This window comes from Rhipicephalus microplus, unplaced genomic scaffold, assembly GCF_043290135.1.
Source record: "Rhipicephalus microplus isolate Deutch F79 unplaced genomic scaffold, USDA_Rmic scaffold_39, whole genome shotgun sequence".
Lineage (NCBI taxonomy): Eukaryota > Metazoa > Arthropoda > Arachnida > Ixodida > Ixodidae > Rhipicephalus > Rhipicephalus microplus.
Window position 1 is genome coordinate 1,760,085 of NW_027464612.1, and position 288,358 is coordinate 2,048,442.

Below are 288,358 nucleotides of genomic sequence, written 5' to 3' on the forward strand. Positions count from 1 at the left end.
CGGAGATTTCAAGGCCCAATGGCTTGACACCACGAAACAGTAGTATCTCCAATGAGAACGAGACAAGTGGGCCAGAGCTGAAGCAGGAGCCTGGGGAGACCAGAGCAAGGGGAATTCGAGGCAGGCAGTGCAAGCGGAAGGTCGTCACCGGACCGGGCGCTGAAGATGGGCCGTTGGGTTCCGGACCCGAGCCTACAGGACTTCCACCGGCCGGGGCCTCCTGCTGTCGGGTTCCCGCTCCAAAGGACCGTGGCCATCCGGTCCTGAACTCCTTTCCAGGGCCTGCGGACTTTGGTTCCGGCAGGCGAGCTACAGCCGTCGGGCTCCGGGCCCGAGCTGTGCGCCCAGCTGCTTGACTAGGTCGACCCTAGTTCCCGGACGCGTCGCCACCAGCCTGCGTTCTCCCGTCTCCGACGTGTCCACGCTCCTCAAGCCGAAACCATCACGATTTGGTAGGGCTTTTCGACGTGTCGCCAGCAGCCAGCGTTCCCTCGTCCTCGTCCAGCCCACGCACTGACGCAGGAGTCACGGCGTTCCGGTTTCTCATCACCGCCGAAAACCAACTTGTGGGTGAGACTGCACCGATACTCTTGCGCTACTCCCATCACTCAGCCCCTTTCGAACGTTAGGTTTAGTTACTGACTTTGAACGTTCTTGTTGGGTGTTTACAGATGTGTTTCATCATGTCCAGTCAACTGTTTATTAAGTGTTTTGTTTTGTGAGGAATCTTTGCATTTTTACTTTTCAATTAAACTTTTTGTGTGTTTCTTGGAAACCGAACGGCTTTGTCCTTATTAACAAAACTCTCTGAGGCTCAGCCCGGGAGAAAAACAAATCAGCAACAAGAACCCCGCATCACAGAGGACTGCCCTAACAAGGGAAGCGGTAAAGCCTCGTGCCTGAAAGAGCAAGCAGAAGGTCCGAAAGCATCAAACCAGGAGACACAGGCTTCCCGGCAAGGTACTGATTGCTCGAAACGTACGAGAATCAAGTGGGAGGACAAGTCTATGCCTACGGCCGAAGGCGTCCTTGAAAACCAGCCCGTTACGGTCTTACGGGATACAGGATGCGACTCGGTTATTGTGAGAAGGTCCCTTGTACCAGTCAGCAATCTGACGGGGAAAGTTTCCTCTGTGTGTCTTCTTGATCGAAGGGTACTGAAACTGCCGGAGGCAGACGTGCGAATTATTTCACCCTTTTTCTCAGGCAAGACTCGCGCGATCTGCATGGATGACCCACTGTATGACGTCGTTCTGGGAAACGTCCAAGGGGTCCGTGACGCCTCCGATCCTGATCAAGATTGGAAAAGACACCTACGTCCAGCTAGTCCGATGAAAATATCATCTAGGGTGGGAGCAGACGACGGATCGCTGACTGGATCTTATACTACAGATGCATTCACTTCGGTTGCGAGGCAATCAAAGGAAAACGAAGTCGCCGCGACAGTCGGACGGAGTTCTCGTCGCCTGCCGGTACCAACAATAAGTCCCCTAGATATGAGTGCACGTGACTTGCAGAAAAGTCAGAGGGATGACGCTAGCTTACAGAAATGCTTTGAGGCCGTCGATAAACCCATCCAGACCAGGTTTGCCGAGATTCTTTTCTTCACAAAAGAAGAAATTCTATACAGGAGGTACAAGCTCAGATCGAAGAGAGAAACTGAACAACTTGTTGTACCTACAGCCCTCCGCCATTGTGTAATGCAAATGGCTCATGAAGGAATTCTTGCGGGCCATCAGGGTATAAAACGCACAACAGACCGTATCCTCGAGGAGTTCTATTGGCCAGGGGTACTTTCTGACATCACACGATTTGTGAAATCGTGCGACACGTGCCAGAGAACTTTCCCAAAACACTTAGTTGGGCGAGTACCGTTGGGTAAAACCCCCGTCATTGATACACCGTTTAAGAGAGTGGCCATTGACATTGTGGGACCATTATCTCCCAAGTCAGAAAAAGGGAATAGATACGTTTTGACAATGGTGGACATGGCAACGCGGTATCCTGATGCGGTGGCGCTGCCAAGCATTGAAACAGAAAGGATCGCTGAAGCACTGTTGGAGATGTTCTCGCGAGTGGGGGTACCTCAGGAAATCATCAGCGACCGAGGCACGTCTTTTACGTCCCACCTAATGCGCGAATTCAGCAGGCTTCTATCCTTCACACAGTTGCCGACGACACCATATCATCCCATGGCAAATGGTCTTGTCGAGAGGTTCAATGGCACACTTAAACGAATGATAAGACGAATGTGTCAAGAGTGCCCGAAAAGTTGGGACCGGTACTTAGCGCCTTTACTTTTCGCCTATAGAGAAGTTCCGCAGTCAAGTTTGGGCTTCGCCCCGTTTGACTTACTGTATGGCCGTTACGTCAGAGGGCCCATGTCAATATTGAAAGAGATGTGGACTGGTAATCATCTAGATGATGAGACGAAGACCTCGTACGGCTATGTAGTTGACCTGCGGAGACGTCTTGAAAACACTTGTCGTCTAGCCAAGGAGGAGCTGCAGAAAGCCAAACTGGTGCAGAAGAAGCACTATGACATGAAGACTAGACCACGGCGTTTAGCTGTTGGAGACAAGGTGCTGCTGCTACTCCCGTCGGACAACAACAAACTGATTCTAACATGGAAAGGGCCTTTCACAGTTCTAGAGAGGAAGAATGACGTGGATTACGTTATTGATTTAGGAACGCGAACGTTCATACTACAAAGCGACCACAAGCCTCTCGTTTACATCAACTCCGCCAAACACATCAACAGCCGTGTTCTACGTTGGAGCCTCATACTCATGGAGTACGACTTCAGCGTTGAATATATAAAAGGCAGTGAGAATGTAGGAGCAGACTATATGAGCCGGTTGCCAAGCGCATGAACATCATCGCTACACGGCTTGAGGATTTCGCAGTGTCGGGTATAATTGATGGAATTTTTTTTTTAGGTGCACATTACTTACCGTGACGGACCAACTTTCATCTCGTCTTGCGAGTACCTTTGAGAGTGTCGGGTGTGCGGGGCCCTGAACACTGGTGACAACTTTTGTGTCTCTTATGTGTGCCGAGTGTGCGGGGCTCGGAAGTGTAGTGCAGTGCTCCGAGTGCGCGTGTACTACGGTGTCCCAAGGGATCCAGTGGCAGCTGCAAGTTCTTCACAGCGAAGAACCTTCTTAAGTGGGGGGGTAATGTGACGAAGCAGGGAAAGCGAGAGCAGACGACGGAGTGGCCGATCGCTGGAAGGCGAGAAAAACGAAGGAGCTCGGGCTGCAGAGAAGATTAAGAAGGGCGCGCGCAGGCGAGACAGTTTTTTTTTTGGAACGCCGGCAGAACGGGCGGCAGGTTGTTGGAGAACCCGCATCTACGCGCGAGGTTCGCATACACAGGGCGCCTGTCTTCGGGACAGCGAGCGCCTCACGGTCCTCGCCTGGCAAGACCTGGGACGCGGCCTGCTGCTCTCGGAGAACCCGCACCTACGCGCGAGGTTCCAGATTGTCCACCGCCGTCGAGACGAGCGTCGCAAGGTCCTGGCCTGGCGCGGACGAGCCCTGTCTGGCTACCGGCTACCGAGCGACGGTTCGTTCACTCGGCCCTTAACCCCTGCTGCTGCTACGTCGTTGCCACACCGGACATCTACCCGACGACGATTACGTCATCACAGGGACTCAACCAGCCCACAGCCTCCTGGTCCCCAAGCACCGCCACGTGAGACAATTGACTAGTAGTGTACGCTGCCGCTTTATGTATTTCGTGTGTGTATGCTGTCAAATACAATTGTAGTGTGGTTTGTTAACGTCAGATACCGTCTCCTCCATCCGCAACGCGTCACACGCTCTGCGGCGCGACGAACCTCACCAACAAACATCACACTAGCCAATTACGCCACGGAGACAGTCCTGCTTCACTCTCACCACCATCATAACATATCTTCAAAGCTATCAGCCCAAAGAAAAAAAAAGCGCTGCACCACCACCGGGTGGGCTCAAACTACCAACTTTTCGGTTAACAGCCGATCACGCTAGCGAATTGCGCCACGGAGACAGTCCTGCTCCACTATGACCACCATCAGAACATATCTTCAAAGCTATCAGCCCAAAGAAAAAAAGCGCTGCAGCACCACCGGGTGGGCTCGAACCTCCAACTTTTCGGTTAACAACCGATCACGCTAGCCAATTGCGCCACGGAGACAGTCCTGCTTCACTCTCACCACCATCATAACATATCTTCAAAGCTATCAGCCCAAATAAAAAAAAGCGCCGCACCACCACCGGGTGGGCTCGAAACTCCAACCTTTCGGTTAACTGCCGATCGCGCTAGCCAATGGCGCCACGGAGACAGTCCTGCTCCACTCTTACTACCATTAGAACATATCTTCAAAGCTATCAGCCCAAAGAAAAAAAAAGCGCCGCACCACCAACGGGTGGACTCGAACCTCCAACTATCCGGTTAACAGCCGATCACGCTAGCCAATTGCGCCACGGAGACAGTCCTGCTCCACTCTCACCACCATCAGAACAGATCTTCAAAGCTATCAGCACAAAGAAAAAAAAGCGCCCCAGCATCACCGGGTGGGCTCGAACTTCCAACCTTTCGGTTAACAGCCGATCGCGCTAGCCAACTGCGCCAAGGAGACAGTCGTGCTCCACTCTCACCACCATCAGAACATATCTTCAAAGCTATCAGCCCAAAGAAAAAAAAGCGCCGCACCACCACCGGGTGGGCTCGAACATCCAACCTTTCGGTTAACAGCCGATCGCGCTAGCCAATTGCCCCACGGAGACAGTAGTGCTCCACTCTCACCACCGTCAGAACATTTCTTCAGAGCTATCACCCCAAAGAAAAAAAAAGCGCCGCACCACCACCGGTTGCGCGCGAACCTCCAACTTTTCGGTTATGGGCCGATCGCGCTAGCCAATTGCGCCACGAAGACAGTCCTGCTTCACTCTCACCACCATCAGAACATATCTTCAAAGCTATTACCGCAAAGAAAAAAGCAACACACCACTCCCGGGAGGGCTCGAAACTCCAACCTTTCGGTTAACAGCCGATCGCGCTAGCCCATTGCGCTACGGAGGCAGTCTTGCTCCACTCTCACCATCATCGGAACATATCTTCAAAGCTATCAGCGCAAGGTAAAAAAAGCGCTGCACCACCACCAGGTGGGCTCGAACCTCCAACCTTTCGGTTAACAGCCGATCGCGCTAGCCCATTGCCCCACGGAGACAGTCTTGCTCCACTCTCACCACCATCAGAACATATCTTCAAAGCTATCAGCGCAAAGAAAAAATCAACACACCACTCCCGGGAGGGCTCGAAACTCCTACTTTTCGGTCAACAGCCGATCGCGCTAGCCAATTGCGGCACGGAGACAGTACTGCTCCACTCTCACCACCATCAGAACATATCTTCAAAGCTATCGGCCCAAAGAAAAAAAAGCGCCATACTACCACCGGGTGGGCTCGAACCTCCGACCTTTTGGTTAACAGCCCATCGCGCTAGCCAATTGCGCCATGGAGACAGTCCTGCACCACTCTCACCACCATCAGAACATATCTTCAAAGCTATTACCGCAAAGAAAAAAGCAACACACCACTCCCGGAAGGGCTCGAAACTCCAACCTTTCGGTTAACAGCCGATCGCGCTAGCCCATTGCGCTACGGATGCAGTCTTGCTCGACTCTCACCATCATCAGAACATATCTTCAAAGCTATCAGCGCAAGGAAAAAAAGCGCTGCACCACCACCAGGTGGGCTCGAACCTCCAACCTTTCGGTTAACAGCCGATCGCGCTAGCCCATTGCGCCACGGAGACAGTCTTGCTCCACTCTCACCACCATCAGAACATATCTTCAAAGCTATCAGCGCAAAGAAAAAAGCAACACACCACTCTCGGGAGGGCTCGAAACTCCAACCTTTCGGTCAACAGCCGATTGCGCTAGCCAATTGCGCCACGGAGACAGTACTGCTCCACTCTCACCACCATCAGAACATATCTTCAAAGCTATCAGCCCAAAGAAAAAAAAAGCGCCATACCACCACCGGGTGGGTTCGAACCTCCAACTTTTCGGTTAACAGCCGATCACGCTAGCCAATTGCGCCACGGAGACAGTCCTGCTTCACTCTCACCACCATCAGAACGTATCTTCAAAGCTATCAGCCCAAAGAAAAAAAAGCGCCGCACCACCACCGGGTGGGCTCGAACATCCTACCTTTCGGTAAACAGCTGATCGCGCTAGCCAATTGCCCCACGGAGACAGTCGTGCTCCACTCTCACCACCGTCAGAACATTTCTTCAGAGCTATCACCCCAAAGAAAAAAATAGCGCCGCACCACCACCGGTTGCGCTCGAACCTCCAACCTTTCGGTTAACAGCCGATCGCGCTAGCCAATTGCGCCAAGAAGACAGTCCTGTTCCACTCTCACCACCATCAGAACATATATTCAAAGCTATTACCGCAAAGAAAAAAGCAACACACCACCACCGGTTGCGCTCGAACCTCCAACCTTTCGGTTAACAGCCGATCGCGCTAGCCAATTGCGCCAAGAAGACAGTCCTGTTCCACTCTCACCACCATCAGAACATATCTTCAAAGCTATTACCGCAAAGAAAAAAGCAACACACCACTCCCGGGAGTGCTCGAAACTCCAACCATTCGATTAACAGCCGATCGCGCTAGCCCATTGCGCTACGGATGCAGTCTTGCTCCACTCTCACCATCATCAGAACATATCTTCAAAGCTATCAGCGCAAGGAAAAAAAAGCGCTGCACCACCACCAGGTGCGCTCGAACCTCCAACCTTTCGGTTAACAGCCGATCGCGCTAGCCAATTGCGCCACGGAGACAGTACTGCTCCACTCTCATCACCATCAGAACATATCTTCAAAGCTATCAGCCCAAAGAAAAAAAAGCGCCATACCACCACCGGGTGGGCTCGAACCTCCGACCTTTTGGTTAACAGCCCATCGCGCTAGCCAATTGCGCCATGGAGACAGTCCTGCACCACTCTCACCACCATCACAACATATCTTCAAAGCTATCAGCCCAAAGAAAAAAAAGCGCCGCACCACCACCGGGTGGGCTCGAACCTCCAACTTTTCGGTTAGCAGCCGATCACGCTAGCAAATTGCGCCACGGAGACAGTCCTGCTCCACTGTTACCCCCATAATTGAAGTTTTTGCGCACACACACAAGGACACAGAAGAGGGGAACACAAGGACCAGCGCAGACTAACAACTGATTTTTATTCAGTAAGAAAACAGAATATATACGCTTACTTGCACCCCATGATCACCGCGCATGAGCAAAAACGGCAAACGGCATCATGGGGTGCAAGTAAGCGTATATATTCTGTTTTCTTACTGAATAAAAATCAGTTGTTAGTCTGCGCTGGTCCTTGTGTTCCCCTCTTCTGTGTCCTTGTGTGTGTGCGCAAAAACTTCAATTATGCAGCAGTACCAACTAGCCCGTCTTTCCGTATTATTACTGTTACCCCCATCAGAACATATTGTTGCGAATGTATTTACTACTTTAGAGTAGAAAAGTACTCCAGCAGTCAAGATGGCAGCCGTTGTGTATTTCGAACAGCCCAAAAACGTCGTCGTCTTCTTCTTCGCACCGCCCGCATAGCTGCATAGCCGCGAACCCGCAACATCGACCTCCGGCGGCGAAAAGCGCCGACCCGGCGCTTGTTAGCAGGTGTTGGACGAGATGTACGGCTTGAGGCGAGCGACGTGGACGATGTCGGAAGATGTGGAAGGTATCGAAGGGTTTAGAGGTGCTATTTCATAGGTAACATCAGTTACCTGCCGTAGCACACGATAAGGTCCGGAATACTTGGGTAGAAGCTTTTCAGCCAGACCAACATGTCGCGACGGAGTCCACAGAAGAACGAGGTCACCTGGACTAAAGTGGACGTCCCGATGGTGGCTGTCATAGCTACGTTTCTGACGGAGCTGCGAGTCCGAAAGGCGCTGGTGGGCAATCTGACGGGCTTTCTCCGCGGTGCTAATAGCGCGGCGAGCATATGCTGTGGACAGGTCGGTAGGGTTGGGTACAAGCGTGTCGAACGGCAATGTCGGGTCTCTTCCATACAAAAGGTAAAAGGGAGAATATCCAGCAGTGTCGTGGCGTGAGCTATTGTAAGCGAAAGTGACAAAGGGTAGCGCAATGTCCCAGTCACGATGATCCGTCGACACGTACATGGCGAGCATGTCAGTGAGTGTGCGATTCAGACGTTCTGTGAGGCCGTTTGTTTGAGGATGGTAGGCCGTCGTAAGCTTGTGCTTGGTTGCACAAGAACGAAGTAGATCGTCAATTACCTTAGATAAAAAGTAGCGACCGCGATCGGTGACCAGTTGACGAGGAGCACCATGATGTAAGATGACGTCTTGAATCAAAAAGTCGGCGACATCTGTAGCGCAGCTGCTTGGAAGAGGTCTCGTAATTGCGAAACGGGTCGAGTAATCTATGGCGACGGCGACCCACCTGTTACCGTCGGTAGAAAGAGGGAAAGGGCCCAGCAGGTCGAGGCCGACACGATAGAAAGGCTCGGCAGGTACGTCGATCGGTTGAAGGAGCCCGGCGGGGTGTACCGCTGGCCTTTTGCGGCGTTGGCACGACTCACAAGACCTAACATAACGTTGTACAGAACGGTAGAGGCCGGGCCAGAAAAAGCGTCGGCGGACACGGTCGTACGTTCTGGCAACACCAAGGTGGCCAGCCGTTGGTACATCATGTAGTTGCTGAAGTACGGTCGAGTGCAAATGAGTGGGTATTACGAGTAGTAGTTCGTTTCCCACATGGTGCATGTTGCGGCGGTATAAAATGCCGTCTATGACAACGAACATGCGAAGCGAATTGTCTGTACAGCCTGTGTTCAGGCGGTCGATTAGCTCGCGTAGGGACGCGTCACGCCGTTGCTCACATCCTATGTTGCCGAAAGCAGAGAGCGAGGAAATACAGATGGACGCGTCGTCGGTTACTAGATCTGGAGCGTCAACGGGGTACCGAGAGAGGCAGTCGGCGTCTTGGTGTAAACGGCCAGACTTGTAAACCACTGTGTATGTGAATTCCTGGAGGCGCAGAGCCCAACGAGCAAGGCGCCCCGTTGGATCTTTGAGGGCTGAAAGCCAGCATAGAGCGTGATGGTCAGTGGTAACTGTGAAAGGCCGGCCATATAAATAGGGGCGGAATTTACCAACTGCCCATACAAGCGCCAGGCACTCGCGTTCCGTAATAGAGTAATTGCGTTCGGCAGGAGAAAGGAGCCGGCTGGCATACGCAAGAACTCGATCGTGACCGGATTGACGCTGGGCTAAAACCGCGCCAATACCGTAGCCACTAGCATCAGTGCGGACCTCGGTTGGAGCAGACGGGTCGAAGTGGGCGAGAATCGGTGGCGTGGTCAGAAGTGTTATGAGCTGGGAAAAGGCCGTGCCTTGATCAGGACCCCACTCAAATGGTACATCTTTCTTCAAAAGATCAGTGAGGGGGCGTGCGACCTCTGCGAAGTTTCTGACAAATCGTCGGAAATATGAGCATAGGCCCACAAAACTTCGAACGTCCTTGACACAAGTCGGTACAGGAAAATCCAGGACAGCTCGGACTTTGTCGGGATCGGGGCGGATGCCGGAGGAGTCAACGAGATGCCCTAGAATAGTAACTTGGCGATGCCCAAAATGGCATTTCGAGGAATTAAGTTGGAGCCCAGCCTCTCGAAATACTGAAAGAATTGAGGAAAGGCGCTCGAGGTGAGACTTAAAGGTTGGGGCAAACACAATCACGTCGTCCAGATAACACAGGCAGATAGACCATTTAAAGCTGCGCAAAAGCGTGTCCATCATCCGCTCGAACGTTGCCGGCGCATTGCACAAGCCAAACGGCATTACCTTGAATTGGTAGAGACCGTCAGGCGTTACAAAGGCGGTATTCTCCCGGTCGAGGTCGTCCACGGCGATCTGCCAGTAACCGGAGCGTAAGTCTATCGAAGAAAAATAGGTTGCGCCATGAAGGCAGTCCAGGGCATCATCAATACGAGGAAGCGGGTAGACATCCCTTTTGGTGACCTTGTTTAAATGCCGATAGTCCACGCAGAAACGCCAGGTATTGTCCTTCTTTTTAACTAAGACTACAGGGGACGCCCACGGACTCGATGAGGGCTCTATGATGCCTTTTGTGAGCATCTTATTCACCTCCTGTTGGATAACTTGGCGTTCTGATGGTGACACTCGATAGGGACGCCTGTGAATTGGAGCTGCATCACCGGTATTAATGCGATGTTTGACTTGCGATGTTTGACTTATGGGCCTACCGTCAAAGTCAAATATGTCCGAATAGCTCGTGAGAAGATCAGTGAGGTCTTTGACCTGAGACGGCAAGAGGTCTGAGGCAATCATCTTAGTTACATTGTTGAGCCGTGTAGATTTGGCTGCGTCGGTGCTATGCAGGTTCGGCGAGGCGACTGTGGCCAGTTCACGTGACACTGATGAGATCTGGCACTCGTGTGACGGTGAAAGAGTGGCGAGAACAATGCCTTGTGGTAGGATTTGAGGGCTGAGTCCGAAGTTCAGAAGAGGAAGGCACGTCTTGTTCGCTGTGACAGTTAATATGGTGTACGGGGAGGAAACGTTGCGGGCCAATAAAACACCGGGAGAGGGAAAGACCACGTAATCCCCATCCGGAACACTGGGATATGGTTCAACTGTGACACAAGTTAGGGCTTGGGGTGGGAGGCGAACAAACTCAGCGCACGAAAGCTTGTTCTGTACCATCTTCGACTCTTCGGTGGCCGCAGGCAAGTCAAGTTGCACGACGCCGGCTGAGCAGTCAATTACAGCGGAGTGGTCGGACAAAAAATCGAGTCCAAGGATGACGTCATGTGGACAGTGAGCGAGAACATGGAATAGAACGGACGTCTGGCGGTCGGCGAATCTCACACGCGCGGTGCACATTCCGAGCACAGCCGGGGTCGCTCCACTAGCGACACGTACAAATAGGGACTCTGGCGGCGTAAGGACCTTGTTTAATCGTGCACGGAGGTCAGAGCTCAGAATTGAAATATGTGCGCCGGTGTCAATAAGGGCAGTAACAGGAAGGCCATCCACTTCTACATCAAGCAGGTTCTTGTCCGTAGTCAAGGTCAGCAGAGGGTTTTCAGGTCGGGAGTCCAATGCAGCGTCACCTCCGGGAGCTGCATTGCTCAGTTTTCCGAAGAAGGGCGTCCACTAGGGTGGGGCGACGAATAGCGGCGGTGCTGAGGTGACCTGGAGCGACGGTCATGCGGGGACGGCGAACGGCTGGACCGGCGGACTGGTGTCGCAGGAGTGCCATTGTACGGTCCATCGTCACGAGCGCTGTACTGCAGGGGCCGGTGGTTGTCGTCACGTCGATAGCCAGGAAACGACCAAGGTGGATACGTGCGGAAACGACAGTAGCGGGAGATGTGTCCTACACCATGACAATGAAAACATATAGGCTTGTCGTCCTGTGTCCTCCACTGAGCAGGATCACGATAGCGGCGGAATCTTTCTGGTGCAGGAGAAGGCGCTATGGTACTGACCCGAGGTTCCGTCAACGAACACACAGGCTGCAGCCCAACGTTTGCCAGCTCCTCTCTCACGACCTGTTGGATCAACGAGATCGTTGGTCGATCATCAGATGGGCGGGTCAGAAAAGACGGAGACGCGGCCTCGATTTCTCTACGAACGATGCGAACCACACTTTCGTTGTTATGTGGTTGACTGCATGGCGGCTGAAGGTCCTCGCAAGATGACGTAGCGGCCGTGTTCGGAAGTCGCAAGAAATTCTTGGCGACCCGGCGACTCTTCAGCTCTTCGAATCGGCGGCACTCTTTGATGATGTCATCAATGGTGGAACAGTCTTTGGAAACCAGTATGTTAAAAGCATCATCTGCAATGCCTTTAAGTAAATGGCTTACTTTGTCTTCCTCGGACATGTTGGGGTCGGCACGATGGCAAAGGGCGAGAACGTCAAGGATGTAGGTGACATATGATTCGGTCGTAGTTTGTGCCCGACCAGAGAGTTCTTTAGAAGCGGCCCGCTGGCGTCCGACGGCCTTACCAAACAGGTCACGAAGCTTCTGTTTGCAAGTATCCCAGCTGGTTATGTCCGCTTCATGAGCCTCGAACCACGCGCCAGCTGTTCCGCAGAGATAGAAGCCAACGTTGGCGAGCATCATCGTAGGGTCCCACCGGTACACTGCTGCAAACCGCTCGAACTTCGGAATCCAGTCGTCAACGTCAACATGGTCGGTGCCGCAGAAGTTGCCAGGGTCGCGCGGTTGCGTCAATACGACCGGCTGTACAGGCTGCGCCGGAGTCGCGGCTGAAACAGGAGCGGCAGAATTGGTTTCTGTTGCCATGGTCGGGCAGTCGAGAACACGTCCGCTTCGAAGTTCCGTCTTGCGTCGTACCCAGCACCTCCACCAAAATGTTGCGAATGTATTTACTACTTTAGAGTAGAAAAGTACTCCAGCAGTCAAGATGGCAGCCGTTGTGTATTTCGAACAGCCCAAAAACGTCGTCGTCTTCTTCTTCGCACCGCCCGCATAGCTGCATAGCCGCGAACCCGCAACAATATCTTCAAAGCTATCAGCCCACAGAAAAAAAGCGCCGCGCAACCACCGGCTAGGCTCGAACCTCCAACTTTTCGATTAACAGCCGATCGCGCTAGCCAATTGCGCCACGGAGACATTCCTGCTCCACTCTCACCACCATAAGAACATATCTTCAAAGCTATCAGCCCAAAGAAAAAAAAGCGCCGCACCACCACCGGGTGGGCTTGAACATCCAACCTTTCGGTTAACAGCCGATCGCGCTAGCCAATTGCCCCACGGAGACAGTCGTGCTCCACTCTCACCACCGTAAGAACATTTCTTCAGAGCTATCACCCCAAAGAAAAAAAAGTGCCGCACCACCACCGGTTGCGCTTGAACCTCCAACCTTTCGGTTAACAGCCGATCGCGCTAGCCAATTGCGCCACGAAGACAGTCCTGCTCCACTCTCACCACCATTAGAACATATCTTCAAAGCTATTACCGCAAAGAAAAAAGCAACACACCACTCCCGGGAGGGCTCGAAACTCCAACCTTTCGGTTAACAGCCGAGCGCGCTAGCCCATTGCGCTACGGAGGCAGTCTTGCTCCACTCTCACCATCATCAGAACATATCTTCGAAGCTATCAGCGCAAAGAAAAAAAGCGCTGCACCACCACCAGGTGGGCTCGAACCTCCAATCTTTCGGTTAACAGCCGATCGCGCTAGCCCATTGCGCCACGGAGACAGTCTTGCTCCACTCTCACCACCATCAGAACATATCTTCAAAGCTATCAGCGCAAAGAAAAAAGCAACACACCACTCCCGGGAGGGCTCGAAACTCCAACCTTTCGGTCAACAGCCGATCGCGCTAGCCAATTGCGCCACGGAGACAGTCCTGCTCCACTATCACCACCATCAGAACATATCTTCAAAGCTATCAGCCCAACGAAAAAAAGCGCCATACCACCACCGGGTGGGCTCGAACCTCCGACCTTTTGGTTAACAGCCCATCGCGCTAGCCAATTGCGCCATGGAGACAGTCCTGCTCCACTCTCACCACCATCAGAACATATCTTCAAAGCTATCAGCCCAAAGAAAAAAAAGCGCTGCACCACCACCGAGTGGGCTCGAACCTCCAAATTTTCGGTTAACAGCCGATCACGCTAGCCAATTGCGCCACGGAGACAGTCCTGCTCCACTCTCACCACCATCAGGACATATCTTCAAAGCTATCAGCAAACAGAAAAAAAGCGCCGCACCACCACCGGGTGGGCTCGAACCTCCAACCTTCCGGTTAACAGCCAATCGCGCAAGCCAATTGCGCCACGGAGACAGTCCTGCTCAACTCTCACCATCATCAGAACATATCTTCAAAGCTATCAGCACAAAGGAAAAAAAGCGCCCCAGCATCACCGGGTGGGCTCGAACTTCCAACCTTTCGGTTAACAGCCGATCGCGCTAGCCAACTGCGCCAAGGAGCCAGTCGTGCTCCACTCTCACCACCATCAGAACATATCTTCAAAGCTATCAGCGCAAAGAAAAAAGCAACACACCACTCCAAGGAGGGCTCGAAACTCCAACTTTTCGGTTAACAGCCGATTGCGCTAGCCAATGGCGCCACGCAGACAGTCCTGCTCCACTGTTACCACCATTAGAACATATCTTCAAAGCTATCAGCCCAAAGAAAAAAAAGCGCCGCACCACCACCGGGTGGGCTCGAGCCTCCAACTTTTCGGTTAACAGCCGATCACGCTAGCCAATTGCGCCACGGAGACAGTCCTGCTCCACTCTCACCACCATCAGAACATATCTTCAAAGCTATCAGCCCAAAGAAAAAAAAAGCGCTGCACCACCACCGGGTGGGCTCAAACTACCAACTTTTCGGTTAACAGCCGATCACGCTAGCGAATTGCGCCACGGAGACAGTCCTGCTCCACTATGACCACCATCAGAACATATCTTCAAAGCTATCAGCCCAAAGAAAAAAAAGCGCTGCAGCACCACCGGGTGGGCTCGAACCTCCAACTTTTCGGTTAACAACCGATCACGCTAGCCAATTGCGCCACGGAGACAGTCCTGCTTCACTCTCACCACCATCATAACATATCTTCAAAGCTATCAGCCCAAAGAAAAAAAAGCGCCGCACCACCACCGGGTGGGCTCGAAACTCCAACCTTTCGGTTAACTGCCGATCGCGCTAGCCAATGGCGCCACGGAGACAGTCCTGCTCCACTCTTACTACCATTAGAACATATCTTCAAAGCTATCAGCCCAAAGAAAAAAAAAGCGCCGCACCACCAACGGGTGGACTCGAACCTCCAACTATCCGGTTAACAGCCGATCACGCTAGCCAATTGCGCCACGGAGACAGTCCTGCTCCACTCTCACCACCATCAGAACAGATCTTCAAAGCTATCAGCACAAAGAAAAAAAGCGCCCCAGCATCACCGGGTGGGCTCGAACTTCCAACCTTTCGGTTAACAGCCGATCGCGCTAGCCAACTGCGCCAAGGAGACAGTCGTGCTCCACTCTCACCACCATCAGAACATATCTTCAAAGCTATCAGCCCAAAGAAAAAAAAGCGCCGCACCACCACCGGGTGGGCTCGAACATCCAACCTTTCGGTTAACAGCCGATCGCGCTAGCATATTGCCCCACGGAGACAGTAGTGCTCCACTCTCACCACCGTCAGAACATTTCTTCAGAGCTATCACCCCAAAGAAAAAAAAGCGCCGCACCACCACCGGTTGCGCGCGAACCTCCAACTTTTCGGTTATGGGCCGATCGCGCTAGCCAATTGCGCCACGAAGACAGTCCTGCTTCACTCTCACCACCATCAGAACATATCTTCAAAGCTATTACCGCAAAGAAAAAAGCAACACACCACTCCCGGGAGGGCTCGAAACTCCAACCTTTCGGTTAACAGCCGATCGCGCTAGCCCATTGCGCTACGAAGGCAGTCTTGCTCCACTCTCACCATCATCGGAACATATCTTCAAAGCTATCAGCGCAAGGTAAAAAAAGCGCTGCACCACCACCAGGTGGGCTCGAACCTCCAACCTTTCGGTTAACAGCCGATCGCGCTAGCCCATTGCCCCACGGAGACAGTCTTGCTCCACTCTCACCACCATCAGAACATATCTTCAAAGCTATCAGCGCAAAGAAAAAATCAACACACCACTCCCGGGAGGGCTCGAAACTCCTACTTTTCGGTCAACAGCCGATCGCGCTAGCCAATTGCGGCACGGAGACAGTACTGCTCCACTCTCACCACCATCAGAACATATCTTCAAAGCTATCGGCCCAAAGAAAAAAAAGCGCCATACTACCACCGGGTGGGCTCGAACCTCCGACCTTTTGGTTAACAGCCCATCGCGCTAGCCAATTGCGCCATGGAGACAGTCCTGCACCACTCTCACCACCATCAGAACATATCTTCAAAGCTATCAGCCCAAAGAAAAGAAAGCGCCGCACCACCACCGGGTGGGCTCGAACCTCCAACTTTTCGGTTAACAGCCGATCACGCTAGCCAATTGCGCCACGGAGACAGTCCTGCTTCACTCTCACCACCATCAGAACATATCTTCAAAGCTATCAGCACAAAGAAAAAAAGCGCCCCAGCATCACCGGGTGGGCTCGAACTTCCAACCTTTCGGTTAACAGCCGATCGCGCTAGCCAACTGCGCCAAGGAGACAGTCGCGCTCCACTCTCACCACCATCAGAACATATCTTCAAAGCTATCAGCGCAAAGAAAAAAGCAACACACCACTCCAGGAGGGCTCGAAACTCCAACCTTTCGGTTAACTGCCGATCGCGCTAGCCAATAGCGCCACGGAGACGGTCCTGCTCCACTCTTACCACCATTAGAACATATCTTCAAAGCTATCAGCCCGAAGAAAAAAAAGCGCCGCACCACCAACCGGTGGGCTCGAACCTCCAACTTTCCGGTTAACAGCCGATCACGCTAGCCAATTGCGCCACGGAGACAGTCCTGCTCCACTCTCACCACCATCAGAACATATCTTCAAAGCTATCAGCCCACAGAAAAAAAGCGCCGCACCACCACCGGGTGGACTCGAACCTCCAACTTTTCGGTTAACAGCCGATCACTGTAGCCAATTGCGCCACGGAGACAGTCCTGCTTCACTCTCACCACCATCATAACATATCTTCAAAGCTATCAGCCCAAAGAAAAAAAAGCGCCGCACCACCACCGGGTGGGCTCAAACTACCAACTTTTCGGTTAACAGCCGACCACGCTAGCAAATTGCGCCACGGAGACAGTCCTGCTCCACTCTCACCACCATCAGAACATATATTCAAAGCTATCAGCCCAAAGAAAAAAAGCACCGCACCACCACCGTGTGGGCTCGAACCTCCAACTTTTCGGTTAACAGCCGATCACGCTAGCCAATTGCGCCACGGAGACAGTCCTGCTTCACTCTCACCACCATCATAACATATCTTCAAAGCTATTAGCCCAAAGAAAAAAAAGCGCCGCACCACCACCGGGTGGGCTCGAAACTCCAACCTTTCGGTTAACTGCCGATCGCGCTAGCCAATGGCGCCACGGAGACAGTCCTGCTCCACTCTTACCACCATTAGAACATATCTTCAAAGCTATCAGCCCAAAGAAAAAAAAGCGCCGCACCACCAACGGGTGGACTCGAACCTCCAAAATTCCGGTTAACAGCCGATCACGCTAGCCAATTGCGCCACGGAGACAGTCCTGCTCCACTCTCACCACCATTAGAACATATCTTCAAAGCTATCAGCACAAAGAAAAAAAGCGCCCCAGCATCACCGGGTGGGCTCGAACTTCCAACCTTTCGGTTAACAGCCGATCGCGCTAGCCAATTGCGCCATGGAGACAGTCCTGCTCCACTCTCACCACCATAGGAACATATCTTCAAAGCTATCAGCCCAAAGAAAAAAAAGTGCCGCACCACCACCGGGTGGGCTCGAACATCCAACCTTTCGGTTAACAGCCGATCGCGCTAGCCAATTGCCCCACGGAGACAGTGGTGCTCCACTCTCACCACCGTCAGAACATTTTTTCAGAGCTATCACCCCAAAGAAAAAAAAAGCGCCGCACCACCACCGGTTGCGCTCGAACCTCCAACCTTTCGGTTAACAGCCGATCGCGCTAGCCAATTGCGGCACGAAGACAGTCCTGCTCCACTCTCACCACCATCAGAACATATCTTCAAAGCTATTACCGCAAAGAAAAAAGCAACACACCACTCCCGGAAGGGCTCGAAACTCCAACCTTTCGGTTAACAGCCGATCGCGCTAGCCCATTGCGCTACGGATGCAGTCTTGCTCCACTCTCACCATCATCAGAACATATCTTCAAAGCTATAAGCGCAAGGAGAAAAAAGCTCTGCACCACCACCAGGTGGGCTCGAACCTCCAACCTTTCGGTTAACAGCCGATCGCGCTAGCCCATTGCGCCACGGAGACAGTCTTGCACCACTCTCACCACCATCACAACATATCTTCAAAGCTATCAGCCCAAAGAAAAAATAGCGCCGCACCACCACCGGGTGGGCTCGAACCTCCAACTTTTCGGTTAACAGCCGATCACGCTAGCCAATTGCGCCACGGAGACAGTCCTGCTTCAGTCTCACCACCATTAGAACATATCTTCAAAGCTATCAGCACAAAGAAAAAAGCGCCCCAGCATCACCGGGTGGGCTCGAACTTCCAACCTTTCGGTTAACAGCCGATCGCGCTATCCAACTGCGCCAAGGAGACAGTCGTGCTCCACTCTCACCACCATCAGAACATATCTTCAAAGCTATCTGCGCAAAGAAAAAAGCAACACACCACTCCAGGGAGGGCTCGAAACTCCAACCTTTCGGTTAACAGCCGATCGCGCTATCCAATGGCGCCACGGAGACAGTCCTGCTCCACTCTTACCACCATTAGAACATATCTTCAAAGCTATCAGCCCAAAGAAAAAAAGCGCCGCACCACCAACGGGTGGGCTCGAACCTCCAACTTTCCGGTTAACAGCCGATCACGCTAGCCAATTGCGCCACGGAGACAGTCCTGCTCCACTCTCACCACCATCAGAACATATCTTCAAAGCTATCAACCCAAAGAAAAAAAAGCGCCGCACCACCACCGGGTGGGCTCGAGCCTCCAACTTTTCGGTTAACAGCCGATCACGCTAGCCAATTGCGCCACGGACACAGTCCTGCTCCACTCTCACCACCATCAGAACATATCTTCAAAGCTATTACCGCAAAGAAAAAAGCAACACACCACTCCCGGAAGGGCTCGAACCTCCAACTTTTCGATTAACAGCCGATCACGCTAGCCGATTGCGCCACGGAGACAGTCCTGCTTCACTCTCACCACCATCATAATATATCTTCAAAGCTATAAGCCCAAAGAAAAAAAAGCGCCGCACCACCACCGGGTGGGCTCAAACTACCAACTTTTTGGTTAACAGCCGATCACGCTAGCGAATTTCGCCACGGAGACAGTCCTGCTCCCTTCTCACCACCATCAGAACATAACTTCGAAGTTATCAGCCCAAAGAAAAAAAGCGCCGCACCACCACCATGTGGGCTCGAACCTCCAACTATCCGGTTAACAGCCGATCACGCTAGCCAATTGCGCCACGGAGACAGTCCTGCTCCACTCTCACCACCATCAGAACATATCTTCAAAGCTATCAGCACAAAGAAAAAAAAGCGCCCCAGCATCACCGGGTGGGCTCGAACTTCCAACCTTTCGGTTAACAGCCGATCACGCTAGTCAACTGCGCCAAGGAGACAGTCGTGCTCCACTGTCACCACCATCAGAACATATCTTCAAAGCTATCAGCCCGAACAAAAAAAAGCGCCGCACCACCACCAGGTGGGCTCGAACATCCAACCTTTCGGTTAACAGCCGATCGCGCTAGCCAATTGCCCCACAGAGACAGTAGTGCTCCACTCTCACTACCGTCAGAAGATTTCTTCAGAGCTATCACCCCAAAGAAAAAAAAAGCGCCACACCACCACCGGTTGCGCTCGAACCTCCAACCTTTCGGTTAACAGCCGATCGCGCTAGCCAATTGCGCCACGAAGACAGTCCTGCTTCACTCTCACCACCATCAGAACATATCTTCAAAGCTATTACCGCAAAGAAAAAAGCAACACACCACTCCCGGGAGGGCTCGAAACTCCAACCTTTCGGTTAACAGCCCATCGCGCTAGCCCATTGCGCTACGGAGGCAGTCTTGCTCCACTCTCACCATCATCAGAACATATCTTCAAAGCTAACAGCGCAAGGAAAAAAAAGCGCTGCACCACCACCAGGTGGGCTCAAACCTCCAACCTTTCGGTTAACAGCCGATCGCGCTAGGCCATTGCGCCACGGAGACAGTCTTGCTCCACTCTCACCACCATCAGAACATATCTTCAAAGCTATCAGCGCAAAGAAAAAAGCAACACACCACTCCCGGGAGGGCTCGAAACTCCAACTTTTCGGTCAACAGCCGATCGCGCTAGCCAATTGCGCCACGGAGACAGTACTGCTCCACTCTCACCACCATCAGAACATATCTTCAAAGCTATCCGCCCAAAGAAAAAAAGCGCCATACTACCACCGGGTGGGCTCGAACCTCTGACCTTTTGGTTAACAGCCCATCGCGCTAGCCAATTGCGCCATGGAGACAGTCCTGCACCACTCTCACCGCCATCAGAACATACCTTCAAAGCTATCAGCGCAAAGAAAAAAGCAACACACCACTCCAGGAGGGCTCGAACCTCCAACCTTTCGGTTAACAGCGGATCGCGCTAGCCAATGGCGCCACAGAGACAGTCCTGCTCCACTCTTACCACCATTAGAACATATCTTCAAAGCTATCAGCCCAAAGAAAAAAAGCGCCGCACCACCAACGGGTGGGCTCGAACCTCAAACTTTCCGGTTAACAGCCGATCACGCTAGCCAATTGCGCCACGGAGACAGTCCTGCTCCACTCTCACCACCATCAGAACATATCTTCAAAGCTATCAGCCCAAAGAAAAAAAAGCGCCGCACCACCACCGAGTGGGCTCGAGCCTCCAACTTTTCGGTTAACAGCCGATCACGCTAGCCAATTGCGCCACGGAGACAGTCCTGCTCCACTCTCACCACCATCAGAACATATCTTCAAAGCTATCAGCCCACAGACAAAAAAGCGCCGCACCACCACCGGGTGGTCTCGAACCTCCAACTTTTCGGTTAACAGCCGATCACGCTAGCCAATTGTGCCACGGAGACAGTCCTGCTCCACTCTCACCACCATCAGAACATATCTTCAAAGCTATCAGCCATCAGAAAAAAAAGCGCCGCCCCACCACCGGGTGGGCTCGAACCTCCAACTTTTCGGTTAACAGCCGATCACGCTAGCCAATTGCGCCATGGTGACAGTCCTGCTTCACTCTCACCACCATCATAACATATCTTCAAAGCTATCAGCCCAAAGAAAAAAAAAGCGCCGCACCACCACCGGGTGGGCTGAAACTACCAACTTTTCGGTTAACAGCCGACCACGCTAGCGAATTGCGCCACGGAGACAGTCCTGCTCCACTCTCACCACCATCAGAACATATATTCAAAGCTATCAGCCCAAAGAAAAAAAAGCACCGCACCACCACCGTGTGGGCTCAAACCTCCAACTTTTCGGTTAACAGCCGATCACGCTAGCCAATTGCGCCACGGAGACAGTCCTGCTTCACTCTCACCACCATCAGAACATATTTTCAAAGCTATTACCGCAAAGAAAAAAGCAACACACCACTCCCGGGAGGGCTCGAAACTCCAACCTTTCGGTTAACAGCCGATCGCGCTAGCCAATTGCGCTACGGAGGCAGTCTTGCTCCACTCTCACCATCATCAGAACATATCTTCAAAGCTATCAGCGCAAGGAAAAAAAGCGCTGCACCACCACCAGGTGGGCTCGAACCTCCAACCTTTCGGTTAACAGCCGATCGCGCTAGCCCATTGCGCCACGGAGACAGTCTTGCTCCACTCTCACCACCATCAGAACATATCTTCAAAGCTATCAGCGCAAAAAAAGCAACACACCACTCCCGGGAGGGCTCGAAACTCCAACTTTTCGGTCAACAGCCGATCGCGCTAGCCAATTGCGCCACGGAGACAGTACTGCTCCACTCTCACCACCATCAGAACATATCTTCAAAGCTATCGGCCCAAAAAAGCGCCATACTACCACCGGGTGGGCTCGAACCTCCGACCTTTTGGTTAACAGCCCATCGCGCTAGCCAATTGCGCCAAGGAGACAGTTCTGCACCACTCTCACCACCATCAGAACATATCTTCAAATACATGATTAAAAACACAGCGCAAACAACGGCAGGAAGAAAGGAAGAGACAGGACAGAGCGCTGTCCTGTCTCTTCCTGAAGACAGATATCTTCAAAGCTATCAGCCCAAAGAAAAAAAAGCGCCGCACCGCCACCGGGTGGGCTCGAACCTCCAACTTTTCCGTTAACAGCCGATCACGCTAGCCAATTGCGCCACGAAGACAGTCCTGCTTCACTCTCACCACCATCAGAACATATCTTCAAAGCTATCAGCACAAAGAAAAAAAGCGCCCAGCATCACCGGGTGGGCTCGAACTTCCAACCTTTCGGTTAACAGCCGATCGCGCTAGCCAACTGCGCCAAGGAGACAGTCGTGCTCCACTCTCACCACCATCAGAACATATCTTCAAAGCTATCAGCGCAAAGAAAAAAGCAACACACCACTCCAGGAGGGCTCGAAACTCCAACCTTTCGGTTAACAGCCGATCGCGCTAGCCAATAGCGCCACAGAGACAGTCCTGCTCCACTCTTACCACCATTAGAACATATCTTCAAAGCTATCAGCCCAAAGAAAAAAAAGCGCCGCACCACCAACGGGTGGGCTCGAACCTCCAACTTTCCGGTTAACAGCCGATCACGCTAGCCAATTGCGCCACGGAGACAGTCCTGCTCCACTCTCACCACCATCAGAACATATCTTCAAAGCTATCAGCCCAAAGAAAAAAAGCGCCGCACCACCACCGTGTGGGCTCGAACCTCAAACTTTTCGGTTAACAGCCGATCGCGCTAGCCAATTGCGCCACGGAGACAGTCCTGCTCCACTCTCACCACCACCAGAACATATCTTCAAAGCTATCAGCACAAAGAAAAAAAAGCGCCCCAGCATCACCGGGTGGGCTCGAACTTCCAACCTTTCGGTTAACAGCCGATCACGCTAGCCAACTGCACCAAGGAGACAGTCGTGCTCCACTCTCACCAACATCAGAACATATCTTCAAAGCTATCAGCCCAAAGAAAAAAAGCGCCGCACCACCACCGGGTGGGCTCGAGCCTCCAACTTTTCGGCTAACAGCCGATCACGCTAGCCAATTGCGCCACGGAGACAGTCCTGCTCCACTCTCACCACCATCAGAACATATCTTCAAAGCTATCAGCCCACAGAAAAAAAAACGCCGCACCACCACCGGGTGGTCTCGAACCTCCAACTTTTCGGTTAACAGCCGATCACGCTAGCCAATTGTGCCACGGAGACAGTCCTGCTCCACTCTCACCACCATCAGAACATATCTTCAAAGCTATCAGCCATCAGAAAAAAAAGCGCCGCCCCACCACCGGGTGGGCTCGAACCTCCAACTTTTCGGTTAACAGCCGATCACGCTAGCCAATTGCGCCACGGTGACAGTCCTGCTTCACTCTCACCACCATCATAACATATCTTCAAAGCTATCAGCCCAAAGAAAAAAAAGCGCCGCACCACCACCGGGTGGGCTCAAACTACCAACTTTTCGGTTAACAGCCGACCACGCTAGCGAATTGCGCCAGGGAGACAGTCCTGCTCCACTCTCACCACCATCAGAACATATATTCAAAGCTATCAGCCCAAAGAAAAAAAGCGCCGCACCACCACCGTGTGGGCTCGAACCTCCAACTTTTCGGTTAACAGCCGATCACGCTAGCCAATTGCGCCACGGAGACAGTCCTGCTTCACTCTCACCACCATCATAACATAACTTCAAAGCTATTAGCCCAAAGAAAAAAAAGCGCCGCACCACCACCGGGTGGGCTCGAAACTCCAACCTTTCGGTTAACTGCCGATCGCGCTAGCCAATGGCGCCACGGAGACAGTCCTGCTCCACTCTTACCACCATTAGAACATATCTTCAAAGCTATCAGCTCAAAGAAAAAAAAGCGCCGCACCACCAACGGGTGGACTCGAACCTCCAACTTTCCGGTTAACAGCCGATCACGCTAGCCAATTGCGCCACGGAGACAGTCCCGCTCCACTCTCACCACCATCAGAACTTATCTTCAAAGCTATCAGCACAAAGAAAAAAAAAGCGCCCCAGCATCACCGGGTGGGCTCGAACTTCCAACCTTTCGGTTAACAGCCGACCACGCTAGCGAATTGCGCCACGGAGACAGTCCTGCTCCACTCTCACCACCATCAGAACATATATTCAAAGCTATCAGCCCAAAGAAAAAAAGCGCCGCACCACCACCGTGTGGGCTCGAACCTCAAACTTTTCGGTTAACAGCCGATCACGCTAGCCAATTGCGCCACGGAGACAGTCCTGCTCCACTCTCACCACCACCAGAACATATCTTCAAAGCTATCAGCACAAAGAAAAAAAAGCGCCCCAGCATCACCGGGTGGGCTCGAACTTCCAACCTTTCGGTTAACAGCCGATCACGCTAGCCAACTGCGCCAAGGAGACAGTCGTGCTCCACTCTCACCAACATCAGAACATATCTTCAAAGCTATCAGCCCAAAGAAAAAAAGCGCCGCACCACCACCGGGTGGGCTCGAGCCTCCAACTTTTCGGCTAACAGCCGATCACGCTAGCCAATTGCGCCACGGAGAGAGTCCTGCTCCACTCTCACCACCATCAGAACATATCTTCAAAGCTATCAGCCCACAGAAAAAAAAAACGCCGCACCACCACCGGGTGGTCTCGAACCTCCAACTTTTCGGTTAACAGCCGATCACGCTAGCCAATTGTGCCACGGAGACAGTCCTGCTCCACTCTCACCACCATCAGAACATATCTTCAAAGCTATCAGCCATCAGAAAAAAAAGCGCCGCACCACCACCGGGTGGGCTCAAACTACCAACTTTTCGGTTAACAGCCGACCACGCTAGCGAATTGCGCCACGGAGACAGTCCTGCTCCACTCTTACCACCATTAGAACATATCTTCAAAGCTATCAGCTCAAAGAAAAAAAAGCGCCGCACCACCAACGGGTGGACTCGAACCTCCAACTTTCCGGTTAACAGCCGATCACGCTAGCCAATTGCGCCACGGAGACAGTCCTGCTCCACTCTCACCACCATCAGAACTTATCTTCAAAGCTATTAGCCCAAAGAAAAAAAAGCGCCGCACCACCACCGGGTGGGCTCGAAACTCCAACCTTTCGGTTAACTGCCGGTCGCGCTAGCCAATGGCGCCACGGAGACAGTCCTGCTCCACTCTTACCACCATTAGAACATATCTTGAAAGCTATCAGCTCAAAGAAAAAAAAGCGCCGCACCACCAACGGGTGGACTCGAACCTCCAACTTTCCGGTTAACAGGCGATCACGCTAGCCAATTGCGCCACGGAGACAGTCCTGCTCCACTCTCACCACCATCAGAACTTATCTTCAAATCTATCAGCACAAAGAAAAAAAAAGCGCCCCAGCATCACCGGGTGGGCTCGAACTTCCAACCTTTCGGTTAACAGCCGATCGCGCTAGCCAACTGCGCCTAGGAGACAGTCATGCTCCACTCTCACCACCATCAGAACATATCTTCAAAGCTATCAGCCCAAAGAAAAAAAAGCGCCGCACCACCACCGGGTGGGCTCGAACATCCAACCTTTCGGTTAACAGCCGATCGCGCTAGCCAATTGCCCCACGGAGACAGTAGTGCTCCACTCTCACCACCGTCAGAACATTTCTTCAGAGCTATCACCCCAAAGAAAAAAAAAGCGCCGCACCACCACCGGTTGCGCTCGAACCTCCAACCTTTCGGTTAACAGCCGATCGCGCTATCCAATTGCGCCACGAAGACAGTCCTGCTTCACTCTCACCACCATCAGAACATATCTTCAAAGCTATTACCGCAAAGAAAAAAGCAACACACCACTCCCGGGAGGGCTCGAAACTCCAACCTTTCGGTTAACAGCCGATCGCGCTAGCCCATTGCGCTACGGAGGCAGTCTTGCTCCACTCTCACCATCATCAGAACATATCTTCAAAGCTATCAGCGCAAGGAAAAAAAGCGCTGCACCACCCCAGGTGGGCTCGAACCTCCAACCTTTCGGTTAACAGCCGATCGCGCTAGCCCATTGCGCCACTGAGACAGTCTTGCTCCACTCTCACCACCATCAGAACATGTCTTCAAAGCTATCAGCGCAAAAAAAAAGCAACACACCACTCCCGGGAGGGCTCGAAACTCCAACTTTTCGGTCAACAGCCGATCGCGCTAGCCAATTGCGCCACGGAGACAGTACTGCTCCACTCTCACCACCATCAGAACATATCTTCAAAGCTATCGGCCCAAAAAAGCGCCATACTACCACCGGGTGGGCTCGAACCTCCGACCTTTTGGTTAACAGCCCATCGCGCTAGCCAATTGCGCCATGGAGACAGTTCTGCACCACTCTCACCACCATCAGAACATATCTTCAAAGCTATCAGCCCAAAGAAAAAAAAGCGCCGCACCACCACCGGGTGGGCTCGAACCTCCAACTTTTCGGTTAACAGCTGATCACGCTAACCAATTGCGCCACGGAGACAGTCCTGCTTCACTCTCACCACCATCAGAACATATCTTCAAAGCTATCAGCACAAAGAAAAAAAAGCGCCCCAGCATCACCGGGTGGGCTCGAACTTCCAACCTTTCGGTTAACAGCCGATCGCGCTAGCCAACTGCGCCAAGGAGACAGTCGTGCTCCACTCTCACCACCATCAGAACATATCTTCAAAGCTATCAGCGCAAAGAAAAAAGCAACACACCACTCCAGGAGGGCTCGAAACTCCAACCTTTCGGTTAACAGCCGATCACGCTAGCCAATAGCGCCACAGAGACAGTCCTGCTCCACTCTTACCACCATTAGAACATATCTTCAAAGCTATCAGCCCAAAGAAAAAAAAGCGCCGCACCACCAACGGGTGGGCTCGAACCTCCAACTTTCCGGTTAACAGCCGATCACGCTAGCCAATTGCGCCACGGAGACAGTCCTGCTCCACTCTCACCACCATCAGAACATATCTTCAAAGCTATCAGCCCCCCCCCCCCAAAAAAAAGCGCCGCACCACCACCGGGTGGGCTCGAGCCTCCAACTTTTCGGTTAACAGCCGATCACGCTAGCCAATTGCGCCACGGAGACAGTCCTGCTCCACTCTCACCACCATCAGAACATATCTTCAAAGCTATCAGCCCACAGAAAAAAAAGCGCCGCACCACCACCGGGTGGGCTCGAACCTCCAACTTTTCGGTTAACAGCCGATCACGCTAGCCAATTGCGCCACGGAGACAGTCCTGCTTCACTCTCACCAACATCATCACATATCTTCAAAGCTATCAGCCCAAAGAAAAAAAAGCGCCGCACCACCACCGGGTGGGCTCAAACTACCAACTTTTCGGTTAACAGCCGACCACGCTAGCGAATTGCGCCACGGAGACAGTCCTGCTCCACTCTCACCACCATCAGAACATATATTCAAAGCTATCAGCCCAAAGAAAAAAAGCGCCGCACCACCACCGTGTGGGCTCGAACCTCAAACTTTTCGGTTAACAGCCGATCACGCTAGCCAATTGCGCCACGGAGACAGTCCTGCTTCACTCTCACCACCATCATAACATATCTTCAAAGCTATTAGCCCAAAGAAAAAAAAGCGCCGCACCACCACCGGGTGGGCTCGAAACTCCAACCTTTCGGTTAACTGCCGATCGCGCTAGCCAATGGCGCCACGGAGACAGTCCTGCTCCACTCTTACCACCATTAGAACATATCTTCAAAGCTATCAGCCTAAAGAAAAAAAAGCGCTGCACCACCAACGGGTGGACTCGAACCTCCAACTTTCCGGTTAACAGCCGATCACGCTAGCCAATTGCGCCACGGAGACAGTCCTGCTCCACTCTCACCACCATCAGAACTTATCTTCAAAGCTATCAGCACAAAGAAAAAAAAAGCGCCCCAGCATCACTGGGTGGGCTCGAACTTCCCACCTTTCGGTTAACAGCCAATCGCGCTAGCCAGCTGGGCCAAGGAGACAGTCGTGCTCTACTCTCACCACCATCAGAATATATCTTCAAAGCTATCAGCGCAGAGAAAAAAGCAACACACCACCACCGGGTGGGCTCAAACATCCAACTTTTCGGTTAACAGCCGATCACGCTAGCCAATTGCGCCACGGAGACAGTCCTGCTCCACTCTCACCACCATCAGAACATATCTTCAAAGCTATCAGCCCACAGAAAAAAAGCGCCGCGCAACCACCGGGTAGGCTCGAACCTCCAACTTTTCGGTTAACAGCCGATCGCGCTAGCCAATTGCGCCACGGAGACAGTCCTGCTCCACTCTCACCACCATAAGAACATATCTTCAAAGCTATCAGCCCAAAGAAAAAAATGCGCCGCACCACCACCGGGTGGGCTCGAACATCCAACCTTTCGGTTAACAGCCGATCGCGCTAGCCAATTGCCCCACGGAGACAGTGGTGCTCCACTCTCACCACCGTCAGAACATTTCTTCAGTGCTATCACCCCAAAGAAAAAAAAGCGCCGCACCACAACCGGTTGCGCTCGAACCTCCAACCTTTCGGTTAACAGCCGATCGCGCTAGCCAATTGCGCCACGAAGACAGTCCTGCTCCACTCTCACCACCATCAGAACATATCTTCAAAGCTATTACCGCAAAGAAAGAAGCAACACACCACTCCCGGAAGAGCTCGAAACTCCAACCTTTCGGTTAACAGCCGATCGCGCTAGCCCATTGCGCTACGGATGCAGTCTTGCTCCACTCTCACAATCATCAGAACATATCTTCAAAGCTATCAGCGCAAGGAAAAAAAAGCGCTGCACCACCACCAGGTGGGCTCGAACCTCCAACCTTTCGGTTAACAGCCGATCGCGCTAGCCCATTGCGCCACGGAGACAGTCTTGCTCCACTCTCACCACCATCAGAACATACCTTCAAAGCTATCAGCGCAAAGAAAAAAGCAACACACCACTCCCGGGAGGGCTCGAAACTCCAACTTTCCGGTTAACAGCCGATCGCGCTAGCCAATTGCGCCACGGAGACAGTACTGCTCCACTCTCACCACCATCAGAACATATCTTCAAAGCTATCGGCCCAAAAAAGCGCAATACTACCACCGGGTGGGCTCGAACCTCCGACCTTTTGGTTAACAGCCCATCGCGCTAGCCAATTGCGCCATGGAGACAGTTCTGCACCACTCTCACCACCATCAGAACATATCTTCAAAGCTATCAGCCCAAAGAAAAAAAAGCGCCGCACCACCACCGGGTGGGCTCGAACCTCCAACTTTTCGGTTAACAGCTGATCACGCTAACCAATTGCGCCACGGAGACAGTCCTGCTTCACTCTCACCACCATCAGAACATATCTTCAAAGCTATCAGCACAAAGAAAAAAAAGCGCCCCAGCATCACCGGGTGGGCTCGAACTTCCAACCTTTCGGTTAACAGCCGATCGCGCTAGCCAACTGCGCCAAGGAGACAGTTGTGCTCCACTCTCACCACCATCAGAACATATCTTCAAAGCTATCAGCGCAAAGAAAAAAGCAACACACCACTCCAGGAGGGCTCGAAACTCCAACCTTTCGGTTAACAGCCGATCACGCTAGCCAATAGCGCCACAGAGACAGTCCTGCTCCACTCTTACCACCATTAGAACATATCTTCAAAGCTATCAGCCCAAAGAAAAAAAGCGCCGCACCACCAACGGGTGGGCTCGAACCTCCAACTTTCCGGTTAACAGCCGATCACGCTAGCCAATTGCGCCACGGAGACAGTCCTGCTCCACTCTCACCACCATCAGAACATATCTTCAAAGCTATCAGCCCCCCCCCCAAAAAAAAGCGCCGCACCACCACCGGGTGGGCTTGAGCCTCCAACTTTTCGGTTAACAGCCGATCACGCTAGCCAATTGTGCCACGGAGACAGTCCTGCTCCACTCTCACCACCATCAGAACATATCTTCAAAGCTATCAGCCCACAGAAAAAAAAGCGCCGCACCACCACCGGGTGGGCTCGAACCTCCAACTTTTCGGTTAACAGCCGATCACGCTAGCCAATTGCGCCACGGAGACAGTCCTGCTTCACTCTCACCAACATCATCACATATCTTCAAAGCTATCAGCCCAAAGAAAAAAAAGCGCCGCACCACCACCGGGTGGGCTCAAACTACCAACTTTTCGGTTAACAGCCGACCACGCTAGCGAATTGCGCCACGGAGACAGTCCTGCTCCACTCTCACCACCATCAGAACATATATTCAAAGCTATCAGCCCAAAGAAAAAAGCGCCGCACCACCACCGTGTGGGCTCGAACCTCAAACTTTTCGGTTAACAGCCGATCACGCTAGCCAATTGCGCCACGGAGACAGTCCTGCTTCACTCTCACCACCATCATAACATATCTTCAAAGCTATTAGCCCAAAGAAAAAAAAGCGCCGCACCACCACCGGGTGGGCTCGAAACTCCAACCTTTCGGTTAACTGCCGATCGCGCTAGCCAATGGCGCCACGGAGACAGTCCTGCTCCACTCTTACCACCATTAGAACATATCTTCAAAGCTATCAGCCTAAAGAAAAAAAAGCGCCGCACCACCAACGGGTGGACTCGAACCTCCAACTTTCCGGTTAACAGCCGATCACGCTAGCCAATTGCGCCACGGAGACAGTCCTGCTCCACTCTCACCACCATCAGAACTTATCTTCAAAGCTATCAGCACAAAGAAAAAAAAAGCGCCCCAGCATCACTGGGTGGGCTCGAACTTCCCACCTTTCGGTTAACAGCCAATCGCGCTAGCCAGCTGGGCCAAGGAGACAGTCGTGCTCTACTCTCACCACCATCAGAATATATCTTCAAAGCTATCAGCGCAGAGAAAAAAGCAACACACCACCACCGGGTGGGCTCGAACATCCAACCTTTCGGTTAACAGCCGATCGCGCTAGCCAATTGCCCCACGGAGACAGTAGTGCTCCACTCTCACCACCGTCAGAACATTTCTTCAGAGCTATCACCCCAAAGAAAAAAAAAGCGCCGCACCACCACCGGTTGCGCTCGAACCTCCAACCTTTCGGTTAACAGCCGATCGCGCTAGCCAATTGCGCCACGAAGACAGTCCTGCTTCACTCTCACCACCATCAGAACATATCTTCAAAGCTATTACCAAAAAAAAAGCAACACACCACTCCCGGGAGGGCTCGAAACTCCAAACTTTCGGTTAACAGCCGATCGCGCTAGCCCATTGCGCTACGGAGGCAGTCTTGCTCCACTCTCACCATCATCAGAACATATCTTCAAAGCTATCAGCGCAAGGAAAAAAAGCGCTGCACCACCCCAGGTGGGCTCGAACCTCCAACCTTTCGGTTAACAGCCGATCGCGCTAGCCCATTGCGCCACGGAGACAGTCTTGCTCCACTCTCACCACCATCAGTACATGTCTTCAAAGCTATCAGCGCAAAAAAAAAAGCAACACACCACTCCCGGGAGGGCTCGAAACTCCAACTTTTCGGTCAACAGCCGATCGCGCTAGCCAATTGCGCCACGGAGACAGTACTGCTCCACTCTCACCACCATCAGAACATATCTTCAAAGCTATCGGCCCAAAAAAGCGCCATACTACCACCGGGTGGGCTCGAACCTCCGACCTTTTGGTTAACAGCCCATCGCGCTAGCCAATTGCGCCATGGAGACAGTTCTGCACCACTCTCACCACCATCAGAACATATCTTCAAAGCTATCAGCCCAAAGAAAAAAAAGCGCCGCACCACCACCGGGTGGGCTCGAACCTCCAACTTTTCGGTTAACAGCTGATCACGCTAACCAATTGCGCCACGGACACAGTCCTGCTTCACTCTCACCACCATCAGAACATATCTTCAAAGCTATCAGCACAAAGAAAAAAAAGCGCCCCAGCATCACCGGGTGGGCTCGAACTTCCAACCTTTCGGTTAACAGCCGATCGCGCTAGCCAACTGCGCCAAGGAGACAGTCGTGCTCCACTCTCACCACCATCAGAACATATCTTCAAAGCTATCAGCGCAAAGAAAAAAGCAACACACCGCTCCAGGAGGGCTCGAAACTCCAACCTTTCGGTTAACAGCCGATCACGCTAGCCAATAGCGCCACAGAGACAGTCCTGCTCCACTCTTACCACCATTAGAACATATCTTCAAAGCTATCAGCCCAAAGAAAAAAAAGCGCCGCACCACCAACGGGTGGGCTCGAACCTCCAACTTTCCGGTTAACAGCCGATCACGCTAGCCAATTGCGCCACGGAGACAGTCCTGCTCCACTCTCACCACCATCAGAACATATCTTCAAAGCTATCAGCCCCCCCCCCAAAAAAAGCGCCACACCACCACCGGGTGGGCTCGAGCCTCCAACTTTTCGGTTAACAGCCGATCACGCTAGCCAATTGCGCCACGGAGACAGTCCTGCTCCACTCTCACCACCATCAGAACATATCTTCAAAGCTATCAGCCCACAGAAAAAAAAGCGCCGCACCACCACCGGGTGGGCTTGAACCTCCAACTTTTCGGTTAACAGCCGATCACGCTAGCCAATTGCGCCACGGAGACAGTCCTGCTTCACTCTCACCAACATCATCACATATCTTCAAAGCTATCAGCCCAAAGAAAAAAAAGCGCCGCACCACAACCGGGTGGGCTCAAACTACCAACTTTTCGGTTAACAGCCGACCACGCTAGCGAATTGCGCCACGGAGACAGTCCTGCTCCACTCTCACCACCATCAGAACATATAATCAAAGCTATCAGCCCAAAGAAAAAAAGCGCCGCACCACCACCGTGTGGGCTCGAACCTCAAACTTTTCGGTTAACAGCCGATCACGCTAGCCAATTGCGCCACGGAGACAGTCCTGCTTCACTCTCACCACCATCATAACATATCTTCAAAGCCATTAGCCCAAAGAAAAAAAAGCGCCGCACCACCAACGGGTGGACTCGAACCTCCAACTTTCCGGTTAACAGCCGATCACGCTAGCCAATTGCGCCACGGAGACAGTCCTGCTCCACTCTCACCACCATCAGAACTTATCTTCAAAGCTATCAGCACAAAGAAAAAAAAAGCGCCCCAGCATCACTGGGTGGGCTCGAACTTCCCACCTTTCGGTTAACAGCCAATCGCGCTAGCCAGCTGGGCCAAGGAGACAGTCGTGCTCTACTCTCACCACCATCAGAATATATCTTCAAAGCTATCAGCGCAGAGAAAAAAGCAACACACCACCACCGGGTGGGCTCAAACATCCAACTTTTCGGTTAACAGCCGATCACGCTAGCCAATTGCGCCACGGAGACAGTCCTGCTCCACTCTCACCACCATCAGAACATATCTTCAAAGCTATCAGCCCACAGAAAAAAAGCGCCGCGCAACCACCGGGTAGGCTCGAACCTCCAACTTTTCGGTTAACAGCCGATCGCGCTAGCCAATTGCGCCACGGAGACAGTCCTGCTCCACTCTCACCACCATCAGAACATATATTCAAAGCTATCAGCCCAAAGAAAAAAGCGCCGCACCACCACCGTGTGGGCTCGAACCTCAAACTTTTCGGTTAACAGCCGATCACGCTAGCCAATTGCGCCACGGAGACAGTCCTGCTTCACTCTCACCACCATCATAACATATCTTCAAAGCTATTAGCCCAAAGAAAAAAAAGCGCCGCACCACCACCGGGTGGGCTCGAAACTCCAACCTTTCGGTTAACTGCCGATCGCGCTAGCCAATGGCGCCACGGAGACAGTCCTGCTCCACTCTTACCACCATTAGAACATATCTTCAAAGCTATCAGCCTAAAGAAAAAAAAGCGCCGCACCACCAACGGGTGGACTCGAACCTCCAACTTTCCGGTTAACAGCCGATCACGCTAGCCAATTGCGCCACGGAGACAGTCCTGCTCCACTCTCACCACCATCAGAACTTATCTTCAAAGCTATCAGCACAAAGAAAAAAAAGCGCCCCAGCATCACTGGGTGGGCTCGAACTTCCCACCTTTCGGTTAACAGCCAATCGCGCTAGCCAGCTGGGCCAAGGAGACAGTCGTGCTCTACTCTCACCACCATCAGAATATATCTTCAAAGCTATCAGCGCAGAGAAAAAAGCAACACACCACCACCGGGTGGGCTCGAACATCCAACCTTTCGGTTAACAGCCGATCGCGCTAGCCAATTGCCCCACGGAGACAGTAGTGCTCCACTCTCACCACCGTCAGAACATTTCTTCAGAGCTATCACCCCAAAGAAAAAAAAAGCGCCGCACCACCACCGGTTGCGCTCGAACCTCCAACCTTTCGGTTAACAGCCGATCGCGCTAGCCAATTGCGCCACGAAGACAGTCCTGCTTCACTCTCACCACCATCAGAACATATCTTCAAAGCTATTACCAAAAAAAAAGCAACACACCACTCCCGGGAGGGCTCGAAACTCCAAACTTTCGGTTAACAGCCGATCGCGCTAGCCCATTGCGCTACGGAGGCAGTCTTGCTCCACTCTCACCATCATCAGAACATATCTTCAAAGCTATCAGCGCAAGGAAAAAAAGCGCTGCACCACCCCAGGTGGGCTCGAACCTCCAACCTTTCGGTTAACAGCCGATCGCGCTAGCCCATTGCGCCACGGAGACAGTCTTGCTCCACTCTCACCACCATCAGAACATGTCTTCAAAGCTATCAGCGCAAAAAAAAAGCAACACACCACTCCCGGGAGGGCTCGAAACTCCAACTTTTCGGTCAACAGCCGATCGCGCTAGCCAATTGCGCCACGGAGACAGTACTGCTCCACTCTCACCACCATCAGAACATATCTTCAAAGCTATCGGCCCAAAAAAGCGCCATACTACCACCGGGTGGGCTCGAACCTCCGACCTTTTGGTTAACAGCCCATCGCGCTAGCCAATTGCGCCATGGAGACAGTTCTGCACCACTCTCACCACCATCAGAACATATCTTCAAAGCTATCAGCCCAAAGAAAAAAAAGCGCCGCACCACCACCGGGTGGGCTCGAACCTCCAACTTTTCGGTTAACAGCTGATCACGCTAACCAATTGCGCCACGGAGACAGTCCTGCTTCACTCTCACCACCATCAGAACATATCTTCAAAGCTATCAGCACAAAGAAAAAAAAGCGCCCCAGCATCACCGGGTGGGCTCGAACTTCCAACCTTTCGGTTAACAGCCGATCGCGCTAGCCAACTGCGCCAAGGAGACAGTCGTGCTCCACTCTCACCACCATCAGAACATATCTTCAAAGCTATCAGCGCAAAGAAAAAAGCAACACACCACTCCAGGAGGGCTCGAAACTCCAACCTTTCGGTTAACAGCCGATCACGCTAGCCAATAGCGCCACAGAGACAGTCCTGCTCCACTCTTACCACCATTAGAACATATCTTCAAAGCTATCAGCCCAAAGAAAAAAAAGCGCCGCACCACCAACGGGTGGGCTCGAACCTCCAACTTTCCAGTTAACAGCCGATCACGCTAGCCAATTGCGCCACGGAGACAGTCCTGCTCCACTCTCACCACCATCAGAACATATCTTCAAAGCTATCAGCCCCCCCCCCCAAAAAAAAGCGCCGCACCACCACCGGGTGGGCTCGAGCCTCCAACTTTTCGGTTAACAGCCGATCACGCTAGCCAATTGCGCCACGGAGACAGTCCTGCTCCACTCTCACCACCATCAGAACATATCTTCAAAGCTATCAGCCCACAGAAAAAAAAAGCACCGCACCACCACCGGGTGGGCTCGAACCTCCAACTTTCCGGTTAACAGCCGATCACGCTAGCCAATTGGGCCACGGAGACAGTCCTGCTCCACTCTCACCACCATCAGAACTTATCTTCAAAGCTATCAGCACAAAGAAAAAAAAGCGCCCCAGCATCACCGGGTGGGCTCGAACTTCCAACCTTTCGGTTAACAGCCGATCGCGCTAGCCAACTGCGCCAAGGAGACAGTCATGCTCCACTCTCACCACCATCAGAACATATCTTCAAAGCTATCAGCCCAAAGAAAAAAAAGCGCCGCACCACCACCGGGTGGGCTCGAACATCCAACCTTTCGGTTAACAGCCGATCGCGCTAGCCAATTGCCCCACGGAGACTGTCCTGCTTCACTCTCACCACCATCAGAACATATCTTCAAAGCTATCAGCACAAAGAAAAAAAAGCGCCCCAGCATCACCGGGTGGGCTCGAACTTCCAACCTTTCGGTTAACAGCCGATCGCGCTAGCCAACTGCGCCAAGGAGACAGTCGTGCTCCACTCTCACCACCATCAGAACATATCTTCAAAGCTATCAGCGCAAAGAAAAAAGCAACACACCACTCCAGGAGGGCTCAAAACTCCAACCTTTCGGTTAACAGCCGATCGCGCTAGCCAATAGCGCCACAGAGACAGTCCTGCTCCACTCTCACCAACATCATCACATATCTTCAAAGCTATCAGCCCAAAGAAAAAAAAGCGCCGCACCACCACCGGGTGGGCTCAAACTACCAACTTTTCGGTTAACAGCCGACCACGCTAGCGAATTGCGCCACGGAGACAGTCCTGCTTCACTCTCACCACCATCATAACATATCTTCAAAGCTATTAGCCCAAAGAAAAAAAAGCGCCGCACCACCAACGGGTGGACTCGAACCTCCAACTTTCCGGTTAACAGCCGATCACGCTAGCCAATTGCGCCACGGAGACAGTCCTGCTCCACTCTCACCACCATCAGAACTTATCTTCAAAGCTATCAGCACAAAGAAAAAAAAAGCGCCCCAGCATCACTGGGTGGGCTCGAACTTCCCACCTTTCGATTAACAGCCAATCGCGCTAGCCAGCTGGGCCAAGGACACAGTCGTGCTCTACTCTCACCACCATCAGAATATATCTTCAAAGCTATCAGCGCAGAGAAAAAAGCAACACACCACCACCGGGTGGGCTCAAACATCCAACTTTTCGGTTAACAGCCGATCACGCTAGCCAATTGCGCCACGGAGACAGTCCTGCTCCACTCTCACCACCATCAGAACATATCTTCAAAGCTATCAGCCCACAGAAAAAAAGCGCCGCGCAACCACCGGGTAGGCTCGAACCTCCAACTTTTCGGTTAACAGCCGATCGCGCTAGCCAATTGCGCCACGGAGACAGTCCTGCTCCACTCTCACCACCATAAGAACATATCTTCAAAGCTATCAGCCCAAAGAAAAAAATGCGCCGCACCACCACCGGGTGGGCTCGAACATCCAACCTTTCGGTTAACAGCCGATCACGCTAGCCAATTGCCCCACGGAGACAGTGGTGCTCCACTCTCACCACCGTCAGAACATTTCTTCAGAGCTATCACCCCAAAGAAAAAAAAGCGCCGCACCACAACCGGTTGCGCTCGAACCTCCAACCTTTCGGTTAACAGCCGATCGCGCTAGCCAATTGCGCCACGAAGACAGTCCTGCTCCACTCTCACCACCATCAGAACATATCTTCAAAGCTATTACCGCAAAGAAAGAAGCAACACACCACTCCCGGAAGGGCTCGAAACTCCAACCTTTCGGTTAACAGCTGATCGCGCTAGCCCATTGCGCTACGGATGCAGTCTTGCTCCACTCTCACAATCATCAGAACATATCTTCAAAGCTATCAGCGCAAGGAAAAAAAAGCGCTGCACCACCACCAGGTGGGCTCGAACCTCCAACCTTTCGGTTAACAGCCGATCAGGCTAGCCAATTGCGCCACGGAGACAGTCCTGCTCCACTCTCACCACCATCAGAACATATCTTCAAAGCTATCAACCCAAAGAAAAAAAGCGCCGCACCACCACCGGGTGGGCTCGAGCCTCCAACTTTTCGGTTAACAGCCGATCACGCTAGCCAATTGCGCCACGGAGACAGTCCTGCTCCACTCTCACCACCATCAGAACATATCTTCAAAGCTATCAGCCCACAGAAAAAAAAAGCACCGCACCACCACCGGGTGGGCTCGAACCTCCAACTTTCCGGTTAACAGCCGATCACGCTAGCCAATTGGGCCACGGAGACAGTCCTGCTCCACTCTCACCACCATCAGAACTTATCTTCAAAGCTATCAGCACAAAGAAAAAAAAGCGCCCCAGCATCACCGGGTGGGCTCGAACTTCCAACCTTTCGGTTAACAGCCGATCGCGCTAGCCAACTGCGCCAAGGAGACAGTCATGCTCCACTCTCACCACCATCAGAACATATCTTCAAAGCTATCAGCCCAAAGAAAAAAAAGCGCCGCACCACCACCGGGTGGGCTCGAACATCCAACCTTTCGGTTAACAGCCGATCGCGCTAGCCAATTGCCCCACGGAGACAGTAGTGCTCCCCTCTCACCACCGTCAGAACATTTCTTCAGAGCTATCACCCCAAAGAAAAAAAAAGCGCCGCACCACCACCGGTTGCGCTCGAACCTCCAACCTTTCGGTTAACAGCCGATCGCGCTAGCCAATTGCGCCACGAAGACAGTCCTGCTTCACTCTCACCACCATCAGAACATATCTTCAAAGCTATTACCGCAAAAAAAAGCAACACACCACTCCCGGGAGGGCTCGAAACTCCAAACTTTCGGTTAACAGCCGGTCGCGCTAGCCCATTGCGCTACGGAGGCAGTCTTGCTCCACTCTCACCATCATCAGAACATATCTTCAAAGCTATCAGCGCAAGGAAAAAAAAGCGCTGCACCACCACCAGGTGGGCTCGAACCTCCAACCTTTCGGTTAACAGCCGATCGCGCTAGCCCATTGCGCCACGGAGACAGTCTTGCTCCACTCTCACCACCATCAGAACATATCTTCAAAGCTATCAGCGCAAAGAAAAAAGCAACACACCACTCCCGGGAGGGCTCGAAACTCCAACTTTTCGGTCAACAGCCGATCGCGCTAGCCAATTGCGCCACGGAGACAGTACTGCTCCACTCTCACCACCATCAGAACATATCTTCAAAGCTATCGGCCCAAAAAAAAGCGCCATACTACCACCGGGTGGGCTCGAACCTCCGACCTTTTGGTTAACAGCCCATCGCGCTAGCCAATTGCGCCATGGAGACAGTTCTGCACCACTCTCACCACCATCAGAACATATCTTCAAAGCTATCAGCCCAAAGAAAAAAAAGCGCCGCACCACCACCGGGTGGGCTCGAACCTCCAACTTTTCGGTTAACAGCCGATCACGCTAGCCAATTGCGCCACGGAGACTGTCCTGCTTCACTCTCACCACCATCAGAACATATCTTCAAAGCTATCAGCACAAAGAAAAAAAGCGCCCCAGCATCACTGGGTGGGCTCGAACTTCCAACCTTTCGGTTAACAGCCGATCGCGCTAGCCAACTGCGCCAAGGAGACAGTCGTGCTCCACTCTCACCACCATCAGAACATATCTTCAAAGCTATCAGCGCAAAGAAAAAAGCAACACACCACTCCAGGAGGGCTCAAAACTCCAACCTTTCGGTTAACAGCCGATCGCGCTAGCCAATAGCGCCACAGAGACAGTCCTGCTCCACTCTTACCACCATTAGAACATATCTTCAAAGCTATCAGCCCAAAGAAAAAAAAAGCGCCGCACCACCAACGGGTGGGCTCGAACCTCCAACTTTCCGGTTAACAGCCGATCACGCTAGCCGATTGCGCCACGGAGACAGTCCTGCTCCACTCTCACCACCATCAGAACATATCTTCAAAGCTATCAGCCCCCCCCCCCCCAAAAAAAAAGCGCCGCACCACCACCGGGTGGGCTCGAGCCTCCAACTTTTCGGTTAACAGCCGATCACGCTAGCCAATTGCGCCACGGAGACAGTCCTGCTCCACTCTCACCACCATCAGAACATATCTTCAAAGCTATCAGCCCACAGAAAAAAAAGCGCCGCACCACCACCGGGTGGGCTCGAACCTCCAACTTTTCGGTTAACAGCCGATCACGCTAGCCAATTGCGCCACGGAGACAGTCCTGCTTCACTCTCACCAACATCATCACATATCTTCAAAGCTATCAGCCCAAAGAAAAAAAAGCGCCGCACCACCACCGGGTGGGCTCAAACTACCAACTTTTCGGTTAACAGCCGACCACGCTAGCGAATTGCGCCACGGAGACAGTTCTGCTCCACTGTCACCACCATCAGAACATATATTCAAAGCTATCAGCCCAAAGAAAAAAAGCGCCGCACCACCACCGTGTGGGCTCGAACCTCAAACTTTTCGGTTAACAGCCGATCACGCTAGCCAATTGCGCCACGGAGACAGTCCTGCTTCACTCTCACCACCATCATAACATATCTTCAAAGCTATTAGCCCAAAGAAAAAAAAGCGCCCCAGCATCACTGGGTGGGCTCGAACTTCACACCTTTCGGTTAACAGCCAATCGCGCTAGCCAGCTGGGCCAAGGAGACAGTCGTGCTCTACTCTCACCACCATCAGAATATATCTTCAAAGCTATCAGCGCAGAGAAAAAAGCAACACACCACCACCGGGTGGGCTCAAACATCCAACTTTTCGGTTAACAGCCGATCACGCTAGCCAATTGCGCCACGGAGACAGTCCTGCTCCACTCTCACCACCATCAGAACATATCTTCAAAGCTATCAGCCCACAGAAAAAAAGCGCCGCGCAACCACCGGGTAGGCTCGAACCTCCAACTTTTCGGTTAACAGCCGATCGCGCTAGCCAATTGCGCCACGGAGACAGTCCTCCTCCACTCTCACCACCATAAGAACATATCTTCAAAGCTATCAGCCCAAAGAAAAAAATGCGCCGCACCACCACCGGGTGGGCTCGAACATCCAACCTTTCGGTTAACAGCCGATCGCGCTAGCCAATTGCCCCACGGAGACAGTGGTGCTCCACTCTCACCACCGTCAGAACATTTCTTCAGAGCTATCACCCCAAAGAAAAAAAAAGCGCCGCACCACAACCGGTTGCGCTCGAACCTCCAACCTTTCGGTTAACAGCCGATCGCGCTAGCCAATTGCGCCACGAAGACAGTCCTGCTCCACTCTCACCACCATCAGAACATATCTTCAAAGCTATTACCGCAAAGAAAGAAGCAACACACCACTCCCGGAAGGGCTCGAAACTCCAACCTTTCGGTTAACAGCCGATCGCGCTAGCCCATTGCGCTACGGATGCAGTCTTGCTCCACTCTCACAATCATCAGAACATATCTTCAAAGCTATCAGCGCAAGGAAAAAAAAGCGCTGCACCACCACCAGGTGGGCTCGAACCTCCAACCTTTCAGTTAACAGCCGATCGCGCTAGCCCATTGCGCCACGGAGAAAGTCTTGCTCCACTCTCACCACCATCAGAACATACCTTCAAAGCTATCAGCGCAAAGAAAAAAGCAACACACCACTCCCGGGAGGGCTCGAAACTCCAACTTTCCGGTTAACAGCCGATCAGGCTAGCCAATTGCGCCACGCAGACAGTCCTGCTCCACTCTCACCACCATCAGAACATATCTTCAAAGCTATCAACCCAAAGAAAAAAAAGCGCCGCACCACCACCGGGTGGGCTCGAGCCTCCAACTTTTCGGTTAACAGCCGATCACGCTAGCCAATTGCGCCACGGAGACAGTCCTGCTCCACTCTCACCACCATCAGAACATATCTTCAAAGCTATCAGCCCACAGAAAAAAAAGCACCGCACCACCACCGGGTGGGCTCGAACCTCCAACTTTCCGGTTAACAGCCGATCACGCTAGCCAATTGGGCCACGGAGACAGTCCTGCTCCACTCTCACCACCATCAGAACTTATCTTCAAAGCTATCAGCACAAAAAAAGCGCCCCAGCATCACCGGGTGGGCTCGAACTTCCAACCTCTCGGTTAACAGCCGATCGCGCTAGCCAACTGCGCCAAGGAGACAGTCATGCTCCACTCTCACCACCATCAGAACATATCTTCAAAGCTATCAGCCCAAAGAAAAAAAGCGCCGCACCACCACCGGGTGGGCTCGAACATCCAACCTTTCGGTTAACAGCCGATCGCGCTAGCCAATTGCCCCACGGAGACAGTAGTGCTCCACTCTCACCACCGTCAGAACATTTCTTCAGAGCTATCACCCCAAAGAAAAAAAAGCGCCGCACCACCACCGGTTGCGCTCGAACCTCCAACCTTTCGGTTAACAGCCGATCGCGCTAGCCAATTGCGCCACGAAGACAGTCCTGCTTCACTCTCACCACCATCAGAACATATCTTCAAAGCTATTACCGCAAAGAAAAAAGCAACACACCACTCCCGGGAGGGCTCGAAACTCCAAACTTTCGGTTAACAGCCGATCGCGCTAGCCCATTGCGCTACGGAGGCAGTCTTGCTCCACTCTCACCATCATCAGAACATATCTTCAAAGCTATCAGCGCAAGGAAAAAAAAGCGCTGCACCACCACCACCAGGTGGGCTCGAACCTCCAACCTTTCGGTTAACAGCCGATCGCGCTAGCCCATTGCGCCACGGAGACAGTCTTGCTCCACTCTCACCACCATCAGAACATATCTTCAAAGCTATCAGCGCAAAGAAAAAAGCAACACACCACTCCCGGGAGGGCTCGAAACTCCAACTTTTCGGTCAACAGCCGATCGCGCTAGCCAATTGCGCCACGGAGACAGTACTGCTCCACTCTCACCACCATCAGAACATATCTTCAAAGCTATCGGCCCAAAAAAAGCGCCATACTACCACCGGGTGGGCTCGAACCTCCGACCTTTTGGTTAACAGCCCATCGCGCTAGCCAATTGCGCCATGGAGACAGTTCTGCACCACTCTCACCACCATCAGAACATATCTTCAAAGCTATCAGCCCAAAGAAAAAAAAGCGCCGCACCACCACCGGGTGGGCTCGAACCTCCAACTTTTCGGTTAACAGCCGATCACGCTAGCCAATTGCGCCACGGACACTGTCCTGCTTCACTCTCACCACCATCAGAACATATCTTCAAAGCTATCAGCACAAAGAAAAAAAAGCGCCCCAGCATCACCGGGTGGGCTCGAACTTCCAACCTTTCGGTTAACAGCCGATCGCGCTAGCCAACTGCGCCAAGGAGACAGTCGTGCTCCACTATCACCACCATCAGAACATATCTTGAAAGCTATCAGCGCAAAGAAAAAAGCAACACACCACTCCAGGAGGGCTCGAAACTCCAACCTTTCGGTTAACAGCCGATCGGGCTAGCCAATGGCGCCACAGAGACAGTCCTGCTCCACTCTTACCACCATTAGAACATACCTTCAAAGCTATCAGCCCAAAGAAAAAAAAAGTGCCGCACCACCAACGGGTGGGCTCGAACCTCCAACTTTCCGGTTAACCGCCGATCACGCTAGCCAATAGCGCCACGGAGACAGTCCTGCTCCACTCTCACCACCATCAGAACATATCTTCAAAGCTATCAGCCCAAAGAAAAAAAAGCGCCGCACCACCACCGGGTGGGCTCGAGCCTCCAACTTTTCGGTTAACAGCCGATCACGCTAGCCAATTGCGCCACGGAGACAGTCCTGCTCCACTCTCACCACCATCAGAACATATCTTCAAAGCTATCAGCCCACAGAAAAAAAAGCGCCGCACCACCACTGGGTGGGCTCGAACCTCCAAATTTTCGGTTAACAGCCGATCACGCTAGCCAAATGTGCCACGGAGACAGTCCTGCTCCACTCTCACCACCATCAGAACATATCTTCAAAGCTATCAGCCCACAGAAAAAAAAGCGCCGCACCACCACCGGGTGGGCTCGTACCTCCAACTTTTCGGTTAACAGCCGATCACGCTAGCCAATTGCGCCACGGAGACAGTGCTGCTTCACTCTCACCACCATCATAACATATCTTCAAAGCTATCAGCCCAAAGAAAAAAAAAGCACCACACCACCACCGGGTGGGCTCAAACTACCAACTTTTCGGTTAACAGCCGACCACGCTAGCGAATTGCGCCACGGAGACAGTCCTGCTCCACTCTCACCACCATCAGAACATATATTCAAAGCTATCAGCCCAAAGAAAAAAAGCGCCGAACCACCACCGTGTGGGCTCGAACCTCCAACTTTTCGGTTAACAGCCGATCACGCTAGCCAATTGCGCCACGGAGACAGTCCTGCTTCACTCTCACCACCATCATAACATATCTTCAAAGCTATTAGCCCAAAGAAAAAAAAGCGCCGCACCACCGCCGGGTGGGCTCGAAACTCCAACCTTTCGGTTAACAGCCGATCGCGCTAGCCAATTGCGCCACGGAGACAGTCCTGCTCCACTCTCACCACCATCAGAACATATCTTCAAAGCTATCAGCCGAAACAAAAAAGCGCCATACCACCACCGGGTGGGCTCGAACCTCCAACTTTTCGGTTAACAGCCGATCGCGCTAGCCAATTGCGCCACGGAGACAGTCCTGCTCCACTCTCACCACCATAAGAACATATCTTCAAAGCTATCAGCCCAAAGAAAAAAAAGCGCCGCACCACCACCGGGTGGGCTCGAACCTCCGACCTTTTGGTTAACAGCCGATCGCGCTAGCCAATCGCTCTACCGGAGACACTCCTGCTCCACTCTCACCACCATAAAAACATATCTTCAAAGCTATCAGCGCAAAGAAAAAAAAAGCGCTGCACCACCACCAGGTTGGCTCGAACCTCCAACCTTTCGGTTAACAGCCGATCGCGCTAGCCCATTGCGCCACGGAGCCAGTCTTGCTCCACTCTCACCACCATCAGAACATATCTTCAAAGCTATCAGCGCAAAGAAAAAAAGCGCTGCACCACCACCGGGTGGGCTCGAACCTCCAACCTTTTGGTTAACAGCCGATCGCGCTAGCCCATTGCGCCACGGAGACAGTCTTACTCCACTCTCACCACCATCAGAACATATCTTCAAAGCTATCAGCGCAAAGAAAAAAGCAACACACCACTCCCGGGAGGGCTCGAAACTCCAACCTTTCGGTCAAAAGCCGATCGCGCTAGCCAATTGCGCCACGGAGACAGTCCTGCTCCACTCTCACCACCATCAGAACATATCTTCAAAGCTATCAGCCCAAAGAAAAAAAAGCGCCATACCACCACTGGGTGGGCTCGAACCTCCGACCTTTTGGTTAACACTGCTCCACTCTTACCACCATCAGAACATATATTCAAAGCTATCAGCCCAAAGAAAAAAAGCGCCGCACCACCACCGTGTGGGCTCGAACCTCCAACTTTTCGGTTAACAGCCGATCACGCTAGCCAATTGCGCCACGGAGACAGTCCTGCTTCACTCTCACCACCATCATAACATATCTTCAAAGCTATTAGCCCAAAGAAAAAAAAGCGCCGCACCACCGCCGGGTGGGCTCGAAACTCCAACCTTTCGGTTAACAGCCGATCGCGCTAGCCAATTGCGCCACGGAGACAGTCCTGCTCCACTCTCACCACCATCAGAACATATCTTCAAAGCTATCAGCCGAAACAAAAAAGCGCCATACCACCACCGGGTGGGCTCGAACCTCCGCCCTTTCGGTTAACAGCCGATCGTGCTAGCCAATTGCGCCATGGAGACAGTCCTGCTCCACTCTCCCCACCATCAGAACATATCTTCAAAGCTATCAGCCCAAAGAAAAAAAAGCGCCACACAAACACCGGGTAGGCTCGAACCTCCAACTTTTCGGTTAACAGCCGATCGCGCTAGCCAATTGCGCCACGGAGACAGTCCTGCTCCACTCTCACCACCATAAGAACATATCTTCAAAGCTATCAGCCCAAAGAAAAAAAAGCGCCGCACCACCACCGGGTGGGCTCGAACCTCCGACCTTTTGGTTAACAGCCGATCGCGCTAGCCAATCGCTCTACCGGAGACACTCCTGCTCCACTCTCACCACCATAAAAACATATCTTCAAAGCTATCAGCGCAAAGAAAAAAAAAGCGCTGTACCACCACCAGGTTGGCTCGAACCTCCAACCTTTCGGTTAACAGCCGATCGCGCTAGCCCATTGCGCCACGGAGCCAGTCTTGCTCCACTCTCACCACCATCAGAACATATCTTCAAAGCTATCAGCGCAAAGAAAAAAAGCGCTGCACCACCACCGGGTGGGCTCGAACCTCCAACCTTTTGGTTAACAGCCGATCGCGCTAGCCCATTGCGCCACGGAGACAGTCTTGCTCCACTCTCACCACCATCAGAACATATCTTCAAAGCTATCAGCGCAAAGAAAAAAGCAACACACCACTCCCGGGAGGGCTCGAAACTCCAACCTTTCGGTCAAAAGCCGATCGCGCTAGCCAATTGCGCCACGGAGACAGTCCTGCTCCACTCTCACCACCATCAGAACATATCTTCAAAGCTATCAGCCCAAAGAAAAAAAAGCGCCATACCACCACCGGGTGGGCTCGAACCTCCGACCTTTTGGTTAACACTGCTCCACTCTTACCACCATCAGAACATATCTTCAAAGCTATAAGCCCAAAGAAAAAAAATCGCCGCACCACCACCGGGTGGGCTCGAACCTCCAACTTTTCGGTTAACAGCCGAGCACGCTAGCCATTTGCGCCACGGAGACAGTCCTGCTCCACTCTCACCACCATCAGAACATATCTTCAAAGCTATCAGCCCACAGAAAAAAAAGCGCCGCACAACCACCGGGTAGGCTCGAACCTCCAACTTTTCGGTTAACAGCCGATCGCGCTAGCCAATTGCGCCACGGAGACAGTCCTGCTCCACTCTTACCACCATAAGAACATATCTTCAAAGCTATCAGCCCAAAGAAAAAAAAGCGCCGCACCACCACCGGGTGGGCTCGAACCTCCGACCTTTTGGTTAACAGCCGATCACTCTAGCCAATTGCGCCACGGAGACAGTCCTGCTCCACCCTCGCCATCATCAGAACATATCTTCAAAGCTATCAGCCCAAAGAAAAAAAAGCGCCGCACCACCACCGGGTGGGCTCGAACCTCCGACCTTTTGGTTAACAGCCGATCGCTCTAGCAAATTGCGCCACGGAGACAGTCCTGCTCCACTCTCACCACCATCAGAACATATCTTCAAAGCTATCAGCCCACAGAAAAAAAAGCGCCGCACAACCACCGGGTAGGCTCGAACCTCCAACTTTTCGGTTAGCAGCCGATTGCGCTAGCCAATTACTCACGGAGACAGTCCTGCTCCACTCTCACCACCATAAGAACATATCTTCAAAGCTATCAGCCCAAAAAAAAGCGCCGCACCACCACCGGGTGGGCTCGAACCTCCAACCTTTCGGTTAACAGCCGATCACGCTAGCCAATTGCCCCACGAAGACAGTCGTGCTCCACTCTCACCACCGTCAGAACATTTCTTCAGAGCTATCACCCCAAAGAAAAAAAAGCGCCGCACCACCACCGGTTGGGCTCGAACCTCCAACCTTTCGGTTAACAGCCGATCGCGCTAGCCAATTCCGCCACGAAGACAGTCCTGCTCCACTCTCACCACCATCAGAACATATCTTCAAAGCTATTACCGCAAAAAAAAGCAACACACCACTCCCGGGAGGGCTCGAAACTCCTACCTTTCGGTTAACAGCCGATCGCGCTAGCCCATTGCGCCACGGAGGCAGTCATGCTCCACTCTCACCATCATCAGAACATATCTTCAAAGCTATCAGCGCAAAGAAAAAAAGCGCTGCACCACCATCGCGTGGGCTCGAACCTCCAACCTTTCGGTTAACAGCCGATCGCGCTAGCCCAGTGCGCCACGGAGACAGTCTTGCTCCACTCGCACCACCATCAGAACATATCTTCAAAGCTATCAGCCCAAACAAAAAAAGCGCCATACCACCACCGGGTGGGCTCGAACCTCCGACCTTTTGGTTAACAGCCGATCGTGCTAGCCAATTGCGCCATGGAGACAGTCCTGCTTCACTCTCACCACCATCAGAACATATCTTCAAAGCTATCAGCCCACAGAAAAAAAAGCGCCACACAACCACCGGGTAGGCTCGAACCTCCAACGTTTCGGTTAACAGCCGATCGCGCTAGCCAATTGCGCCACGGAGACAGTCCTGCTCTACTCTCACCACCATAAGAACATATCTTCAAAGCTACCAGCCCAAAGAAAAAAAAGCGCCGCACCACCACCGGGTGGGCTCGAACCTCCAAACTTTTGGTTAACAGCCGATCGCGCTAGGCAATTGCTCCACGGAGACAGTCCTTCTCCACTCTCATCACCATAAAAACATATCTTCAAAGCTATCAGCCCATAGAAAAAAAAGCGCCGCACCACCAACGGGTGGGCTCAAACCTCCAACTTTTCTGTTAACAGTCGATCACGCTAGCCAATTGCGCCACGGAGACAGTCCTGCTCCACTCTCACCACCATCACAACGTATCTTCAAAGCTATCAGCCCACAGAAAAAAAAGCGCCGCACAACCACCGGGTAGGCTCGAACCTCCAACTTTTCGGTCAACAGCCGATCGCGCTAGCCAATCGTGCCACGGAGACAGTCCTGCTCCACTCTCACCACCATAAGATTTATCTTCAAAGCTATCAGCCCAAAAAAAGCGCCGCACCACCACCGGGTGGGCTCGAACCTCCAACCTTTCGGTTAACAGCCGATAGCGCTAGCCAATTGCGCCACGAAGACAGTCCTGCTCCACTCTCACCACCATCAGAACATATCTTCAAAGCTATTACCGCAAAGAAAAAAGCAACACACCACTCCCGGGAGGGCTCGAAACTCAAACCTTTCGGTTAACAGCCGATCGCACTAGCCCATTGCGCCACGGAGGCAGTCTTGCTCCACTCTCACCATCATCAGAACATATCTTCAAAGCTATCAGCGCAAAGAAAAAAAGCGCTGCACCACCACCGCGTGGGCTCGAACCTTCAACCTTTCGGTTAACAGCCGATCGCGCTAGCCCATTGCGCCACGGAGACAGTCTTGTTCCACTCTCACCACTATCAGAACATATCTTCAAAGCTATAAGCGCAAAGAAGAAAGCAACACACCACTAACGGGAGGGCTCGAAACTCCAACCTTTCGGTCAACAGCTGATCGCGCTAGCCCGCTGCGCCACGGAGACAGTCTTGCTCCCCTCTCACCACCATCAGAACATATCTTCGAAGCTATCAGCCCAAAGAAAAAAAAGCACCGCACCACCACCAGATGGGCTCGAACCTCCAACTTTTCGGTTAACAGCCGATCGCGCTAGCCAATAGCGCCACAGAGACAGTCGTGCTCCACTCTCACCACCATCAGAACATATCTTCAAAGCTATCAGCGCAAAGAAAAAAGCAAAACACCACTCCCAGGAGGGCTCGAAGCTCCAACTTTTCGGTTCACAGCCGATCGCTCTGGCCAATTGCGCCATGGAGACAGTCCTGCTCCACTCTCACCACAATTAGAACATATCTTCAAAGCTATCAGCCCAAAGAAAAAAAAGCGCCGCACCACCACCGGGTCGGCTCGAACGTCCAACCTTTCGGTTAACAGCAGATCGCCCTAGCCAGTTGCGCCACGGAGACAATCGTGCTCCACTCTCACCACCATCAGAACATATTTTCAAAGCTATCAGCACAAAGAAAAAAGCAACACACCTCTCCCGAGAGGGCTCGAAACTCCAAACTTTCGGTTAACAGCCGATCGCGCTAGCCAATTGCGCCACGGAGACAGTCCTGCTCTACTCTCACCACCATCAGAACATATCTTCAAAGCTATCAGCCCAGAGAAAAAAAAGCACCGCACCACCGCCGGGTGGGCTCGAAACTCCAACCTTTCGGTTAACAGCCGATCGCGCTAGCCAATTGCGCCACGGAGACAGTCCTGCTCTACTCTCACCACCATCAGAACATATCTTCAAAGCTATCAGCCCAGAGAAAAAAAAGCACCGCACCACCGCCGGGTGGGCTCGAAACTCCAACCTTTCGGTTAACAGCCGATCGCGCTAGCCAATTGCGCCACGGAGACAGTCCTGCTCCACTCTCACCACCATCAGAACATATCTTCAAAGCTATCAGCACAAAGAAAAAAGCAACACACCTCTCCCGAGAGGGCTCGAAACTCCAAACTTTCGGTTAACAGCCGATCGCGCTAGCCAATTGCGCCACGGAGACAGTCCTGCTCTACTCTCACCACCATCAGAACATATCTTCAAAGCTATCAGCCCAAAGAAAAAAAAGTGGCGCACCACCACGAGGCGGGCTCGAACCTCCAACTTTTCGGTTAACAGCCGATCACGCTAGCCAATTGCGCCATGGAGACAGTCATGCTCCACTCTCACCACCTTCAGAACATATCTTCAAAGGTATCAGCCCACGGAAACAAAAGCGCCGCACAACCACAGGGTAGGCTCGAACCTCCAACTTTTCGGTTAACAGCCGATCGCGCTAGCCAATTGCGCAACGGAGACAGTCCTGCTCCACTCTCACCACCATAAGAACATATCTTCAAAGCTATCAGCCCAGAGAAAAAAAAGCACCGCACCACCACCGGGTGGGCTCGAACCTCCGACCTTTTGGTTAACAGCCGATCGCGCTAGCCAATTGCGCCATGGAGACAGTCCTGCTCCGCTCTCACCACCATCAGAACATATCTTCAAAGCTATCAGCACAAAGAAAAAAAAAGCGCCGCACCACCACCGGGTGGGCTCGAACCTCCAACCTTTCGGTTAACTGCCGATCGCGCTAGCCAATTGTGCCACGGAGACAGTCCTGCTCTACTCTCACCACCATCAGAACATATCTTCAAAGCTATCAGCCCAGAGAAAAAAAAGCACCGCACCACCACCGGGTGGGCTCGAACCTCCGACCTTTTGGTTAACAGCCGATCGCGCTAGCCAATTGCGCCATGGAGACAGTCCTGCTCCGCTCTCACCACCATCAGAACATATCTTCAAAGCTATCAGCACAAAGAAAAAAGCAACACACCTCTCCCGAGAGGGCTCGAAACTCCAAACTTTCGGTTAACAGCCGATCGCGCTAGCCCATTGCGCCACGGAGACAGTCCTGCTCTACTCTCACCACCATCAGAACATATCTTCAAAGCTATCAGCCCAAAAAACAAGCGCCGCACCACCACGAGGTGGGCTCGAACCTCCAACTTTTCGGTTAAGAGCCGATCGCCCTAGCCAATTGCGCCACAGAGACAGTCCTGCTCCACTCTCACCACCATCAGAACATATTTTCAAAGCTATCAACCTAAAGAAAAAAAGCGCCATACCACCACCGCGTGGGCTTGAACCTCAGACCTTTTGGTTAACAGCCAATCGCGCTAGCCAATTGCGCCATGGAGACAGTCCTGCTCCACTCTCACCACCATCAAAACATATCTTCAAAGCTATCAGCCCAAAGAAAAAAAAGTGCCGCACCATCACGAGGCGGGCTCGAACCTCCAACTTTTCGGTTAACAGCCGATCACGCTAGCCAATTGCGCCATGGAGACAGTCATGCTCCACTCTCACCACCTTCAGAACATATCTTCAAAGCTATCAGCCCACGGAAACAAAAGCGCCGCACAACCACAAGGTAGGCTCGAACCTCCAACTTTTCGGTTAACAGCCGATCGCGCTAGCGAATTGCGCAACGGAGACAGTCCTGCTCCACTCTCACCACCATAAGAACATATCTTCAAAGCTATCAGCCCAAAGAAAAAAAAGCGCTGCACCACCACCAGGTGGGCTCGAACCTCCGACCTTTTGGTTAACAGCCGATAGCGCTAGCCATTTGTGCCACGGAGACAGTCCTGCTCCACTCTCACAACCATAAGAACATATCTTCAAAGCTATCAGCCCAAAGAAAAAAAAGCGCCGCACCACCACCGGGTGGGCTCAAACCTCCAACTTTTCTGTTAACAGTCGATCACGCTAGCCAATTGCGCCACGGAGACAGTCCTGCTCCACTCTCACCACCATCACAACGTATCTTCAAAGCTATCAGCCCACAGAAAAAAAAGCGCCGCACAACCACCGGCTAGGCTCGAACCTCCAACTTTTCGGTCAACAGCCGATCGCGCTAGCCAATCGTGCCACGGAGACAGTCCTGCTCCACTCTCACCACCATAAGATTTATCTTCAAAGCTATCAGCCCAAAAAAAGCGCCGCACCACCACCGGGTGGGCTCGAACCTCCAACCTTTCGGTTAACAGCTGATAGCGCCAGCCAATTGCGCCACGAAGACAGTCCTGCTCCACTCTCACCACCATCAGAACATATCTTCAAAGCTATTACCGCAAAGAAAAAAGCAACACACCACTCCCGGGAGGGCTCGAAACTCAAAACTTTCGGTTAACAGCCGATCGCACTAGCCCATTGCGCCACGGAGGCAGTCTTGCTCCACTCTCACCATCATCAGAACATATCTTCAAAGCTATCAGCGCAAAGAAAAAAAGCGCTGCACCACCACCGCGTGGGCTCGAACCTTCAACCTTTCGGTTAACAGCCGATCGCGCTAGCCCATTGCGCCACGGAGACAGTCTTGTTCCACTCTCACCACTATCAGAACATATCTTCAAAGCTATAAGCGCAAAGAAAAAAGCAACACACCACTAACGGGAGGGCTCGAAACTCCAACCTTTCGGTCAACAGCTGATCGCGCTAGCCCGCTGCGCCACGGAGACAGTCTTGCTCCCCTCTCACCACCATCAGAACATATCTTCGAAGCTATCAGCCCAAAGAAAAAAAAGCACCGCACCACCACCAGATGGGCTCGAACCTCCAACTTTTCGGTTAACAGCCGATCGCGCTAGCCAATAGCGCCACAGAGACAGTCGTGCTCCACTCTCACCACCATCAGAACATATCTTCAAAGCTATCAGCGCAAAGAAAAAAGCAAAACACCACTCCCAGGAGGGCTCGAAGCTCCAACTTTTCGGTTCACAGCCGATCGCGCTGGCCAATTGCGCCATGGAGACAGTCCTGCTCCACTCTCACCACAATTAGAACATATCTTCAAAGCTATCAGCCCAAAGAAAAAAAAGCGCCGCACCACCACCGGGTCGGCTCGAACGTCCAACCTTTCGGTTAACAGCAGATCGCCCTAGCCAGTTGCGCCACGGAGACAGTCCTGCTCTACTCTCACCACCATCAGAACATATCTTCAAAGCTATCAGCCCAGAGAAAAAAAAGCACCGCACCACCGCCGGGTGGGCTCGAAACTCCAACCTTTCGGTTAACAGCCGATCGCGCTAGCCAATTGCGCCACGGAGACAGTCCTGCTCCACTCTCACCACCATCAGAACATATCTTCAAAGCTATCAGCACAAAGAAAAAAGCAACACACCTCTCCCGAGAGGGCTCGAAACTCCAAACTTTCGGTTAACAGCCGATCGCGCTAGCCAATTGCGCCACGGAGACAGTCCTGCTCTACTCTCACCACCATCAGAACATATCTTCAAAGCTATCAGCCCAAAGAAAAAAAAGTGCCGCACCACCACGAGGCGGGTTCGAACCTCCAACTTTTCGGTTAACAGCCGATCACGCTAGCCAATTGCGCCATGGAGACAGTCATGCTCCACTCTCACCACCTTCAGAACATATCTTCAAAGCTATCAGCCCACGGAAACAAAAGCGCCGCACAACCACAGGGTAGGCTCGAACCTCCAACTTTTCGGTTAACAGCCGATCGCGCTAGCCAATTGCGCAACGGAGAAAGTCCTGCTCCACTCTCACCACCATAAGAACATATCTTCAAAGCTATCAGCCCAGAGAAAAAAAAGCACCGCACCACCACCGGGTGGGCTCGAACCTCCGACCTTTTGGTTAACAGCCGATCGCGCTAGCCAATTGCGCCATGGAGACAGTCCTGCTCCGCTCTCACCACCATCAGAACATATCTTCAAAGCTATCAGCACAAAGAAAAAAAAAGCGCCGCACCACCACCGGGTGGGCTCGAACCTCCAACCTTTCGGTTAACTGCCGATCGCGCTAGCCAATTGTGCCACGGAGATAGTCCTGCTCTACTCTCACCACCATCAGAACATATCTTCAAAGCTATCAGCCCAGAGAAAAAAAAGCACCGCACCACCACCGGGTGGGCTCGAACCTCCGACCTTTTGGTTAATAGCCGATCGCGCTAGCCAATTGCGCCATGGAGACAGTCCTGCTCCGCTCTCACCACCATCAGAACATATCTTCAAAGCTATCAGCACAAAGAAAAAAGCAACACACCTCTCCCGAGAGGGCTCGAAACTCCAAACTTTCGGTTAACAGCCGATCGCGCTAGCCAATTTCGCCACGGAGACAGTCCTGCTCTACTCTCACCACCATCGTAACATATCTTCAAAGCTATCAGCCCAAAAAAAAAGCGCCGCACCACCACGAGGTGGGCTCGAACCTCCAACTTTTCGGTTAAGAGCCGATCGCCCTAGCCAATTGCGCCACAGAGACAGTCCTGCTCCACTCTCACCACCATCAGAACATATTTTCAAAGCTATCAACCTAAAGAAAAAAAGCGCCATACCACCACCGCGTGGGCTTGAACCTCCGACCTTTTGGTTAACAGCCAATCGCGCTAGCCAATTGCGCCATGGAGACAGTCCTGCTCCACTCTCACCACCATCAAAACATATCTTCAAAGCTATCAGCCCAAAGAAAAAAAAGTGCCGCACCACCACGAGGCGGGCTCGAACCTCCAACTTTTCGGTTAACAGCCGATCACGCTAGCCAATTGCGCCACGGAGACAGTCATGCTCCACTCTCACCACCTTCAGAACATATCTTCAAAGCTATCAGCCCACGGAAACAAAAGCGCCGCACAACCACAAGGTAGGCTCGAACCTCCAACTTTTCGGTTAACAGCCGATCGCGCTAGCCAATTGCGCAACGGAGACAGTCCTGCTCCACTCTCACCACCATAAGAACATATCTTCAAAGCTATCAGCCCAAAGAAAAAAAAGCGCTGCACCATCACCAGGTGGGCTCGAACCTCCGACCTTTTGGTTAACAGCCGATAGCGCTAGCCATTTGTGCCACGGAGACAGTCCTGCTCCACTCTCACAACCATAAGAACATATCTTCAAAGCTATCAGCCCAAAGAAAAAAAAGCGCCGCACCACCACCGAGTGGGCTCGAACCTCCAACTTTTCGGTTAACAGACGATCACGCTAGCCAACTGCGCCACGGAGACAGTCCTGCTCCACTCTCAGCACCATCAGAACATATCATCAAAGCTAACAGCCCACAGAAAAAAAGCACCGCACCACCACCGGATGGGCTCGAACCTCCAACCTTTCGGTTAACAGCCGATCGCGCTAGCCAATTGCGCCACGGAGACAGTCGTGCTCCACTCTGACCACCATCAGAACATATCTTCAAAGCTATCAGCGCAAAGAAAAAAGCAAAACACCACTCCCGGGAGGGCTAGAACCTCAAACTTTTCGGTTTACAGCCGATCGCGCTGGCCAATTGCGCCACGGAGACAGTCCTGGTCCACTCTCACCACAATTAGAACATATCTTCAAAGCTATCAGCCCAAAGAAAAAAAAGAGCCGCACCACCACCGGGTGGGCTCGAACCTCCAACCTTTCGGTTAACTGCCGATCGCGCTAGCCAATTGTACCACGGAGACAGTCCTGCTCTACTCTCACCACCATCAAAACATAACTTCAAAGCTATCAGCCCAGAGAAAAAAAAGAGCCGCACCACCACCGGGTGGGCTCGAACCTTCAACCTTTCGGTTAACAGCAGATCGCGCTAGCCAATTGCGCCACGGAGACAATCGTGCCCCACTCTCACCACCATCAGAACATATCTTCAAAGCTATCAGCGCAAAGAAAAAAGCAACACACCCCACCCGGGAGGGCTCGAACCTCCAACTTTTCGGTTAACAGCCGATCGCGCTAGCCAATTGCGCCACGGGGACCGTACTGCTCCACTCTCACCACCGTCAGACCATTTCTTCAGAGCTATCACCCCAAAGAAAAAAAAAGCGCCGCACCACCACCGGGTGGGCTCCAACCTCCAAACTTTCGGTTAACTGCCGATCGCGCTAGCCAATTGTGCCACGGAGACAGTCCTGCTCTACTCTCACCACCATCAGAACATATCTTCAAAGCTATCAGCCCAGAGAAAAAAAAGCGCCGCACCACCGCCGGGTGGGCTCGAAACTCCAACCTTTCGGTTAACAGCCGATCGCCCTAGCCAATTGCGCCACAGAGACAGTCCTGCTCCACTCTCACCACCATCAGAACATATTTTCATAGCTATCAGCCCAAAGAAAAAAAGCGCCATACCATCACCGCGTGGGCTCGAACCTCCGACCTTTTGGTTAACAGCTGATCGCGCTAGCCAATTGCGCCACGGAGACAGTCCCGCTCCACTCTCACCACCATCAGAACATATATTCAAAGCTATCAGCCCAAAGAAAAAAAAGCGCCCAACCACCACCGGGTGGGCTCGAACCTCCAACTGTTCGGTTAACAGCCGATCACGCTAGCGAATTACGCCACGGAGACAGTCCTGCTCCACTCTCACCACCATCAGAACATATCTTCAAAGCTATCAGCCCACAGAAAAAAAAGCGCCGCACAACCACCGGGTAGGCTCGAACCTCCAACTTTTCGGTTAACAGCCGATCGCGCTAGCCAATTGCGCCACGGAGACAGTCCTGCTTCACTCTCACCACCGTAAGAACATATCTTCAAAGCTATCAGCCCAAAAAAAGCGCCGCACCACCACCGGGTGGGCTCGAATCTCCGAACTTTTGGTTAACAGCCGATCGCGCTAGCCAATTGCTCCACGGAGACAGTCCTGCTCCACTCTCATCACCATAAAAACATATCTTCAAAGCTATCAGCCAAAAGAAAAAAAAGCGCCGCACCACCACCGGGTGGGCTCGAAACTCCAACTTTTCGATTAACAGCCGATCACGCTAGCCAATTGCGCCACGGAGACAGTCCTGCTCCACTCTCACCACCATCACAACGTATCTTCAAAGCTATCAGCCCACAGAAAAAAAAGCGCCGCACAACCACCGGGTAGGCTCGAACCTCCAACTTTTCGGTCAACAGCCGATCGCGCTAGCCAATCGCGCCACGGAGACAGTCCTGCTCCACTCTCACCACCATAAGATTTATCTTCAAAGCTATCAGACCAAAAAAAGCGCCGCACCACCACCTGGTGGGCTCGAACCTCCAACCTTTCGGTTAACAGCCGATCGCGCTAGCCAATTGCGCCACGAAGACAGTCCTGCTCCACTCTCACCACCATCAGAACATATCTTCAAAGCTATTACCGCAAAGAAAAAAAGCGCCGCACCACCACCGGGTGGGCTCGAACCTCCAACTTTTCGGTTCACAGCCGATCGCGCTAGCCAATTGTGCCACGGAGACAGTCCTGCTCTACTCTCACCACCATCAGAACATATCTTCAAAGCTATCAGCCCAGAGAAAAAAAAGCACCGCACCACCGCCGGGTGGGCTCGAAACTCCGACCTTTCGGTTAACAGCCGATCGCGCTAGCCAATTGCGCCACGGAGACAGTCCTGCTCCACTCTCACCACCATCAGAACATATCTTCAAAGCTATCAACCCCAAAAAAAGCGCCATACCACCACCGGGTGGGCTCGAACCTCCGACCTTTTGGTTAACAGCCGATCGCGCTAGCCAATTGCGCCACGGAGAAAGTCCTGCTCTACTCTCACCACCATCAGAACATATCTTCAAAGCTATCAGCCCAAAGAAAAAAAAGCGCCGCACCACCACGAGGTGGGCTCGAACCTCCAACTTTTCGGTTAAGAGCCGATCGCCCTAGCCAATTGCGCCACAGAGACAGTCCTGCTCCACTCTCACCACCATCAGAACATATTTTCAAAGCTATCAACCTAAAGAAAAAAAGCGCCATACCACCACCGCGTGGGCTCGAACCTCCGACCTTTTGGTTAACAGCCAATCGCGCTAGCCAATTGCGCCATGGAGACAGTCCTGCTCCACTCTCACCACCATCAAAACATATCTTCAAAGCTATCAGCCCAAAGAAAAAAAAGTGCCGCACCACCACGAGGCCGGCTCGAACCTCCAACTTTTCGGTTAACAGCCGATCACGCTAGCCAATTGCGCCATGGAGACAGTCATGCTCCACTCTCACCACCTTCAGAACATATCTTCAAAGCTATCAGCCCACGGAAACAAAAGCGCCGCACAACCACAGGGTAGGCTCGAACCTCCAACTTTTCGGTTAACAGCGGATCGCGCTAGCCAATTGCGCCACGGAGACAGTCCTGCTCCACTCTCACCACCATAAGAACATATCTTCAAAGCTATCAGCCCAAAGAAAAAAAAGCGCTGCACCACCACCGGGTGGGCTCGAACCTCCGACCTTTTGGTTAACAGCCGATAGCGCTAGCCATTTGTGCCACGGAGACAGTCCTGCTCCACTCTCACAACCATAAGAACATATCTTCAAAGCTATCAGCCCAAAGAAAAAAAAGCGCCGCACCACCACCGAGTGGGCTCGAACCTCCAACTTTTCGGTTAACAGACGATCACGCTAGCCAACTGCGCCACGGAGACAGTCCTGCTCCACTCTCAGCACCATCAGAACATATCTTCAAAGCTATCAGCCCACAGAAAAAAAAGCGCCGCACAACCACCGGGTAGGCTCCAACCTCCAACTTTTCGGTTAACAGCCGATCGCGCTAGCCAATTGCGCCACGGAGACAATCCTGCTGCACTCTCACCACCATAAGAACATATCTTCAAAGCTATCAGCCCAAAGAAAAAAAAGCGCCGCACCACCACCGGGTGGGCTCGAACCTCCGACCTTTTGGTTAACAGCCGATCGCTCTAGCCAATTGCGCCACGGAGACAGTCCTGCTCCAATCTCCCCACCATCAGAACATATATTCAAAGCTATCAGCCCAAAGAAAAAAAGCGCCGCACCACCACCGGGTGGGCTCGAACCTCCAACTTTTTGGTTAACAGCCGATCACGCTAGCCAATTACGCCACGGAGACAGTCCTGCTCGTCTCTCACCACCATCAGAACATATCTTCAAAGCTATCAGCCCACAGAAAAAAAAAGCGCCACACAACCACCGGGTAGGCTCGAACCTCCAACTTTTCTGTTAACAGCCGATCGCGCTAGCCAATTGCGCCACGGAGACAGTCCTGCTCCACTCTCACCACCGTAAGAACATATCTTCAAAGCTATCAGCCCAAAAAAAAGCGCCGCACCACCACCGGGTGGGCTCGAACCTCCTACCTTTCGGTTAACAGCCGATCACGCCTGTCAATTGCCCCACGGAGACAGTCGTGCTCCACTCTCACCACCGTCAGAACAGATCTTCAGAGCTATCACCCCAAAGGAAAAAAAGCGCCGCACCACCACCGGTTGGGCTCGAACCTCCAACCTTTCGGTTAACAGCCGATGGCGCTAGCCAATTGCGCCACGAAGACAGTCCTGCTCTACTCTCACCACCATCAGAACATATCTTCAAAGCTATTACCGCAAAGAAAAAAGCAACACACCACTCCCGGGAGGGCTCGAAACTCAAACCTTTCGGTTAACAGCCGATCGCGCTAGCCCATTGCGCCACGGAGACAGTCCCGCTCCACTCTCACCACCATCAGAACATATATTCAAAGCTATCAGCCCAAAGAAAAAAAAGCGCCCAACCACCACCGGGTGGGCTCGAACCTCCAACTGTTCGGTTAACAGCCGATCACGCTAGCCAATTACGCCACGGAGACAGTCCTGCTCCACTCTCACCACCATCAGAACATATCTTCAAAGCTATCAGCCCACAGAAAAAAAAGCGCCGCACAACCACCGGGTAGGCTCGAACCTCCAACTTTTCGGTTAACAGCCGATCGCGCTAGCCAATTGCGCCACGGAGACAGTCCTGCTTCACTCTCACCACCGTAAGAACATATCTTCAAAGCTATCAGCCCAAAAAAAGCGCCGCACCACCACCGGGTGGGCTCGAATCTCCGAACTTTTGGTTAACAGCCGATCGCGCTAGCCAATTGCTCCACGGAGACAGTCCTGCTCCACTCTCATCACCATGAAAACATATCTTCAAAGCTATCAGCCAAAAGAAAAAAAAGCGCCGCACCACCACCGGGTGGGCTCGAAACTCCAACTTTTCGATTAACAGCCGATCACGCTAGCCAATTGCGCCACGGAGACAGTCCTGCTCCACTCTCACCACCATCAGAACATATCTTCAAAGCTATCAGCCCAGAGAAAAAAAAGCACCGCACCACCGCCGGGTGGGCTCGAAACTCCGACCTTTCGGTTAACAGCCGATCGCGCTCGCCAATTGCGCCACGGAGACAGTCCTGCTCCACTCTCACCACCATCAGAACATATCTTCAAAGCTATCAACCCAAAAAAAAAGCGCCATACCACCACCGGGTGGGCTCGAACCTCCGACCTTTTGGTTAACAGCCGATCGCGCTAGCCAATTGCGCCACGGAGAAAGTCCTGCTCTACTCTCACCACCATCAGAACATATCTTCAAAGCTATCAGCCCAAAGAAAAAAAAGCGCCGCACCACCACGAGGTGGGCTCGAACCTCCAACTTTTCGGTTAAGAGCCGATCGCCCTAGCCAATTGCGCCACAGAGACAGTCCTGCTCCACTCTCACCACCATCAGAACATATTTTCAAAGCTATCAACTTAAAGAAAAAAAGCGCCATACCACCACCGCGTGGGCTCGAACCTCCGACCTTTTGGTTAACAGCCAATCGCGCTAGCCAATTGCGCCATGGAGACAGTCCTGCTCCAATCTCACCACCATCAAAACATATCTTCAAAGCTATCAGCCCAAAGAAAAAAAAGTGCCGCACCACCACGAGGCGGGCTCGAACCTCCAACTTTTCGGTTAACAGCCGATCACGCTAGCCAATTGCGCCATGGAGACAGTCATGCTCCACTCTCACCACCTTCAGAACATATCTTCAAAGCTATCAGCCCACGGAAACAAAAGCGCCGCACAACCACAGGGTAGGCTCGAACCTCCAACTTTTCGGTTAACAGCGGATCGCGCTAGCCAATTGCGCCACGGAGACAGTCCTGCTCCACTCTCACCACCATAAGAACATATCTTCAAAGCTATCAGCCCAAAGAAAAAAAAGCGCTGAACCACCACCGGGTGGGCTCGAACCTCCGACCTTTTGGTTAACAGCCGATAGCGCTAGCCATTTGTGCCACGGAGACAGTCCTGCTCCACTCTCACAACCATAAGAACATATCTTCAAAGCTATCAGCCCAAAGAAAAAAAAGCGCCGCACCACCACCGAGTGGGCTCGAACCTCCAACTTTTCGGTTAACAGACGATCACGCTAGCCAACTGCGCCACGGAGACAGTCCTGCTCCACTCTCAGCACCATCAGAACATATCTTCAAAGCTATCAGCCCACAGAAAAAAAAGCGCCGCACAACCACCGGGTAGGCTCCAACCTCCAACTTTTCGGTTAACAGCCGATCGCGCTAGCCAATTGCGCCACGGAGACAGTCCTGCTGCACTCTCACCACCATAAGAACATATCTTCAAAGCTATCAGCCCAAAGAAAAAAAAGCGCCGCACCACCACCGGGTGGGCTCGAACCTCCGACCTTTTGGTTAACAGCCGATCGCTCTAGCCAATTGTGCCACGGAGACAGTCCTGCTCCAATCTCACCACCATCAGAACATATATTCAAAGCTATCAGCCCAAAGAAAAAAAGCGCCGCACCACCACCGGGTGGGCTCGAACCTCCAACTTTTTGGTTAACAGCCGATCACGCTAGCCAATTACGCCACGGAGACAGTCCTGCTCGTCTCTCACCACCATCAGAACATATCTTCAAAGCTATCAGCCCAAAAAAAGCGCCGCACCACCACCGGGTGGGCTCGAACCTCCTACCTTTCGGTTAACAGCCGATCACGCCTGTCAATTGCCCCACGGAGACAGTCGTGCTCCACTCTCACCACCGTCAGAACAGATCTTCAGAGCTATCACCCCAAAGGAAAAAAAGCGCCGCACCACCACCGGTTGGGCTCGAACCTCCAACCTTTCGGTTAACAGCCGATGGCGCTAGCCAATTGCGCCACGAAGACAGTCCTGCTCTACTCTCACCACCATCAGAACATATCTTCAAAGCTATTACCGCAAAGAAAAAAGCAACACACCACTCCCGGGAGGGCTCGAAACTCAAACCTTTCGGTTAACAGCCGATCGCGCTAGCCCATTGCGCCACGGAGGCAGGCTTGCTCCACTCTCACCATCATCAGAACATATCTTCAAAGCTATCAGCGCAAAGAAAAAATGCGCTGCACCACCACCGCGTGGGTTCGAACGTCCAACCTTTCGGTTAACAGCCGATCGCGCTAGCCCATTGCGCCACGGAGACAGTCTTGCTCCACTCTCACCACCATCAGAACATATCTTCAAAGCTATCCGCGCAAAAAAAAGCAACACACCACTAACGGGAGGGCTCAAAACTCCAACCTTTCGGTCAACAGCTGATCGCGCTAGCCCATTGCGCCACGGAGACAGTCTTGCTCCCCTCTCACCACCATCAGAACATATCTTTGAAGCTATAAGCCCAAAGAAAAAAAGCACCGCACCACCACCGGATGGGCTCGAACCTCCAACCTTTCGGTTAACAGCCGATCGCGCTAGCCAATTGCGCCACGGAGACAGTCGTGCTCCACTCTGACCACCATCAGAACATATCTTCAAAGCTATCAGCGCAAAGAAAAAAGCAAAACACCACTCCCGGGAGGGCTCGAACCTCAAACTTTTCGGTTTACAGCCGATCGCGCTGGCCAATTGCGCCACGGAGACAGTCCTGCTCCACTCTCACCACAATTAGAACATATCTTCAAAGCTATCAGCCCAAAGAAAAAAAAGAGCCGCACCACCACCGGGTGGGCTCGAACCTTCAACCTTTCGGTTAACAGCAGATCGCGCTAGCCAATTGCGCCACGGAGACAATCGTACCCCACTCTCACCACCATCAGAACATATCTTCAAAGCTATCAGCCCAGAGAAAAAAAAGAGCCGCACCACCACCGGGTGGGCTCGAACCTTCAACCTTTCGGTTAACAGCAGATCGCGCTAGCCGATTGCGCCACGGAGACAATCGTGCCCCACTCTCACCACCATCAGAACATATCTTCAAAGCTATCAGCGCAAAGAAAAAAGCAACACACCCCACCCGGGAGGGCTCGAACCTCCAACTTTTCGGTTAACAGCCGATCGCGCTAGCGAATTGCGCCACGGGGACCGTCCTGCTCCACTCTCACCACCGTCAGACCATTTCTTCAGAGCTATCACCCCAAAGAAAAAAAAAGCGCCGCACCACCACCGGGTGGGCTCGAACCTCCAACCTTTCGGTTAACTGCCGATCGCGCTAGCCAATTGTGCCACGGAGACAGTCCTGCTCTACTCTCACCACCATCAGAACATATCTTCAAAGCTATCAGCCCAGAGAAAAAAAAGCGCCGCACCACCGCCGGGTGGGCTCGAAACTGCAACCTTTCGGTTAACAGCCGATCGCCCTAGCCAATTGCGCCACAGAGACAGTCCTGCTCCACTCTCACCACCATCAGAACATATTTTCATAGCTATCAGCCCAAAGAAAAAAGCGCCATACCATCACCGCGTGGGCTCGAACCTCCGACCTTTTGGTTAACAGCTGATCGCGCTAGCCAATTGCGCCACGGAGACAGTCCTGCTCCACTCTCACCACCATCAGAACATATATTCAAAGCTATCAGCCCAAAGAAAAAAAAGCGCCCAACCACCACCGGGTGGGCTCGAACCTCCAACTGTTCGGTTAACAGCCGAACACGCTAGCCAATTACGCCACGGAGACAGTCCTGCTCCACTCTCACCAACATCAGAACATATCTTCAAAGCTATCAGCCCACAGAAAAAAAAGCGCCGCACAACCACCGGGTTGGCTCGAACCTCCAACTTTTCGGTTAACAGCCGATCGCGCTAGCCAATTGCGCCACGGAGACAGTCCTGCTTCACTCTCACCACCGTAAGAACATATTGTGAGCGCTGACTATGTACTTCATCTTCATCTGCATGACCAAACCATTGTAGTGATCATCATCGTATGTCACGCGGGCTGGCTCTCTGGCTCGTGCGCCTGGATTAAAGAAGGATAACCTGGTTGCTGCCGTACCGGACGTGGTCTCATAAGTGGTGGAGCGTGCTTTGGTTTCCACGTCCTCCTGCTCTACCCGTCACCCTGGAGCTCCGGTCTGGTCGACGGTTGTGTCCTCAAGCAACAGCAATGGCAGAACCCAACCCGCCCACTGCTGCAACCGCTCCTTCTCAGCCACTTAGGCTTCAATACACCGTGAGTACCTCTCATCGAGACCCTCCGGTATTTTCCGGCCTTCGCAACGAAGACGTCGAAGAATGGCTCGACAGTTATGATCGAACCAGCGTTTGTAATTATTGGGACGAGGCGCACAAACTGCGCTACGTTCCTTTTTACCTCGATGGCGTCGCTAAAACCTGGTATTACAACCACGAGAGCGACTTCTCCAATTGGTCGGCCTTCACGGGGCATCTCCGTCAGGTATTTGGCACGTCTGCAGGATGTTTTGTAGTAGCGAAACAGAAGCTCGCAACCCGAATTCAAGGGGACGACGAATCGTATACGTCCTACATTGAAGATATTCTGGCTCTCTGTCGCCGAGCACAAAATGACATGACGGAGGCCGACCGCGTCCGACATCTACTGAAAGGCATCAACTCTGTGGCCTTCAATGCTCTCGTGATTCAGAATCCGACTACCGTCCGGGACGTCATCACTACATGCCAACGCCTGGACGCGCTTCATTCCATGCGCCTGCCACACGCCTCCTGCGACGCTCGCTTTACCAAAGAGCATGAATTGCGGGCCCTTATCCGCACAATTGTCAGAGAAGAACTTCACGGCCTTATTCCAGGCAACCCTACCGTTGCGTCTGTCCACAGACCTCCTCCCAACCTGCGAGAGATAATCAAGGACGAACTGGCATCAATGACAAGCGCTGCACATGCCCCGTCTCCTGTGCGCTTCCCAGTGCCTTCGTACGCAGAAGTTGCATCGCGGGCCCCTGCACCAGTTCCAACCGTGCCTGCGGACGTCGGATGCGACCATGTGGCTGCGATGACAACGCATGCGCCAAGGCCACGCCACTATTCTACATGGCGTCCTCCCCGCCCCATCTGCTTCTACTGTGGCATAAGGGGTCATATATCCCGTTTCTGCCGCCGCCGTCAGCAGGATGAACGACGTGGTTACGCAGCTTACGAGAGAGACTTTTCCCCGAGACCCGATGAATACGATCCCGCACCGTATCCATCCACCTTCCGTCAGTCGCCCTCCCCTCCACGGTCTCATGCTGGGCCTCATCCGTCTCGTTCATCTCGCCGCCGTTCTCCGTCACCGTTTCGGCGTACGTCATCACCCTTGCGTCCCGCTCCGATCTCTCGGGACTCGGAAAACTAGAAGGTGCAGTTTTTGGAGGGGAAACTGCTTGTCGTCGGAACGCTACAACTCCTCCGTCTCGTCCAGCTAATTTACTGCCTGTTTCTGTGGAAGGTGTTTTTGTTGACGCCCTTATAGACACTGGAGCCGCAATTTCAGTAATTGATCGTGAATTGTGTTTTCGCCTGCGCAAAGTGCAAACTCCTTATGCCGGTCCCATGTTATGCGGTGCTAATGACAGTCCAATTCGCCCGACCGGGTTGTGCACTGCTCCTATTCTCATCGATGGAATCCGTCATCACATACAATTGGCTGTGCTGTCTTCGTGCGCTCATCAGATAATCTTAGGCTGGGACTTCTTGTCAGCGGCGTCTGCTGTAATTTCGTGTGGTCGGCCCCTCATTCGTATTACGGACACTGAGCTTTCTTCTGCTGCCGACCTTTCGTCGCCCAACCTTGTGACAGCTGCGGATTTCCTCCTGCCTCCCGGACGAGAACGTGTCCTTACGATCAAGTCACGTGACATTCTAGATGGTGACGCTCTGGTTGCTCCTTGCCAGCGCTGCATTTTTCGAGGGATCACCAACGCATCTTGTTTAGTGCGGTTCTCCCGTGGTTATGCAAGCATCACGGCCTGCAACACGACGCCAGAACCGCTTCTTTTGCCTGAGGGGACCACTGTTGCCAGCATTACCGAAGAAGCACCGCTTTGTGTCGTCACTGGTTCATCTGCTTCGTCATTCTCAAAGTGTATGCCAGCGGAAGATGCATTTCCTGCTCTCAAGGCCACTTTGTGTGAACATCTCAACCCAACGCAAACGGATGCCTTGCTAGCGTTATTAATGAAGCACAAAACTTGCTTTGACGTTTGTTCCGAAGGTCTGGGTCAAACAACAGTGACCGCCCATCGTATCGACACCGACGGATCCCGTGTGATTCGCCGCCGCCCTTACCGTGTGTCGGCTTCTGAGCGCAAGCTTATAGAAGAACAAGTCAACGACATGCTCGCGCGCAACGTCATCAGGCCTTCGACAAGCGCATGGTCTTCTCCTGTCGTACTAGTGAAAAAAAAGATGGCTCGGTACGGTTTTGCATTGATTACAGATCACTCAACAAAATCACTCGTAAGGACGTCTACCCAATGCCTCGCATTGACGACGCTCTTGATACTTTACAAGGTGCCGAGTACTTTTCAAGTCTCGACTTGCGCTCCGGTTATTGGCAGATTCCAATGCACGAGTCTGATAAAGAGAAGACTGCGTTTGCTACGCCAGATGGGCTCTTTGAATTCAATGTAATGCCTTTCGGCCTGTGCAATGCCCCAGCCACATTCGAACGGATGATAGACACGGTACTGCGGGGATTAAAATGGAAGACCTGCCTTTGCTACCTGGACGACATTGTCATTTTTTCGTCGAGCTTCTCACAGCACCTGGAACGGCTAGACGAAGTCCTCACGTGCTTAGCTAAGGCCGGTCTCCAGCTCAACACTAAGAAGTGTCGGTTTGCCAGTCACAGCATCAAGGTATTAGGTCATGTCGTCAGTAAACATGGCGTTGAGCCCGATCCCGACAAGGTTGCCGCGGTGCTGCACTTTCCTACACCAACCACACAGAAAGACCTCCGCAGCTTCCTTGGCTTAGCGTCGTATTTCCGCCGCTTTGTACGTGATTTCGCTACTATTGCGGCTCCTCTGCACAAACTTCTGACCACGAGCGCACCCTTTGTCTGGTCGGATGATTGCGAAGCCGCTTTTCACACCCTCAAGCGATGCCTCACATCACGGCCAGTGCTTCGCCATTTCGACCCTGCAGCACCTACTGTGCTACACACTGACGCAAGTGGACTTGGCATCGGTGCTGTCCTTCTTCAGCGGAACCAAGCTTCCGAAGAACAAGTCGTGGCCTACGCGAGCCGTACTCTCTCACATGCTGAGCGAAACTACAGCATCACTGAGCAAGAATGTCTCGCCATCGTGTGGTCCATCCAAAAGTTTCGTCCTTACTTATACGGCCGGCATTTCACAATAGTGACTGACCATCATGCTCTGTGTTGGTTATCGTCTCTCAAAAATTTGTCGGGACGCCTTGGCCGTTGGGTACTACGATTGCAAGAGTATGACTACAGCGTCACATATAGGTCGGGCCGAGAGCACCAAGATGCCGACGCTTTGTCCCGTTGCCCGCTCTCGCAAAGCGCCGAAGTGTCCCCTTCCATCTGTTCGTCACCGCCCGCCAAAGTGACCAAACAGACGGCTGCTCCTTCGAAACAGTTAGTTGCCTCGGCGGACCTTCTTTCGTCCACAGATCTCGCCTCGCTCCAACATGCCGATACCTACTGCCGCACAATCATCGATCGGCTCACTGGCTTATCGCGTGCTCCAAACAGCCGCCTAAGACGACAACTTGCCCGCTTCAAGCTTCAAGAGGGAACATTATGTCGGCAAATTTACCATCCTCTCGGTAACCAATGGGTTCCCGTCATTCCTCGCTCACTTCGTCTGGAAGTTCTACAAGCGTTTCATGACGATGCGACAGCTGGCCACTTAGGGTTCCACAAGACCTACGACCACCTCAGGACTCGCTGCATTTGGCCTGGCCTCTCCACTTCTGTCGCCAAGTACGTCGCTTCCTGCGCGCCATGCCAGCACCGAAAACGTACCACGTCTCTTCCCGCAGGGCCACTGCAACCACTGCCGTGCCCGTCCACTCCCTTTGAATTTGTGGGCATAGACTTATACGGACCTCTTCCGCTTACGTCAGCAGGTCACCGCTGGATTGTTACTGCCGTAGACCACCTTACCCGCTACGCGGAGACGGCAGCTCTTTCATCTGGTGCTACCTCTGAAGTAGCCGATTTTTTCCTTCGCGCTATTATTTTACGACATGGCGCACCGCGTGTGCTCCTTAGTGACCGTGGCAAGACATTTCTTTCACATGTCCTTGCTGAAGTCTTAAAGGCCTCTAACACTATCCACAAGACCACATCAGCGTATCACCCAGAAACTAATGGTCTGACTGAGCGTTTTCACCGAACTTTGTCCGACATGATCTCTATGTACGTGCAACCAGATCACAAAAACTGGGACACAATACTTCCTTTTGTCACGTTCGCATATAACACTGCCATACAGCGTACAACGAATTTTAGCCCTTTTTTTCTCGTGTATGGCCGTGTACCGACTTTTGTTCTGGACACCACCTTTTTGTCCACATCTTCCAATCCATCTTCATCTCTCCCGGAAGAGTTCGCCGCTCGCGTCGCCCGCTGCCGTGAAATCGCCCGCGCCAACACTGCTACCATTCAGGACAAGAGAAAAATCGACATTGATGCGAAGCGTCGAGTTGTTGTGTTCCGCCCAGGCGACGAAGTCCTTTTGTGGACACCTGTTCGTGTACCTGGGCTCTGCGAAAAATTCCTTCACCGGTATCTCGGTCCATACACCGTCCTGGAACGAACATCTGAAGTCAACTATCGCGTTGCTTCTGTCAACGCGGCTTCTGATCGTCGTCGCCGCCACACCGAGATCGCCCACGTCTCTCGACTGAAACGACATATTAGGCGTCCCAACCCTTTCTAACTTGCTGCCCTCTTTCGTGAAGGGGGGGAAAATAGTGTGAGCGCTGACTATGTACTTCATCTTCATCTGCATGACCAAACCATTGTAGTGATCATCATCGTATGTCACGCGGGCTGGCTCTCTGGCTCGTGCGCCTGGATTAAAGAAGGATAACCTGGTTGCTGCCGTACCGGACGTGGTCTCATAATATCTTCAAAGCTATCAGCCCAAAAAAAGCGCCGCACCACCACCGGGTGGGCTGGAATCTCCGAACTTTTGGTTAACAGCCGATCGCGCTAGCCAATTGCTCCACGGAGACAGTCCTGCTCCACTCTCATCACCATAAAAACATATCTTCAAAGCTATCAGCCAAAAGAAAAAAAAGCGCCGCACCACCACCGGGTGGGCTCGAACGTCCAACTTTTCGGTTAACAGCCGATCACGCTAGCCAATTGCGCCACGGAGACAGTCCTGCTCCACTCTCACCACCATCAAAACGTATCTTCAAAGCTATCAGCCCACAGAAAAGAAAGCGCCGCACAACCACCGGGAAGGCTCGAACCTCCAACTTTTCGGTCAACAGCCGATCGCGCTAGCCAATCGCGCCACGCAGACAGTCCTGCTCCACTCTCACCACCATAAGATTTATCTTCAAAGCTATCAGACCAAAAAAAGCGCCGCACCACCACCGGGTGGGCTCGAACCTCCAACCTTTCGGTTAACAGCCGATCGCGCTAGCCAATTGCGCCACGAAGACAGTCCTGCTCCACTCTCACCACCATCAGAACATATTTTCAAAGCTATTACCGCAAAGAAAAAAGCAACACACCACTCACGGGAGGGCTCGAAACTCAAACCTTTCGGTTAACAGCCGATCGCACTAGCCCATTGCGCCACGGAGGCAGTCTTGCTCCACTCTCACCATCATCAGAACATATCTTCAAAGCTATCAGCGCAAAGAAAAAAAGCGCTGCACCACCACCGCGTGGGCTCGAACCTCCAACCTTTCGGTTAACAGCCGATCGCGCTAGCCAATTGCGCCACGGAGACAATCGTGCTCCACTCTCACCAACATCAGAACATATTTTCAAAGCTATCAGCGCAAAGAAAAAAGCAACACACCCCACCCGGGAGGGCTCGAACCTCCAACTTTTCGGTTAACAGCCGATCGCGCCAGCCAATTGCGCCACGGGGACTGTTCTGCTCTACTCTCACCACCGTCAGACCATTTCTTCAGAGCTATCACCGCAAAGAAAAAAAAAGCGCCGCACCACCACCCGGTGGGCTCGAACCTCCAACCTTTCGGTTAACTGCCGATCGCGCTAGCCAATTGTGCCACGGAGACAGTCCTGCTCTACTCTCAACACCATCAGAACATATCTTCAAAGCTATCAGCCCAGAGAAAAAAAAGCGCCGCACCACCACCGGGTGGGCTCGAACCTCCAACTTTTTGGTTAACAGCCGATCACGCTAGCCAATTACGCCACGAAGACAGTCCTGCTCGTCTCTCACCACCATCAGAACATATCTTCAAAGCTATCAGCCCACAGAAAAAAAAGCGCCACACAACCACCGGGTAGGCTCGAACCTCCAACTTTTCTGTTAACAGCCGATCGCGCTAGCCAATTGCGCCACGGAGACAGTCCTGCTCACTCTCACCACCGTCAGAACAAATCTTCAGAGCTATCAGCCCAAAAAAAAAGCGCCGCACCACCACCGGGTGGGCTCGAACCTCCAACCTGTCGGTTAACAGCCGATGGCGCTAGCCAATTGCGCCACGAAGACAGTCCTGCTCTACTCTCACCACCATCAGAACATATCTTCAAAGCTATTACCGCAAAGAAAAAAGCAACACACCACTCCCGGGAGGGCTCGAAACTCAAACCCTTCGGTTAACAGCCGATCGCGCTAGCCCATTGCGCCACGGAGGCAGGCTTGCTCCACTCTCACCATCATCAGAACATATCTTCAAAGCTATCAGCGCAAAGAAAAAAAGCGCTGCACCACCACCGCGTGGGCTCGAACGTCCAACCTTTCGGTTAACAGCCGATCGCGCTAGCCCATTGCGCCACGGAGACAGTCTTGCTCCACTCTCACCACCATCAGAACATATCTTCAAAGCTATCCGCGCAAAGAAAAAAGCAATACACCACTAACGGGAGGGCTCAAAACTCCAACCTTTCTGTCAACAGCTGATCGCGCTAGCCCATTGCGCCACGGAGACAGTCTTGCTCTCCTCTCACCACCATCAGAACATATCTTTAAAGCTATCAGCCCAAAGAAAAAAAGCACCGCACCACCACCGGATGGGCTCGAACCTCCAACCTTTCGGTTAACAGCCGATCGCGCTAGCCAATTGCGCCACGAAGACAGTCCTGCTCCACTCTCACCACCATCAGAACATATTTTCAAAGCTATTACCGCAAAGAAAAAAGCAACACACCACTCACGGGAGGGCTCGAAACTCAAACCTTTCGGTTAACAGCCGATCGCACTAGCCCATTGCGCCACGGAGGCAGTCTTGCTCCACTCTCACCATCATCAGAACATATCTTCAAAGCTATCAGCGCAAAGAAAAAAAGCGCTGCACCACCACCGCGTGGGCTCGAACCTCCAACCTTTCGGTTAACAGCCGATCGCGCTAGCCAATTGCGCCACGGAGACAATCGTGCTCCACTCTCACCAACATCAGAACATATTTTCAAAGCTATCAGCGCAAAGAAAAAAGCAACACACCCCACCCGGGAGGGCTCGAACCTCCAACTTTTCGGTTAACAGCCGATCGCGCCAGCCAATTGCGCCACGGGGACTGTCCTGCTCCACTCTCACCACCGTCAGACCATTTCTTCAGAGCTATCACCGCAAAGAAAAAAAAAGCGCCGCACCACCACCCGGTGGGCTCGAACCTCCAACCTTTCGGTTAACTGCCGATCGCGCTAGCCAATTGTGCCACGGAGACAGTCCTGCTCTACTCTCAACACCATCAGAACATATCTTCAAAGCTATCAGCCCAGAGAAAAAAAAGCGCGGCACCACCACCGGGTGGGCTCGAACCTCCAACTTTTTGGTTAACAGCCGATCACGCTAGCCAATTACGCCACGAAGACAGTCCTGCTCGTCTCTCACCACCATCAGAACATATCTTCAAAGCTATCAGCCCACAGAAAAAAAAGCGCCACACAACCACCGGGTAGGCTCGAACCTCCAACTTTTCTGTTAACAGCCGATCGCGCTAGCCAATTGCGCCACGGAGACAGTCCTGCTCCACTCTCACCACCGTCAGAACAGATCTTCAGAGCTATCAGCCCAAAAAAAAAGCGCCGCACCACCACCGGGTGGGCTCGAACCTCCAACCTGTCGGTTAACAGCCGATGGCGCTAGCCAATTGCGCCACGAAGACAGTCCTGCTCTACTCTCACCACCATCAGAACATATCTTCAAAGCTATTACCGCAAAGAAAAAAGCAACACACCACTCCCGGGAGGGCTCGAAACTCAAACCTTTCGGTTAACAGCCGATCGCGCTAGCCCATTGCGCCACGGAGGCAGGCTTGCTCCACTCTCACCATCATCAGAACATATCTTCAAAGCTATCAGCGCAAAGAAAAAAAGCGCTGCACCACCACCGCGTGGGCTCGAACGTCCAACCTTTCGGTTAACAGCCGATCGCGCTAGCCCATTGCGCCACGGAGACAGTCTTGCTCCACTCTCACCACCATCAGAACATATCTTCAAAGCTATCCGCGCAAAGAAAAAAGCAATACACCACTAACGGGAGGGCTCAAAACTCCAACCTTTCTGTCAACAGCTGATCGCGCTAGCCCATTGCGCCACGGAGACAGTCTTGCTCTCCTCTCACCACCATCAGAACATATCTTTAAAGCTATCAGCCCAAAGAAAAAAAGCACCGCACCACCACCGGATGGGCTCGAACCTCCAACCTTTCGGTTAACAGCCGATCGCGCTAGCCAATTGCGCCACGGAGACAGTCGTGCTCCACTCTGACCACCATCAGAACATATCTTCAAAGCTATCAGCGCAAAGAAAAAAGCAAAACACCACTCCCGGGAGGGCTCGAACCTCAAACTTTTCGGTTTAGAGCCGATCGCGCTGGCCAATTGCGCCACGGAGACAGTCCTGCTCCACTCTCACCACAATTAGAACATATCTTCAAAGCTATCAGCCCAAAGAAAAAAAAGAGCCGCACCACCACCGGGTGGGCTCGAACCTTCAACCTTTCGGTTAACAGCAGATCGCGCTAGCCAATTGCGCCACGGAGACAATCGTGCCCCACTCTCACCACCATCAGAACACATCTTCAAAGCTATCAGCGCAAAGAAAAAAGCAACACACCCCACCCGGGAGGGCTCGAACCTCCAACTTTTCGGTTAACAGCCGATCGCGCTAGCCAATTGCGCCACGGGGACCGTCCTGCTCCACTCTCACCACCATCAGACAATTTCTTCAGAGCTATCACCCCAAAGAAAAAAAAAGCGCCGCACCACCACCGGGTGGGCTCGAACCTCCAACCTTTCGGTTAACTGCCGATCGCGCTAGCCAATTGTGCCACGGAGACAGTCCTGCTCTACTCTCACCACCATCAGAACATATCTTCAAAGCTATCAGCCCAGAGAAAAAAAAGAGCCGCACCACCACCGGGTGGGCTCGAACCTTCAACCTTTCGGTTAACAGCAGATCGCGCTAGCCGATTGCGCCACGGAGACAATCGTGCCCCACTCTCACCACCATCAGAACATATCTTCAAAGCTATCAGCGCAAAGAAAAAAGCAACACACCCCACCCGGGAGGGCTCGAACCTCCAACTTTTCGGTTAACAGCCGATCGCGCTAGCCAATTGCGCCACGGGGACCGTCCTGCTCCACTCTCACCACCGTCAGACCATTTCTTCAGAGCTATCACCCCAAAGAAAAAAAAGCGCCGCACCACCACCGGGTGGGCTCGAACCTCCAACCTTTCGGTTAACTGCCGATCGCGCTAGCCAATTGTGCCACGGAGACAGTCCTGCTCTACTCTCACCACCATCAGAACATATCTTCAAAGCTATCAGCCCAGAGAAAAAAAAGCGCCGCACCACCGCCGGGTGGGCTCGAAACTCCAACCTTTCGGTTAACAGCCGATCGCCCTAGCCAATTGCGCCACAGAGACAGTCCTGCTCCACTCTCACCACCATCAGAACATATTTTCATAGCTATCAGCCCAAAGAAAAAAGCGCCATACCATCACCGCGTGGGCTCGAACCTCCGACCTTTTGGTTAACAGCCGATCGCGCTAGCCAATTGCGCCACGGAGACAGTCCTGCTTCACTCTCACCACCGTAAGAACATATCTTCAAAGCTATCAGCCCAAAAAAAAGCGCTGCACCACCACCGGGTGGGCTCGAATCTCCGAACTTTTGGTTAACAGCCGATCGCGCTAGCCAATTGCTCCACGGAGACAGTCCTGCTCCACTCTCATCACCATAAAAACATATCTTCAAAGCTATCAGCCAAAAGAAAAAAAAGCGCCGCACCACCACCGGGTGGGCTCGAACCTCCAACTTTTCGGTTAACAGCCGATCACGCTAGCCAAATGCGCCACGGAGACAGTCCTGCTCCACTCTCACCAGCATCAAAACGTATCTTCAAAGCTATCAGCCCACAGAAAAAAAAGCGCCGCACAACCACCGGGTAGGCTCGAACCTCCAACTTTTCGGTCAACAGCCGATCGCGCTAGCCAATCGCGCCACGGAGACAGTCCTGCTCCACTCTCACCACCATAAGATTTATCTTCAAAGCTATCAGACCAAAAAAAGCGCCGCACCACCACCGGGTGGGCTCGAACCTCCAACCTTTCGGTTAACAGCCCATCGCGCTAGCCAATTGCGCCACGAAGACAGTCCTGCTCCACTCTCACCACCATCAGAACATATCTTCAAAGCTATTACCGCAAAGAAAAAAGCAACACACCACTCACGGGAGGGCTCGAAACTGAAACCTTTCGGTTAACAGCCGATCGCACTAGCCCATTGCGCCACGGAGGCAGTCTTGCTCCACTCTCACCATCATCAGAACATATCTTCAAAGCAATCAGCGCAAAGAAAAAAAGCGCTGCACCACCACCGCGTGGGCTCGAACCTCTAACCTTTCGGTTAACAGCCGATCGCGCTAGCCCATTGCGCCACGGAGACAGTCTTGCTCCACTCTCACCACTATCAGAACATAACTTCAAAGCTATAAGCGCAAAGAAAAAAGCAACACACCACTAACGGGAGGGCTCGAAACTCCAACCTTTCGGTCAAGAGCTGATCGCGCTAGCCCATTGCGCCACGGATACAGTCTTGCTCCCCTCTCACCACCATCAGAACATATCTTCGAAGCTATCAGCCCAAAGAAAAAAAAGCACCGCACCACCACCAGATGGGCTCGAACCTCCAACTTGTCGGTTAACAGGCGATCGCGCTAGCTAATAGCGCCACGGAGACAGTCGTGCTCCACTCTCACCACCATCAGAACATATCTTCAAAGCTATCAGCGCAAAGAAAAAAGCAAAACACCACTCCCAGGAGGGCTCGAAGCTCCAAATTTTCGGTTCACAGCCGATCGCGCTGGCCAATTGCGCCATGGAGACAGTCCTGCTCCACTCTCACCACAATTAGAACATATCTTCAAAGCTATCAGCCCAAAGAAAAAAAAGCGCCGCACCACCACCGGGTGAGCTCGAACCTCCAACCTTTCGGTTAACAGCAGATCGCCCTAGCCAATTGCGCCACGGAGACAATCGTGCTCCACTCTCACCAACATCAGAACATATTTTCAAAGCTATCAGCGCAAAGAAAAAAGCAACACACCCCACCCGGGAGGGCTCGAACCTCCAACTTTTCGGTTAACAGCCGATCGCGCCAGCCAATTGCGCCACGGGGACCGTCCTGCTCCACTCTCACCACCGTCAGACCATTTCTTCAGAGCTATCACCGCAAAGAAAAAAAAGCGCCGCACCACCACCCGGTGGGCTCGAACCTCCAACCTTTCGGTTAACTGCCGATCGCGCTAGCCAATTGTGCCACGGAGACAGTCCTGCTCTACTCTCAACACCATCAGAACATATCTTCAAAGCTATCAGCCCAGAGAAAAAAAAGCGCCGCACCACCGCCGCGTGGGCTAGAAACTCCAACCTTTCGGTTAACAGCCGATCGCGCTAGCCAATTGCGCCACGGAGACAGTCCTGTTCCACTCTCACCACCATCAGAACATATCTTCAAAGCTATCAACCCAAAGAAAAAAAAGCGCCATACCACCACCGGGTGGGCTCGAACCTCCGACCTTTTGGTTAACAGCCGATCGCGCTAGCCAATTGCGCCATGGAGACAGTCCTGCTCCACTCTCACCACCATCAGAACATATCTTCAAAGCTATCAACCCAAAAAAAAAAGCGCCATACCACCACCGGGTGGGCTCGAACCTCCGACCTTTTGGTTAACAGCCGATCGCGCTAGCCAATTGCGCCATGGAGACAGTCCTGCTCCACTCTCACCACCATCAGAACATATATTCAAAGCTATCAGCCCAAAGAAAAAAAAGCGCCCAACCACCACCGGGTGGGCTCGAACCTCCAACTGTTCGGTTAACAGCCGAACACGCTAGCCAATTACGCCACGGAGACAGTCCTGCTCCACTCTCACCAACATCAGAACATATCTTCAAAGCTATCAGCCCACAGAAAAAAAAGCGCCGCACAACCACCGGGTTGGCTCGAACCTCCAACTTTTCGGTTAACAGCCGATCGCGCTAGCCAATTGCGCCACGGAGACAGTCCTGCTTCACTCTCACCACCGTAAGAACATATTGTGAGCGCTGACTATGTACTTAATCTTCATCTGCATGACCAAACCATTGTAGTGATCATCATCGTATGTCACGCGGGCTGGCTCTCTGGCTCGTGCGCCTGGATTAAAGAAGGATAACCTGGTTGCTGCCGTACCGGACGTGGTCTCATAAGTGGTGGAGCGTGCTTTGGTTTCCACGTCCTCCTGCTCTACCCGTCACCCCTGGAGCTCCGGTCTGGTCGACGGTTGTGTCCTCAAGCAACAGCAATGGCAGAACCCAACCCGCCCACTGCTGCAACCGCTCCTTCTCAGCCACTTAGGCTTCAATACACCGTGAGTACCTCTCATCGAGACCCTCCGGTATTTTCCGGCCTTCGCAACGAAGACGTCGAAGAATGGCTCGACAGTTATGATCGAACCAGCGTTTGTAATTATTGGGACGAGGCGCACAAACTGCGCTACGTTCCTTTTTACCTCGATGGCGTCGCTAAAACCTGGTATTACAACCACGAGAGCGACTTCTCCAATTGGTCGGCCTTCACGGGGCATCTCCGTCAGGTATTTGGCACGTCTGCAGGATGTTTTGTAGTAGCGAAACAGAAGCTCGCAACCCGAATTCAAGGGGACGACGAATCGTATACGTCCTACATTGAAGATATTCTGGCTCTCTGTCGCCGAGCACAAAATGACATGACGGAGGCCGACCGCGTCCGACATCTACTGAAAGGCATCAACTCTGTGGCCTTCAATGCTCTCGTGATTCAGAATCCGACTACCGTCCGGGACGTCATCACTACATGCCAACGCCTGGACGCGCTTCATTCCATGCGCCTGCCACACGCCTCCTGCGACGCTCGCTTTACCAAAGAGCATGAATTGCGGGCCCTTATCCGCACAATTGTCAGAGAAGAACTTCACGGCCTTATTCCAGGCAACCCTACCGTTGCGTCTGTCCACACACCTCCTCCCAACCTGCGAGAGATAATCAAGGACGAACTGGCATCAATGACAAGCGCTGCACATGCCCCGTCTCCTGTGCGCTTCCCAGTGCCTTCGTACGCAGAAGTTGCATCGCGGGCCCCTGCACCAGTTCCAACCGTGCCTGCGGACGTCGGATGCGACCATGTGGCTGCGATGACAACGCATGCGCCAAGGCCACGCCACTATTCTACATGGCGTCCTCCCCGCCCCATCTGCTTCTACTGTGGCATAAGGGGTCATATATCCCGTTTCTGCCGCCGCCGTCAGCAGGATGAACGACGTGGTTACGCAGCTTACGAGAGAGACTTTTCCCCGAGACCCGATGAATACGATCCCGCACCGTATCCATCCACCTTCCGTCAGTCGCCCTCCCCTCCACGGTCTCATGCTGGGCCTCATCCGTCTCGTTCATCTCGCCGCCGTTCTCCGTCACCGTTTCGGCGTACGTCATCACCCTTGCGTCCCGCTCCGATCTCTCGGGACTCGGAAAACTAGAAGGTGCAGTTTTTGGAGGGGAAACTGCTTGTCGTCGGAACGCTACAACTCCTCCGTCTCGTCCAGCTAATTTACTGCCTGTTTCTGTGGAAGGTGTTTTTGTTGACGCCCTTATAGACACTGGAGCCGCAATTTCAGTAATTGATCGTGAATTGTGTTTTCGCCTGCGTAAAGTGCAAACTCCTTATGCCGGTCCCATGTTATGCGGTGCTAATGACAGTCCAATTCGCCCGACCGGGTTGTGCACTGCTCGTATTCTCATCGATGGAATCCGTCATCACATACAATTGGCTGTGCTGTCTTCGTGCGCTCATCAGATAATCTTAGGCTGGGACTTCTTGTCAGCGGCGTCTGCTGTAATTTCGTGTGGTGGGCCCCTCATTCGTATTACGGACACTGAGCTTTCTTCTGCTGCCGACCTTTCGTCGCCCAACCTTGTGACAGCTGCGGATTTCCTCCTGCCTCCCGGACGAGAACGTGTCCTTACGATCAAGTCACGTGACATTCTAGATGGTGACGCTCTGGTTGCTCCTTGCCAGCGCTGCATTTTTCGAGGGATCACCATCGCATCTTGTTTAGTGCGGTTCTCCCGTGGTTATGCAAGCATCACGGCCTGCAACACGACGCCAGAACCGCTTCTTTTGCCTGAGGGGACCACTGTTGCCAGCATTACCGAAGAAGCACCGCTTTGTGTCGTCACTGGTTCATCTGCTTCGTCATTCTCAAAGTGTATGCCAGCGGAAGATGCATTTCCTGCTCTCAAGGCCACTTTGTGTGAACATCTCAACCCAACGCAAACGGATGCCTTGCTAGCGTTATTAATGAAGCACAAAACTTGCTTTGACGTTTGTTCCGAAGGTCTGGGTCAAACAACAGTGACCGCCCATCGTATCGACACCGACGGATCCCGTGTGATTCGCCGCCGCCCTTACCGTGTGTCGGCTTCTGAGCGCAAGCTTATAGAAGAACAAGTCAACGACATGCTCGCGCGCAACGTCATCAGGCCTTCGACAAGCGCATGGTCTTCTCCTGTCGTACTAGTGAAAAAAAAGATGGCTCGGTACGGTTTTGCATTGATTACAGATCACTCAACAAAATCACTCGTAAGGACGTCTACCCAATGCCTCGCATTGACGACGCTCTTGATACTTTACAAGGTGCCGAGTACTTTTCAAGTCTCGACTTGCGCTCCGGTTATTGGCAGATTCCAATGCACGAGTCTGATAAAGAGAAGACTGCGTTTGCTACGCCAGATGGGCTCTTTGAATTCAATGTAATGCCTTTCGGCCTGTGCAATGCCCCAGCCACATTCGAACGGATGATAGACACGGTACTGCGGGGATTAAAATGGAAGACCTGCCTTTGCTACCTGGACGACATTGTCATTTTTTCGTCGAGCTTCTCACAGCACCTGGAACGGCTAGACGAAGTCCTCACGTGCTTAGCTAAGGCCGGTCTCCAGCTCAACACTAAGAAGTGTCGGTTTGCCAGTCACAGCATCAAGGTATTAGGTCATGTCGTCAGTAAACATGGCGTTGAGCCCGATCCCGACAAGGTTGCCGCGGTGCTGCACTTTCCTACACCAACCACACAGAAAGACCTCCGCAGCTTCCTTGGCTTAGCGTCGTATTTCCGCCGCTTTGTACGTGATTTCGCTACTATTGCGGCTCCTCTGCACAAACTTCTGACCACGAGCGCACCCTTTGTCTGGTCGGATGATTGCGAAGCCGCTTTTCACACCCTCAAGCGATGCCTCACATCACGGCCAGTGCTTCGCCATTTCGACCCTGCAGCACCTACTGTGCTACACACTGACGCAAGTGGACTTGGCATCGGTGCTGTCCTTCTTCAGCGGAACCAAGCTTCCGAAGAACAAGTCGTGGCCTACGCGAGCCGTACTCTGTCACATGCTGAGCGAAACTACAGCATCACTGAGCAAGAATGTCTCGCCATCGTGTGGTCCATCCAAAAGTTTCGTCCTTACTTATACGGCCGGCATTTCACAATAGTGACTGACCATCATGCTCTGTGTTGGTTATCGTCTCTCAAAAATTTGTCGGGACGCCTTGGCCGTTGGGTACTACGATTGCAAGAGTATGACTACAGCGTCACATATAGGTCGGGCCGAGAGCACCAAGATGCCGACGCTTTGTCCCGTTGCCCGCTCTCGCAAAGCGCCGAAGTGTCCCCTTCCATCTGTTCGTCACCGCCCGCCAAAGTGACCAAACAGACGGCTGCTCCTTCGAAACAGTTAGTTGCCTCGGCGGACCTTCTTTCGTCCACAGATCTCGCCTCGCTCCAACATGCCGATACCTACTGCCGCACAATCATCGATCGGCTCACTGGCTTATCGCGTGCTCCAAACAGCCGCCTAAGACGACAACTTGCCCGCTTCAAGCTTCAAGAGGGAACATTATGTCGGCAAATTTACCATCCTCTCGGTAACCAATGGGTTCCCGTCATTCCTCGCTCACTTCGTCTGGAAGTTCTACAAGCGTTTCATGACGATGCGACAGCTGGCCACTTAGGGTTCCACAAGACCTACGACCGCCTCAGGACTCGCTGCATTTGGCCTGGCCTCTCCACTTCTGTCGCCAAGTACGTCGCTTCCTGCGCGCCATGCCAGCACCGAAAACGTACCACGTCTCTTCCCGCAGGGCCACTGCAACCACTGCCGTGCCCGTCCACTCCCTTTGAATTTGTGGGCATAGACTTATACGGACCTCTTCCGCTTACGTCAGCAGGTCACCGCTGGATTGTTACTGCCGTAGACCACCTTACCCGCTACGCGGAGACGGCAGCTCTTTCATCTGGTGCTACCTCTGAAGTAGCCGATTTTTTCCTTCGCGCTATTATTTTACGACATGGCGCACCGCGTGTGCTCCTTAGTGACCGTGGCAAGACATTTCTTTCACATGTCCTTGCTGAAGTCTTAAAGGCCTCTAACACTATCCACAAGACCACATCAGCGTATCACCCAGAAACTAATGGTCTGACTGAGCGTTTTCACCGAACTTTGTCCGACATGATCTCTATGTACGTGCAACCAGATCACAAAAACTGGGACACAATACTTCCTTTTGTCACGTTCGCATATAACACTGCCATACAGCGTACAACGAATTTTAGCCCTTTTTTTCTCGTGTATGGCCGTGTACCGACTTTTGTTCTGGACACCACCTTTTTGTCCACATCTTCCAATCCATCTTCATCTCTCCCGGAAGAGTTCGCCGCTCGCGTCGCCCGCTGCCGTGAAATCGCCCGCGCCAACACTGCTACCATTCAGGACAAGAGAAAAATCGACATTGATGCGAAGCGTCGAGTTGTTGTGTTCCGCCCAGGCGACGAAGTCCTTTTGTGGACACCTGTTCGTGTACCTGGGCTCTGCGAAAAATTCCTTCACCGGTATCTCGGTCCATACACCGTCCTGGAACGAACATCTGAAGTCAACTATCGCGTTGCTTCTGTCAACGCGGCTTCTGATCGTCGTCGCCGCCACACCGAGATCGCCCACGTCTCTCGACTGAAACGACATATTAGGCGTCCCAACCCTTTCTAACTTGCTGCCCTCTTTCGTGAAGGGGGGGAAAATAGTGTGAGCGCTGACTATGTACTTCATCTTCATCTGCATGACCAAACCATTGTAGTGATCATCATCGTATGTCACGCGGGCTGGCTCTCTGGCTCGTGCGCCTGGATTAAAGAAGGATAACCTGGTTGCTGCCGTACCGGACGTGGTCTCATAATATCTTCAAAGCTATCAGCCCAAAAAAAGCGCCGCACCACCACCGGGTGGGCTGGAATCTCCGAACTTTTGGTTAACAGCCGATCGCGCTAGCCAATTGCTCCACGGAGACAGTCCTGCTCCACTCTCATCACCATAAAAACATATCTTCAAAGCTATCAGCCAAAAGAAAAAAAAGCGCCGCACCACCACCGGGTGGGCTCGAACCTCCAACTTTTCGGTTAACAGCCGATCACGCTAGCCAATTGCGCCACGGAGACAGTCCTGCTCCACTCTCACCACCATCAAAACGTATCTTCAAAGCTATCAGCCCACAGAAAAAAAAGCGCCGCACAACCACCGGGTAGGCTCGAACCTCCAACTTTTCGGTCAACAGCCGATCGCGCTAGCCAATCGCGCCAGGGAGACAGTCCTGCTCCACTCTCACCACCATAAGATTTATCTTCAAAGCTATCAGACCAAAAAAAGCGCCGCACCACCACCGGGTGGGCTCGAACCTCCAACCTTTCGGTTAACAGCCGATCGCGCTAGCCAATTGCGCCAAGAAGACAGTCCTGCTCCACTCTCACCACCATCAGAACATATTTTCAAAGCTATTACCGCAAAGAAAAAAGCAACACACCACTCACGGGAGGGCTCGAAACTCAAACCTTTCGGTTAACAGCCGATCGCACTAGCCCATTGCGCCACGGAGGCAGTCTTGGTCCACTCTCACCATCATCAGAACATATCTTCAAAGCTATCAGCGCAAAGAAAAAAAGCGCTGCACCACCACCGCGTGGGCTCGAACCTCCAACCTTTCGGTTAACAGCCGATTGCGCTAGCCAATTGCGCCACGGAGACAATCGTGCTCCACTCTCACCAACATCAGAACATATTTTCAAAGCTATCAGCGCAAAGAAAAAAGCAACACACCCCACCCGGGAGGGCTCGAACCTCCAACTTTTCGGTTAACAGCCGATCGCGCCAGCCAATTGCGCCACGGGGACTGTCCTGCTCCACTCTCACCACCGTCAGACCATTTCTTCAGAGCTATCACCGCAAAGAAAAAAAAAGCGCCGCACCACAACCCGGTGGGCTCGAACCTCCAACCTTTCGGTTAACTGCCGATCGCGCTAGCCAATTGTGCCACGGAGACAGTCCTGCTCTACTCTCAACACCATCAGAACATATCTTCAAAGCTATCAGCCCAGAGAAAAAAAAGCGCCGCACCACCACCGGGTGGGCTCGAACCTCCAACTTTTTGGTTAACAGCCGATCACGCTAGCCAATTACGCCACGAAGACCGTCCTGCTCGTCTCTCACCACCATCAGAACATATCTTCAAAGCTATCAGCCCAAAAAAAAGCGCCGCACCACCACCGGGTGGGCTCGAACCTCCAACCTGTCGGTTAACAGCCGATGGCGCTAGCCAATTGCGCCACGAAGACAGTCCTGCTCTACTCTCACCACCATCAGAACATATCTTCAAAGCTATTACCGCAAAGAAAAAAGCAACACACCACTCCCGGGAGGGCTCGAAACTCAAACCTTTCGGTTAACAGCCGATCGCGCTAGCCCATTGCGCCACGGAGGCAGGCTTGCTCCACTCTCACCATCATCAGAACATATCTTCAAAGCTATCAGCGCAAAGAAAAAAAGCGCTGCACCACCACCGCGTGGGCTCGAACGTCCAACCTTTCGGTTAACAGCCGATTGCGCTAGCCCATTGCGCCACGGAGACAGTCTTGCTCCACTCTCACCACCATCAGAACATATCTTCAAAGCTATCCGCGCAAAGAAAAAAGCAATACACCACTAACGGGAGGGCTCAAAACTCCAACCTTTCTGTCAACAGCTGATCGCGCTAGCCCATTGCGCCACGAAGACAGTCTTGCTCTCCTCTCACCACCATCAGAACATATCTTTAAAGCTATCAGCCCAAAGAAAAAAAGCACCGCACCACCACCGGATGGGCTCGAACCTCCAACCTTTCGGTTAACAGCCGATCGCGCTAGCCAATTGCGCCACGGAGACAGTCGTGCTCCACTCTGACCACCATCAGAACATATCTTCAAAGCTATCAGCGCAAAGAAAAAAGCAAAACACCACTCCCGGGAGGGCTCGAACCTCAAACTTTTCGGTTTAGAGCCGATCGCGCTGGCCAATTGCGCCACGGAGACAGTCCTGCTCCACTATCACCACAATTAGAACATATCTTCAAAGTTATCAGCCCAAAGAAAAAAAAGAGCCGCACCACCACCGGGTGGGCTCGAACCTTCAACCTTTCGGTTAACAGCAGATCGCGCTAGCCAATTGCGCCACGGAGACAATCGTGCCCCACTCTCACCACCATCAGAACACATCTTCAAAGCTATCAGCGCAAAGAAAAAAGCAACACACCCCACCCGGGAGGGCTCGAACCTCCAACTTTTCGGTTAACAGCCGATCGCGCTAGCCAATTGCGCCACGGGGACCGTCCTGCTCCACTCTCACCACCATCAGACAATTTCTTCAGAGCTATCACCCCAAAGAAAAAAAAAGCGCCGCACCACCACCGGGTGGGCTCGAACCTCCAACCTTTCGGTTAACTGCCCATCGCGCTAGCCAATTGTGCCACGGAGACAGTCCTGCTCTACTCTCACCACCATCAGAACATATCTTCAAAGCTATCAGCCCAGAGAAAAAAAAGAGCCGCACCACCACCGGGTGGGCTCGAACCTTCAACGTTTCGGTTAACAGCAGATCGCGCTAGCCGATTGCGCCACGGAGACAATCGTGCCCCACTCTCACCACCATCAGAACATATCTTCAAAGCTATCAGCGCAAAGAAAAAAGCAACACACCCCACCCGGGAGGGCTCGAACCTCCAACTTTTCGGTTAACAGCCGATCGCGCTAGCCAATTGCGCCACGGGGACCGTCCTGCTCCACTCTCACCACCGTCAGACCATTTCTTCAGAGCTATCACCCCAAAGAAAAAAAAAGCGCCGCACCACCACCGGGTGGGCTCGAACCTCCAACCTTTCGGTTAACTGCCGATCGCGCTAGCCAATTGTGCCACGGAGACAGTCCTGCTCTACTCTCACCACCATCAGAACATATCTTCAAAGCTATCAGCCCAGAGAAAAAAAAGCGCCGCACCACCGCCGGGTGGGCTCGAAACTCCAACCTTTCGGTTAACAGCCGATCGCCCTAGCCAATTGCGCCACAGAGACAGTCCTGCTCCACTCTCACCACCATCAGAACATATTTTCATAGCTATCAGCCCAAAGAAAAAAGCGCCATACCATCACCGCGTGGGCTTGAACCTCCGACCTTTTGGTTAACAGCCGATCGCGCTAGCCAATTGCGCCACGGAGACAGTCCTGCTCCACTCTCACCACCATCAGAACATATATTCAAAGCTATCAGCCCAAAGAAAAAAAAGCGCCCAACCACCACCGGGTGGGCTCGAACCTCCAACTGTTCGGTTAACAGCCGAACACGCTAGCCAATTACGCCACGGAGGCAGTCCTGCTCCACTCTCACCACCATCAGAACATATCTTCAAAGCTATCAGCCCACAGAAAAAAAAGCGCCGCACAACCACCGGGTAGGCTCGAACCTCCAACTTTTCGGTTAACAGCCGATCGCGCTAGCCAATTGCGCCACGGAGACAGTCCTGCTTCACTCTCACCACCGTAAGAACATATCTTCAAAGCTATCAGCCCAAAAAAAAGCGCCGCACCACCACCGGGTGGGCTCGAATCTCCGAACTTTTGGTTAACAGCCGATCGCGCTAGCCAATTGCTCCACGGAGACAGTCCTGCTCCACTCTCATCACCATAAAAACATATCTTCAAAGCTATCAGCCAAAAGAAAAAAAAGCGCCGCACCACCACCGGGTGGGCTCGAACCTCCAACTTTTCGGTTAACAGCCGATCACGCTAGCCAAATGCGCCACGGAGACAGTCCTGCTCCACTCTCACCACCATCAAAACGTATCTTCAAAGCTATCAGCCCACAGAAAAAAAAGCGCCGCACAACCACCGGGTAGGCTCGAACCTCCAACTTTTCGGTCAACAGCCGATCGCGCTAGCCAATCGCGCCACGGAGACAGTCCTGCTCCACTCTAACCACCATAAGATTTATCTTCAAAGCTATCAGACCAAAAAAAGCGCCGCACCACCACCGGGTGGGCTCGAACCTCCAACCTTTCGGTTAACAGCCCATCGCGCTAGCCAATTGCGCCACGAAGACAGTCCTGCTCCACTCTCACCACCATCAGAACATATCTTCAAAGCTATTACCGCAAAGAAAAAAGCAACACACCACTCACGGGAGGGCTCGAAACTGAAACCTTTCGGTTAACAGCCGATCGCACTAGCCCATTGCGCCACGGAGGCAGTCTTGCTCCACTCTCACCATCATCAGAACATATCTTCAAAGCTATCAGCGCAAAGAAAAAAAAGCGCTGCACCACCACCGCGTGGGCTCGAACCTCCAACCTTTCGGTTAACAGCCGATCACGCTAGCCCATTGCGCCACGGAGACAGTCTTGCTCCACTCTCACCACTATCAGAACATAACTTCAAAGCTATAAGCGCAAAGAAAAAAGCAACACACCACTAACGGGAGGGCTCGAAACTCCAACCTTTCGGTCAAGAGCTGATCGCGCTAGCCCATTGCGCCACGGAGACAGTCTTGCTCCCCTCTCACCACCATCAGAACATATCTTCGAAGCTATCAGCCCAAAGAAAAAAAAGCACCGCACCACCACCAGATGGGCTCGAACCTCCAACTTGTCGGTTAACAGGCGATCGCGCTAGCTAATAGCGCCACGGAGACAGTCGTGCTCCACTCTCACCACCATCAGAACATATCTTCAAAGCTATCAGCGCAAAGAAAAAAGCAAAACACCACTCCCAGGAGGGCTCGAAGCTCCAAATTTTCGGTTCACAGCCGATCGCGCTGGCCAATTGCGCCATGGAGACAGTCCTGCTCCACTCTCACCACAATTAGAACATATCTTCAAAGCTATCAGCCCAAAGAAAAAAAAGCGCCGCACCACCACCGGGTGAGCTCGAACCTCCAACCTTTCGGTTAACAGCAGATCGCCCTAGCCAATTGCGCCACGGAGACAATCGTGCTCCACTCTCACCAACATCAGAACATATTTTCAAAGCTATCAGCGCAAAGAAAAAAGCAACACACCCCACCCGGGAGGGCTCGAACCTCCAACTTTTCGGTTAACAGCCGATCGCGCCAGCCAATTGCGCCACGGGGACCGTCCTGCTCCACTCTCACCACCGTCAGACCATTTCTTCAGAGCTATCACCGCAAAGAAAAAAAAAGCGCCGCACCACCACCCGGTGGGCTCGAACCTCCAACCTTTCGGTTAACTGCCGATCGCGCTAGCCAATTGTGCCACGGAGACAGTCCTGCTCTACTCTCAACACCATCAGAACATATCTTCAAAGCTATCAGCCCAGAGAAAAAAAAGCGCCGCACCACCGCCGCGTGGGCTAGAAACTCCAACCTTTCGGTTAACAGCCGATCGCGCTAGCCAATTGCGCCACGGAGACAGTCCTGTTCCACTCTCACCACCATCAGAACATATCTTCAAAGCTATCAACCCAAAGAAAAAAAAGCGCCATACCACCACCGGGTGGGCTCGAACCTCCGACCTTTTGGTTAACAGCCGATCGCGCTAGCCAATTGCGCCATGGAGACAGTCCTGCTCCACTCTCACCACCATCAGAACATATCTTCAAAGCTATCAGCACAAAGAAAAAAGCAACACACCTCTCCCGAGAGGGCTCGAAACTCCAAACTTTCGGTTAACAGCCGATCGCGCCAGCCAATTGCGCCACGGAGACAGTCCTGCTCTACTCTCACCACCATCAGAACATATCTTCAAAGCTATCAGCGCAAAGAAAAAAGCAACACACCCCACCCGGGAGGGCTCGAACCTCCAACTTTTCGGTTAACAGCCGATCGCGCTAGCCAATTGCGCCACGGGGACCGTCCTGCTCCACTTTCACCACCGTCAGACCATTTCTTCAGAGCTATCAGCCCAAAGAAAAAAAACCACCGCACCACCACCGGGTGGGCTCGAACCTCCAAGCTTTCGGTTAACAGCCAATCGCGCTAGCCAATTGCGCCACGGAGACAGTTCTGCTCCACTCTCACCACCATCAGAACATATCTTCGAAGCTATCAGCCCAAAGAAAAAAAAGCACCGCACCACCACCAGATGGGCTCGAACCTCCAACTTTTCGGTTTACAGCCGATCGCGGTAGCCAATAGCGCCACGGAGACAGTCGTGCTCCACTCTCACCACCATCAGAACATATCTTCAAAGCTATCAGCGCAAAGAAAAAAGCAAAACACCAGTCCCAGGAGGGCTCGAAGCTCCAACCTTTCGGTCAAGAGCTGATCGCGCTAGCCCATTGCGCCACGGAGACAGTCTTGCTCCCCTCTCACCACCATCAGAACATATCTTCGAAGCTATCAGCCCAAAGAAAAAAAAGCACCGCACCACCACCAGATGGGCTCGAACCTCCAACTTGTCGGTTAACAGGCGATCGCGCTAGCTAATAGCGCCACGGAGACAGTCGTGCTCCACTCTCACCACCATCAGAACATATCTTCAAAGCTATCAGCGCAAAGAAAAAAGCAAAACACCACTCCCAGGAGGGCTCGAAGCTCCAAATTTTCGGTTCACAGCCGATCGCGCTGGCCAATTGCGCCATGGAGACAGTCCTGCTCCACTCTCACCACAATTAGAACATATCTTCAAAGCTATCAGCCCAAAGAAAAAAAAGCGCCGCACCACCACCGGGTGAGCTCGAACCTCCAACCTTTCGGTTAACAGCAGATCGCCCTAGCCAATTGCGCCACGGAGACAATCGTGCTCCACTCTCACCAAGATCAGAACATATTTTCAAAGCTATCAGCGCAAAGAAAAAAGCAACACACCCCACCCGGGAGGGCTCGAACCTCCAACTTTTCGGTTAACAGCCGATCGCGCCAGCCAATTGCGCCACGGGGACCGTCCTGCTCCACTCTCACCACCGTCAGACCATTTCTTCAGAGCTATCACCGCAAAGAAAAAAAAGCGCCGCACCACCACCCGGTGGGCTCGAACCTCCAACCTTTCGGTTAACTGCCGATCGCGCTAGCCAATTGTGCCACGGAGACAGTCCTGCTCTACTCTCAACACCATCAGAACATATCTTCAAAGCTATCAGCCCAGAGAAAAAAAAGCGCCGCACCACCGCCGCGTGGGCTAGAAACTCCAACCTTTCGGTTAACAGCCGATCGCGCTAGCCAATTGCGCCACGGAGACAGTCCTGTTCCACTCTCACCACCATCAGAACATATCTTCAAAGCTATCAACCCAAAGAAAAAAAAGCGCCATACCACCACCGGGTGGGCTCGAACCTCCGACCTTTTGGTTAACAGCCGATCGCGCTAGCCAATTGCGCCATGGAGACAGTCCTGCTCCACTCTCACCACCATCAGAACATATCTTCAAAGCTATCAGCACAAAGAAAAAAGCAACACACCTCTCCCGAGAGGGCTCGAAACTCCAAACTTTCGGTTAACAGCCGATCGCGCCAGCCAATTGCGCCACGGAGACAGTCCTGCTCTACTCTCACCACCATCAGAACATATCTTCAAAGCTATCAGCGCAAAGAAAAAAGCGCCGCACCACCACCCGGTGGGCTCGAACCTCCAACCTTTCGGTTAACTGCCGATCGCGCTAGCCAATTGTGCCACGGAGACAGTCCTGCTCTACTCTCAACACCATCAGAACATATCTTCAAAGCTATCAGCCCAGAGAAAAAAAAGCGCCGCACCACCGCCGCGTGGGCTAGAAACTCCAAGCTTTCGGTTAACAGCCAATCGCGCTAGCCAATTGCGCCACGGAGACAGTTCTGCTCCACTCTCACCACCATCAGAACATATCTTCGAAGCTATCAGCCCAAAGAAAAAAAAGCACCGCACCACCACCAGATGGGCTCGAACCTCCAACTTTTCGGTTTACAGCCGATCGCGGTAGCCAATAGCGCCACGGAGACAGTCGTGCTCCACTCTCACCACCATCAGAACATATCTTCAAAGCTATCAGCGCAAAGAAAAAAGCAAAACACCAGTCCCAGGAGGGCTCGAAGCTCCAACTTTTTGGTTCACAGCCGATCGCGCTGGCCAATTGCGCCATGGAGACAGTCCTGCTCCACTCTCACCACAATTAGAACATATCTTCAAAGCTATCAGCCCAAAGAAAAAAAAGCGCCGCACCACCACCGGGTGGGCTCGAACCTCCAACCTTTCGGTTAACAGCAGATCGCCCTAGCCAATTGCGCCACGGAGACAATCGTGCTCCACTCTCACCACCATCAGAACATATTTTCAAAGCTATCAGCGCAAAGAAAAAAGCAACACACCCCACCCGGGAGGGCTCGAACCTCCAACTTTTCGGTTAACAGCCGATCGCGCTAGCCAATTGCGCCACGGGGACCGTCCTGCTCCACTTTCACCACCGTCAGACCATTTCTTCAGAGCTATCACCGCAAAGAAAAAAAAAGCGCTGCACCACCACCGGGTGGGCTCGAACCTCCAACCTTTCGGTTAACTGCCGATCGCGCTAGCCAATTGGTCCACGGAGACAGTCCTGCTCTACCCTCACCTCCATCAGAACATATCTTCAAAGCTATCAGCCCACAGAAAAAAAAGCGCCGCACAACCACCGGGTAGGCTCGAACCTCCAACTTTTCGGTTAACAGCCGATCGCGCTAGCCAATTGCGCCACGGAGACAGTCCTGCTTCACTCTCACCACCGTAAGAACATATCTTCAAAGCTATCAGCCCAAAAAAAGCGCCGCACCACCACCGGGTGGGCTCGAATCTCCGAACGTTTGGTTAACAGCCGATCGCGCTAGCCAATTGCTCCACGGAGACAGTCCTGCTCCACTCTCATCACCATAAAAACATATCTTCAAAGCTATCAGCCAAAAGAAAAAAAAGCGCCGCACCACCACCGGGTGGGCTCGAACCTCCAACTTTTCGGTTAACAGCCGATCACGCTAGCCAATTGCGCCACGGAGACAGTCCTGCTCCACTCTCACCACCATCAAAACGTATCTTCAAAGCTATCAGCCCACAGAAAAAAAAGCGCCGCACAACCACCGGGTAGGCTCGAACCTCCAACTTTTCGGTCAACAGCCGATCGCGCTAGCCAATCGCGCCACGGAGACAGTCCTGCTCCACTCTCACCACCATAAGATTTATCTTCAAAGCTATCAGACCAAAAAAAGCGCCGCACCACCACCGGGTGGGCTCGAACCTCCAACCTTTCGGTTAACAGCCGATCGCGCTAGCCAATTGCGCCACGAAGACAGTCCTGCTCCACTGTCACCACCATCAGAACATATCTTCAAAGCTATTACCGCAAAGAAAAAAGCAACACACCACTCACGGGAGGGCTCGAAACTCAAACCTTTCGGTTAACAGCCGATCGCACTAGCCCATCGCGCCACGGAGGCAGTCTTGCTCCACTCTCACCATCATCAGAACACATCTTCAAAGCTATCAGCGCAAAGAAAAAAAGCGCTGCACCACCACCGCGTGGGCTCGAACCTCCAACCTTTCGGTTAACAGCCGATCGCGCTAGCCCATTGCGCCACGGAGACAGTCTTGCTCCACTCTCACCACTATCAGAACATAACTTCAAAGCTATAAGCGCAAAGAAAAAAGCAACACACCACTAACGGGAGGGCTCGAAACTCCAACCTTTCGGTCAACAGCTGATCGCGCTAGCCCATTGCGCCACGGAGACAGTCTTGCTCCCCTCTCACCACCATCAGAACATATCTTCGAAGCTATCAGCCCAAAGAAAAAAAAGCACCGCACCACCACCAGATGGGCTCGAACCTCCAACTTGTCGGTTAACAGGCGATCGCGCTAGCTAATAGCGCCACGGAGACAGTCGTGCTCCACTCTCACCACCATCAGAACATATCTTCAAAGCTATCAGCGCAAAGAAAAAAGCAAAACACCACTCCCAGGAGGGCTCGAAGCTCCAAATTTTCGGTTCACAGCCGATCGCGTTGGCCAATTGCGCCATGGAGACAGTCCTGCTCCACTCTCACCACAATTAGAACATATCTTCAAAGCTATCAGCCCAAAGAAAAAAAAGCGCCGCACCACCACCGGGTGGGCTCGAACCTCCAACCTTTCGGTTAACAGCAGATCGCCCTAGCCAATTGCGCCACGGAGACAATCGTGCTCCACTCTCACCAACATCAGAACATATTTTCAAAGCTATCAGCGCAAAGAAAAAAGCAACACACCCCACCCGGGAGGGCTCGAACCTCCAACTTTTCGGTTAACAGCCGATCGCGCCAGCCAATTGCGCCACGGGGACCGTCCTGCTCCACTCTCACCACCGTCAGACCATTTCTTCAGAGCTATCACCGCAAAGAAAAAAAAAGCGCCGCACCACCACCCGGTGGGCTCGAACCTCCAACCTTTCGGTTAACTGCCGATCGCGCTAGCCAATTGTGCCACGGAGACAGTCCTGCTCTACTCTCAACACCATCAGAACATATCTTCAAAGCTATCAGCCCAGAGAAAAAAAAAGCGCCGCACCACCACCGGGTGGGCTCGAACCTCCAACTTTTTGGTTAACAGCCGATCACGCCAGCCAATTACGCCACGGAGACAGTCCTGCTCGTCTCTCACCACCATCAGAACATATCTTCAAAGCTATCAGCCCACAGAAAAAAAAGCGCCACACAACCACCGGGTAGGCTCGAACCTCCAACTTTTTTGTTAACAGCCGATCGCGCTAGCCAATTGCGCCACGGAGACAGTCCTGCTCCACTCTCGCCACCGTAAGAACATATCTTCAAAGCTATCAGCCCAAAAAAAAGCGCCGCACCACCACCGGGTGGGCTCGAACCTCCTACCTTTCGGTTAACAGCCGATCACGCCTGCCAATTGCCCCACGGAGACAGTCGTGCTCCACTCTCACCACCGTCAGAACAGATCTTCAGAGCTATCACCCCAAAGGAAAAAAAAGCGCCGCACCACCACCGGTTGGGCTCGAACCTCCAACCTTTCGGTTAACAGCCGATGGCGCTAGCCAATTGCGCCACGAAGACAGTCCTGCTCTACTCTCACCACCATCAGAACATATCTTCAAAGCTATTACCGCAAAGAAAAAAGCAACACACCACTCCCGGGAGGGCTCGAAACTCAAACCTTTCGGTTAACAGCCGATCGCGCTAGCCCATTGCGCCACGGAGGCAGGCTTGCTCCACTCTCACCATCATCAGAACATATCTTCAAAGCTATCAGCGCAAAGAAAAAAAGCGCTGCACCACCACCGCGTGGGCTCGAACGTTTAACCTTTCGGTTAACAGCCGATCGCGCTAGCCCATTGCGCCACGGAGACAGTCTTGCTCCACTCTCACCACCATCAGAACATATCTTCAAAGCTATCCGCGCAAACAAAAAAGCAACACACCACTAACGGGAGGGCTCAAAACTCCAACCTTTCGGTCAACAGCTGATCGCGCTAGCCCATTGCGCCACGGAGACAGTCTTGCTCCCCTCTCACCACCATCAGAACATATCTTTAAAGCTATCAGCCCAAAGAAAAAAAGCACCGCACCACCACCGGATGGGCTCGAACCTCCAACCTTTCGGTTAACAGCCGATCGCGCTAGCCAATTGCGCCACGGAGACAGTCGTGCTCCACTCTGACCACCATCAGAACATATCTTCAAAGCTATCAGCGCAAAGAAAAAAGCAAAACACCACTCCCGGGAGGGCTCGAACCTCAAACTTTTCGGTTTACAGCCGATCGCGCTGGCCAATTGCGCCACGGAGACAGTCCTGCTCCACTCTCACCACAATTAGAACATATCTTCAAAGCTATCAGCCGAAAGAAAAAAAAGAGCCGCACCACCACCGGGTGGGCTCGAACCTTCAACCTTTTGGTTAACAGCAGATCGCGCTAGCCAATTGCGCCACGGAGACAATCGTGCCCCACTCTCACCACCATCAGAACATATCTTCAAAGCTATCAGCGCAAAGAAAAAAGCAACACACCCCACCCGGGAGGGCTCGAACCTCCAACTTTTCGGTTAACAGCCGATCGCGCTAGCCAATTGCGCCACGGGGACCGTCCTGCTCCACTCTCACCACCATCAGACCATTTCTTCAGAGCTATCACCCCAAAGAAAAAAAAAGCGCCGCACCACCACCGGGTGGGCTCGAACCTCCAACCTTTCGGTTAACTGCCGATCGCGCTAGCCAATTGTGCCACGGAGACAGTCCTGCTCTACTCTCTCCACCATCAGAACATATCTTCAAAGCTATCAGCCCAGAGAAAAAAAAAGAGCCGCACCACCACCGGGTGGGCTCGAACCTTCAACCTTTCGGTTAACAGCAGATCGCGCTAGCCGATTGCGCCACGGAGACAATCGTGCCCCACTCTCACCACCATCAGAACATATCTTCAAAGCTATCAGCGCAAAGAAAAAAGCAACACACCCCACCCGGGAGGGCTCGAACCTCCAACTTTTCGGTTAACAGCCGATCGCGCTAGCCAATTGCGCCACGGGGACCGTCCTGCTCCACTCTCACCGCCGTCAGACCATTTCTTCAGAGCTATCACCCCAAAGAAAAAAAAAGCGCCGCACCACCACCGGGTGGGCTCGAACCTCCAACCTTTCGGTTAACTGCCGATCGCGCTAGCCAATTGTGCCACGGAGACAGTCCTGCTCTACTCTCACCACCATCAGAACATATCTTCAAAGCTATCAGCCCAGAGAAAAAAAAGCGCCGCACCACCGCCGGGTGGGCTCGAAACTCCAACCTTTCGGTTAACAGCCGATCGCCCTAGCCAATTGCGCCACAGAGACAGTCCTGCTCCACTCTCACCACCATCAGAACATATTTTCATAGCTATCAGCCCAAAGAAAAAAGCGCCATACCATCACCGCGTGGGCTCGAACCTCCGACCTTTTGGTTAACAGCCGATCGCGCTAGCCAATTGCGCCACGGAGACAGTCCTGCTCCACTCTCACCACCATCAGAACATATATTCAAAGCTATCAGCCCAAAGAAAAAAAAGCGCCCAACCACCACCGGGTGGGCTCGAACCTCCAACTGTTCGGTTAACAGCCGAACACGCTAGCCAATTACGCCACGGAGGCAGTCCTGCTCAACTCTCACCACCATCAGAACATATCTTCAAAGCTATCAGCCCACAGAAAAAAAAGCGCCGCACAACCACCGGGTAGGCTCGAACCTCCAACTTTTCGGTTAACAGCCGATCGCGCTAGCCAATTGCGCCATGGAGACAGTCCTGCTTCACTCTCACCACCGTAAGAACATATCTTCAAAGCTATCAGCCCAAAAAAAGCGCCGCACCACCACCGGGTGGGCTCGAATCTCCGAACTTTTGGTTAACAGCCGATCGCGCTAGCCAATTGCTCCACGGAGACAGTCCTGCTCCACCCTCATCACCATAAAAACATATGTTCAAAGCTATCAGCCAAAAGAAAAAAAAGCGCCGCACCACCACCGGGTGGGCTCGAACCTCCAACTTTTCGGTTAACAGCCGATCACGCTAGCCAATTGCGCCACGGAGACAGTCCTGCTCCACTCTCACCACCATCAAAACGTATCTTCAAAGCTATCAGCCCACAGAAAAAAAAGCGCCGCACAACCACCGGGTAGGCTCGAACCTCCAACTTTTCGGTCAACAGCCGATCGCGCTAGCCAATCGCGCCACGGAGACAGTCCTGCTCCACTCTCACCACCATAAGATTTATCTTCAAAGCTATCAGACCAAAAAAAGCGCCGCACCACCACCGGGTGGGCTCGAACCTCCAACCTTTCGGTTAACAGCCGATCGCGCTAGCCAATTGCGCCACGAAGACAGTCCTGCTCCACTCTCACCACCATCAGAACATATCTTCAAAGCTATTACCGCAAAGAAAAAAGCAACACACCACTCCCGGGAGGGCTCGAAACTCAAACCTTTCGGTTAACAGCCGATCACGCCTGCCAATTGCCCCACGGAGACGGTCGTGCTCCACTCTAACCACCGTCAGAACAGATCTTCAGAGCTATCACCCCAAAGGAAAAAAAGCGCCGCACCACCACTGGTTGGGCTCGAACCTCCAACCTTTCGGTTAACAGCCGATGGCGCTAGCCAATTGCGCCACGAAGACAGTCCTGCTCTACTCTCACCACCATCAGAACATATCTTCAAAGCTATTACCGCAAAGAAAAAAGCAACACACCACTCCCGGGAGGGCTCGAAACTCAAACCTTTCGGTTAACAGCCGATCGCGCTAGCCCATTGCGCCACGGAGGCAGTCTTGCTCCACTCTCACCATCATCAGAACATATCTTCAAAGCTATCAGCCCAAAGAAAAAAAGCGCTGCACCACCACCGCGTGGGCTCGAACCTCCAACCTTTCGGTTAACAGCCGATCGCGCTAGCCCATTGCGCCACGGAGACAGTCTTGCTCCACTCTCACCACTATCAGAACATAACTTCAAAGCTATAAGCGCAAAGAAAAAAGCAACACACCACTAACGGGAGGGCTCGAAACTCCAACCTTTCGGTCAACAGCTGATCGCGCTAGCCCATTGCGCCACGGAGACAGTCTTGCTTTCTCTCACCACCATCAGAACATATCTTCGAAGCTATCAGCCCAAAGAAAAAAAAGCACCGCACCACCACCAGATGGGCTCGAACCTCCAACTTGTCGGTTAACAGGCGATCGCGCTAGCTAATAGCGCCACGGAGACAGTCGTGCTCCACTCTCACCACCATCAGAACATATCTTCAAAGCTATCAGCGCAAAGAAAAAAGCAAAACACCACTCCCAGGAGGGCTCGAAGCTCCAAATTTTCGGTTCACAGCCGATCGCGCTGGCCAATTGCGCCATGGAGACAGTCCTGCTCCACTCTCACCACAATTAGAACATATCTTCAAAGCTATCAGCCCAAAGAAAAAAAAGCGCCGCACCACCACCGGGTGGGCTCGAACCTCCAACCTTTCGGTTAACAGCAGATCGCCCTAGCCAATTGCGCCACGGAGACAATCGTGCTCCACTCTCACCAACATCAGAACATATTTTCAAAGCTATCAGCGCAAAGAAAAAAGCAACACACCCCACCCGGGAGGGCTCGAACCTCCAACTTTTCGGTTAACAGCCGATCGCGCCAGCCAATTGCGCCACGGGGACCGTCCTGCTCCACTCTCACCACCGTCAGACCATTTCTTCAGAGCTATCACCGCAAAGAAAAAAAAAGCGCCGCACCACCACCCGGTGGGCTCGAACCTCCAACCTTTCGGTTAACTGCCGATCGCGCTAGCCAATTGTGCCACGGAGACAGTCCTGCTCTTCTCTCAACACCATCAGAACATATCTTCAAAGCTATCAGCCCACAGAAAAAAAGCGCCACACAACCACCGGGTAGGCTCGAACCTCCAACTTTTTTGTTAACAGCCGATCGCGCTAGCCAATTGCGCCACGGAGACAGTCCTGCTCCACTCTCACCACCGTAAGAACATATCTTCAAAGCTATCAGCCCAAAAAAAAAGCGCCGCACCACCACCGGGCGGGCTCGAACCTCCTACCTTTCGGTTAACAGCCGATCACGCCTGCCAATTGCCCCACGGAGACAGTCGTGCTCCACTCTCACCACCGTCAGAACAGATCTTCAGAGCTATCACCCCAAAGGAAAAAAAGCGCCGCACCACCACCGGTTGGGCTCGAACCTCCAACCTTTCGGTTAACAGCCGATGGCGCTAGCCAATTGCGCCACGAAGACAGTCCTGCTCTACTCTCACCACCATCAGAACATATCTTCAAAGCTATTACCGCAAAGAAAAAAGCAACACACCACTCCCGGGAGGGCTCGAAACTCAAACCTTTCGGTTAACAGCCGATCGCGCTAGCCCATTGCGCCACGGAGGCAGGCTTGCTCCACTCTCACCATCATCAGAACATATCTTCAAAGCTATCAGCGCAAAGAAAAAAAGCGCTGCACCACCACCGCGTGGGCTCGAACGTCCAACCTTTCGGTTAACAGCCGATCGCGCTAGCCCATTGCGCCACGGAGACAGTCTTGCTCCACTCTCACCACCATCAGAACATATCTTCAAAGCTATCCGCGCAAACAAAAAAGCAACACACCACTAACGGGAGGGCTCAAAACTCCAACCTTTCGGTCAACAGCTGATCGCGCTAGCCCATTGCGCCACGGAGACAGTCTTGCTCCCCTCTCACCACCATCAGAACATATCTTTAAAGCTATCAGCCCAAAGAAAAAAAGCACCGCACCACCACCGGATGGGCTCGAACCTCCAACCTTTCGGTTAACAGCCGATCGCGCTAGCCAATTGCGCCACGGAGACAGTCGTGCTCCACTCTGACCACCATCAGAACATATCTTCAAAGCTATCAGCGCAAAGAAAAAAGCAAAACACCACTCCCGGGAGGGCTCGAACCTCAAACTTTTCGGTTTACAGCCGATCGCGCTGGCCAATTGCGCCACGGAGACAGTCCTGCTCCACTCTCACCACAATTAGAACATATCTTCAAAGCTATCAGCCCAAAGAAAAAAAAGAGCCGCACCACCACCGGGTGGGCTCGAACCTTCAACCTTTTGGTTAACAGCAGATCGCGTTAGCCAATTGCGCCACGGAGACAATCGTGCCCCACTCTCACCACCATCAGAACATATCTTCAAAGCTATCAGCGCAAAGAAAAAAGCAACACACCCCACCCGGGAGGGCTCGAACCTCCAACTTTTCGGTTAACAGCCGATCGCGCTAGCCAATTGCGCCACGGGGACCGTCCTGCTCCACTCTCACCACCATCAGACCATTTCTTCAGAGCTATCACCCCAAAGAAAAAAAAAGCGCCGCCCCACCACCGGGTGGGCTCGAACCTCCAACCTTTCGGTTAACTGCCGATCGCGCTAGCCAATTGTGCCACGGAGACAGTCCTGCTCTACTCTCTCCACCATCAGAACATATCTTCAAAGCTATCAGCCCAGAGAAAAAAAAAGAGCCGCACCACCACCGGGTGGGCTCGAACCTTCAACCTTTCGGTTAACAGCAGATCGCGCTAGCCGATTGCGCCACGGAGACAATCGTGCCCCACTCTCACCACCATCAGAACATATCTTCAAAGCTATCAGCGCAAAGAAAAAAGCAACACACCCCACCCGGGAGGGCTCGAACCTCCAACTTTTCGGTTAACAGCCGATCGCGCTAGCCAATTGCGCCACGGGGACCGTCCTGCTCCACTCTCACCGCCGTCAGACCATTTCTTCAGAGCTATCACCCCAAAGAAAAAAAAAGCGCCGCACCACCACCGGGTGGGCTCGAACCTCCAACCTTTCGGTTAACTGCCGATCGCGCTAGCCAATTGTGCCACGGAGACAGTCCTGCTCTACTCTCACCACCATCAGAACATATCTTCAAAGCTATCAGCCCAGAGAAAAAAAAGCGCCGCACCACCGCCGGGTGGGCTCGAAACTCCAACCTTTCGGTTAACAGCCGATCGCCCTAGCCAATTGCGCCACAGAGACAGTCCTGCTCCACTCTCACCACCATCAGAACATATTTTCATAGCTATCAGCCCAAAGAAAAAAGCGCCATACCATCACCGCGTGGGCTCGAACCTCCGACCTTTTGGTTAACAGCCGATCGCGCTAGCCAATTGCGCCACGGAGACAGTCCTGCTCCACTCTCACCACCATCAGAACATATATTCAAAGCTATCAGCCCAAAGAAAAAAAAGCGCCCAACCACCACCGGGTGGGCTCGAACCTCCAACTGTTCGGTTAACAGCCGAACACGCTAGCCAATTACGCCACGGAGGCAGTCCTGCTCAACTCTCACCACCATCAGAACATATCTTCAAAGCTATCAGCCCACAGAAAAAAAAGCGCCGCACAACCACCGGGTAGGCTCGAACCTCCAACTTTTCGGTTAACAGCCGATCGCGCTAGCCAATTGCGCCATGGAGACAGTCCTGCTTCACTCTCACCACCGTAAGAACATATCTTCAAAGCTATCAGCCCAAAAAAAGCGCCGCACCACCACCGGGTGGGCTCGAATCTCCGAACTTTTGGTTAACAGCCGATCGCGCTAGCCAATTGCTCCACGGAGACAGTCCTGCTCCACCCTCATCACCATAAAAACATATGTTCAAAGCTATCAGCCAAAAGAAAAAAAAGCGCCGCACCACCACCGGGTGGGCTCGAACCTCCAACTTTTCGGTTAACAGCCGATCACGCTAGCCAATTGCGCCACGGAGACAGTCCTGCTCCACTCTCACCACCATCAAAACGTATCTTCAAAGCTATCAGCCCACAGAAAAAAAAGCGCCGCACATCCACCGGGTAGGCTCGAACCTCCAACTTTTCGGTCAACAGCCGATCGCGCTAGCCAATCGCGCCACGGAGATAGTCCTGCTCCACTCTCACCACCATAAGATTTATCTTCAAAGCTATCAGACCAAAAAAAGCGCCGCACCACCACCGGGTGGGCTCGAACCTCCAACCTTTCGGTTAACAGCCGATCGCGCTAGCCAATTGCGCCACGAAGACAGTCCTGCTCCACTCTCACCACCATCAGAACATATCTTCAAAGCTATTACCGCAAAGAAAAAAGCAACACACCACTCCCGGGAGGGCTCGAAACTCAAACCTTTCGGTTAACAGCCGATCACGCCTGCCAATTGCCCCACGGAGACGGTCGTGCTCCACTCTAACCACCGTCAGAACAGATCTTCAGAGCTATCACCCCAAAGGAAAAAAAGCGCCGCACCACCACTGGTTGGGCTCGAACCTCCAACCTTTCGGTTAACAGCCGATGGCGCTAGCCAATTGCGCCACGAAGACAGTCCTGCTCTACTCTCACCACCATCAGAACATATCTTCAAAGCTATTACCGCAAAGAAAAAAGCAACACACCACTCCCGGGAGGGCTCGAAACTCAAACCTTTCGGTTAACAGCCGATCGCGCTAGCCCATTGCGCCACGGAGGCAGGCTTGCTCCACTCTCACCATCATCAGAACATATCTTCAAAGCTATCAGCGCAAAGAAAAAAAGCGCTGCACCACCACCGCGTGGGCTCGAACGTCCAACCTTTCGGTTAACAGCCGATCGCGCTAGCCCATTGCGCCACGGAGACAGTCTTGCTCCACTCTCACCACCATCAGAACATATCTTCAAAGCTATCCGCGCAAAGAAAAAAGCAACACACCACTAACGGGAGGGCTCGAACCTCCAACTTTTCGGTTAACAGCCGATCACGCTAGCCAATTGCGCCACGGAGACAGTCCTGCTCCACTCTCACCACCATCAAAACGTATCTTCAAAGCTATCAGCCCACAGAAAAAAAAGCGCCGCACAACCACCGGGTAGGCTCGAACCTCCAACTTTTCGGTCAACAGCCGATCGCGCTAGCCAATCGCGCCACGGAGACAGTCCTGCTCCACTCTCACCACCATAAGATTTATCTTCAAAGCTATCAGACCAGAAAAAGCGCCGCACCACCACCGGGTGGGCTCGAACCTCCAACCTTTCGGTTAACAGCCGATCGCGCTAGCCAATTGCGCCACGAAGACAGTCCTGCTCCACTCTCACCACCATCAGAACATATCTTCAAAGCTATTACCGCAAAGAAAAAAGCAACACACCACTCACGGGAGGGCTCGAAACTCAAACCTTTCGGTTAACAGCCGATCGCACTAGCCCATTGCGCCACGGAGGCAGTCTTGCTACACTCTCACCATCATCAGAACATATCTTCAAAGCTATCAGCGCAAAGAAAAAAAGCGCTGCACCACCACCGCGTGGGCTCGAACCTCCAACCTTTCGGTTAACAGCCGATCGCGCTAGCCCATTGCGCCACGGAGACAGTCTTGCTCCACTCTCACCACTATCAGAACATAACTTCAAAGCTATAAGCGCAAAGAAAAAAGCAACACACCACTAACGGGAGGGCTCGAAACTCCAACCTTTCGGTCAACAGCTGATCGCGCTAGCCCATTGCGCCACGGAGACAGTCTTGCTTTCTCTCACCACCATCAGAACATATCTTCGAAGCTATCAGCCCAAAGAAAAAAAAGCACCGCACCACCACCAGATGGGCTCGAACCTCCAACTTGTCGGTTAACAGGCGATCGCACTAGCTAATAGCGCCACGGAGACAGTCGTGCTCCACTCTCACCACCATCAGAACATATCTTCAAAGCTATCAGCGCAAAGAAAAAAGCAAAACACCACTCCCAGGAGGGCTCGAAGCTCCAAATTTTCGGTTCACAGCCGATCGCGCTGGCCAATTGCGCCATGGAGACAGTCCTGCTCCACTCTCACCACAATTAGAACATATCTTCAAAGCTATCAGCCCAAAGAAAAAAAAGCGCCGCACCACCACCGGGTGGGCTCGAACCTCCAACCTTTCGGTTAACAGCAGATCGCCCTAGCCAATTGCGCCACGGAGACAATCGTGCTCCACTCTCACCAACATCAGAACATATTTTCAAAGCTATCAGCGCAAAGAAAAAAGCAACACACCCCACCCGGGAGGGCTCGAACCTCCAACTTTTCGGTTAACAGCCGATCGCGCCAGCCAATTGCGCCACGGGGACCGTCCTGCTCCACTCTCACCACCGTCAGACCATTTCTTCAGAGCTATCACCGCAAAGAAAAAAAAAGCGCCGCACCACCACCCGGTGGGCTCGAACCTCCAACCTTTCGGTTAACTGCCGATCGCGCTAGCCAATTGTGCCACGGAGACAGTCCTGCTCTTCTCTCAACACCATCAGAACATATCTTCAAAGCTATCAGCCTAGAGAAAAAAAAGCGCCGCACCACCGCCGCGTGGGCTCGAAACTCCAACCTTTCGGTTAACAGCCGATCGCGCTAGCCAATTGCGCCACGGAGACAGTCCTGTTCCACTCTCACCACCATCAGAACATATCTTCAAAGCTATCAACCCAAAGAAAAAAAAGCGCCATACCACCACCGGGTGGGCTCGAACCTCCGACCTTTTGGTTAACAGCCGATCGCGCTTGCCAATTGCGCCATGGAGACAGTCCTGCTCCACTCTCACCACCATCAGAACATATCTTCAAAGCTATCAGCACAAAGAAAAAAGCAACACACCTCTCCCGAGAGGGCTCGAAACTCCAAACTTTCGGTTAACAGCCGATCGCGCTAGCCAATTGCGCCACGGAGACAGTCCTGCTCTACTCTCACCACCATCAGAACATACCTTCAAAGCTATCAGCGCAAAGAAAAAAGCAACACACCCCACCCGGGAGGGCTCGAACCTCCAACTTTTCGGTTAACAGCCGATCGCGCTAGCCAATAGCGCCACGGAGACAGTCGTGCTCCACTCTCACCACCATCAGAACATATCTTCAAAGCTATCAGCCCACAGAAAAAAAAGCGCCGCACAACCACCGGGTAGGCTCGAACCTCCAACTTTTCGGTTAACAGCCGATCGCGCTAGCCAATTGCGCCACGGAGACAGTCCTGCTCCACTCTCACCACCGTAAGAACATATCTTCAAAGCTATCAGCCCAAAAAAAGCGCCGCACCACCACCGGGTGGGCTCGAACCTCCGAACTTTTGGTTAACAGCCGATCGCGCTAGCCAATTGCTCCACGGAGACAGTCCTGCTCCACTCTCATCACCATAAAAACATATCTTCAAAGCTATCAGCCCAAAGAAAAAAAAAGCGCCGCACCACCACCGGGTGGGCTCGAACCTCCAACTTTTCGGTTAACAGCCGATCACGCTAGCCAATTGCGCCACGGAGACAGTCCTGCTCCACTCTCACCACCATCACAACGGATCTTCAAAGCTATCAGCCCACAGAAAAAAAAGCGCCGCACAACCACCGGGTAGGCTCGAACCTCCAACTTTTCGGTCAACAGCTGATCGCGCTAGCCAATCGCGCCACGGAGACAGTCCTGCTCCACTCTCACCACCATAAGATTTATCTTCAAAGCTATCAGCCCAAAAAAAGCGCCGCACCACAACAGGGTGGGCTCGAACCTTTCGGTTAACAGCCGATCGCGCTAGCCAATTGCGCCACGAAGACAGTCCTGCTCCACTCTCACCACCATCAGAACATATCTTCAAAGCTATTACCGCAAAGAAAAAAGCAACACACCACTCACGGGTGGGCTCAAACCTCCAACCTTTCGGTTAACAGCCGATCGCGCTAGCCCATTGCGCCACGGAGACAGTCTTGCTCCACTCTCACCACTATCAGAACATATCTTCAAAGCTATAGGCGCAAAAAAAGCAACACACCACTAACGGGAGGGCTCGAAACTCCAACCTTTCGGTCAACAGCTGATCGCGCTAGCCCATTGCAACACGGAGACAGTCCTGCTCCACTCTCACCACCATCAGAACATATCTTCGAAGCTATCAGCCCAAAAAAAAGCACCGCACCACCACCAGATGGGCTCGAACCTCCAACTTTTCGGTTAACAGCCGATCGCGCTAGCCAACAGCGCCACGGAGACAGTCGTGCTCCACTCTCACCACCATCAGAACATATCTTCAAAGCTATCAGCGCAAAGAAAAAAGCAAAACACCCGTCCCAGGAGGGCTCGAAGCTCCAACTTTTTGGTTCACAGCCGATCGCGCTGGCCAATTGCGCCATGGAGACAGTCCTGCTCCACTCTCACCACAATTAGAACATATCTTCAAAGCTATCAGCCCAAAGAAAAAAAAGCGCCGCACCACCACCGGGTGGGCTCGAACCTCCAACCTTTCGGTTAACAGCAGATCGCCCTATCCAATTGCGCCACGGAGACAATCGTGCTCCACTCTCACCACCATCAGAACATATTTTCAAAGCTATCAGCGCAAAGAAAAAAGCAACACACCCCACCCGGGAGGGCTCGAACCTCCAACTTTTCGGTTAACAGCCGATCGCGCTAGCCAATTGCGCCACGGGGACCGTCCTGCTCCACTCTCACCACCGTCAGACCATTTCTTCAGAGCTATCACCGCAAAGAAAAAAAAGCGCTGCACCACCACCGGGTGGGCTCGAACCTCCAACCTTTCGGTTAACTGCCGATCGCGCTAGCCAATTGGTCCACGGAGACAGTCCTGCTCTACTCTCACCACCATCAGAACATATCTTCAAAGCTATCAGCCCAGAGAAAAAAAAGCGCCGCACCACCGCCGGGTGGGCTCGAAACTCCAACCTTCCGGTTAACAGCCGATCGCCCTAGCAAATTGCGCCACAGAGACAGTCCTGCTCCACTCTCACCACCATCAGAACATATTTTCATAGCTATCAGCCCAAAGAAAAAAAGCGCCATACCATCACCGCGTGGGCTCGAACCTCCGACCTTTTGGTTAACAGCCGATCGCGCTAGCCAATTGCGCCACGGAGACAGTCCTGCTCCACTCTCACCACCATCAGAACATATATTCAAAGCTATCAGCGCAACGAAGAAAGCAAAACACCACTCCCGGGAGGGCTCGAACCTCAAACTTTTCGCTTTACAGCCGATCGCGCTGGCCAATTGCGCCACGGAGACAGTCCTGCTCCACTCTCACCACAATTAGAACATATCTTCAAAGCTATCCACCCAAAGAAAAAAAAGAGCCGCACCACCACCGGGTGGGCTCGAACCTCCAACCTTTCGGTTAACAGCAGATCGCGCTAGCCAATTGCGCCACGGAGACAATCGTGCTCCACTCTCACCACCATCAGAACATATCTTCAAAGCTATCAGCGCAAAGAAAAAAGCAACACACCCCACCCGGGAGGGCTCCGACCTCCAACTTTTCGGTTAACAGCCGATCGCGCTAGCCAATTGCGCCACGGGGACCGTCCTGCTCCACTCTCACCACCGTCAGACCATATCTTCAGAGCTATCGCCCCAAAGAAAAAAAAGCGCCGCACCACCACCGGGTGGGCTCGAACCTCCAACCTTTCGGTTAACGGCCGATCGCGCTAGACAATTGTGCCACGGAGACAGTCCTGCTCTACTCTCACCACCATCAGAACATATCTTCAAAGCTATCAGCCCAGAGTAAAAAAAGCGCCGCACCACCGCCGGGTGGGCTCGAAACTCCAACCTTCCGGTTAACAGCCGATCGCCCTAGCAAATTGCGCCACAGAGACAGTCCTGCTCCACTCTCACCACCATCAGAACATATTTTCATAGCTATCAGCCCAAAGAAAAAAAGCGCCATACCATCACCGCGTGGGCTCGAACCTCCGACCTTTTGGTTAACAGCCGATCGCGCTAGCCAATTGCGCCACGGAGACAGTCTTGCTCCACCCTCACCACCATCAGAACATATATTCAAAGCTATCAGCCCAAAGAAAAAAAAGCGCCGCACCACCACCGGGTGGGCTCGAACCTCCAACTGTTCGGTTAACAGCCGATCACGCTAGCCAATTACGCCACGGAGACAGTCCTTCTCCACTCTCACCACCATCAAAACCTATCTTCAAAGCTATCAGCCCACAGAAAAAAAAGCGCCGCACAACCACCGGGTAGGCTCGAACCTCCAACTTTTCGGTCAACAGCCGATCGCGCTAGCCAATTGCGCCACGGAGACAGTCCTGCTCCTCTCTCACCATCCTAAGAACATATCTTCAAAGCTATCAGCCCCAAAAAAAGCGCCGCACCACCACGGGGTGGGCTCGAACCTCCAACCTTTCGGTTAACAGCCGATCACGCTAGCCAATTGCCCCACGGAGACAGTCGTGCTCCACTCTCACCACCGTCAGAACAGTTCTTCAGAGCTATCACCCCAAAGAAAAAAAAAGCGCCGCACCACCACCGGTCGGGCTCGAACCTCCAACCTTTCGGTTAACAGCCGATCGCGCTAGCCAATTGCGCCACGAAGACAGTCCTGCTCCACTCTCACCACCATCAGAACATATCTTCGAAGCTATTACCGCAAAGAAAAAAGCAACACACCACTCCCGGGAGGGCTCGAAACTCAAACCTTTCGGTTAACAGCCGATCGCGCTAGCCCATTGCGCCACGGAGGCAGTCTTGCTCCACTCTCACCATCATTAGAACATATCTTCAAAGCTATCAGCGCAAAGAAAAAAAGCGCTGCACCACCACCGCGTGGGCTCGAACGTCCAACCTTTCGGTTAACAGCCGATCGCGCTAGCCCATTGCGCCACGGAGACAGTCTTGCTCCACTCTCACCACCATCAGAACATATCTTCAAAGCTATCAGCGCAAAGAAAAAAGCAACACACCCCACCCGGGAGGGCTCGAACCTCCAACTTTTCGGTTAACAGCCGATCGCGCTAGCCAATTGCGCCACGGGGACCGTCCTGCTCCACTCTCACCACCGTCAGACAATTTCTTCAGAGCTATCACCCCAAAGAAAAAAAAAGCGCCGCACCACCACCGGGTGGGCTCGAACCTCCAACCTTTCGGTTAACTGCCGATCGCGCTAGCCAATTGTGCCACGGAGACAGTCCTGCTCTACTCTCACCACCATCAGAACATATCTTCAAAGCTATCAGCCCAGAGAAAAAAAAGCGCCGCACCACCACCGGGTGGGCTCGAAACTCCAACCTTTCGGTTAACAGCCGGTCGCCCTAGCCAATTGCGCCACAGAGACAGTCCTGCTCCACTCTCACCACCATCAGAACATATTTTCATAGCTATCAGCCCAAAGAAAAAAAGCGCCATACCATCACCGGGTGGGCTCGAACCTCCAACCTTTCGGTTAACAGCCGATCGCGCTAGCCAATTGCGCCACGAAGACAGTCCTGCTCCACTCTCACCACCATCAGAACATATCTTCAAAGCTATTACCGCAAAGAAAAAAGCAACACACCACTCCCGGGAGGGCTCGAAACTCAAACCTTTCGGTTAACAGCCGATAACGCCTGCCAATTGCCCCACGGAGACGGTCGTGCTCCACTCTCACCACCGTCAGAACAGATCTTCAGAGCTATCACCCCAAAGGAAAAAAAGCGCCGCACCACCACCGGTTGGGCTCGAACCTCCAACCTTTCGGTTAACAGCCGATGGCGCTAGCCAATTGCGCCACGAAGACAGTCCTGCTCTACTCTCACCACCATCAGAACATATCTTCAAAGCTATTACCGCAAAGAAAAAAGCAACACACCACTCCCGGGAGGGCTCGAAACTCAAACCTTTCGGTTAACAGCCGATCGCGCTAGCCCATTGCGCCACGGAGGCAGGCTTGCTCCACTCTCACCATCATCAGAACATATCTTCAAAGCTATCAGCGCAAAGAAAAAAAGCGCTGCACCACCACCGCGTGGGCTCGAACGTCCAACCTTTCGGTTAACAGCTGATCGCGCTAGCCCATTGCGCCACGGAGACAGTCTTGCTCCACTCTCACCACCATCAGAACATATCTTCAAAGCTATCCGCGCAAAGAAAAAAGCAACACACCACTAAGGGAGGGCTCAAAACTCCAACCTTTCGGTCAACAGCTGATCGCGCTAGCCCATTGCGCCACGGAGACAGTCTTGCTCCCCTCTCACCACCATCAGAACATATCTTTAAAGCTATCAGCCCAAAGAAAAAAAGCACCGCACCACCACCGGATGGGCTCGAACCTCCAACCTTTCGGTTAACAGCCGATCGCGCTAGCCAATTGCGCCACGGAGACAGTCGTGCTCCACTCTGACCACCATCAGAACATATCTTCAAAGCTATCAGCGCAAAGAAAAAAGCAAAACACCACTCCCGGGAGGGCTCGAACCTCAAACTTTTCGGTTTACAGCCGATCGCGCTGGCCAATTGCGCCACGGAGACAGTCCTGCTGCACTCTCACCACAATTAGAACATATCTTCAAAGCTATCAGCCCAAAGAAAAAAAAGAGCCGCACCACCACCGGGTGGGCTCGAACCTTCAACCTTTCGGTTAACAGCAGATCGCGCTAGCCAATTGCGCCACGGAGACAATCGTGCCCCACTCTCACCACCATCAGAACATATCTTCAAAGCTATCAGCGCAAAGATAAAAGCAACACACCCCACCCGGGAGGGCTCGAACCTCCAACTTTTCGGTTAACAGCCGATCGCGCTAGCCAATTGCGCCACGGGGACCGTCCTGCTCCACTCTCACCACCATCAGACCATTTCTTCAGAGCTATCACCCCAAAGAAAAAAAAAGCGCCGCACCACCACCGGGTGGGCTCGAACCTCCAACCTTTCGGTTAACTGCCGATCGCGCTAGCCAATTGTGCCACGGAGACAGTCCTGCTCTACTCTCACCACCATCAGAACATATCTTCAAAGCTATCAGCCCAGAGAAAAAAAAAGAGCCGCACCACCACCGGGTGGGCTCGAACCTTCAACCTTTCGGTTAACAGCAGATCGCGCTAGCCGATTGCGCCACGGAGACAATCGTGCCCCACTCTCACCACCATCAGAACATATCTTCAAAGCTATCAGCGCAAAGAAAAAAGCAACACACCCCACCCGGGAGGGCTCGAACCTCCAACTTTTCGGTTAACAGCCGATCGCGCTAGCCAATTGCGCCACGGGGACCGTCCTGCTCCACTCTCACCGCCGTCAGACCATTTCTTCAGAGCTATCACCCCAAAGAAAAAAAAAGCGCCGCACCACCACCGGGTGGGCTCGAACCTCCAACCTTTCGGTTAACTGCCGATCGCGCTAGCCAATTGTGCCACGGAGACAGTCCTGCTCTACTCTCACCACCATCAGAACATATCTTCAAAGCTATCAGCCCAAAGAAAAAAAAGCGCCGCACCACCGCCGGGTGGGCTCGAAACTCCAACCTTTCGGTTAACAGCCGATCGCCCTAGCCAATTGCGCCACAGAGACAGTCCTGCTCCACTCTCACCACCATCAGAACATATTTTCATATCTATCAGCCCAAAGAAAAAAGCGCCATACCATCACCGCGTGGGCTCGAACCTCCGACCTTTTGGTTAACAGCCGATCGCGCTAGCCAATTGCGCCACGGAGACAGTCCTGCTCCACTCTCACCACCATCAGAACATATATTCAAAGCTATCAGCCCAAAGAAAAAAAAGCGCCCAACCACCACCGGGTGGGCTCGAACCTCCAACTGTTCGGTTAACAGCCGAACACGCTAGCCAATTACGCCACGTAGGCAGTCCTGCTCCACTCTCACCACCATCAGAACATATCTTCAAAGCTATCAGCCCACAGAAAAAAAAGCGCCGCACAACCACCGGGTAGGCTCGAACCTCCAACTTTTCGGTTAACAGCCGATCGCGCTAGCCAATTGCGCCACGGAGACAGTCCTGCTTCACTCTCACCACCGTAAGAACATATCTTCAAAGCTATCAGCCCAAAAAAAGCGCCGCACCACCACCGGGTGAGCTCGAATCTCCGAACTTTTGGTTAACAGCCGATCGCGCTAGCCAATTGCTCCACGGAGACAGTCCTGCTCCACTCTCATCACCATAAAAACATATCTTCAAAGCTATCAGCCAAAAGAAAAAAAAGCGCCGCACCACCACCGGGTGGGCTCGAACCTCCAACTTTTCGGTTAACAGCCGATCACCCTAGCCAATTGCGCCACGGAGACAGTCCTGCTCCACTCTCACCACCATCAAAACGTATCTTCAAAGCTATCAGCCCACAGAAAAAAAAGCGCCGCACAACCACCGGGTAGGCTCGAACCTCCAACTTTTCGGTCAACAGCCGATCTCGCTAGCCAATCGCGCCACGGAGACAGTCCTGCTCCACTCTCACCACCATAAGATTTATCTTCAAAGCTATCAGACCAAAAAAAGCGCCGCACCACCACCGGGTGGGCTCGAACCTCCAACCTTTCGGTTAACAGCCGATCGCGCTAGCCAATTGCGCCACGAAGACAGTCCTGCTCCACTCTCACCACCATCAGAACATATCTTCAAAGCTATTACCGCAAAGAAAAAAGCAACACACCACTCACGGGAGGGCTCGAAACTCAAACCTTTCGGTTAACAGCCGATCGCACTAGCCCATTGCGCCAAGGAGGCAGTCTTGCTCCACTCTCACCATCATCAGAACATATCTTCAAAGCTATCAGCGCAAAGAAAAAAAGTGCTGCACCACCACCGCGTGGGCTCGAACCTCCAACCTTTCGGTTAACAGCCGATCGCGCTAGCCCATTGCGCCACGGAGACAGTCTTGCTCCACTCTCACCACTATCAGAACATAACTTCAAAGCTATAAGCGCAAAGAAAAAAGCAACACACCACTAACGGGAGGGCTCGAAACTCCAACCTTTCGGTCAACAGCTGATCGCGCTAGCCCATTGCGCCACGGAGACAGTCTTGCTTTCTCTCACCACCATCAGAACATATCTTCGAAGCTATCAGCCCAAAGAAAAAAAAGCACCGCACCACCACCAGATGGGCTCGAACCTCCAACTTGTCGGTTAACAGGCGATCGCGCTAGCTAATAGCGCCACGGAGACAGTCGTGCTCCACTCTCACCACCATCAGAACATATCTTCAAAGCTATCAGCGCAAAGAAAAAAGCAAAACACCACTCCCAGGAGGGCTCGAAGCTCCAAATTTTCGGTTCACAGCCGATCGCGCTGGCCAATTGCGCCATGGAGACAGTCCTGCTCCACTCTCACCACAATTAGAACATATCTTCAAAGCTATCAGCCCAAAGAAAAAAAAGCGCCGCACCACCACCGGGTGGGCTCGAACCTCCAACCTTTCGGTTAACAGCAGATCGCCCTAGCCAATTGCGCCACGGAGACAATCGTGCTCCACTCTCACCAACATCAGAACATATTTTCAAAGCTATCAGCGCAAAGAAAAAAGCAACACACCCCACCCGGGAGGGCTCGAACCTCCAACTTTTCGGTTAACAGCCGATCGCGCCAGCCAATTGCGCCACGGGGACCGTCCTGCTCCACTCTCACCACCGTCAGACCATTTCTTCAGAGCTATCACCGCAAAGAAAAAAAAAGCGCCGCACCACCACCCGGTGGGCTCGAACCTCCAACCTTTCGGTTAACTGCCGATCGCGCTAGCCAATTGTGCCACGGAGACAGTCCTGCTCTTCTCCCAACACCATCAGAACATATCTTCAAAGCTATCAGCCCAGAGAAAAAAAAGCGCCGCACCACCGCCGCGTGGGCTCGAAACTCCAACCTTTCGGTTAACAGCCGATCGCGCTAGCCAATTGCGCCACGGAGACAGTCCTGTTCCACTCTCACCACCATCAGAACATATCTTCAAAGCTATCAACCCAAAGAAAAAAAAGCGCCATACCACCACCGGGTGGGCTCGAACCTCCGACCTTTTGGTTAACAGCCGATCGCGCTAGCCAATTGCGCCATGGAGACAGTCCTGCTCCACTCTCACCACCATCAGAACATATCTTCAAAGCTATCAGCACAAAGAAAAAAGCAACACACCTCTCCCGAGAGGGCTCGAAACTCCAAACTTTCGGTTAACAGCCGATCGCGCTAGCCAATTGCGCCACGGAGACAGTCCCGCTCTACTCTCACCACCATCAGAACATATCTTCAAAGCTATCAGCGCAAAGAAAAAAGCAACACACCCCACCCGGGAGGGCTCGAACCTCCAACTTTTCGGTTAACAGCCGATCGCGCTAGCCAATTGCGCCACGGGGACCGTCCTGCTCCACTTTCACCACCGTCAGACCATTTCTTCAGAGCTATCAGCCCAAAGAAAAAAAACCACCGCACCACCACCGGGTGGGCTCGAACCTCCAAGCTTTCGGTTAACAGCCAATCGCGCTAGCCAATTGCGCCACGGAGACAGTTCTGCTCCACTCTCACCACCATCAGAACATATCTTCGAAGCTATCAGCCCAAAGAAAAAAAAGCACCGCACCACCACCAGATGGGCTCGAACCTCCAACTTTTCGGTTAACAGCCGATCGCGCTAGCCAATAGCGCCACGGAGACAGTCGTGCTCCACTCTCACCACCATCAGAACATATCTTCAAAGCTATCAGCGCAAAGAAAAAAGCAAAACACCAGTCCCAGGAGGGCTCGAAGCTCCAACTTTTTGGTTCACAGCCGATCGCGCTGGCCAATTGCGCCATGGAGACAGTCCTGCTCCACTCTCACCACAATTAGAACATATTTTCAAAGCTATCAGCCCAAAGAAAAAAAAGCGCCGCACCACCACCGGGTGGGCTCGAAGCTCCAACCTTTCGGTTAACAGCAGATCGCCCTAGCCAATTGCGCCACGGAGACAATCGTGCTCCACTCTCACCATCATCAGAACATATTTTCAAAGCTATCAGCGCAAAGAAAAAAGCAACACACCCCACCCGGGAGGGCTCGAACCTCCAACTTTTCGGTTAACAGCCGATCACGCTAGCCAATTGCGCCACGGGGACCGTCCTGCTCCACTCTCACCACCGTCAGACCATTTCTTCAGAGCTATCACCGCAAAGAAAAAAAAAGCCCTGCACCACCACCGGGTGGGCTCGAACCTCCAACCTTTCGGTTAACTGCCGATCGCGCTAGCCAATTGGTCCAAGGAGACAGTCCTGCTCTACTCTCACCACCATCAGAACATATCTTCAAAGCTATCAGCCCAGAGAAAAAAAAAGCGCCGCACCACCGCCGGGTGGGCTCGAAACTCCAACCTTTCGGTTAACAGCCGATCGCTCTAGCCAATTGCGCCACGGAGACAGTCCTGCTCCACTCTCACCACCATCAGAACATATCTTCAAAGCTATCAACCCAAAGAAAAAAAAGCGCCATACCACCACCGGGTGGGCTCGAACCTCCGACCTTTTGGTTAACAGCTGATCGCGCTAGCCAATTGCGCCATGGAGACAGTCCTGTTCCACTCTCACCACCATCAGAACATATCTTCAAAGCTATCAGCCCAGAGAAAAAAAAGCGCCGCACCACCGCCGGGTGGGCTCGAAACTCCAACCTTCCGGTTAACAGCCGATCGCCCTAGCAAATTGCGCCACAGAGACAGTCCTGCTCCACTCTCACCACCATCAGAACATATTTTCATAGCTATCAGCCCAAAGAAAAAAAGCGTCATACCATCACCGCGTGGGCTCGAACCTCCGACCTTTTGGTTAACAGCCGATCGCGCTAGCCAATTGCGCCACGGAGACAGTCCTGCTCCACTCTCACCACCATCAGAACATATATTCAAAGCTATCAGCGCAACGAAGAAAGCAAAACACCACTCCCGGGAGGGCTCGAACCTCAAACTTTTCGCTTTACAGCCGATCGCGCTGGCCAATTGCGCCACGGAGGCAGTCCTGCTCCACTCTCACCACAATTAGAACATATCTTCAAAGCTATCCGCCCAAAGAAAAAAAAGAGCCGCCCCACCACCGGGTGGGCTCGAACCTCCAACCTTTCGGTTAACAGCAGATCGCGCTAGCCAATTGCGCCACGGAGACAATCGTGCTCCACTCTCACCACCATCAGAACATATCTTCAAAGCTATCAGCGCAAAGAAAAAAGCAACACACCCCACCCGCGAGGGCTCCGACCTCCAACTTTTCGGTTAACAGCCGATCGCCCTAGCCAATTGCGCCACAGAGACAGTCCTGCTCCACTCTCACCACCATCAGAACATATTTTCATAGCTATCAGCCCAAAGAAAAAAAGCGCCATACCATCACCGCACGGGCTCGAACCTCCGACCTTTTGGTTAACAGCCGATCGCGCTAGCCAATTGCGCCACGGAGACAGGCTGCTCCACTCTCACCACCATCAGAACATATATTCAAAGCTATCAGCCCAAAGAAAAAAAAGCGCCGCACCACCACCGGGTGGGCTCGAACTTCCAACTGTTTGGTTAACAGCCGATCACGCTAGCCAATTACGCCACGGAGACAGTCCTGCTCCACTCTCACCACCATCAGAACATATCTTCAAAGCTATCAGCCCACAGAAAAAAAAGCGCCGCACAACCACCGGGTAGGCTCGAACCTCCAACTTTTCGGTTAACAGCCGATCGCGCTAGCCAATTGCGCCACAGAGACAGTCCTGCTCCACTCTCACCACCGTAAGAACATATCTTCAAAGCTATCAGCCCAAAAAAAGCGCCGCACCACCACCGGGTGGGCTCGAACCTCCGAACTTTTGGTTAACAGCCGATCGCGCTAGCCAATTGCTCCACGGAGACAGTCCTGCTCCACTCTCATCACCATAAAAACATATCTTCAAAGCTATCAGCCCAAAGAAAAAAAAAGCGCCGCACCACCACCGGGTGGGCTCGAACCTCCAACTTTTCGGTTAACAGCCGATCACGCTGGCCAATTGCGCCACGGAGACAGTCCTGCTCCACTCTCACCACCATCACAACGGATCTTCAAAGCTATCAGCCCACAGAAAAAAAAGCGCCGCACAACCACCGGGTAGGCTCGAACCTCCAACTTTTCGGTCAACAGCCGATCGCGCTAGCCAATCGCGCCACAGAGACAGTCCTGCTCCACTCTCACCACCATAAGATTTATCTTCAAAGCTATCAGCCCAAAAAAAGCGCCGCACCACAACAGGGTGGGCTCGAACCTTTCGGTTAACAGCCGATCGCGCTAGCCAATTGCGCCACGAAGACAGTCCTGCTCCACTCTCACCACCATCAGAACATATCTTCAAAGCTATTACCGCAAAGAAAAAAGCAACACACCACTCACGGGTGGGCTCAAACCTCCAACCTTTCGGTTAACAGCCGATCGCGCTAGCCCATTGCGCCACGGAGACAGTCTTGCTCCACTCTCACCACTATCAGAACATATCTTCAAAGCTATAGGCGCAAAAAAAGCAACACACCACTAACGGGAGGGCTCGAAACTCCAACCTTTCGGTCAACAGCTGATCGCGCTAGCCCATTGCAACACGGAGACAGTCCTGCTCCACTCTCACCACCATCAGAACATATCTTCGAAGCTATCAGCCCAAAAAAAAAGCACCGCACCACCACCAGATGGGCTCGAACCTCCAACTTTTCGGTTAACAGCCGATCGCGCTAGCCAATAGCGCCAAGGAGACAGTCGTGCTCCACTCTCACCACCATCAGAACATATCTTCAAAGCTATCAGCGCAAAGAAAAAAGCAAAACACCAGTCCCAGGAGGGCTCGAAGCTCCAACTTTTTGGTTCACAGCCGATCGCGCTGGCCAATTGCGCCATGGAGACAGTCCTGCTCCACTCTCACCACAATTAGAACATATCTTCAAAGCTATCAGCCAAAAGAAAAAAAAGCGCCGCACCACCACCGGGTGGGCTCGAACCTCCAACCTTTCGGTTAACAGCAGATCGCCCTATCCAATTGCGCCACGGAGACAATCGTGCTCCACTCTCACCACCATCAGAACATATTTTCAAAGCTATCAGCGCAAAGAAAAAAGCAACACACCCCACCCGGGAGGGCTCGAACCTCCAACTTTTCGGTTAACAGCCGATCGCGCTAGCCAATTGCGCCACGGGGACCGTCCTGCTCCACTCTCACCACCGTCAGACCATTTCTTCAGAGCTATCACCGCAAAGAAAAAAAAAGCGCTGCACCACGACCGGGTGGGCTCGAACCTCCAACCTTTCGGTTAACTGCTGATCGCGCTAGCCAATTGGTCCACGGAGACAGTCCTGCTCTACTCTCACCACCATCAGAACATATCCTCAAAGCTATCAGCCCAGAGAAAAAAAAAGCGCCGCACCACCGCCGGGTGGGCTCGAAACTCCAACCTTTCGGTTAACAGCCGATCGCGCTAGCCAATTGCGCCACGGAGACAGTCCTGCTCCACTCTCACCACCATCAGAACATATCTTCAAAGCTATCAACCCAAAAAAAGCGCCATACCACCACCGGGTGGGCTCGAACCTCCGACCTTTTGGTTAACAGCCGATCGCGCTAGCCAATTGCGCCATGGAGACAGTCCTGTTCCACTCTCACCACCATCAGAACATATCTTCAAAGCTATCAGCCCAGAGAAAAAAAAGCGCCGCACCACCGCCGGGTGGGCTCGAAACTCCAACCTTCCGGTTAACAGCCGATCGCCCTAGCAAATTGCGCCACAGAGACAGTCCTGCTCCACTCTCACCACCATCAGAACATATTTTCATAGCTATCAGCCCAAAGAAAAAAAGCGCCATACCATCACCGCGTGGGCTCGAACCTCCGACCTTTTGGTTAACAGCCGATCGCGCTAGCCAATTGCGCCACGGAGACAGTCCTGCTCCACTCTCACCACCATCAGAACATATATTCAAAGCTATCAGCGCAACGAAGAAAGCAAAACACCACTCCCGGGAGGGCTCGAACCTCAAACTTTTCGCTTTACAGCCGATCGCGCTGGCCAATTGCGCCACGGAGACAGTCCTGCTCCACTCTCACCACAATTAGAACATATCTTCAAAGCTATCCGCCCAAAGAAAAAAAAGAGCCGCACCACCACCGGGTGGGCTCGAACCTCCAACCTTTCGGTTAACAGCAGATCGCGCTAGCCAATTGCGCCACGGAGACAATCGTGCTCCACTCTCACCACCATCAGAACATATCTTCAAAGCTATCAGCGCAAAGAAAAAAGCAACACACCCCACCCGGGAGGGCTCCGACCTCCAACTTTTCGGTTAACAGCCGATCGCGCTAGCCAATTGCGCCACGGGGACCGTCCTGCTCCACTCTCACCACCGTCAGACCATATCTTCAGAGCTATCGCCCCAAAGAAAAAAAAAGCGCCGCACCACCACCGGGTGGGCTCGAACCTCCAACCTTTCGGTTAACTGCCGATCGCGCTAGACAATTGTGCCACGGAGACAGTCCTGCTCTACTCTCACCACCATCAGAACATATCTTCAAAGCTATCAGCCCAGAGTAAAAAAAGCGCCGCACCACCGCCGGGTGGGCTCGAAACTCGAACCTTCCGGTTAACAGCCAATCGCCCTAGCAAATTGCGCCACAGAGACAGTCCTGCTCCACTGTCACCACCATCAGAACATATTTTCATAGCTATCAGCCCAAAGAAAAAAAGCGCCATACCATCACCGCGTGGGCTCGAACCTCCGACCTTTTGGTTAACAGCCGATCGCGCTAGCCAATTGCGCCACGGAGACAGTCTTGCTCCACCCTCACCACCATCAGAACATATATTCAAAGCTATCAGCCCAAAGAAAAAGAAGCGCCGCACCACCACCGGGTGGGCTCGAACCTCCAACTGTTCGGTTAACAGCCGATCACGCTAGCCAATTACGCCACGGAGACAGTCCTTCTCCACTCTCACCACCATCAAAACATATCTTCAAAGCTATCAGCCCACAGAAAAAAAAGCGCCGCACAACCACCGGGTAGGCTCGAACCTCCAACTTTTCGGTCAACAGCCGATCGCGCTAGCCAATTGCGCCACGGAGACAGTCCTGCTCCTCTCTCACCATCCTAAGAACATATCTTCAAAGCTATCAGCCCAAAAAAAAAGCGCCGCACCACCACCGGGTGGGCTCGAACCTCCAACCTTTCGGTTAACAGCCGATCACGCTAGCCAATTGCCCCACGGAGACAGTCGTGCTCCACTCTCACCACCGTCAGAACAGTTCTTCAGAGCTATCACCCCAAAGAAAAAAAAAGCGCCGCACCACCACCGGTCGGGCTCGAACCTCCAACCTTTCGGTTAACAGCCGATCGCGCTAGCCAATTGCGCCACGAAGACAGTCCTGCTCCACTCTCACCACCATCAGAACATATCTTCGAAGCTATTACCGCAAAGAAAAAAGCAACACACCACTCCCGGGAGGGCTCGAAACTCCAACCTTTCGGTTAACAGCCGATCGCGCTAGCCAATTGCGCCACGGAGACAGTCCTGTTCCACACTCACCACCATGAGAACATATCTTCAAAGCTATCAGCCCAAAGAAAAAAAAGCGCCATACCACCACCGGGTGGGCTCGAACCTCCGACCTTTTGGTTAAGAGCCGATCGCGCTAGCCAATTGCGCCATAAAGACAGTCCTGCTCCACTCTCACCACCATCAGAACATATCTTCAAAGCTATCAGCACAAAGAAAAAAGCAACACACCTCTCCCGAGAGGGCTCGAAACTCCAACCTTTCGGTTAACAGCCGATCGCGCTAGCCAATTGCGCCACGGAGACAGTCCTGCTCTACTCTCACCACCATAAGAACATATCTTCAAAGCTATCAGCCCAAAGAAAAAAAAGCGCCGCACCACCGCCGGGTGGGCTCGAAACTCCAACCTTTCGGTTAACAGCCGATCGCGCTAGCCAATTGCGCCACGGAGACAGTCCTGCTCCACTGTCACCACCATCAGAACATATCTTCAAAGCTATCAGCCGAAACAAAAAAAGCGCCATACCACTACCGGGTGGGCTCGAACCTCCGACCTTTCGGTTAACAGCCGATCGTGCTAGCCAATTGCGCCATGGAGACAGTCCTGCTCCACTCTCCCCACCATCAGAACATATCTTCAAAGCTATCAGCCCAAAGAAAAAAAAGCGCCGCACCACCACGAGGTGGGCTCGAACGTCCAACTTTTCGGTTAACAGCCGATAACGCTAGCCAATTGCGCCACGGAGACAGTCCTGCTCCACTCTCACCACCATCAGAACATATCTTCAAAGCTATCAGCCCACAGAAAAAAAAGCGCCACACAACCACCGGGTAGGCTCGAACCTCCAACTTTTCGGTTAACAGCCGATCGCGCTAGCCAATTGCGCCACGGAGACAGTCCTGCTCCACTCTCACCACCATAAGAACATATCTTCAAAGCTATCAGCCCAAATAAAAAAAATCGCCGCACCACCACCGGGTGGGCTCGACCCTCCTACCTTTTGGTTAACAGCCGATCGCGCTAGCCAATCGCTCTACCGGAGACAGTCCTGCTCCACTCTCACCACCATAAAAACATATCTTCAAAGCTATCAGCCCAAAGAAAAAACACCACCGCACCACCACCGAGTGGGCTCGAACCTCCAAGCTTTCGGTTAACAGCCAATCGCGCTAGCCAATTGCGCCACGGAGACAGTCCTGCTCCACTCTCACCACCATCAGAACATATCTTCAAAGCTATCAGCACAAAGAAAAAAAGCGCCGCACCACCACCGGGTGGGCTCCAACCTCCAACCTTTCGGTTAACAGCCGATCTCGCTAGCCAACTGCGCCACGGAGACAGTTGTGCTCCACTCTCACCACCATCAGAATATATCTTCAAAGCTATCAGCCCAAAGAGAAAAAAGCGCCGCACCACCGCCGGGTGGGCTCGAATCTCCAACCTTTCGGTTAACAGCCGATCGCGCTAGCTAATTGCGCCACGGAGACAGTCCTGCTCCACTCTCACCACTATAAGAACATATCTTCAAAGCTATCAGCCTAAAGAAAAAAAAAGCGCCGTACCACCACTGGGTGGGCTCGAACCTCCGACCTTTTGGTTAACCGCCGATCGCGCTAGCCAATTGCGCCACGGAGACAGTCCTGCTCCACTTTCACCACCATCAGAACATATCTTCAAAGCTATCAGCCCAAAGAAAAAAAAGCGCCGCACCACCACCGGGTGGGCTCGAACCTCCAACTTTCCGGTTAACAGCCGATCACGCTAGCAAATTGCGCCACGGAGACAGTCCTGCTCCACTCTCACCACCATCAGAACATATCTTCAAAGCTATCAGCCCACAGAAAAAAAAGTGCCGCACAACCACCGGGTAGGCTCGAACCTCCAACTTTTCGGTTAACAGCCGATCGCGCTAGCCAATTGCGCCACGCAGACAGACCTGCTCCACTCTCACCACCATAAGAACATATCATCAAAGCTATCAGCCCGAAGAAAAAAAAGCGCCGCACCACCACTGGGTGGGCTCGAACCTCCAACCTTTTGGTTAACAGCCGATCGCGCTAGCCAATTGCGCCACGGAGACAGTCCTGCTCCACTCTCACCACCATCAGAACATATCTTCAAAGCTATCAGCCCAAAGAAAAAAAAGCGCCGCACCACCACCAGGTGGGCAAGAACCTCCAACTTTCCGGTTAACAGCCGATCACGCTAGCCAATTGCGCCACGGAGACAGTCCTGCTCCACTCTCACCACCGTCAGAACATTTCTTCAGAGCTATCAGCCCAAAGAAAAAAAAAGCGCTGCACCACCACCGGGTGGGCTCGAACCTCCAACCTTTCAGTTAACAGCCGATCGCGCCAGCCAATTGCCCCACGGAGACAGTCGTGCTCCCCTCTCACCATCGTCAGAACATTTCTTCAGAGCTATCACCCCAAAGAAAAAAAAAAGCGCTGCACTACCACCGGTTTGGCTCGAACCTCTGACCTTTCGGTTAACACCCGATCGCGCTAGCCAATTGCGCCACGAAGACAGTCCTGCTTCACTTTCACCACCATCAGAACATATCTTCAAAGCTATTACCGCAAAGAAAAAAGCAAAACACCACTCCCGGCAGGGCTTGAACGTCAAACTTTCCGGTTAACAGCCGATCACGCTAGCCAATTGCGCCACGGAGACAGTCTTACTCTACTCTCACAACCATCAGAACATAACTTCAAAGCTATCAGCCCACAGAAAAAAAAGCGCCGCACCACCACCGGGAGAGCCCGAACCTCCAACTTTTCGGTTAACAGCCGATCGCGCTAGCCAATTGCGCTACGCAGACTGTCCTGCTCCACTCTCACCACCGTCAGAACATTTCTTCAGAGCTATCAGCCCAAAGAAAAAAAAGCGCTGCACCACCACCGGGTGGGCTCGAACCTCCAACCTTTCGGTTAACAGCAGATCGCCCTATCCAATTGCGCCACGGAGACAATCGTGCTCCACTCTCACCACCATCAGAACATATTTTCAAAGCTATCAGCGCAAAGAAAAAAGCAACACACCCCACCCGGGAGGGCTCGAACCTCCAACTTTTCGGTTAACAGCCGATCGCGCTAGCCAATTGCGCCACGGGGACCGTCCTGCTCCACTCTCACCACCGTCAGACCATTTCTTCAGAGCTATCACCGCAAAGAAAAAAAAGCGCTGCACCACGACCGGGTGGGCTCGAACCTCCAACCTTTCGGTTAACTGCCGATCGCGCTAGCCAATTGGTCCACGGAGACAGTCCTGCTCTACTCTCACCACCATCAGAACATATCCTCAAAGCTATCAGCCCAGAGAAAAAAAAAGCGCCGCACCACCGCCGGGTGGGCTCGAAACTCCAACCTTTCGGTTAACAGCCGATCGCGCTAGCCAATTGCGCCACGGAGACAGTCCTGCTCCACTCTCACCACCATCAGAACATATCTTCAAAGCTATCAACCCAAAAAAAAAGCGCCATACCACCACCGGGTGGGCTCGAACCTCCGACCTTTTGGTTAACAGCCGATCGCGCTAGCCAATTGCGCCATGGAGACAGTCCTGTTCCACTCTCACCACCATCAGAACATATCTTCAAAGCTATCAGCCCAGAGAAAAAAAAGCGCCGCACCACCGCCGGGTGGGCTCGAAACTCCAACCTTCCGGTTAACAGCCGATCGCCCTAGCAAATTGCGCCACAGAGACAGTCCTGCTCCACTCTCACCACCATCAGAACATATTTTCATAGCTATCAGCCCAAAGAAAAAAAGCGCCATACCATCACCGCGTGGGCTCGAACCTCCGACCTTTTGGTTAACAGCCGATCGCGCTAGCCAATTGCGCCACGGAGACAGTCCTGCTCCACTCTCACCACCATCAGAACATATATTCAAAGCTATCAGCGCAACGAAGAAAGCAAAACACCACTCCCGGGAGGGCTCGAACCTCAAACTTTTCGCTTTACAGCCGATCGCGCTGGCCAATTGCGCCACGGAGACAGTCCTGCTCCACTCTCACCACAATTAGAACATATCTTCAAAGCTATCCGCCCAAAGAAAAAAAAGAGCCGCACCACCACCGGGTGGGCTCGAACCTCCAACCTTTCGGTTAACAGCAGATCGCGCTAGCCAATTGCGCCACGGAGACAATCGTGCTCCACTCTCACCACCATCAGAACATATCTTCAAAGCTATCAGCGCAAAGAAAAAAGCAACACACCCCACCCGGGAGGGCTCCGACCTCCAACTTTTCGGTTAACAGCCGATCGCGCTAGCCAATTGCGCCACGGGGACCGTCCTGCTCCACTCTCACCACCGTCAGACCATATCTTCAGAGCTATCGCCCCAAAGAAAAAAAAAGCGCCGCACCACCACCGGGTGGGCTCGAACCTCCAACCTTTCGGTTAACTGCCGATCGCGCTAGACAATTGTGCCACGGAGACAGTCCTGCTCTACTCTCACCACCATCAGAACATATCTTCAAAGCTATCAGCCCAGAGTAAAAAAAGCGCCGCACCACCGCCGGGTGGGCTCGAAACTCCAACCTTCCGGTTAACAGCCAATCGCCCTAGCAAATTGCGCCACAGAGACAGTCCTGCTCCACTGTCACCACCATCAGAACATATTTTCATAGCTATCAGCCCAAAGAAAAAAAGCGCCATACCATCACCGCGTGGGCTCGAACCTCCGACCTTTTGGTTAACAGCCGATCGCGCTAGCCAATTGCGCCACGGAGACAGTCTTGCTCCACCCTCACCACCATCAGAACATATATTCAAAGCTATCAGCCCAAAGAAAAAGAAGCGCCGCACCACCACCGGGTGGGCTCGAACCTCCAACTGTTCGGTTAACAGCCGATCACGCTAGCCAATTACGCCACGGAGACAGTCCTTCTCCACTCTCACCACCATCAAAACATATCTTCAAAGCTATCAGCCCACAGAAAAAAAAGCGCCGCACAACCACCGGTTAGGCTCGAACCTCCAACTTTTCGGTCAACAGCCGATCGCGCTAGCCAATTGCGCCACGGAGACAGTCCTGCTCCTCTCTCACCATCCTAAGAACATATCTTCAAAGCTATCAGCCCAAAAAAAAGCGCCGCACCACCACCGGGTGGGCTCGAACCTCCAACCTTTCGGTTAACAGCCGATCACGCTAGCCAATTGCCCCACGGAGACAGTCGTGCTCCACTCTCAGCACCGTCAGAACAGTTCTTCAGAGCTATCACCCCAAAGAAAAAAAAAGCGCCGCACCACCACCGGTCGGGCTCGAACCTCCAACCTTTCGGTTAACAGCCGATCGCGCTAGCCAATTGCGCCACGAAGACAGTCCTGCTCCACTCTCACCACCATCAGAACATATCTTCGAAGCTATTACCGCAAAGAAAAAAGCAACACACCACTCCCGGGAGGGCTCGAAACTCCAACCTTTCGGTTAACAGCCGATCGCGCTAGCCAATTGCGCCACGGAGACAGTCCTGTTCCACTCTCACCACCATGAGAACATATCTTCAAAGCTATCAGCCCAAAGAAAAAAAAGCGCCATACCACCACCGGGTGGGCTCGAACCTCCGACCTTTTGGTTAACAGCCGATCGCGCTAGCCAATTGCGCCATAAAGACAGTCCTGCTCCACTCTCACCACCATCAGAACATATCTTCAAAGCTATCAGCACAAAGAAAAAAGCAACACACCTCTCCCGAGAGGGCTCGAAACTCCAACCTTTCGGTTAACAGCCGATCGCGCTAGCCAATTGCGCCACGGAGACAGTCCTGCTCTACTCTCACCACCATAAGAACATATCTTCAAAGCTATCAGCCCAAAGAAAAAAAAGCGCCGCACCACCGCCGGGTGGGCTCGAAACTCCAACCTTTCGGTTAACAGCCGATCGCGCTAGCCAATTGCGCCACGGAGACAGTCCTGCTCCACTGTCACCACCATCAGAACATATCTTCAAAGCTATCAGCCGAAACAAAAAAAGCGCCATACCACCACCGGGTGGGCTCGAACCTCCGACCTTTCGGTTAACAGCCGATCGTGCTAGCCAATTGCGCCATGGAGACAGTCCTGCTCCACTCTCCCCACCATCAGGACATATCTTCAAAGCTATCAGCCCAAAGAAAAAAAGCGCCGCACCACCACGAGGTGGGCTCGAACGTCCAACTTTTCGGTTAACAGCCGATAACGCTAGCCAATTGCTCCACGGAGACAGTCCTGCTCCACTCTCACCACCATCAGAACATATCTTCAAAGCTATCAGCCCACAGAAAAAAAAGCGCCACACAACCACCGGGTAGGCTCGAACCTCCAACTTTTCGGTTAACAGCCGATCGCGCTAGCCAATTGCGCCACGGAGACAGTCCTGCTCCACTCTCACCACCATAAGAACATATCTTCAAAGCTATCAGCCCAAATAAAAAAAATCGCCGCACCACCACCGGGTGGGCTCGACCCTCCTACCTTTTGGTTAACAGCCGATCGCGCTAGCCAATCGCTCTACCGGAGACAGTCCTGCTCCACTCTCACCACCATAAAAACATATCTTCAAAGCTATCAGCCCAAAGAAAAAACACCACCGCACCACCACCGAGTGGGCTCGAACCTCCAAGCTTTCGGTTAACAGCCAATCGCGCTAGCCAATTGCGCCACGGAGACAGTCCTGCTCCACTCTCACCACCATCAGAACATATCTTCAAAGCTATCAGCACAAAGAAAAAAAGCGCCGCACCACCACCGGGTGGGCTCCAACCTCCAACCTTTCGGTTAACAGCCGATCTCGCTAGCCAACTGCGCCACGGAGACAGTCGTGCTCCACTCTCACCACCATCAGAATATATCTTCAAAGCTATCAGCCCAAAGAGAAAAAAGCGCCGCACCACCGCCGGGTGGGCTCGAATCTCCAACCTTTCGGTTAACAGCCGATCGCGCTAGCTAATTGCGCCACGGAGACAGTCCTGCTCCACTCTCACCACTATAAGAACATATCTTCAAAGCTATCAGCCTAAAGAAAAAAAAAGCGCCGTACCACCACTGGGTGGGCTCGAACCTCCGACCTTTTGGTTAACCGCCGATCGCGCTAGCCAATTGCGCCACGGAGACAGTCCTGCTCCACTTTCACCACCATCAGAACATATCTTCAAAGCTATCAGCCCAAAGAAAAAAAAGCGCCGCACCACCACCGGGTGGGCTCGAACCTCCAACTTTCCGGTTAACAGCCGATCACGCTAGCCAATTGCGCCACGGAGACAGTCCTGCTCCACTCTCACCACCATCAGAACATATCTTCAAAGCTATCAGCCCACAGAAAAAAAAGTGCCGCACAACCACCGGGTAGGCTCGAACCTCCAACTTTTCGGTTAACAGCCGATCGCGCTAGCCAATTGCGCCACGCAGACAGACCTGCTCCACTCTCACCACCATAAGAACATATCATCAAAGCTATCAGCCCGAAGAAAAAAAAGCGCCGCACCACCACTGGGTGGGCTCGAACCTCCAACCTTTTGGTTAACAGCCGATCGCGCTAGCCAATTGCGCCACGGAGACAGCCCTGCTCCACTCTCACCACCATCAGAACATATCTTCAAAGCTATCAGCCCAAAGAAAAAAAAGCGCCGCACCACCACCAGGTGGGCAAGAACCTCCAACTTTCCGGTTAACAGCCGATCACGCTAGCCAATTGCGCCACGGAGACAGTCCTGCTCCACTCTCACCACCGTCAGAACATTTCTTCAGAGCTATCAGCCCAAAGAAAAAAAAAAGCGCTGCACCACCACCGGGTGGGCTCGAACCTCCAACCTTTCAGTTAACAGCCGATCGCGCCAGCCAATTGCCCCACGGAGACAGTCGTGCTCCCCTCTCACCATCGTCAGAACATTTCTTCAGAGCTATCACCCCAAAGAAAAAAAAAGCGCTGCACTACCACCGGTTTGGCTCGAACCTCTGACCTTTCGGTTAACACCCGATCGCGCTAGCCAATTGCGCCACGAAGACAGTCCTGCTTCACTTTCACCACCATCAGAACATATCTTCAAAGCTATTACCGCAAAGAAAAAAGCAAAACACCACTCCCGGCAGGGCTTGAACGTCAAACTTTCCGGTTAACAGCCGATCACGCTAGCCAATTGCGCCACGGAGACAGTCTTACTCTACTCTCACAACCATCAGAACATAACTTCAAAGCTATCAGCCCACAGAAAAAAAAGCGCCGCACCACCACCGGGAGAGCCCGAACCTCCAACTTTTCGGTTAACAGCCGATCGCGCTAGCCAATTGCGCTACGCAGACTGTCCTGCTCCACTCTCACCACCGTCAGAACATTTCTTCAGAGCTATCAGCCCAAAGAAAAAAAAGCGCTGCACCACCACCGGGTGGGCTCGAACCTCCAACCTTTCGGTTAACAGCAGATCGCCCTATCCAATTGCGCCACGGAGACAATCGTGCTCCACTCTCACCACCATCAGAACATATTTTCAAAGCTATCAGCGCAAAGAAAAAAGCAACACACCCCACCCGGGAGGGCTCGAACCTCCAACTTTTCGGTTAACAGCCGATCGCGCTAGCCAATTGCGCCACGGGGACCGTCCTGCTCCACTCTCACCACCGTCAGACCATTTCTTCAGAGCTATCACCGCAAAGAAAAAAAAAGCGCTGCACCACGACCGGGTGGGCTCGAACCTCCAACCTTTCGGTTAACTGCCGATCGCGCTAGCCAATTGGTCCACGGAGACAGTCCTGCTCTACTCTCACCACCATCAGAACATATCCTCAAAGCTATCAGCCCAGAGAAAAAAAAAGCGCCGCACCACCGCCGGGTGGGCTCGAAACTCCAACCTTTCGGTTAACAGCCGATCGCGCTAGCCAATTGCGCCACGGAGACAGTCCTGCTCCACTCTCACCACCATCAGAACATATCTTCAAAGCTATCAACCCAAAAAAAAAGCGCCATACCACCACCGGGTGGGCTCGAACCTCCGACCTTTTGGTTAACAGCCGATCGCGCTAGCCAATTGCGCCATGGAGACAGTCCTGTTCCACTCTCACCACCATCAGAACATATCTTCAAAGCTATCAGCCCAGAGAAAAAAAAGCGCCGCACCACCGCCGGGTGGGCTCGAAACTCCAACCTTCCGGTTAACAGCCGATCGCCCTAGCAAATTGCGCCACAGAGACAGTCCTGCTCCACTCTCACCACCATCAGAACATATTTTCATAGCTATAAGCCCAAAGAAAAAAAGCGCCATACCATCACCGCGTGGGCTCGAACCTCCGACCTTTTGGTTAACAGCCGATCGCGCTAGCCAATTGCGCCACGGAGACAGTCCTGCTCCACTCTCACCACCATCAGAACATATATTCAAAGCTATCAGCGCAACGAAGAAAGCAAAACACCACTCCCGGGAGGGCTCGAACCTCAAACTTTTCGCTTTACAGCCGATCGCGCTGGCCAATTGCGCCACGGAGACAGTCCTGCTCCACTCTCACCACAATTAGAACATATCTTCAAAGCTATCCGCCCAAAGAAAAAAAAGAGCCGCACCACCACCGGGTGGGCTCGAACCTCCAACCTTTCGGTTAACAGCAGATCGCGCTAGCCAATTGCGCCACGGAGACAATCGTGCTCCACTCTCACCACCATCAGAACATATCTTCAAAGCTATCAGCGCAAAGAAAAAAGCAACACACCCCACCCGGGAGGGCTCCGACCTCCAACTTTTCGGTTAACAGCCGATCGCGCTAGCCAATTGCGCCACGGGGACCGTCCTGCTCCACTCTCACCACCGTCAGACCATATCTTCAGAGCTATCGCCCCAAAGAAAAAAAAAGCGCCGCACCACCACCGGGTGGGCTCGAACCTCCAACCTTTCGGTTAACTGCCGATCGCGCTAGACAATTGTGCCACGGAGACAGTCCTGCTCTACTCTCACCACCATCAGAACATATCTTCAAAGCTATCAGCCCAGAGTAAAAAAAGCGCCGCACCACCGCCGGGTGGGCTCGAAACTCCAACCTTCCGGTTAACAGCCAATCGCCCTAGCAAATTGCGCCACAGAGACAGTCCTGCTCCACTGTCACCACCATCAGAACATATTTTCATAGCTATCAGCCCAAAGAAAAAAAGCGCCATACCATCACCGCGTGGGCTCGAACCTCCGACCTTTTGGTTAACAGCCGATCGCGCTAGCCAATTGCGCCACGGAGACAGTCTTGCTCCACCCTCACCACCATCAGAACATATATTCAAAGCTATCAGCCCAAAGAAAAAGAAGCGCCGCACCACCACCGGGTGGGCTCGAACCTCCAACTGTTCGGTTAACAGCCGATCACGCTAGCCAATTACGCCACGGAGACAGTCCTTCTCCACTCTCACCACCATCAAAACATATCTTCAAAGCTATCAGCCCACAGAAAAAAAAGCGCCGCACAACCACAGGGTAGGCTCGAACCTCCAACTTTTCGGTCAACAGCCGATCGCGCTAGCCAATTGCGCCACGGAGACAGTCCTGCTCCTCTCTCACCATCCTAAGAACATATCTTCAAAGCTATCAGCCCAAAAAAAAAGCGCCGCACCACCACCGGGTGGGCTCGAACCTCCAACCTTTCGGTTAACAGCCGATCACGCTAGCCAATTGCCCCACGGAGACAGTCGTGCTCCACTCTCAGCACCGTCAGAACAGTTCTTCAGAGCTATCACCCCAAAGAAAAAAAAAGCGCCGCACCACCACCGGTCGGGCTCGAACCTCCAACCTTTCGGTTAACAGCCGATCGCGCTAGCCAATTGCGCCACGAAGACAGTCCTGCTCCACTCTCACCACCATCAGAACATATCTTCGAAGCTATTACCGCAAAGAAAAAAGCAACACACCACTCCCGGGAGGGCTCGAAACTCCAACCTTTCGGTTAACAGCCGATCGCGCTAGCCAATTGCGCCACGGAGACAGTCCTGTTCCACTCTCACCACCATGAGAACATATCTTCAAAGCTATCAGCCCAAAGAAAAAAAAGCGCCATACCACCACCGGGTGGGCTCGAACCTCCGACCTTTTGGTTAACAGCCGATCGCGCTAGCCAATTGCGCCATAAAGACAGTCCTGCTCCACTCTCACCACCATCAGAACATATCTTCAAAGCTATCAGCACAAAGAAAAAAGCAACACACCTCTCCCGAGAGGGCTCGAAACTCCAACCTTTCGGTTAACAGCCGATCGCGCTAGCCAATTGCGCCACGGAGACAGTCCTGCTCTACTCTCACCACCATAAGAACATATCTTCAAAGCTATCAGCCCAAAGAAAAAAAAGCGCCGCACCACCGCCGGGTGGGCTCGAAACTCCAACCTTTCGGTTAACAGCCGATCGCGCTAGCCAATTGCGCCACGGAGACAGTCCTGCTCCACTGTCACCACCATCAGAACATATCTTCAAAGCTATCAGCCGAAACAAAAAAAGCGCCATACCACCACCGGGTGGGCTCGAACCTCCGACCTTTCGGTTAACAGCCGATCGTGCTAGCCAATTGCGCCATGGAGACAGTCCTGCTCCACTCTCCCCACCATCAGGACATATCTTCAAAGCTATCAGCCCAAAGAAAAAAAGCGCCGCACCACCACGAGGTGGGCTCGAACGTCCAACTTTTCGGTTAACAGCCGATAACGCTAGCCAATTGCTCCACGGAGACAGTCCTGCTCCACTCTCACCACCATCAGAACATATCTTCAAAGCTATCAGCCCACAGAAAAAAAAGCGCCACACAACCACCGGGTAGGCTCGAACCTCCAACTTTTCGGTTAACAGCCGATCGCGCTAGCCAATTGCGCCACGGAGACAGTCCTGCTCCACTCTCACCACCATAAGAACATATCTTCAAAGCTATCAGCCCAAATAAAAAAAATCGCCGCACCACCACCGGGTGGGCTCGACCCTCCTACCTTTTGGTTAACAGCCGATCGCGCTAGCCAATCGCTCTACCGGAGACAGTCCTGCTCCACTCTCACCACCATAAAAACATATCTTCAAAGCTATCAGCCCAAAGAAAAAACACCACCGCACCACCACCGAGTGGGCTCGAACCTCCAAGCTTTCGGTTAACAGCCAATCGCGCTAGCCAATTGCGCCACGGAGACAGTCCTGCTCCACTCTCACCACCATCAGAACATATCTTCAAAGCTATCAGCACAAAGAAAAAAAGCGCCGCACCACCACCGGGTGGGCTCCAACCTCCAACCTTTCGGTTAACAGCCGATCTCGCTAGCCAACTGCGCCACGGAGACAGTCGTGCTCCACTCTCACCACCATCAGAATATATCTTCAAAGCTATCAGCCCAAAGAGAAAAAAGCGCCGCACCACCGCCGGGTGGGCTCGAATCTCCAACCTTTCGGTTAACAGCCGATCGCGCTAGCTAATTGCGCCACGGAGACAGTCCTGCTCCACTCTCACCACTATAAGAACATATCTTCAAAGCTATCAGCCTAAAGAAAAAAAAAGCGCCGTACCACCACTGGGTGGGCTCGAACCTCCGACCTTTTGGTTAACCGCCGATCGCGCTAGCCAATTGCGCCACGGAGACAGTCCTGCTCCACTTTCACCACCATCAGAACATATCTTCAAAGCTATCAGCCCAAAGAAAAAAAAGCGCCGCACCACCACCGGGTGGGCTCGAACCTCCAACTTTCCGGTTAACAGCCGATCACGCTAGCCAATTGCGCCACGGAGACAGTCCTGCTCCACTCTCACCACCATCAGAACATATCTTCAAAGCTATCAGCCCACAGAAAAAAAAGTGCCGCACAACCACCGGGTAGGCTCGAACCTCCAACTTTTCGGTTAACAGCCGATCGCGCTAGCCAATTGCGCCACGCAGACAGACCTGCTCCACTCTCACCACCATAAGAACATATCATCAAAGCTATCAGCCCGAAGAAAAAAAAGCGCCGCACCACCACTGGGTGGGCTCGAACCTCCAACCTTTTGGTTAACAGCCGATCGCGCTAGCCAATTGCGCCACGGAGACAGTCCTGCTCCACTCTCACCACCATCAGAACATATCTTCAAAGCTATCAGCCCAAAGAAAAAAAAGCGCCGCACCACCACCAGGTGGGCAAGAACCTCCAACTTTCCGGTTAACAGCCGATCACGCTAGCCAATTGCGCCACGGAGACAGTCCTGCTCCACTCTCACCACCGTCAGAACATTTCTTCAGAGCTATCAGCCCAAAGAAAAAAAAAAGCGCTGCACCACCACCGGGTGGGCTCGAACCTCCAACCTTTCAGTTAACAGCCGATCGCGCCAGCCAATTGCCCCACGGAGACAGTCGTGCTCCCCTCTCACCATCGTCAGAACATTTCTTCAGAGCTATCACCCCAAAGAAAAAAAAAGCGCTGCACTACCACCGGTTTGGCTCGAACCTCTGACCTTTCGGTTAACACCCGATCGCGCTAGCCAATTGCGCCACGAAGACAGTCCTGCTTCACTTTCACCACCATCAGAACATATCTTCAAAGCTATTACCGCAAAGAAAAAAGCAAAACACCACTCCCGGCAGGGCTTGAACGTCAAACTTTCCGGTTAACAGCCGATCACGCTAGCCAATTGCGCCACGGAGACAGTCTTACTCTACTCTCACAACCATCAGAACATAACTTCAAAGCTATCAGCCCACAGAAAAAAAAGCGCCGCACCACCACCGGGAGAGCCCGAACCTCCAACTTTTCGGTTAACAGCCGATCGCGCTAGCCAATTGCGCTACGCAGACTGTCCTGCTCCACTCTCACCACCGTCAGAACATTTCTTCAGAGCTATCAGCCCAAAGAAAAAAAAGCGCTGCACCACCACCGGGTGGGCTCGAACCTCCAACCTTATGGTTAACAGCCGATCACGCTAGCCAATTGCCCCACGGAGACAGTCGTGCTCCACTCTCACCATCGTCAGAACATTTCTTCAGAGCTATCACCCCAAAGAAAAAAAAAGCGCCGCACCACCACCGGTTGGGCTCGAACCTCCAACCTTTCGGTTAACAGCCGATCGCGCTAGCCAATTGCGCCACGAAGACTGTCCTGCTCCAATCTCACCACCATCAGAACATATCTTCAAAGCTATTACCGCAAAGAAAAAAGCAACACACCACTCCTGGGAGGGCTCGAGACTCCAACCTTTCGGTTAACAGCCGATCGCGCTAGCCCATTGCGCCACGGAGGCAGTCTTGCTCTACTCTCACCATCATCAGAACATATCTTCAAAGCTATCAGCGCAAAGAAAAAAAAGCGCTGCACCACCACCAGGTGGGCTCAAACCTCCAACCTTTCGGTTAACAGCCGATCGCTCTAGCCCATTGCGCCACGGAGACAGTCTTGCTCCACTCTAACCACCATCAGAACATAACTTCGAAGCTATCAGCGCAATGAAAAAAGCAACACACCACTCCCGAGAGGGCTCGAAACTCCAACCTTTCGGTCAACAGCCGATCGCGCTAGCCCATTGCGCCACGGAGACAGTCTTGCTCCCTTCTCACCACCATCAGAACATAACTTCAAAGCTATCAGCCCAAAGAAAAAAAAGCACCGCACCACCACCGGGTGGGCTCGAACCTACAACCTTTCGGTTAACAGCCAATCGCGCTAGCCAATTGCGCCACGAAGACAGTCCTGCTCCACTCTCACCACCATCAGAACATATCTTCAAAGCTATTACCGCAAAGAAAAAAGCAACACACCACTCCCGGGAGGGCTCAAAACTCCAACCTTTTGGTTTACAGCCGATCGCGCTAGCCCATTGCGCCTAGGAGACAGTCTTGCTCCACTCTCACCACCATCAGAACATATCATCAAAGCTATCAGCCCAAGGAAAAAAAAGCACCGCACCACCACCGGTGGGCTCGAACCACCAACTTTTCGGTTAACAGCCGATCGCGCCGGCCAATTGCGCCACGGAGACAGTCCTGCTCCACTCTCACCACAATTAGAACATATCTTCAAAGCTATCAGCCCAAAGAAAAAAAAGCGCCGCACCACCACCGGGTGGGCTCGAACCTCCAACCTTTCGGTTAACAGCAGATCGCGCTAGCCAATTCCGCAACGGAGACAATCGTGCTCCACTCTCACCACCATCAGAACATATCTTCAAAGCTATCAGCGCAAAGAAAAAAAAGCGCCGCACCACCACCGGGTGGGCTCGAACCTCCAACCTTTCGGTTAACAGCCGATCGCGCCAGCCAATTTCGCCACGGAGACGGTCCTGCTCCACTCTCACCACCATTAGAACATATCTTCAAAGGTATCAGCCCAAAGAAAAAAAAGCGCCGCACCACCACCGGGTGGGCTCGAACGTCCGACCTTTTGGTTAACAGCCGATCGCTCTAGCAACATGCGCCACGGAGACAGTCCTGCTCCACTCTCACCACCATCAGAACATATCTTCAAAGCTATCAGCCCACAGAAAAAAAAGCGCCGCACAACCACCGGGTAGGCTCGAACCTCCAACTTTTCGGTTAACAGCTGATCGCGCTAGCCAATTGCGCCACGGAGGCAGTCCTGCTCCACTCTCACCACCATAAGAACATATCTTCAAAGCTATCAGCCCAAAAAAAGCGCCGCACCACCACCGGGTGGGCTCGAACCTCCAACCTTTCGGTTAGCAGCCGATCACGCTAGCCAATTGCCCCACGAAGACAGTCGTGCTCCACTCTCACCACCGTCAGAACATTTCTTCAGAGCTATCACCCCAAAGAAAAAAAAAGCGTTGCACCACCACCGCGTGGGCTCGAACCTGCAACCTTTCGGTTAACAGCCGATCGCGCTAGCCCAGTGCGCCAAGGAGACAGGCTTGCTCCACTCTCACCACCATCAGAACATATTTTCAAAGCTATCAGCGCAAAGAAAAAAGCAACACACCACTCCCGGGAGGGCTCGAAACTCCAACCTTTCGGTCAACAGCTGATCGCGCTAGCCCATTGCGCCATGGAGACAGTCTTGCTCCCCTCTCACCACCATCAGAACATATCTTCAAAGCTATCAGCCCAAAGAAAAAGAAGCACCGCACCACCACCGGGTGGGCTCGAACCTCCAACCTTTCGGGTAATAGCCGATCGCGCTAGCCAATTGCGCCACGGAGACAGTCGTGCTCCACTCTCACCACCATCAGAACATATCTTCAAAGCTATCAGCGCAAAGAAAAAAGCAAAACACCACTCCCGGGAGGGCTCGAACCTCCAACTTTTCGGTTAACAGCCGATCGCGCTGGCCAATTGCGCCACGGAGACAGTCCTGCTCCACTCTCACCACAATTAGAACATATATTCAAAGCTATCAGCCCAAAGAAAAAAAAGCGCCGCACCACCACCGGGTGGGCTCGAACTTCCAACCTTTCGGTTAACAGCAGATCGCGCTAGCCAATTGCGCCACGGAGACAATCGTGCTCCACTCTCACCACCATCAGAACATATCTTCAAAGCTATCAGCGCAAAGAAAAAAGCAACACACCCCACCCGGGAAGGCTCGAACCTCCAACTTTTCGGTTAACAGCCGATCGCGCTAATCAAGTGCGCCACGGGGACCGTCCTGCTCCACTCTCACCACCGTCAGACCATTTCTTCAGAGCTATCACCCCAAAGAAAAAAAAAAGCGCCGCACCACCACCGGGTGGGCTCGAACCTCCAACTTTTCGGTTAACAGCCGATCGCGCTAGCCAATTGCGCCACGAAGACAGTCCTGCTTCACTTTCACCACCATCAGAACATATCTTCAAAGCTATTACCGCAAAGAAAAAAGCAAAACACCACTCCCGGCAGGGCTTGAACGTCAAACTTTCCGGTTAACAGCCGATCACGCTAGCCAATTGCGCCACGGAGACAGTCTTACTCTACTCTCTTAACCATCAGAACATAACTTCAAAGCTATCAGCCCACAGAAAAAAAAGCGCCGCACCACCACCGGGAGAGCCCGAACCTCCAACTTTTCGGTTAACAGCCGATCGCGCTAGCCAATTGCGCTACGCAGACTGTCCTGCTCCACTCTCACCACCGTCAGAACATTTCTTCAGAGCTATCAGCCCAAAGAAAAAAAAGCGCTGCACCACCACCGGGTGGGCTCGAACCTCCAACCTTATGGTTAACAGCCGATCACGCTAGCCAATTGCCCCACGGAGACAGTCGTGCTCCACTCTCACCATCGTCAGAACATTTCTTCAGAGCTATCACCCCAAAGAAAAAAAAGCGCCGCACCACCACCGGTTGGGCTCGAACCTCCAACCTTTCGGTTAACAGCCGATCGCGCTAGCCAATTGCGCCACGAAGACTGTCCTGCTCCAATCTCACCACCATCAGAACATATCTTCAAAGCTATTACCGCAAAGAAAAAAGCAACACACCACTCCTGGGAGGGCTCGAGACTCCAACCTTTCGGTTAACAGCCGATCGCGCTAGCCCATTGCGCCACGGAGGCAGTCTTGCTCCACTCTCACCATCATCAGAACATATCTTCAAAGCTATCAGCGCAAAGAAAAAAAAGCGCTGCACCACCACCAGGTGGGCTCGAACCTCCAACCTTTCGGTTAACAGCCGATCGCTCTAGCCCATTGCGCCACGGAGACAGTCTTGCTCCACTCTAACCACCATCAGAACATAACTTCGAAGCTATCAGCGCAATGAAAAAAGCAACACACCACTCCCGAGAGGGCTCGAAACTCCAACCTTTCGGTCAACAGCCGATCGCGCTAGCCCATTGCGCCACGGAGACAGTCTTGCTCCCTTCTCACCACCATCAGAACATAACTTCAAAGCTATCAGCCCAAAGAAAAAAAATCGCCGCACCACCACCGGGTGGGCTCGACCCTCCTACCTTTTGGTTAACAGCCGATCGCGCTAGCCAATCGCTCTACCGGAGACAGTCCTGCTCCACTCTCACCACCATAAAAACATATCTTCAAAGCTATCAGCCCAAAGAAAAAACACCACCGCACCACCACCGAGTGGGCTCGAACCTCCAAGCTTTCGGTTAACAGCCAATCGCGCTAGCCAATTGCGCCACGGAGACAGTCCTGCTCCACTCTCACCACCATCAGAACATATCTTCAAAGCTATCAGCACAAAGAAAAAAAGCGCCGCACCACCACCGGGTGGGCTCCAACCTCCAACCTTTCGGTTAACAGCCGATCTCGCTAGCCAACTGCGCCACGGAGACAGTCGTGCTCCACTCTCACCACCATCAGAATATATCTTCAAAGCTATCAGCCCAAAGAGAAAAAAGCGCCGCACCACCGCCGGGTGGGCTCGAATCTCCAACCTTTCGGTTAACAGCCGATCGCGCTAGCTAATTGCGCCACGGAGACAGTCCTGCTCCACTCTCACCACTATAAGAACATATCTTCAAAGCTATCAGCCCAAAGAAAAAAAAGCGCCGTACCACCACTGGGTGGGCTCGAACCTCCGACCTTTTGGTTAACCGCCGATCGCTCTAGCCAATTGCGCCACGGAGACAGTCCTGCTCCACTTTCACCACCATCAGAACATATCTTCAAAGCTATCAGCCCAAAGAAAAAAAAGCGCCGCACCACCACCGGGTGGGCTCGAACCTCCAACTTTCCGGTTAACAGCCGATCACGCTAGCCAATTGCGCCACGGAGACAGTCCTGCTCCGCTCTCACCACCATCAGAACATATCTTCAAAGCTATCAGCCCACAGAAAAAAAAGTGCCGCACAACCACCGGGTAGGCTCGAACCTCCAACTTTTCGGTTAACAGCCGATCGCGCTAGCCAATTGCGCCACGGAGACAGACCTGCTCCACTCTCACCACCATAAGAACATATCATCAAAGCTATCAGCCCGAAGAAAAAAAAGTGCCGCACCACCACTGGGTGGGCTCGAACCTCCGACCTTTTGGTTAACAGCCGATCGCGCTAGCCAATTGCGCCACGGAGACAGTCCTGCTCCACTCTCACCACCATCAGAACATATCTTCAAAGCTATCAGCCCAAAGAAAAAAAAGCGCCGCACCACCACCAGGTGGGCAAGAACCTCCAACTTTCCGGTTAACAGCCGATCACGCTAGCCAATTGCGCCACGGAGACAGTCCTGCTCCACTCTCACCACCGTCAGAACATTTCTTCAGAGCTATCAGCCCAAAGAAAAAAAAAGCGCTGCACCACCGGGTGGGCTCGAACCTCCAACCTTTCAGTTAACAGCCGATCGCGCCAGCCAATTGCCCCACGGAGACAGTCGTGCTCCCCTCTCACCATCGTCAGAACATTTCTTCAGAGCTATCACCCCAAAGAAAAAAAAAAGCGCTGCACTACCATAGGTTTGGCTCGAACCTCTGACCTTTCGGTTAACAGCCGATCGCGCTAGCCAATTGCGCCACGAAGACAGTCCTGCTTCACTTTCACCACCATCAGAACATATCTTCAAAGCTATTACCGCAAAGAAAAAAGCAAAACACCACTCCCGGCAGGGCTTGAACGTCAAACTTTCCGGTTAACAGCCGATCACGCTAGCCAATTGCGCCACGGAGACAGTCTTACTCTACTCTCACAACCATCAGAACATAACTTCAAAGCTATCAGCCCACAGAAAAAAAAGCGCCGCACCACGAACGGGAGAGCCCGAACCTCCAACTTTTCGGTTAACAGCCGATCGCGCTAGCCAATTGCGCTACGCAGACTGTCCTGCTCCACTCTCACCACCGTCAGAACATTTCTTCAGAGCTATCAGCCCAAAGAAAAAAAAGCGCTGCACCACCACCGGGTGGGCTCGAACCTCCAACCTTATGGTTAACAGCCGATCACGCTAGCCAATTGCCCCACGGAGACAGTCGTGCTCCACTCTCACCATCGTCAGAACATTTCTTCAGAGCTATCACCCCAAAGAAAAAAAAAGCGCCGCACCACCACCGGTTGGGCTCGAACCTCCAACCTTTCGGTTAACAGCCGATCGCGCTAGCCAATTGCGCCACGAAGACTGTCCTGCTCCAATCTCACCACCATCAGAACATATCTTCAAAGCTATTACCGCAAAGAAAAAAGCAACACACCACTCCTGGGAGGGCTCGAGACTCCAACCTTTCGGTTAACAGCCGATCGCGCTAGCCCATTGCGCCACGGAGGCAGTCTTGCTCTACTCTCACCATCATCAGAACATATCTTCAAAGCTATCAGCGCAAAGAAAAAAAAGCGCTGCACCACCACCAGGTGGGCTCGAACCTCCAACCTTTCGGTTAACAGCCGATCGCTCTAGCCCATTGCGCCACGGAGACAGTCTTGCTCCACTCTAACCACCATCAGAACATAACTTCGAAGCTATCAGCGCAATGAAAAAAGCAACACACCACTCCCGAGAGGGCTCGAAACTCCAACCTTTCGGTCAACAGCCGATCGCGCTAGCCCATTGCGCCACGGAGACAGTCTTGCTCCCTTCTCACCACCATCAGAACATAACTTCAAAGCTATCAGCCCAAAGAAAAAAAAGCACCGCACCACCACCGGGTGGGCTCGAACCTCCAACCTTTCGGTTAACAGCCGATCGCGCTAGCCAATTGCGCCATGGAGACAGCCGTGCTCCACTCTCACCACCATAAGAACATATCTTCAAAGCTATCAGCGCAAATAAAAAAGCAAAACACCACTCCCGGGAGGGCTCGAACCTCCAACTTTTCGGTTAACAGCCGATCGCGCTGGCCAATTGCGCCACGGAGAAAGTCCTGCTCAACTCTCACCACAATTAGAACATATCTTCAAAGGTATCAGCCCAAAGAAAAAAAAGCGCCGCACCACCACCGGGTGGGCTCGAACCTCCAACTTTTCGGTTAACAGCCGATCGCGCTAGCCAATTGCGCCACGGGGACCCTCCTGCTCCACTCTCACCACCGCCAGACCATTTCTTCAGAGCTATCACCCAAAAGCGCCGCACCACATCCGGGTGGGCTCGAACCTCCAACCTTTCGGTTAACAGCCGATCGCTCTAGCCAATTGCCCCACGGAGACAGTCGTGCTCCACTCTCACCACCGTCAGAACATTTCTTCAGAGCTATCACCCCAAAGAAAAAAAAGCGCCGCACCACCACCGGTTGTGGTCGAACCTCCAACCTTTCGGTTAACAGCCGATCGCGCTAGCCAATTGCGCCACGAAGACAGTCCTGCTCCACTCTCACCACCATCAGAACATATCTTCAAAGCTATTACCGCAAAGAAAAAAGCAAAACACCACTCCCGGCAGGGCTTGAACGTCAAACTTTCCGGTTAACAGCCGATCACGCTAGCCAATTGCGCCACGGAGACAGTCTTACTCTACTCTCACAACCATCAGAACATAACTTCAAAGCTATCAGCCCACAGAAAAAAAAGCGCCGCACCACGAACGGGAGAGCCCGAACCTCCAACTTTTCGGTTAACAGCCGATCGCGCTAGCCAATTGCGCTACGCAGACTGTCCTGCTCCACTCTCACCACCGTCAGAACATTTCTTCAGAGCTATCAGCCCAAAGAAAAAAAAGCGCTGCACCACCACCGGGTGGGCTCGAACCTCCAACCTTATGGTTAACAGCCGATCACGCTAGCCAATTGCCCCACGGAGACAGTCGTGCTCCACTCTCACCATCGTCAGAACATTTCTTCAGAGCTATCACCCCAAAGAAAAAAAAAGCGCCGCACCACCACCGGTTGGGCTCGAACCTCCAACCTTTCGGTTAACAGCCGATCGCGCTAGCCAATTGCGCCACGAAGACTGTCCTGCTCCAATCTCACCACCATCAGAACATATCTTCAAAGCTATTACCGCAAAGAAAAAAGCAACACACCACTCCTGGGAGGGCTCGAGACTCCAACCTTTCGGTTAACAGCCGATCGCGCTAGCCCATTGCGCCACGGAGGCAGTCTTGCTCTACTCTCACCATCATCAGAACATATCTTCAAAGCTATCAGCGCAAAGAAAAAAAAGCGCTGCACCACCACCAGGTGGGCTCGAACCTCCAACCTTTCGGTTAACAGCCGATCGCTCTAGCCCATTGCGCCACGGAGACAGTCTTGCTCCACTCTAACCACCATCAGAACATAACTTCGAAGCTATCAGCGCAATGAAAAAAGCAACACACCACTCCCGAGAGGGCTCGAAACTCCAACCTTTCGGTTAACAGCCGATCGCGCTAGCCCATTGCGCCACGGAGGCAGTCTTGCTCCACTCTCACCATCATCAGAACATATCTTCAAAGCTATCAGCGCAAAGAAAAAAAAGCGCTGCACCACCACCAGGTGGGCTCGAACCTCCAACCTTTCGGTTAACAGCCGATCGCTCTAGCCCATTGCGCCACGGAGACAGTCTTGCTCCACTCTAACCACCATCAGAACATAACTTCGAAGCTATCAGCGCAATGAAAAAAGCAACACACCACTCCCGAGAGGGCTCGAAACTCCAACCTTTCGGTCAACAGCCGATCGCGCTAGCCCATTGCGCCACGGAGACAGTCTTGCTCCCTTCTCACCACCATCAGAACATAACTTCAAAGCTATCAGCCCAAAGAAAAAAAATCGCCGCACCACCACCGGGTGGGCTCGACCCTCCTACCTTTTGGTTAACAGCCGATCGCGCTAGCCAATCGCTCTACCGGAGACAGTCCTGCTCCACTCTCACCACCATAAAAACATATCTTCAAAGCTATCAGCCCAAAGAAAAAACACCACCGCACCACCACCGAGTGGGCTCGAACCTCCAAGCTTTCGGTTAACAGCCAATCGCGCTAGCCAATTGCGCCACGGAGACAGTCCTGCTCCACTCTCACCACCATCAGAACATATCTTCAAAGCTATCAGCACAAAGAAAAAAAGCGCCGCACCACCACCGGGTGGGCTCCAACCTCCAACCTTTCGGTTAACAGCCGATCTCGCTAGCCAACTGCGCCACGGAGACAGTCGTGCTCCACTCTCACCACCATCAGAATATATCTTCAAAGCTATCAGCCCAAAGAGAAAAAAGCGCCGCACCACCGCCGGGTGGGCTCGAATCTCCAACCTTTCGGTTAACAGCCGATCGCGCTAGCTAATTGCGCCACGGAGACAGTCCTGCTCCACTCTCACCACTATAAGAACATATCTTCAAAGCTATCAGCCCAAAGAAAAAAAAGCGCCGTACCACCACTGGGTGGGCTCGAACCTCCGACCTTTTGGTTAACCGCCGATCGCTCTAGCCAATTGCGCCACGGAGACAGTCCTGCTCCACTTTCACCACCATCAGAACATATCTTCAAAGCTATCAGCCCAAAGAAAAAAAAGCGCCGCACCACCACCGGGTGGGCTCGAACCTCCAACTTTCCGGTTAACAGCCGATCACGCTAGCCAATTGCGCCACGGAGACAGTCCTGCTCCGCTCTCACCACCATCAGAACATATCTTCAAAGCTATCAGCCCACAGAAAAAAAAGTGCCGCACAACCACCGGGTAGGCTCGAACCTCCAACTTTTCGGTTAACAGCCGATCGCGCTAGCCAATTGCGCCACGGAGACAGACCTGCTCCACTCTCACCACCATAAGAACATATCATCAAAGCTATCAGCCCGAAGAAAAAAAAGTGCCGCACCACCACTGGGTGGGCTCGAACCTCCGACCTTTTGGTTAACAGCCGATCGCGCTAGCCAATTGCGCCACGGAGACAGTCCTGCTCCACTCTCACCACCATCAGAACATATCTTCAAAGCTATCAGCCCAAAGAAAAAAAAGCGCCGCACCACCACCAGGTGGGCAAGAACCTCCAACTTTCCGGTTAACAGCCGATCACGCTAGCCAATTGCGCCACGGAGACAGTCCTGCTCCACTCTCACCACCGTCAGAACATTTCTTCAGAGCTATCAGCCCAAAGAAAAAAAAAGCGCTGCACCACCGGGTGGGCTCGAACCTCCAACCTTTCAGTTAACAGCCGATCGCGCCAGCCAATTGCCCCACGGAGACAGTCGTGCTCCCCTCTCACCATCGTCAGAACATTTCTTCAGAGCTATCACCCCAAAGAAAAAAAAAAGCGCTGCACTACCATAGGTTTGGCTCGAACCTCTGACCTTTCGGTTAACAGCCGATCGCGCTAGCCAATTGCGCCACGAAGACAGTCCTGCTTCACTTTCACCACCATCAGAACATATCTTCAAAGCTATTACCGCAAAGAAAAAAGCAAAACACCACTCCCGGCAGGGCTTGAACGTCAAACTTTCCGGTTAACAGCCGATCACGCTAGCCAATTGCGCCACGGAGACAGTCTTACTCTACTCTCACAACCATCAGAACATAACTTCAAAGCTATCAGCCCACAGAAAAAAAAGCGCCGCACCACGAACGGGAGAGCCCGAACCTCCAACTTTTCGGTTAACAGCCGATCGCGCTAGCCAATTGCGCTACGCAGACTGTCCTGCTCCACTCTCACCACCGTCAGAACATTTCTTCAGAGCTATCAGCCCAAAGAAAAAAAAGCGCTGCACCACCACCGGGTGGGCTCGAACCTCCAACCTTATGGTTAACAGCCGATCACGCTAGCCAATTGCCCCACGGAGACAGTCGTGCTCCACTCTCACCATCGTCAGAACATTTCTTCAGAGCTATCACCCCAAAGAAAAAAAAAGCGCCGCACCACCACCGGTTGGGCTCGAACCTCCAACCTTTCGGTTAACAGCCGATCGCGCTAGCCAATTGCGCCACGAAGACTGTCCTGCTCCAATCTCACCACCATCAGAACATATCTTCAAAGCTATTACCGCAAAGAAAAAAGCAACACACCACTCCTGGGAGGGCTCGAGACTCCAACCTTTCGGTTAACAGCCGATCGCGCTAGCCCATTGCGCCACGGAGGCAGTCTTGCTCTACTCTCACCATCATCAGAACATATCTTCAAAGCTATCAGCGCAAAGAAAAAAAAGCGCTGCACCACCACCAGGTGGGCTCGAACCTCCAACCTTTCGGTTAACAGCCGATCGCTCTAGCCCATTGCGCCACGGAGACAGTCTTGCTCCACTCTAACCACCATCAGAACATAACTTCGAAGCTATCAGCGCAATGAAAAAAGCAACACACCACTCCCGAGAGGGCTCGAAACTCCAACCTTTCGGTCAACAGCCGATCGCGCTAGCCCATTGCGCCACGGAGACAGTCTTGCTCCCTTCTCACCACCATCAGAACATAACTTCAAAGCTATCAGCCCAAAGAAAAAAAAGCACCGCACCACCACCGGGTGGGCTCGAACCTCCAACCTTTCGGTTAACAGCCGATCGCGCTAGCCAATTGCGCCATGGAGACAGCCGTGCTCCACTCTCACCACCATAAGAACATATCTTCAAAGCTATCAGCGCAAATAAAAAAGCAAAACACCACTCCCGGGAGGGCTCGAACCTCCAACTTTTCGGTTAACAGCCGATCGCGCTGGCCAATTGCGCCACGGAGAAAGTCCTGCTCAACTCTCACCACAATTAGAACATATCTTCAAAGGTATCAGCCCAAAGAAAAAAAAGCGCCGCACCACCACCGGGTGGGCTCGAACCTCCAACTTTTCGGTTAACAGCCGATCGCGCTAGCCAATTGCGCCACGGGGACCCTCCTGCTCCACTCTCACCACCGCCAGACCATTTCTTCAGAGCTATCACCCAAAAGCGCCGCACCACATCCGGGTGGGCTCGAACCTCCAACCTTTCGGTTAACAGCCGATCGCTCTAGCCAATTGCCCCACGGAGACAGTCGTGCTCCACTCTCACCACCGTCAGAACATTTCTTCAGAGCTATCACCCCAAAGAAAAAAAAGCGCCGCACCACCACCGGTTGTGGTCGAACCTCCAACCTTTCGGTTAACAGCCGATCGCGCTAGCCAATTGCGCCACGAAGACAGTCCTGCTCCACTCTCACCACCATCAGAACATATCTTCAAAGCTATTACCGCAAAGAAAAAAGCAACACACCACTCCCGGGAGGGCTCAAAACTCCAACCTTTTGGTTTACAGCCGATCGCGCTAGCCCATTGCGCCTAGGAGACAGTCTTGCTCCACTCTCACCACCATCAGAACATATCATCAAAGCTATCAGCCCAAGGAAAAAAAAGCACCGCACCACCACCGGTGGGCTCGAACCACCAACTTTTCGGTTAACAGCCGATCGCGCCGGCCAATTGCGCCACGGAGACAGTCCTGCTCCACTCTCACCACAATTAGAACATATCTTCAAAGCTATCAGCCCAAAGAAAAAAAAGCGCCGCACCACCACCGGGTGGGCTCGAACCTCCAACCTTTCGGTTAACAGCAGATCGCGCTAGCCAATTCCGCAACGGAGACAATCGTGCTCCACTCTCACCACCATCAGAACATATCTTCAAAGCTATCAGCGCAAAGAAAAAAAAGCGCCGCACCACCACCGGGTGGGCTCGAACCTCCAACCTTTCGGTTAACAGCCGATCGCGCCAGCCAATTTCGCCACGGAGACGGTCCTGCTCCACTCTCACCACCATCAGAACATATCTTCAAAGGTATCAGCCCAAAGAAAAAAAAGCGCCGCACCACCACCGGGTGGGCTCGAACGTCCGACCTTTTGGTTAACAGCCGATCGCTCTAGCAAATTGCGCCACGGAGACAGTCCTGCTCCACTCTCACCACCATCAGAACATATCTTCAAAGCTATCAGCCCACAGAAAAAAAAGCGCCGCACAACCACCGGGTAGGCTCGAACCTCCAACTTTTCGGTTAACAGCCGATCGCGCTAGCCAATTGCGCCACGGAGACAGTCCTGCTCCACTCTCACCACCGTCAGAACATTTCTTCAGAGCTATCACCCCAAAGAAAAAAAAAGCGTTGCACAACCACCGCGTGGGCTCGAACCTGCAACCTTTCGGTTAACAGCCGATCGCGCTAGCCCAGTGCGCCAAGGAGACAGGCTTGCTCCACTCTCACCACCATCAGAACATATTTTCAAAGCTATCAGCGCAAAGAAAAAAGCAACACACCACTCCCGGGAGGGCTCGAAACTCCAACCTTTCGGTCAACAGCTGATCGCGCTAGCCCATTGCGCCATGGAGACAGTCTTGCTCCCCTCTCACCACCATCAGAACATATCTTCAAAGCTATCAGCCCAAAGAAAAAGAAGCACCGCACCACCACCGGGTGGGCTCGAACCTCCAACCTTTCGGTTAATAGCCGATCGCGCTAGCCAATTGCGCCACGGAGACAGTCGTGCTCCACTCTCACCACCATCAGAACATATCTTCAAAGCTATCAGCGCAAAGAAAAAAGCAAAACACCACTCCCGGGAGGGCTCGAACCTCCAACTTTTCGGTTAACAGCCGATCGCGCTGGCCAATTGCGCCACGGAGACAGTCCTGCTCCACTCTCACCACAATTAGAACATATATTCAAAGCTATCAGCCCAAAGAAAAAAAAGCGCCGCACCACCACCGGGTGGGCTCGAACTTCCAACCTTTCGGTTAACAGCAGATCGCGCTAGCCAATTGCGCCACGGAGACAATCGTGCTCCACTCTCACCACCATCAGAACATATCTTCAAAGCTATCAGCGCAAAGAAAAAAGCAACACACCCCACCCGGGAAGGCTCGAACCTCCAACTTTTCGGTTAACAGCCGATCGCGCTAATCAATATCGCCACGGGGACCGTCCTGCTCCACTCTCACCACCGTCAGACCATTTCTTCAGAGCTATCACCCCAAAGAAAAAAAAAGCGCCGCACCACCACCGGGTGGGCTCGAACCTCCAACTTTTCGGTTAACAGCCGATCGCGCTAGCCAATTGCGCCACGAAGAAGGTCCTGCTTCACTTTCACCACCATCAGAACATATCTTCAAAGCTATTACCGCAAAGAAAAAAGCAAAACACCACTCCCGGCAGGGCTTGAACGTCAAACTTTCCGGTTAACAGCCGATCACGCTAGCCAATTGCGCCACGGAGAAAGTCTTACTCTACTCTCTTAACCATCAGAACATAACTTCAAAGCTATCAGCCCACAGAAAAAAAAGCGCCGCACCACCACCGGGAGAGCCCGAACCTCCAACTTTTCGGTTAACAGCCGATCGCGCTAGCCAATTGCGCTACGCAGACTGTCCTGCTCCACTCTCACCACCGTCAGAACATTTCTTCAGAGCTATCAGCCCAAAGAAAAAAAAGCGCTGCACCACCACCGGGTGGGCTCGAACCTCCAACCTTATGGTTAACAGCCGATCACGCTAGCCAATTGCCCCACGGAGACAGTCGTGCTCCACTCTCACCATCGTCAGAACATTTCTTCAGAGCTATCACCCCAAAGAAAAAAAAGCGCCGCACCACCACCGGTTGGGCTCGAACCTCCAACCTTTCGGTTAACAGCCGATCGCGCTAGCCAATTGCGCCACGAAGACTGTCCTGCTCCAATCTCACCACCATCAGAACATATCTTCAAAGCTATTACCGCAAAGAAAAAAGCAACACACCACTCCTGGGAGGGCTCGAGACTCCAACCTTTCGGTTAACAGCCGATCGCGCTAGCCCATTGCGCCACGGAGGCAGTCTTGCTCCACTCTCACCATCATCAGAACATATCTTCAAAGCTATCAGCGCAAAGAAAAAAAAGCGCTGCACCACCACCAGGTGGGCTCGAACCTCCAACCTTTCGGTTAACAGCCGATCGCTCTAGCCCATTGCGCCACGGAGACAGTCTTGCTCCACTCTAACCACCATCAGAACATAACTTCGAAGCTATCAGCGCAATGAAAAAAGCAACACACCACTCCCGAGAGGGCTCGAAACTCCAACCTTTCGGTCAACAGCCGATCGCGCTAGCCCATTGCGCCACGGAGACAGTCTTGCTCCCTTCTCACCACCATCAGAACATAACTTCAAAGCTATCAGCCCAAAGAAAAAAAAGCACCGCACCACCACCGGGTAGGCTTGAACCTCCAACTTTTCGGTTAACAGCCGATCGCGCTAGCCAATTGCGCCACGGAGACAGTCCTGCTCCACTCTCACCACCATAAGAACATATCTTCAAAGCTATCAGCCCAAATAAAAAAAATCGCCGCACCACCACCGGGTGGGCTCGACCCTCCTACCTTTTGGTTAACAGCCGATCGCGCTAGCCAATCGCTCTACCGGAGACAGTCCTGCTCCACTCTCACCACCATAAAAACATATCTTCAAAGCTATCAGCCCAAAGAAAAAACACCACCGCACCACCACCGAGTGGGCTCGAACCTCCAAGCTTTCGGTTAACAGCCAATCGCGCTAGCCAATTGCGCCACGGAGACAGTCCTGCTCCACTCTCACCACCATCAGAACATATCTTCAAAGCTATCAGCACAAAGAAAAAAAGCGCCGCACCACCACCGGGTGGGCTCCAACCTCCAACCTTTCGGTTAACAGCCGATCTCGCTAGCCAACTGCGCCACGGAGACAGTCGTGCTCCACTCTCACCACCATCAGAATATATCTTCAAAGCTATCAGCCCAAAGAGAAAAAAGCGCCGCACCACCGCCGGGTGGGCTCGAATCTCCAACCTTTCGGTTAACAGCCGATCGCGCTAGCTAATTGCGCCACGGAGACAGTCCTGCTCCACTCTCACCACTATAAGAACATATCTTCAAAGCTATCAGCCCAAAGAAAAAAAAGCGCCGTACCACCACTGGGTGGGCTCGAACCTCCGACCTTTTGGTTAACCGCCGATCGCTCTAGCCAATTGCGCCACGGAGACAGTCCTGCTCCACTTTCACCACCATCAGAACATATCTTCAAAGCTATCAGCCCAAAGAAAAAAAAGCGCCGCACCACCACCGGGTGGGCTCGAACCTCCAACTTTCCGGTTAACAGCCGATCACGCTAGCCAATTGCGCCACGGAGACAGTCCTGCTCCGCTCTCACCACCATCAGAACATATCTTCAAAGCTATCAGCCCACAGAAAAAAAAGTGCCGCACAACCACCGGGTAGGCTCGAACCTCCAACTTTTCGGTTAACAGCCGATCGCGCTAGCCAATTGCGCCACGGAGACAGACCTGCTCCACTCTCACCACCATAAGAACATATCATCAAAGCTATCAGCCCGAAGAAAAAAAAGTGCCGCACCACCACTGGGTGGGCTCGAACCTCCGACCTTTTGGTTAACAGCCGATCGCGCTAGCCAATTGCGCCACGGAGACAGTCCTGCTCCACTCTCACCACCATCAGAACATATCTTCAAAGCTATCAGCCCAAAGAAAAAAAAGCGCCGCACCACCACCAGGTGGGCAAGAACCTCCAACTTTCCGGTTAACAGCCGATCACGCTAGCCAATTGCGCCACGGAGACAGTCCTGCTCCACTCTCACCACCGTCAGAACATTTCTTCAGAGCTATCAGCCCAAAGAAAAAAAAAGCGCTGCACCACCACCGGGTGGGCTCGAACCTCCAACCTTTCAGTTAACAGCCGATCGCGCCAGCCAATTGCCCCACGGAGACAGTCGTGCTCCCCTCTCACCATCGTCAGAACATTTCTTCAGAGCTATCACCCCAAAGAAAAAAAAAGCGCTGCACTACCACCGGTTTGGCTCGAACCTCTGACCTTTCGGTTAACAGCCGATCGCGCTAGCCAATTGCGCCACGAAGACAGTCCTGCTTCACTTTCACCACCATCAGAACATATCTTCAAAGCTATTACCGCAAAGAAAAAAGCAAAACACCACTCCCGGCAGGGCTTGAACGTCAAACTTTCCGGTTAACAGCCGATCACGCTAGCCAATTGCGCCACGGAGACAGTCTTACTCTACTCTCACAACCATCAGAACATAACTTCAAAGCTATCAGCCCACAGAAAAAAAAGCGCCGCACCACCACCGGGAGAGCCCGAACCTCCAACTTTTCGGTTAACAGCCGATCGCGCTAGCCAATTGCGCTACGCAGACTGTCCTGCTCCACTCTCACCACCGTCAGAACATTTCTTCAGAGCTATCAGCCCAAAGAAAAAAAAGCGCTGCACCACCACCGGGTGGGCTTGAACCTCCAACCTTATGGTTAACAGCCGATCACGCTAGCCAATTGCCCCACGGAGACAGTCGTGCTCCACTCTCACCATCGTCAGAACATTTCTTCAGAGCTATCACCCCAAAGAAAAAAAAGCGCCGCAGCACCACCGGTTGGGCTCGAACCTCCAACCTTTCGGTTAACAACCGATCGCGCTAGCCAATTGCGCCACGAAGACTGTCCTGCTCCAATCTCACCACCATCAGAACATATCTTCAAAGCTATTACCGCAAAGAAAAAAGCAACACACCACTCCTGGGAGGGCTCGAGACTCCAATCTTTCGGTTAACAGCCGATCGCGCTAGCCCATTGCGCCACGGAGGCAGTCTTGCTCCACTCTCACCATCATCAGAACATATCTTCAAAGCTATCAGCGCAAAGAAAAAAAAGCGCTGCACCACCACCAGGTGGGCTTGAACCTCCAACCTTTCGGTTAACAGCCGATCGCTCTAGCCCATTGCGCCACGGAGACAGTCTTGCTCCACTCTAACCACCATCAGAACATAACTTCGAAGCTATCAGCGCAATGAAAAAAGCAACACACCACTCCCGAGAGGGCCCGAAACTCCAACCTTTCGGTCAACAGCCGATCGCGCTAGCCCATGGCGCCACGGAGACAGTCTTGCTCCCTTCTCACCACCATCAGAACATAACTTCAAAGCTATCAGCCCAAAGAAAAAAAAGCACCGCACCACCACCGGGTGGGCTCGAACCTCCAACCTTTCGGTTAACAGCCGATCGCGCTAGCCAATTGCGCCACGGAGACAGTCGTGCTCCACTCTCACCACCATAAGAACATATCTTCAAAGCTATCAGCGCAAATAAAAAAGCAAAACACCACTCCCGGGAGGGCTCGAACCTCCAACTTTTCGGTTAACAGCCGATCGCGCTGGCCAATTGCGCCACGGAGAAAGTCCTGCTCAACTCTCACCACAAGTAGAACATATTTTCAAAGCTATCAGCCCAAAGAAAAAAAAGCGCCGCACCACCACCGGGTGGGCTCGAACCTCCAACTTTTCGGTTAACAGCCGATCGCGCTAGCCAATTGCGCCACGGGGACCGTCCTGCTCCACTCTCACCACCGCCAGACCATTTCTTCAGAGCTATCACCCCAAAGAAAAAAAGCGCCGCACCACATCCGGGTGGGCTCGAACCTCCAACCTTTCGGTTAACAGCCGATCGCTCTAGCCAATTGCCCCACGGAGACAGTCGTGCTCCACTCTCACCACCGTCAGAACATTTCTTCAGAGCTATCACCCCAAAGAAAAAAAAGCGCCGCACCACCACCGGTTGTGCTCGAACCTCCAACCTTTCGGTTAACAGCCGATCGCGCTAGCCAATTGCGCCACGAAGACAGTCCTGCTCCACTCTCACCACAATCAGAACATATCTTCAAAGCTATTACCGCAAAGAAAAAAGCAACACACCACTCCCGGGAGGGCTCAAAACTCCAACCTTTTGGTTTACAGCCGATCGCGCTAGCCCATTGCGCCACGGAGACAGTCTTGCTCCACTCTCACCACCATCAGAACATATCATCAAAGCTATCAGCCCAAGGAAAAAAAAGCACCGCACCACCACCGGTGGGCTCGAACCTCCAACTTTTCGGTTAACAGCCGATCGCGCCGGCCAATTGCGCCACGGAGACAGTCCTGCTCCACTCTCACCATAATTAGAACATATCTTCAAAGCTATCAGCCCAAAGAAAAAAAAGCGCCGCACCACCACCGGGTGGGCTCGAACCTCCAACCTTTCGGTTAACAGCAGATCGCGCTAGCCAATTCCGCAACGGAGACAATCGTGCTCCACTCTCACCACCATCAGAACATATCTTCAAAGCTATCAGCGCAAAGAAAAAAAAGCGCCGCACCACCACCGGGTGGGCTCGAACCTCCAACCTTTCGGTTAACAGCCGATCGCGCCAGCCAATTTCGCCACGGAGACGGTCCTGCTCCACTCTCACCACCATCAGAACATATCTTCAAAGGTATCAGCACAAAGAAAAAAAAGCGCCGCACCACCACCGGGTGGGCTCGAACGTCCGACCTTTTGGTTAACAGCCGATCGCTCTAGCAAATTGCGCCACGGAGACAGTCCTGCTCCACTCTCACCACCACCAGAACATATCTTCAAAGCTATCAGCCCACAGAAAAAAAAGCGCCGCACAACCACCGGGTAGGCTCGAACCTCCAACTTTTCGGTTAACAGCCGATCGCGCTAGCCAATTGCGCCACGGAGACAGTCCTGCTCCACTCTCACCACCATAAGAACATATCTTCAAAGCTATCAGCCCAAAAAAAGCGCCGCACCACCACCGGGTGGGCTCGAACCTCCAACCTTTCGGTTAGCAGCCGATCACGCTAGCCAATTGCCCCACGAAGACAGTCGTGCTCCACTCTCACCACCGTCAGAACATTTCTTCAGAGCTATCACCCCAAAGAAAAAAAAAGCGTTGCACCACCACCGCGTGGGCTCGAACCTGCAACCTTTCGGTTAACAGCCGATCGCGCTAGCCCAGTGCGCCAAGGAGACAGGCTTGCTCCACTCTCACCACCATCAGAACATATTTTCAAAGCTATCAGCGCAAAGAAAAAAGCAACACACCACTACCGGGAGGGCTCGAAACTCCAACCTTTCGGTCAACAGCTGATCGCGCTAGCCCATTGCGCCACGGAGACAGTCTTGCTCCCCTCTCACCACCATCAGAACATATCTTCAAAGCTATCAGCCCAAAGAAAAAGAAGCACCGCACCACCACCGGGTGGGCTCGAACCTCCAACCTTTCGGTTAACAGCCGATCGCGCTAGCCAATTGCGCCACGGAGACAGTCCTGCTCCACTCTCACCACAATTAGAACATATATTCAAAGCTATCAGCCCAAAGAAAATAAAGCGCCGCACCACCACCGTGTGGGCTCGAACTTCCAACCTTTCGGTTAACAGCAGATCGCGCTAGCCAATTGCGCCACGGAGACAATCGTGCTCCACTCTCACCACCATCAGAACATATCTTCAAAGCTATCAGCGCAAAGAAAAAAGCAACACACCCCACCCGGGAGGGCTCGAACCTCCAACTTTTCGGTTAACAGCCGATCGCGCTAATCAATTGCGCCACGGGGACCGTCCTGCTCCACTCTCACCACCGTCAGACCATTTCTTCAGAGCTATCACCCCAAAGAAAAAAAAAGCGCCGCACCACCACCGGGTGGGCTCGAACCTCCAACTTTTCGGTTAACAGCCGATCGCGCTAGCCAATTGCGCCACGGAGACAGTCCTGCTCTACTTTACCACCATCAGAACATATCTTCAAAGCTATCAGCCCAAAGAAAAAAAAGCGCCAAACCACCGCCGGGTGGGCTCGAAACTCCAACCTTTCGGTTAACAGCCGATCGCGCTAGCCAATTGCGCCACGGAGACAGTCCTGTTCCACTCTCACCACCATGAGAACATATCTTCAAAGCTATCAGCTTAAAGAAAAAAAGCGCCATACCACCACCGGGTGGGCTCGAACCTCCGACCTTTTGGTTAACAGCCGATCGCGCTAGCCAATTGCGCCATGGAGACAGTCCTGCTCCACTCTCACCACCATCAGAACATATCTTCAAAGCTATCAGCACAAAGAAAAAAGCAACACACCTCTCCCGAGAGGGCTCGAAACTCCAACCTTTCGGTTAACAGCCGATCGCGCCAGCCAATTGCGCCAGGGAGACAGTCCTGCTCTACTCTCACCACAATAAGAACATATCTTCAAAGCTATCAGCCCAAAGAAAAAAAAGCGCCGCACCACCGCCGGGTGGGCTCGAAACTCCAACCTTTCGGTTAACAGCCGATCGTGCTAGCCAATTGCGCCACGGAGACAGTCCTGCTCCACTCTCACCACCATCAGAACATATCTTCAAAGCTATCAGCCGAAATAAAAAAGCAAAACACCACTCCCGGGAGGGCTCGAACTTCCAACCTTTCGGTTAACAGCAGATCGCGCTAGCCAATTGCGCCACGGAGACAATCGTGCTCCACTCTCACCACCATCAGAACATATCTTCAAAGCTATCAGCCCAAAGAAAAAAAAAGCGCCGCACCACCACCGGGTGGGCTCGAACCTCCAACTTTTCGGTTAACAGCCGATCGCGCTAGCCAATTGCGCCACGGGGACCGTCCTGCTCCACTCTCACCACCGCCAGACCATTTCTTCAGAGCTATCACCCCAAAGAAAAAAAGCGCCGCACCACATCCGGGTGGGCTCGAACCTCCAACCTTTCGGTTAACAGCCGATCGCTCTAGCCAATTGCCCCACGGAGACAGTCGTGCTCCACTCTCACCACCGTCAGAACATTTCTTCAGAGCTATCACCCCTAAGAAAAAAAAGCGCCGCACCACCACCGGTTGTGCTCGAACCTCCAACCTTTCGGTTAACAGCCGATCGCGCAAGCCAATTGCGCCACGAAGACAGTCCTGCTCCACTCTCACCACCATCAGAACATATCTTCAAAGCTATTACCGCAAAGAAAAAAGCAACACACCACTCCCGGGAGGGCTCAAAACTCCAACCTTTCGGTTTACAGCCGATCGCGCTAGCCCATTGCGCCACGGAGACAGTCTTGCTCCACTCTCAACACCATCAGAACATATCTTCAAAGCTATCAGCGCAAAGAAAAAAAGCGCTGCACCACCACCGGGTGGGCTCGAACCTCCAACCTTTTGGTTAACAGCCGATCGCGCTAGCCCATTGCGCCACGGAGACAGTCTTGCTCCACTCTCACCACCATCAGAACATAACTTCAAAGCTATCAGCGCAAAGAAAAAAGCAACACACCACTCCCGGGAGGGCTCGAACCTCCAACTTTTCGGTTAACAGCCGATCGCGCTGGCCAATTGCGCCACGGAGAAAGTCCTGCTCAACTCCCACCACAATTAGAAAATATCTTCAAAGCTATCAGCCCAAAGAAAAAAGCAACACACCACTCCCGGGAGGGCTCGAAACTCCAACCTTTCGGTCAACAGCCGATCGCGCTAGCCTATTGCGCCAGGGAGACAGTACTGCTCCACTCTCACCACCATCAGAACATATCTTCAAAGCTATCAGCCCAAAGAAAAAAAGCGCCATACCACCACCGGGTGGGCTCGAACCTCCAACTTTTCGATTAACAGCCGATCGCGCTAGCCGATTGCGCCACGGGGACCGTCCTGCTCCACTCTCACCACCGTTGACCATTTCTTCAGAGCTATCACCCCAAAGAAAAAAAAGCGCCGCACCACCACCGGGTGGGCTCGAACCCCCCACCTTTCGGTTAACAGCCGATCGTGCTAGCCAATTGCCCCACGGAGACAGTCTGGCTCCACTCTCACCACCGTCAGAATATTTCTTCAGAGCTATCACCCCAAAGAAAAAAAAGCGCCGCACCACCACCGGTTGGGCTCGAACCTCCAACCTTTCGGTTAACAGCCGATCGTGCTAGCCAATAGCGCCACGAAGACAGTCCTGCTCCACTCTCACCACCATCAAAACATATCTTCAAAGCCATTACCGCAAAAAAAGCAACACACCACTCCCGGGAGGGCTCAAAACTCCAACCTTTCGGTTAACAGCCGATCGCGCTAGCCCAATGCGCCACGGAGACAGTCTTGCTCCACTCTCCCCACCATCAGAACATATCTTCAAAGCTATCATCGCAAAGAAAAAAGCAACACACCACTCCCGGGAGGGCTCAAAACTCCAACCTTTCGGTCAACAGCCGATCGCGCTAGCCCATTGCGCCACGGAGACAGTCTTGCTCATTTCTCACCACCATCAGAACATATCATCAAAGCTATCAGCCCAAGGAAAAAAAAGCACCGCACCACCACCGGTGGGCTCGAACCTCCAACTTTTCGGTTAACAGCCGATCGCGCCGGCCAATTGCGCCACGGAGACAGTCCTGCTCCACTCTCACCACAATTAGAACATATCTTCAAAGCTATCAGCCCAAAGAAAAAAACGCGCCGCACCACCACCGGGTGTGCTCGAACCTCCAACCTTTCGGTTAACAGCAGATCGCGCTAGCCAATTCCGCAACGGAGACAATCGTGCTCCACTCTCACCACCATCAGAACATATCTTCAAAGCTATCAGCGCAAAGAAAAAAAAGCGCCGCACCACCACCGGGTGGGCTCGAACCTCCAACCTTTCGGTTAACAGCCGATCGCGCCAGCCAATTTCGCCACGGAGACGGTCCTGCTCCACTCTCACCACCATCAGAACATATCTTCAAAGGTATCAGCCCAAAGAAAAAAAAGCGCCGCACCACCACCGGGTGGGCTCGAACGTCCGACCTTTTGGTTAACAGCCGATCGCTCTAGCAAATTGCGCCACGGAGACAGTCCTGCTCCACTCTCACCACCATCAGAACATATCTTCAAAGCTATCAGCCCACAGAAAAAAAAGCGCCGCACATCCACCGGGTAGGCTCGAACCTCCAACTTTTCGGTTAACAGCCGATCGCGCTAGCCAATTGCGCCACGGAGACAGTCCTGCTCCACTCTCACCACCATAAGAACATATCTTCAAAGCTATCAGCCCAAAAAAAGCGCCGCACCACCACCGGGTGGGCTCGAACCTCCAACCTTTCGGTTAGCAGCCGATCACGCTAGCCAATTGCCCCACGAAGACAGTCGTGCTCCACTCTCACCACCATCAGAACATATCTTCAAAGCTATTACCGCAAAGAAAAAAGCAACACACCACTCCCGGGAGGGCTCAAAACTCCAACCTTTTGGTTTACAGCCGATCGCGCTAGCCCATTGCGCCACGGAGACAGTCTTGCTCCACTCTCACCACCATCAGAACATATCATCAAAGCTATCAGCCCAAGGAAAAAAAAGCACCGCACCACCACCGGTGGGCTCGAACCTCCAACTTTTCGGTTAACAGCCGATCGCGCCGGCCAATTGCGCCACGGAGACAGTCCTGCTCCACTCTCACCACAATTAGAACATATCTTCAAAGCTATCAGCCCAAAGAAAAAAAAGCGCCGCACCACCACCGGGTGGGCTCGAACCTCCAACCTTTCGGTTAACAGCAGATCGCGCTAGCCAATTCCGCAACGGAGACAATCGTGCTCCACTCTCACCACCATCAGAACATATCTTCAAAGCTATCAGCGCAAAGAAAAAAAAGCGCCGCACCACCACCGGGTGGGCTCGAACCTCCAACCTTTCGGTTAACAGCCGATCGCGCCAGCCAATTTCGCCACGGAGACGGTCCTGCTCCACTCTCACCACCATCAGAACATATCTTCAAAGGTATCAGCCCAAAGAAAAAAAAGCGCCGCACCACCACCGGGTGGGCTCGAACGTCCGACCTTTTGGTTAACAGCCGATCGCTCTAGCAAATTGCGCCACGGAGACAGTCCTGCTCCACTCTCACCACCATCAGAACATATCTTCAAAGCTATCAGCCCACAGAAAAAAAAGCGCCGCACAACCACCGGGTAGGCTCGAACCTCCAACTTTTCGGTTAACAGCCGATCGCGCTAGCCAATTGCGCCACGGAGACAGTCCTGCTCCACTCTCACCACCATAAGAACATATCTTCAAAGCTATCAGCCCAAAAAAAGCGCCGCACCACCACCGGGTGGGCTCGAACCTCCAACCTTTCGGTTAGCAGCCGATCACGCTAGCCAATTGCCCCACGAAGACAGTCGTGCTCCACTCTCACCACCGTCAGAACATTTCTTCAGAGCTATCACCCCAAAGAAAAAAAAAGCGTTGCACCACCACCGCGTGGGCTCGAACCTGCAACCTTTCGGTTAACAGCCGATCGCGCTAGCCCAGTGCGCCAAGGAGACAGGCTTGCTCCACTCTCACCACCATCAGAACATATTTTCAAAGCTATCAGCGCAAAGAAAAAAGCAAAACACCACTCCCGGGAGGGCTCGAAACTCCAACCTTTCGGTCAACAGCTGATCGCGCTAGCCCATTGCGCCACGGAGACAGTCTTGCTCCCCTCTCACCACCATCAGAACATATCTTCAAAGCTATCAGCCCAAAGAAAAAGAAGCACCGCACCACCACCGGGTGGGCTCGAACCTCCAACCTTTCGGTTAACAGCTGATCGCGCTAGCCAATTGCGTCACGGAGACAGTCCTGCTCCACTCTCACCACAATTAGAACATATATTCAAAGCTATCAGCCCAAAGAAAAAAAAGCGCCGCACCACCACCGTGTGGGCTCGAACTTCCAACCTTTCGGTTAACAGCAGATCGCGCTAGCCAATTGCGCCACGGAGACAATCGTGCTCCACTCTCTCCACCATCAGAACATATCTTCAAAGCTATCAGCGCAAAGAAAAAAGCAACACACCCCACCCGGGAGGGCTCGAACCTCCAACTTTTCGGTTAACAGCCGATCGCGCTAATCAATTGCGCCACGGGGACCGTCCTGCTCCACTCTCACCACCGTCAGACCATTTCTTCAGAGCTATCACCCCAAAGAAAAAAAAAGGGCCGCACCACCACCGGGTGGGCTCGAACCTCCAACTTTTCGGTTAACAGCCGATCGCGCTAGCCAATTGCGCCACGGAGACAGTCCTGCTCTACTCTCACCACCATCAGAACATATCTTCAAAGCTATCAGCCCAAAGAAAAAAAAGCGCCAAACCACCGCCGGGTGGGCTCGAAACTCCAACCTTTCGGTTAACAGCCGATCGCGCTAGCCAATTGCGCCACGGAGACAGTCCTGTTCCACTCTCACCACCATGAGAACATATCTTCAAAGCTATCAGCTTAAAGAAAAAAAGCGCCATACCACCACCGGGTGGGCTCGAACCTCCGACCTTTTGGTTAACAGCCGATCGCGCTAGCCAATTGCGCCATGGAGACAGTCCTGCTCCACTCTCACCACCATCAGAACATATCTTCAAAGCTATCAGCACAAAGAAAAAAGCAACACACCTCTCCCGAGAGGGCTCGAAACTCCAACCTTTCGGTTAACAGCCGATCGCGCCAGCCAATTGCGCCAGGGAGACGGTCCTGCTCTACTCTCACCACAATAAGAACATATCTTCAAAGCTATCAGCCCAAAGAAAAAAAAGCGCCGCACCACCGCCGGGTGGGCTCGAAACTCCAACCTTTCGGTTAACAGCCGATCGCGCTAGCCAATTGCGCCACGGAGACAGTCCTGCTCCACTCTCACCACCATCAGAACATATCTTCAAAGCTATCAGCCGAAATAAAAAAGCAAAACACCACTCCCGGGAGGGCTCGAACTTCCAACCTTTCGGTTAACAGCAGATCGCGCTAGCCAATTGCGCCACGGAGACAATCGTGCTCCACTCTCACCACCATCAGAACATATCTTCAAAGCTATCAGCCCAAAGAAAAAAAAAGCGCCGCACCACCACCGGGTGGGCTCGAACCTCCAACTTTTCGGTTAACAGCCGATCGCGCTAGCCAATTGCGCCACGGGGACCGTCCTGCTCCACTCTCACCACCGCCAGACCATTTCTTCAGAGCTATCACCCCAAAGAAAAAAAGCGCCGCACCACATCCGGGTGGGCTCGAACCTCCAACCTTTCGGTTAACAGCCGATCGCTCTAGCCAATTGCCCCACGGAGACAGTCGTGCTCCACTCTCACCACCGTCAGAACATTTCTTCAGAGCTATCACCCCTAAGAAAAAAAAGCGCCGCACCACCACCGGTTGTGCTCGAACCTCCAACCTTTCGGTTAACAGCCGATCGCGCAAGCCAATTGCGCCACGAAGACAGTCCTGCTCCACTCTCACCACCATCAGAACATATCTTCAAAGCTATTACCGCAAAGAAAAAAGCAACCAACCACTCCCGGGAGGGCTCAAAACTCCAACCTTTCGGTTTACAGCCGACCGCGCTAGCCCATTGCGCCACGGAGACAGTCTTGCTCCACTCTCAACACCATCAGAACATATCTTCAAAGCTATCAGCGCAAAGAAAAAAAGCGCTGCACCACCACCGGGTGGGCTCGAACCTCCAACCTTTTGGTTAACAGCCGATCGCGCTAGCCCATTGCGCCACGGAGACAGTCTTGCTCCACTCTCACCACCATCAGAACATAACTTCAAAGCTATCAGCGCAAAGAAAAAAGCAACACACCACTCCCGGGAGGGCTCGAACCTCCAACTTTTCGGTTAACAGCCGATCGCGCTGGCCAATTGCGCCACGGAGAAAGTCCTGCTCAACTCCCACCACAATTAGAAAATATCTTCAAAGCTATCAGCCCAAAGAAAAAAGCAACACACCACTCCCGGGAGGGCTCGAAACTCCAACCTTTCGGTCAACAGCCGATCGCGCTAGCCTATTGCGCCAGGGAGACAGTACTGCTCCACTCTCACCACCATCAGAACATATCTTCAAAGCTATCAGCCCAAAGAAAAAAAGCGCCATACCACCACCGGGTGGGCTCGAACCTCCAACTTTTCGATTAACAGCCGATCGCGCTAGCCGATTGCGCCACGGGGACCGTCCTGCTCCACTCTCACCACCGTTGACCATTTCTTCAGAACTATCACCCCAAAGAAAAAAAAGCGCCGCATCACCACCGGGTGGGCTCGAACCCCCCACCTTTCGGTTAACAGCCGATCGTGCTAGCCAATTGCCCCACAGAGACAGTCTGGCTCCACTCTCACCACCGTCAGAATGTTTCTTCAGAGCTATCACCCCAAAGAAAAAAAAGCGCCGCACCACCACCGGTTGGGCTCGAACCTCCAACCTTTCGGTTAACAGCCGATCGTGCTAGCCAATAGCGCCACGAAGACAGTCCTGCTCCACTCTCACCACCATCAAAACATATCTTCAAAGCCATTACCGCAAAAAAAGCAACACACCACTCCCGGGAGGGCTCAAAACTCCAACCTTTCGGTTAACAGCCGATCGCGCTAGCCCAATGCGCCACGGAGACAGTCTTGCTCCACTCTCACCACCATCAGAACATATCTTCAAAGCTATCATCGCAAAGAAAAAAGCAACACACCACTCCCGGGAGGGCTCAAAACTCCAACCTTTCGGTCAACAGCCGATCGCGCTAGCCCATTGCGCCACGGAGACAGTCTTGCTCATTTCTCACCACCATCAGAACATATCATCAAAGCTATCAGCCCAAGGAAAAAAAGCACCGCACCACCACCGGTGGGCTCGAACCTCCAACTTTTCGGTTAACAGCCGATCGCGCCGGCCAATTGCGCCACGGAGACAGTCCTGCTCCACTCTCACCACAATTAGAACATATCTTCAAAGCTATCAGCCCAAAGAAAAAAACGCGCCGCACCACCACCGGGTGTGCTCGAACCTCCAACCTTTCGGTTAACAGCAGATCGCGCTAGCCAATTCCGCAACGGAGACAATCGTGCTCCACTCTCACCACCATCAGAACATATCTTCAAAGCTATCAGCGCAAAGAAAAAAAAGCGCCGCACCACCACCGGGTGGGCTCGAACCTCCAACCTTTCGGTTAACAGCCGATCGCGCCAGCCAATTTCGCCACGGAGACGGTCCTGCTCCACTCTCACCACCATCAGAACATATCTTCAAAGGTATCAGCCCAAAGAAAAAAAAGCGCCGCACCACCACCGGGTGGGCTCGAACGTCCGACCTTTTGGTTAACAGCCGATCGCTCTAGCAAATTGCGCCACGGAGACAGTCCTGCTCCACTCTCACCACCATCAGAACATATCTTCAAAGCTATCAGCCCACAGAAAAAAAAGCGCCGCACATCCACCGGGTAGGCTCGAACCTCCAACTTTTCGGTTAACAGCCGATCGCGCTAGCCAATTGCGCCACGGAGACAGTCCTGCTCCACTCTCACCACCATAAGAACATATCTTCAAAGCTATCAGCCCAAAAAAAGCGCCGCACCACCACCGGGTGGGCTCGAACCTCCAACCTTTCGGTTAGCAGCCGATCACGCAAGCCAATTGCCCCACGAAGACAGTCGTGCTCCACTCTCACCACCGTCAGAACATTTCTTCAGAGCTATCACCCCAAAGAAAAAAAAGCGCTGCACCACCACCGCGTGGGCTCGAACCTGCAACCTTTCGGTTAACAGCCGATCGCGCTAGCCCAGTGCGCCAAGGAGACAGGCTTGCTCCACTCTCACCACCATCAGAACATATTTTCAAAGCTATCAGCGCAAAGAAAAAAGCAACACACCACTCCCGGGAGGGCTCGAAACTCCAACCTTTCGGTCAACAGCTGATCGCGCTAGCCCATTGCGCCACGGAGACAGTCTTGCTCCCCTCTCACCACCATCAGAACATATCTTCAAAGCTATCAGCCCAAAGAAAAAGAAGCACCGCACCACCACCGGGTGGGCTCGAACCTCCAACCTTTCGGTTAACAGCCGATCGCGCTAGCCAATTGCGCCACGGAGACAGTCGTGCTCCACTCTCACCACCATCAGAACATATCTTCAAAGCTATCAGCGCAAAGAAAAAAGCAAAACACCACTCCCGGGAGGGCTCGAACCTCCAACTTTTCGGTTAACAGCCGATCGCGCTGGCCAATTGCGCCACGGAGACAGTCCTGCTCCACTCTCACCACAATTAGAACATATATTCAAAGCTATCAGCCCAAAGAAAAAAAAAGCGCCGCACCACCACCGGGTGGGCTCGAACTTCCAACCTTTCGGTTAACAGCAGATCGCGCTAGCCAATTGCGCCACGGAGACAATCGTGCTCCACTCTCACCACCATCAGAACATATCTTCAAAGCTATCAGCGCAAAGAAAAAAGCAACACACCCCACCCGGGAGGGCTCGAACCTCCAACTTTTCGGTTAACAGCCGATCGCGCTAATCAATTGCGCCACGGGGACCGTCCTGCTCCACTCTCACCACCGTCAGACCATTTCTTCAGAGCTATCACCCCAAAGAAAAAAAAAGCGCCGCACCACCACCGGGTGGGCTCGAACCTCCAACTTTTCGGTTAACAGCCGATCGCGCTAGCCATTTGCGCCACGGAGACAGTCCTGCTCTACTCTCACCACCATCAGAACATATCTTCAAAGCTATCAGCCCAAAGAAAAAAAAGCGCCAAACCACCGCCGGGTGGGCTCGAAACTCCAACCTTTCGGTTAACAGCCGATCGCGCTAGCCAATTGCGCCACGGAGACAGTCCTGTTCCACTCTCACCACCATGAGAACATATCTTCAAAGCTATCAGCTTAAAGAAAAAAAGCGCCATACCACCACCGGGTGGGCTCGAACCTCCGACCTTTTGGTTAACAGCCGATCGCGCTAGCCAATTGCGCCATGGAGACAGTCCTGCTCCACTCTCACCACCATCAGAACATATCTTCAAAGCTATCAGCACAAAGAAAAAAGCAACACACCTCTCCCGAGAGGGCTCGGGACTCCAACCTTTCGGTTAACAGCCGATCGCGCTAGCCAATTGCGCCACGGAGACAGTCCTGCTCTACTCTCACCACAATAAGAACATATCTTCAAAGCTATCAGCCCAAAGAAAAAAAAGCGCCGCACCACCGCCGGGTGGGCTCGAAACTCCAACCTTTCGGTTAACAGCCGATCGCGCTAGCCAATTGCGCCACGGAGACAGTCCTGCTCCACTCTCACCACCATCAGAACATATCTTCAAAGCTATCAGCCGAAACAAAAAAGCGCCATACCACCACCGGGTGGGCTCGAACCTCCGCCCTTTCGGTTAACAGCCGATCGTGCTAGCCAATTGCGCCATGGAGACAGTCCTGCTCCACTCTCCCCACCATCAGAACATATCTTCAAAGCTATCAGCCCAAAGAAAAAAAAGCGCCACACAAAAACCGGGTAGGCTCGAACCTCCAACTTTTCGGTTAACAGCCGATCGCGCTAGCCAATATCGCCACGGAGACAGTCCTGCTCCACTCTCACCACCATAAGAACATATCTTCAAAGCTATCAGCCCAAAGAAAAAAAAGCGCCGCACCACCACCGGGTGGGCTCGAACCTCCGACCTTTTGGTTAACAGCCGATCGCGCTAGCCAATCGCTCTACCGGAGACACTCCTGCTCCACTCTCACCACCATAAAAACATATCTTCAAAGCTATCAGCGCAAAGAAAAAAAAAGCGCTGCACCACCACCAGGTTGGCTCGAACCTCCAACCTTTCGGTTAACAGCCGATCGCGCTAGCCCATTGCGCCACGGAGACAGTCTTGCTCCATTCTCACCACCATCAGAACATATCTTCAAAGCTATCAGCGCAAAGAAAAAAAGCGCTGCACCACCACCGGGTGGGCTCGAACCTCCAACCTTTTGGTTAACAGCCGATCGCGCTAGCCCATTGCGCCACGGAGACAGTCTTGCTCCACTCTCACCACCATCAGAACATATCTTCAAAGCTATCAGCGCAAAGAAAAAAGCAACACACCACTCCCGGGAGGGCTCGAAACTCCAACCTTTCGGTCAAAAGCCGATCGCGCTAGCCAATTGCGCCACGGAGACAGTCCTGCTCCACTCTCACCACCATCAGAACATATCTTCAAAGCTATCAGCCCAAAGAAAAAAAAGCGCCATACCACCACCGGGTGGGCTCGAACCTCCGACCTTTTGGTTAACACTGCTCCACTCTTACTACCATCAGAACATATCTTCAAAGCTATAAGCCCAAAGAAATAAAATCGCCGCACCACCACCGGGTGGGCTCGAACCTCCAACTTTTCGGTTAACAGCCGAGCACGCTAGCCATTTGCGCCACGGAGACAGTCCTGCTCCACTCTCACCACCATCAGAACATATCTTCAAAGCTATCAGCCCACAGAAAAAAAAGCGCCGCACAACCACCGGGTAGGCTCGAACCTCCAACTTTTCGGTTAACAGCCGATCGCGCTAGCCAATTGCGCCACGGAGACAGTCCTGCTCCACTCTCACCACCATAAGAACATATCTTCAAAGCTATCAGCCCAAAGAAAAAAAAGCGCCGCACCACCACCGGATGGGCTCGAACCTCCGACCTTTTGGTTAACAGCCGATCACTCTAGCCAATTGTGCCACGGAGACAGTCCTGCTCCACTCTCGCCATCATCAGAACATATCTTCAAAGCTATCAGCCCAAAGAAAAAAAAGCGCCGCACCACCACCGGGTGGGCTCGAACCTCCGACCTTTTGGTTAACAGCCGATCGCTCTAGCAAATTGCGCCACGGAGACAGTCCTGCTCCACTCTCACCACCATCAGAACATATCTTCAAAGCTATCAGCCCACAGAAAAAAAAGCGCCGCACAACCACCGGGTAGGCTCGAACCTCCAACTTTTCGGTTAGCAGCCGATTGCGCTAGCCAATTACTCACGGAGACAGTCCTGCTCCACTCTCACCACCATAAGAACATATCTTCAAAGCTATCAGCCCAAAAAAAGCGCCGCACCACCACCGGGTGGGCTCGAACCTCCAACCTTTCGGTTAACAGCCGATCACGCTAGCCAATTGCCCCACGAAGACAGTCGTGCTCCACTCTCACCACCGTCAGAACATTTCTTCAGAGCTATCACCCCAAAGAAAAAAAAAAGCGCCGCACCACCACCGGTTGGGCTCGAACCTCCAACCTTTCGGTTAACAGCCGATCGCGCTAGCCAATTGCGCCACGAAGACAGTCCTGCTCCACTCTCACCACCATCAGAACATAACTTCAAAGCTATTACCGCAAAAAAAAGCAACAAACCACTCCCGGGAGGGCTCGAAACTCCAACCTTTCGGTTAACAGCCGATCGCGCTAGCCCATTGCGCCACGGAGGCAGTCATGCTCCACTCTCACCATCATCAGAACATATCTTCAAAGCTATCAGCGCAAAGAAAAAAAGCGCTGCACCACCATCGCGTGGGCTCGAACCTCCAACCTTTCGGTTAACAGCCGATCGCGCTAGCCCAGTGCGCCACGGAGACAGTCTTGCTCCACTCGCACCACCATCAGAACATATCTTCAAAGCTATCAGCCCAAACAAAAAAAGCGCCATACCACCACCGGGTGGGCTCGAACCTCCGACCTTTTGGTTAACAGCCGATCGTGCTAGCCAATTGCGCCATGGAGACAGTCCTGCTTCACTCTCACCACCATCAGAACATATCTTCAAAGCTATCAGCCCACAGAAAAAAAAGCGCCACACAACCACCGGGTAGGCTCGAACCTCCAACTTTTCGGTTAACAGCCGATCGCGCGAGCCAATTGCGCCACGGAGACAGTCCTGCTCCACTCTCACCACCATAAGAACATATCTTCAAACCTACCAGCCCAAAGAAAAAAAAGCGCCGCACCACCACCGTGTGGGCTCGAACCTCCGAACTTTTGGTTAACAGCCGATCGCGCTAGGCAATTGCTCCACGGAGACAGTCCTGCTCCACTCTCATCACCATAAAAACATATCTTCAAAGCTATCAGCCCAAAGAAAAAAAAGCGCCGCACCACCACCGGGTGGGCTCGAACCTCCAACTTTTCGGTTAACAGTCGATCACGCTAGCCAATTGCGCCACGGAGACAGTCCTGCTCCACTCTCACCACCATCACAACGTATCTTCAAAGCTATCAGCCCACAGAAAAAAAAGCGCCGCACAACCACCGGGTAGGCTCGAACCTCCAACTTTTCGGTCAACAGCCGATCGCGCTAGCCAATCGTGCCACGGAGACAGTCCTGCTCCACTCTCACCACCATAAGATTTATCTTCAAAGCTATCAGCCCAAAAAAAGCGCCGCACCACCACCGGGTGGGCTCGAACCTCCAACCTTTCGGTTAACAGCCGATAGCGCTAGCCAATTGCGCCACGAAGACAGTCCTGCTCCACTCTCACCACCATCAGAACATATCTTCAAAGCTATTACCGCAAAGAAAAAAGCAACACACCACTCAAGGGAGGGCTCGAAACTCAAACCTTTCGGTTAACAGCCGATCGCACTAGCCCATTGCGCCACAGAGGCAGTCTTGCTCCACTCTCACCATCATCAGAACATATCTTCAAAGCTATCAGCGCAAAGAAAAAAAGCGCTGCACCACCACCAGATGGGCTCGAACCTCCAACATTTCGGTTAACAGCCGATCGCGCTAGCCAATAGCGCCACAGAGACAGTCGTGCTCCACTCTCACCACCATCAGAACATATCTTCAAAGCTATCAGCGCAAAGAAAAAAGCAAAACACCACTCCCAGGAGGGCTCGAAGCTCCAACTTTTCGGTTCACAGCCGATCGCGCTGGCCAATTGCACCATGGAGACAGTCCTGCTCCACTCTCATCACAATTAGAACATATCTTCAAAGCTATCAGCCCAAAGAAAAAAAAGCGCCGCACCACCACCGGGTCGGCTCGAACGTCCAACCTTTCGGTTAACAGCAGATCGCCCTAGCCAGTTGCGCCACGGAGACAATCGTGCTCCACTCTCACCACCATCAGAACATATTTTCAAAGCTATCAGCGCAAAGAAAAAAGCAACACACCCCACCCGGGAGGGCTCGAACCTCCAACTGTTCAGTTAACAGCCGATCGCGCTAGCCAATTGCGCCACGGGGACCGTCCTGCTCCACTCTCACCACCGTCAGACCATTTCTTCAGAGCTATCACCGCAAAGAAAAAAAAAGCGCCGCACCACCACCGGGTGGGCTCGAACCTCCAACCTTTCGGTTAACTGCCGATCGCGCTAGCCAATTGTGCCACGGAGACAGTCCTGCTCTACTCTCACCACCATCAGAACATATCTTCAAAGCTATCAGCCCAGAGAAAAAAAAGCACCGCACCACCGCCGGGTGGGCTCGAAACTCCAACCTTTCGTTTAACAGCCGATCGCGCTAGCCAATTGCGCCACGGAGACAGTCCTGCTCCACTCTCACCACCATCAGAACATATCTTCAAAGCTATCAACCCAAAAAAAAGCGCCATACCACCACCGGGTGGGCTCGAACCTCCGACCTTTTGGTTAACAGCCGATCGCGCTAGCCAATTGCGCCATGGAGACAGTCCTGCTCCGCTCTCACCACCATCAGAACATATCTTCAAAGCTATCAGCACAAAGAAAAAAAAGTGCCGCACCACCACGAGGCGGGCTCGAACCTCCAACTTTTCGGTTAACAGCCGATCACGCTAGCCAATTGCGCCATGGAGACAGTCATGCTCCACTCTCACCACCTTCAGAACATATCTTCAAAGCTATCAGCCCACGGAAACAAAAGCGCCGCACAACCACAGGGTAGGCTCGAACCTCCAACTTTTCGGTTAACAGCCGATCGCGCTAGCCAATTGCGCCACGGAGACAGTCCTGCTCCACTCTCACCACCATAAGAACATATCTTCAAAGCTATCAGCCCAAAGAAAAAAAAGAGCTGCACCACCACCGGGTGGGCTCGAACCTCCGACCTTTTGGTTAACAGCCGATAGCGCTAGCCATTTATGCCACGGAGACAGTCCTGCTCTATTCTCACAACCATAAAACATATCTTCAAAGCTATCAGCCCAAAGAAAAAAAAGCGCCGCACCACCACCGAGTGGGCTCGAACCTCCAACTTTTCGGTTAACAGACGATCACGCTAGCCAACTGCGCCAACGAGACAGTCCTGCTCCACTCTCAGCACCATCAGAACATATCTTCAAAGCTATCAGCCCACAGAAAAAAAAGCGCCGCACAACCACCGGGTAGGCTCCAACCTCCAACTTTTCGGTTAACAGCCGATCGCGCTAGCCAATTGCGCCACGGAGACAGTCCTGCTCCACTCTCACCACCATAAGAACATATCTTCAAAGCTATCAGCCCAAAGAAAAAAAAGCGCCGCACCACCACCGGGTGGGCTCGAACCTCCGACCTTTTGGTTAACAGCCGATCGCTCTAGCCAATTGCGCCACGGAGACAGTCCTGCTTCAATCTCACCACCATCAGAACATATATTCAAAGCTATCAGCCCAAAGAAAAAAAGCGCCGCACCACCACCGGGTGGGCTCGAACCTCCAACTTTTTGGTTAACAGCCGATCACGCTAGCCAATTACGCCACGGAGACAGTCCTGCTCGTCTCTCACCACCATCAGAACATATCTTCAAAGCTATCAGCCCACAGAAAAAAAAGCGCCACACAACCACCGGGTAGGCTCGAACCTCCAACTTTTCTATTAACAGCCGATCGCGCTAGCCAATTGCGCCACGGAGACAGTCCTGCTCCACTCTCACCACCGTAAGAACATATCTTCAAAGCTATCAGCCCAAAAAAAAAGCGCCGCACCACCACCGGGTGGGCTCGAACCTCCTACCTTTCGGTTAACAGCCGATCACGCCTGCCAATTGCCCCACGGAGACAGTCGTGCTCCACTCTCACCACCGTCAGAACAGATCTTCAGAGCTATCACCCCAAAGAAAAAAAAGCGCCGCACCACCACCGGTTAGGCTCGAACCTCCAACCTTTCGGTTAACAGCCGATCGTGCTAGCCAATTGCGCCACGAAGACAGTCCTGCTCTACTCTCACCACAATCAGAACATATCTTCAAAGCTATTACCGCAAAGAAAAAAGCAACACACCACTCCCGGGAGGGCTCGAAACTCAAACCTTTCGGTTAACAGCCGATCGCGCTAGCCCATTGCGCCACGGAGGCAGGCTTGCTCCACTCTCACCATCAACAGAACATATCTTCAAAGCTATCAGCGCAAAGAAAAAAAGCGCTGCACCACCACCGCGTGGGCTCGAACGTCCAACCTTTCGGTTAACAGCCGATCGCGCTAGCCCATTACGCCACGGAGACAGTCTTGCTCCACTCTCACCACCATCAGAACATATCTTCAAAGCTATCAGCGCAAAGAAAAAAGCAACACACCACTAACGGGAGGGCTCAAAACTCCAACCTTTCGGTCAACAGCTGATCGCGCTAGCCCATTGCGCCACGGAGACAGTCTTGCTCCCCTCTCACCACCATCAGAACATATCTTTAAAGCTATCAGCCCAAAGAAAAAAAGCACCGCACCACCACCGGATGGGCTCGAACCTCCAACCTTTCGGTTAACAGCCGATCGCGCTAGCCAATTGCGCCATGGAGACAGTCGTGCTCCACTCTGACCACCATCAGAACATATCTTCAAAGCTATCAGCGCAAAGAAAAAAGCAAAACACCACTCCCGGGAGGGCTCGAACCTCAAACTTTTCGGTTTACAGCCGATCGCGCTGGCCAATTGCGCCACGGAGACAGTCCTGCTCCACTCTCACCACAATTAGAACATATCTTCAAAGCTATCAGCCCAAAGAAAAAAAAGAGCCGCACCACCACCGGGTGGGCTCGAACCTTCAACCTTTCGGTTAACAGCAGATCGCGCTAGCCAATTGCGCCACGGAGACAATCGTGCCCCACTCTCACCACCATCAGAACATATCTTCAAAGCTATCAGCGCAAAGAAAAAAGCAACACACCCCACCCGGGAGGGCTCGAACCTCCAACTTTTCGGTTAACAGCCGATCGCGCTAGCCAATTGCGCCACGGGGACCGTCCTGCTCCACTCTCACGACCGTCAGACCATTTCTTCAGAGCTATCACCCCAAAGAAAAAAAAGCGCCGCACCACCACCGGGTGGGCTCGAACCTCCAACCTTTCGGTTAACTGCCGATCGCGCTAGCCAATTGTGCCACGGAGACAGTCCTGCTCTACTCTCACCACCATCAGAACATATCTTCAAAGCTATCAGCCCAGAGAAAAAAAAGAGCCGCACCACCACCGGGTGGGCTCGAACCTTCAACCTTTCGGTTAACAGCAGATCGCGCTAGCCAATTGCGCCACGGAGACAATCGTGCCCCACTCTCACCACCATCAGAACATATCTTCAAAGCTATCAGCGCAAAGAAAAAAGCAACACACCCCACCCGGGAGGGCTCGAACCTCCAACTTTTCGGTTAACAGCCGATCGCGCTAGCCAATTGCGCCACGGGGACCGTCCTGCTCCGCTCTCACCACCGTCAGACCATTTCTTCAGAGCTATCACCCCAAAGAAAAAAAAAGCGCCGCACCACCACCGGGTGGGCTCGAACCTCCAACCTTTCGGTTAACTGCCGATCGCGCTAGCCAATTGTGCCACGGAGACAGTCCTGCTCTACTCTCACCACCATCAGAACATATCTTCAAAGCTATCAGCCCAGAGAAAAAAAAGCGCCGCACCACCGCCGGGTGGGCTCGAAACTCCAACCTTTCGGTTAACAGCCGATCGCCCTAGCCAATTGCGCCACAGAGACAGTCCTGCTCCACTCTCACCACCATCAGAACATATTTTCATAGCTATCAGCCCAAAGAAAAAAAGCGCCATACCATCACCGCGTGGGCTCGAACCTCCGACCTTTTGGTTAACAGCTGATCGCGCTAGCCAATTGCGCCACGGAGACAGTCCTGCTCCACTCTCACCACCATCAGAACATATATTCAAAGCTATCAGCCCAAAGAAAAAAAAGCGCCCAACCACCACCGGGTGGGCTCGAACCTCCAACTGTTCGGTTAACAGCCGATCACGCTAGCCAATTACGCCACGGAGACAGTCCTGCTCCACTCTCACCACCATCAGAACATATCTTCAAAGCTATCAGCCCACAGAAAAAAAAGCGCCGCACAACCACCGGGTAGGCTCGAACCTCCAACTTTTCGGTTAACAGCCGATCGCGCTAGCCAATTGCGCCACGGAGACAGTCCTGCTTCACTCTCACCACCGTAAGAACATATCTTCAAAGCTATCAGCCCAAAAAAAAGCGCCGCACCACCACCGGGTGGGCTCGAATCTCCGAACTTTTGGTTAACAGCCGATCGCGCTAGCCAATTGCTCCACGGAGACAGTCCTGCTCCACTCTCATCACCATAAAAACATATCTTCAAAGCTATCAGCCAAAAGAAAAAAAAGCGCCGCACCACCACCGGGTGGGCTCGAACCTCCAACTTTTCGGTTAACAGCCGATCACGCTAGCCAAATGCGCCACGGAGACAGTCCTGCTCCACTCTCACCACCATCACAACGTATCTTCAAAGCTATCAGCCCACAGAAAAAAAGCGCCGCACAACCACCGGGTAGGCTCGAACCTCCAACTTTTCGGTCAACAGCCGATCGCGCTAGCCAATCGCGCCACGGAGACAGTCCTGCTCCACTCTCACCACCATAAGATTTATCTTCAAAGCTATCAGACCAAAAAAAGCGCCGCACCACCACCGGGTGGGCTCGAACCTCCAACCTTTCGGTTAACAGCCGATAGCGCTAGCCAATTGCGCCACGAAGACAGTCCTGCTCCACTCTCACCACCATCAGAACATATCTTCAAAGCCATTACCGCAAAGAAAAAAAGCGCCGCACCACCACCGGGTGGGCTCGAACCTCCAACTTTTCGGTTAACAGCCGATCACGCTAGCCAATTGCGCCACGGAGACAGTCCTGCTCCACTCTCACCACCATCACAAGGTATCTTCAAAGCTATCAGCCCACAGAAAAAAAAGCGCCGCACAACCACCGGGTAGGCTCGAACCTCCAACTTTTCGGTCAACAGGCGATCGCGCTAGCCAATCGCGCCACGGAGACAGTCCTGCTCCACTCTCACCACCATAAGATTTATCTTCAAAGCTATCAGACCAAAAAAAGCGCCGCACCACTCACGGGAGGGCTCGAAACTCAAACCTTTCGGTTAACAGCCGATCGCACTAGCCCATTGCGCCACGGAGGCAGTCTTGCTCCACTCTCACCATCATCAGAACATATCTTCAAAGCTATCAGCGCAAAGAAAAAAAGCGCTGCACCACCACCAGATGGGCTCGAACGTCCAACTTTTCGGTTAACAGCCGATCGCGCTAGCCAATTGTGCCACGGAGACAGTCCTGCTCTACTCTCACCACATATCTTCAAAGCTATCAGCCCAGAGAAAAAAAAGCACCGCACCACCGCCGGGTGGGCTCGAAACTCCAACCTTTCGGTTAACAGCCGATCGCGCTAGCCAATTGCGCCACGGAGACAGTCCTGCTCCACTCTCACCACCATCAGAACATATCTTCAAAGCTATCAACCCCCAAAAAAGCGCCATACCACCACCGGGTGGGCTCGAACCTCCGACCTTTTGGTTAACAGCCGATCGCGCTAGCCAATTGCGCCACGGAGACAGTCCTGCTCTACTCTCACCACCATCAGAACATATCTTCAAAGCTATCAGCCCAAAGAAAAAAAAGCGCCGCACCACCACGAGGTGGGCTCGAACCTCCAACTTTTCGGTTAAGAGCCGATCGCCCTAGCCAATTGCGCCACAGAGACAGTCCTGCTCCACTCTCACCACCATCAGAACATACTTTCAAAGCTATCAACCTAAAGAAAAAAAGCGCCATACCACCACCGCGTGGGCTCGAACCTCCGACCTTTTGGTTAACAGCCAATCGCGCTAGCCAATTGCGCCATGGAGACAGTCCTGCTCCACTCTCACCACCATCAAAACATATCTTCAAAGCTATCAGCCCAAAGAAAAAAAAGTGCCGCACCACCACGAGGCGGGCTCGAACCTCCAACTTTTCGGTTAACAGCCGATCACGCTAGCCAATTGCGCCATGGAGACAGTCATGCTCCACTCTCACCACCTTCAGAACATATCTTCAAAGCTATCAGCCCACGGAAACAAAAGCGCCGCACAACCACAGGGTAGGCTCGAACCTTCAACTTTTCGGTTAACAGCCGATCGCGCTAGCCAATTGCGCCACGGAGACAGTCCTGCTCCACTCTCACCACCATAAGAACATATCTTCAAAGCTATCAGCCCAAAGAAAAAAAAGCGCTGCACCACCACCGGGTGGGCTCGAACCTCCGACCTTTTGGTTAACAGCCGATAGCGCTAGCCATTTGTGCCACGGAGACAGTCCTGCTCCACTCTCACAACCATAAGAACATATATTCAAAGCTATCAGCCCAAAGAAAAAAAAGCGCCGCACCACCACCGAGTGGGCTCGAACCTCCAACTTTTCGGTTAACAGACGATCACGCTAGCCAACTGCGCCACGGAGACAGTCCTGCTCCACTCTAAGCACCATCAGAACATATCTTCAAAGCTATCAGCCCACAGAAAAAAAGCGCCGCACAACCACCGGGTAGGCTCCAACCTCCAACTTTTCGGTTAACAGCCGATCGCGCTAGCCAATTGCGCCACGGAGACAGTCCTGCTCCACTCTCACCACCATAAGAACATATCTTCAAAGCTATCAGCCCAAAGAAAAAAAAGCGCCGCACCACCACCGGGTGGGCTCGAACCTCCGACCTTTTGGTTAACAGCCGATCGCTCTAGCCAATTGCGCCACGGAGACAGTCCTGCTCCAATCTCACCACCATCAGAACATATATTCAAAGCTATCAGCCCAAAGAAAAAAAGCGCCGCACCACCACCGGGTGGGCTCGAACCTCCAACTTTTTGGTTAACAGCCGATCACGCTAGCCAATTACGCCACGGAGACAGTCCTGCTCGTCTCTCACCACCATCAGAACATATCTTCAAAGCTATCAGCCCACAGAAAAAAAAGCGCCACACAACCACCGGGTAGGCTCGAACCTCCAACTTTTCTGTTAACAGCCGATCGCGCTAGCCAATTGCGCCACGGAGACAGTCCTGCTCCACTCTCACCACCGTAAGAACATATCTTCAAAGCTATCAGCCCAAAAAAAAAAGCGCCGCACCACCACCGGGTGGGCTCGAACCTCCTACCTTTCGGTTAACAGCCGATCACGCCTGCCAATTGCCCCCCGGAGACAGTCGTGCTCCACTCTCACCACCGTCAGAACAGATCTTCAGAGCTATCACCCCAAAGAAAAAAAAGCGCCGCACCACCACCGGTTGGGCTCGAACCTCCAACCTTTCGGTTAACAGCCGATGGCGCTAGCCAATTGCGCCACGAAGACAGTCCTGCTCTACTCTCACCACCATCAGAACATATCTTCAAAGCTATTACCGCAAAGAAAAAAGCAACACACCACTCCCGGGAGGGCTCGAAACTCAAACCTTTCGGTTAACAGCCGATCGCGCTAGCCCATTGCGCCACGGAGGCAGGCTTGCTCCACTCTCACCATCATCAGAACATATCTTCAAAGCTATCAGCGCAAAGAAAAAAAGCGCTGCACCACCACCGCGTGGGCTCGAACGTCCAACCTTTCGGTTAACAGCCGATCGCGCTAGCCCATTGCGCCACGGAGACAGTCTTGCTCCACTCTCACCACCATCAGAACATATCTTCAAAGCTATCCGCGCAAAGAAAAAAGCAACACACCACTAACGGGAGGGCTCAAAACTCCAACCTTTCGGTCAACAGCTGATCGCGCTAGCCCATTGCGCCACGGAGACAGTCTTGCTCCCCTCTCACCACCATCAGAACATATCTTTAAAGCTATCAGCCCAAAGAAAAAAAGCACCGCACCACCACCGGATGGGCTCGAACCTCCAACCTTTCGGTTAACAGCCGATCGCGCTAGCCAATTGCGCCACGGAGACAGTCGTGCTCCACTCTGACCACCATCAGAACATATCTTCAAAGCTATCAGCGCAAAGAAAAAAGCAAAACACCACTCCCGGGAGGGCTCGAACCTCAAACTTTTCGGTTTACAGCCGATCGCGCTGGCCAATTGCGCCACGGAGACAGTCCTGCTCCACTCTCACCACAATTAGAACATATCTTCAAAGCTATCAGCCCAAAGAAAAAAAAGAGCCGCACCACCACCGGGTGGGCTCGAACCTTCAACCTTTCGGTTAACAGCAGATCGCGCTAGCCAATTGCGCCACGGAGACAATCGTGCCCCACCCTCACCACCATCAGAACATATCTTCAAAGCTATCAGCGCAAAGAAAAAAGCAACACACCCCACCCGGGAGGGCCCGAACCTCCAACTTTTCGGTTAACAGCCGATCGCGCTAGCCAATAGCGCCACGGGGACCGTCCTGCTCCACTCTCACCACCGTCAGACCATTTCTTCAGAGCTATCACCCCAAAGAAAAAAAAAGCGCCGCACCACCACCGGGTGGGCTCGAACCTCCAACCTTTCGGTTAACTGCCGATCGCGCTAGCCAATTGTGCCACGGAGACAGTCCTGCTCTACTCTCACCACCATCAGAACATATCTTCAAAGCTATCAGCCCAGAGAAAAAAAAGAGCCGCACCACCACCGGGTGGGCTCGAACCTTCAACCTTTCGGTTAACAGCAGATCGCGCTAGCCAATTGCGCCACGGAGACAATCGTGCCCCACTCTCACCACCATCAGAACATATCTTCAAAGCTATCAGCGCAAAGAAAAAAGCAACACACCCCACCCGGGAGGGCTCGAACCTCCAACTTTTCGGTTAACAGCCGATCGCGCTAGCCAATTGCGCCACGGGGACCGTCCTGCTCCACTCTTACCACCGTCAGACCATTTCTTCAGAGCTATCACCCCAAAGAAAAAAAAGCGCCGCACCACCACCGGGTGGGCTCGAACCTCCAACCTTTCGGTTAACTGCCGATCGCGCTAGCCAATTGTGCCACGGAGACAGTCCTGCTCTACTCTCACCACCATCAGAACATATCTTCAAAGCTATCAGCCCAGAGAAAAAAAAGCGCCGCACCACCGCCGGGTGGGCTCGAAACTCCAACCTTTCGGTTAACAGCCGATCGCCCTAGCCAATTGCGCCACAGAGACAGTGCTGCTCCACTCTCACCACCATCAGAACATATTTTCATAGCTATCAGCCCAAAGAAAAAAGCGCCATACCATCACCACGTGGGCTCGAACCTCCGACCTTTTGGTTAACAGCCGATCGCGCTAGCCAATTGCGCCACGGAGACAGTCCTGCTCCACTCTCACCACCATCAGAACATATATTCAAAGCTATCAGCCCAAAGAAAAAAAAGCGCCCGACCACCACCGGGTGGGCTCGAACCTCCAACTGTTCGGTTAACAGCCGAACACGCTAGCCAATTACGCCACGGAGACAGTCCTGCTCCACTCTCACCACCATCAGAACATATCTTCAAAGCTATCAACCCACAGAAAAAAAAGCGCCGCACAACCACCGGGTAGGCTCGAACCTCCAACTTTTCGGTTAACAGCCGATCGCGCTAGCCAATTGCGCCACGGAGACAGTCCTGCTTCACTCTCACCACCGTAAGAACATATCTTCAAAGCTATCAGCCCAAAAAAAGCGCCGCACCACCACCGGGTGGGCTCGAATCTCCGAACATTTGGTTAACAGCCGATCGCGCTAGCCAATTGCTCCACGGAGACAGTCCTGCTCCACTCTCATCACCATAAAAACATATCTTCAAAGCTATCAGCCAAAAGAAAAAAAAGCGCCGCACCACCACCGGGTGGGCTCGAACCTCCAACTTTTCGGTTAACAGCCGATCACGCTAGCCAATTGCGCCACGGAGACAGTCCTGCTCCACTCTCACCACCATCGCAACGTATCTTCAAAGCTATCAGCCCACAGAAAAAAAAGCGCCGCACAACCACCGGGTAGGCTCGAACCTCCAACTTTTCGGTCAACAGCCGATCGCGCTAGCCAATCGCGCCACGGAGACAGTCCTGCTCCACTCTCACCATCATAAGATTTATCTTCAAAGCTATCAGACCAAAAAAAGCGCCGCACCACCACCGGGTGGGCTCGAACCTCCAACCTTTCGGTTAACAGCCGATCGCGCTAGCCAATTGCGCCACGAAGACAGTCCTGCTCCACTCTCACCACCATCAGAACATATCTTCAAAGCTATTACCGCAAAGAAAAAAGCAACGCACCACTCACGGGAGGGCTCGAAACTCAAACCTTTCGGTTAACAGCCGATCGCACTAGCCCATTGCGCCACGGAGGCAGTCTTGCTCCACTCTCACCATCATCAGAACATATCTTCAAAGCTATCAGCGCAAAGAAAAAAAGCGCTGCACCACCACCGCGTGGGCTCGAACCTCCAACCTTTCGGTTAACAGCCGATCGCGCTAGCCCATTGCGCCACGGAGACAGTCTTGCTCCACTCTCACCACTATCAGAACATAACTTCAAAGCTATAAGCGCAAAGAAAAAAGCAACACACCACTAACGGGAGGGCTCGAAACTCCAACCTTTCGGTCAACAGCTGATCGCGCTAGCCCATTGCGCCACGGAGACAGTCTTGCTCCCCTCTCACCACCATCAGAACATATCTTCGAAGCTATCAGCCCACAGAAAAAAAAGCACCGCACCACCACCAGATGGGCTCGAACCTCCAACTTGTCGGTTAACAGGCGATCGCGCTAGCTAATAGCGCCACGGAGACAGTCGTGCTCCACTCTCACCACCATCAGAACATATCTTCAAAGCTATCAGCGCAAAGAAAAAAGCAAAACACCACTCCCAGGAGGGCTCGAAGCTCCAAATTTTCGGTTCACAGCCGATCGCGCTGGCCAATTGCGCCATGGAGACAGTCCTGCTCCACTCTCACCACAATTAGAACATATCTTCAAAGCTATCAGCCCAAAGAAAAAAAAGCGCCGCACCACCACCGGGTGGGCTCGAACCTCCAACCTTTCGGTTAACAGCAGATCGCCCTAGCCAATTGCGCCACGGAGACAATCGTGCTCTACTCTCACCAACATCAGAACATATTTTCAAAGCTATCAGCGCAAAGAAAAAAGCAACACACCCCACCCGGGAGGGCTCGAACCTCCAACTTTTCGGTTAACAGCCGATCGCGCTAGCCAATTGCGCCATGGGGACCGTCCTGCTCCACTCTCACCACCGTCAGACCATTTCTTCAGAACTATCACCGCAAAGAAAAAAAAAGCGCCGCACCACCACCCGGTGGGCTCGAACCTCCAACCTTTCGGTTAACTGCCGATCGCGCTAGCCAATTGTGCCACGGAGACAGTCCTGCTCTACTCTCAACACCATCAGAACATATCTTCAAAGCTATCAGCCCAGAGAAAAAAAAGCGCCGCACCACCGCCGCGTGGGCTCGAAACTCCAACCTTTCGGTTAACAGCCGATCGCGCTAGTCAATTGCGCCACGGAGACAGTCCTGTTCCACTCTCACCACCATCAGAACATATCTTCAAAGCTATCAACCCAAAGAAAAAAAAGCGCCATACCACCACCGGGTGGGCTCGAACCTCCGACCTTTTGGTTAACAGCTGATCGCGCTAGCCAATTGCGCCATGGAGACAGTCCTGTTCCACTCTCACCACCATCAGAACATATCTTCAAAGCTATCAGCCCAGAGAAAAAAAAGCGCCGCACCACCGCCGGGTGGGCTCGAAACTCCAACCTTCCGGTTAACAGCCGATCGCCCTAGCAAATTGCGCCACAGAGACAGTCCTGCTCCACTCTCACCACCATCACAACATATTTTCATAGCTATCAGCCCAAAGAAAAAAAGCGCCATACCATCACCGCGTGGGCTCGAACCTCCGACCTTTTGGTTAACAGCCGATCGCGCTAGCCAATTGCGCCACGGAGACAGTCCTGCTCCACTCTCACCACCATCAGAACATATATTCAAAGCAATCAGCGCAACGAAGAAAGCAAAACACCACTCCCGGGAGGGCTCGAACCTCAAACTTTTCGCTTTACAGCCGATCGCGCTGGCCAATTGCGCAACGGAGACAGTCCTGCTCCACTCTCACCACAATTAGAACATATCTTCAAAGCTATCCGCCAAAAGAAAAAAAAGAGCCGCACCACCACTGGGTGGGCTCGAACCTCCAACCTTTCGGTTAACAGCAGATCGCGCTAGCCAATTGCGCCACGGAGACAATCGTGCTCCACTCTCACCACCATCAGAAAATATCTTCAAAGCTATCAGCGCAAAGAAAAAAGCAACACACCCCACCCGGGAGGGCTCCGACCTCCAACTTTTCGGTTAACAGCCGATCGCCCTAGCCAATTGCGCCAAGGAGACAGTCCTGCTCCACTCTCACCACCATCAGAACATATTTTCATAGCTATCAGCCCAAAGAAAAAAAGCGCCATACCATCACCGCGTGGGCTCGAACCTCCGACCTTTTGGTTAACAGCCGATCGCGCTAGCCAATTGCGCCACGGAGACAGTCCTGCTCCACTCTCACCACCATCAGAACATATATTCAAAGCTATCAGCCCAAAGAAAAAAAAGCGCCGCACCACCACCGGGTGGGCTCGAACCTCCAACTGTTTGGTTAACAGTCGATCACGCTAGCCAATTACGCCACGGAGACAGTCCTGCTCCACTCTCACCCCCATCAGAACATATCTTCAAAGCTATCAGCCCACAGAAAAAAAAGCGCCGCACAACCACCGGGTAGGCTCGAACCTCCAACTTTTCGGTTAACAGCCGATCGCGCTAGCCAATTGCGCCACGGAGACAGTCCTGCTCCACTCTCACCACCGTAAGAACATATCTTCAAAGCTATCAGCCCAAAAAAAAGCGCCGCACCACCACCGGGTGGGCTCGAACCTCCAACCTTTCGGTTAACTGCCGATCGCGCTAGCCAATTGTGCCACGGAGACAGTCCTGCTCTACTCTCACCACCATCAGAACATATCTTCAAAGCTATCAGCCCAGAGAAAAAAAAGAGCCGCACCACCACCGGGTGGGCTCGAACCTTCAACCTTTCGGTTAACAGCAGATCGCGCTAGCCAATTGCGCCACGGAGACAATCGTGCCCCACTCTCACCACCATCAGAACATATCTTCAAAGCTATCAGCGCAAAGAAAAAAGCAACACACCCCACTCGGGAGGGCTCGAACCTCCAACTTTTCGGTTAACAGCCGATCGCGCTAGCCAATCGCGCCACGGGGACAGTCCTGCTCCACTCTCACCACCGTCAGACCATTTCTTCAGAGCTATCACCCCAAAGAAAAAAAAAGCGCCGCACCACCACCGGGTGGGCTCGAACCTCCAACCTTTCGGTTAACTGCCGATCGCGCTAGCCAATTGTGCCACGGAGACAGTCCTGCTCTACTCTCACCACCATCAGAACATATCTTCAAAGCTATCAGCCCAGAGAAAAAAAAGCGCCGCAGCACCGCCGGGTGGGCTCGAAACTCCAACCTTTCGGTTAACAGCCGATCGCCCTAGCCAATTGCGCCACAGAGACAGTCCTGCTCCACTCTCACCACCATCACAACATATTTTCATAGCTATCAGCCCAAAGAAAAAAGCGCCCAACCACCACCAGATGGGCTCGAACCTCCAACTTTTCGGTTAACAGCCGATCGCGCTAGCCAATAGCGCCACGGAGACAGTCGTGCTCCACTCTCACCACCATCAGACCATTTATTCAGAGCTATCAGCCCAGAGAAAAAAAAAGCGCCGCACCACCGCCGGGTGGGCTCGAAACTCCAACCTTTCGGTTAACAGCCGATCGCGCTAGCCAATTGCGCCACGGAGACAGTCCTGCTCCACTCTCACCACCATCAGAACATATATTCAAAGCTATCAGCGCAACGAAGAAAGCAAAACACCACTCCCGGGAGGGCTCGAACCTCAAACTTGTCGCTTTACAGCCGATCGCGCTGGCCAATTGCGCCACGGAGACAGTCCTGCTCCACTCTCACCACAATTAGAACATATCTTCAAAGCTATCCGTCCAAAGAAAAAAAAAGAGCCGCACCACCACCGGGTGGGCTCGAACCTCCAACCTTTCGGTTAACAGCAGATCGCGCTAGCCAATTGCGCCACGAAGACAATCGTGCTCCACTCTCACCACCATCACAACATATTTTCATAGCTATCAGCCCAAAGAAAAAAAGCGCCATACCATCACCGCGTGGGCTCGAACCTCCGACCTTTTGGTTAACAGCCGATCGCGCTAGCCAATTGCGCCACAGAGACAGTCCTGCTCCACTCTCACCACCATCAGAACATATTTTCATAGCTATCAGCCCAAAGAAAAAAAGCGCCATACCATCACCGCGTGGGCTCGAACCTCCGACCTTTTGGTTAACAGCCGATCGCGCTAGCCAATTGCACCACGGAGACAGTCCTGCTCCACTCTCACCACCATCAGAACATATATTCAAAGCTATCAGCCCAAAGAAAAAAAAGCGCCGCACCACCACCGGGTGGGCTCGAACCTCCAACTGTTTGGTTAACAGCCGATCACGCTAGCCAATTACGCCACGGAGACAGTCCTGCTCCACTCTCACCACCATCAGAACATATCTTCAAAGCTATCAGCCCACAGAAAAAAAAGCGCCGCACAACCACCGGGTAGGCTCGAACCTCCAACTTTTCGGTTAACAGCCGATCGCGCTAGCCAATTGCGCCACGGAGACAGTCCTGCTCCACTCTCACCACCGTAAGAAGATATCTTCAAAGCTATCAGCCCAAAAAAAAGCGCCGCACCATTGCCGGGTGGGCTCGAACCTCCGAACTTTTGGTTAACAGCCGATCGCGCTAGCCAATTGCTCCACGGAGACAGTCCTGCTCCACTCTCATCACCATAAAAACATATCTTCAAAGCTATCAGCCCAAAGAAAAAAAAGCGCCGCACCACCACCGGGTGGGCTCGAACCTCCAACTTTTCGGTTAACAGCCGATCACGCTAGCCAATTGCGCCACGGAGACAGTCCTGCTCCACTCTCACCACCATCACAACGGATCTTCAAAGCTATCAGCCCACAGAAAAAAAAGCGCCGCACAACCACCGGGTAGGCTCGAACCTCCAACTTTTCGGTCAACAGCCGATCGCGCTAGCCAATCGCACCACGGAGACAGTCCTGCTCCACTCTCACCACCATAAGATTTATCTTCAAAGCTATCAGCCCAAAAAAAGCGCCGCACCACCACCGGGTGGGCTCGAACCTCCAACCTTTCGGTTAACAGCCGATCGCGCTAGCCAATTGCGCCACGAAGACAGTCCTGCTCCACTCTCACCACCATCAGAACATATCTTCAAAGCTATTACCGCAAAGAAAAAAGCAACACACCACTCACGGGTGGGCTCAAACCTCCAACCTTTCGGTTAACAGCCGATCGCGCTAGCCCATTGCGCCACGGAGACAGTCTTGCTCCACTCTCACCACTATCAGAACATATCTTCAAAACTATAAGCGCAAAGAAAAAAGCAACACACCACTAACGGGAGGGCTCGAAACTCCAACCTTTCGGTCAACAGCTGATCGCGCTAGCCCATTGCACCACGGAGACAGTCCTGCTCCACTCTCACCACCGTCAGAACATATCTTCGAAGCTATCAGCCCAAAGAAAAAAAAGCACCGCACCACCACCAGATGGGCTCGAACCTCCAACATTTCGGTTAACAGCCGATCGCGCTAGCCAATAGCGCCACGGAGACAGTCGTGCTCCACTCTCACCACCATCAGTACATATCTTCAAAGCTATCAGCGCAAAGAAAAAAGCAAAACACCAGTCCCAGGAGGGCTCGAAGCTCCAACTTTTTGGTTCACAGCCGATCGCGCTGGCCAATTGCGCCATGGAGACAGTCCTGCTCCACTCTCACCACAATTAGAACATATCTATTGGGCACGGTGGAGCGGCAACGATGCGGTCGCTCAGAAATCCGATTTTGCTTTTTGTGCAGTTAGTCGCCTGGTTTGGAACATTACCATCGCGTGCGAATCCAGCGCGTGCCAACTACTCTTCACCGGTGTTGCTGGCGGCCCCGATCTGGATGAACACGCCCCTGCGTCATCTGCCACTATCTGACGGTGGCATCCTTTCCATCGTCACCTGGTCCACAACACTGCGGGCGACTGCAGCGACGCAAGAGCATATAAAGACCACGGAATTCTCCTGTTCCTTCAGTGGGCACGGTGGAGCGGCAACGATGCGGTCGCTCAGAAATCCGATTTTGCTTTTTGTGCAGTTAGTCGCCTGGTTTGGAACATTACCATCGCGTGCGAATCCAGCGCGTGCCAACTACTCTTCACCGGTGTTGCTGGCGGCCCCGATCTGGATGAACACGCCCCTGCGTCATCTGCCACTATCTGACGGTGGCATCCTTTCCATCGTCACCTGGTCCACAACACTGCGGGCGACTGCAGCGACGCAAGAGCATATAAAGACCACGGAATTCTCCTGTTCCTTCAGTGGGCACGGTGGAGCGGCAACGATGCGGTCGCTCAGAAATCCGATTTTGCTTTTTGTGCAGTTAGTCGCCTGGTTTGGAACATTACCATCGCGTGCGAATCCAGCGCGTGCCAACTACTCTTCACCGGTGTTGCTGGCGGCCCCGATCTGGATGAACACGCCCCTGCGTCATCTGCCACTATCTGACGGTGGCATCCTTTCCATCGTCACCTGGTCCACAACACTGCGGGCGACTGCAGCGACGCAAGAGCATATAAAGACCACGGAATTCTCCTGTTCCTTCAGTGGGCACGGTGGAGCGGCAACGATGCGGTCGCTCAGAAATCCGATTTTGCTTTTTGTGCAGGTCAGTAAACCTCCTTCTCTCTACTGTAAGCGAACCAGTAACGTCTGTCTGCTGCTCCTACCGTGCCCAAGTGTCATATTTGAATGTGTGTGCGAATGCGTGCATGTCACAAAGCTTCTACTATGTTGTGGAGACGTTGAACTAAACCCTGGCCCTGCAAATACTAACAAAGAAATACTAGACGCGATCGCTAAGCTATCTGAAAAAGGTGATCACCGTCACGATGAGCTAATGGAAGCTCTTGCCGACCTAAAGACTAAACAGGAGGCATTAGCGCAAACTGTTGCTGATTTAACGGAAAGGTTGTCGGCGGTGGAAGCTTTCGTCGAGTCATGCGACGGTTCTGCAGTAGTCAGTGATGTGCCACGTCTAATCGCTGAAACTGTCAAGGTGCAAGGCCAGACACTCAGTGCCCGACTGGACGATCTTGAAGACAGGTCCAGACGAGAGAACGTATTGTTTTTTGGTATATCGGACAGCCCTAATGAGACGTGGGCTCAGTCTGAAGGCCATGTTCGTGATCTACTCTCCCGACACCTTGACATGCACATTTCTGACTCCGAAGTTTCCCGAGCACATAGGTTAGGAAGTTACGCCGCTAAAAAAGCTCGGCCAATTATCGTCAAATTTTCGTCATTTAAGGTTAGAGATGCTATCCTGATGCAGAGACAAAAATTCAAAGGAACTGGTGTATCAGCTAGCGAAGATTTTTGCAAAAGCACGCGAAATTCAAGGAAGAAATTAATGGAATTTGCTAAGGCAGCCGGGCAACCGTATTTGCTACGCGTTAACAAACTGGTCATGAACAAGAAAACTTACGTTTACTGCGCAGAAAGCGACAGCGTTCGCGAAATCAATTCACCCCAAGCTAAGGACAAAGAACCCTCTCTACCTGCACGTGCTGACACTTCTAGCACCTCATAGCTACGCCCGTCTCGTTGCTGCGCAGGAAACGCTTCTTTTTTCTTTTCTAATGTACGCAGCGTCCTGAATAAACGCGTCGAACTGTCTTCTGCTATTGATTCCTGTTCCGCTGATATTGTTGGTCTGACAGAGACTTGGCTTTCTACAAAAGTAAGAAATGAAGAAATATTGGATTGTGAGAAGCACTACAAATTTTACCGATGCGACCGCGATTACCGGTCTGGTGGGGGTGTTCTGCTGGCGGTTGCCGATAATCTTGCCTCTCATATTATTCCTGTTATGTCTTCACTTGAACTTGTTTGTGTCCGCGTGCTCATTGATTCTCGCGAAATAATATTTTGTATTTGCTATCGATCACCAACTGCATCATCATCCTTTTGCAATGACTTGCATGATGTTGTCAATCAGCTGTTCGTCAGATACCCGAGATCACCTTTGTTCATTCTTGGCGATTTCAACTTTCCCGACATTATGTGGGAAAGAGACCCGGTTACCTTAAAGCACAACTCAGGTGAAAGTAGGGAATTTTTGAATTTTTGTCACGACTTCAACTTTACCCAGCTTGTTGACTTTCCTACTCGCGTTACTCCCACTTCCGCTAGCGTATTAGATCTAGTACTTACCAGTACACCTGACCTAGCTTCACCCTTCACTCATCTACCGGGAATTAGCGACCATTGCATAATCCACTTCACAATAAAAGCACGGGTTTCCATCAAGAAAAGAACAAAAATTATCCAAGACTATAGCAAAGCGGACTTTCATGGAATGAATACAGAGTTACAATCTTTTGTTGACCTATTCTTTGCTGGTTTTGAGCAGCGATCTGTTGAACAGAACTGGCTAGACTATAAGAACAAACTGCTAGCCCTAATTGACCGATTTGTACCTAAGAGAAAAGTTTCATCGAATCCTCGTTCTCCGTGGTTCAATAACACGTTGAAACGCATGCGCAATAAAAAGAAGCGGCTATTCAGACGCGCCAAATCAACAGCCAGAACAGACCATTGGTCTTTTTATCAGACATTTAACAGAGAATTCTGTACTGCGCTTTCGAAAGCCAAAAAAGTATTTTTCGATGAAACTCTTCCTTCGCTGCTGCGCTCTAATCCACGTAAGTTTTGGAGCATCATTAGCGGAACTACAACGCGACATATCCAATTAATACAGTCTGATGTCCCAGTCGCTCTTAGCGAGTGCTGCAACGTTCTGAGTAATGTATTTGCTGCACACTTTCAGAACAGCATCCCAACTATATTTCCACAGTTAACAAGCACCGATTTCTTGCCAATGGACCCTATTATCATTGATGCAGTTGGTGTCGAAAAACTTGTTGGAAACTTGACAGTGTCATCATCAGCTGGTCCAGATTGCATTTCGTCAAAAATGTTGAAGTGTACTCAAGTCTATTCTTCTTTAATATTGTCAAAACTTTTTGAACAGTCATTACAGACGTCCACACTGCCATCTGACTGGAAGACTGGGAAGGTGGTCCCTGTGCATAAATCTGGTGATGTACATTCCCCCAATAACTACCGTCCCATATCGTTAACATCCATTCCAGTGAAAATCTTAGAGCATGTCATATACTCGCACCTCATTGAATTCCTTGAATCTAATTCCTTCTTTAGCATTTATCAGCATGGCTTCCGTAAGACAGTTTCATGCGAAACACAGTTGCTGTGTTTTACTAACGACTTGTTTATTAACGCAGATCTTGAATTTGATACTGACTGCATATACTTAGATTTCGCTAAAGCATTTGACTCCGTTTCACACGCACTAATCATTTTCAAACTTACTCAGCTTAACATCGACCCCAATGTACTTACATGGATTAAAGAATTCCTCTCTAACCGCAGCCAGTACGTGACAGCTAATAATTTTTGTTCACCTAATTCCGCAGTATCATCTGGTGTACCGCAAGGGTCCGTTTTAGGGCCACTCCTTTTCTTAATTTACATTAATGATCTTCCTTCTTGTGTTTCTTCTTCTACTGTCCGACTCTTTGCAGACGACTGCGTCCTCTACCAGAAAATAACCAGTCATGTCGATCACCTTAACCTTCAACGCGACCTAGATAGCATATTCGCATGGTGTAACACATGGTTCATGACACTTAACATATCTAAATGCAAGAGCATGCAAGTTTCACGTCGCACTACCACCCACTGTCCGCGTACTTATTCCCTCAATAACATTCCATTACCATCTGTTGACAATTACAAATACCTTGGTGTTCACATATCTTCTAATCTTTCCTGGAATAAACACACAGAATATGTGATTAACAACGCTAACCGCATGCTTGGTTATCTGCGCCGTAACTTTTCCTCTGCGCCATCGTCACTCAAGTTAACACTGTATAAAACATTGGTCAGACCAAAATTAGAGTACGCATGCGCCATATGGGACCCAACTCATGCCATTCTCATTCAATCTCTCGAAACCACTCAGAATCGCGCAGCACGTTTCATTTTATCGAATTATTCACGTCATTCCAGTGTCACATCCATGAAGAGCACCCTAAACTTGCCTGATCTTTCATTGCGCCGCACATTGTCTCGCCTTAACCTTTTTCACAAAATCTATCATTATAACAGCCATTTGAAGGACGCCCTGTTTCATCCACCTCGCTTCATATCACCAAGGATGGATCATCGCTTTAAGGTGGGCCTACCATCCTGTCGCACCAGACTATATAATGATTCATTCGTGCCAAGGACAAGCGCCGCCTGGAACCACCTTCCCGCCTCCATCGCCTGTATAACGGACCAAAAAGACTTCAAGCTCGCCATACATGATGCCCTGTAGAATTTTTCTTTTTTTTTTCCTGTTTTCTGTTTTTTTTTTTTTTTTTTAACTTTTTAACTGCACTTACGATTGTTCAAACCACTCCTTTTTGTAGTGCCTTCGGGCCTTGAAAGTACCTTTAATAAATAAATAATAAATAAATAAATAAATATCTTCAAAGCTATCAGCCCAAAGAAAAAAAAGCGCCGTACCACCACCGGGTGGGCTCGAACCTCCAACCTTTCTGTTAACAGCAGATCGCCCTAGCCAATTGCGCCACGGAGACAATCGTGCTCCACTCTCACCACCATCAGAACATATTTTCAAAGCTATCAGCGCAAAGAAAAAAGCAACACACCCCACCCGGGAGGGCTCGAACCTCCAACTTTTCGGTTAACAGCCGATCGCGCTAGCCAATTGCGCCACGGGGACCGTCCTGCTCCACTCTCACCACGGTCAGACCATTTCTTCAGAGCTATCACCGCAAAGAAAAAAAAAGCGCTGCACCACCACCGGGTGGGCTCGAACCTCCAACCTTTCGGTTAACTGCCGATCGCGCTAGCCAATTGGTCCACGGAGACAGTCCTGCTCTACTCTCACCACCATCAGAACATATCTTCAAAGCTATCAGCCCAGAGAAAAAAAAAGCGCCGCACCACCGCCGGGTGGGCTCGAAACTCCAACCTTTCGGTTAACAGCCGATCGCGCTAGCCAATTGCGCCACGGAGACAGTCCTGCTCCACTCTCACCACCATCAGAACATATCTTCAAAGCTATCAACCCAAAGAAAAAAAAGCGCCATACCACCACCGGGTGGGCTCGAACCTCCGACCTTTTGGTTAACAGCCGATCGCGCTAGCCAATTGCGCCATGGAGACAGTCCTGTTCCACTCTCACCACCATCAGAACATATCTTCAAAGCTATCAGCCCAGAGAAAAAAAAGCGCCGCACCACCGCCGGGTGGGCTCGAAACTCCAACCTTCCGGTTAACAGCCGATCGCCCTAGCAAATTGCGCCACAGAGACAGTCCTGCTCCACTCTCACCACCATCAGAACATATTTTCATAGCTATCAGCCCAAAGAAAAAAAGCGCCATACCATCACCGCGTGGGCTCGAACCTCCGACCTTTTGGTTAACAGCCGATCGCGCTAGCCAATTGCGCCACGGAGACAGTCCTGCTCCACTCTCACCACCATCAGAACATATATTCAAAGCTATCAGCGCTACGAAGAAAGCAAAACACCACTCCCGGGAGGGCTCGAACCTCAAACTTTTCGCTTTACAGCCGATCGCGCTGGCCAATTGCGCCACGGAGACAGTCCTGCTCCACTCTCACCACAATTAGAACATATCTTCAAAGCTATCCGCCCAAAGAAAAAAAAGAGCCGCACCACCACCGGGTGGGCTCGAACCTCCAACCTTTCGGTTAACAGCAGATAGCGCTAGCCAATTGCGCCACGGAGACAATCGTGCTCCACTCTCACCACCATCAGAACATATCTTCAAAGCTATCAGCGCAAAGAAAAAAGCAACACACCCCACCCGGGAGGGCTCCGACCTCCAACTTTTCGGTTAACAGCCGATCGCGCTAGCCAATTGCGCCACGGGGACCGTCCTGCTCCACTCTCACCACCGTCAGACCATATCTTCAGAGCTATCGCCCCAAAGAAAAAAAAGCGCCGCACCACCACCGGGTGGGCTCGAACCTCCAACCTTTCGGTTAACTGCCGATCGCGCTAGACAATTGTGCCACGGAGACAGTCCTGCTCTACTCTCACCACCATCAGAACATATCTTCAAAGCTATCAGCCCAGAGTAAAAAAAGCGCCGCACCACCGCCGGGTGGGCTCGAAACTCCAACCTTCCGGTTAACAGCCGATCGCCCTAGCAAATTGCGCCACAGAGACAGTCCTGCTCCACTCTCACCACCATCAGAACATATTTTCATAGCTATCAGCCCAAAGAAAAAAAGCGCCATACCATCACCGCGTGGGCTCGAACCTCCGACCTTTTGGTTAACAGCCGATCGCGCTAGCCAATTGCGCCACGGAGACAGTCTTGCTCCACCCTCACCACCATCAGAACATATATTCAAAGCTATCAGCCCAAAGAAAAAAAAGCGCCGCACCACCACCGGGTGGGCTCGAACCTCCAACTGTTCGGTTAACAGCCGATCACGCTAGCCAATTACGCCACGGAGACAGTCCTGCTCCACTCTCACCACCATCAAAACATATCTTCAAAGCTATCAGCCCACAGAAAAAAAAGCGCCGCACAACCACCGGGTAGGCTCGAACCTCCAACTTTTCGGTCAACAGCCGATCGCGCTAGCCAATTGCGCCACGGAGACAGTCCTGCTCCACTCTCACCACCCTAAGAACATATCTTCAAAGCTATCAGCCCAAAAAAAAGCGCCGCACCACCACCGGGTGGGCTCGAACCTCCAACCTTTCGGTTAACAGCCGATCACGCTAGCCAATTGCCCCACGGAGACAGTCGTGCTCCACTCTCACCACCGTCAGAACAGTTCTTCAGAGCTATCACCCCAAAGAAAAAAAAAGCGCCGCACCACCACCGGTCGGGCTCGAACCTCCAACCTTTCGGTTAACAGCCGATCGCGCTAGCCAATTGCGCCACGAAGACAGTCCTGCTCCACTCTCACCACCATCAGAACATATCTTCGAAGCTATTACCGCAAAGAAAAAAGCAACACACCACTCCCGGGAGGGCTCGAAACTCAAACCTTTCGGTTAACAGCCGATCGCGCTAGCCCATTGCGCCACGGAGGCAGTCTTGCTCCACTCTCGCCATCATTAGAACATATCTTCAAAGCTATCAGCGCAAAGAAAAAAAGCGCTGCACCACCACCGCGTGGGCTCGAACGTCCAACCTTTCGGTTAACAGCCGATCGCGCTAGCCAATTGCGCCACGAAGACAGTCCTGCTCCACTCTCACCACCATCAGAACATATCTTCGAAGCTATTACCGCAAAGAAAAAAGCAACACACCACTCCCGGGAGGGCTCGAAATTCAAACCTTTCGGTTAACAGCCGATCGCGCTAGCCCATTGCGCCACGGAGACAGTCTTGCTCCACTCTCACCACCATCAGAACATATCTTCAAAGCTATCAGCGCAAAGAAAAAAGCAACACACCCCACCCGGGAGGGCTCGAACCTCCAACTTTTCGGTTAACAGCCGATCGCGCTAGCCAATTGCGCCACGGGGACCGTCCTGCTCCACTCTCACCACCGTCAGACCATTTCTTCAGAGCTATCACCCCAAAGAAAAAAAAAACGCCGCACCACCACCGGGTGGGCTCGAACCTCCAACCTTTCGGTTAACTGCCGATCGCGCTAGCCAATTGTGCCACGGAGACAGTCCTGCTCTACTCTCACCACCATCAGAACATATCTTCAAAGCTATCAGCCCAGAGAAAAAAAAGCGCCGCACCACCGCCGGGTGGGCTCGAAACTCCAACCTTTCGGTTAACAGCCGATCGCCCTAGCCAATTGCGCCACAGAGACAGTCCTGCTCCACTCTCACCACCATCAGAACATATTTTCATAGCTATCAGCCCAAAGAAAAAAAGCGCCATACCATCACCGCGTGGGCTCGAACCTCCGACCTTTTGGTTAACAGCCGATCGCGCTAGCCAATTGCGCCACGGAGACAGTCCTGCTCCACTCTCACCACCATCAGAACATATATTCAAAGCTATCAGCCCAAAGAAAAAAAAGCGCCCAACCACCACCGGGTGGGCTCGAACCTCCAACTGTTCGGTTAACAGCCGATCACGCTAGCCAATTACGCCACGGAGACAGTCCTGCTCCACTCTCACCACCATCAGAACATATCTTCAAAGCTATCAGCCCACAGAAAAAAAAGTGCCGCACAACCACCGGGTAGGCTCGAACCTCCAACTTTTCGGTTAACAGCCGATCGCGCTAGCCAATTGCGCCACGGAGATAGTCCTGCTTCACTCTCACCACCGTAAGAACATATCTTCAAAGCTATCAGCCCAAAAAAAAGCGCCGCAGCACCACCGGGTGGGCTCGAATCTCCGAACTTTTGGTTAACAGCCGATCGCGCTAGCCAATTGCTCCACGGAGACAGTCCTGCTCCACTCTCATCACCATAAAAACATATCTTCAAAGCTATCAGCCAAAACAAAAAAAAGCGCCGCACCACCACCGGGTGGGCTCGAACCTCCAACTTTTCGGTTAACAGCCGATCACGCTAGCCAATTGCGCCACGGAGACAGTCCTGCTCCACTCTCACCACCATCACAACGTATCTTCAAAGCTATCAGCCCACAGAAAAAAAAGCGCCGCACAAACACCGGGTAGGCTCGAACCTCCAACTTTTCGGTCAACAGCCGATCGCGCTAGCCAATCGCGCCACGGAGACAGTCCTGCTCCACTCTCACCACCATAAGATTTATCTTCAAAGCTATCAGACCAAAAAAAGCGCCGCACCACCACCGGGTGGGCTCGAACCTCCAACCTTTCGTTTAACAGCCGATCGCGCTAGCGAATTGCGCCACGAAGACAGTCCTGCTCCACTCTCACCACCATCAGAACATATCTTCAAAGCTATTACCCAAAGAAAAAAGCAACACACCACTCCCGGGAGGGCTCGAAGCTCAAACCTTTCGGTTAACAGCCGATCGCACTAGCCCATTGCGCCACGGAGGCAGTCTTGCTCCACTCTCACCATCATCAGAACATATCTTCAAAGCTATCAGCGCAAAGAAAAAAAGCGCTGCACCACCACCGCGTGGGCTCGAACCTCCAACCGTTCGGTTAACAGCCGATCGCGCTAGCCAATTGCGCCACGGAGACAGTCCTGCTCTACTCTCACCACCATCAGAACATATCTTCAAAGCTATCAGCGCAAAGAAAAAAGACACACACCCACCCGGGAGGGCTCGAACCTCCAACTTTTCGGTTAACAGCCGATCGCGCTAGCCAATTGCGCCACGGGGACCGTCCTGCTCCACTCTCACCACCGTCAGACAATTTCTTCAGAGCTATCACCCCAAGTATAGTCTGTGCAATACTTGGGGTGATAGCTCTGAAGAAATTGTCTGACGGTGGTGAGAGTGGAGCAGGACGGTCCCCGTGGCGCAATTGGCTAGCGCGATCGGCTGTTAACCGAAAAGTTGGAGGTTCGAGCCCTCCCGGGTGGGTGTGTGTCTTTTTTCTTTGCGCTGATAGCTTTGAAGATATGTTCTGATGGTGGTGAGAGTAGAGCAGGACTGTCTCCGTGGCGCAATTGGCTAGCACGATCGGCTGTTAACCGAACGGTTGGAGGTTCGAGCCCACGCGGTGGTGGTGCAGCGCTTTTTTTCTTTGCGCTGATAGCTTTGAAGATATGTTCTGATGATGGTGAGAGTGGAGCAAGACTGCCTCCGTGGCGCAATGGGCTAGTGCGATCGGCTGTTAACCGAAAGGTTTGAGCTTCGAGCCCTCCCGGGAGTGGTGTGTTGCTTTTTTCTTTGGGTAATAGCTTTGAAGATATGTTCTGATGGTGGTGAGAGTGGAGCAGGACTGTCTTCGTGGCGCAATTCGCTAGCGCGATCGGCTGTTAAACGAAAGGTTGGAGGTTCGAGCCCACCCGGTGGTGGTGCGGCGCTTTTTTTGGTCTGATAGCTTTGAAGATAAATCTTATGGTGGTGAGAGTGGAGCAGGACTGTCTCCGTGGCGCGATTGGCTAGCGCGATCGGCTGTTGACCGAAAAGTTGGAGGTTCGAGCCTACCCGGTGTTTGTGCGGCGCTTTTTTTGACACTTTCGTCATATGGACCCCCGCACACACACAAACCCCGCTGGCCGGCAACGAGGCGGCGCACGCGGCGGCTCGAGCACTCACGAACCGAGCCGTTGCGAACGCCGACGCCGCCTCGGACGAAGTTCCACGCGGGGGGGAGTGGGAGTGGGGGGACCGCATGACTAGTTACCACGAAATAACGCAGCACTATAAGCTAGAAAGGCGAAAGTACCCTCCGCCACACAACAGGTTAAATAAAAAACAGGCAGTTGCGTGGCGACAACTGCAAACATATACTTATCCGAATCCAGTTCTCTTTGGTCTCTGTTACCCTGATCTGTATTTAACAGAAAACTGCAAGGTTTGCGATGAAAGGGCGACACTTTCACATATACTATGGGAATGCTCGAGTTTAGATGAAAGCAACGATGAAAACCACGAAGAGGCAGTTTCGGACCGCAGGACACGCTGGGAGGGGGCTCTGCTCAGCTCCTCATTCGAACAACAACTGTGGGCCGTCCAGCGAGCCGAGGAAGCCGCCCGAGCCCAAGGGCTCGTGGCCGACGCCTAGGCCCGCCCCAAATCAACTTCGCTGGACTTCATAAATAAAGTTATTCTTCTTCTTCTTCTTCTTCTATCACCCCAAAGAAAAAAAAGCGCCGCGCCACCACCGGGTGGGCTCGAACCTCCAACTTTTCGGTTAACTGCCGATCGCGCTAGCCAATTGTGCCACGGAGACAGTCCTGCTCTACTCTCACCACCATCAGAACATATCTTCAAAGCTATCAGCCCAGAGAAAAAAAAAGCGCCGCACCACCGCCGGGTGGGCTCGAAACTCCAACCTTTCGGTTAACAGCCCATCGCCCTAGCCAATTGCGCCACAGAGACAGTCCTGCTCCACTCTCACCACCATCAGAACATATTTTCATAGCTATCAGCCCAAAGAAAAAAAGCGCCATACCATCACCGCGTGGGCTCGAACCTCCGACCTTTTGGTTAACAGCCAATCGCGCTAGCCAATTGCGCCACGGAGACAGTCCTGCTCCACTCTCACCACCATCAGAACATATATTCAAAGCTATCAGCCCAAAGAAAAAAAAGCGCCGCACCACCACCGGGTGGGCTCGAACCTCCAACTGTTCGGTTAACAGCCGATCACGCTAGCCAATTACGCCACGGAGACAGTCCTGCTCCACTCTCACCACCATCAGAACATATCTTCAAAGCTATCAGCCCACAGAAAAAAAAGCGCCGCACAACCACCGGGTAGGCTCGAACCTCCAACTTTTCGGTTAACAGCCGATCGCGCTAGCCAATTGCGCCACGGAGACATTCCTGCTCCACTCTCACCACCGTAAGAACATATCTTCAAAGCTATCAGCCCAAAAAAAAAGCGCCGCACCACCACCGGGTGGGCTCGAACCTCCGAACTTTTGGTTAACAGCCGATCGCGCTAGCCAATTGCTCCACGGAGACAGTCCTGCTCCACTCTCATCACCATAAAAACATATCTTCAAAGCTATCAGCCCAAAGAAAAAAAAGCGCCGCACCACCACCGGGTGGGCTCGAACCTCCAACTTTTCGGTTAACAGCCGATCACGCTAGCCAATTGCGCCACGGAGACAGTCCTGCTCCACTCTCACCACCATCACAACGGATCTTCAAAGCTATCAGCCCACAGAAAAAAAAAGCGCCGCACCACCACCGGGTGGGCTCGAACCTCCAACTGTTCGGTTAACAGCCGATCACGCTAGCCAATTACGCCACGGAGACAGTCCTGCTCCACTCTCACCACCATCAGAACATATCTTCAAAGCTATCAGCCCACAGAAAAAAAAGCGCCGCACAACCACCGGGTAGGCTCAAACCTCCAACTTTTCGGTTAACAGCCGATCGCGCTAGCCAATTGCGCCACGGAGACAGTCCTGCTCCACTCTCACCACCGTAAGAACATATCTTCAAAGCTATCAGCCCAAAAAAAAAGCGCCGCACCACCACCGGGTGGGCTCGAACCTCCGAACTTTTGGTTAACAGCCGATCGCGCTAGCCAATTGCTCCACGGAGACAGTCGTGCTCCACTCTCATCACCATAAAAACATATCTTCAAAGCTATCAGCCCAAAGAAAAAAAAAGCGCCGCACCACCACCGGGTAGGCTCGAACCTCCAACTTTTCGGTCAACAGCCGATCGCGCTAGCCAATCGCGCCACGGAGACAGTCCTGCTCCACTCTCACCACCATAACATTTATCTTCAAAGCTATCAGCCCAAAAAAAGCGCCGCACCACTACCGGGTGGGCTCGAACCTCCAACCTTTCGGTTAACAGCCGATAGCGCTAGCCAATTGCGCCACGAAGACAGTCCTGCTCCACTCTCACCACCATCAGAACATATCTTCAAAGCTATTACCGCAAAGAAAAAAGCAACACACCACTCACGGGTGGGCTCGAAACTCAAACCTTTCGGTTAACAGCCGATCGCACTAGCCCATTGCGCCACGGAGGCAGTCTTGCTCCACTCTCACCATCATCAGAACATATCTTCAAAGCTATCAGCGCAAAGAAAAAAAGCGCTGCACCACCACCGCGTGGGCTCAAACCTCCAACCTTTCGGTTAACAGCCGATCGCGCTAGCCCATTGCGCCACGGAGACAGTCTTGCTCCACTCTCACCACTATCAGAACATATCTTCAAAGCTATAAGCGCAAAGAAAAAAGCAACACACCACTAACGGGAGGGCTCGAAACTCCAACCTTTCGGTCAACAGCTGATCGCGCTAGCCCATTGCACCACGGAGACAGTCTTGCTCCCCTCTCACCACCATCAGAACATATCTTCGAAGCTATCAGCCCAAAGAAAAAAAAGCACCGCACCACCACCAGATGGGCTCGAACCTCCAACTTTTCGGTTAACAGCCGATCGCGCTAGCCAATAGCGCCACGGAGACAGTCGTGTTCCACTCTCACCACCATCAGAACATATCTTCAAAGCTATCAGCGCAAAGAAAAAAGCAAAACACCAGTCCCAGGAGGGCTCGAAGCTCCAACTTTTTGGTTCACAGCCGATCGCGCTGGCCAATTGCGGCATGGAGACAGTCCTGCTCCACTCTCACCACAATTAGAACATATCTTCAAAGCTATCAGCCCAAAGAAAAAAAAGCGCCGCACCACCACCGGGTGGGCTCGAACCTCCAACCTTTCGGTTAACAGCAGATCGCCCTAGCCAATTGCGCCACGGAGACAATCGTGCTCCACTCTCACCACCATCAGAACATATTTTCAAAGCTATCAGCGCAAAGAAAAAAGCCACACACCCCACCCGGGAGGGCTCGAACCTCCAACTTTTCGGTTAACAGCCGATCGCGCTAGCCAATTGCGCCACGGAGATAGTCCTGCTTCACTCTCACCACCATCAGAACATATTTTCATAGCTATCAGCCCAAAGAAAAAAAGCGCCATACCATCACCGCGTGGGCTCGAACCTCCGACCTTTTGGTTAACAGCCGATCGCGCTAGCCAATTGCGCCACGGAGACAGTCCTGCTCCACTCTCACCACCATCAGAACATATATTCAAAGCTATCAGCCCAAAGAAAAAAAAGCGCCCAACCACCACCGGGTGGGCTCGAACCTCCAACTGTTCGGTTAACAGCCGATCACGCTAGCCAATTACGCCACGGAGACAGTCCTGCTCCACTCTCACCACCATCAGAACATATCTTCAAAGCTATCAGCCCACAGAAAAAAAAGCGCCGCACAACCACCGGGTAGGCTCGAACCTCCAACTTTTCGGTTAACAGCCGATCGCGCTAGCCAATTGCGCCACGGAGATAGTCCTGCTTCACTCTCACCACCGTAAGAACATATCTTCAAAGCTATCAGCCCAAAAAAAAGCGCCGCAGCACCACCGGGTGGGCTCGAATCTCCGAACTTTTGGTTAACAGCCGATCGCGCTAGCCAATTGCTCCACGGAGACAGTCCTGCTCCACTCTCATCACCATAAAAACATATCTTCAAAGCTATCAGCCAAAACAAAAAAAAGCGCCGCACCACCACCGGGTGGGCTCGAACCTCCAACTTTTCGGTTAACAGCCGATCACGCTAGCCAATTGCGCCACGGAGACAGTCCTGCTCCACTCTCACCACCATCACAACGTATCTTCAAAGCTATCAGCCCACAGAAAAAAAAGCGCCGCACAACCACCGGGTAGGCTCGAACCTCCAACTTTTCGGTCAACAGCCGATCGCGCTAGCCAATCGCGCCACGGAGACAGTCCTGCTCCACTCTCACCACCATAAGATTTATCTTCAAAGCTATCAGACCAAAAAAAGCGCCGCACCACCACCGGGTGGGCTCGAACCTCCAACCTTTCGTTTAACAGCCGATCGCGCTAGCGAATTGCGCCACGAAGACAGTCCTGCTCCACTCTCACCAACATCAGAACATATCTTCAAAGCTATTACCCAAAGAAAAAAGCAACACACCACTCCCGGGAGGGCTCGAAGCTCAAACCTTTCGGTTAACAGCCGATCGCACTAGCCCATTGCGCCACGGAGGCAGTCTTGCTCCACTCTCACCATCATCAGAACATATCTTCAAAGCTATCAGCGCAAAGAAAAAAAGCGCTGCACCACCACCGCGTGGGCTCGAACCTCCAACCGTTCGGTTAACAGCCGATCGCGCTAGCCCATTGCGCCACGGAGACAGTCTTGCTCCACTCTCACCACTATCAGAACATAACTTCAAAGCTATAAGCGCAAAGAAAAAAGCAACACACCACTAACGGGAGGGCTCGAAACTCCAACCTTTCGGTCAACAGCTGATCGCGCTAGCCCATTGCGCCACGGAGACAGTCTTGCTCCCCTCTCACCACCATCAGAACATATCTTCGAAGCTATCAGCCCAAAGAAAAAAAAGCACCGCACCACCACCAGATGGGCTCGAACCTCCAACTTGTCGGTTAACAGGCGATCGCGCTAGCTAATAGCGCCACGGAGACAGTCGTGCTCCACTCTCACAACCATCAGAACATATCTTCAAAGCTATCAGCGCAAAGAAAAAAGCAAAACACCACTCCCAGGAGGGCTCGAAGCTCCAAATTTTCGGTTCACAGCCGATCGCGCTGGCCAATTGCGCCATGGAGACAGTCCTGCTCCACTCTCACCACAATTAGAACACATCTTCAAAGCTATCAGCCCAAAGAAAAAAAAGCGCCGCACCACCACCGGGTGGGCTCGAACCTCCAACCTTTCGGTTAACAGCAGATCGCCCTAGCCAATTGCGCCACGGAGACAATCGTGCTCCACTCTCACCAACATCAGAACATATTTTCAAAGCTATCAGCGCAAAGAAAAAAGCAACACACCCCACCCGGGAGGGCTCGAACCTCCAACTTTTCGGTTAACAGCCAATCGCGCCAGCCAATTGCGCCACGGGGACCGTCCTGCTCCACTCTCACCACCGTCAGGCCATTTCTTCAGAGCTATCACCGCAAAGAAAAAAAAAAGCGCCGCACCACCACCGGGTGGGCTCGAACCTCCAACCTTTCGGTTAACTGCCGATCGCGCTAGCCAATTGTGCCACGGAGAGAGTCCTGCTCTACTCTCAACACCATCAGAACATATCTTCAAAGCTATCAGCCCAGAGAAAAAAAAGCGCCGCACCACCGCCGGGTGGGCTCGAAACTCCAACCTTTCGGTTAACAGCCGATCGCGCTAGCCAATTGCGCCACGGAGACAGTCCTGTTCCACTCTCACCACCATCAGAACATATCTTCAAAGCTATCAACCCAAAGAAAAAAAAGCGCCATACCACCACCGGGTGCGCTCGAACCTCCAACCTTTTGGTTAACAGCCGATCGGGCTAGCCAATTGCGCCATGGAGACAGTCCTGCTCCACTCTCACCACCATCAGAACATATCTTCAAAGCTATCAGCACAAAGAAAAAAGCAACACACCTCTCCCGAGAGGGCTCGAAACTCCACACTTTCGGTTAACAGCCGATCGCGCTAGCCAATTGCGCCACGGAGACAGTCCTGCTCTACTCTCACCACCATCAGAACATATCTTCAAAGCTATCAGCGCAAAGAAAAAAGACACACACCCACCCGGGAGGGCTCGAACCTCCAACTTTTCGGTTAACAGCCGATCGCGCTAGCCAATTGCGCCACGGGGACCGTCCTGCTCCACTCTCACCACCGTCAGACAATTTCTTCAGAGCTATCACCCCAAAGAAAAAAAGCGCCGCACCACCACCGGGTGGGCTCGAACCTCCAACTTTTCGGTTAACTGCCGATCGCGCTAGCCAATTGTGCCACGGAGACAGTCCTGCTCTACTCTCACCACCATCAGAACATATCTTCAAAGCTATCAGCCCAGAGAAAAAAAAAAGCGCCGCACCACCGCCGGGTGGGCTCGAAACTCCAACCTTTCGGTTAACAGCCGATCACGCTAGCCAATTACGCCACGGAGACAGTCCTGCTCCACTCTCACCACCATCAGAACATATCTTCAAAGCTATCAGCCCAAAGAAAAAAAAGCGCCGCACCACCACCGGGTGGGCTCGAACCTCCAACCTTTCGGTTAACAGCAGATCGCCCTAGCCAATTGCGCCACGGAGACAATCGTGCTCCACTCTCACCAACATCAGAACATATTTTCAAAGCTATCAGCGCAAAGAAAAAAGCAACACACCCCACCCGGGAGGGCTCGAACCTCCAACTTTTCGGTTAACAGCCAATCGCGCCAGCCAATTGCGCCACAGAGACAGTCCTGCTCCACTCTCACCACCATCAGAACATATTTTCATAGCTATCAGCCCAAAGAAAAAAAGCGCCATACCATCACCGCGTGGGCTCGAACCTCCGACCTTTTGGTTAACAGCCAATCGCGCTAGCCAATTGCGCCACGGAGACAGTCCTGCTCCACTCTCACCACCATCAGAACATATATTCAAAGCTATCAGCCCAAAGAAAAAAAAGCGCCGCACCACCACCGGGTGGGCTCGAACCTCCAACTGTTCGGTTAACAGCCGATCACGCTAGCCAATTACGCCACGGAGACAGTCCTGCTCCACTCTCACCACCATCAGAACATATCTTCAAAGCTATCAGCCCACAGAAAAAAAAGCGCCGCACAACCACCGGGTAGGCTCGAACCTCCAACTTTTCGGTTAACAGCCGATCGCGCTAGCCAATTGCGCCACGGAGACAGTCCTGCTCCACTCTCACCACCGTAAGAACATATCTTCAAAGCTATCAGCCCAAAAAAAAGCGCCGCACCACCACCGGGTGGGCTCGAACCTCCGAACTTTTGGTTAACAGCCGATCGCGCTAGCCAATTGCTCCACGGAGACAGTCCTGCTCCACTCTCATCACCATAAAAACATATCTTCAAAGCTATCAGCCCAAAGAAAAAAAAGCGCCGCACCACCACCGGGTGGGCTCGAACCTCCAACTTTTCGGTTAACAGCCGATCACGCTAGCCAATTGCGCCACGGAGACAGTCCTGCTCCACTCTCACCACCATCACAACGGATCTTCAAAGCTATCAGCCCACAGAAAAAAAAAGCGCCGCACCACCACCGGGTGGGCTCGAACCTCCAACTGTTCGGTTAACAGCCGATCACGCTAGCCAATTACGCCACGGAGACAGTCCTGCTCCACTCTCACCACCATCAGAACATATCTTCAAAGCTATCAGCCCACAGAAAAAAAAGCGCCGCACAACCACCGGGTAGGCTCAAACCTCCAACTTTTCGGTTAACAGCCGATCGCGCTAGCCAATTGCGCCACGGAGACAGTCCTGCTCCACTCTCACCACCGTAAGAACATATCTTCAAAGCTATCAGCCCAAAAAAAAAGCGCCGCACCACCACCGGGTGGGCTCGAACCTCCGAACTTTTGGTTAACAGCCGATCGCGCTAGCCAATTGCTCCACGGAGACAGTCGTGCTCCACTCTCATCACCATAAAAACATATCTTCAAAGCTATCAGCCCAAAGAAAAAAAAGCGCCGCACCACCACCGGGTAGGCTCGAACCTCCAACTTTTCGGTCAACAGCCGATCGCGCTAGCCAATCGCGCCACGGAGACAGTCCTGCTCCACTCTCACCACCATAAGATTTATCTTCAAAGCTATCACCCCAAAAAAAGCGCCGCACCACTACCGGGTGGGCTCGAACCTCCAACCTTTCGGTTAACAGCCGATCGCGCTAGCCAATTGCGCCACGAAGACAGTCCTGCTCCACTCTCACCACCATCAGAACATATCTTCAAAGCTATTACCGCAAAGAAAAAAGCAACACACCACTCACGGGTGGGCTCGAAACTCAAACCTTTCGGTTAACAGCCGATCGCACTAGCCCATTGCGCCACGGAGGCAGTCTTGCTCCACTCTCACCATCATCAGAACATATCTTCAAAGCTATCAGCGCAAAGAAAAAAAGCGCTGCACCACCACCGCGTGGGCTCAAACCTCCAACCTTTCGGTTAACAGCCGATCGCGCTAGCCCATTGCGCCACGGAGACAGTCGTGTTCCACTCTCATACCATCAGAACATATCTTCAAAGCTATCAGCGCAAAGAAAAAAGCAAAACACCAGTCCCAGGAGGGCTCGAAGCTCCAACTTTTTGGTTCACAGCCGATCGCGCTGGCCAATTGCGGCATGGAGACAGTCCTGCTCCACTCTCACCACAATTAGAACATATCTTCAAAGCTATCAGCCCAAAGAAAAAAAAGCGCCGCACCACCACCGGGTGGGCTCGAACCTCCAACCTTTCGGTTAACAGCAGATCGCCCTAGCCAATTGCGCCACGGAGACAATCGTGCTCCACTCTCACCACCATCAGAACATATTTTCAAAGCTATCAGCGCAAAGAAAAAAGCCACACACCCCACCCGGGAGGGCTCGAACCTCCAACTTTTCGGTTAACAGCCGATCGCGCTAGCCAATTGCACCACGGGGACCGTCCTGCTGCACTCTCACCACCGTCAGACCATTTCTTCAGAGCTATCACCGCAAAGAAAAAAAAGCGCCGCAGCACGACCGGGTGGGCTCGAACCTCCAACCTTTCGGTTAACTGCCGATCGCGTTAGCCAGTTGGTCCACGGAGACAGTCCTGTGCTCTACTCTCACCACCATCAGAACATATCTTCAAAGCTATCAGCCCAGAGAAAAAAAAGCGCCGCACCACCGCCGGGTGGGCTCGAAACTCCAACCTTTCGGTTAACAGCCGATCGCGCTAGCCAATTGCGCCTCGGAGACAGTCCTGCTCCACTCTCACCACCATCAGAAAATATCTTCAAAGCTATCAACCCAAAGAAAAAAAAGCGCCATACCACCACCGGGTGGGCTCGAACCTCCGACCTTTTGGTTAACAGCCGATCGCGCTAGCCAATTGCGCCATGGAGACAGTCCCGTTCCACTCTCACCACCATCAGAACATATCTTCAAAGCTATCAGCCCAGAGAAAAAAAAGCGCCGCACCACCGCCGGGTGGGCTCGAAACTCCAACCTTCCGGTTAACAGCCGATCGCCCTAGCAAATTGCGCCACAGAGACAGTCCTGCTCCACTCTCACCACCATCAGAACATATTTTCATAGCTATCAGCCCAAAGAAAAAAAGCGCCATACCATCACCGCGTGGGCTCGAACCTCCGACCTTTTGGTTAACAGCCGATCGCGCTAGCCAATTGCGCCACGGAGACAGTCCTGCTCCACTCTCACCACCATTAGAACATATATTCAAAGCTATCAGCGCAAAGAAGAAAGCAAAACACCACTCCCGGGAGGGCTCGAACCTCAAACTTTTCGCTTTACAGCCGATCGCGCTGGCCAATTGCGCCACGGAGACAGTCCTGCTCCACTCTCACCACAATTAGAACATATCTTCAAAGCTATCCGCCCAAAGAAAAAAAAGAGCCGCACCACCACCGAGTGGGCTCGAACCTCCAACCTTTCGGTTAACAGCAGATCGCGCTAGCCAATTGCGCCACGGAGACAATTGTGCTCCGCTCTCACCACCATCAGAACATATCTTCAAAGCTATCAGCGCAAAGAAAAAAGCAACACACCCCACCCGGGAGGGCTCCGACCTCCAACTTTTCGGTTAACAGCCGATCGCGCTAGCCAATTGCGCCACGGGGACCGTCCTGCTCCACTCTCACCACCGTCAGACCATATCTTCAGAGCTATCGCCCCAAAGAAAAAAAAAGCGCCGCACCACCACCGGGTGGGCTCGAACCTCCAACCTTTCGGTTAACTGCCGATCGCGCAAGACAATCGTGCCACGGAGACAGTCCTGCTCTACTCTCACCACCATCAGAACATATCTTCAAAGCTATCAGCCCAGAGAAAAAAAAGCGCCGCACCACCGCCGGCTGGGCTCGAAACTCCAACCTTCCGGTTAACTGCCGATCGCCCTAGCAAATTGCGCCACAGAGACAGTCCTGCTCCACTCTCACCACCATCAGAACATATTTTCATAGCTATCAGCCCAAAGAAAAAAAGCGCCATACCATCACCGCGTGGGCTCGAACCTCCGACCTTTTGGTTAACAGCCGATCACGCTAGCCAATTGCGCCACGGAGACAGTCCTGCTCCACTCTCACCACCATCAGAACATATATTCAAAGCCATCAGCCCAAAGAAAAAAAAGCGCCGCACCACCACCGGGTGGGCTCGAACCTCCAACTGTTCGGTTAACAGCCGATCACGATAGCCAATTACGCCACGGAGACAGTCCTGCTCCACTCTCACCACCATCAAAACATATCTTCAAAGCTATCAGCCCACAGAAAAAAAAGCGCCGCATAACCACCGGGTAGGCTCGAACCTCCAACTTTTCGGTCAACAGCCGATCGCGCTAGCCAATTGCGCCACGGAGACAGTCCTGCTCCACTCTCACCACCCTAAGAACATATCTTCAAAGCTATCAGCCCAAAAAAAGCACCGCACCACCACCGGGTGGGCTCGAACCTCCAACCTTTCGGTTACCAGCCGATCACGCTAGCCAATTGCCCCACGGAGACAGTCGTGCTCTACTCTCACCACCGTCAGAACAGTTCTTCAGAGCTATCACCCCAAAGAAAAAAAAAGCGCCGCACCACCACCGGTCGGGCTCGAACCTCCAACCTTTCGGTTAACAGCCGATCGCGCTAGCCAATTGCGCCACGAAGACAGTCCTGCTCCACTCTCACCACCATCAGAACATATCTTCGAAGCTATTACCGCAAAGAAAAAAGCAACACACCACTCCCGGGAGGGCTCGAAACTCAAACCTTTCGGTTAACAGCCGATCGCGCTAGCCCATTGCGCCACGGAGGCAGTCTTGCTCCACTCTCACCATCATTAGAACATATCTTCAAAGCTATCAGCGCAAAGAAAAAAAGCGCTGCACCACCACTGCGTGGGCTCGAACGTCCAACCTTTCGGTTAACAGCCGATCGCGCTAGCCCATTGCGCCACGGAGACAGTCTTGATCCACTCTCACCACCATCAGAACATATCTTCAAAGCTATCAGCGCAAAGAAAAAAGCAACACACCACTAACGGGAGGGCTCAAAACTCCAACCTTTCGGTCAACAGCTGATCGCGGTAGCCCATTGCGCCACGGAGACAGTCTTGCTCCCCTCTCACCACCATCAGAACATATCTTTAAAGCTATCAGCCCAAAGAAAAAAAGCACCGCACCACCACCGGATGGGCTCGAACCTCCAACCTTTCGGTTAACAGCCGATCGCGCTAGCCAATTGCGCCACGGAGACAGTCGTGCTCCACTCTGACCACCATCAGAACATATCTTCAAAGCTATCAGCGCAAAGAAAAAAGCAAAAGACCACTCCCGGGAGGGCTCGAACCTCAAACTTTTCGGTTTACAGCCGATCGCGCTGGCCAATTGCGCCACGGAGACAGTCCTGCTCCACTCTCACCACAATTAGAAAATATCTTCAAAGCTATCAGCCCAAAGAAAAAAAAGCGCCGCACCACCACCGGGTGGGCTCGAACCTCTAACCTTTCGGTTAACAGCCGATCGCGCTAGCCAATTGCGCCAGGGAGACAATCGTGCTCCACTCTCACCACCATCAGAACATATCTTCAAAGCTATCAGCACAAAGAAAAAAGCCACACACCCCACCCGGGAGGGCTCGAACCTCTAACTTTTCGGTTAACAGCCGATCGCGCTAGCCAATTGCGCCACGGGGACCGTCCTGCTCCACTCTCACCACCGTCAGACCATTTCTTCAGAGCTATCACCCCAAAGAAAAAAAAGGGGCCGCACCACCACCGGGTGGGCTCGAACCTCCGACCTTTCGGTTAACAGCCGGTCGCGCTAGCCAATTGCGCCACAGAAACAGTCCTGCTCTACTCTCACCACCATATGAACATATCTTCAAAGCTATCAGCCCAAAGAAAAAAAGGCGTTGCACCACAGCCGGGTGGGCTCGAAACTCCAACCTTTCGGTTAACAGCCGATCGCGCTAGCCAATTGCGCCACGAAGACAGTCCTGCTCCACTCTCACCACCATCAGAACATATCTTCAAAGCTATCAGCCCAAAAAAAGCGCCATACCACCACCGGGTTGGCTCGAACGTCCGACCTTTTGGTTAACAGCCAATTGCGCTAGCCAATTGCGCCATGGAGACAGTCCCGCTCCACTCTCACCACCATCAGAACATATCTTCAAAGCTATCAGCACAACGAAAAAAGCAACACACCTCTCCCGAGAGGGCTCGAAACTCCAACCTTTCGGTTAACAGCCGATCGCGCTAGCCAATTGCGCCACGGAGACAGTCCTGCTCTACTCTCACCACCATCAGAACATATCTTCAAAGCTAGCAGCCCAAAGAAAAAAAAGCGCCGCACCACCGCCGGGTGGGCTCGAAACTCCAACCTTTCGGTTAACAGCCGATCGCGCAAGCCAATTGCGCCACGGAGACAGTCCTGCTCCACTCTCACCACCATCAGAACATATCTTCAAAGCTATCAGCCCAAACAAAAAAAGCGCCATACCACCGCCGGGTGGGCTCGAACCTCCGACCTTTTGGTTAACAGCCGATCGCGCTAGCCAATTGTGCCACGGGGACCGTCCTGCTCTACTCTCACCACAGTCAGACCATTTCTTCAGAGCTATCACCCCAAAGAAAAAAAAGCGCCGCACCACCACCGGGTGGGCTCGAACCTCCGACCTTTCGGTTAACAGCCGATCGCGCTAGCCAATTGCGCCTTGGAGACAGTCCTGCTCTACTCTCCCCACCATCAGAACATATCTTCAAAGCTATCAGCCCAAAGAAAAAAAAGCGTCGCACCACCGCCGGGTGGGCTCGAAACTCCAACCTTTCCGTTAACAGCCGATCGCGCTAGCCAATTGCGCCATGGAGACAGTCCTGCTCCACTCTCACCACCATCAGAACATATCTACAAAGCTATCAGCCCACAAAAAAGCGCCATACCACCACCGGGTTGGCTCGAACCTCCGACCTTTTGGTTAACAGCCGATCGCGCTAGCCAATTGCGCCATGGAGACCGTCCTGCTCCACTCTCACCACCATCAGAACATATCTTCAAAGCTATCAGCACAAAGAAAAAAAGCAACACACCTCTCCCGAGAGGGCTCGAAACTCCAACCTTTCGGTTAACAGCCGATCGCGCTAGCCAATTGCGCCATGGAGACAGTCATGCTCTACTCTCACCACCATCAGAACATATCTTCAAAGCTATCAGCCCACAAAAAAAAGCGCCGCACAACCATCGGGTAGGCTCGAACCTCCAACTTTTCGGTTAACAGCCGATCGCGCTAGCCAATTGCGCCACGGAGACAGTCCTGCTCCACTCTCACCACCATAAGAAGATATCTTCAAAGCTATCAGCCCAAGAAAAAAAAGCGCCGCAGCACCACCGGGTGGGCTCGAACCTCTGACCTATTGGTTAACAGCCGATCGCGCTAGCCAATTGCGCCACGGAGACAGTCCTGCTCCACCCTCACCACCATAAGAACATATCTTCAAAGCTATCAGCCCAAAAAAAAGCGCCGCACAACCATCGGGTGGGCGCGAACATCCAACCTTTCGGTTAACAGCCGATCGCGCTAGCCAATTGTCCCACGGAGACAGTCGTGCTCCACTCTCACCACCGTCAGAACATTTCTTCAGAGCTATCACCCCAAAGAAAAAAAAGCGCCGCACCACCACCGGTTGGGCTCGAACCTCCAACCTTTCGGTTAACAGCCCATCGCCCAAGCCAATTGCGCCACGGAGACAGTCCTGCTCCACTCTCACCACCATCAGAACATATCTTCAAAGCTATCAGCCCAAAGAAAAAAAAGCGCCGCACCACCACCGGGTGGGCTCGAAACTCCAACCTTTCGTTTAACTGCCGATCGCGCTAGCCAATTGCGCCACGGAGACAGGCTTGCTCCACCCTCACCACCATAAGAACATATCTTCAAAGCTATCAGCCCAAAAAAAAGCGCCGCACCACCACCGGGTGGGCTCGAACTACCAACTTTTCAATTAACAGCCGATCACGCTAGCCAATTGCGCCACGGAGACAGTCCTGCTCCACTCTCACCACCATCATAACATATCTTCAAAGCTATCAGCCAAAAGAAAAAAAGCGCTGCACCACCACCGGGTGGGCTCGAACCTCCAACTTTTCGGTTAACAGCCGGTCACGCTAGCCAATTGCACCACGGAGACAGTCCTGCTTCACTCTCACCACGATCATAACATATCTTCAAAGCTATCAGCCCAAAGAAAAAAAAGCGCCGCACCACCACCGGGTGGGCTCGAAACTCCAACCTTTCGTTTAACTGCCGATCGCGCTAGCCAATGGCGCCACGGAGACAGTCCTGCTCCACTCTTTCCACCATGAGAACATATCTTCAAAGCTATCAGCCCAAAGAAAAAAAAGCGCCACACCACCAACGAGTGGGCTCGAACCTCCAACTTGCCGGTTAACAGCCGATCACGCTAGCCAATTGCGCCACGGAGACAGTCCTGCTCCACTCTCACCACCATCAAAACATATCTTAAAAGCTATCAGCCCACAGAAAAAAAGCTCCGCACCACCACCGGGAGAGCTCGAACCTCCAACTTTTCGGTTAACAGCCGATCGCGCTAGCCAATTACCCCACGGAGACAGTCGTGCTCCACTCTCACCACCGTCAGAACATTTCTTCAGAGCTCTCACCCCAAAGAAAAAAAAGCGCCGCACCACCACCGGTTGGGCTCGAACCTCCAACCTTTCGGTTAACAGCCGATCGCGCTAGCCAATTGCGCCACGAATACAGTCCTGCTCCACTCTCACCACCATCAGAACATATCTTCAAAGCTATTACCGCAAAGAAAAAAGCAACACACCACTCCCGCGAGGGCTCGAAACTCCAACCTTTCGGTTAACAGCCGATCGCGCTAGCCCATTGCGCCACGGAGGCAGTCTTGCCCCACTCTCACCATCATCTGAACAAATCTTCAAAGCTGTCAGCGCAAAGAAAAAAAAACGCTGCACCACCACCGGGTGGGCTCGAACCTCCAACATTTCAGTTAACAGCCGATCGCGCTAGCCCATTGCGCCACGGAGACAGTCTTTCCCCACTCTCACCACCATCGAAACATATCTTAATAGCTATCAGCGCAAAGAAAAAAGCAACACACCACTCCACGGAGGGCTCGAAACTCCAACCTTTCGGTCAACAGCCGATCGCGCTAGCCCTATGCGCCACGGAGACAGTCTTGCCCCCCTCTCACCACCATCAGAACATATCTTCAAAGCTACCAGCCCAAAGAAAAAAAAGCAACGCAACACCACCGGGTGGGCTCGAACCTCCGACCTTTTGGTTAACAGCCGATCGCGCTAGTCAATTGCGCCAAGGAGACAGTCCTGCTCCACTCTCACCACCATCAGAACATATCTTCAAAGCTATCAGCACAAAGAAAAAATTGCCCGCAGCTTCCCTCGGGGGAACACTGAGGAGGATGCGGAGCATATAATTGGTTAACGGGGTGTTAAAGTGCGACTTACTTGGGTCGATGGCTAAATTGGTTAACGTGGTTGTGAAATGGGGTGTTAAATTGCGACTTACTTGGGTCGATGGCTAAATTGGTTAACGTGGTTGTAGGAGGGGGTGTTAAATGAGTGAACACGTACACACGTATGCGGAAGGGCGGCGCTGGTCGAAGGGACGTCGATCATTGTGTTTGTGGATTCGTTGGAATTCATTTCACCGCGACCTTGGACGTCGACGCGCCGTACAAACCAACCGACGAGCGGCAACTGAGCGAGCGAGCGCCGACCTTGAGTATATATACAGCTCGACGGCGCATGCACTGTCAGCTGTTGAATGTTCTCGAAGCGCGACGCCACATGCGCGTCCACTGGAGAATAAGGAGAATTGTAGATGTCGAACGCGGTGTGTAGAGGAGGAAGGGTGCACAGATGGTGGAGGAGTGAAGCACGCGCGGTGTGTAGAGGAGGAAGGGATGCACAGATGGTGGAAGAGTGGGCGACGGCGCGACGGCGCATGCACGCGCGTCAGCTGTCGAATGTTCGAGAAGCGGTGTGGACGGCGCGGACGGCGCACTACAAGGCGCGAGTATAAGATGCTCCGCATCTAAAAAAAGCACCGCACCACCGCCGGGTGGGCTTGAAACTCCAACCTTTCGGTTAACAGCCGATCGCGCTAGCCAATTGCGCCACGGAGACAGTCCTGCTCCACTCTCACCACCATCAGAACATATCTTCAAAGCTATCAGCCCAAACAAAAAAAGCGCCATACCACCACCGGGTGGGCTCGAACCTCCGACCTTTTCGTTAACAGCCGATCGCGCTAGCCTATTGCGCCATGGAGACAGTCCTGCTCCACTCTCACCACCATCAGAACATATCTTCAAAGCTATCAGCCCAAAGAAAAAAAAGCGCCGCACCACCACGAGGTGGGCTCGAACCTCCAACTTTTCGGTTAACAGCCGATCACGCTAGCCAATTTCGCCATGGAGACAGTCATGCTCCACTCTCACCACCATCAGAACATATCTTCAAAGCTATCAGCCCACAGAAAAAAAAGCGCCGCACAACCACCGGGTAGGCTCGAACCTCCAACTTTTCGGTTAACAGCCGATCGCGCTAGCCAGTTGCGCCACGAAGACAGTCCTGCTCCACTCTCACCACCATAAGAACATATCTTCAAAGCTATCAGCCCAAAGAAAAAAAAGCGCCGCAGCACCACCGGGTGGGCTCGAACCTCCGACCTTTTGGTTAACAGCCGATCGCGCTAGCCAATTGCGCCACGGAGACAGCCCTGCTCCACCCTCACCACCATAAGAACATATCTTCACAGCTATCAGCCCAAAGAAAAAAAAGCGCCGCACCACCATCGGGTGGGCGCGAACATCCAACCTTTCGGTTAACAGCCGATCGCACTAGCCAATTGCCCCACGGAGACAGTCGTGCTCCACTCTCACCACCGTCAGAACATTTCTTCACAGCTATCACCCCAAAGAAAAAAAAGCGCTGCACCACCACCGGCTGGGCTCGAACCTCCAACCTTTCGGTTAACAGCCGATCGCGCTAGCCAATTGCGCCACGAAGACAGTCCTGCTCCACTCTCATCACCATCTGAACATATCTTCAAAGCTATTACCGCAAAGAAAAAAGCAACACACCACTCCCGGGAGGGCTCGAAACTCCAACCTTTCGGTTAACCGCCGATCGCGCTAGCCCATTGCGCTACGGAGGCAGTCTTGCTCCACTCTCACCACCATCAGAACATCTCTTCAAAGCTATCAGCGCAAAGAAAAAAGCAACACACCACTCCCGGGAGGGCTCGAAACTCCAACCTTTCAGTCAACAGGCGATTGCGCTAGCGAATTGCGCCACGGAGACAGTCCTGCTCCACTCTCCCCACCATCAGAACATATCTTCAAAGCTTACAGCCCAAAGAAAAAAAAGCGCCACACCACCACCGGGTGGGCTCGAACCTCCGACCTTTTGGTTAACAGCCGATCGCGCTAGCCAATTGCGTCATGGAGACAGTCCTGCTCCACTCTCCACCACCATCAAAACATATCTTCAAAGCTATCAGCCCAAAGAAAAAAAAGCGCCGCACCACCACCGGGCTGGCTCGAACCTCCAACTTTTCGGTTAACAGCCGATCACGCTAGCCAATTGCGGCACGGAGACAGTCGTGCTCCACTCTCACCACCATCAGAACATATCATCAAAGCTATCAGCCCACAGAAAAAAAAGCGCCGCACCACCACCGTGTGGGCTCGAACCTCCAACCTTTCGGTTAACAGCCGATCGCCGAAGCCAATTGCGCCACGGAGACAGTACTGCTCCACGCTCACCACCATCAGAACATATCTTCAAAGCTATCAGCCCAAAGAAAAAAAAGCACCGCGCCACCACCGGGTGGGCTCGAACTTCCAACCTTTCGGTTAACGGCCAATCGCGCCAGCCAATTGCGCCACGGAGGCAGTCCTGCTCCACTCTCACCACCATCAGAACATATCTTCAAAGCTATCAGCCCTAAGAAAAAAAAGCGCCGCACCACCACGAGGTGGGCTCGAACCTCCAACTTTTCGGTTAACAGCCGATCACGCTAGCCAATTGCGCCATGGTGACAGTCATGCTCCACTCTCACCACCATCAGAACATATCTTCAAAGCTATCAGCCCACAGAAAAAAAAAGCGCCGCACAACCACCGGTTAGGCTCGAACCTCCAACTTTTCGGTTAACAGCCGATCGCGCTAGCCAATTGCGCCACGGAGACAGTCCTGCTCCACTCTCACCACCATAAGAAGATATCTTCAAAGCTATCAGCCCAAGAAAAAAAAGCGCCGCAGCACCACCGGGTTGGCTCGAACCTCCGACCTTTTGGTTAACAGCCGATCGCGCTAGCCAATTGCGCCATGGAGACCGTCCTGCTCCACTCTCACCACCATCAGAACATATCTTCAAAGCTATCAGCACAAAGAAAAAAGCAACACACCTCTCCCGAGAGGGCTCGAAACTCCAACCTTTCGGTTAACAGCCGATCGCGCTAGCCAATTGCGCCATAGAGACAGTCATGCTCTACTCTCACCACCATCAGAACATATCTTCAAAGCTATCAGCCCACAAAAAAAAGCGCCGCACAACCATCGGGTAGGCTCGAACCTCCAACTTTTCGGTTAACAGCCGATCGCGCTAGCCAATTGCGCCACGGAGACAGTCCTGCTCCACTCTCACCACCATAAGAAGATATCTTCAAAGCTATCAGCCCAAGAAAAAAAAGCGCCGCAGGACCACCGGGTGGGCTCGAACCTCTGACCTATTGGTTAACAGCCGATCGCGCTAGCCAATTGCGCCACGGAGACAGTCCTGCTCCACCCTCACCACCATAAGAACATATCTTCAAAGCTATCAGCCCAAAAAAAAGCGCCGCACAACCATCGGGTGGGCGCGAACATCCAACCTTTCGGTTAACAGCCGATCGCGCTAGCCAATTGTCCCACGGAGACAGTCGTGCTCCACTCTCACCACCGTCAGAACATTTCTTCAGAGCTATCACCCCAAAGAAAAAAAAGCGCCGCACCACCACCGGTTGGGCTCGAACCTCCAACCTTTCGGTTAACAGCCCATCGCCCAAGCCAATTGCGCCACGGAGACAGTCCTGCTCCACTCTCACCACCATCAGAACATATCTTCAAAGCTATCAGCCCAAAGAAAAAAAAAGCACCGCACCACCACCGGGTGGGCTCGAACCTCCAACCTTTCGGTTAACGGCCAATCGCGCCAGCCAATTGCGCCACGGAGACAGTCGTGCTCCACTCTCACTACCATCAGAACATATCTTCAAAGCTATCAGCACAAAGAAAAAAAGCGCCCCAGCATCACCGGGTGGGCTCGAACTTGCAACCTTTCGGTTAACAGCCGATTGCGCTAGCCAACTGCGCCAAGAAGACAGTCGTGCTCCACTCTCACCACCATCAGAACATATCTTCAAAGCTATCAGCGCAAAGAAAAAAGCAACACACCACTCCAGGAAGGGCTGGAAACTCCAACCTTTCGGTTAACAGCCGATCGCGCTAGCCAATTGCGCCACGGAGACAGTCCTGCTCTACTCTCACCACCATCAGAACATATCTTCAAAGCTATCAGCCCAAAGAAAAAAAGCGCCATACCACCACCGGGTGGGCTCGAACCTCCGACCTTTTGGTTAACAGCCGATCGCGCTAGCCAATTGCGCCATAGAGACAGTCCTGCTCCACTCTCACCACCATCAGAATATATCTTCAAAGCTATCAGCCCAAAGAAAAAAAAGCGCCGCACCACCACCGGGTGGGCTCGAACTACCAACTTTTCAATTAACAGCCGATCACGCTAGCCAATTGCGCCACGGAGACAGTCCTGCTCCACTCTCACCACCATCATAACATATCTTCAAAGCTATCAGCCAAAAGAAAAAAAGCGCCGCACCACCACCGGGTGGGCTCGAACCTCCAACTTTTCGGTTAACAGCCGGTCACGCTAGCCAATTGCACCACGGAGACAGTCCTGCTTCACTCTCACCACGATCATAACATATCTTCAAAGCTATAAGCCCAAAGAAAAAAAAGCGCCGCACCACCACCGGGTGGGCTCGAAACTCCAACCTTTCGTTTAACTGCCGATCGCGCTAGCCAATGGCGCCACGGAGACAGTCCTGCTCCACTCTTTCCACCATTAGAACATATCTTCAAAGCTATCAGCCCAAAGAAAAAAAAGCGCCACACCACCAACGAGTGGGCTCGAACCTCCAACTTGCCGGTTAACAGCCGATCACGCTAGCCAATTGCGCCACGGAGACAGTCCTGCTCCACTCTCACCACCATCAAAACATATCTTAAAAGCTATCAGCCCACAGAAAAAAAGCTCCGCACCACCACCGGGAGAGCTCGAACCTCCAACTTTTCGGTTAACAGCCGATCGCGCTAGCCAATTACCCCACGGAGACAGTCGTGCTCCACTCTCACCACCGTCAGAACATTTCTTCAGAGCTCTCACCCCAAAGAAAAAAAAGCGCCGCACCACCACCGGTTGGGCTCGAACCTCCAACCTTTCGGTTAACAGCCGATCGCGCTAGCCAATTGCGCCACGAATACAGTCCTGCTCCACTCTCACCACCATCAGAACATATCTTCAAAGCTATTACCGCAAAGAAAAAAGCAACACACCACTCCCGCGAGGGCTCGAAACTCCAACCTTTCGGTTAACAGCCGATCGCGCTAGCCCATTGCGCCACGGAGGCAGTCTTGCCCCACTCTCACCATCATCTGAACAAATCTTCAAAGCTGTCAGCGCAAAGAAAAAAAAACGCTGCACCACCACCGGGTGGGCTCGAACCTCCAACATTTCAGTTAACAGCCGATCGCGCTAGCCCATTGCGCCACGGAGACAGTCTTTCCCCACTCTCACCACCATCGAAACATATCTTAATAGCTATCAGCGCAAAGAAAAAAGCAACACACCACTCCACGGAGGGCTCGAAACTACAACCTTTCGGTCAACAGCCGATCGCGCTAGCCCTATGCGCCACGGAGACAGTCTTGCCCCCCTCTCACCACCATCAGAACATATCTTCAAAGCTACCAGCCCAAAGAAAAAAAAGCAACGCAACACCACCGGGTGGGCTCGAACCTCCGACCTTTTGGTTAACAGCCGATCGCGCTAGTCAATTGCGCCAAGGAGACAGTCCTGCTCCACTCTCACCACCATCAGAACATATCTTCAAAGCTATCAGCACAAAGAAAAAATTGCCCGCAGCTTCCCTCGGGGGAACACTGAGGAGGATGCGGAGCATATAATTGGTTAACGGGGTGTTAAAGTGCGACTTACTTGGATCGATGGCTAAATTGGTTAACGTGGTTGTGAAATGGGGTGTTAAATTGCGACTTACTTGGGTCGATGGCTAAATTGGTTAACGTGGTTGTAGGAGGGGGTGTTAAATGAGTGAACACGTACACACGTATGCGGAAGGGCGGCGCTGGTCGAAGGGACGTCGATCATTGTGTTTGTGGATTCGTTGGAATTCATTTCACCGCGACCTTGGACGTCGACGCGCCGTACAAACCAACCGACGAGCGGCAACTGAGCGAGCGAGCGCCGACCTTGAGTATATATACAGCTCGACGGCGCATGCACTGTCAGCTGTTGAATGTTCTCGAAGCGCGACGCCACATGCGCGTCCACTGGAGAATCAGGAGAATTGTAGATGTCGAACGCGGTGTGTAGAGGAGGAAGGGTGCACAGATGGTGGAGGAGTGAAGCACGCGCGGTGTGTAGAGGAGGAAGGGATGCACAGATGGTGGAAGAGTGGGCGACGGCGCGACGGCGCATGCGCGCGCGTCAGCTGTCGAATGTTCGAGAAGCGGTGTGGACGGCGCGGACGGCGCACTACAAGGCGCGAGTATAAGATGCTCCGCATCTAAAAAAAGCACCGCACCACCGCCGGGTGGGCTTGAAACTCCAACCTTTCGGTTAACAGCCGATCGCGCTAGCCAATTGCGCCACGGAGACAGTCCTGCTCCACTCTCACCACCATCAGAACATATCTTCAAAGCTATCAGCCCAAACAAAAAAAGCGCCATACCACCACCGGGTGGGCTCGAACCTCCAACTTTTCGGTTAACAGCCGATCACGCTAGCCAATTTCGCCATGGAGACAGTCATGCTCCACTCTCACCACCATCAGAACATATCTTCAAAGCTATCAGCCCACAGAAAAAAAAGCGCCGCACAACCACCGGGTAGGCTCGAACCTCCAACTTTTCGGTTAACAGCCGATCGCGCTAGCCAGTTGCGCCACGAAGACAGTCCTGCTCCACTCTCACCACCATAAGAACATATCTTCAAAGCTATCAGCCCAAAGAAAAAAAAGCGCCGCAGCACCACCGGGTGGGCTCGAACCTCCGACCTTTTGGTTAACAGCCGATCGCGCTAGCCTATTGCGCCACGGAGACAGCCCTGCTCCACCCTCACCACCATAAGAACATATCTTCACAGCTATCAGCCCAAAGAAAAAAAAGCGCCGCACCACCATCGGGTGGGCGCGAACATCCAACCTTTCGGTTAACAGCCGATCGCACTAGCCAATTGCCCCACGGAGACAGTCGTGCTCCACTCTCACCACCGTCAGAACATTTCTTCACAGCTATCACCCCAAAGAAAAAAAAAGCGCTGCACCACCACCGGCTGGGCTCGAACCTCCAACCTTTCGGTTAACAGCCGATCGCGCTAGCCAATTGCGCCACGAAGACAGTCCTGCTCCACTCTCATCACCATCTGAACATATCTTCAAAGCTATTACCGCAAAGAAAAAAGCAACACACCACTCCCGGGAGGGCTCGAAACTCCAACCTTTCGGTTAACCGCCGATCGCGCTAGCCCATTGCGCTACGGAGGCAGTCTTGCTCCACTCTCACCACCATCAGAACATCTCTTCAAAGCTATCAGCGCAAAGAAAAAAGCAACACACCACTCCCGGGAGGGCTCGAAACTCCAACCTTTCAGTCAACAGGCGATTGCGCTAGCGAATTGCGCCACGGAGACAGTCCTGCTCCACTCTCGCCACCATCAGAACATATCTTCAAAGCTTACAGCCCAAAGAAAAAAAAGCGCCGCACCATCACCGGGCTGGCTCGAACCTCCAACTTTTCGGTTAACAGCCGATCATGCTAGCCAATTGCGGCACGGAGACAGTCGTGCTCCACTCTCACCACCATCAGAACATATCTTCAAAGCTATCAGCCCACAGAAAAAAAAGCACCGCACCACCACCGTGTGGGCTCGAACCTCCAACTTTTCGGTTAACAGCCGATCACGCTAGCCAATTGCGGCACGGAGACAGTCGTGCTCCACTCTCACCACCATCAGAACATATCATCAAAGCTATCAGCCCACAGAAAAAAAAGCGCCGCACCACCACCGTGTGGGCTCGAACCTCCAACCTTTCGGTTAACAGCCGATCGCCGAAGCCAATTGCGCCACGGAGACAGTACTGCTCCACGCTCACCACCATCAGAACATATCTTCAAAGCTATCAGCCCAAAGAAAAAAAAGCACCGCGCCACCACCGGGTGGGCTCGAACTTCCAACCTTTCGGTTAACGGCCAATCGCGCCAGCCAATTGCGCCACGGAGGCAGTCCTGCTCCACTCTCACCACCATCAGAACATATCTTCAAAGCTATCAGCCCAAAGAAAAAAAAGCGCCGCACCATCACCGGGCTGGCTCGAACCTCCAACTTTTCGGTTAACAGCCGATCATGCTAGCCAATTGCGGCACGGAGACAGTCGTGCTCCACTCTCACCACCATCAGAACATATCTTCAAAGCTATCAGCCCACAGAAAAAAAAGCACCGCACCACCACCGTGTGGGCTCGAACCTCAAACCTTTCGGTTAACAGCCCATCGCCCAAGCCAATTGCGCCACGGAGACAGTCCTGCTCCACTCTCACCACCATCAGAACATATCTTCAAAGCTATCAGCCCAAAGAAAAAAAAAAGCACCGCACCACCACCGGGTGGGCTCGAACCTCCAACCTTTCGGTTAACGGCCAATCGCGCCAGCCAATTGCGCCACGGAGACAGTCGTGCTCCACTCTCACTACCATCAGAACATATCTTCAAAGCTATCAGCACAAAGAAAAAAAGCGCCCCAGCATCACCGGGTGGGCTCGAACTTCCAACCTTTCGGTTAACAGCCGATTGCGCTAGCCAACTGCGCCAAAGAGACAGTCGTGCTCCACTCTCACCACCATCAGAACATATCTTCAAAGCTATCAGCGCAAAGAAAAAAGCAACACACCACTCCAGGAAGGGCTCGAAACTCCAACCTTTCGGTTAACAGCCGATCGCGCTAGCCAATTGCGCCACGGAGACAGTACTGCTCTACTCTCACCACCATCAGAACATATCTTCAAAGCTATCAGCCCAAAGAAAAAAAGCGCCATACCACCACCGGGTGGGCTCGAACCTCCGACCTTTTGGTTAACAGCCGATCGCGCTAGCCAATTGCGCCATAGAGACAGTCCTGCTCCACGCTCACCACCATTAGAACATATCTTCAAAGCTATCAGCCCAAAGAAAAAAAAGCGCCGCACCACCACCGGGTGGGCTCGAACTACCAACTTTTCAATTAACAGCCGATCACGCTAGCCAATTGCGCCACGGAGACAGTCCTGCTCCACTCTCACCACCATCATAACATATCTTCAAAGCTATCAGCCAAAAGAAAAAAAGCGCCGCACCACCACCGGGTGGGCTCGAACCTCCAACTTTTCGGTTAACAGCCGGTCACGCTAGCCAATTGCACCACGGAGACAGTCCTGCTTCACTCTCACCACGATCATAACATATCTTCAAAGCTATCAGCCCAAAGTAAAAAAAGCGCCACACCACCACCGGGTGGGCTCGAAACTCTAACCTTTCGTTTAACTGCCGATCGCGCTAGCCAATGGCGCCACGGAGACAGTCCTGCTCCACTCTTTTCACCATTAGAACATATCTTCAAAGCTATCAGCCCAAAGAAAAAAAAGCGCCACACCACCAACGAGTGGGCTCGAACCTCCAACTTGCCGGTTAACAGCCAATCACGCTAGCCAATTGCGCCACGGAGACAGTCCTGCTCCACTCTCACCACCATCAAAACATATCTTCAAAGCTATCAGCCCACAGAAAAAAAGCTCCGCACCACCACCGGGAGAGCTCTAACCTCCAACTTTTCGGGTAACAGCCGATCGCGGTAGCCAATTGCGCCACGGAGACAGTCCTGCTCCACTCTCACCACCGTCAGAACATTTCTTCAGAGCTATAAGCCCAAAGAAAAAAAAAGCGCCGCACCACCACCCGGTGGGCTCGAACCTCCAACCTTTCGGTTAACAGCCGATCGCGCTAGCCAATTACCCCACGGAGACAGTCGTGCTCCACTCTCACCACCGTCAGAAGATTTCTTCAGAGCTATCACCCCAAAGAAAAAAAAGCGCCCACCACCACCGGTTGGGCTCGAACCTCCAACCTTTCGGTTAACAGCCGATCGCGCTAGCCAATTGCGCCACGAAGACTGTCCTGCTCCACTCTCACCACCATCAGAACATATCTTCAAAGCTATTAACGCAAAGAAAAAAGCAACACACCACTCCCGGGAGGGCTCGAAACTCCAACCTTTCAGTCAACAGGCGATTGCGCTAGCGAATTGCGCCACGGAGACAGTCCTGCTCCACTCTCCCCACCATCAGAACATATCTTCAAAGCTTACAGCCCAAAGAAAAAAAAGCGCCACACCACCACCGGGTGGGCTCGAACCTCCGACCTTTTGGTTAACAGCCGATCGCGCTAGCCAATTGCGCCATGGAGACAGTCCTGCTCCACTCTCCACCACCATCAAAACATATCTTCAAAGCTATCAGCCCAAAGAAAAAAAGCGCCGCACCACCACCGGGCTGGCTCGAACCTCCAACTTTTCGGTTAACAGCCGATCACGCTAGCCAATTGCGGCACGGAGACAGTCGTGCTCCACTCTCACCACCATCAGAACATATCATCAAAGCTATCAGCCCACAGAAAAAAAAGCGCCGCACCACCACCGTGTGGGCTCGAACCTCCAACCTTTCGGTTAACAGCCGATCGCCGAAGCCAATTGCGCCACAGAGACAGTACTGCTCCACGCTCACCACCATCAGAACATATCTTCAAAGCTATCAGCCCAAAGAAAAAAAAGCACCGCACCACCACCGGGTGTGCTCGAACTTCCAACCTTTCGGTTAACGGCCAATCGCGCCAGCCAATTGCGCCACGGAGGCAGTCCTGCTCCACTCTCACCACCATCAGAACATATCTTCAAAGCTATCAGCCCTAAGAAAAAAAAAGCGCCGCACCACCACGAGGTGGGCTCGAACCTCGAACTTTTCGGTTAACAGCCGATCACGCTAGCCAATTGCGCCATGGTGACAGTCATGCTCCACTCTCACCACCATCAGAACATATCTTCAAAGCTATCAGCCCACAGAAAAAAAAAGCGCCGCACAACCACCGGTTAGGCTCGAACCTCCAACTTTTCGGTTAACAGCCGATCGCGCTAGCCAATTGCGCCACGGAGACAGTCCTGCTCCACTCTCACCACCATAAGAAGATATCTTCAAAGCTATCAGCCCAAGAAAAAAAAGCGCCGCAGCACCACCGGGTGGGCTCGAACCTCCGACCTATTGGTTAACAGCCGATCGCGCTAGCCAATTGCGCCACGGAGACAGTCCTGTTCCACCCTCACCACCATAAGAACATATCTTCAAAGCTATCAGCCCAAAAAAAAGCGCCGCACAACCATCGGGTGGGCGCGAACATCCAACCTTTCGGTTAACAGCCGATCGTGCTAGCCAATTGTCCCACGGAGACAGTCGTGCTCCACTCTCACCACCGTCAGAACATTTCTTCAGAGCTATCACCCCAAAGAAAAAAAAAGCGCCGCACCACCACCGGTTGGGCTCGAACCTCTAACTTTTCGGTTAACAGCCGATCGCGCTAGCCAATTGCGCCACGGAGACAGTCCTGCTCCACTCTCACCACCATAAGAAGATATCTTCAAAGCTATCAGCCCAAGAAAAAAAAGCGCCGCAGCACCACCGGGTGGGCTCGAACCTCCGACCTATTGGTTAACAGCCGATCGCGCTAGCCAATTGCGCCACGAAGACTGTCCTGCTCCACTCTCACCACCATCAGAACATATCTTCAAAGCTATTACCGCAAAGAAAAAAGCAACACACCACTCCCGGGAGGGCTCGAAACTCCAACCTTTCAGTCAACAGGCGATTGCGCTAGCGAATTGCGCCACGGAGACAGTCCTGCTCCACTCTCCCCACCATCAGAACATATCTTCAAAGCTTACAGCCCAAAGAAAAAAAAGCGCCACACCACCACCGGGTGGGCTCGAACCTCCGACCTTTTGGTTAACAGCCGATCGCGCTAGCCAATTGCGCCATGGAGACAGTCCTGCTCCACTCTCCACCACCATCAAAACATATCTTCAAAGCTATCAGCCCAAAGAAAAAAAAGCGCCGCACCACCACCGGGCTGGCTCGAACCTCCAACTTTTCGGTTAACAGCCGATCACGCTAGCCAATTGCGGCACGGAGACAGTCGTGCTCCACTCTCACCACCATCAGAACATATCATGAAAGCTATCAGCCCACAGAAAAAAAAGCGCCGCACCACCACCGTGTGGGCTCGAACCTCCAACCTTTCGGTTAACAGCCGATCGCCGAAGCCAATTGCGCCACGGAGACAGTACTGCTCCACGCTCACCACCATCAGAACATATCTTCAAAGCTATCAGCCCAAAGAAAAAAAAGCACCGCACCACCACCGGGTGGGCTCGAACTTCCAACCTTTCGGTTAACCGCCAATCGCGCCAGACAATTGCGCCACGGAGACAGTCCTGCTCCACTCTCACCACCATCAGAACATATCTTCAAAGCTATCAGCACAAAGAAAAAAAGCGCCCCAGCATCACCGGGTGGGCTCGAACTTCCAACCTTTCGGTTAACAGCCGATCGCGCTAGCCAACTGCGCCAAGGAGACAGTCCTGCTCTACACTCACCACCATCAGAACATATCTTCAAAGCTATCAGCCCAAAGAAAAAAAGTGCCATACCACCACCGGGTGGGCTCGAACCACCGACATTTTGGATAACAGCCGATCGCGCTAGCCAATTGCGCCATAGAGACAGTCCTGCTACACTCTCACCACCATCAGACTATATCTTCAAAGCTATCAGCCCAAAGAAAGAAAAGCGCCGCACCACCACCGGGTGGCCTCGAACTACCAACTTTGCGGTTAACAGCCGATCACGCTAGCCAATTGCGCCACGGAGACAGTCCTGCTCCACTCTCACCACCATCAGAACATATCTTCAAAGCTATCAGCCAAAAGAAAAAAAAGCGCCGCACCACCACCGGGTGGGCTCGAACCTCCAACTTTTCGGTTAACAGCCGATCACGCTAGCCAATTGCGCCACGGAGACAGTCCTGCTTCACTCTCACCACGATCATAACATATCTTCAAAGCTATCAGCCCAAAGAAAAAAAGCGCCGCACCACTACCGGGTGGGCTCGAAACTCCAACCTTTCGTTTAACTGCCGATCGTGCTAGCCAATTGCGCCACAGAGACAGTCCTGCTCCACTCTCACCACCATCAGAACATATCTTCAAAGCTATCAGCCCAAACAAAAAAAGCGCCATACCACCACCGGGTGGGCTCGAACCTCCGACCTTTTGGTTAACAGCCGATCGCGCTAGCCAATTGCGCCATGGAGACAGTCCTGCTCCACTCTCACCACCATCAGAACATATCTTCAAAGCTATCAGCCCAAAGAAAAAAAAGCGCCGCACCACCACGAGGTGGGCTCGAACCTCCAACTTTTCGGTTAACAGCCGATCACGCTAGCCAATTGCGCCATGGAGACAGTCATGCTCCACTCTCACCACCATCAGAACATATCTTCAAAGCTATCAGCCCACAGAAAAAAAGCGCCGCACAACCACCGGGTAGGCTTGAACCTCCAACTTTTCGGTTAACAGCCGATCGCGCTAGCCAGTTGCGCCACGGGGACAGTCCTGCTCCACTCTCACCACCATAAGAACATATCTTCAAAGCTATCAGCCCAAAGAAAAAAAAGCGCCGCAGCACCACCGGGTGGGCTCGAACCTCCGACCTTTTGGTTAACAGCCGATCGCGCTAGCCAATTGCGCCACGGAGACAGTCCTGCTCCACCCTCTCAACCATAAGAACATATCTTCAAAGCTATCAGCCCAAAGAAAAAAAAGCGCCGCACCACCATCGGGTGGGCGCGAACATCCAACCTCTCGGTTAACAGCCGATCGCGCTAGCCAATTGCCCCACGGAGACAGTCGTGCTCCACTCTCACCACCGTCAGAACATTTCTTCACAGCTATCACCCCAAAGAAAAAAAAAGCGCCGCACCACCACCGGTTGGGCTCGAACCTCCAACCTTTCGGTTAACAGCCGATCGCGCTAGCCAATTGCGCCACGAAGACAGTCCTGCTCCACTCTCATCACCATCTGAACATATCTTCAAAGCTATTACCGCAAAGAAAAAAGCAACACACCACTCCCGGGAGGGCTCGAAACTCCAACCTTTCGGTTAACCGCCGATCGCGCTAGCCCATTGCGCTACGGAAACAGTCTTGCTCCACTCTCACCACCATCAGAACATATCTTCAAAGCTATCAGCGCAAAGAAAAATGCAACACACCACTCCCGGGAGGGCTCGAAACTCCAACCTTTCAGTCAACAGGCGATTGCGCTAGCCAATTGCGCCACGGAGACAGTCCTGCTCTACTCTCACCACCATCAGAACATATCTTTAAAGCTATCAGCCCAAAGAAAAACAGCGCCATACCACCACCGGGTGGGCTCGAACCTCCGACCTTTTGGTTAACAGCCGATCGCGCTAGCCAATTGCGCCATAGAGACAGTCCTGCTCCACTCTCACCACCATCAGAACATATCTTCAAAGCTATCAGCCCAAAGAAAAAAAAGCGCCGCACCACCACCGGGTGGGCTCGAACTACCAACTTTTCGGTTAACAGCCGATCACGCTAGCCAATTGCGCCACGGAGACAATCCTGCTCCACTCTCACCACCATCATAACATATCTTCAAAGCTATCAGCCAAAAGAAAAAAAGCGCCGCACCACCACCGGGCGGGCTCGAACCTCCAACTTTTCGGTTAACAGCCGGTCACGCTAGCCAATTGCACCACGGAGACAGTCCTGCTTCACTCTCACCACGATCATACCATATCTTCAAAGCTATCAGCCCAGAAAAAAAAAGCGCCGCACCACCACCGGGTGGGCTCGAAACTCCAACCTTTCGTTTAACTGCCGATCGCGCTAGCCAATGGCGCCACGGAGACAGTCCTGCTCCACTCTTTTCACCATTAGAACATATCTTCAAAGCTATCAGCCCAAAGAAAAAAAAGCGCCACACCACCAACGAGTGGGCTCGAACCTCCAACTTGCCGGTTAACAGCCGATCACGCTAGCCAATTGCGCCACGGAGACAGTCCTGCTCCACTCTCACCACCATCAGAACATATCTTCAAAGCTATCAGCCCACAGAAAAAAAGCTCCGCACCACCACCGGGAGAGCTCGAACCTCCAACTTTTCGGGTAACAGCCGATCGCGGTAGCCAATTGCGCCACGGAGACAGTCCTGCTCCACTCTCACCACCGTCAGAACATTTCTTCAGAGCTATAAGGCCAAAGAAAACAAAAGCGCCGCACCACCACCCGGTGGGCTCGAACCTCCAACCTTTCGGTTAACAGCCGATCGCGCTAGCCCATTGCGCCACGGAGACAGTCTTGCCCCCCTCTCACCACCATCAGAACATATCTTCAAAGCTACCAGCCCAAAGAAAAAAAAGCACCGCAACACCACCGGGTGGGCTCGAACCTACGACCTTTTGGTTAACAGCCGATCGCGCTAGCCAACTGCGCCAAGGAGACAGTCGTGCTCCACTCTCACCACCATCAGAACATATCTTCAAAGCTATCAGCGCAAAAAAAAAGCAACACACCACTCCAGGGAGGGCTCGAACTACCAACTTTGCGGTTAACAGCCGATCACGCTAGCCAATTGCGCCACGGAGACAGTCCTGCTCCACTCTCACCACCATAAGAACATATCTTCAAAGCTATCAGCCCAAAGAAAAAAAAGCGACGCAGCACCACCGGGTGGGCTCGAACCTCCGACCTTTTGGTTAACAGCCGATCGCGCTAGCCAATTGCGCCACGGAGACAGTCCTGCTCCACCCTCAACACCATAAGAACATATCTTCAAAGCTATCAGCCCAAAGAAAAAAAAGCGCCGCACCACCATCGGGTGGGCGCGAACATCCAACCTTTCGGTTAACAGCCGATCGCGCTAGCCAATTGCCCCACGGAGACAGTCGTGCTCCACTCTCACAACCGTCAGAACATTTCTTCACAGCTATCACCCCAAAGAAAAAAAAAGCGCCGCACCACCACCGGATGGGCTCGAACCTCCAACCTTTCGGTTAACAGCCGATCGCGCTAGCCATTTGCGCCACGAAGACAGTCCTGCTCCACTGTCATCACCATCTGAACATATCTTCAAAGCTATTACCGCAAAGAAAAAAGCAACACACCACTCCCGGGAGGGCTCGAAACTCCAACCTTTCGGTTAACCGCCGATCGCGCTAGCCCATTGCGCTACGGAGGCAGTCTTGCTCCACTCTCACCATCATCAGAACATATCTTCAAAGCTATCAGCGCAAAGAAAAAAAGCGCTGCACCACCACCAGGTGGGCTCGAACCTCCAACCTTTCGGTTAACAGCCGATCGCGCTAGCCCATTGCGCCACGGAGACAGTCTTGCCCCCCTCTCACCACCATCAGAACATATCTTCAAAGCTACCAGCCCAAAGAAAAAAAAGCACCGCAACACCACCGGGTGGGCTCGAACCTACGACCTTTTGGTTAACAGCCGATCGCGCTAGCCAATTGCGCTAAGGAGACAGTCCTGCTCCACTCTCACCACCATCAGAACATATCTTCAAAGCTATCAGCACAAAAAAAAGCAACACACCTCTCCCGAGAGGGCTCGAAACTCCAACCTTACGGTTAACAGCCGATCGCGCTAGCCAATTGCGCCACGGAGACAGTCCTGCTCTACTCTCACCACCATCAGAACATATCTTCAAAGCTATCAGCCCAAAGAAAAAATTGCCCGCAGCTTCCCTCGGGGGAACACTGAGGAGGATGCGGAGCATATAATTGGTTAACGGGGTGTTAAAGTGCGACTTACTTGGGTCGATGGCTAAATTGGTTAACGTGGTTGTGAAATGGGGTGTTAAATTGCGACTTACTTGGGTCGATGGCTAAATTGGTTAACGTGGTTGTAGGAGGGGGTGTTAAATGAGTGAACACGTACACACGTATGCGGAAGGGCGGCGCTGGTCGAAGGGACGTCGATCATTGTGTTTGTGGATTCGTTGGAATTCAGTTCACCGCGACCTTGGGCGTCGACGCGCCGTACAAACCAACCGACGAGCGGTAACTGAGCGAGCGAGCGCCGACCTTGAGTATATATACAGCTCGACGGCGCATGCACTGTCAGCTGTTGAATGTTCTCGAAGCGCGACGCCACATGCGCGTCCACTGGAGAATCAGGAGAATTGTAGATGTCGAACGCGGTGTGTAGAGGAGGAAGGGTGCACAGATGGTGGAGGAGTGAAGCACGCGCGGTGTGTAGAGGAGGAAGGGATGCACAGATGGTGGAAAAGTGGGCGACGGCGCGACGGCGCATGCGCGCGCGTCAGCTGTCGAATGTTCGAGAAGCGGTGCGGACGGCGCGGACGGCGCACTACAAGGCGCGAGTATAAGATGCTCCGCATCTAAAAAAGCGCCGCACCACTGCCGGGTGGGCTTGAAACTCCAACCTTTCGGTTAACAGCCGATCGCGCTAGCCAATTGCGCCACGGAGACAGTCCTGCTCCACTCTCACCACCATCAGATCATATCTTCAAAGCTATCAGCCCAAACAAAAAAAGCGCCATACCACCACCGGGTGGGCTCGAACCTCCGACCTTTTCGTTAACAGCCGATCGCGCTAGCCAATTGCGCCAAGGAGACAGTCCTGCTCCACTCTCACCACCATCAGAACATATCTTCAAAGCTTACAGCCCAAAGAAAAAAAAGCGCCACACCACCACCGGGTGGGCTCGAACCTCCGACCTTTTGGTTAACAGCCGATCGCGCTAGCCAATTGCGCCATGGAGACAGTCCTGCTCCACTCTCCACCACCATCAAAACATAGCTTCAAAGCTATCAGCCCAAAGAAAAAAAAGCGCCGCACCACCACCGGGCTGGCTCGAACCTCCAACCTTTCGGTTAACGGCCAATCGCGCCAGCCAATTGCGCCACGGAGACAGTCCTGCTCCACTCTCACCACCATCAGAACATATCTTCAAAGCTATCAGCAGAAAGAAAAAAAGCGCCCCAGCATCACCGGGTGGGCTCGAACTTCCAACCTTTCGGTTAACAGCCGATCGCGCTAGCCAACTGCGCCAAGGAGACAGTCGTGCTCCACTCTCACCACCATCAGAACATATCTTCAAAGCGATCAGCGCAAAGAAAAAAGCAACACACCACTCCAGGGAGGGCTCGAAACTCCAACCTTTCGGTTAACAGCCGATCGCGCTAGCCAATTGCGCCACGGAGACAGTCCTGCTCTACTCTCACCACCATCAGAACATATCTTCAAAGCTATCAGCCCAAAGAAAAAAAAGTGCCATACCACCACCGGGTGGGATCGAACCTCCAACTTTTCAGTTATCAGCCGATCACGCTAGCCAATTGCGCCATGGAGACAGTCGTGCTCCACTCTCACCACCATCAGAACATATCTTCAAAGCTATCAGCCCACAGAAAAAAAGCACCGCACAACCACCGGGTAGGCTCGAACTTCCAACTTTTCGGTTAACAGCCGATCGCGCTAGCCAGTTGCGCCACGGAGACAGTCCTGCTCCACTCTCACCACCATAAGAACATATCTTCAAAGCTATTACCGCAAAGAAAAAAGCAACACACCACTCCCGGGAGGGCTCGAAACTCCAACCTTTCGGTTAACAGCCGATCGCGCTAGCCCATTGCGCCACGGAGGCAGTCGTGCTCCACTCTCACCACCGTCAGAACATTTCTTCAGAGCTATCACCCCAAAGAAAAAAAAGCGCCGCACCACCACCGGTTGGGCTCGAACCTCCAACCTTTCGGTTAACAGCCGATCGCGCTAGCCCTATGCGCCACAGAGACAGTCTTGCCCCCCTCTCACCACCATCAGAACATATCTTCAAAGCTATCAGCAGAAAGAAAAAAAGCGCCCCAGCATCACCGGGTGGGCTCGAACTTCCAACCTTTCGTTTAACAGCCGATCGCGCTAGCCAACTGCGCCAAGGAGACAGTCGTGCTCCACTCTCACCACCATCAAAACATATCTTCAAAGCTATCAGCCCAAAGAAAAAAAAGCGCCGCACCACCACAGGGCTGGCTCGAACCTCCAACTTTTCGGTTAACAGCCGATCACGCTAGCCAATTGCGGCACGGAGCAAGTCGTGCTCCACTCTCACCACCATCAGAGCATATCTTCAAAGCTATCAGCCCACAGAAAAAAAAGCGCCGAAACACCACCGTGTGGGCTCGAACCTCCAACATTTCGGTTAACAGCCGATCGCCCAAGCCAATTGCGCCACGGAGACAGTCCTGCTCCACTCTTTTCACCATTAGAACATATCTTCAAAGCTATCAGCCCAAAGAAAAAAAAGCACCGCACCACCACCGGGTGGGCTCGAACTACCAACTTTGCGGTTAACAGCCGATCACGCTAGCCAATTGCGCCACGGAGACAGTCGTGCTCCACTCTCACCACCATCAGAACATATCTTCAAAGCTATCAGCCAAAAGAAAAAAAAGCGCCGCACCACCACCGGGTGGGCTCGAACCTCCAACTTTTCGGTTAACAGCCGATCACGCTAGCCAATTGCGCCACGGAGACAGTCCTGCTCCACTCTCCACCACCATCAAAACATATCTTCAAAGCTATCAGCCCACAGAAAAAAAAGCGCCGAAACACCACCGTGTGGGCTCGAACCTCCAACCTTTCGGATAACAGCCGATCGCCCAAGCCAATTGCGCCACGGAGACAGTCCTGCTCCACTCTCACCACCATCAGAACATATCTTCAAAGCTATCAGCCCAAAGAAAAAAAAGCACCGCACCACCACCGGGTGGGCTCGAACTACCAACTTTGCGGTTAACAGCCGATCACGCTAGCCAATTGCGCCACGGAGACAGTCCTGCTCCACTCTCACCACCATCAGAACATATCTTCAAAGCTATCAGCCAAAAGAAAAAAAAGCGCCGCACCACTACCGGGTGGGCTCGAACCTCCAACTTTTCGGTTAACAGCCGATCACGTTAGCCAATTGCGCCACGGAGACAGTCCTGCTTCACTCTCACCACGATCATAACATATCTTCAAAGCTATCAGCCCAAAGAAAAAAAGCGCCGCACCACCACCGGGTGGGCTCGAAACTCCAACCTTTCGTTTAACTGCCGATCGCGCTAGCCAATGGCGCCATGGAGACAGTCCTCTTCCACTCTTTTCACCATTAGAACATATCTTCAAAGCTATCAGCCCAAAGAAAAAAAAGCGCCGCACCACTCCCGGGAGGGCTCGAAACTCCAACCTTTCGGTTAACCGCCGATCGCGCTAGCCCATTGCGCTACGGAGGCAGTCTTGCTCCACTCTCACCATCATCAGAACATATCTTCAAAGCTATCAGCGCAAAGAAAAAAAGCGCTGCACCACCACCAGGTGGGCTCGAACCTCCAACCTTTCGGTTAACAGCCGATCGCGCTAGCCCATTGCGCCAAGGAGACAGTCTTGCTCCACTCTCACCACCATCAGAACATATCTTCAAAGCTATCAGCGCAAAGAAAAATGCAACACACCACTCCCGGGTGGGCTCGAAACTCCAACCTTTCAGTCAACAGGCAATTGCGCTAGCCAATTGCGCCACGGAGACAGTCCTGCTCCACTCTCACCACCATCAGAACATATCTTCAAAGCTTACAGCCCAAATAAAAAAAAGCGCCGCACCACCACCGGGTGGGCTCAAAACTCCAACCTTTCGTTCAACAGCCGATCGCCCAAGCCAATTGCGCCATGGAGACAGTCGTGCTCCACTCTCACCACCATCAGAACATATCTTCAAAGCTTACAGCCAAAGAAAAAAAAGCGCCACACCACCACCGGGTGGGCTCGAACCTCCGACCTTTTGGTTAACAGCCGATCGCGCTAGCCAATTGCGCCATGGAGACAGTCCTGCTCCACTCTCCACCACCATCAAAACATATCTTCAAAGCTATCAGCCCAAAGAAAAAAAAAGCGCCGCACCACCACCGGGCTGGCTCGAACCTCCAACCTTTCGGTTAACAGCCAATCGCGTCAGCCAATTGCGCCACGGAGACAGTCCTGCTCCACTCTCACCACCATCAGAACATATCTTCAAAGCTATCAGCAGAAAGAAAAAAGCGCCCCAGCATCACCGGGTGGGCTCGAACTTCCAACCTTTCGGTTAACAGCCGATCGCGCTAGCCAACTGCGCCAAGGAGACAGTCGTGCTCCACTCTCACCACCATCAGAACATATCTTCAAAGCGATCAGCGCAAAGAAAAAAGCAACACACCACTCAAGGGAGGGCTCGAAACTCCAACCTTTCGGTTAACAGCCGATCGCGCTAGCCAATTGCGCCACGGAGACAGTCCTGCTCTACTCTCACCACCATCAGAACATATCTTCAAAGCTATCAGCCGAAAGAAAAAAAAGTGCCATACCACCACCGGGTGGGCTCGAACCTCCGACCTTTTGGTTAACAGCCGATCGCGCTAGCCAATTGCGCCATGGAGACACTCCTGCTCCACTCTCACCACCATCAGAACATATCTTCAAAGCTATCAGCCCAAAGAAAAAAAAGCGCCGCACCACCACGAGGTGGGCTCGAACCTAACCTCCAACTTTTCGGTTATCAGCCGATCACGCTAGCCAATTGCGCCATGGAGACAGTCGTGCTCCACTCTCACCACCATCAGAACATTACTTCAAAGCTATCAGCCCACAGAAAAAAAAGCGCCGCACAACCACCGGGTAGGCTCGAACCTCCAACTTTTCGGTTAACAGCCGATCGCGCCAGCCAGTTGCGCCACGGAGACAGTCCTGCTCCACTCTCACCACCATAAGAACATATCTTCAAAGCTATTACCGCAAAGAAAAAAGCAACACACCACTCCCGGGAGGGCTCGAAACTCCAACCTTTCGGTTAACAGCCGATCGCGCTAGCCCATTGCGCCACGGAGGCAGTCGTGCTCCACTCTCACCACCGTCAGAACATTTCTTCAAAGCTATCACCCCAAAGAAAAAAAAGCGCCGCACCACCACCGGTTGGGCTCGAACCTCCAACCTTTCGGTTAACAGCCGATCGCGCTAGCCCTATGCGCCACAGAGACAGTCTTGCCCCCCTCTCCCCACCATCAGAACATATCTTCAAAGCTTCCATCATCATCATCATCATCATCATCATCATCATCATCATCATCATCATCAGCCTGACTACGTTCACTGCAGGACAAAGGCCTCTCCCATGTTCCGCCAGTTAACCCGGTCCTGTGCTTGCTGCTGCCAATTTATACCCGCAAACTTCTTAATCTCATCTGCCCACCTAATCTTCTGTCTCCCCCTAACCCGCTTCCCTTCTCTGGGAATCCAGTCAGTTACCCTTAATGACCAGCGGTTATCCTGTCTACGCGCTACATGCCCTGCCCATGTCCATTTCTTCTTCTTGATTTCAGCTATGATATCCTTAACCCCCGTTTGTTCCCTAATCCATTCTGCTCTCTTCTTGTCTCTTAAGGTTACACCTACCATTTTTCTTTCCATTGCTCGCTGCGTCGTCCTCAATTTAAGCTGAACCCTCTTTGTAAGTCTCCAGGTTTCTGCTCCGTAGCTAAGTACCGGCAAGATACAGCTGTTATATACCTTCCTCTTGAGGGATAGGGGCAATCTACCTGTCATAATTTGAGAGTGCTTGCCGAATGTGCTCCACCCCATTCTTATTCTTCTAGTTACTTCAATCTCGTGGTTCGGCTCTGCGGTTATTACCTGCCCTAAGTAGACATAGTCTTTTACAACTTCAAGTGCACTATTACCTATCTCGAAGCGCTGCTCCTTACCGAGGTTGTTGTACATTACTTTCGTTTTCTGCAGATTAATTTTGAGACCCACCTTTCTGCTCTCCTTGTCTAACTCCGTAATCATGAGTTGCAATTCGTCCCCTGAGTTACTCAGCAATGCAATGTCATCGGCGAAGCGCAGGTTACTAAGGTATTCTCCATTGATTCTTATCCCTAACTGTTCCCATTCTAGGCTTCTGAAAACCTCCTGTAAGCACGCGGTAAATAGCATTGGGGAAATTGTGTCCCCCTGCCTTACCCCCTTCTTGATTGGTATTCTGTTGCTTTCTTTATGAAGCACTATGGTAGCAGTTGATCCCCTGTAGATTTCTTCAAGAATGTTTATATATACTTCATCTACGCCCTGATTCCGCAGTGTTTGCATGACGGCTGATATTTCTACTGAATCAAACGCCTTCTCGTAATCTATGAATGCTATGTATAGTGGTTGGTTATACTCTGAGCATTTCTCTATTACCTGATTAATAGTATGAATGTGGTCAATTGTTGAGTAGCCTGTTCGAAATCCTGCTTGTTCCTTTGGTTGATTGAATTCTAATGTTTTCTTTACTCTGTTAGCAATTACCTTTGTAAATAGCTTGTATACAACAGAGAGCAAGCTGATCAGCCTGTAATTCTTCAAGTCCTTGTCATCTCCTTCTTATGTATTAAGATGATGTTAGCGTTCTTCCAAGACTCTGGTACTCTTCCCGTCAGGAGACACCTCGTAAACAGGGTGGCTAGTTTTTCTAACACAATCTGTCCTCCATCTTTCAGCAGATCTGATGTTACCTGATCCTCACCAGCAGCTTTGCCTCTTTGCATGCTCTCCAAAGCTTTTCTGACTTCTTCTATCATTACTGGTGGGGTGTAATCTGGGTTACTGCTAGTTCTTATAGTATTAAGGTCGTGGTTGTCTCGGCTACTGTACAGATCTCTGTAAAACTCCTCCGCTATTTTAACTATCCTATCCATATTGGTAGTTATTTTGCCTTCTTTGTCCCTTAGTGCATACATCCGACTTTTGCCTATCCCAAGTTTTCTCTTCAATGCTTTGACACTTCCTCCGTTTTTCAAAGCTTCCAGCCCAAAGAAAAAAAAGCACCGCAACACCACCGGGTGGGCTCGAACCTACGACCTTTTGGTTAACAGCCGATCGCGCAAGCCAATTGCGCCAAGGAGACAGTCCTGCTCCACTCTCACCACCATCAGAACATATCTTCAAAGCTATCAGCACAAAGAAAAAAGCAACACACCTCTCCCGAGAGGGCTCGAAACTCCAACCTTACGGTTAACAGCCGATCGCGCTAGCCAATTGCGCCACGGAGACAGTCCTGCTCTACTCTCACCACCATCAGAACATATCTTCAAAGCTATCAGCCCAAAGAAAAAATTGCCCGCAGCTTCCCTCGGGGGAACACTGAGGAGGATGCGGAGCATATAATTGGTTAACGGGGTGTTAAAGTGCGACTTACTTGGGTCGATGGCTAAATTGGTTAACGTGGTTGTGAAATGGGGTGTTAAATTGCGACTTACTTGGGTCGATGGCTAAATTGGTTAACGTGGTTGTAGGAGGGGGTGTTACATGAGTGAACACGTACACACGTATGCGGAAGGGCGGCGCTGGTCGAAGGGACGTCGATCATTGTGTTTGTGGATTCGTTGGAATTCAGTTCACCGCGACCTTGGACGTCGACGCGCCGTACAAACCAACCGACGAGCGGCAACTGAGCGAGGGAGCGCCGACCTTGAGTATATATACAGCTCGACGGCGCATGCACTGTCAGCTGTTGAATGTTCTCGAAGCGCGACGCCACATGCGCGTCCACTGGAGAATCAGGAGAATTGTAGATGTCGAACGCGGTGTGTAGAGGAGGAAGGGTGCACAGATGGTGGAGGAGTGAAGCACGCGCGGTGTGTAGAGGAGGAAGGGATGCACAGATGGTGGAAGAGTGGGCGACGGCGCGACGGCGCATGCGCGCGCGTCAGCTGTCGAATGTTCGAGAAGCGGTGCGGACGGCGCGGACGGCGCACTACAAGGCGCGAGTATAAGATGCTCCGCATCTAAAAAAAGCGCCGCACCACCGCCGGGTGGGCTTGAAACTCCAACCTTTCGGTTAACAGCCGATCGTGCTAGCCAATTGCGCCACGGAGACAGTCCTGCTCCACTCTCACCACCATCAGAACATATCTTCAAAGCTATCAGCCCAAACAAAAAAAGCGCCATACCACCACCGGGTGGGCTCGAACCTCCGACCTTTTCGTTAACAGCCGATCGCGCTAGCCAATTGCGCCATGGAGACAGTCCTGCTCCACTCTCACCACCATCAGAACATATCTTCAAAGCTTACAGCCCAAGGAAAAAAAAGCGCCACACCACCACCGGGTGGGCTCGAACCTCCGACCTTTTGGTTAACAGCCGATCGCGCTAGCCAATTGCGCCATGGAGACAGTCCTGCTCCACCCTCCACCACCATCAAAACATATCTTCAAAGCTATCAGCCCAAAGAAAAAAAAGCGCCGCACCACCACCGGGCTGGCTCGAACCTCCAACCTTTCGGTTAACAGCCAATCGCGCCAGCCAATTGCGCCACGGAGACAGTCCTGCTCCACTCTCACCACCATCAGAACATATCTTCAAAGCTATCAGCAGAAAGAAAAAAAGCGCCCCAGCATCACCGGGTGGGCTCGAACTTCCAACCTTTCGGTTAACAGCCGATCGCGCTAGCCAACTGCGCCAAGGAGACAGTCGTGCTCCACTCTCACCACCATCAGAACATATCTTCAAAGCGATCAGCGCAAAGAAAAAAGCAACACACCACTCCAGGGAGGGCTCGAAACTCCAACCTTTCGGTTAACAGCCGATCGCGCTAGCCAATTGCGCCACGGAGACAGTCCTGCTCTCTCACCACCATCAGAACATATCTTCAAAGCTATCAGCCCAAAGAAAAAAAAGTGCCATACCACCACCTGGTTGGCTCGAACCTCCGACCTTTTGGTTAACAGCCGATCGCGCTAGCCAATTGCGCCATGGAGACAGTCGTGCTCCACTCTCACCACCATCAGAACATATCTTCAAAGCTATCAGCCCAAAGAAAAAAAGCGCCGCACAACCACCGGGTAGGCTCGAACCTCCAACTTTTCGGTTAACAGCCGATCGCGCTAGCCAGTTGCGCCACGGAGACAGTCCTGCTCCACTCTCACCACCATAAGAACACATCTTCAAAGCTATCAGCCCAAAGAAAAAAAAGCGCCGCAGCACCACCGGGTGGGCTCGAATTTCCGACCTTTTGGTTAACAGCCGATCGCGCTAGCCAATTGCGCCACGGAGACAGTCCTGCTCCACCCTCACCACCATACGAACATATCTTCAAAGCTATCAGCCCAAAGAAAAAAAAGCGCCGCACCACTCCCGGGAGGGCTCGAAACTCCAAACTTTCGGTTAACCGCCGATCGCGCTAGCCCATTGCGCTACGGAGGCAGTCTTGCTCCACTCTCACCATCATCAGAACATATCTTCAAAGCTATCAGCGCAAAGAAAAAAAGCGCTGCACCACCACCAGGTGGGCTCGAACCTCCAACCTTTCGGTTAACAGCCGATCGCGCTAGCCCATTGCGCCACGGAGACAGTCTTGCTCCACTCTCACCACCATCAGAACATATCTTCAAAGCTATCAGCGCAAAGAAAAATGCAACACACCATTCCCGGGAGGGCTCGAAACTCCAACCTTTCAGTCAACAGGCGATTGCGCTAGCCAATTGCGCCACGGAGACACTCCTGCTCCACTCTCACTACCATCAGAACATATCTTCAAAGCTTACAGCCCAAATAAAAAAAAGCGCCGCACCACCACCGGGTGGGCTCGAAACTCCAACCTTTCGTTCAACAGCCGATCGCCCAAGCCAATTGCGCCATGGAGACAGTCCTGCTCCACTCTCACCACCATCAGAACATATCTTCAAAGCTTACAGCCAAAGAAAAAAAAAGCGCCACACCACCACCGGGTGGGCTCGAACCTCCGACCTTTTGGTTAACAGCCGATCGCGCTAGCCAATTGCGCCATGGAGACAGTCCTGCTCCACTCTCCACCACCATCAAAACATATCTTCAAAGCTATCAGCCCAAAGAAAAAAAAGCGCTGCACCACCACCGGGCTGGCTCGAAGCTCCAACCTTTCGGTTAACAGCCAATCGCGCCAGCCAATTGCGCCACGGAGACAGTCCTGCTCCACTCTCACCACCATCAGAACATATCTTCAAAGCTATCAGCAGAAAGAAAAAAAGCGCCCCAGCATCACCGGGTGGGCTCGAACTTCCAACCTTTCGGTTAACAGCCGATCGCGCTAGCCAACTGCGCCAAGGAGACAGTCGTGCTCCACTCTCACCACCATCAGAACATATCTTCAAAGCGATCAGCGCAAAGAAAAAAGCAACACACCACTCAAGGGAGGGCTCGAAACTCCAACCTTTCGGTTAACAGCCGATCGCGCTAGCCAATTGCGCCACGGAGACAGTCCTGCTCTACTCTAACCACCATCAGAACATATCTTCAAAGCTATCAGCCGAAAGAAAAAAAAGTGCCATACCACCACCGGGTGGGCTCGAAACTCCGACCATTTGGTTAACAGCCGATCGCGCTAGCCAATTGCGCCATGGAGACAGTCCTGCTCCACTCTCACCACCATCAGAACATATCTTCAAAGCTATCAGCCCAAAGAAAAAAAAGCGCCGCACCACCACGAGGTGGGCTCGAACCTCCAACTTTTCGGTTATCAGCCGATCACGCTAGCCAATTGCGCCATGGAGACAGTCGTGCTCCACTCTCACCACCATCAGAACATTACTTCAAAGCTATCAGCCCACAGAAAAAAAAGCGCCGCACAACCACCGGGTAGGCTCGAACCTCCAACTTTTCGGTTAACAGCCGATCGCGCTAGCCAGTTGCGCCACGGAGACAGTCCTGCTCCACTCTCACCACCATAAGAACATTTCTTCAAAGCTATCACCCCAAAGAAAAAACAGCGCCGCACCACCACCGGTTGGGCTCGAACCTCCAACCTTTCGGTTAACAGCCGATCGCGCTAGCCCTATGCGCCACAGAGACAGTCTTGCCCCCTTCTCACCACCATCAGAACATATCTTCAAAGCTTCCAGCCCAAAGAAAAAAAAGCACCGCAACACCACCGGGTGGGCTCGAACCTACGACCTTTTGATTAACAGCTGATCGCGCTAGCCAATTGCGCCAAGGAGACAGTCCTGCTCCACTCTCACCACCATCAGAACATATCTTCAAAGCTATCAGCACAAAGAAAAAAGCAACACACCTCTCCCGAGAGGGCTCGAAACTCCAACCTTACGGTTAACAGCCGATCGCGCTAGCCAATTGCGCCACGGAGACAGTCCTGCTCTACTCTCACCACCATCAGAACATATCTTCAAAGCTATCAGCCCAAAGAAAAAATTGCCCGCAGCTTCCCTCGGGGGAACACTGAGGAGGATGCGGAGCATATAATTGGTTAACGGGGTGTTAAAGTGCGACTTACTTGGGTCGATGGCTAAATTGGTTAACGTGGTTGTGAAATGGGGTGTTAAATTGCGACTTACTTGGGTCGATGGCTAAATTGATGATGATGTTTGAAGTTTTGTGGCGCAAGGGCCGTTTCACGGCCAAAGAGCGCCAGTTCATGTTACTAAGAATATGGACAATGATTGTGATAAGCGGCTGTATAAAGGCCGTAAAATTCCTCGCGGTAAGGCGGGTAAAAACATACAAGTAATAAAATCATGACCATGCCGTGAAAGGTGTGTGTGGTGAGGATAGATGACAAGAGTTGGTGATTATAAAAAGCGATGGTGGATATGAATGGCATTAGCACAAGTGCCTCACTCGTTCATACGCTTGCGTCCAAGGGCCGTGAGGCAAGTGCTTTCTTGTGTAACCGCCGCAGCGAAAACCTCTCTAGAGAGGTCGTGCTACGGAATGCCCGGGTGTATGATATGAAAATTATTAATTTCTTTTAAAAACGCTAACAGTGATTTATGACTAAAAAGCGGTTCCCTACCGACGAACATTGCAGGGTGTAAAGGTATATGCTGTCGGTAGGGTAATGGAAAATGTCGTTTCCTTAGAGTTTCTAAGTGTTTGCACTGGATTAATATGTAAAGGACTGTCAATGCCTCTCCACATCTGTCACACAATGGTGGATCACCACCGGACAAAAGATGCGTGTGTGTCGTGTATATGTGTCCTATCCTGAGTCTTGTTAGTGTTACCTCTGTTAGACGTGATTGTGATACTGGTGGCCAATGGCCAAGGTGCGTCTTGATAACGTGTAGTTTGTTTTGTGTGTGTGTATCCCACTTGCTCTGCCAGTAGTCCCTGAGTTTTCGTTTGAGAGACGGCTTAAGATCAAGGGCCGGGATTGATGTCGGTGTAATGGCAGTGCTTTCGTGGGCGGATGCAGCAAGCTGATCCGCCATCACGTTGCCTTGAATCTCACGGTGCCCTGGCACCCAGCACACAACAACATGTCTGTTGAGTGTGTGGAGGGTGCATAAATTGGAGTAAAGTGAAACTAGGACAGGGTTTTTTTGTTTTTTAGGACTGTGCAGAGCCGTTACCACACTGAGGGAGTCTGTATAAATTACTGCTTCCTGTATTTGTGATTGTTTGATGTGTTTAGCTGCCACAAGTATCGCGTAAGCTTCCGCTGTGAAGATACTTGTGCCTGGATGTAGAGGGCCAGCATCCGAAAAGCAAGGGCCAACAGCAGCGTAGGACACAGAGGAGTAAGACTTAGAGGCATCTGTAAAAAACTCAGGACGTGTGTATTTGTGTTGAAGTTCCAAGAAGTATGTTCGAATATGGGCAATATGCGCATGTTTAGTAACTTCTAAAAAAGACACATCGCAATCTATAGTCTGCCACTGCCACGGTGGCGGGTATGCTACAGGAGCCATTAAACTGTGTTCGAGTGACACTCCAGTGTCCTCAGCTAGACCCTTCAGGCGAACTGAGAAGGGCTGCCTCATTGAAGGCCTGTTTTGAAAAAGCATGGAGCTAGACAAGTCATTAATAGTAGAGTATGAGGGGTGCCTCTTGTCTGCTTTCACCTTAAGAAAATATACAAAGGACATGTAGGTTCTCTGCAGATGAAGCGACCACTCATTTGACTCAACGTAAAGGCTTTCTACGGGGCTGGTGCGAAAAGCACCCGTAGAAAGGCGGATGCCCGAATGGTGCACGGGATCCAGCATCTTCAAAGCACTTTGAGTCGCTGACTGATAAATAATGGCCCCATAATCTAAGCGGGTGCGAATAAGGCCTCTATACAGGTTCATGAGGCATTTCCTGTCACTACCCCACGTAGTACGTGACAACACTTTTATAACATTTATGGCTTTTAAACATTTTGTTTTTAAATACTTTATGTGGGGTACGAAAGTCAACTTGTTGTCCAAGATTAAGCCTAAGAATTTATGCTCAGCTTTGACGGACAGTTGTTGCCCGTTCAGTTGAATGTCGGGCTCCGAGTGCATGCCTCTCTTTCGAGAGAACAAGACACACATGCTTTTTTGTGGGTTAAGTCGAAATCCGTTTTCATCTGCCCATTTGGAGACTTTATTTAAACCCAGCTGCACCTGCCGCTCACACATGGCCAAGTTGCATGACTTGAAGCCAAGCTGGACGTCGTCGACATATGTACAATAGAACATATTGCAGGGAATGGACAAGTGCAAAGAATTCATTTTAATAATAAAAAGTGTGCAACTAAGCACACCACCTTGTGGCACGCCTGTTTTCTGGACAAATGTTTGGGAGAGCACACTGCCCAGACGGACACCGAATGTCCAGTTTGACAGGTAACTTTCGATTATATGAAACATTCTTCCGCGCACACCAAGGTGGGACAGGTCTCTTAGAATTCCGAAACGCCATGTTGTATCATAAGCCTTTTCGATATCCAGGAACACAGAGAGAAAATATTGTCTATGAACGAAGGCGTCTCTGATCTGTGCCTCGATACGAACAAGGTGGTCTGTGGTGGATCTACCTTCTCGAAACCCGCACTGAAATGGGTCGAGCAAATTATTTGTTTCAAGGAAATGTACAAGTCGGCAGTTTATCATTTTTTCGAAGACTTTGCACAAGCAGCTTGTAAGTGCAATAGGTCTATAGCTTGAAGCTAAAGAAGGGTCCTTGCCCTCTTTCAAAATGGGAATAATAATAGCCTCTTTCCAGGAGGTAGGGATAGTGCCAGAAGACCAAATAGCATTGTACAAACAAAGTAAGGTTTTTCGGGTTTCGTTTGGTAGGTTTTTTAACATTTCATACATCACACGGTCAGAACCTGGGGCAGAAGTACTGCAGGAGTTTAGAGATGTTCGGAGCTCAGCCAGACTGAAAGCTTGGTTATATGCCTCGTATCTGGTGGATTTGTGTTCGAGTTTCTGCTTTTCAATTCTTGTTCTGTATTTTTGGAAGGTGTCAGTATAGTGGGATGAGCTGGATACGTGTTCGAAGTGTGCACCTAGGAAGTTTGCCTGATCTTCCAAGGTATCACCCTGAGTGTTTACGAGTGGAAGTGTGTGTACTTGTTTCCCTGCTATTCTACCGACCATGCTCCAGACTTTAGCCTCCTGTGTGTATGAATTAACCCCTGATAAAAACTTCTGCCAGCTTTCTCTTCTGGCTTGCCGACGCGTTCTCCTGCCTTGAGACTTTATTTTCTTGAAGGTTTCAAGATTTTCGGCTGTCGGTGAGTTCCGAAGCAGCCTCCAAGCTCTGTTTTGCTGTTTGCGCGCGTTTCGGCATTCAGAGTTCCACCATGGCACACTTCGTTTTCCAGGGTGTCCATTTGTTTGTGGGATGCATTTTGTTGCAGCATCAATAAAAAACGCTGTGAAGTAGTTCACAGCGCCATCAATGTTCAGAGTACAGATGTCATTCCAACCTAGACAAGCGATAGTATGAAACTGTTCCCAGTCGGCTCTGTTTATGAGCCACTTGGGAACACGTGGTGGACACTCAGTTACTGTCGTTGTGCTCAAAACTACGGGGAAGTGGTCACTTCCGTACAGATTACTGACGACTTTCCACTGGAGTAGAGGCACAAGAGATGGAGATACTATGCTCAGGTCTATGGAGGAGTAGGTGTTATTAGCGAGGTTATAATAGGTTGGTTCTTTTCGATTTAGGAGACACGCGCTCGACGAGATAAGGAACTGTTCGATCAGTCGACCTCGCGCGTCATACCGAGAGTCACCCCATAGCCTGCTATGCGCATTAAAGTCTCCAAGGAGAACATAAGGCTCCGGAAGTTCATCAGTTAGAGAGTGTAAATCGCGTTTTTGCAGCTGATAGCTAGGAGGAATGTAAATAGTGCAGATTGTGATTAGTTTATCAAAAAGAACCGCTCGAACAGCCACTGCCTCAAGGGATGTTCGGAGTTGTAAGTGTGTGCATGCAATTCCTTGATTCACTATGATGGCAACACCTCCGGATGATGTCATGGCATCATCACGGTCCTTTCGAAAAATAACGTATTTGCGAAGAACATTTGTGTGTTTTGAATTAAGGTGTGTTTCTTGTACACACAGCACTTTTGGTGAGTGTTCGTGTAGGAGTTCTTGGATGTCGTCAAGGTTTCTGAGAAGGCCCCTGACGTTCCATTGTATAATTTGAGTGTTCATGGTGAATGTAAAATAATGCTGTGTGTACGAAAAGCGAGTGGCTGTTTAGACGGGGAGTTTGAGTTCACTTAACAGGGCCGTCACCAGGCCCTGTTATTTGCTTTTTTGTTTTCTTGGCGCGCTCCAAGGAGCCACGCCGCTCTTTCGGCACCACGGGTGCCGACGTATCCATTGCCTCCTCGGAGGCACTGGATGCCCGCACGTGCTGGCTGTTAGTTTGGATTTTGGGCCTCGCCTGGTGAGGGGAGGCCTTGAGACCCGAAGACTCTGGAGTCTCCGGTCTCTGTTTGGGAGTAGGCGGTGTAGCCTGGGCTACAGCCGCCTTGGGGGCAGGTGCCACAGCCGACGGCTCGCTCTGCGCAGGCCGAAGGGGTGGCGAGGGCTGGTGCGGCGTTGCCCCCTGACGCGCCGCATCAGCATATGTTGCGCCGTAAAATGGCGACACTCTTCATCTTGCTTCTTTGAATGTGATGTTTTCTTTGACTTTAAGAGTGATGATTTCTTTTTCTTTCTTCCAGTTAGGACACGAACGCGAATACGCGGCGTGTTCCCCGTCACAATTCACGCAGTGAGGCGTGGTAACACAGTTATCAGATGGGTGGCCGCGGCCACCACATCTTGCACAAGTTTCCTGACCCCGGCAGTTCTGCGAACCATGACCAAATCGTTGACATTTGAAACACCGTCTTGGATTGGGAATGTAGGGACGGACAGATAGTTTGATGTAGCCTGTGTCTACAGATGAAGGCAGTGTGCTAGATGCGAAGGTGAGTATTAAATGTTTGGTAGGTATTTCTTTGTTTTCTCGTCTGATGACGATTCGTTTCACATCTGTGACATTTTGCTCTTTCCACCCTTCAAGCAGTTCCTGTTCAGACATTTCAAGAAGGTCTGCTTCTGAAACAACTCCGCGTGAGGTGTTCATTGATCTATGAGGTGAAACAGATACTGGGATGTTACCAAATGCTACGAGACTGCCAATTTTTTCATAGTGGTGTTTTTCCGGCAGCTCAAGGAGAAGGTCTCCGCTAGCCATTTTTGTAACCTTGTATCCTGGGCCAAAGACCTCAGTCAGAGATTTAGCAACAATAAATGGAGATATGACTCTGGCTTGTTTTGTTGGGTTTTCGCTGTGCACAACATGGAATTTGGGGAAACATTGTCTGGGTTGGCTGAAAATTGAGATGTCATCGGTGCGTCCCCTCTTAGGTGGAGGACGATCTAGTAGACAGGGAAATGCAGGTGTTCCCATAGTAGTGTAGTTTGTTTTCGGCAGCAATGGCGACCACCCACCATGGAGTCCAACCAGGGGACGCTGAAGCACTTAATAGCATAAGGCTGCAGACGCCAGCCGTACATTGCCACTATAACCAAATATAACTACTCAAGGTTGAGTAATTACACAAGGTTAACCCTTGCCGCCAGGAAAAATCGGAAGTAAATGGAAGAGAGAAGAAGACAGGATAGATTTAAAGACGAGAAAAGACTAAGATGTAGGAAGAGAGAGATAGGAAAAGGCGACTGCCGATTTCCCCTGGGTGGGTCAGCCCAGGGGTGCCGTCTACGTGAAGCCGGGGCCAAAGGGGTGTGTTGCCTCTGCCGGGGGGCCTTAAAGGTCCAATCACCCAGCGTCAGCTCAACCCCCAGGATCCCCTTTTCCCCGGACACGGCAAAGCCACGCACGGCTAGGCGTGGGAGGGAGCCGAAACTTCCCCGTTAGCTCGGGTCCGTGGTGTCGCTACAAACCAAACGCCTACTTGCGCAGGCGCCCCTGCGGGGCGATGGCTAAATTGGTTAACGTGGTTGTAGGAGGGGGTGTTAAATGAGTGAACACGTACACACGTATGCGGAAGGGCGGCGCTGGTCGAAGGGACGTCGATCATTGTGTTTGTGGATTCGTTGGAATTCAGTTCACCGCGACCTTGGACGTCGACGCGCCGTACAAACCAACCGACGAGCGGCAACTGAGCGAGGGAGCGCCGACCTTGAGTATATATACAGCTCGACGGCGCATGCACTGTCAGATGTTGAATGTTCTCGAAGCGCGACGCCACATGCGCGTCCACTGGAGAATCAGGAGAATTGTAGATGTCGAACGCGGTGTGTAGAGGAGGAAGGGTGCACAGATGGTGAAGGAGTGAAGCACGCGCGGTGTGTAGAGGAGGAAGGGATGCACAGATGGTGGAAGAGTGGGCGACGGCGCGACGGCGCATGCGCGCGCGTCAGCTGTCGAATGTTCGAGAAGCGGTGCGGACGGCGCGGACGGCGCACTACAAGGCGCGAGTATAAGATACTCCTCATCTAAAAAAAGCGCCGCACCACCGCCGGGTGGGCTTGAAACTCCAACCTTTCGGTTAACAGCCGATCGCGCTAGCCAATTGCGCCACGGAGACAGTCCTGCTCCACTCTCACCACCATCAGAACATATCTTCAAAGCTATCAGCCCAAACAAAAAAAGCGCCATACCACCACCGGGTGGGCTCGAACCTCCGACCTTTTCGTTAACAGCCGATCGCGCTAGCCAATTGCGCCATGGAGACAGTCCTGCTCCACTCTCACCACCATCAGAACATATCTTCAAAGCTTACAGCCCAAGGAAAAAAAGCGCAACACCACCACCGGGTGGGCTCGAACCTCCGACCTTTTGGTTAACAGCCGATCGCGCTAGCCAATTGCGCCATGGAGACAGTCCTGCTCCACCCTCCACCACCATCAAAACATATCTTCAAAGCTATCAGCCCAAAGAAAAAAAAGCGCCGCACCACCACCGGGCTGGCTCGAACCTCCAACCTTTCGGTTAACGGCCAATCGCGCCAGCCAATTGCGCCACGGAGACAGTCCTGCTCCACTCTCACCACCATCAGAACATATCTTCAAAGCTATCAGCAGAAAGAAAAAAAGCGCCCCAGTATCACCGGGTGGGCTCGAAGTTCCAACCTTTCGGTTAACAGCCGATCGCGCTAGCCAACTGCGCCAAGGAGACAGTCGTGCTCCACTCTCACCACCATCAGAACATATCTTCAAAGCGATCAGCGCAAAGAAAAAAGCAACACACCACTCCAGGGAGGGCTCGAAACTCCAACCTTTCGGTTAACAGCCGATCGCGCTAGCCAATTGCGCCACGGAGACAGTCCTGCTCTACTCTCACCACCATCAGAACATATCTTCAAAGCTATCAGCCCAAAGAAAAAAAAGTGCCATACCACCACCGGGTTGGCTCGAACCTCCGACCTTTTGGTTAACAGCCGATCGCGCTAGCCAGTTGCGCCACGGAGACAGTCGTGCTCCACTCTCACCACCGTCAGAACATTTCTTCACAGCTATCACCCCAAAGAAAAAAAAGCGCCACACCACCACCGGTTGGGCTCGAACCTCCAACCTTTCGGTTAACAGCCGAACGCGCTAGCCAATTGCGCCACGAAGACAGTCCTGCTCCACTCTCATCACCATCTGAACATATCTTCAAAGCTATTACCGCAAAGAAAAAAGCAACACACCACTCCCGGGAGGGCTCGAAACTCCAACCTTTCGGTTAACCGCCGATCGCGCTAGCCCATTGCGCTACGGAGGCAGTTTGCTCCACTCTCACCATCATCAGAACATATCTTCAAAGCTATCAGCGCAAAGAAAAAAAGCGCTGCACCACCACCAGGTGGGCTCGAACCTCGAACCTTTCGGTTAACAGCCGATCGCGCTAGCCCATTGCGCCACGGAGACAGTCTTGCTCCACTCTCACCACCATCAGAACATATCTTCAAATCTATCAGCGCAAAAAAAATGCAACACACCACTCCCGGGAGGGCTCGAAACTCCAACCTTTCAGTCAACAGGCGATTGCACTAGCCAATTGCGCCACGGAGACAGTCCTGCTCCACTCTCACCACCATCAGAACATATCTTCAAAGCTTACAGCCCAAAGAAAAAAAAGCGCCACACCACCACCGGGTGGGCTCGAACCTCCGACCTTTTGGTTAACAGCCGATCGCGCTAGCCAATTGCGCCATGGAGACAGTCCTGCTCCACTCTCCACCACCATCAAAACATATCTTCAAAGCTATCAGCCCAAAGAAAAAAAAGCGCCGCACCACCACAGGGCTGGCTCGAACCTCCAACTTTTCGGTTAACAGCCGATCACGCTAGCCAATTGCGGCACGAAGACAGTCGTGCTCCACTCTCACCACCATCAGAACATATCTTCAAAGCTATCAGCCCACAGAAAAAAAAGCGCCGAAACACCACCGTGTGGGCTCGAACCTCCAACCTTTCGGTTAATCGCCGATCGCCCAAGCCAATTGCGCCACGGAGACAGTCCTGCTCCACTCTCACCACCATCAGAACATATCTTCAAAGCTATCAGCCCAAAGAAAAAAAAGCACCGCACCACCACCGGGTGGGCTCGAACTACCAACTTTGCGGTTAACAGCCGATCACGCTAGCCAATTGCGCCACGGAGACAGTCCTGCTCCACTCTCACCACCATCAGAACATAGCTTCAAAGCTATCAGCCAAAAGAAAAAAAAGCGCCGCACCACCACCGGGTGGGCTCGAACCTCCAACTTTTCGGTTAACAGCCGATCACGCTAGCCAATTGCGCCACGGAGACAGTCCTGCTTCATTCTCACCACGATCATAACATATCTTCAAAGCTATCAGCCCAAAGAAAAAAAAGCGCCGCACCACCACCGGGTGGGCTCGAAACTCCAACCTTTCGTTTAACTGCCGATCGCGCTAGCCAATGGCGCCACGGAGACAGTCCTGCTCCACTCTTTTCACCATTAGAACATATCTTCAAAGCTATCAGCCCAAAGAAAAAAAGCGCCGCACCACTCCCGGGAGGGCTCGAAACTCCAACCTTTCGGTTAACAGCCGATCACGCTAGCCAATTGCGGCACGGAGACCGTCGTGCTCCACTCTAACCACCATCAGAACATATCTTCAAAGCTATCAGCCAAAAGAAAAAAAAGCGCCGCACCACCACCGGGAGGGCTCGAAACTCCAACCTTTCAGTCAACAGGCGATTGCGCTAGCCAATTGCGCCACGGAGACAGTCCTGCTCCACTCTCACCACCATCAGAACATATCTTCAAAGCTTACAGTTCAAAGAAAAAAAAGCGCCACACCACCACCGGGTGGGCTCGAACCTCCGACCTTCTGGTTAACAGCCGATCGCGCTAGCCAATTGCGCCATGGAGACAGTCCTGCTCCACTCTCCACCACCATCAAAACATATCTTCAAAGCTATCAGCCCAAAGAAAAAAAGCGCCGCACCACCACAGGGCTGGCTCAAACCTCCAACTTTTCGGTTAACAGCCGATCACGCTAGCCAATTGCGGCACGGAGACAGTCGTGCTCCACTCTCACCACCATCAGAACATATCTTCAAAGCTATCAGCCCACAGAAAAAAAAGCGCCGAAACACCACCGTGTGGGCTCGAACCTCCAACCTTTCGGTTAACAGCCGATCGCCCAAGCCAATTGCGCCACGGAGAGAGTCCTGCTCCACTCTCACCACCATCAGAACATATCTTCAAAGCTATCAGCCCAAAGAAAAAAAAGCGCCGCACCACCACCGGGTGGGCTCGAACTACCAACTTTGCGGTTAACAGCCGATCACGTTAGCCAATTGCACCACGGAGACAGTCCTGCTTCACTCTCACCACGATCATAACATATCTTCAAAGCTATCAGCCCAAAGAAAAAAAAGCGCCGCACCACCACCGGGTGGGCTCGAAACTCCAACCTTTCGTTTAACTGCCGATCGCGCTAGCCAATGGCGCCACGGAGACAGTCCTGCTCCACTCTTTTCACCATTAGAACATATCTTCAAAGCTTACAGCCCAAAGAAAAAAAAGCGCCGCACCACCACCGGGTGGGCTCGAAACTCCAACCTTTCGTTCAACAGGCGATCGCCCAAGCCAATTGCGCCACGGAGACAGTCCTGCTCCACTCTCACCACCATCAGAACATATCTTCAAAGCTATCAGCCCAAAGAAAAAAAAGCACCGCACCACCACCGGATGGGCTCGAACTACCAACTTTGCGGTTAACAGCCGATCACGCTAGCCAATTGCGCCACGGAGACAGTCGTGCTCCACTCTCACCACCATCAGAACATGTCTTCAAAGCTATCAGCGCAAAGAAAAAAGCAACACACCACTCCAGGGAGGGCTCGAAACTCCAACCTTTCGGTTAACAGCCGATCGCGCTAGCCAATTGCGCCACGGAGACAGTCCTGCTCTACTCTCGCCACCATCAAAACATATCTTCCAAGCTATCAGCCCAAAGAAAAAAAAGCGCAATACTACCACCGGGTGGGCTCGAACCTCCGACATTTTGGTTAACAGCCGATCGCACTAGCCAATTGCACCATGGAGACAGTCCTGCTCCACTCTCACCACCATAAGAACATATCTTCAAAGCTATCAGCCCAAAGAAAAAAAAGCGCCGCACCACCACCGGGTGGGCTCGAAACTCCAACCTTTCGTTTAACTGCCGATCGCGCTAGCCAATGGCGCCACGGAGACAGTCCTGCTCCTTTCTTTTCACCATTAGAACATATCTTCAAAGCTATCAGTCCAAAGAAAAAAAAGCGCCGCACCACTCCCGGGAGGGCTCGAAACTCCAACCTTTCGGTTAACAGCCGATCACGCTAACCAATTGCGGCACGGAGACAGTCGTGCTCCACTCTCACCACCATCAGAACATATCTTCAAAGTTATCAGCCAAAAGAAAAAAAAGCACCGCACCACCACCGGGAGGGCTCGAAACTCCAACCTTTCAGTCAACAGGCGATTGCGCTAGCCAATTGCGCCACGGAGACAGTCCTGCTCCACTCTCACCACCATCAGAACATATCTTCAAAGCTTACAGCCCAAAGAAAAAAAAGCGCCACACCACCACCGGGTGTGCTCGAACCTCCGACCTTTTGGTTAACAGCCGATCGCGCTAGCCAATTGCGCCATGGAGACAGTCCTGCTCCACTCTCCACCACCATCAAAAAATATCTTCAAAGCTATCAGCCCAAAGAAAAAAAAGCGCCGCACCACCACAGGGCTGGCTCGAACCTCCAACTTTTCGGTTAACAGCCGATCACGCTAGCCAATTGCGGCACGGAGACAGTCGTGCTCCACTCTCACCACCATCAGAACATATCTTCAAAGCTAGCAGCCCACAGAAAAAAAAGCGCCGAAACACCACCGTGTGAGCTCGAACCTCCAACCTTTCGGTTAACAGCCGATCGCCCAAGCCAATTGCGCCACGGAGACAGTCCTGCTCCACTCGCACCACCATCAGAACATATCTTCAAAGCTATCAGCCCAAAGAAAAAAAAGCACCGCACCACCACCGGGTGGGCTCGAACTACCAACTTTGCGGTTAACAGCCGATCATGCTAGCCAATTGCGCCATGGAGACAGTCCTGCTCCACTCTCACCACCATCAGAACATATCTTCAAAGCTATCAGCCAAAAGAAAAAAAAGCGCCGCACCACCACCGGGTGGGCTCGAACCTCCAACTTTTCGGTTAACAGCCGATCACGTTAGCCAATTGCGCCACGGAGACAGTCCTGCTTCACTCTCACCACGATCATAACATATCTTCAAAGCTATCAGCCCAAAGAAAAAAAAGCGCCGCACCACCACCGGGTGGGCTCGAAACTCCAACCTTTCGTTTAACTGCCGATCGCGCTAGCCAATGGCGCCATGGAGACAGTCTTGCTCCACTCTCACCACCATCAGAACATATCTTCAAAGCTATCAGCGCAAAGAAAACTGCAACACACCACTCCCGGGAGGGCTCGAAACTCCAACCTTTCGGTTAACCGCCGATTGCGCTAGCGAATTGCGCCACGGAGACAGTCCTGCTCCACTCTAACCACCATCAGAACATATCTTCAAAGCTTACAGCCCAAAGAAAAAAAAGCGCCGCACCACCACCGGGCTGGCTCGAACCTCCAACTTTTCGGTTAACAGCCGATCACGCTAGCCAATTGCGGCACAGAGACAGTCGTGCTCTACTCTCATCACCATCAGAACATATCTTCAAAGCTATCAGCCCACAGAAAAAAAAGCGCCGCACCACCACCGTGTGGGCTCGAACCTCCAACCTTTCGGTTAACAGCCGATCGCCCAAGCCAATTTCGCCACGGAGACAGTCCTGCTCCACTCTCACCACCATCAGAACATATCTTTAAAGCTATCAGCCCAAAGAAAAAAAAAGCACCGCACCACCACCGGGTGGGCTCGAACTTCCAACCTTTCGGTTAACGGCCAATCGCGCCAGCCCATTGCGCCACGGAGACAGTCCTCCTCCACTCTCACCACCATCAGAACATATCTTCAAAGCTATCAGCACAAAGAAAAAAAGCGCCCCAGAATCACCGGTTGGGCTCGAACTTCCAACCTTTCGGTTAACAGCCGATCGCGCAAGCCAACTGCGCCAAGGAGACAGTCGTGCTCCACTCTCACCACCATCAGAACATATCTTCAAAGCTATCAGCGCAAAGAAAAAAGCAACACACCACTCCAGGGAGGGCTCGAACTACCAACTTTGCGGTTAACAGCCGATCACGCTAGCCAATTGCGCCACGGAGACAGTCCTGCTCCACTCTCACCACCATCAGAACATATCTTCAAAGCTATCAGCCAAAAGAAAAAAAAGCGCCGCACCACCACCGGGTGGGCTCGAACCTCCAACTTTTCGGTTAACAGCCGATCATGCTAGCCAATTGCGCCACGGAGACAGTCCTGCTTCACTCTCACCACGATCATAACATATCTTCAAAGCTACCAGCCCAAAGAAAAAAAAGCGCCGCACCACCACCGGGTGGGCTCGAAACTCCAACCTTTCGTTCAACTGCCGATCGCGCTAGCCAATGGCGCCACGGAGACAGTCCTTCTCCACTCTTTTCACCATTAGAACTTATCTTCAAAGCTATCAGCCCAAAGAAAAAAAAGTGCCACACCACCAACGAGTGGGCTCGAACCTCCAACTTGCCGGTTAACAGCCGATCACGCTAGCCACTTGCGCCACGAAGACAGTCCTGCTCCACTCTCACCACCATCAGAACATATCTTCAAAGGTATCAGCCCACAGAAAAAAAGCTCCGCACCACCACCGGGAGAGCTCGAACCTCCAAATTTTCGGGTAACAGCCAATCGCGCTAGCTAATTGCGCCACGGAGACAGTCCTGCTCCACTCTCACCACCGTCAGAACATTTCTTCAGAGCTATAAGCCCAAAGAAAAAAAAGCGCCGCACCACCACCCGGTGGGCTCGAACCTCCAACCTTTCGGTTAACAGCCGATCGCACTAGCCAATTACCCCACGGAGACAGTCGTGCTCCACTCTCACCACCGTCAGAACATTTCTTCAGAGCTATCACCCCAAAGAAAAAAAAGCGCCGCACCACCACCGGTTGGGCTCGAACCTCCAACCTTTCGGTTAACAGCCGATCGCGCTAGCCAATTGCGCCACGAAGACAGTCCTGCTCCACTCTCACCACCATCAGAACATATCTTCAAAGCTATTACCGCAAAGAAAAAAGCAACACACCACTCCCGGGAGGGCTTGAAACTCCAACCTTTCGGTTAACAGCCGATCGCGCTAGCCCATTGCGCCACGGAGGCAGTCCTGCTCCACTCTCACCCCAATTAGAACATATCTTCAGAGCTATCAACCCAAAGAAAAAAATGCGCCGCACCACCACCGGGTGGGCTCGAACCAAAACCTTTCGGTTAACAGCCGATCGCGCTAGCCAATTGCCCCACGGAGACAGTCGTGCTCCACTCTCACCACCGTCAGAACATTTCTTCAGAGCTATCACCCCCAAAAAAAAGTGCCGCACCACCACCGGGTGGGTTTGAACCTCCAACCTTTCGGTTAACAGCCGATCGCGCTAGCCAATTGTGCCACGAAGACAGTCCTGGTCCACTCTCACCACCATCAGAACATAACTTTAAAGCTATTACCGCAAAGAAAAAAGCAACACACCACTCCCGGGAGGGCTCAAAACTCCAACCTTTCGGTTAACAGGCGATCGCGCTAGCCCATTGCGCCACGGAGGCAGTCTTGCTCCACTCTCACCATCATCAGAACATATCTTCAAAGCTATCAGCCCAAAGAAAAAAAGGCGCCGCACCACCACCGGGTGGGCTCGAACCTCCAACTTTTCGGTTAACAGCCGATCACGCTAGCCAATTGGCCACAGAGACAGTCCTGCTCTACTCTCACCACCATCAGAACATATCTTCAAAGCTATCAGCCCACAGAAAAAAAGCGCCGCACCACCACCGGGTGGGCTCCAACCTCCAACCTTTCGGTTAACAGCCGATCGCGCAAGCAAATTGCGCCATGGAGACAGTCCTGCTCCACTCTCACCACCATAACAACATATCTTCAAAGCTATCAGCCCAAAGAAAAAAAAGCACCGCACCACAACCGAGATGGCTCGAACCTCCAACCTTTCGGTTAACCGCCGATCGCGCTAGCCCATTGCGCTACGGAGGCAGTCTTGCTCCACTCTCACCATCATCAGAACATATCTTCAAAGCTATCAGCGCAAAGAACAAAAGTGCTGCACCACCACCAGGTGGGCTCGAACCTCCAACCTTTCGGTTAACAGCCGATCGCGCTAGCCCATTGCGCCACTGAGACAGTCTTGCTCCACTCTCACCACCATCGGAACATATCTTCAAAGCTATCAGCGCAAAAAAAATGCAACACACCACTCCCGGGAGGGCTCGAAACTCCAACCTTTCAGTCAACAGGCGATTGCGCTAGCCAATTGCGCCACGGAGACAGTCCTGCTCCACTCTCACCACCATCAGAACATATCTTCAAAGCTTACAGCCCAAAGAAAAAAAAGCGCCACACCACCACCGGGTTGGCTCGAACCTCCGACCTTTTGGTTAACAGCCGATCGCGCTAGCCAATTGCGCCATGGAGACAGTCCTGCTCCACTCTCCACCACCATCAAAACATATCTTCAAAGCTATCAGCCCAAAGAAAAAAAAGCGCCGCACCACCACAGGGCTGGCTCGAACCTCCAACTTTTCGGTTAACAGCCGATCACGCTAGCCAATTGCGGCACGGAGACAGTCGTGCTCCACTCTCACCACCATCAGAACATATCTTCAAAGGTATCAGCCCACAGAAAAAAAAGCGCCGAAACACCACCGTGTGGGCTCGAACCTCCAACCTTTCGGTTAACAGCCGATCGCCCAAGCCAATTGCGCCACGGAGACAGTCCTGCTCCACTCTCACCACCATCAGAACATATCTTCAAAGCTATCAACCCAAAGAAAAAAAAGCACCACACCACCACCGGGTGGGCTCGAACTATCAACTTTGCGGTTAACAGCCGATCACGCTAGCCAATTGCGCCACGGAGACAGTCCTGCTCCACTCTCACCACCATCAGAACATATCTTCAAAGCTATCAGCCAAAAGAAAAAAAAGCGCCGCACCACCACCGGGTGGGCTCGAACCTCCAACTTTTCGGTTAACAGCCGATCACGCTAGCCAATTGCGCCACGGAGACAGTCCTGCTTCACTCTCACCACGATCATAACATATCTTCAAAGCTATCAGCCAAAAGAAAAAAAAGCGCCGCACCACCACCGGGTGGGCTCGAACCTCCAACTTTTCGGTTAACAGCCGATCACGCTAGCCAATTGCGCCACGGAGACAGTCCTGCTCCACTCTCACCACCGTCAGAACATTTCTTCAGAGCTATAAGCCCAAAGAAAAAAAAGCGCCGCACCACCACCCGGTGGGCTCGAACCTCCAACCTCTCGGTTAACAGCCGATCGCGCTAGCCAATTGCCCCACGGAGACAGTCGTGCTCCACTCTCACCACCGTCAGAACATTTCTTCAGAGCTATCACCCCAAAGAAAAAAAAGCGCCGCACCACCACCGGTTGGGCTCGAACCTCCAACCTTTCGGTTAACAGCCGATCGCGCTAGCCAATTGCGCCACGAAGACAGTCCTGCTCCACTCTCACCACCATCAGAACATATCTTCAAAGCTATTACCGCAAAGAAAAAAGCAACACACCACTCCCGGGAGGGCTTGAAACTCCAACCTTTCGGTTAACAGCCGATCGCGCTAGCCCATTGCGCTACGGAGGCAGTCCTGCTCCACTCTCACCCCAATTAGAACATATCTTCAGAGCTATCAACCCAAAGAAAAAAATGCGCCGCACCACCACCGGGTGGGCTCGAACCAAAACCTTTCGGTTAACAGCCGATCGCGCTAGCCAATTGCCCCACGGAGACAGTCGTGCTCCACTCTCACCACCGTCAGAACATTTCTTCAGAGCTATCACCCCCCAAAAAAAGTGCCGCACCACCACCGGGTGGGTTTGAACCTCCAACCTTTCGGTTAACAGCCGATCGCGCTAGCCAATTGTGCCACGAAGACAGTCCTGGTCCACTCTCACCACCATCAGAACATAACTTTAAAGCTATTACCGCAAAGAAAAAAGCAACACACCACTCCCGGGAGGGCTCAAAACTCCAACCTTTCGGTTAACAGGCGATCGCGCTAGCCCATTGCGCCACGGAGGCAGTCTTGCTCCACTCTCACCATCATCAGAACATATCTTCAAAGCTATCAGCCCAAAGAAAAAAAGGCGCCGCACCACCACCGGGTGGGCTCGAACCTCCAACTTTTCGGTTAACAGCCGATCACGCTAGCCAATTGGCCACAGAGACAGTCCTGCTCTACTCTCACCACCATCAGAACATATCTTCAAAGCTATCAGCCCACAGAAAAAAAAGCGCCGCACCACCACCGGGTGCGCTCCAACCTCCAACCTTTCGGTTAACAGCCGATCGCGCAAGCAAATTGCGCCATGGAGACAGTCCTGCTCCACTCTCACCACCATAACAACATATCTTCAAAGCTATCAGCCCAAAGAAAAAAAAGCACCGCACCACAACCGAGATGGCTCGAACCTCCAACCTTTCGGTTAACAGCCCATCGCGCCAGCCAATTGCGCCACGGAGACAGTCCTGCTCCACTCTCACCACCATCAGAACATATCTTCAAAGCTATCAGCACAAAAAAAAGCGCCGCACCATCACCGGGTGGGCTCGAACTTCCAACCTTTCGGTTAACAGCCGATCGCGCTAGCCAACTGCGCCACGGAGACAGTCGTGCTCCACTCTCACCACCATCAGAACATGACTTCAAAGCTATCAGCGCAAAGAAAAAAGCAACACACCACTCCAGGGAGGGCTCGAAACTCCAACCTTTCGGTTAACAGCCGATCGCGCTAGCCAATTGCGCCACGGAGACAGTCCTGCTCTACTCTCGCCACCATCAAAACATATCTTCCAAGCTATCAGCCCAAAGAAAAAAAAGCGCAATACTACCACCGGGTGGGCTCGAACCTCCGACATTTTGGTTAACAGCCGATCGCACTAGCCAATTGCACCATGGAGACAGTCCTGCTCCACTCTCACCACCATAAGAACATATCTTCAAAGCTATCAGCCCAAAGAAAAAAAAGCGCCGCACCACTCCCGGGAGGGCTAGAAACTCCAACCTTTCGGTTAACCGCCGATCGCGCTAGCCCATTGCGCTACGGAGGCAGTCTTGCTCCACTCTCACCATCATCAGAACATATCTTCAAAGCTATCAGCGCAAAGAACAAAAGCACTGCACCACCACCAGGTGGGCTCGAACCTCCAACCTTTCGGTTAACAGCCGATCGCGCTAGCCCATTGCGCCACGGAGACAGTCTTGCTCCACTCTCACCACCATCAGAACATATCTTCAAAGCTATCAGCGCAAAAAAAATGCAACACACCACTCCCGGGAGGGCTCGAAACTCCAACCTTTCAGTCAACAGGCGATTGCGCTAGCCAATTGCGCCACGGAGACAGTCCTGCTGCACTCTCACCACCATCAGAACATATCTTCAAAGCTTACAGCCCAAAGAAAAGAAAGCGCCACACCACCACCGGGTTGGCTCGAACCTCCGACCTTTTGGTTAACAGCCGATCGCGCTATCCAATTGCGCCATGGAGACAGTCCTGCTCCACTCTCCACCACCATCAAAACATATCTTCAAAGCTATCAGCCCAAAGAAAAAAAAGCGCCGCACCACCACAGGGCTGGCTCGAACCTCCAACTTTTCGGTTAACAGCCGATCACGCTAGCCAATTGCGGCACGGAGACAGTCGTGCTCCACTCTCACCACCATCAGAACATATCTTCAAAGCTATCAGCCCACAGAAAAAAAAGCGCCGAAACACCACCGTGTGGGCTCGAACCTCCAACCTTTCGGTTAACAGCCGATCGCCCAAGCCAATTGCGCCACGGAGACAGTCCTGCTCCACTCTCACCACCATCAGAACATATCTTCAAAGCTATCAGCCAAAAGAAAAAAAAAGCGCCGCACCACCACCGGGTGGGCTCGAACCTCCAACTTTTCGGTTAACAGCCGATCACGCAAGCCAATTGCGCCACGGAGACAGTCCTGCTTCACTCTCACCACGATCATAACATATCTTCAAAGCTATCAGCCAAAAGAAAAAAAAGCGCCGCACCACCACCGGGTGGGCTCGAACCTCCAACTTTTCGGTTAACAGCCGATCACGCTAGCCAATTGCGCCACGGAGACAGTCCTGCTCCACTCTCACCACCGTCAGAACATTTCTTCAGAGCTATAAGCCCAAAGAAAAAAAAGCGCCGCACCACCACCCGGTGGGCTCGAACCTCCAACCTCTCGGTTAACAGCCGATCGCGCTAGCCAATTGCCCCACGGAGACAGTCGTGCTCCACTCTCACCACCGTCAGAACATTTCTTCAGAGCTATCACCCCAAAGAAAAAAAAGCGCCGCACCACCACCGGTTGGGCTCGAACCTCCAACCTTTCGGTTAACAGCCGATCGCGCTAGCCAATTGCGCCACGAAGACAGTCCTGCTCCACTCTCACCACCATCAGAACATATCTTCAAAGCTATTACCGCAAAGAAAAAAGCAACACACCACTCCCGGGAGGGCTTGAAACTCCAACCTTTCGGTTAACAGCCGATCGCGCTAGCCCATTGCGCTACGGAGGCAGTCCTGCTCCACTCTCACCCCAATTAGAACATATCTTCAGAGCTATCAACCCAAAGAAAAAAATGCGCCGCACCACCACCGGGTGGGCTCGAACCAAAACCTTTCGGTTAACAGCCGATCGCGCTAGCCAATTGCCCCACGGAGACAGTCGTGCTCCACTCTCACCACCGTCAGAACATTTCTTCAGAGCTATCACCCCCAAAAAAAAGTGCCGCACCACCACCGGGTGGGTTTGAACCTCCAACCTTTCGGTTAACAGCCGATCGCGCTAGCCAATTGTGCCACGAAGACAGTCCTGGTCCACTCTCACCACCATCAGAACATAACTTTAAAGCTATTACCGCAAAGAAAAAAGCAACACACCACTCCCGGGAGGGCTCAAAACTCCAACCTTTCGGTTAACAGGCGATCGCGCTAGCCCATTGCGCCACGGAGGCAGTCTTGCTCCACTCTCACCATCATCAGAACATATCTTCAAAGCTATCAGCCCACAGAAAAAAAGCGCCGCACCACCACCGGGTGGGCTCCAACCTCCAACCTTTCGGTTAACAGCCGATCGCGCAAGCAAATTGCGCCATGGAGACAGTCCTGCTCCACTCTCACCACCATAACAACATATCTTCAAAGCTATCAGCCCAAAGAAAAAAAAGCACCGCACCACAACCGAGATGGCTCGAACCTCCAACCTTTCGGTTAACAGCCCATCGCGCCAGCCAATTGCGCCACGGAGACAGTCCTGCTCCACTCTCACCACCATCAGAACATATCTTCAAAGCTATCAGCACAAAAAAAAGCGCCCCACCATCACCGGGTGGGCTCGAACTTCCAACCTTTCGGTTAACAGCCGATCGCGCTAGCCAACTGCGCCACGGAGACAGTCGTGCTCCACTCTCACCACCATCAGAACATGTCTTCAAAGCTATCAGCGCAAAGAAAAAAGCAACACACCACTCCAGGGAGGGCTCGAAACTCCAACCTTTCGGTTAACAGCCGATCGCGCTAGCCAATTGCGCCACGGAGACAGTCCTGCTCTACTCTCGCCACCATCAAAACATATCTTCCAAGCTATCAGCCCAAAGAAAAAAAAGCGCAATACTACCACCGGGTGGGCTCGAACCTCCGACATTTTGGTTAACAGCCGATCGCACTAGCCAATTGCACCATGGAGACAGTCCTGCTCCACTCTCACCACCATAAGAACATATCTTCAAAGCTATCAGCCCAAAGAAAAAAAAGCGCCGCACCACTCCCGGGAGGGCTAGAAACTCCAACCTTTCGGTTAACCGCCGATCGCGCTAGCCCATTGCGCTACGGAGGCAGTCTTGCTCCACTCTCACCATCATCAGAACATATCTTCAAAGCTATCAGCGCAAAGAACAAAAGCGCTGCACCACCACCAGGTGGGCTCGAACCTCCAACCTTTCGGTTAACAGCCGATCGCGCTAGCCCATTGCGCCACGGAGACAGTCTTGCTCCACTCTCACCACCATCAGAACATATCTTCAAAGCTATCAGCGCAAAAAAAAATGCAACACACCACTCCCGGGAGGGCTCGAAACTCCAACCTTTCAGTCAACAGGCGATTGCGCTAGCCAATTGCGCCACGGAGACAGTCCTGCTTCACTCTCACCACCATCAGAACATATCTTCAAAGCTTACAGCCCAAAGAAAAAAAAGCGCCACACCACCACCGGGTTGGCTCGAACCTCCGACCTTTTGGTTAACAGCCGATCGCGCTAGCCAATTGCGCCATGGAGACAGTCCTGCTCCACTCTCCACCACCATCAAAACATATCTTCAAAGCTATCAGCCCAAAGAAAAAAAAGCGCCGCACCACCACAGGGCTGGCTCGAACCTCCAACTTTTCGGTTAACAGCCGATCACGCTAGCCAATTGCGGCACGGAGACAGTCGTGCTCCACTCTCACCACCATCAGAACATATCTTCAAAGCTATCAGCCCACAGAAAAAAAAGCGCCGAAACACCACCGTGTGGGCTCGAACCTCCAACCTTTCGGTTAACAGCCGATCGCCCAAGCCAATTGCGCCACGGAGACAGTCCTGCTCCACTCTCACCACCATCAGAACATATCTTCAAAGCTATCAACCCAAAGAAAAAAAAGCACCACACCACCACCGGGTGGGCTCGAACTACCAACTTTGCGGTTAACAGCCGATCACGCTAGCCAATTGCGCCACGGAGACAGTCCTGCTCCACTCTCACCACCATCAGAACATATCTTCAAAGCTATCAGCCAAAAGAAAAAAAAGCGCCGCACCACCACCGGGTGGGCTCGAACCTCCAACTTTTCGGTTAACAGCCGATCACGCTAGCCAATTGCGCCACGGAGACAGTCCTGCTTCACTCTCACCACGATCATAACATATCTTCAAACTATCAGCCCAAATAAAAAAAGCGCCGCACCACCACCGGGTGGGCTCGAAACTCCAACCTTTCGTTTAACTGCCGATCGCGCTAGCCAATGGCGCCACGGAGACAGTCCTGCTCCTTTCTTTTCACCATTAGAACATATCTTCAAAGCTATCAGCCCAAAGAAAAAAAAGCGCCGCACCACTCCCGGGAGGGCTCGAAACTACAACCTTTCGGTTAACAGCCGATCACGCTAGCCAATTGTGGCACGGAGACAGTCGTGCTCCACTCTCACCACCATCAGAACATATCTTCAAAGTTATCAGCCAAAAGAAAAAAAGCGCCGCACCACCACCGGGAGGGCTCGAAACTCCATCCTTTCAGTCAACAGGCGATTGCGCTAGCCAATTGCGCCACGGAGACATTCCTGCTCCACTCTCACCACCATCAGAACATATCTTCAAAGCTTACAGCCCAAAGAAAAAAAAGCGCCACACCACCACCGGGTGTGCTCGAACCTCCGACCTTTTGGTTAACAGCCGATCGCGCTAGCCAATTGCGCCATGGAGACAGTCCTGCTCCACTCTCCACCACCATCAAAACATATCTTCAAAGCTATCAGCCCAAAGAAAAAAAAGCGCCGCACCACCACAGGGCTGGCTCGAACCTCCAACTTTTCGGTTAACAGCCGATCACGCTAGCCAATTGCGGCACGGAGACAGTCGTGCTCCACTCTCACCACCATCAGAACATATCTTCAAAGCTAGCAGCCCACAGAAAAAAAAGCGCCGAAACACCACCGTGTGAGCTCGAACCTCCAACCTTTCGGTTAACAGCCGATCGCCCAAGCCAATTCCGCCACGGAGACAGTCCTGCTCCACTCGCACCACCATCAGAACATATCTTCAAAGCTATCAGCCCAAAGAAAAAAAAGCACCGCACCACCACCGGGTGGGCTCGAACTACCAACTTTGCGGTTAACAGCCGATCATGCTAGCCAATTGCGCCATGGAGACAGTCCTGCTCCACTCTCACCACCATCAGAACATATCTTCAAAGCTATCAGCCAAAACAAAAAAAAGCGCCGCACCACCACCGGGTGGGCTCGAACCTCCAACTTTTCGGTTAACAGCCGATCACGTTAGCCAATTGCGCCACGGAGACAGTCTTGCTCCACTCTCACCACCATCAGAACATATCTTCCAAGCTATCAGCCCACAGAAAAAAAAGCGCCGCACTACCACCGTGTGGGCTCGAACCTCCAACCTTTCCGTTAACAGCCGATCACCCAAGCCAATTGCGCCACGGAGACAGTCCTGCTCCACTCTCACCACCATCAGAACATATCTTTAAAGCTATCAGCCCAAAGAAAAAAAAAGCACCGCACCACCACCGGGTGGGCTCGAACTTCCAACCTTTCGGTTAACGGCCAATCGCGCCAGCCCATTGCGCCACGGAGACAGTCCTGCTCCACTCTCACCACCATCAGAACATATCTTCAAAGCTATCAGCACAAAGAAAAAAAGCGCCCCAGCATCACCGGGTGGGCTCGAACTTCCAACCTTTCGGTTAACAGCCGATCGCGCAAGCCAACTGCGCCAAGGAGACAGTCGTGCTCCACTCTCACCACCATCAGAACATATCTTCAAAGCTATCAGCGCAAAGAAAAAAGCAACACACCACTCCAGGGAGGGCTCGAACTACCAACTTTGCGGTTAACAGCCGATCACGCTAGCCAATTGCGCCACGGAGACAGTCCTGCTCCACTCTCACCACCATCAGAACATATCTTCAAAGCTATCAGCCAAAAGAAAAAAAAGCGCCGCACCACCACCGGGTGGGCTCGAACCTCCAACTTTTCGGTTAACAGCCGATCATGCTAGCCAATTGCGCCACGGAGACAGTCCTGCTTCACTCTCACCACGATCATAACATATCTTCAAAGCTATCAGCCCAAAGAAAAAAAAGCGCCGCACCACCACCGGGTGGGCTCGAAACTCCAACCTTTCGTTCAACTGCCGATCGCGCTAGCCAATGGCGCCACGGAGACAGTCCTTCTCCACTCTTTTCACCATTAGAACTTATCTTCAAAGCTATCAGCCCAAAGAAAAAAAAGCGCCACACCACCAACGAGTGGGCTCGAACCTCCAACTTGCCGGTTAACGGCCGATCACGCTAGCCACTTGCGCCACGAAGACAGTCCTGCTCCACTCTCACCACCATCAGAACATATCTTCAAAGCTATCAGCCCACAGAAAAAAAGCTCCGCACCACCACCGGGAGAGCTCGAACCTCAATTTTCGGGTAACAGCCAATCGCGCTAGCTAATTGCGCCACGGAGACAGTCCTGCTCCACTCTCACCACCGTCAGAACATTTCTTCAGAGCTATAAGCCCAAAAAAAAAGCGCCGCACCACCACCCGGTGGGCACGAACCTCCAACCTTTCGGTTAACAGCCGATCGCGCTAGCCAATTGCCCCACGGAGACAGTCGTGCTCCACTCTCACCACCGTCAGAACATTTCTTCAGAGCTATCACCCCAAAGAAAAAAAAGCGCCGCACCACCACCGGTTGGGCTCGAACCTCCAACCTTTCGGTTAACAGCCGATCGCGCTAGCCAATTGCGCCACGAAGACAGTCCTGCTCCACTCTCACCACCATCAGAACATATCTTCAAAGCTATTACCGCAAAGAAAAAAGCAACACACCACTCCCGGGAGGGCTTGAAACTCCAACCTTTCGGTTAACAGCCGATCGCGCTAGCCCATTGCGCCACGGAGGCAGTCCTGCTCCACTCTCACCCCAATTAGAACATATCTTCAGAGCTATCAACCCAAAGAAAAAAATGCGCCGCACCACCACCGGGTGGGCTCGAACCAAAACCTTTCGGTTAACAGCCGATCGCGCTAGCCAATTGCCCCACGGAGACAGTCGTGCTCCACTCTCACCACCGTCAGAACATTTCTTCAGAGCTATCACCCCCAAAAAAAAGTGCCGCACCACCACCGGGTGGGTTTGAACCTCCAACCTTTCGGTTAACAGCCGATCGCGCTAGCCAATTGTGCCACGAAGACAGTCCTGGTCCACTCTCACCACCATCAGAACATAACTTTAAAGCTATTACCGCAAAGCAAAAAGCAACACACCACTCCCGGGAGGGCTCAAAACTCCAACCTTTCGGTTAACAGGCGATCGCGCTAGCCCATTGCGCCACGGAGGCAGTCTTGCTCCACTCTCACCATCATCAGAACATATCTTCAAAGCTATCAGCCCAAAGAAAAAAAGGCGCCGCACCACCACCGGGTGGGCTCGAACCTCCAACTTTTCGGTTAACAGCCGATCACGCTAGCCAATTGGCCACAGAGACAGTCCTGCTCTACTCTCACCACCATCAGAACATATCTTCAAAGCTATCAGCCCACAGAAAAAAAAGCGCCGCACCACCACCGGGTGGGCTCCAACCTCCAACCTTTCGGTTAACAGCCGATCGCGCAAGCAAATTGCGCCATGGAGACAGTACTGCTCCACTCTCACCACCATAACAACATATCTTCAAAGCTATCAGCCCAAAGAAAAAAAAGCACCGCACCACAACCGAGATGGCTCGAACCTCCAACCTTTCGGTTAAAAGCCCATCGCGCCAGCCAATTGCGCCACGGAGACAGTCCTGCTCCACTCTCACCACCATCAGAACATATCTTCAAAGCTATCAGCACAAAAAAAGCGCCCCACCATCACCGGGTGGGCTCGAACTTCCAACCTTTCGGTTAACAGCCGATCGCGCTAGCCAACTGCGCCACGGAGACAGTCGTCCTCCACTCTCACCACCATCAGAACATGTCTTCAAAGCTATCAGCGCAAAGAAAAAAGCAACACACCACTCCAGGGAGCGCTCGAAACTCCAACCTTTCGGTTAACAGCCGATCGCGCTAGCCAATTGCGCCACGGAGACAGTCCTGCTCTACTCTCGCCACCATCAAAACATATCTTCCAAGCTATCAGCCCAAAGAAAAAAAAGCGCAATACTACCACCGGGTGGGCTCGAACCTCCGACATTTTGGTTAACAGCCGATCGCACTAGCCAATTGCACCATGGAGACAGTCCTGCTCCACTCTCACCACCATAACAACATATCTTCAAAGCTATCAGCCCAAAGAAAAAAAAGCGCCGCACCACCACCGGGTGGGCTCGAACTACCAACTTTTCGGTTAACAGCCGATCACGCTAGCCAATTGCGCCACGGAGACAGTCCTGCTCCACTCTCTCCACCATCAGAACATATCTTCAAAGCTATCAGCCCAAAGAAAAAAAAGCGCCGCACCACCACCGGGTGGGCTCGAACCTCCAACTTTTCGGTTAACAGCCGATCACGCTAGCCAATTGCGCCACGGAGACAGTCCTGCTTCACTCTCACCACCATCATAACATATCTTCAGAGCTATCAGCCCAAAGAAAAAAAGCGCCGCACCACCACCGGGTGGGCTCGAAACTCCAACCTTTCGGTTAACTGCCGATCGTGCTAGCCAATGGCGCCACGGAGACAGTCCTGCTCCACTCTTACCACCATTACAACATATCTTCAAAGCTATCAGCCCATAGAAAAAAAAGCGCCGCACCACCACCGGGAGAGCTCGAACCTCCAACTTTTCGGGTAACAGCCGATCGCGCTAGCCAATTGCGCCACGGAAACAGTCCTGCTCAACTCTCACCACCGTCAGAACATTTCTTCAGAGCTATCAGCCCAAAGAAAAAAAAGCGCCGCACCACCACCGGGTGGGCTCGAACTACCAACGTTTCGGTTAACAGCCGATCACGCTAGCCATTTGCGCCACGGAGACAGTCCTGCCCCACTCTCACCACCATAAGAACATATCTTCAAAGCTATCAGCCCAAAGAAAAAAAAAGCGCCGCACCACCACTGGGTGGGCTCGAACCTTCAACTTTTCGGTTAACAGACGATCACGCTAGCCAATTGCGCCACGGAGACAGTCCTGCTCCACTCTCACCACCATCAGAACATATCTTCAAAGCTATCAGCCCACAGAAAAAAAAGCGCCGCACAACCACCGGGTAGGCTCCAACCTCCAACTTTTCGGTTAACAGCCGATCGCGCTAGCCAATTGCGCCACGGAGACAGTCCTGCTCTAATCTCAGCACCATCAGAACATATCTTCAAAGCTATCAGCCCACAGAAAAAAAAAGCGCCGCACAACCACCGGGTAGGCTCGAAACTCAAACCTTTCGGGTAACAGCCGATCGTGCAAGCCCATTGCGCCACGGAGGCAGTCTTGCTCCACTCTCATCATCATCAGAACATATCTTCAAAGCTATCAGCGCAAAGAAAAAAAGCGCTGCACCACCACCGCGTGGGCTCGAACCTCCAACCTTTCGGTTAACAGCCGATCGCGCTAGCCCATTGCGCCACGGGGACAGTCTTGCTCCACTCTCACCACCATCAGAACATATCTTCAAAGCTATGAGCGCAAAGAAAAAAGCAACACACCACTAACGGGAGGGCTCGAAACTCCAACCTTTCGGTCAACAGCTGATCGCGCTAGCCCATTGCGCCACGGAGACAGTCTTGCTCCCCTCTCACCACCATCAGAACATATCTTCAAAGCTATCAGCCCAAAGAAAAACAAGCACCGCACCACCACCGGATGGGCTCGAACCTCCAACCTTTCGGTTAACAGCCGATCATGCTAGCCAATTGCGCCACGGAGACAGTCGTGCTCTACTCTGACCACCATCAGAACATATCTTCAAAGCTATCAGCGCAAAGAAAAAAGCAAAACACCACTCCCGGGAGGGCTTGAACCTCAAACTTTTCGGTTTACAGCCGATCACGCTGGCCAATTGCGCCACGGAGACAGTCCTGCTCCACTCTCACCACAATTAGAACATATCTTCAAAGCTATCAGCCGAAAGAAAAAAAAGCGCCGCACCACCACCGGGTGGGCTCGAACCTCCAACCTATCGGTTAACAGCCGATCGCGCTAGCCAATTGCGCCATGGAGACAGTCCTGCTCCACTCTCACCACCATCAGAACATATCTTCAAAGCTATCAGCCCAAAAAAAGTGCCATACCACCACCGGGTTGGCTCGAACCTCCGACCTTTTGGTTAACAGCCGATCGCGCTAGCCAATTGCGCCATGGAGACAGTCCTGCTCCACTCTCACCACCATCATAACATATCTTCAAAGCTATCAGCACAAAGAAAAAAGCAACACACCTCTCCCGAGAGGGCTCGAAACTCCAACCTTTCGGTTAACAGCCGATCGCGCTAGCCAATTGCGCCACGGAGACAGTCCTGCTCTACTCTCACCACCATCAGAACATATCTTCAGAGCTATCACCCCAAAAAAAAGCGCCGCACCATCACCGGGTGGGCTCGAACTTCCAACCTTTCGGTTAACAGCCGATCGAGCTAGCCAATTGCGCCACGAAGACAGTCCTGCTCCACTCTCATCACCATCTGAACATATCTTCAAAGCTATTACCGCAAAGAAAAAAGCAACACACCACTCCCGGGAGGGCTCGAAACTCCAACCTTTCGGTTAACAGCCGATCGCGCTAGCCAATTGCGCCACGGGGACCGTCCTGCTCCACTCTCACCACCGTCAGACCATTTCTTCAGAGCTATCACCCCAAAGAAAAAAAAAGCGCCGCACCACCACCGGGTGGGCTCGAACCTCCGACCTTTCGGTTAACAGCCGATCGCGCTAGCCAATTGTGCCACGGAGACAGTCCTGCTCTACTCTCACCACCATCAGAACATATCTTCAAAGCTATCAGCCCAAAGAAAAAAAAGCGCCACACCACCACAGGGTGGGCTCGAACTTCCAACTTTTCGGTTAACAGCCGATCGCGCTAGCCAATTGCGCCACGCAGACAGTCCTGCTCCACCCTCACCACCATAAGAACATATCTTCAAAGCTATCAGCCCAAAGAAAAAAAAGCGCCGCACCACCATCGGGTGGGCTCGAACATCCAACCTATCGGTTAACAGCCGATCGCGCTAGCCAATTGCGCCATGGAGACAGTCCTGCTCCACTCTCACCACCATCAGAACATATCTTCAAAGCTAACAGCACAAAGAAAAAAGCAACACACCTCTCCCGAGAGGGCTCGAAACTCCAACCTTTCGGTTAACAGCCGATCGCGCTAGCCAATTGCGCCACGGAGACAGTCCTGCTCTACTCTCACCACTATCAGAACATATCTTCAAAGCTATCAGCCCAAAGAAAAAAAAAGCGCCGCACCACCGCCGGGTGGGCTCGAAACTCCAACCTTTCGGTTAACAGCCGATCGCGCTAGCCTATTGCGCCACGGAGACAGTCCAGCTCCACTCTCACCACCATCAGAACATATCTTCAAAGCTATCAGCCCAAACAAAAAAGCACCATACCACCACCGGGTGGGCTCGAACCTCCGACCTTTTGGTTAACAGCCGATCGCGCTAGCCAATTGCGCCGTGGAGACAGTCCTGCTCTACTCTCACCACCATCAGAACATATCTTCAAAGCTATACGCCCAAAGAAAAAAAAGCGCCGCACCACCACGAGGTGGGCTCGAACCTCCAACTTTTCGGTTAACAGCCAATCACGCTAGCCAATTGCGCCACGGAGACAGTCCTGCTCCACCCTCACCACCATAAGAACATATCTTCAAAGCTATCAGCCCAAAGAAAAAAAAGCGCCGCACCACCATCGGGTGGGCTCGAACATCTAACCTTTAGGTTAACAGCCGATCGCGCTAGCCAATTGCCCCACGGAGACAGTCGTGCTTTACTCTCACCACCGTCAGAACATTTCTTCAGAGCTATCACCCAAAAGAAAAAAAAGCGCCGCACCACCACCGGTTGGGCTCGAACCTCCAACCTTTCGGTTAACAGCCGATCGCGCTAGCCAATTGCGCCATGAAGACAGTCCTGCTCCACTCTCATCACCATCTGAACATATCTTCAAAGCTATTACCGCAAAGAAAAAAGCAACACACCACTCCCGGGAGAGCTCGAAACTCCAATCTTTCGGTTAACAGCCGATCGCGCTAGCCCATTGCGCTACGGAGGCAGTCTTGCTCCACTCTCACCATCATCAGAACATATCTTCAATGCTATCAGCGCAAAGAAAAAAAGCGCTGCACCACCACCAGGTGGGCCCGAACCTCCAACCTTTCGGTTAGCAGCCGATCGCGCTAGCTCATTGCGCCGCGGAGACAGTCTTGCTCCACTCTCACCACCATCAGAACATATCTTCAAAGCTATCAGCGCAAAGAAAAAAGCAACACACCACTCCCGGGAGGGCTCGAAACTCGAACCTTTCAGTCAACAGGCGATTGCGCTAGCCAATTGCGCCATGGAGACAGTCCTGCTCCACTCTCCACCACCATCAAAACATATCTTCAAAGCTATCAGCCCAAAGAAAAAAAAGCGCCGCACCACCACCGGGTGGGCTTGAACCTCCAACTTTTCGGTTAACAGCCGATCACGCTAGCCAATTGCGCCACGGAGACAGTCGTGCTCCACTCTCACCACCATCAGAACATATCTTCAAAGCTATCAGCCCACAGAAAAAAAAGCGCCGCACCACCACCGTGTGGGCTCGAACCTCCAACCTTTCGGTTAACAGCCGATCGCACAAGCCAATTGCGCCACGGAGGCAGTCCTGCTCCACTCTCACCACCATCAGAACACATATATCTTCAAAGCTATCAGCCGAAAGAAAAAAAAGCACCGCACCACCACCGGTTGGGCTCGAACCTCCAACCTTTCGGTTAACGGCCAATCGCGCCAGCCAATTGCGCCACGGAGACAGTCCTGCTCCACTCTCACCACCATCAGAACATATCTTCAAAGCTATCAGTACAAAGAAAAAAAGCGCCCCAGCATCACCGGGTGGGCTCGAACTTCCAACCTTTTGGTTAACAGCCAATCACGCAAGCCAACTGCGCCAAGGAGACAGTCGTGCTCCACTCTCACCACCATCAGAACATATCTTCAAAGCTATCAGCGCAAAGAAAAAAGCAACACACCACTCTAGGGAGGGCTCGAAACTCCAAGCTTTCTGTTAACAGCCGATCGCGCTAGCCAATTGCGCCACGGAGACAGTCCTGCTCTACTCTCAACACCATCAGAACATATCTTCAAAGCTATCAGCCCAAAGAAAAAAAAGCGCCATACCACCACCGGTTGGGCTCGAACCTCCGACCTTTTGGTTAACAGCCGATCGCGCTAACCAATTGCGCCATAGAGACAGTCCTGCTCCACTCTCACCACCATCAGAACATATCTTCAAAGCTATCAGCCCAAAGAAAAAAAAGCGCCGCACCACCACCGGGTGGGCTCGAACTACCAACTTTTCGGTTAACAGCCGATCACGCTAGCCAATTGCGCCACGGAGACAGTCCTGCTCCACTCTCTCCACCATCAGAACATATCTTCAAAGCTATCAGCCCAAAGAAAAAAAAGCGCCGCACCACCACCGGGTGGGCTCGAACCTCCAACTTTTCGGTTAACAGCCGATCACGCTAGCCAATTGCGCCACGGAGACAGTCCTGCTTCACTCTCACCACCATCATAACATATCTTCAGAGCTATCAGCCCAAAGAAAAAAAGCGCCGCACCACCACCGGGTGGGCTCGAAACTCCAACCTTTCGGTTAACTGCCGATCGTGCTAGCCAATGGCGCCACGGAGACAGTCCTGCTCCACTCTTACCACCATTACAACATATCTTCAAAGCTATCAGCCCATAGAAAAAAAAGCGCCGCACCACCACCGGGAGAGCTCGAACCTCCAACTTTTCGGGTAACAGCCGATCGCGCTAGCCAATTGCGCCACGGAAACAGTCCTGCTCAACTCTCACCACCGTCAGAACATTTCTTCAGAGCTATCAGCCCAAAGAAAAAAAAGCGCCGCACCACCACCGGGTGGGCTCGAACTACCAACGTTTCGGTTAACAGCCGATCACGCTAGCCATTTGCGCCACGGAGACAGTCCTGCCCCACTCTCACCACCATAAGAACATATCTTCAAAGCTATCAGCCCAAAGAAAAAAAAAGCGCCGCACCACCACTGGGTGGGCTCGAACCTTCAACTTTTCGGTTAACAGACGATCACGCTAGCCAATTGCGCCACGGAGACAGTCCTGCTCCACTCTCACCACCATCAGAACATATCTTCAAAGCTATCAGCCCACAGAAAAAAAAGCGCCGCACAACCACCGGGTAGGCTCCAACCTCCAACTTTTCGGTTAACAGCCGATCGCGCTAGCCAATTGCGCCACGGAGACAGTCCTGCTCTAATCTCAGCACCATCAGAACATATCTTCAAAGCTATCAGCCCACAGAAAAAAAAAGCGCCGCACAACCACCGGGTAGGCTCGAAACTCAAACCTTTCGGGTAACAGCCGATCGTGCAAGCCCATTGCGCCACGGAGGCAGTCTTGCTCCACTCTCATCATCATCAGAACATATCTTCAAAGCTATCAGCGCAAAGAAAAAAAGCGCTGCACCACCACCGCGTGGGCTCGAACCTCCAACCTTTCGGTTAACAGCCGATCGCGCTAGCCCATTGCGCCACGGGGACAGTCTTGCTCCACTCTCACCACCATCAGAACATATCTTCAAAGCTATGAGCGCAAAAAAAAAGCAACACACCACTAACGGGAGGGCTCGAAACTCCAACCTTTCGGTCAACAGCTGATCGCGCTAGCCCATTGCGCCACGGAGACAGTCTTGCTCCCCTCTCACCACCATCAGAACATATCTTCAAAGCTATCAGCCCAAAGAAAAACAAGCACCGCACCACCACCGGATGGGCTCGAACCTCCAACCTTTCGGTTAACAGCCGATCATGCTAGCCAATTGCGCCACGGAGACAGTCGTGCTCTACTCTGACCACCATCAGAACATATCTTCAAAGCTATCAGCGCAAAGAAAAAAGCAAAACACCACTCCCGGGAGGGCTTGAACCTCAAACTTTTCGGTTTACAGCCGATCACGCTGGCCAATTGCGCCACGGAGACAGTCCTGCTCCACTCTCACCACAATTAGAACATATCTTCAAAGCTATCAGCCGAAAGAAAAAAAAGCGCCGCACCACCACCGGGTGGGCTCGAACCTCCAACCTTTCGGTTAACAGCCGATCGCGCTAGCCAATTGCGCCATGGAGACAGTCCTGCTCCACTCTCACCACCATCAGAACATATCTTCAAAGCTATCAGCCCAAAAAAAGTGCCATACCACCACCGGGTTGGCTCGAACCTCCGACCTTTTGGTTAACAGCCGATCGCGCTAGCCAATTGCGCCATGGAGACAGTCCTGCTCCACTCTCACCACCATCATAACATATCTTCAAAGCTATCAGCACAAAGAAAAAAGCAACACACCTCTCCCGAGAGGGCTCGAAACTCCAACCTTTCGGTTAACAGCCGATCGCGCTAGCCAATTGCGCCACGGAGACAGTCCTGCTCTACTCTCACCACCATCAGAACATATCTTCAGAGCTATCACCCCAAAAAAAAAGCGCCGCACCATCACCGGGTGGGCTCGAACTTCCAACCTTTCGGTTAACAGCCGATCGAGCTAGCCAATTGCGCCACGAAGACAGTCCTGCTCCACTCTCATCACCATCTGAACATATCTTCAAAGCTATTACCGCAAAGAAAAAAGCAACACACCACTCCCGGGAGGGCTCGAAACTCCAACCTTTCGGTTAACAGCCGATCGCGCTAGCCAATTGCGCCACGGGGACCGTCCTGCTCCACTCTCACCACCGTCAGACCATTTCTTCAGAGCTATCACCCCAAAGAAAAAAAAAGCGCCGCACCACCACCGGGTGGGCTCGAACCTCCGACCTTTCGGTTAACAGCCGATCGCGCTAGCCAATTGTGCCACGGAGACAGTCCTGCTCTACTCTCACCACCATCAGAACATATCTTCAAAGCTATCAGCCCAAAGAAAAAAAAGCGCCACACCACCACAGGGTGGGCTCGAACTTCCAACTTTTCGGTTAACAGCCGATCGCGCTAGCCAATTGCGCCACGCAGACAGTCCTGCTCCACCCTCACCACCATAAGAACATATCTTCAAAGCTATCAGCCCAAAGAAAAAAAAGCGCCGCACCACCATCGGGTGGGCTCGAACATCCAACCTATCGGTTAACAGCCGATCGCGCTAGCCAATTGCGCCATGGAGACAGTCCTGCTCCACTCTCACCACCATCAGAACATATCTTCAAAGCTAACAGCACAAAGAAAAAAGCAACACACCTCTCCCGAGAGGGCTCGAAACTCCAACCTTTCGGTTAACAGCCGATCGCGCTAGCCAATTGCGCCACGGAGACAGTCCTGCTCTACTCTCACCACTATCAGAACATATCTTCAAAGCTATCAGCCCAAAGAAAAAAAAAGCGCCGCACCACCGCCGGGTGGGCTCGAAACTCCAACCTTTCGGTTAACAGCCGATCGCGCTAGCCTATTGCGCCACGGAGACAGTCCAGCTCCACTCTCACCACCATCAGAACATATCTTCAAAGCTATCAGCCCAAACAAAAAAGCACCATACCACCACCGGGTGGGCTCGAACCTCCGACCTTTTGGTTAACAGCCGATCGCGCTAGCCAATTGCGCCGTGGAGACAGTCCTGCTCTACTCTCACCACCATCAGAACATATCTTCAAAGCTATACGCCCAAAGAAAAAAAAGCGCCGCACCACCACGAGGTGGGCTCGAACCTCCAACTTTTCGGTTAACAGCCAATCACGCTAGCCAATTGTGCCATGGAGACCGTCATGCTCCACTCTCACCACCATCAGTACATATCTTCAAAGCTATCAGCCCACAGAAAAAAAAGCGCCGCACAACCACCGGGTAGGCTCAAACCTCCAACTTTTCGGTTAACAGCCGATCGCGCTAGCCAATTGCGCCACGGAGACAGTCCTGTTCCACTCTCACCACCATAAGAACATATCTTCAAAGCTATCAGCCCAAAGAAAAAATAGCGCCGCAGCACCACCGGGTGGGCTCGAACCTCCGACCTTTTGGTTAACAGCCGATCGCGCTAGCCAATTGCGCCACGGAGACAGTCCTGCTCCACCCTCACCACCATAAGAACATATCTTCAAAGCTATCAGCCCAAAGAAAAAAAAGCGCCGCACCACCATCGGGTGGGCTCGAACATCTAACCTTTAGGTTAACAGCCGATCGCGCTAGCCAATTGCCCCACGGAGACAGTCGTGCTTTACTCTCACCACCGTCAGAACATTTCTTCAGAGCTATCACCCAAAAGAAAAAAAAGCGCCGCACCACCACCGGTTGGGCTCGAACCTCCAACCTTTCGGTTAACAGCCGATCGCGCTAGCCAATTGCGCCATGAAGACAGTCCTGCTCCACTCTCATCACCATCTGAACATATCTTCAAAGCTATTACCGCAAAGAAAAAAGCAACACACCACTCCCGGGAGAGCTCGAAACTCCAATCTTTCGGTTAACAGCCGATCGCGCTAGCCCATTGCGCTACGGAGGCAGTCTTGCTCCACTCTCACCATCATCAGAACATATCTTCAATGCTATCAGCGCAAAGAAAAAAAGCGCTGCACCACCACCAGGTGGGCCCGAACCTCCAACCTTTCGGTTAGCAGCCGATCGCGCTAGCTCATTGCGCCGCGGAGACAGTCTTGCTCCACTCTCACCACCATCAGAACATATCTTCAAAGCTATCAGCGCAAAGAAAAAAGCAACACACCACTCCCGGGAGGGCTCGAAACTCGAACCTTTCAGTCAACAGGCGATTGCGCTAGCCAATTGCGCCTCGGAGACAGTCCTGCTCCACTCTCCACCACCATCAAAACATATCTTCAAAGCTATCAGCCCAAAGAAAAAAAAGCGCCGCACCACCACCGGGTGGGCTTGAACCTCCAACTTTTCGGTTAACAGCCGATCACGCTAGCCAATTGCGCCACGGAGACAGTCGTGCTCCACTCTCACCACCATCAGAACATATCTTCAAAGCTATCAGCCCACAGAAAAAAAAGCGCCGCACCACCACCGTGTGGGCTCGAACCTCCAACCTTTCGGTTAACAGCCGATCGCACAAGCCAATTGCGCCACGGAGGCAGTCCTGCTCCACTCTCACCACCATCAGAACACATATATCTTCAAAGCTATCAGCCGAAAGAAAAAAAAGCACCGCACCACCACCGGTTGGGCTCGAACCTCCAACCTTTCGGTTAACGGCCAATCGCGCCAGCCAATTGCGCCACGGAGACAGTCCTGCTCCACTCTCACCACCATCAGAACATATCTTCAAAGCTATCAGTACAAAGAAAAAAAGCGCCCCAGCATCACCGGGTGGGCTCGAACTTCCAACCTTTTGGTTAACAGCCAATCACGCAAGCCAACTGCGCCAAGGAGACAGTCGTGCTCCACTCTCACCACCATCAGAACATATCTTCAAAGCTATCAGCGCAAAGAAAAAAGCAACACACCACTCTAGGGAGGGCTCGAAACTCCAAGCTTTCTGTTAACAGCCGATCGCGCTAGCCAATTGCGCCACGGAGACAGTCCTGCTCTACTCTCACCACCATCAGAACATATCTTCAAAGCTATCAGCCCAAAGAAAAAAAAGCGCCATACCACCACCGGTTGGGCTCGAACCTCCGACCTTTTGGTTAACAGCCGATCGCGCTAACCAATTGCGCCATAGAGACAGTCCTGCTCCACTCTCACCACCATCAGAACATATCTTCAAAGATATCAGCCCAAAGAAAAAAAAGCGCCGCACCACCACCAGGTGGGCTCGAACTACCACCTTTTCGGTTAACAGCCGATCACGCTAGCCGATTGCGTCACGGAGAGAGTCCTGCTCCACTCTCACCACCATCAGAACATATCTTCAAAGCTATCAGCCAAAAGAAAAAAAAGCGCCGCACCACCACCGGGTGGGCTCGAACCTCCACCTTTTCGGTTAACAGCCGATAACGCTAGCCAATTGCGCCACGGAGACAGTCCTGCTTCACTCTCACAACGATCATAACATATCTTCAAAGCTATCAGCCCAAAGAAAAAAAGCGCCGCACCACCACCGGGTGGGCTCGAAACAAACTCCAACCTTTCGTTTAACTGCCGATCGCGCTAGCCAATGGTGCCACGGAGACAGTCCTGCTCCACTCTTTTCACCATTAGAACATATCTTCAAAGCTATATGCCCAAAGAAAAAAAAGCGCCACACCACCAACGGGTGGGCTCGAACCTCCAACTTGCCGGTTAACAGCCGATCACGCTAGCCAATTGCGCCACGGAGACAGTCCTGCTCCACTCTCACCACCATCAGAACATATCTTCAAAGCTATCAGCGCAAAGAAAAAAAAGCGCTGCACCACCACCGGGTGGGCTCAAACCTCCAACCTTTCAGTTAACAGCCGATCGCGCTAGCCCATTGCGCCACGGAGACAGTCTTGCCCCACTCTCACCACCATCAGAACATATCTTAAAAGCTATCAGCCCCAAAAAAAGCACCGCACCCCCACCGGGTGGGCTCGAACCTCCAATCTTTCGGTTAACAGCCGATCGCGCTAGCCAATTTCGCCACGGAGACAGTCCTGCTCTACTCTCACCACCATAAGAACATATCTTCAAAGCTATCAGCCCAAAGAAAAAAAAGCACCGCACCACCACAGGGTGGGCTCGAACTTCCAGCTTTTCGGTTAACAGCCGATCGCGCTAGCCAATTGCGCCACGCAGACAGTCCTGCTCCACCCTCACCACCATAAGAACATATCTTCAAAGCTATCAGCCCAAAGAAAAAAAAGCGCCGCACCACCATCGGGTGGGCTCGAACATCCAACCTATCGGTTAACAGCCGATCGCGCTAGCCAATTGCGCCATGGAGACAGTCCTGCTCCACTCTCACCACCATCAGAACATATCTTCAAAGCTAACAGAACAAAGAAAAAAGCAACACACCTCTCCCGAGAGGGCTCGAAACTCCAACCTTTCGGTTAACAGCCGATCGCGCTAGCCAATTGCGCCACGGAGACAGTCCTGCTCTACTCTCACCACTATCAGAACATATCTTCAAAGCTATCAGCCCAAAGAAAAAAAGCGCCGCACCACCGCCGGGTGGGCTCGAAACTCCAACCTTTCGGTTAACAGCCGATCGCGCTAGCCAATTGCGCCACGGAGACAGTCCTGCTCCACTCTCACCACCATCAGAACATATCTTCAAAGCTATCAGCCCAAACAAAAAAAGCGCCATACCACCACCAGGTGGGCTCGAACCTGTGACCTTTTGGTTAACAGCCAATCGCGCTAGCCAATTGCGCCATGGAGACAGTCCTGCTCCACTCTCACCACCATCAGAACATATCTTCAAAGCTATCAGCCCTAAGAAAAAAAAGCGCCGCACCACCACGAGGTGGGCTCGAACATCCTAGTTTTCGGTTTCCAGCCGATCACGCTAGCCAATTGCGCCACGGAGACAGTCCTGCTCCACTCGCACCACCATAAGAACATATCTTCATAATAATAATAATAATTTTTATTTCCATCAGCGATGGAGGAGACTGCGGGTAAAAGTTGCTTGAAGGCACAAGCAACTTGACAGAGGCCCGCAGCCACCCCTACAGTGCAGGCAGCGATGGCAAACATTCACATAAAGAAAGAGAAAAAAAAATCACAAGAAACACATATTCGGAATACAGATATGTCTAAAAAAAACACATCAGTAAGGAAGAATGAAAAAAAGCAATATTTTACACTATTTACTATGTTAGCATGAATTGATGAAATGCTCGCGCAGTGTTCGTGCAGAAGTTATTTTCAATTCAATGTGTAATTTATGAAATGAATTTAAAAGGGTTGGCAGCGTGTATGATAGCTTCTGCATAGAATAGCTTGTCCGCGCAGTGACCACCTTCCACTGTTCTATGTAACGAGTGCCGTATGAATGGGTGTTTTTGGCAAGATGAGATAACTCGTGGAAAAACTTTAGGTTTTCTTTTATCTCTCGTTTGAACGCTATACTTAACTTGTAATTGTATAGGGTAAACACGCGGATGACATTTCCCTTCAAGAATAAATCTGAAGTATGGGAATTGTAGGGTACATTGAAAAGCGCCCGTAGAAATTTTTTCTGCAGTACATGAAGTCTTTCAAGATTTGTATATGTCGTCGTACCCCATACCAAAAAACAATAATACAAGGAAGAAAAAAAGAGCGCATTGTAAACAAGAAGCTTTATTTTAAAAGGTAATATCAATCTGTGACGCGCCATCATACCAACCACACGAGATAGCTTGCCTAAAACTGATTCGATGTGTAAATCCCAAAGCATATTTTGTGTGAAGGTAACTCCCAGTATTTTCACACTACTCACTATTTCTATTGCTTCATTTGTGTAAAGAAGGGTGATGTGATCGCAGGTTATCTGCTTAGATTTTGGTCTGAAAATCACGGCTTTTGTCTTTTTAGTATTAATTTGCAAAACGTTTGCTGCTGACCATTCTTGGAGCGCCCTTAGAGCAGTGTTGGTGTTATTCTGAAGGCTACCAAGTTCAGGTGACGAAAAAAATAGGCTAGCGTCGTCAGCGTACATAACGTATTTCGCATCACTGTAGATATTTACTAGGTCATTGAAGTAAACTATAAAAAGAAATGGGCCGAGAATACTACCTTGAGGAACGCCTCTGCTGATGTGTTTTAAGTCTGAACGGTAATGCTCAATCTGGACGTACTGATGGCGATGATCTAGATACGACTTCACGAGGTTTAAGCAGTGCCCGCGAATACCATAGGTTTCAAGTTTTTTAAGTAGTATGGAATGATGGATACAATCAAATGCTTTACTGAAATCAATGTAAAGGCCGAGCACAAGATTCTTGCTTTCAAATTGTGTTAAAATGAATTCTTTTTGTTGTAGCAAGGCTAACTCAGTAGAAAGGTGTTTTCTAAATCCAAATTGGGCTGTAGATATAAGATTGTGCTTATCGAAAAAATTAGACATTTGCACGTGTATAAGTTTCTCCAGCCCTTTGGATAATACTGGTAATATCGAAATAGGTCTATAATTTTTGATATCGTTTATGTCACCTTTCTTAAAAAGCACAGAAACTCTTGTGATCTGCATCCTCCTGGGAAAGATAGCGCTCGCCAAAGACAGATTAAAGATGTAGGTAAGATATGGACAAATTAAATCAAGCACATACTTGATTGGACGAACCTGCATGCCCTCAACGTCACAACTTCAGCTATTTTTAAGCGAAAGAAAAACTGACAGTACTTCAGACTCTGTAAATGGGCGAAGGAAAAGGGAAGATGGATTGCTATCAGGCATAAATTTTGTAATATCAGCAGATGCACAAGAATTAGAATTGCTCACAAAATAATCATTAAATGTATTCGCCAAATCATCGCCCCATATTTCGTGGCCACCAAGAAATAGCTTTTCTACACGTGGAGACGATTTACGGCGATTTAAGACAGTATTAAGCTTTTTCCATAACATATCGGGTTTTTTCGAGCAGCTATCAAACTCAGCTTGAAAATAGCATTTCCTGTGTGACCTTAGTTCTTTGTTTAGTTTGTTTCTAAGCGACTTGTATTCTTTCAATATGCTTGGTTCCTTACTTTTAATGAACTTGTGATAAAGCGCATTTTTACACTTAATTTTTTGTAACAATTCAGGGGTTATCCATGGTTTTCTTATTTTTTTACCCAATTTAAACTTTTTTTGTGGGAAGTGACGCTTATACACACGAGAAATTTCATCAATAAGTTTACTGTATGCAATGTCAACGTCGTCTATTTTCAGAATTTGCGGAATATCGCTAAGTAGCAATTCAGCTCTAAAATTATCCAAACCTGTTTGTGTAATATTTTGAAAAGAAATGTACTGATGCTTTTCATTTATCGTGAAATTTTGCTTTCTTAGTAGAGCAAATATTGGGAGGTGGTCACTAAGGTCCCACGTTATTACACCACTGTTGGCTTTTGTAGAATCGATATTAGTAATAAATAAATCTAACAGTGTTTCGCTTTCAGTAGTTACCCTTGTCGGTACATAGATTAAATTTTCGCATCCGTTAGAAGTCAGCATGGTTAACATGGCCTTTTGTGGTGCAGAAATGGTCAACAGGTCGATATTAAAATCACCAGCAGACACCAAATAATCGGCAGTTTCTGAAACAAATGATAACAGCTGTTCATAGAAACAAAAGAAACTAGGAAGATTTCCACTTGGTGGTCTATAGCAAACGGAAAACATACAGTCATTCACACGAGCTGTTATTATTTCAAAATCATCACAACAGATACAAAAGTTGGAAAGCAGCTCGCAGTTTACGTGCTCTCTTAGCAACAGCATAACGCCACCGCCTCGGCGATTAGTTCTGTTTACACAATACGATTGATAAGACGGAAATTTGAACAAATCACGATCATCCCTGCACCAAGTTTCACTAAGCATTACTGCATCAAACAGAAAATGAAAACCATTGATGAAGTCATTTATATCTTCTTCCTTGTTATAGAGTGAACGAACGTTTAGATGAAGGCACTTCAAGGAATGTGCGTGATGACTTGTCACAAAAGCGTCTAGCTCGTGTGGAAGAAAGGGACTTTGACTAGCCATTTTGAGGAATGAAATAATCTAGATACAGTCAGCAACTAGCAGGCTTAGACGGGAAAGTCGGTCCTGTGACGCACTACTAACACGGAATCGCCGTCAGATTTGCGCAGCAGGATTTTCCCGTTCTTGTGCCAGGCGTATTTGTACCGATTTTCCCTCGCCCATTCCTTAGCCTCTCGAAGCAGTTGCCGACTTTGGCTGGTCAAGTTCTCTTGGATGAACAGGCTTGATTTCTTTTCTCTCAGTTTTGACCGGTTATGCAGCCATTCGTCTCTAACAGATTGTCTGACATACCGAACGATTATACCTGGTGTTTTGCCAAATTTGCATGGGAGGCGGTGAATGGCAGCGACGTCTGCTGCGTCCAGTGCACAAACGTCAATCATGCTGGCAACAGAATTTACCTTTGCAAGCAAATTTTCACCTTCAGAGACGCTTACACCATGTATTTCCAAGTTAAACTTGCGGCTTCTCCACTCGAGCTCATTTAAATCGGCCTCAAGTTTTTTTGAAGCATCATCACTAGCGCAGGTGTCCTGTTCAAGGCGTTCAAGTCTTTTCCGTATTTCTTTCGTATCTTTTTCTTGTGCGGCAAGCCTTGTCAACATCTCATCGTACTTGTCCGACATGAGCTGTATCGACCGCTCGATGTTTGGCACTGTTTCCCTGAGCGGCAACAACTCGTCTAACTTCTGACTTATGCCACTGAGAATAGATCTGATGTCAACTTCAGCTTCCGGCCTCCCTTCAGTGATCTCGACACTTTTTCCACTATCTTTGCACGTAGAGCAAACCCACTTTTGCCTAGCCGATTCGGACTTCTTTTTATACTGTTTTTCTGATATGCCTGCACATGTTCCAATGTGAAAACAGTGGCTACACTCGCCACATGCCACCGACAATTCATCGGATTTAATGGCATCGTTACATGTAGGGCATGCATTTAGTGTCGACATAGTACCAGGAAATGTAGCACACAGAACAAATACAATTCACTTGGCAGCAGCGGCAGCACAGAAAACTCGCTAAGAACAACAAAGCAAATTTAAACCGGGCGTGAACTAACCTGCGCAAACAGACGAAAATCAGTAGATCTGCCGGTTCTGCCACCGCTGCTGCCAAAGAGCCGCTGTCCTCAGGGTCGGTGACTTTTATAGTGAAGCTCGGTGATGGTGGTGGCCCCCAGCGGTAAGATCGTCGGTAGCTTCAGTTGGAGATATCAGTTGATCCGAAGAAATCGCGGCGTGAAAATGGCACACGATGCGATGAAACTTGATAGCAGGGAGATGGTTTCCACACAGGCCACCGACAGGAAGGCAGTGGTCGACGAAAAAAATCTGCGCAAACAGACGAAAATCAGTAGATCTGCCGGTTCTGCCACCGCTGCTGCCAAAGAGCCGCTGTCCTCAGGGTCGGTGACTTTTATAGTGAAGCTCGGTGATGGTGGTGGCCCCCAGCGGTAAGATCGTCGGTAGCTTCAGTTGGAGATATCAGTTGATCCGAAGAAATCGCGGCGTGAAAATGGCACACGATGCGATGAAACTTGATAGCAGGGAGATGGTTTCCACACAGGCCACCGACAGGAAGGCAGTGGTCGACGAAAAAAATCTGCGCAAACAGACGAAAATCAGTAGATCTGCCGGTTCTGCCACCGCTGCTGCCAAAGAGAGCTATCAGCCCAAAGAAAGCTATCAGCCCAAAGAAAAAAAAGCGCCGCACCACCACCGGGTGGGCTCGAACCTCCAACTTTTCGGTTAACAGCCGATAACGCTAGCCAATTGCGCCACGGAGACAGTCCTGCTTCACTCTCACAACGATCATAACATATCTTCAAAGCTATCAGCCCAAAAAAAAAAGCGCCGCACCACCACCGGGTGGGCTCGAAACAAACTCCAACCTTTCGTTTAACTGCCGATCGCGCTAGCCAATGGTGCCACGGAGACAGTCCTGCTCCACTCTTTTCACCATTAGAACATATCTTCAAAGCTATATGCCCAAAGAAAAAAAAGCGCCACACCACCAACGGGTGGGCTCGAACCTCCAACTTGCCGGTTAACAGCCGATCACGCTAGCCAATTGCGCCACGGAGACAGTCCCGCTCCACTCTCACCACCATCAGAACATATCTTCAAAGCTATCAGCCCACACAAAAAAAAGCTCCGCACCACCACCGGGAGAGCTCGAACCTCCAACTTTTCGGGTAACAGCCGATCGCGCTAGCCAATTGCGCCACGGAGACAGTCCTGCTCCACTCTCACCACAGTCAGAACATTTCTTCAGAGCTATAAGCCCAAAAAAAGCGTTGCACCACCACCGGGTGGGCTCGAAGCTCCAACCTTTCGGTTAACAGCCGATCGCGCTAGCCAATTGCCCCACGGAGACAGTCGTGCTCCACTCTCACCACCGTCAGAACATTTCTTCAGAGCTATCACCCCAAAGAAAAAAAAGCGCCGCACCACCACCAGTTGGGCTCGAACCTCCAACCTTTCGGTTAACAGCCGATCGCGCTAGCCGATTGCGCCACGAAGACAGTCCTGCTCCACTCTCACCACCATCAGAACATATCTTCAAAGCTATTACCGCAAAGAAAAAAGCAACACACCACTCCCGGGAGGGCTCGAAACTCCAACCTTTCGGTTAACAGCCGATCGCGCTAGCCCATTGCGCCACGGAGGCAGTCTTGCTCTACTCTCACCATCATCAGAACATATCTTCAAAGCTGTCAGTGCAAAGAAAAGAAAGCGCTGCACCACCACCGGGTGGGCTCAAACCTCCAACCTTTCAGTTAACAGCCGATCGCGCTAGCGCATTGCGCCACGGAGACAGTCTTGCCCCACTCTCACCACCATCAGAACATATCTTAAAAGCTATCAGCGCAAAGAAAAAAGCAACACACCACTCCCGGGAGGGCTCGAAACTCCAACCTTTCGGTCAACAGCCGATCGCGCTAGCCCAATGCGCCACGGAGACAGTCTTGCCCCCCTCTCACCACCATCAGAACATATCTTCAAAGCTATCAGCCCCAAAAAAAAACACCGCACCACCACCGGGTGGGCTCGAACCTCCAACCTTTCGGTTAACAGCCGATCGCGCTAGCCAATTTCGCCACGGAGACAGTCCTGCTCTACTCTCACCACCATAAGAACATATCTTCAAAGCTATCAGCCCAAAGAAAAAAAAGCGCCGCACCACCACCGGGTGGGCTCGAACTTCCAACTTTTCGGTTAACAGCCGATCGCGCTAGCCAATTGCGCCACGCAGACAGTCCTGCTCCACCCTCACCACCATAAGAACATATCTTCAAAGCTATCAGCCCAAAGAATAAAAAGCGCCGCACCACCATCGGGTGGGCTCGAACATCCAACCTATCGGTTAACAGCCGATCGCGCTAGCCAATTGCGCCATGGAGACAGTCCTGCTCCACTCTCACCACCATCAGAACATATCTTCAAAGCTATCAGCACAAAGAAAAAAGCAACACACCTCTCCCGAGAGGGCTCGAAACTCCAACCTTTCGGTTAACAGCCGATCGCGCTAGCCCAATGCGCCACGCAGACAGTCTTGCTCCCCTCTTACCACCATCAGAACATATCTTCAAAGCTATCAGCCCAAAGAAAAAAAAAGCCCCGCACCACCACCGGGTGGGCTCGAACCTCCAACCTTTCGGTTAACAGCCGATCGCACTAGCCAATTTCGCCACGGAGACAGTCCTGCTCTACTCTAACCACCATCAGAACATATCTTCAAAGCTATCAGCCCAAAGAAAAAAAAGCGCCGCACCACCGCCGCTTGGGCTCGAAACTCCAACCTTTCGGTTAACAGCCGATCGCGCTAGCCAATTGCGCCACGGAGACAGTCCTGCTCCACTCTCACCACCATCAGAACATATCTTCAAAGCTATCAGCGCAAAGAAAAAAGCAACACACCTCTCCCGAGAGGGCTCGAAACTCCAACCTTTCGGTTAACAGCCAATCGCGCTAGCCAATTGCGCCACGGAGACAGTCCTGCTCTACTCTCACCACCATTAGAACATATCTTCAAAGCTATCAGCCCAAAGAAAAAAAAGCGCCGCACCACCGCCGGGTGGGCTCGAAACTCCAACCTTTCGGTTAACAGCCGATAGCGCTAGCCAATTGCGCCACGGAGACAGTCCTGCTCCACTCTCACCACCATCAGAACATATCTTCAAAGCTATCAGCCCAAACAAAAAAAGCGCCATACCACCGCCGGGTGGGCTCGAACCTCTGACCTTTTGGTTAACAGCCGATCGCGCTAGCCAATTGCGCCTTGGAGACAGTCCTGCTCCACTCTCACCACCATCAGAACATATCTTCAAAGCTATCAGCCAAAAGAAAAAAAAAGCGCCGCACCACCACGAGGTGGGCTCGAACCTCCAACTTTTCGGTTAACAGCCGATCACGCTGGCCAATTGCGCCATGGAGACAGTCATGCTCCACTCTCACCACCATAAGAACATATCTTCAAAGCTATCAGCCCACAGAAAAAAAAGCGCCGCACAACCACCGGGTAGGCTCCAACCTCCAACTTTTCGGTTAACAGCCGATCGCGCTAGCCAATTGCGCCACGGAGACAGTCCTGCTCCACTCTCACCACCATAAGAACATATCTTCAAAGCTATCAGCCCAAAGAAAAAATAGCGCCGCACCACAACCGGGTGGGCTCGAACCTCCAACCTTTCGGTTAACAGCCGATCACGCTAGCCAATTGCCACACGGAGACAGTCGTGCTCCACTCTCACCACCGTCAGAACAGTTCTTCAGAGCGATCACCCCAAAGAAAAAAAAGCGCCGCACCACCACCGGTTGGGCTCGAACCTCCAACCTTTCGGTTAACAGCCGATCGCGCTAGCCGATTGCGCCACAAAGACAGTCCTGCTCCACTCTCACCACCATCAGAACATATCTTCAAAGCTATTACCGCAAAAAAAGCAACACACCACTCCCGGGAGGGCTCGAAACTCAAACCTTTCGGGTAACAGCCGATCGCGCAAGCCCATGTCGCCATGGAGGCAGTCTTGCTCCACTCTCACCTGCATCAGAACATATCTTCAAAGCTATCAGCGCAAAGAAAAAAAGCGCTGCACCACCACCGCGTGGGTTCGAACCTCCAACCTTTCGGTTAACAGCCGATCGCGCAAGCCCATTGCGCCACGGGGACAGTCTTGGTCCACTCTCACCACCATCAGAACATATCTCCAAAGCTATCAGCGCAAAGAAAAAAGCAACACACCACAAAGGGAGGGCTCGAAACTCCAACCTTTCGGTCAACAGCTGATTGCGCTAGCCCATTGCGCCACGGAGACAGTCTTGCTCCCCTCTCACCACCATCAGAACATATCTTCAAAGCTATCAGCCCAAAGAAAAAAAAGCACCGCACCACCACCGGATGTGCTCGAACCTCCAACCTTTCGGTTAACAGCCGATCGCGCTAGCCAATTGCGCCACGGAGACAGTCGTGCTCTACTCTGACCACCATCAGAACATATCTTCAAAGCTATCAGCGCAAAGAAAAAAAGCAAAACACCACTCCCGGGAGGGCTCGAACCTCAAACGTTTCGGTTTACAGCCGATCGCGCTGGCCAATTGCGCCACGGAGACAGTCCTGCTCCACTCTCACCACAATAAGAACATATCTTCAAACCTATCAGCCGAAAGAAAAAAAAGCGCCGCACCACCACCGGGTGGGCTCGAACATCCAACCTATCGGTTAACAGCCGATCGCGCTAGCCAATTGCGCCATGGAGACAGTCCTGCTCCACTCTCACCACCATCAGAACATATCTTCAAAGCTATCAGCACAAAGAAAAAAGCAACACACCTCTCCCGAGAGGGCTCGAAACTCCAACCTTTCGGTTAACAGCCGATCGCGCTAGCCCAATGCGCCACGGAGACAGTCTTGCTCCCCTCTTACCACCATCAGAACATATCTTCAAAGCTATCAGCCCAAAGAAAAAAAAGCCCCGCACCACCACCGGGTGGGCTCGAACCTCCAACCTTTCGGTTAACAGCCGATCGCACTAGCCAATTTCGCCACGGAGACAGTCCTGCTCTACTCTAACCACCATCAGAACATATCTTCAAAGCTATCAGCCCAAAGAAAAAAAAGCGTCGCACCACCACCGGTTGGGCTCGAAACTCCAACCTTTCGGTTAACAGCCGATCGCGCTAGCCAATTGCGCCACGGAGACAGTCCTGCTCCACTCTCACCACCATCAGAACATATCTTCAAAGCTATCATCCCAAAAAAAGCGCCATACCACCACCGGGTTGGCTCGAACCTCCAACCTTTCGGTTAACAGCCGATCGCGCTAGCCAATTGCGCCATGGAGACAATCGTGCTCCACGCTCACCACCATCAGAACATATCTTCAAAGCTATCAGCGCAAAGAAAAAAGCAACACACCCCACCCGGGAGGGCTCGAGCCTCCAACTTTTTGGTTAACAGCCGATCGCGCTAGCCAATTGCGCCACGGGGACCGTCCTGCTCCACTCTCACCACCGTCAGACCATTTCTTCAGAGCTATCATCCCAAGGAAAAAAAAGCGCCGCACCACCACCGGGTGGGCTCGAACCTCCACCCTTTCGGTTAACAGCCGATCACGCTAGCCAATTGCGCCATGGAGACAGTCATGCTCCAATCTCACCACCATCAGAACATATCTTCAAAGCTATCAGCTGACAGAAAAAAAAGCGCAGCACAACCACCGGGTAGGCTCGAACCTCCAACTTTTCGGTTAACAGCCGATCGCGCTAGCCAATTGCGCCACGGAGGCAGTCCTGCTCCACTCTCACCACCATAAGAACATATCTTCAAAGCTATCAGCCCAAAGAAAAAAAAGCGCCGCACCACCACCGGGTGGGCTCGAACCTCCGACCTTTTGGTTAACAGCCGCTCGCGCTAGCCAATTGCGCCACGGAGACAGTCCTGCTCCACCCTCACCACCATAAGAACATATGTACAAAGCTATCAGCCCAAAGAAAAAAAAGCGCCGCACCACCATCGGGTGGGCTCGAACTTCCAACTTTTCGGTTAACAGCCGATCGCGCTAGCCAATTGCGCCACGCAGACAGTCCTGCTCCACCCTCACCACCATAAGAACATATCTTCAAAGCTATCAGCCCAAAGAATAAAAAGCGCCGCACCACCATCGGGTGGGCTCGAACATCCAACCTATCGGTTAACAGCCGATCGCGCTAGCCAATTGCGCCATGGAGACAGTCCTGCTCCACTCTCACCACCATCAGAACATATCTTCAAAGCTATCAGCACAAAGAAAAAAGCAACACACCTCTCCCGAGAGGGCTCGAAACTCCAACCTTTCGGTTAACAGCCGATCGCGCTAGCCCAATGCGCCACGCAGACAGTCTTGCTCCCCTCTTACCACCATCAGAACATATCTTCAAAGCTATCAGCCCAAAGAAAAAAAAGCCCCGCACCACCACCGGGTGGGCTCGAACCTCCAACCTTTCGGTTAACAGCCGATCGCACTAGCCAATTTCGCCACGGAGACAGTCCTGCTCTACTCTAACCACCATCAGAACATATCTTCAAAGCTATCAGCCCAAAGAAAAAAAAGCGCCGCACCACCGCCGGTTGGGCTCGAAACTCCAACCTTTCGGTTAACAGCCAATCGCGCTAGCCAATTGCGCCACGGAGACAGTCGTGCTCCACTCTCACCACCGTCAGAACAGTTCTTCAGAGCTATCACCCCCAAAAAAAAGCGCCGCACCACCACCGGTTGGGCTCGAACCTCCAACCTTTCGGTTAACAGCCGATCGCCCTGGCCAATTGCGCCACGAAGACAGTCCTGCTCCACTCTCAGAACCATCAGAACATATCTTCAAAGATATTACCGCAAAAAAAAGCAACAAACCACTCCCGGGAGGGCTCGAAACTCAAACCTTTCGGGTAACAGCCGATCGCGCAAGCCCATTGCGCCACGGAGGCAGTCTTGCTCCCCTCTCACCACCATCAGAACATATCTTCAAAGCTATCAGCCCAAAGAAAAAAAAGCACCGCACCACCATCGGATGTGCTCGAACCTCCAACCTTTCGGTTAACAGCCGATCGCGCTAGTCTATTGCGCCAAGGAGACAGTCGTGCTCTACTCTGACCACCATCAGAACATATCTTCAAAGCTATCAGAGCAAAGAAAAAAAGCAAAACAACACTCCCGGGAGGGCTCGAACCTCAAACGTTTCGGTTTACAGCCGATCGCGCTGGTCAATTGCGCCACGGAGGCAGTCCTGCTCCACTCTCAGCACAATTAGAACATATCTTCAAAGCTATTAGCCGAAAGAAAAAAAAGCGCCGCACCACCACCGGGTGGGCTCGAACCTCCAACCTTTCGGTTAACAGCCGATCGCGCTGGCCAATTGCGCCACGGAGGCAATCGTGCTCCACCCTCACCACCATCAGAACATATCTTCAGAGCTATCACCCCAAAGAAAAAAAAGCGCCGCACCACCACCGGGTGGGCTCGAACCTCCACCCTTTCGGTTAACAGCCGATCGCGCTAGCCAATTGCGCCACGGAGACAGTCCTGCTCCACTCTCACCACCATCAGAACATATCTTCAAAGCTATCAGCCCAAAAAAAAGCGCCATACCACCACCGGGTTGGCTCGAACCTCCGACCTTTTGGTTAACAGCCGATCGCGCTAGCCAATTGCGCCATTGAGACAGTCCTGCTCCACTCTCACCACCATCAGAACATATCTTCAAAGCTATCAGCACAAAGAAAAAAGCAACACACCTCTCCCGAGAGGGCTCGAAACTCCAACCTTTCGGTTAACAGCCGATCGCGCTAGCCAATTGCGCCACGGAGACAGTCCTGCTCTACTCTCACCACCATCAGAACATATCTTCAAAGCTATCAGCCCAAACAAAAAAAGCGCCGCACCACCACCGGGTGGGCTCGAAACTCCAACCTTTCGGTTAACAGCTGATCGCGCTAGCCAATTGCGCCACGGAGACAGTCCTGCTCCACTCTCACCACCATCAGAACATATCTTCAAAGCTATCAGCCCAAACAAAAAAGCGCCATACCACCACCGGGTGGGCTCGAACCTCCGACCTGTTGGTTAACAGCCGATCGCGCTAGCCAATTGCGCCATGGAGACAGTCCTGCTCCACTCTCACCACCATCAGAACATATCTTCAAAGCTATCAGCCCAAAGAAAAAAAAAGCGCCGCACCACCACGAGGTTGGCTCGAACCTCCAACAATTCGGTTAACAGCCGATCGCGCTAGCCAATTGCGCCACGGAGACAGTCCTGCTCCACTCTCACCACCATAAGAACATATCTTCAAAGCTATCAGCCCAAACAAAAAAAAAAGCGCCGCACCACCACCGGGTGCGCTCGAAACTCCAACCTTTCGGTTAACAGCTGATCGCGCTAGCCAATTGCGCCACGGAGACAGTCCTGCTCCACTCTCACCACCATCAG

General features: G+C 52.3%; 1 protein-coding gene across 2 annotated transcripts; it reads left to right on the forward strand.

The window, feature by feature from the left end:
• The first annotated feature begins 182,892 nt into the window (after positions 1-182,892).
• LOC142786930 (uncharacterized) lies at positions 182,893-187,523 on the forward strand. 2 transcript variants are annotated; one of them, XM_075884597.1, is made up of 3 exons: positions 182,893-183,800; positions 186,168-186,234; positions 187,328-187,523. In XM_075884597.1, exons 1-3 carry the CDS (start codon positions 182,907-182,909, stop codon positions 187,333-187,335), a joined length of 969 nt encoding a protein of 322 aa, XP_075740712.1. In that variant the 5' UTR covers positions 182,893-182,906; the 3' UTR covers positions 187,336-187,523. The 2 variants fall into 2 exon arrangements, with proteins under 2 accessions (XP_075740712.1, XP_075740713.1); XM_075884598.1 differs by lacking the exon at positions 186,168-186,234.
• The last annotated feature ends 100,835 nt before the right edge of the window (positions 187,524-288,358 follow it).

What these genes read in the sequence shown, in the direction of transcription:
- LOC142786930 (XM_075884597.1), top strand. Translation starts at nt 182,907, where the DNA reads ATGCGGTCGCTCAGAAATCCGATTTTGCTTTTTGTGCAGTTAGTCGCC. An exon ending in CGATTTTGCTTTTTGTGCAG is followed by an intron (nt 183,801 to 186,167) that starts GTCAGTAAACCT and finishes CTTTTTGAACAG; the next exon opens with TCATTACAGACGTCCACACT.